This window comes from Aythya fuligula, chromosome 20 (assembly GCF_009819795.1).
Source record: "Aythya fuligula isolate bAytFul2 chromosome 20, bAytFul2.pri, whole genome shotgun sequence".
NCBI lineage: Eukaryota > Metazoa > Chordata > Aves > Anseriformes > Anatidae > Aythya > Aythya fuligula.
In genome coordinates this window covers 8,725,075-8,998,318 of record NC_045578.1, presented here as the reverse complement: position 1 = coordinate 8,998,318, position 273,244 = coordinate 8,725,075, and the positions used below count along the sequence as shown (strand labels likewise).

General features: G+C 38.0%; 6 protein-coding genes and 2 long non-coding RNA genes across 13 annotated transcripts; 2 read left to right on the top strand and 6 right to left on the bottom strand.

Moving 5' to 3' along the window:
* Window positions 1–63,802: 63,802 nt before the first annotated feature.
* Window positions 63,803–122,467, bottom strand: BRIP1 (BRCA1 interacting protein C-terminal helicase 1). 2 transcript variants are annotated; one of them, XM_032201016.1, is made up of 20 exons: window positions 122,414–122,467; window positions 121,057–121,176; window positions 120,182–120,293; window positions 119,459–119,653; window positions 119,047–119,174; window positions 117,989–118,123; window positions 111,515–111,808; window positions 110,658–110,879; window positions 109,892–110,091; window positions 105,903–106,035; window positions 105,249–105,400; window positions 104,463–104,634; window positions 104,217–104,354; window positions 103,664–103,825; window positions 82,849–83,008; window positions 81,996–82,117; window positions 71,306–71,418; window positions 68,846–68,928; window positions 66,559–66,885; window positions 63,803–65,802 (listed from the first exon to the last, which is right to left on the bottom strand). In XM_032201016.1, the coding sequence occupies exons 2-20, from the start codon at window positions 121,147–121,149 to the stop codon at window positions 64,922–64,924; spliced, it is 3,822 nt and encodes a 1,273-aa protein (XP_032056907.1). In that variant the 5' UTR covers window positions 121,150–121,176; window positions 122,414–122,467; the 3' UTR covers window positions 63,803–64,921. The 2 variants fall into 2 exon arrangements, with proteins under 2 accessions (XP_032056907.1, XP_032056908.1); XM_032201017.1 differs by having other exon boundaries at window positions 66,667–66,885.
* A 347-nt stretch (window positions 122,468–122,814) lies between these two features.
* On the bottom strand, window positions 122,815–139,789 carry INTS2 (integrator complex subunit 2). Its single transcript, XM_032200980.1, has 24 exons — window positions 139,480–139,789; window positions 139,012–139,150; window positions 138,216–138,318; window positions 137,817–137,930; window positions 137,019–137,149; window positions 136,746–136,919; window positions 136,330–136,556; window positions 135,690–135,815; window positions 135,024–135,095; window positions 134,815–134,929; window positions 134,118–134,186; window positions 133,548–133,682; window positions 132,836–133,012; window positions 132,014–132,122; window positions 131,065–131,169; window positions 130,444–130,608; window positions 130,029–130,230; window positions 129,776–129,901; window positions 128,123–128,312; window positions 127,245–127,490; window positions 126,104–126,211; window positions 125,386–125,491; window positions 125,033–125,209; window positions 122,815–124,246 (listed from the first exon to the last, which is right to left on the bottom strand). The coding sequence occupies exons 1-24, from the start codon at window positions 139,770–139,772 to the stop codon at window positions 124,077–124,079; spliced, it is 3,579 nt and encodes a 1,192-aa protein (XP_032056871.1). The 5' UTR covers window positions 139,773–139,789; the 3' UTR covers window positions 122,815–124,076.
* A 3,264-nt stretch (window positions 139,790–143,053) lies between these two features.
* On the bottom strand, window positions 143,054–195,036 carry MED13 (mediator complex subunit 13). The gene is made up of 30 exons (XM_032200793.1): window positions 194,881–195,036; window positions 192,734–192,968; window positions 183,681–183,849; window positions 169,748–169,893; window positions 168,459–168,656; window positions 167,367–167,561; window positions 166,172–166,334; window positions 165,780–165,890; window positions 163,239–163,916; window positions 159,320–159,536; window positions 158,265–158,349; window positions 157,813–157,934; window positions 156,592–156,682; window positions 156,236–156,450; window positions 155,583–155,779; window positions 153,641–154,557; window positions 152,063–152,230; window positions 150,802–151,025; window positions 150,094–150,283; window positions 149,410–149,875; window positions 148,503–148,722; window positions 147,678–147,869; window positions 147,304–147,527; window positions 146,734–146,876; window positions 146,357–146,515; window positions 146,088–146,273; window positions 145,751–145,899; window positions 145,349–145,522; window positions 144,746–144,846; window positions 143,054–144,078 (listed from the first exon to the last, which is right to left on the bottom strand). Exons 1-30 carry the CDS (start codon window positions 194,944–194,946, stop codon window positions 143,946–143,948), a joined length of 6,534 nt encoding a protein of 2,177 aa, XP_032056684.1. The 5' UTR covers window positions 194,947–195,036; the 3' UTR covers window positions 143,054–143,945.
* Window positions 195,037–199,518: 4,482 nt separating this feature from the next.
* Window positions 199,519–206,594, bottom strand: LOC116497138. Its single transcript, XR_004254085.1, has 3 exons — window positions 206,234–206,594; window positions 204,252–204,393; window positions 199,519–199,641 (listed from the first exon to the last, which is right to left on the bottom strand). It is a non-coding gene; the product is annotated as an uncharacterized LOC116497138 (long non-coding RNA).
* A 14,835-nt stretch (window positions 206,595–221,429) lies between these two features.
* LOC116497137 lies at window positions 221,430–226,248 on the bottom strand. Its single transcript, XR_004254084.1, has 3 exons — window positions 225,727–226,248; window positions 224,916–224,956; window positions 221,430–222,449 (listed from the first exon to the last, which is right to left on the bottom strand). It is a non-coding gene; the product is annotated as an uncharacterized LOC116497137 (long non-coding RNA).
* A 247-nt stretch (window positions 226,249–226,495) lies between these two features.
* On the top strand, window positions 226,496–234,898 carry RNFT1 (ring finger protein, transmembrane 1). Of its 2 annotated transcripts, none has more exons than XM_032200680.1 (9): window positions 226,496–226,601; window positions 228,403–228,766; window positions 229,162–229,238; window positions 229,824–229,924; window positions 230,569–230,722; window positions 232,336–232,494; window positions 233,349–233,414; window positions 234,178–234,279; window positions 234,455–234,898. In XM_032200680.1, the coding sequence occupies exons 2-9, from the start codon at window positions 228,445–228,447 to the stop codon at window positions 234,587–234,589; spliced, it is 1,116 nt and encodes a 371-aa protein (XP_032056571.1). In that variant the 5' UTR covers window positions 226,496–226,601; window positions 228,403–228,444; the 3' UTR covers window positions 234,590–234,898. The 2 variants fall into 2 exon arrangements, with proteins under 2 accessions (XP_032056571.1, XP_032056570.1); XM_032200679.1 differs by having other exon boundaries at window positions 228,403–228,820.
* Window positions 234,899–239,983: 5,085 nt separating this feature from the next.
* RPS6KB1 (ribosomal protein S6 kinase B1) lies at window positions 239,984–253,799 on the bottom strand. Its single transcript, XM_032200828.1, has 15 exons — window positions 253,634–253,799; window positions 250,594–250,643; window positions 249,466–249,586; window positions 249,028–249,096; window positions 248,482–248,629; window positions 248,130–248,187; window positions 247,085–247,185; window positions 246,273–246,363; window positions 246,002–246,092; window positions 245,595–245,702; window positions 245,252–245,314; window positions 244,254–244,331; window positions 242,573–242,680; window positions 241,865–241,977; window positions 239,984–241,340 (listed from the first exon to the last, which is right to left on the bottom strand). The coding sequence occupies exons 1-15, from the start codon at window positions 253,703–253,705 to the stop codon at window positions 241,103–241,105; spliced, it is 1,509 nt and encodes a 502-aa protein (XP_032056719.1). The 5' UTR covers window positions 253,706–253,799; the 3' UTR covers window positions 239,984–241,102.
* Window positions 253,800–253,985: 186 nt separating this feature from the next.
* TUBD1 (tubulin delta 1) lies at window positions 253,986–263,407 on the top strand. 4 transcript variants are annotated; one of them, XR_004254102.1, is made up of 10 exons: window positions 254,094–254,162; window positions 255,297–255,491; window positions 256,028–256,175; window positions 256,642–256,858; window positions 257,491–257,722; window positions 258,551–258,715; window positions 259,422–259,562; window positions 260,082–260,265; window positions 261,243–261,408; window positions 262,712–263,407. XR_004254102.1 is itself a non-coding variant. In XM_032201100.1 (9 exons), the coding sequence occupies exons 2-9, from the start codon at window positions 255,320–255,322 to the stop codon at window positions 261,343–261,345; spliced, it is 1,362 nt and encodes a 453-aa protein (XP_032056991.1). In that variant the 5' UTR covers window positions 253,986–254,031; window positions 255,297–255,319; the 3' UTR covers window positions 261,346–261,883. The 4 variants fall into 4 exon arrangements, 3 of the variants coding, with proteins under 3 accessions (XP_032056991.1, XP_032056992.1, XP_032056990.1); XM_032201100.1 differs by lacking the exons at window positions 254,094–254,162; window positions 262,712–263,407 and adding an exon at window positions 253,986–254,031 and having other exon boundaries at window positions 261,243–261,883; XM_032201101.1 differs by lacking the exon at window positions 262,712–263,407 and having other exon boundaries at window positions 257,542–257,722; window positions 261,243–261,883.
* The last annotated feature ends 9,837 nt before the right edge of the window (window positions 263,408–273,244 follow it).

Genomic DNA, 273,244 nt, shown 5'->3' with positions numbered 1-273,244 from the left:
TTTTTTTTTTTCTTTTGCAGCTAACTCAGAAAGAATTGTGTTCAGCATAAAGGAGGCATAGAGAAGTGGTTTTTAATTGGGGGGTGGGAGTGGAAAGAGTTCCCATTACCTGTCAGGCTTTACAGTGTACAAATATTTGTAGAACAGGTAAAAAATCTGTAACCAGTGTATACATTGCTACTATTGTTTACCATGGAAGTATCTTGAACTGACTCCAGTGCTGGCTTTGCCTACAGAGTGCCGAGAGAATCACTGAGCCGACTCACATGGCAGAGAAAGCTGTGCTCCTTATGGACCCAAACTCCCATTTACTTTACCCAAAAAGCTCTGGAGCTCCGGTCTGTAGTGTGCAGCACAAGCAGCATCTGTCTCGCCAAGCATCCGGGCGCTGCCGTGGTGTACCCAGAGATGAGAGCACAGAAATGGTGCTAGGAGTCTGGTTCCACTAAAGAGCGCAGCATTTAAGCCTTAACAGCGGGTTGGGGGAAGCTTTTTGCCCCTGCTTCCCACCTGGGCAAAGACAAAAAGCTGAAATGCAAATTTGGAAGTCGGGAGGTGCTTCTGCGTTTGGATGGATCCATTCCAATGAGGAGAGGCTGGTGAACGAGGGCAGCTGCTCGCAGTCAGACAACCCTGAGGCACTAAGGTGGAGGTCGTGCTTCAACCCGGACAGTCCTAAACCAAATCAGCAAACCATGTATGTGACTGGTGTGGATTTTGTAATCGGATTTTGGAAATCACTACAATTTTTGCATGCTGAATAGCTATTTATATACATATATATATTATATATATATATAAAAATATATATATATATATCACAAATGCAGGCCACGTGTCCAATTCAGCTTTGCTTTTTACGAATGAAATACTTAATAAAGATGAATGTTGCAAGTTTTTTTTTGAAAGACATCTATTTAAGATTTTTTTTTATTACACACCTTTGATGTAAAAACTAAGAATTGGTTAGATAAAAAACATATATACTACAGATAAATCTTTATTAGAAACCACATTAGATACAGGTGGTGTGGAATTTTTAAATGTTTGTTACATAGCATGGACATTTTATTTTACATATCAGAACATAAAGTCATTTTACTACTATAAACTGTCTCTGGGTGCATTTCAATAATTAGTATAAAAACGTTCTGTGGTGAATTACTGGCTGCTGTGTCTGTCTTCTGTTTCCTACTGTCTGACTATACCAATTAACGCCCAAAATTAACACTTTGACCCTTTATAACCATGCCATAGCGACACCAGCAAACTTTAACTGCCTGCTGCAAGACTAAGGGTTTTTTTGTTTGTTTTCAGTATTTCGTGTTTCTTTTCCTTTTTTATTTTTTATATTTTATTTTATTTATTTTTAATGGACCACAAGCACTGCTAGACTGAAGTTAAAAGCAGCTTGTAACAGGAGCAGCAAAATGATGCTCCCGTACTTACACGTGGACCAGTTGCATGTACAGTGGTGAAGAACGACAGGGCTGGGGGGGCCGCAGGGGTCTTAAGGTATCGGCAGCCATAAGGTGAAAGGCTCGGGTCATTCCTCACCGTGACACTGAATCAACAGCACGAGACGAGCACTGCCACCGTAGCCTACAATTTATGGGGTCATGAGCCCAGAGTCCACATGCCAAGCTGGACTGGATCCTTTGCCTGTTTTACAAATATGACTAACAATAATAATGTCCTTTTCCATGAATAATCACCGCCGCTATTTTGCACCATTTTTCCTCTGCTTCTCTTGATTAATGCAATATTTATTGGTTTAAGGCAGCTTTGAAAGTAACTCCTACCAGAATTGTTCCGACAGCTTTCTGCTCATGCAGGGAAGGCAGAGGAGCCTTGAACCCGTAGCTAATGCAGGGTTTAACATTCAGATGGAAGCAGATGAGGGCACACGTGGCCATCAGGCTTTTTGTAAAGCTCACGGCCAAGGTTTGGTGCTGTGCAGGTGCTCTGTGAACCCTCGTGGCACACCGCGAGCTCCTAGTTTTAAAAACAGGCCATGGTACGGCCACTACAGGGCCCAGTTGTAAAAGGCTGAGTTAGCACAGAAATGCCCAAAATTTGGGTATATGCTAATCTGGTCAGCTGGGCTCCTTTTATAGTCAATGGAGAGAGATCAGACACTTAGATTAAAAGGGGATGAATCATGCTATGGCGATGATATTTTCCACTCATAGAGGAATCCAGCTCAGCCAGGCTAGATTTCCCATTTCTAAATGGCTGAAGTTAAGTTAGGGGGATCCCACTCCTACTCGGCCTTTACAAAAGCATTTAGCAAGCACTAAATAGCATCCAGCTCACACACCACATCTGAACCGAACACAGACCCGCAGCCAGCACACCCCCGCAGCGCATTCTGGCTGCGTTCAGTTAAGGAATGGAAGGGTGGTGTCTGTTTGCTTTTGTTTCGTTTTCGTTGCAAAATTTCTAACTCGCTTTCTGTGTCTGATCCCAAAGAGAGCTCAGAGGCAAGGGGGGAGGCACCCAGGTCCCGCTTCAGTTCTGTGTTTCACATCTGGGTGGGTTTGGTGGCTGTGGCTCCGCTCGCTGCTGTGTGATCGGCACCAAGCTCCCCACCAGCCCACGGGGCAGCTCTCTGCCAAGCTGCTGGGCCTCCAGAAGCGGAGCCCGACAGTATGCAAGCCTCCTGGAGGAGCCGGAGGTGGGAGGTTAATGCTCTATTTGTTTTTCGAATTAGAAACAGTAAACTGCAGACACCACTAAAACAAACCCAGCAACCTGCACAGCATTAAAACGTTACCGCGCCCAGGTTCGGTGTACGGCAGCAGGAACACATTTTGCTTCTCAGGAATGTGGAGGGCTCGGTGTGTGCAGAGGCCCTTCCAGCTCCAGCTCTGCCTAGGTGGCTCGCTGCATCGTAACAGTGAGCGGCAGCCCGTGTGCAGAAAACTAGGCCCATTTCAACTCAGATTCAGGCAAAAATTAGCAAGCGAGGAAAACTTGGCTATGCACAAGGGCTGTTTTCCATTGATGTATTCTAATCTGTACCTAAAAGGCTGTTTTTCTTTAAGGTAGATGTCCAAATTTAATATTGGCACGAGAAAGATAGTTCCACCGAGTCCAGCAGCGCTGATGCCAGCACTGCCTTTGGACCTCACTCTAAATAGAACAAATATTTGTATCAGTTTGCTGAGTATGTGAGTAATACGAATATTTGCCAAAATTTAAACAAGCTAAACTTTAGCCATGCCAAAAACCCCACCGTTCAATTTGGTATCGTTGGCAGCTCGCAGGCTCAAGAGAGGCCTAAGTCTGGAAGAGCTGGGGTGTTTTTGGCAAACGCTAATTTTTTTTTCCTCTCTCTCCACATTTTGGAAAATTTGTGCCTCTCTGTATTAATTTATGATGTCATTAAATAATTCTTTTTGCAGCTTGTATAGAAGGAATGTTTCTTTTGAAGATGAGAACTCCCCTGAGGATGGTTATAGTGAAAAATTCCAGCAGGACGAAAAAGTCTCCTCCCTCCCTGGCCACGAGTGTTTCTGCAGTATTGCTTGAACAGCAAAAAATTTACAATATTTTAATTCAAGGGTGTGCTCCAAGGAGGTGCCATGCACTTGACTGTGACAAGAGGCAGCCTAAATTCAATGTGATTTGAGGGCTTTTACTGCTTTGATGGTAGGATGTAACAGAAATCATGAGACTGTGACTTGCTGGTGGGGAAAGCAAGGTTTTGAACAGATTTCCTTTCCACAAATACAGGATCAATATTAAAAATGAAAGCAAAGAAAACGTTGGGAACCGTACAACAAAAGCAAAAAGCCGTGTCCAACACGAGATGTACTTTAACACAAAAACACTGCCACATGAGAAACTGCCCCGGGCTCTGTCACTTGGTCACAGTAGGCATTAGAGTTCAGATCGGTTTCATGAGGGGATTCACAGCCACTCCTTGCACCAGCACTGTGAGGTATAGACCAGCCTAGGTTGCGTTTCAACTGAAGTGTAAAATTAAACTCAGCAGGGGCTGCCTGGCCCAGCAGAGAAGCTGCCCAGGTGGTGATGGCGGCCAAGCAAGGCCGCACGCTTGCCTTCTGTCAGGGAACTTGTTATGGCAGTCGTGACCAGGAGGCCTACCTGGCTGATTAATTTGGAGAATGAGCTTCTAACGTTGTGGTAGATTTCAAGTAAAAGGCTTTCAACAATTAAAATATATTACTTTTGCTTTGTGGTTTTAAGTAGCAAAGACTGTGAGTGTAAAGTGGGAAGGAAGATGGGGAATCAAAATGTAATGAAGGGATAAAGCACCTGTGACAGCAGGAAGCCTCTGAACCCCAACCATAGACATCCAGACCTTCACGTAGCCCTAGAAAGGTGTGAACTCCCCCTAGGCATGCACAAAACCATCTCTGTGCCAGGCCAACGAACTCTTACTCAGCCCCATGAGTGCCTGGCAGGCACAGAGGCATCCAGGACCACCCCCTACAGCACCAGGAGGGGACCTCACCACTGCCAGCTCCTCCTTCACTGCACAAATCTTATAGAAAGCCTTGCTCCCAAGAGGTCCCGCATCCCAGAGATGTGACATTAACAGCAGATGTAGGGCTTAGGCACACATTTCTTTCCACCTGCATGACGTGGGCAGTGGCCTCAGACTTCACAGTCCCTGATATGTTAATTATTCCCGTCTGAGTGGAACAGTCTCATCCAAAAGTCAGCACTCCCAGCCCATGGTATGTTTCAGGCTGTTCATTGATTAGGGAGTTCCACAACGTGAGGGGTTGACCATGGTATAGGTAAAGAAGGCACGGCAGCAGCTCCTCAGGTTTCCTTCTAGAAGAAACGCACCCCCAGGAGAGGTCTTATGGCTCCAGGGGCTGGTGCTGGTGACTCCTGAGGCTGTTTGATCCGAATCCTCCTTTCTGCTGTGCCCTCACGTCCCTCATACCCCGCGCAGCTTAGAGGTCCCTGGGCAGGCACCAAGGTGCCCGCAGGCTGGGACTGCAGCGCCGAGTCTGCCCTTGGAACCTGGCCCCAGGAGAGAGGGAACAAAAGAGTATATAAATTAGTGCAAAGTGCTGATAACGCTAGTTCAATTAAAACTAGGCTTTGATTTATGTTAATTAGAAACTTGTTTAGACAAAAGAGAAACAAAACACACTGGAATGAGAACAGGAGGAATAGCTAGAATGGGTCAAAAGGCTCTTGTTCCACAGAAAAATAATAAAGGGTAAGAGGTCTGAACAAGTACTGTGCAAGTGCCAGCAAGCTTTCATGTGGTATTCTTTTTGTTGCCATTTTCCTTAGTTTTCAGCTAATGCTAATCTTTGGCTTTTAGCCATGCATTGTTACAGTTCTGATGAATATTTTCAGTGGGGTTGTATTCACAAAGTGGAGGAAGGGTGCTTTTTTTTTTTTTTTTTTTTTTTTTTTTTAAGACAATTTCATCAAATGGCCATCTTTGTCACCACAATCTACTTGGCCAAGAATGATTTTAACAATTTCAAAGATAAAACTTGACAAATGCAGCTTCTAGCTGGGAAGTTTACACTGATAGCAGGAAATAAGGCCAAATTTGTACAAAGCCTCAGACTCAGCCAGCAGGAATGGATGCATCCTTTGACAAACATTTACTAGAGAACAGCATGTGCAGAGAACAGTATGTGCAAAACTACTATTTTTCCTTAACAGCCTCTATCTTACGTAAGGCAGTCAACAATGTATGCTGGAGTTCAGCATTCAGCAGAGAGATGAAAAGGAATATTCATAGATTTTCCTGCCAAAATCGTAAGGCTTAGTCCTGTTTCTGTTGAGGTCGGTAGGAAAACTTTTATAGATTTCAGTATGGCAAGGCCAGGGCCCTGGTCTTCTTTTCAGGGCTGTCAGCCTTGGCTTTGCTGTGTGCAGGCTAGGTATGAAGCACAGCCTATTTGTGTTTGATGGATGACGCAGCCACACTCTGCAAATTATGGTTTAGTCATGCCCAGTGCCTCTGAGCAGCTACTGAGAGAATAATAAAACTTTGAATTTAATACTTGATATTGTATTTAATATCAGCTGTGTATCTAATGCACAGATGAATTGCTCAAAATGTAAGAAGAATAAGTCTTAAACCATTGATTACCCACACTAAATCCAAGCACTCATTTTACCCTGAAACTTTAGAGCAGATTTCCCTAGACATGAGGAATCAATCAGGAGACATCCTGGAAAGGTGATGAACTTGCTTTGTGCTTCAGAAGTAATATGAAACAGTCAGCACGCAATGGATACCTAGACTGAAAGCAAAGGTGACAGCTACCGAGCAGCTACGTGCCAAACAAAATGGAAGTGAGGATAGGTAATCAATTCAATTTAAAGTCAAAAATAAAAGTAGACACAATATCTTACCTGGTTAGACATCTTCGGGTAAGAATTTAGTCTAAGACTTACTTACGAGAACACTAAAGATGACCAAAATGAGAAAAATATCAAAGATTTCAGCCATATAAAAGTTCTGTTTTAAAGGAATCTGCATTCTTCTTTCCCATCCTTCTTAAAACATGATCAATTCAAAGCTTAGAAAGCTCCTCCTTTCCCTCCCTCAGGCTTTCCCTCTCAGCATTCATCATTATGAAAGAAAGTAGACAGGTTAGAGGCAGGAAAAACTTCCACTGGGATTTCTGCCCAGTGTCACAGAGAAGGACTGGATTTACACTCAGTGTTAAAACTGAGCACATGCCTGTTACACAAATGTTTGGATGTCAAGCAGTTTTTCTACATTGCTTCATCGCCAACGTGCAAGGAGAGAGGGGTTTAACTCCGTATAAACGTCACCCAAGCACTACAAGACTGGATGGAAGGTGTTGGTGCAAGCTGACTGCAGTGCATGAAAAAGCAAGAGGGTAAATCTCAAACAATACAAACACCAGACATTTAGAGTGAGACAAGTGAACACTGGAATATTGATGTCTTGATGGATTCCCTGACTGTTCTCCCCTGTGTGGCACAGCTCAGCAGCAGCAGAGGCTGCTGCAGCACCAGCCACAACACGACACTGACTCCAAGAGAATGAGGGATGCTTCCCACGGAGAAGTGCAAGGAAGAGCCAGTCCTGCGAGCTGTGCTATTGGATCAGGATTCTACTTAAATCTGCTTAGAAAAAAACAGGGTGAAGTCACCCAAAGGTGACATATGTTCAGTGATCATAGACTACAGAGTGCTGTTTCTCTTCAAAGGGGAAAACAAGCCTGCTGTAACCTCATCTGAAAATGTGGAGGCTGGAAACATTAAATCAAGAACCTGGAAATATAAATACCCTGCCGCTCTTTGAACCCCAAGAAACGAAGACCACACCTGCATGTCCCATACTAGGGCATGCCCCCTAAAGCACAGAGGGACCAAGTGTGTTTTTGCTAGCTCATTCTCCTTTTCACAAATGCTAATCTGAGTTACAGATGCAAAGAAGCCACTATTAAATCCTTGTTCAGACCAGCTACTAAGACAAATCAACATATGTAAAGCAAAAAATCCTTATTTACTTGTATTCTTACTCTTACCTGTGGTTTTAAAAAGGACTGCAGTCTAAGAAAACCAGGAAAGTTCAGGATTTACAAATGCTAATACACTCAGCAATGATTCAGTCTAGAACCATTGATAGACGACTTAATTTTTGCTTTGCTTCTCTCATGCACAACATGAAAATAATATTTACTCACCTCTAGGAAGCGGTTAATTAGATCGCCTGAAAATCAATGTTCATCCTATAAACAGCAAGAGAACAGGAAGCAGGAAGTCAGCAGCCAGCAGGAAGTCAGCAGCCAGGAATGAAATGCAAGGAAAAATGTGAACTTGAAAACTAAAAAGAGAAGAGAAAGGCAGAAAGTTAAAAAATAAAACAAAAACCTTCTTGCCAAAGAGCAAAAGCAACTGGCAACATGGATACAAGCTGTCGGAGGATCAGAGTTTTGATGCAGAACACGTGCACTGCTCTCTGCACGCTAAGCAACGCGGCTGACCTATGTGGAGTTGTGCACAGGGCACAAATTAGTGAGATGATGATCTCTACACATGGAGACACCACCCAGTGTGCATTCAGCAACTTTGCTGTTATGTACAGAGGTTTAGGTTGTTCCCCAACTTCATTTGTTTTAACCACCATCTGTTCCCATCATACTTAAAGAAATACAAGTAACACAGCTCTGCATTATATAGCTTGAAGAAGAGGTCTCTGGAAAGGTTGAAAAAAGGAGAAAAGAAGCTGTTACCCTATTTAGGATGGACTAAACATCCCCTTCCTCCAGGATCTCTTAGTACTTCTTTGGTTATGTTTGAATTTTAGATCTGTGGGCCAGTCGTTATCATCACGTTGATGCTAATAAAAAAAATTCCTATGAATTTCAAAATGACAGAGTATTCTCCTACCACATACGCTGCATGCCCCTTTCCTGAAAGGCTAATATAGCAGTAATTCCTTACTTGGCTCCAGTGCTATGATCAGATGTTTCCTTGGAAATATTTTCTTCCTTTGTGCTGTTTCTGCGCACAGATTGAGATTTGCTGTGTGGCAATGGTTTTCCACAGCCCAGCTTTTTTGTGTCCTTCCCAGTTTTCCTTTGCACAGATCCGAAGCTCACCAACTCAATGAATCATGCTTTCTTCTAATAAAATATTATCTCAATTCAATGGTAAAGGTCAGGTTTCTGTAAAAGAGATTCAGAATGAGTAATAACTACAGTAAAAGATTTTTTGTTGTTATTATTCTGCATTTTCTTTCCCCTTATTTTTGGGGGATCAGAGACTCCTTAGAGGACCAGCAGCATTGGACAAACTGAGCAATTAATTGCATCGGCAGTATTTTATAACTTTATTCTCATTTAAGGGGTACCTGTCTCTGCTGGAGTCCATTAGCTCAGCAGGGCGAGGGATTGCTTTCTGCTGCCTCCTGGGCAGGGCCATCAAGAGCTGGTGCAGCTCTTGGGTCAACAAAATACCCGTCCCTCTTACTCCTCTGACCTTTCCCACCCCTGTTCCTAAAGCATACTGACAGGGAGCCCCAAGGCAGCTGCGAAGGGTCAGAGCAGACGGAAAGGAGCAGGGGGCCCCTGGGGGCACCGACTTTCCCTGAGCACCGGCCGGGGGGAGTCCAGGTTGTTTCCCCGCTCCGAACCAGAGATCTTTGCACCAGTGCTCACACGGTTAGCAAGCAGCGCACTGCTGAGCCTGCTGTTCTGGCAGGCACATGCAGAGGCTTGGAGTCAGGGCTATGGTTTCTGGCTGCCAGTACAGATGCCCTGGTTGCCTGTGCAATAAGCTTTGCCTATTTCACTGCCAAAACAGGCAAGATCTGAAGATCTTCGGGGTATCGATGATGTCTTTCGGGTGCTGGTGTGATGCCTCACACAGGGGAACCGCTGGGAATTACCAGTGTGAAGTGATAATAATGGCTGTCCGCACATTTCATTTAATAGGGCACATTCCTTTTGCAGCGTTACTGAAAATCAGTAAAGTATAAATGAAATAAAAACCTGTTCTTTTACTTACTGCTAATAGCAGCCAGTCATACTATCCTTGATAGCCACATATAATAACATTCGAGAAATGTTTTAAAATGGCTTGCACTATGGCAAAATACCACACTATAAATGAGACTTCTGGAGATGTTACCTAAATTAGTCTTGTTCGAATGCCTTTGTGATATTTAATCATAATAATAAAAGTCAGAGTGCTTTTACCTTTCCATCAGAAACTGGTCTTATGTGTTTTGCTAGCCCCAGCCTATACTGGCAATGTGGTGTCGTGGTGTATAATTTCATAGACACAAAGACACTTCACTACCATAGCTCTCATTATTAAACAATATATTTTAATTGTCACCACCTTTCTCATATAGACATGGGCCAAATCTATCCTTATTGGCTTCAACTGAGCTACACAAGGGATGAATTTGGCTCAATATATATAAAAATACAGCAAGTCAAGTAATAAAAAGAAATGTTTGGGTTTCTTTTTTTATAGCAGTCAATGCTTTTTGCCATAAGAACACATATGCCTGGCCAGTAAAATCCTGTGATAAAGGACTAAAGTGTTTAAGACTTCATATGCAGAATAGCCCATGGTGTTTAATTACAATAGCAAAAGATGCCATGTTATAAAAGCATTTCTTACCTGGAGAAGGGATCCATGCTCTCCAATGAAGCTTAATTACCCAGGGCATGCTGAGTTTTTCCCTCCTGGCAATAACCTCTAACACCAATAACTCTGCTATTTCTTTTGACATCTGACTAGCTGAATATTGTTAATTTTTGTTCTAATTTCCTTATTTGGATTATAGCCTTCCAGTGTTTTACTTCCGATGAAAGTTTTGAACATGGTAAGAGCTTCATTCCTGGGACATTCCTCTTTCTTTCTCCCACTTTTCCCCTTGGAATTTCGCGCTCTCAGCCCTGTTCTGGCACTCCTGCTCCCCCATCTCTTTATGCCTTCCCAGCATACTTGGCTCCAGATGTAGATTTATGCATTTCCCCTCTTCTGATTCTTTCCTGCTCCACTAGAAAGGTTTCAGCTTCATCACAGGCCCAGAATATCCAAATTTCTGCAGCATTAATTTACTTTAAAGCATTAAAGACATTGCCTTGCCAGCCTGTAAGTCCCATGCACTCTGGAGTCCTTTGTTTTACAGCTCGCACACAAACACACAAATCCACACACGGGGCGGTAACGCTCGGAGACAGGCAGTGGAGCTTATGAGGAGCTATTTTTTACTTCTGCAAAAAAACATCCAACTGATAGTATTTGGGGGAAACTGAGTCTTCATTATTTATTAAGTTATATTAGATTTATAGCTCAGATTTGTGCTGAACTTTTATTAATTCATAAAGAGAAGATTCGATTTTTATATAGAAAACCTGCTTTTTTTGAGGCAGGGAGGAAACCTCTCCTTGGAAAGCGATGTGATATTGAGCCATGATTTAGAATCATCACCTGCGTTATCCTCCTCATCCTCACGCCTGCATCCTCAGCTTTTGATGAAGTCAATTTCCTGAGTGCATGTGAAAGCCTGTGGCTGCAGCCTGGAACAATCCTACCTCAGTGCTTCCCTTGTGTTGTTGATCCTTTAATTTCCTCCAGCCGACTCCTGCAGGGGACTAGTTCGAAGTTTTATGCTACTCTTTTGGACTAATCATTTACGACTGACTTAAAAAAAAAAAAAAATCACTTGCATACTGCTACTGCTAGATAGGAGGGTCACTAATTGGGATGTACTTCTAGCCAAATGGCAACGCAGGTTTAACAGTAATTCATGGGAACCTAAAAATTGCGCCCAAAACTTTATAACCAGACCAGTTATTTAGAATCTTATTCAGAAATTATGGTTGCAATCTATAAAATACCTCTGTAGTGCAAGTTTTCACACCTTTAAAAACTCGGCTAGCAGAAAGTCATATAAAAACTGATTAATAGAAGAAATCACAATATCAAGGGAAAGATCTCCTATTCTGCCGGGTTATGAAAGTTACACCCAGGACTCTCATCATGTGACCCAGTTCTATGTTAAAAACACAAGATCTGAGAGTTTCTGATATTACAGATCTGAAAGAAAGATTAGGAGTTTAAAAATATGCGCCTTGGGGGTTAACTGTTGACTAATGACAGAACAGGAAACAAGATGAAAATACAGAAGGGACGTACATTAATTTATCCAGGATTATTGACTTTAATTTGCAGTAAAATGGAGATCAAAACAGTAAATTTATTATATGAGAAAAGCAATACTCATTAAATACTACTTTTGTGATAAAATTATTAAATTCCAACTTTAAGTCGAGAGTCTGATGTTCATTTCTTAGATAACATCCCTGTTACTTTGTTTTGTAATGTTAACTCCATTATCACAAATGCACAGCCTTCCAAATACATTCTTTGTAATTAATGAGGCTTTATTGAGCTATGCAAATGAGGACTACCAAGACAGCAGTGACCCAGGCTTAAATACACATATGAATGGTCAACTATACTTCTTATTTTTGTATTTGCATACATTATAGGTGACAAAGTTGTTCCTGAAGTTGCTTTTTTTATTACATTAAAGGATAAATTTATAAAATTTTGATTTATTATACACAACAGCTATCACTAATAACTATTGTTATTTCTTAAAATCAATACAAGTACATTACTTCAAATGAAAGCAAAGTCATACTATGTTTTTGAGAACAGAAACGGATTCTGTTGCTATTTCTGGCTGCATCTGTTAGCCTGGCTCAGATTCACTCATACAGTGTGAGTAAAAGCTAGTAATTAACCATTTCACACGCTCATGATAAAAACCTGAGATTCAATTAAAAAATTATTTTGGCATACTAAGTTAAATGTCTTCCAAACTACTCTAGGAAACAGAAAGAAGGAGATAGAAAGTCTGAAGCGGTCATTTATATGAATGGTTACGTATGGCAGAAACAAAAATCTCAAGCAGCAGCCGATTTATACGCTGCTAATTCCTTCCTTAGACGATCAGACTTAGACTGGTCTGATTTCAGCAGGAAAATCTCTGCATAGAGATCAACACTGGTCTCAAGCATAAGATCCTAATTATTTGAAAGGCATTTGTTTTCATAGCTTTTTTTTTTTTATGTGTCCAAGTCGATGGCATTTTAATGCCTTATTAAATGGTTGTTTTACAGCAGCCCGTCTGTTCAGTCTCTGTGCCCATGTCTGTACTTTGTGCTGCAGGATTTTACCTTTCATGCTAGCCAAAAAATATTTTCCAAATTCCCTATAAAAGTTTTCGATATTTCCTAAGACAAATAGAGTAGGTTTTTTTTTACGTACTCTAAAATGACATTGATATGGTAGATATGACATGTATGTCTCTCCAGTTACGTTGTGCTTGCAAAAAAGGTGAAGGTTTGTGTTCATTAAAGGGATATACTCAGCTACCTTGGGCCCAGCTTTATATGATTTTTTTTTAATTACATAAACAAATGCAAATGTTTTCATTTCTGTTTTTCTTTAATTCAGTTTAAAACCCAGCAATACAAAATATGTGACCATTTCCCTACCATGTTTTTAGCCCAGATGTTGCCATGTGGGTTCTCTAAATGCACAAGAAGTAAAAAATGAACCAATTCAAAACCAACCTGAAATAAAATGAAATCGAAGATAAATTTTTGTATCAAATTACTGTGAAGTGCATGAAAGGCAAACAAACATTCAAACGTGAAAAGGAAGGTAGATTTAAAAATTGTGTATTTACTAGCACTCTGACAACAGTCCCAGTGAAATATTTCTGTTAAACGTAACGGTGAAACCTTTGTTTTGTTGAAGGCAAATGGCAGAACCCCCACTGACTTCAGTGGGGCCAGAATTTGTAACCAGGTAGCTCTTTCCCTCCACTCATACACAAAGATTGTACTGCTTTGCCACTTACACCAGAGTATTTTTATGCAGTTAGCATTAAATATCAAAATACTTATCTGTCTTATTAGTCCTGATGAATATGTGGTATGGATCAGCAAAATCTTTTAAGGTAAAGTATAATCTAAATTGCCTGGTTTCAGTTCTTAGGGTTCTGTAGCAATAAGCAATAACGAACAGATGATGGAAGCAGCCAGACCTACAAAAGAAATAGTATTTTAAAAGTACTCTACTTAGGGGGGAAAAGGGTTGCCTTTGTACATAAAGAGCTCTATTCATTAAAAGAAGTTTTTACAAATGTGGTTATTTCAAATAGTCAAAAAGTGTGAAACACACTTAAAATGAGTAAAATTTGTGGGTTTTCCTATGGGTTAAATATGTGCCATACTAATAAAGCTCTCCTCACACCTCTTCCTAACTCATGGTCTTTGGCCTCATTCTGCAAGATGTTTTGAATTGAGGGAGCTCAGCACTTTGCTGGGATTGACCATGGGCTGCTGAAGTCCCAGCTCTGCAAAGATTAACAGACTTTAAAAGGATCCAGAAGAAATCATCTATATTTGACGTTCAGCATGGCACACATCACCGTGCCTTGCAGCAAGCCCATGAAGAACAAGTATGAGTGAGCTCCAGGTGCTTACCTGGGACCTAGCGATTCCACCCCGAGGAACCCATGGACACACTAAGGGACTGCTATACTGAGTAGCTAAGCAGGCACGATAAAGGTGACAAGAGAACAGAGACTGAGTCAACAAATCAGAAACACCAACAAACCTCAAACCTTCTCCCTTACAGTTGCCATCAGGTCAAGTTTTAAAGCGCAAATTACTTTGAATTCTGTCTAGGTGCCCAGAGCATCCTGAAATCCTCCTTGCTTCTGCAGGAGGCCTTCCCATAGCCAGAGTCAGTTTTCTGTCACTGTCCTTCCCACTCTCGTTTTTAAAAAGTACCTGGCACTCAGGGTGCATACGAAGCAGAGATCAACAGCTTACAGACAGAGGACAACCTGCTTTATGTTTCATGAAAGGTTTCCCATGCTGATACAGGTCAGTATTACTGGATATCCTATAGTAACATAGCAGTACTGCTGACTTAGATTCAAGCTCATTCAACAGAAGTTTAACAAAGTGATGAAAATCTTTACAGAACTGATTTTCCAGTGTTTGATCCCTCCTGCTGCTTGAAGAAAGCTTTAAATAGCTTTCAAATAAAACAACTCCATTAAAAAGAGATTATTCATAAGAAACCACTTTGCTAGCTTTTGTCCTTTCAGTTTTTAGCTCCCTATTATGTCCAGCAGTGCAGATATCTGTGTTTAAAATAAATGCTCTCAAAACCATGTCCTTATTTGCCTTTACTGCTGTAACTCTGCTGTCACGGTCTGTTGCTGCACGTCAGGGAGACGCTAGGAATGGAACATGACAGCTCCATGATGGTTCAAGCATGGAAAAACAAGACATGCTTTGGAAAGCATGGTTTTATGTGCAGTAACTTTAACACTGAACCAGTTCGCTGTAGAAAAAAAGCCCTCGACATTTCACAGTGTTTGTTTAATCACAGCAAAAAAATTATCAGTCCATTACTTAGTTCACACAGGTAGGCCCAAGAAACTGTAGTAATATTTTATAGACAGGTAAATATAAGAATACATATATTTCAGCCACGTGATATTGTATGTCTTTTATCAAGGTACAGATTTTCTTTACTTCTGTCTAACAGTAGAGAAGGAGAATTTAATGGCAAAATACCTCCTTACCACTAACAAATTAACAAAATTCAAATTATTCCCACATATTTCTGTCAGGAGAAAATAACAAACAACAAAGCCGTGCATTTCTTCACTACAACTCTGTTTATTTACTAACAAAAAGTCTGTTACTGCCACATAACAGGAGAGGACATCCTTGCCCCCGGTTCCAGCTCCCTGGCCGGGGGAAGGCAGACTTTGAGGACAGGCACTGTGACAATGGGGCACTGTGCTGCTTGTCCCTGCCACCTGCTCCTCCTGCCCTGCCCAGGCAGTGTCAGTAGTGACCCTGGGCAGTGTCAGTAGTGGCCCTGGGACATTGTTCTCCAGACAAAACCATGCACCAGCCCGTTTCAGCCCATGCGAGCACAACGTGCCTGCTCCCTGTGCTCAGGCGGCAGTGCGGCCTTCAGGGCCCCGGCAGCCCACGGAGGCTTTGTCCAAACCATTTATCCCTTTCCAGAGAAACTGCAGTGAAAATGGTCTATAGATTTAACCACTGTCAGATGTTCTCTGAGCAGAATATTAATTTCTCTCCTGAGAACATAAACTTTTTGTTGTAATAAGCCACCATGCTCTCAAGCCCTTTGATTTCCTCTGTCAGTGCTGCCCCCCAGCCCGTAAGTGCCAGCATCTGGGCGCAGCCTGAAAGGTGTCTGAAACGTGGGGAGGCGAAAAGGGGAGCAGTTACATGCGCTTTTTTTAAAAAACTGAAAATGTTAAATCACAGCAGACTGGCCACTGAAATGGTTTCCTTCTCACCAAACTTATGCAGTGGTTTTACAATATTAGCAAAGCCACAAATAAACTGTCTGAAATAGCAGGAGCAGTAATCCTTACGAAAACCAAAACCTTTTACCTGGCTGCCATTGTCTGGAGAGCTGGTCAGGGCTGTCCTGCCTCCATTTTCTTTTTGTCTGTGAAAACCATTCCCTGGCTGCCTGCAGACTCATAATTAATTACTTCTGCTTGCAATGATTCACTTGTCTTTGGATTTGATCTCAGGTTGCTGACTTTCAGCATATTACAGACCATTTGCAACTACATCAGTTCCTGTTCAAGTGTTTTACTTCGTACTGAGATATCATCTAGAGATAATGTGGAACAGGCATGCCGTGTGATACCTTCTCCCCATCCTTTGCAGTACAGCAGGTGTTGTGCCAAAAGACATCTCTTTAAATTGCAGTAGGTCTCGTCCTGCTCTGAAAGCTGCTCCCTCCCCCTTTTCCTGTTACTTGGCTCCACGGGCTCTGGTTGGGCCACCATTTGACTTTAATCAGAATGTGAGTGAGGTCCAAAAATTGTTGAAAGCTCACTTATCCCATCCCAGTTCATTTCCTTGATGCCCAGTAGCACTTCTTACCGCTTTGCTTTTGCTAAACAGAGAGGTGCGGGGTAATGGGTTGGTTTCCCTCAGAATCAATCTGTGGTAGACCACTGCGTGCAGGCTGTATATTTATTGGATCTAGAGAACTGATTTTTAACTGCAAAAAAACTTCTAGGGAATCTGAACAGTATGCCAAAGCTGTGATCATGGCACAGCCGTGCTTTCTTTATCCTTGTTAACACCAGAACTAACAGCAGCGGTGACTCTGACCTCAGCAGAGGCTCGCGGTCCCAGCCTAGAGAGGTACGGAGCCGACCTTTGTACCTGGCATCCATCTCCCAGCCGTTGTATTTTCACAGTGAGTTCCTTGTGCTAGACGGGATAAAGCTAGAGCAAGTATACCTACCTACGCCTCCACAGGCTGTGAGGAAATCCCCTGAGAACATGCTGCTGCTCTGCATTTAAATTAATTCAGAATTTAAATTTCTTAGTGCCAGAGAAAATTAACCTCTTCTTCAAACCCGCACGGGCACTAGCAGCTAAGACTTCTGCAAAGGCCTGACCCTTAAACTAAGATTTCCATCACTTTTACTTGGGTGAAAATGTACTGCAACAAGTAACTGCTGTACTAGTTTGCTGCTGTACCAGGAAAATCTGCATGCTGCAAATCAGTTATCTGCAGATGCTATGTTTCAGCCGGGCTACATAACTCAAGAAAATTTCCAGAGATTTAATTCATAAGACAATATTTCCAGCAGGTATTACTCTGTTACTAGCCATAATGAAATCTAAATCCTTTCTTAGCTTATCCATCATTTTAGTCACATTTCTTGCTCTGAAGCAGAGGACTAATTTTCAAAACCAATTTTCCCACTTTTTGGACGCGTCGTGTCTCCCAGCAGTCACTGTCTCTGCTTGCCGCTAATTTATCCTTTTTCAGCCTGCCTAGTCCAATAACTTCAGTTTAAGAAACGGTGCTTTATTCTATTCATTTCACAGATCCTAATACACATTCAAAAAGTAAACTGACCAAATCTAGAGAAAAGCTATAAGCTTTATCCTCATTCCTGTGGAGCTCAGCACTTTCAGCTTCATGTCTTCACATTTCCTGAACTGATTGAAGAACTTTCCCTAGACATTTCTGAGGCTCTGTCCTGGCCAGCCTCAGAGCAGCTTTTATGGCCAATTTTTACATAAGTCTAATATTTAACTGAACTACTTCCTTTAATTTTTCCACAGCTGCCAATTTTCCTTGTTTTACAAACCAAGATTATCACTTTTCCTAATTGTACAGTAAGGCCAGGGATCAGATTAGGATCGCCCCTTTTCATCATTCATTTTATAAACAGTACTTGAGTTACAGGATTTGGCTGCTAGGAGCCCCCGTTTCTGTCCATCTTTCCAGTCATTCACCAGGACTGTGATTTGAACAGACCAGATGTGCTCCTTATGAAACCCATAGTTCAGAAGAAGAGGTTTTTATATTTTCTGAGCTGATCTGTAAATTTCAAATCACAAGTCTTTTTTCCTCCTAATTTGCCATTCATTGGCTGACAATCTTTTTGTTAAGCTATGGATTTCAAATGTGACCTACAGACTTCAAATATGACCTAAGATTCTGTCATTCCATTCTTTCATTTCTTTCAAAAACTGGTATTTTAGTTTCATATGAGCAGGTAAGTTCCAGGCTGGTCAAAACTTTTCTGCTTTCTACTGTCTTCTGGTAAACTTTCCGGGTGAGAGCAGCCAGATTGCTGGTCAAGTCAGTGACCTTGTCAATTCATTCTTGGAGCTTTGCATCCAGCCTTACCATCTGGCCAGAGAGTTGTGTAGGTGGCCCTCGTTTCTGAAGAGGACTTCCAGACATTTCAGACTCTTGTTGTAGTTACATCTGCCCATCTTGGATTTCTGCAAGCCCTACATAAAACAAGATACTTGTGGGGAAAAAAAAGAAAAAAAAAAAAAAAAGAAAGAAAAGAAAAAAGAAAAGGAGAAAAAAAAAAAAAAAGAAGCACCAATGTTTCAGATACTGGTGTTTAAAAACACTGTCTGGATGTTCTGAATTAATATTGTGTTAGAAGTCGCCAAATGGCCGTATGCCAAGATTCAACCCAAGGTGTATTTTTATGGCAAAGCTATAAACCCACAAAATAAGTGGTTTATAATGGAAATTCTGACACACTTTTAATATTAAGAGCAGAAATACACTGGATGTGGCAAGTAAGTATTTGACAGCTGTGGTACTCACTTGTCGGCTGTTCTGCCCTAACAAGTCCCTTTTGATGGTGGGATTCCTGCTTTATCTCATTCTGTTTCAGCCACGTGGTTTTGGGGCAGATGGGCTGAGCCATGCTTTGTGTTCATTCCGGAGCCTCTCGGTACCCTTTTTCTGGGTGATTACAGTGAAAAGCAACAGCTGGGATTCACCAAGTACCGATGTCTGCAGCGTTCTGAAGCTCATGGCAAGGACTCAGCTTCACACAGAGAGCAGCTTTCATTAGCCAAGGGACGGGAAGTTTCCTCTGCCATTGATCCCTTCGAGTGGCACTTCTCATGCGGTGACAAGGTATTGTGGCTGGGAAGAGCTGTAAGACTGAGCACATGGGCACTGCTTTCAACTTGAAACCCACAGACAAAAACCATCCTTGGAAGCCTGTTGATGCTACGGTTGTGAATCAGCCCGTGCACAGCTGGAGAAAGGAGTGACCGTGAGCAATATTTTGGACAATCTACCAGTTTACATAGGCACAGAAAGTATCCATCTACTGTGAATTCAATAATAAGGAAATGGCAGTCGAGGGGGTAAAGGACTAAAAATAATTTCAGAAGGCTGAAACATCATACAAATAAATCATACAAATAAATCCTATACCTAACTTGAGATATTATAACCCTGATTTGGAGGGGGAAAAAAAAAGACAGAACAGTTTTACTCACAGGTGAATGCTCTAACTAGTCACCTACATTAGAAGCCTCCCACTGACATCATTTACAACACACATATATTTATCAAGTGAAAGTAGGAGGGGAAAGTGTGAAAAAACAGAACCATTTTTTATCAGAAACATCTAAGATGAGAGTGTTCAAAACAGCCATCCAAATGGTACGCACTGGCTCTGTATCTGCTCTGTCCGTATGGCATGTTTTAAACCTGAGATTTCCAAATACAGATAGGGGGTTATGGATCTTTCCCATCCCAGGTTTCTTGATTTGCAGTCACAGTCTTCAGGAAACCCAAGGAAGAATTTAACTAATCTGTGACTGCCAGAATAGAGCTTGAAACACACTCACACACACACATATACACATCTTGAACTTATTTTGTACTTCACACACAAGTTGGAGAGAAAAGATTTTGACTCAAAGTGAATGAAACCTAAACAGCTGACAAACAAACAAAGGATGATAGATTAAACTTTCCAAGTAGCATGCAAGCCTCCTCCACTGTAAAACTAAGTTTTCCTACTCCTAATGTGTAGATTAACTGCAACAGCAAATACTAATGCAGAAAGCTTTTTCTTTTAAATAAAAAATGAGAGGAAATGAAAACCAAATTACACATTACTTAAAAATAATCTATCTGGAGATGAAATAAAACATTTGTGACTATGAACCAAGATTCATACCCCTACTTCCAACATCTTCCATTAACACCCCTAGGAAATTTAACACAATTAAATTAATGTCCTAAAGGGTATGCTGGATCGAGGGAAGCAGAGCCTGGGGCTTACTAACTGGCTGCAGTCTTTGAAAGAGTCTAACAGCTTAAAGACACAAGACAATTTTACTTGCATCTTGAGATTCTGAGAGCATTCTGAGAGGTAGATTCTGAGAGCGTTTATACATGTAGAATGCCTAGAAATTAAAGCTCAAAAAAGGGCATTGTTTTGTTTCAAATCACAAGCAGGCTGCTTGTCTCAGATTTGAAAGCCTCTGTGATTCTCTACAGAACTTCCTATAAAAACAAAATTCCACATAATGATTTAAGACAGGAGTGAAATCCTATTGATCAAAACACAAAGTTGAATACAAGTCAAGAATTGGATGGAAGCTGATGGCAAGATGGTATATGAACACTTCTTAAAAAGGATATATCTAGACACATCCATAATCATGCCATTTGAAGTTCTTTAAGGGCTGCACATTCAGAAGAAAGTCAATGCTTACACAACCTTGTGCTTTTCATGCTGGACAAATTAGTAGAGTTAGCTGAACTGCCTACGGTCTACAACAGACAAGAAACATCTCAGCGGTTATGTGCTCCAGCATTTCTCTGTGGAATTACATCTGGTATGTGAGACAAATGCACTGGTTGCAACTCGAATTAGATCATTAGTACACACCTTTCACCAGGTATGACTGATACTGTTTTTAAATGCAGTACAAACTCTTAATTGCTACTCAATTAAGTCTACTTAGTCCACACGTCTTTCAAGTCTGCATATCCACATACCTTTTGAGCTAATCCTTTCAATGGCTCGTTTCACGTTGATAGGTAGATAAATAGACAGACAGATAAGAGAAAGATAAGGGCAAGAACTGCTGTATTTTTAATATTCTGGCAACGGAGGTTATGTTCAGGCAAACTTTTGTCATGCAATGGGACTGCAAGGTCCTGACTCCTGCCTTTGTATCTTTTCTGAACAAATGGTACCCATTATATTTTTGGCTATTTACTTCAGTAAGCTTTTTGGGTGCTCTGAGCACATACACACATACATGATTAAACATGAACATTCATTTTTTTTAATATAAAATCAGTTCTGATGCAACCTGATGAGCTGAAGGAAAGTATCAATGTGTGGGGAAAGAGCCTTTGGCAAGACAGTTTATTTTTCTTTCTGTGGAGATCAGACTTTTCTTTATGATTAGTCTCATATGTTTCTTGCCGGTTACTTAGGCTAATTTTGTAAAATATAAATTAATGTTTATGTTAGTCAAATCTCTCTATTTAGATGCTATTGAAATGGAGCCCTAGCACGGGTACATGCCCAGCTGTGCTTTGCAAATGAGGAAAAGGAAGGAGATTGACAGCAGCTCTTGTTGCTCCACAGACCAGCTCTGCAAATCTACATCAGCCACAGTGCTTTCTTTGGACCAAGCCTTCCTCCTTTTATTAGCTTTTTGCTGCTTTTCTGGGTAAGAAAATCAATGGAAATTTGATTTATTTATTTTTTATTAATATATTTTTTTGGTGTAAAGGAAAAATAACCCAGGAAAAGTACTTCAGGCAGAACTCTCACAGCTGAAAAATAAGACTGGTAAGATTTTCAAACCAAATTAAGTGTTAAGGGTTTTGTTGGTTGTACTTTCTGTGGAAGAACTAGAAACTAGCAAGCCCCTTTCTGGGTGCAATGATGCTCAGGAGCCTTGAAGGTCTAAGTATTTACTTCTGACACTATTTAAGTGAACACATTTTTCTTAAATAGTGTTAACTATTAGACTATTAGGTTTAAAGAAAGGTATGCAATTTTCACCATCAAGATGTAAAAGTCTTAACAACCTAGCAGACCCCCTACAGTCCAAGCAACACAAGAGCCAGAGTATTTCTGCTACGATATGGGAGCATGATGTGGAAAATTGGAAGGTCACTGGAAAAAACATGTGCCATAGGACCTGCATTTTGGAATCATCAGGGAAAGTTTGAGGGATGCAGACCATGAATCCTAAAAATCACTCAGAAAAAGATGAATCTGTTTCTCAGGTCCTGTCTAGACTGTGAAAAGATGGGTTCTGTCCCGCACTGCCAGGGCTGGAGAGGATGTGGTCAGCTGGGTGCATTTGATCATGTATGTGGTTGGACTGCACCAAACTGAAATCATTTTGCAGGACGAGGTTCTCTGAAAATATTACTCTAACCCTAGCAGCAGTCTTGCCGGGCAGACAATGTCAACCTGCCAAATATAAAAAATGAGGTTTTGTTAAGCTACTTGTTATTAACTGCTCAAACCTCAACTGCAGCTGAAGGAAGAAACCCCAGCATTCCCACGACGAACACATGGCTTAACCAAAATATGGGAGGTCCTTTCCTCGGAGAAGATCACCAGCCTAGGAATAATTGTTAAAATAAATACTTGAAAACTTGGCTCTCTTGCTTCACCTACACAAGAAGGAACAGCTAAGTCCATAAGCCAAAATTTCTGACTAACTTTTAAAAAGTATTTATCCTTTGAAACTGCTAAGCAGCATACTTTGATCTTTCTGTGTGAAACACTTCGTCTTTCAGAGTAATCATAGTCAATGTCCAGTCTCATTTTAAAGTATAATTTGTGGCTTTAATACTTACAAGGTTATTTTGAGGAAATGTGAAAAATATAATTAATTTAGTATTGTTTAGCTCTGGTTTGAAGTCACAGATGTTATAAATTGAAGATAAGATACTTAAATTTTGAAATCTTTTGAAATTTTAAGTTGTGCGTATGGGACCAAATTTCTTCCCTTGCGAGGCTCCAGGGTTCCCAGACTGAACTCCAGTTAACTTCAGGATGATTTGATTTCTACCTGACATTAGAGGACAGAAATCATCTAACAGTAAATTCTGGATCACGTTAAGGATTATTTTGCTTTCTGAGTAATATTTTCCTATAAGTATATATAATATAAACCACTATAGTAGGGGAATATTTATATATGAGTTATTTCCATTCAAAAAGAAAATTATTAAGAAATAAAGCACACAACCTTCCTATATCAATGTGCCACTACTGAACCACATATATAGGGCTGTTTGAAAAGGCAAAGCCTGGGATAAAGGCTGGGGTACGTGGCAGGAGAGACTACTGGAGCGTAGATTAATGGAAAATGAAGAGCATGGAAGATGTTCATCGACTCTAGTGCAAAGCACAGCAACAATTTAAACACAGATCAATACAAATAAAAGCTTATATTGACAGAAATCTTACCTAATGTAACACAAAGTTTTATATTTAGTAACACACACAAAAAATAAGCATAGGCTCAGTCCTGCAAAATCCTTAATGGGAGTACCTACAGCCTCTCATTTTCTTGTTTGTGATTGTTTATATAGGCTTAGATAAACTGTATTACCTTCTGTTGCCTTAGAAATAACATTTCTAATATTTTGACAGTGTAAGTCATGCAATACTGCTTGTGGAAACAAAGAGGACTGGACAAGAGGGTGGCAGCATCTTTTTTTTTTTTTTTTTTTTTTTTTTTGAATAGCTTTAATGCATGCCCTCCAAGCTGACATGTGCTTCCTAGATGAGAAAATACAACATTCCTTCATGCACAAAACAGTGTTTTAGTTGTAATGAATTCATCCGATCCAGTTTTGAAACAGAAATAAATGGAGAAAACTGCATTTTCAGAACCCAGAAAGGAAAACAGCTCACGTGCCCTACGAGCTATTGTTATGAGAGGGTGAGTTTTCGCTAGAGGCACCAACAAAATTAAAAGTAAGTGGCAAAGAGAAAACTGATTAAATGCTTACAAAAAGTAACATCCACTATCTCCACTCCTTTCCAACAGACATCCCCATCTGGAATTTATTTTTAGGATGCTCATTCCTTCTCACAGGTTCAATGCTACCCGTTTCACACCATTTAACTATTGAAAGCTCTTGAAATTCCGGGCCAGAGAAGCCAGAGCCCAGTGTATTTCACAGTGATGTAGCTAATGTGTCAGACTTGTAAAATAGCTCTTAGTGGTAGACCTCCATTTAGAGAAAGACGGAAACTAGCTTTAAATACTTAAGGCTTTAATATCTAGTCCATTACGCTGCAGCAAGGTCTTGTAAAGAGTCAATTATGGGATACTTCTGATTTGATCCACATGCAAGGGAAATCCGCTTCTTTACCTTTAAACCTCTGTAGTAAGTGTCCTGTTTAAATAATTAGTGACACTTTTTCTTTGATCAAATTGATTCACATTGTTATTCTTTTATGTTAATTTAAAACTTAATCCATGTAAAATCCAAGACAGATCTTCATCCATCACTCAGAGAGCTTTTACAAAAAGGCACTATCATGAGATTTTCCAGAAAACACGACAAGTTAAAGACACTAGTGAACTAGCTTGAAATGTTCTCCCCCCACACACCCCTTCTGAAAACCTGTGAATCGCAAACAAAGTCAAAACTAGTAGCATGAGTAAGAAGTGCGACAATTCACAAATAACTCTGAGTGGAGACAAAACTAGCAGCCACTACAGGACAAAACCTATTCTCCAGCATATTTAATGACAAAGCCAAAATCTCAGCATTTCCTGCCATTAAAAGTCTGTTAATCGTGGGAAATATTTTAAAGTAAACTGCAGCTACTTTAACTTATATTCTTGCTTTCTACTCTGAGCTTAGTTGTCCGGGTTACGGGGAAGTTAACAGCAACAAAGTTGGAAGGGGCTTCAGGCCAGACACAACTAGTTAAGGTGCTCAGCCAGTAGAGTAGGTAGAAGGACAAATCCTCTCAATATTTATAATTTCATGCCCATGCTCTTGTCTTTGGTAAGACATTTCTGTAAATAAGAGGCTGGTAATAAAGTTAACTGTACAAGTAGATAAATATTTAAGTTTTATCCAAGCCCATAAATTCAACAGACCATGCAAATTCTTTACTTGTATGTATTCAAATAATTTGCATGAGTATCTCTAAAATGAAGTAAAAATTAATTGCAATCTTAATTGAACATGAGCTGACCATTTCTGGATAGTAGTTACATTTTTACCATGCTTGCATGTTTTCCAATAATATATTTAAAAAAAAAAAATAACGCTTCCAGCCAGCAACACTGCCCTTTAGTGACAAAGGAGGCACAAGAACTGCTTTGCTAAAATCCTGCTGTGTATTTCTTCAAAAGGCTTGATGGAGGAATATTTACACCCTCCAAGTGTTTTTTCTCAAATATTAATACAACACTGCAAAAGAAATAATAACAGATAATATTTCACAATAATTTAAAAAAATATTTAAGGAAAACAAGATGACCATTTTGTTTAACTGCATGACAAAATCCTCAAGTAAAATTGTTTCATAAAATGACTAATGGAATGTAATTACTGTAAAATTTCCACTTGAGCATGAACAGCTGGGTCTTGAGGACCTCTGCTGTTCAGACTGTGCACTGTGCACCTCACTGTACAACTATGGTCAGAATATCATCTGTACTCAATAGCTAAAGTGAAGAATTTTACTTGATCTTTAGCATTACTCTGGATGTCACAATCACAGTGAAATTTGAAAAATCTATTTCACTTAGTAAGAAAACGTCAATGCTTGTGAGAGTCTCTCTCAGTCATCCACCATTTATGAAGTCAGAGACTACTGTGAACATCTAAACAGCCAGTATTCCAATTCCCGTGCTTAAATTTGTACACTGATGATGAAATGGGGAGATCTGTACATATTTTCCTTTCACCATTTCAAATAGAACAGAATAAGAAGGAACTCACAAATAATATTGGAGAGATCATAGCACCAACGATATGGCAAATACAGTCTGGTGTGCTCTAACATTGATACAACAAAGTGAAGATGAAATCTTTACAGAGTTCCTTTTATACAGGAATCTTGTTGGACAATGGCAAATCAAAACACATAACACTCAAAATCTTGAGACAACAGCAACAGTCCAACAAGGCTGTCTCGATACAGCCGGGTGGCTCCAACAGCACAGGAACGCTGACCACGACCCAGCCAGCTCGCTCTGACTGTCACTGGCCACAAATGCTAGTCCCTCTTGTGTACAAGGGAGGAATATTTCAGTTAGGGTTAACAAATGCAAATGAGAAAAAGAATGCATTGTCACTAAAGAGGCACTTTCAGGGAGGATTAGAAAGGTAAGCATTGCAGTCTGCCCCTTAGGTTTTGGGAAAAGCACCCTCGCTGTAATATCTGAGCATTTCATGGAGCTCGCACACAGCCTACTGACCTGCATCTGCTACGTGCACATAAAAGCTGCTGAGATATATTGTAATTTTAGGCTACTAATTGGCCTTTATTAAGGAATAGCTTTTGTTTTTCTGGAAAAGTTGGACAGTAAAAATTTGCCCCAGAAGTACTATCTGGCTGTTGAACATCAGTTGAAGAAAGCCTGCACAGACAGAGCACAGGCACAGCTCTCGCTCCACCCGCGGTGTCCTGCCCTTGACAAGTACTCCCCTTTTAGAGGTATTAAATCTTGGCAACATCCATCGGAGTTCCCACTTAAGCTGAAGTAAGTACATGTACAGAAGGGCTCTGTCAACATATCTGAGTGGAAAGATGTTTGGATTAACTAAGAAAACCTATTCCAAATCTCAGATAATAAAATGTCCTCCTAAATCCTAATTGCAACTTTCATCTTGTGTCTCAGACCTTGCCACCAGCTGATGTGCCGATACAGATCAAGTGTTTAGTTTGATAAATGCGGCTTACTAGGGTCTTGGTATTGCTGACTGACAGAGTAGCTGAATAGGATCCAGGCTTCTAAAGGTGATTATCTGCCTAAAGAAGGAAGAAGATGAGCACAGGACAACCTTGTTTGTCATTTTGCGCACTTAATCAGACAAAGCTCATAATACTAAGAGCTTCTCTATACCATCAAAAATAAAACAAAAGCAGCTTGTGAATAAATTACACTACCATTTTACAGGGGGAAAATCCATATGAATGCATTGGATAATTTTATTTTAGTTACTATTTTCCAGAACTTAGAACGGGAAAATATGACTATTAATCATATTCCCAAAAAGTCTTTCCTTAGAGTATTGAATTTGGAGCTTATCACAGCCAGATTTGGCTGTACAACACACATAAAGCAACATCCTTATTTTAAACACTAGATCAAGGTAGAAAGTTACTAGATAAGACTTGTCTTTCTAATTTAATTTCCTATCTTATTCTTGGATTATTCTTGGTTCTGCTTTAGGGTTAATAAAACATCTACATTTGTTACACACTTCTTTTTATACAAAAATTATGTTATATTTAATTTGCATTTCTTTAACCAAGAGCTTGCATTAAATTGATTTAATACCGCTAAAAATTCAAATGGAGTGTTAAGAGCTGACAATCAAAATACATCCAAATAAGCAGCATTTTCAGTGTGGGGTATTCCACCATTTAAATGAAAAATAAAAACAAAAACACAAACCTGAATAAGTAAAAAAGATTCCTAAGTAGCTCTGCTTTGATACTAGAACATCAAAAGGAATGGAGTCAAAATCTCAGCTGAAATACATTCAATCCAGAAAAAAAAAAAAAAAAAGTACACAGAATTGCCAATATCTTGTTATTGTCATTAGAACTAAAATTTAACAACCACTGAATCCCTATTTTGTATTGAAAGGTCCCAGTCTTCACTTGTATATCCCATACAGCAATTATGACCACCGATGGCTTAAATAAAACAAATTTCCAAAGCAAAGGCTATTCTACCTAAATCTTTAGTTTGTGAGTAGGCTCACTGACATAAGCAGGGCTTTTATATGAGCTCAGTCTTACAAGGTCCAGCACTGACACTCAAAACTGCTGAGTGGTATCAAAAAAAAATGATATTTTAGTTTAAACTTTCAAAATTTTACTATGTATTATTGGCAGCATCATTTATTACTATTAATTTCATAGCTAAAGGCTTGGATTATCAATTCTGTCAATCCAAGCAATTTCCAACCACACCTAATTCTACATCTAAATCATTACAAGGATAAAGCTGTTATACTTGTAATGGTATTTGTCCTACTTTGAACATTACAAAACTGTTTTATCTAATCCTTTAGGAAACACCATAATGAGGCTCATCTATTGGCTTCTACTAGTTAGGAAGGCAAACTAAAAGATTTAGCTCCTCAGTCTGTCTCTAAATCTTCTAAGTGAAAGATGATTTACAGTTAAGCTATGAAAAATGCGACCACTCAAGTCTGGAAAGTCTCAATCTGATTTCAACAAACTTAAATCACGATAGAAGATTGTGTCTCACTAACTAAAGATTTGCTTACCTAGGGAATCAGCATCTGTTGTGAAACGTTCATTAAGTTATAAAAGGTTTATAGACTTGTCCAAGCTTCTACTGGGAAAAAAATGTTAGATTTTTACTGAAAACACTTATCTGAAATGTTAAATATATACTTTCTGTGTTTGATACCTGAAAAAATGTTTTTCTGCCCCTTGTCATAAAAAATATCATAGAAGCAAAAATATAAATAATTATTGTGAGAAAAAAAAAAAACACACAGCATGATCTCATTACCTTAAGACAAATATTAATAGAAGTTAATAGATAAACTGGGGTTCTTTTTGTTTTTGTGAAGCTAAATACCCATCATTTTTGAATTACTTGATCTCCAGAGCACCTATAGAACAAAAGAAGATTATACAGACCTTACAGAAGCCATAAGACATTTATAAAGGCAATACCAAGTTTTGCTTAGAACATACATATTTAACAGCTAATGGTTTCAGAGCATGCAAATCATGAGGTGAGAGTGGGTATGGAACCTATGTAATTAATTTAAAATATAGATTATTTGTGCCAAGCTTTTGAAGGTTGATGCCTGCCTTTCGTATAGGTAGAGACCCGTGCTCAATGACACCCTTGTACCAGCTCCACCCCTACTAATGTGTATGACTCCTTTCTCAGCACTCAGATAGGTTGGAGTTTGCCATACAACCACTGCACCCAACACTACCCAGTTAAAATAGCAATGATTGCTCAATATTAACAAAACTCCGGTTCCAAAAAGGAACCTCATGGAGCTAACCTCACTAGAGATCCTTCACTACACTGGTTCTGCACTGCAACTACATCTGAACTACTGGTTCTCCCTGAGCCCTGCATAGCTCATCACCCCAAGCAGATGAAGCAAAATGTGTCATGGAAGGGTAGGAGTTTCCTGTTATAATATATATCTGCAAAACAAAGTAAACGACGGTCCAGACCTAGTAAGTACCACGGCCCTAAGCAAAAAGAGAAGAGAAAATATATCGTTGCAAATTAAGTTATTTTTACTTTCATAAAATCTCTTGTGGGTCCTCAAGAAATGCAGCAAAAATCGCACACTAAAACCCACAATTAGGTATGAGGGACTGAAGTAACACCGTTGCCAATGAATTCAGGTTTTGATGAGAAGCTATGAAAACAAATACATGAGAGAGGTGCCGGCTGTCATTCCAAGATGCCATTATAATATAGAGCAATATAGTAATATCCGCAACAATATTTTTTGTTCCAGAAGAGTTGGCTTTAGATACAAATGTTTAAGAAAAACAGCTGAGGGAATACACAACCTACATCTCTGAACATAAATGTGGTGATCCTAAAAACCATTCCTAATTAGTGTCAAAGAGAACTATTTCCTTACAAAAATATTCTTCTCTCATAAGAAGAAAGTTTTGTACATTAAATGGGAATTTTATTACTAGTTTGATGGCCAGACACTAATCACCTAGCTGTATAAGCAAGCTGGCTATGGCTGAAATAAAGGAGAAAGAAAGGGATAAAAAAATAAAAAATAAAAAGCAGAATCTCAGAACAGAAACTTGAAAAGGTTTTAGAATACAGGTGATTGAATATCCAACAAATTTCTAATGTAAAACCAGTAAAAGTGTTTGTAATAGCCTCAAGTTAATCTTTCATCATATTAAAATTAAAATTAAAGATTAAAATACACAAGTTAAGTATCATGGGTTAATATGCCCGTTGTGCTCCCCAAAACATATTCCAACAGAAATCCAGGAAAGAAAACGCTTTCACAAACTGTTCAAAGGGCTAAGCTTTGTGCAGCATTGAGTGGTTTTCAGTTTGAATAGCAATATAAGCACACCTGCTGAAACATTATTCTCCAGTTAATGTTTACTTGGGGAATAAGAGTTTGGTTTTCAGAGTTTCTTGGTATGACACCATTGAAAACATAATTTGAAAAGGTTATTTCATTATTACCTTTTCAATGATCTGCATTTGACTGTTGATCTGTTACGTGCTTTTGTCTGTTGTTCCCGTGTGCTTATCCCAAGTCTTTGTTATTAGACATGCTATTCATGAAACCTGTGAAAAGTTTAGTACAACTAGCGATCAAATGAAAGCATTTCTAAGAACACGGTAACTTTTGTGGCAGTGGGTGTAACCTAATGCTGTAGAGCTTCCAATTTTATGTGCTATTACTTCAGCACATTGATGTTGTGACTAAATTCTATATAAAATCTTTATCATACATTAAAAAGTCCTTCAAAACTGAAGGCTTTATAAAATTGATATATTATTTACATTCAATGCAGTGCTGACAATAACAGTACAATGTGATGTATGACTAAGGCAGATCAAAATGAACATCTGAAACATTCCATGAAAGCTGTGAATTGCTTACTTATTCTAAAGAATACATTAGTTTGCTTTGAACTTCCCTCTGCTGTGAATGACGACTGTGAAGAATATGAAAAATATTGGAGAGAGAGCAAACAATTCATTTTCTAGCTTTCAGCTCCATTGTCCTGCATGCCTGCATTTTCCCCTCACCCTTGCATTAGGAAGAACTCAAGTACTACAGAGAAGTTTCCTTATAGATGGCCATGAAAAGGTTGGATTCGTGACTGTACTCATATCACAGCACTGTCAACCTACCCACAGGACACATCAAGTAACTTGTATTTATTTTATAAATATTTCTATACTTATTCAAATTTCCAGGAAAAAAGTACTCTGAGAAATGGCAGACAGTATTGATGTTCTCAATAATGACTCCGAGGCAAAACAAGGTAAAACTACTGCCGAATAACATACACAGGAGTTACCTGTGTGTTCAGCAAATGAACTCATTTTTTTTTCTTTCCTAACTATAATACAAATTCATTCACACATTCTTGCAAAAAGGAATTTAGTTAAAGGCAAATAGGCCTGACAACTCTGGAGAAAGAAATACCGTACTTAAACACAGAGTAATGTGAACTGAAATCAGTATGTACATCTCAGTCAGAGGCCATTCAATCGTGTTCATACTGCAGCAGCCTCAGAAGATAAGAAATCATGTCATTGACAGGAAACCTTGCCTATCTCTTGACCAATCCAATCTGTGACGGGTTTTCCTTTTCTGTGGTCACTAAGAATATGATGATTGATCTTGTCCACAATTGGGTAGTTTTGAGAGACCCCTAGATCATAATCAAAATACAGTAGACATGAATGCATGAATATGTAACAAAGAATTACATGTAAGATTTTCATTTTCCACATTTAACTAAGTTTTCATCTGCTCTAACTTTTTCACAAATATACACATAGAAACCTGATAGAGTACCCACCACAGCAACCACAGCTCGTCTTCATGAAAGCTGAAGGTGCACAGCTTCCATAAACTAAAAAGCAGTAATGCCTATGCATTTAAATCCCACTGATTTCAGGCTAGATTGTATCCTTATTAACTCCTACTCAGCAAAAACACTCATCACACCTAAAGCAGGCAAAACTTAACGTTTATCTGAATAAGCATGAGAGTGCATTAGGCTGTATCACCTGCGAATTCATCTCTTTGGCATTCAAAGAGGAGAATTAGACCTGAATGCTCTGTAATAGTTAAAAGAAAAAAAAGTCCTATTTGCAAAAAGCAATTCAAGATATACATTTAAAAAAAAAATCTCTCAACAGCATTATCAATATTTACGTTAATAACCTCATAGCAGGCCATTTAGACAGAGGGCTGGCTAAAATAACACTAGTGCGATGCTGCCACCTGCAGCTGAATGCAGAGTGCTTGCTTCTTTAGCAGCTCAAGGCCAGTCCTTGTATTTGAAGCTCTCTATATAGGATTTTTAACTTTAAAATGACGTCTCCCTGGTTGATTTATTCAGAAATTTTATCATCACTTTGCTAAAGGAACAGTGCACTATTAATAAACTTTCATTTCTACACTGACCCAAACGGATCCGTGTTCTGGAGAACAGACGGCAGGCTCCAGGCACCTGAGATGCTCACTTGTCTCCAAGGCTGGGCTGCTGTGTGAGTAGGAGGAATTTTTTAGTCTCAATTTAAAAGTCTGCATAGAGCATCTTAACAGTGCCATGGCCATCTTGGAGAAGGTGAAAAACTTAAATAGTCCAAGAGAAAATATTAATGATACATGCTGTGCTCTACTGAAGTTAAACCATCACTGACATCCATCAAGTTTTCACTAGTGACTCTTGTGCACATTGGCTGCTGTAACAGCTAATATCACTCTTGCATTTTTTGAAAGCTGATGGGAATATGAATATCTGTACAAAATGGCATATTAAAATAAGTATTAAAATCTGTATTATAAAAATTCCTTAACACTAGACATAAAATTTCTGTATCACCTGTGTTTACTCATTAAGCACTACCCCTGCTATCTTTCTTGTACAGCTGCTAGCAAGGTAGACATTAATAGAGGATGCTGTAGTATTCTATGCCCCCTTCTGGTACTTCCAAACAAATCAGGATTAAGTAAAAAAAATATAAAAACAATATTGCTGTTCTTTAAGTGCTATAACAAACAATGTGAATGGAATTGTTTATTCAGAGCAATCTATAAGCAAAAAAATGTGGTAGAGAAATAAAACCCAAGTAAGCATCTTGTGATTAGAACCTGTTAATATTAATAATAGTTACCTACTTGTTACTCTTATAATTTCTACAAGTTTTCAAATGACCGAACTTTTCATTAATAAAACGCAAACATACTTGTCATAACTGCTTATGTTTTACATGTCACCACAATTTATACAAATAGTTTCTTGAGATCACAGATCATTCTTCCCGGAATGAGGCAGTAGTGCTTGTAAAGATATATTACAGCCTCATACCACATCCTGAGACTTTTCTCTGAGCATGTTATTTCTAAACATCTATTAGCATCCAGAAGTCAACCAGCCGTATATCTGAGATGACATGCAAGCCTTAAGACACATGCTCATAGAAGTTGGATGAACAGCCTCTCACTCATCTTTCATCATTGTGTAAAATGTTCCTAATTTATCTGCAATCTTTAAAATAAACAAGCCAATTGCCAAGAAAAGCTCTGAAAGCTGCAGATTAAACTAAAAACTTTCTGTAACAGATCTACAACTTTGAACGGTCAGTTCTGATTAATAAAAGTCACATACATGCGTATATATATACAGACACACAGCAATATCCTTATGCATGTGAGCATGTTTGTGTACACACACGTGTATTTATGTATTTTTAAAAAGATCTATAGATATGCCCTGACACAACGCAGACCCAAGGTAGGAACACCAAAAAATTAAATAGGCAGTATCTTGTATAACCTTTCACATACTACTTTAAGAAGACATAAAAGGATATCAGTATTAAATCAGAGCGGTACAGAGGAACCCAGAAATAATGCATATGCTCTATTGAAAAAATATGTTGTAATAGTAGCATGTGTTTGAAAACGTGCAAATAAAATGGGCCCAGACATCAAATAATGTGACAGGTGGTATTAGTGCATGAAAGATAAGCATCCCATAGAGGCCCCAGAAAATGAGCATGGACTGCTTAGCATTTTGTAGTTCAAGCGTCCCGTCTGACACGCCGCAATAGTGACTGCAGCCACCAGTCACTAGTGCTGAGTGCCTCCCTTCTTTCCTGTGTTAGAGATGAGCTCAACTATAGCTTCTTAGCCCTCTTGTCAATGTTACTCACTATCTATTGTATAAAATGCAGTGAACTCCTAATGGCATTATAATTTAATCACAGCAAAAAGAAGAGTGACTGTCACGCTGTCTGCCAGTGATTGACATGGCCTGGATTTCTGCTGTCAAAGATTTGCATGTCAATCAGTAAGAACCCATATGGCATCTGTTTACAATGATCATAAGTCATCTGATACCAGTGTCTTAGCAAAGCTTTGACAGAAATGAAATGAGACCCATGTTCTATATTCCCGAGCATGTGAACTACAATGGATTTGTTTAGAGTTCTCAGCATCTGAGTTAATGCACATTAATGCTGAACTAGGTTTGAGAACACAATGCTTTAACAACAAAAACATCAGGCAACGTTTGCTTATTAAATTCGATGAGGATGCCATGTCTACTCCTGGCACTCTGTCTCATGGCTGTTCCTATTGATTTTGCAGCTTTCCATTTTATGAAATAATACATCTCTTCTAAACGTGCGCGTGTGTGAAACTCATCACCTCTGGTAATGTCATCAACCATGAATTATTACTAAGCTACATCTAGACTTCTTTCATAGTTTCTTTTGGCACTTCATGCGTTCACTTCCACTTTCTGTCTAAAGTATTGCAAGATCATTACCTAAATTTGGAATGCAATTGGAGAACAATCAGGCTGACAGAAGGATCTGAACGCTGGATTCCAGAGAGGAAAAATAACTTATCAGGCAGATATCCTTGTTGCTTTAAATACCTGGCATGGCGTTCGCTGGGAAACCATTTTGGATGAATGCCACAAAAACTCACATGAACTCATGCTGCTTTTATTGCTAATTCTTGATAGCATAAAAATGCATGTCTGGTAGTAATCACAGTTGGGCATAACACCATCCTGTAATGCAATTCTGTGCACCCAAAGTGATAAAAAGCATCTTGACCCTTCTTACTTATAACTGAGGAGGTTGCAAATTTACCTAAGTACACTGCAAGAGCAATACAGCTTCTCTCTCCATAAGTGAGTTTCATGTTCTTAATCCTGCCCGCATGCTGACAGATTATATTTGAGTTTTCTTTCACACTGATATTCTGATTTAATATATATACATATATATATATGCCAAGACTGCTAAATATCTGTACAATCCCTTCTTATTATTTATTTATGGTAATTTCTTCCTATTTCTTCACACAGAACCTCTTCTAAGAGCGACCTGCTACAGCTTGCTAATGCCATTTTTTTCAGATAAGCTGGGTATCAGCTGTGGGTGACATTCAGTCACGGTCTAAAAGTGTAAAGAACACTCACATTATGTGCAGCACTATCTGGACCATTCGTTAGGGGATGGAGAGCTGTCACATTTCCCATGTCTCTCTGGGGATGTATCTAAACATACAACCAAATGAGTTATCCAGCAGAACAGTAACCATTTGAACCTTTTTTAATGGAGGGAAAAAAAAGAACTGGGGGAAAAAAGGAAGTAGGAAAAGAAGTAGGGAAAAGCCCAAATTCTCCCTAACTGTTACATGTCTGTTGTCTTGCTTGTATCAGCCACCTGCATTTCCTGGATGGTCACTTAATGAACTAATTAGCTCATCTTTTTTGAGTCGAAGTGCTATGTGCCTAGACAAGTTTTGCTTTTGAAAATATAATTCCTTCATCCTTTTATTGGCTTTAGTGCAATTCAGCAGTGACTCAGTTTATGAAAGAGAGATGCATAGCTTTAGTTTGGATAAGAATTAACTGGCTATCCAGTAGCAGCAAGTTTTTCCTCTCTGCACAAAATGCTTTTTCCCTTTAGCACACCATTCTTCCATTGTGACCCTCATCAAATAAACTGATGAAAGTAAACACCTGTAGTTCAGGAGGCATTTGATCAACAGCTTTGCTCTCCATTTGAACCAAGGGGTTCTTTTACAAGGTAACTGCCCTCTCCCAGGGAGGTATACATGATTACCCAATTCCTGTTGTTACAACAGACATGCTTAAACCGCCTATTGTGTGCGCTATCCAAAATTATATTTGTGGTTTTGTTCCATACTGTCTCCCGGTCTGTGAGCTCCTGCCTCTCCTAATCCCCTTTCAATGAATGACACACAGCTCTAAGGCCCAGAGATCTTGTTACTAACAATTACCAATTTCTGCCTTTTTACAACACTTAAGGAATCAAATGTACAAAGAGGATATTAAAGACCTTTCAAATATATGAATCAATATCTCACATTGTATACACACGGATTAAAATAATTTATCGGCAACCCTTTAAATAAATCTGGAAGCATTAAAACTATGAAATATTACAGTGACCCCAGGTTAAGTACAATAAGGGAAAATAGATGATGAAATATGTCTAATGATTATATTGAAAAGTGTGCAGAAGACATGCTGGAGGCTGAAAACGCAGAGCCAGGTTGTCCGCTCCTCCCCTTAACCTCATACCATACTTTTATTTTCATTGCTGTGATATGTCGGGAACATTCACAGTCTGTGAAACCAATTACAGCACCAAAGCCTGCTCTTCATAACAGAAAGACTCTTACAAAACTCGAGGTATTTGCATCCCCACGAGGTCTGGTTCTAATGCATCTTGACCACTTTAAGAAAGAGTATTCCCCTGTCACCAGGCCAAACCAGCTTTATTTCTATTGTTCAGGAGTTTAAAATTTGTGAGAGAACCCCACATGTTCAATGCTTGCTTAGAAAATACCAGGAAAGATTCAAGGAAAAGCAGCACCCCTCCCCACCATGGTTATACCTGCAGCAGTAAGGAGAGAAGCAAGTTACTTAATACTAAAGTAACCCTGCGGCACTTGGTTCCTTTGCCATTTTGATAACCTAGCGAGGCTTCTCTTGGTATATTCTGCGTGATTTGACAAATTGCAAGATCAGAATAACAAAAATTACATTGAATTTGGGACACAGCAGAAAAATGCATAAAGAACTTCCATAGCAAAGCCAGTTTTGTTTTTGTGTCACTTACTGGCTGTATTAAAAGTCACATATATCTTACTAAAGCCATCAACTAAGCTTCTATTGATTTTAAAGGAATTCTTAAGAACAGTCAACTGCAGGATTACTGAATATATGTGTTATATTTCAATGAACATCTAGGCACCGTGTCCCTACAATAATAATATTCATTCCAGAGATTAATATTTTATAGAGAGGCTTTCCTATAAAGTTAGTATATTAACTACATTCTTTCCCCAAACACAAGAGACAAATTAATATACACTTAATGCTGACTACCACACATAAAAGGTAGTTAATTTAATTGGAATATCTGGTAAAGTAAAAAAATAAAAATAAAAATGCAGACAGCAATGGAATGCTAACAAAATTTTACAATCCATAGTATATTTATTTCTTTATTGCCCAATTCTGATGGTTTTGTTTTCTTTCCTCTATATAGAGCTTTTACATCTAAGCTGGATTGGAGATCAGAAACCAGCTGGAAATTTTCATTCTAAGTGGCCCAATTCTGAAAGCCTGTGCATACTAAATACATTTTAGAAAGTGTGGGCAAACCTGTACGAGCACACATGTGCACGTCAGCCTATGTAAGGTGCTCTAAGATGACAAGCAATAGGAAAATTGAGGTATACACGAAATCCCATACAGGTAAATCTAAAAAGGAGTTTAAATCCTATGCCCTATCTTAACGGTGCCCGATACTGCTTGATTCAGACTGTGCCAGCATTGAGGCCACCACCAAACTGAAGCGTACCGTTCTGGAGCCGCAGTATGAGACACTGAGAAAGCGAAGCAAGTTCAGCAGAAGGCCACTGGGATGCTCCGATGGCTGGAGAGCACAGCCCCAGAGAAGGAGCTGGGAACTGGGAGGGAAAGCTTGGAGGGGGCACAGCAGCAGCAGCCTGCCAGCTCTTACAGGGAGGTTATGAAGAAGATAAGCCGAGCTCCTTGTTGATGTGCAGCATGGGAAGACAAGGAACCGTGGCCATAAATTAAAAAGTGAAATTCTGACTGATAAAAAGAAGCAAATAGACCCAAGATCACAGAGAGGATAATTGAGCTGTGCAACAGGGGCCAAGAGAGGTAGGGGAAATCTCTGCCTTTCCTTGTCCAGTCTTGAAAACTTTCAAAGTCCGAAGCAACTTGGTCTGAGTTCAATCCTGCTTCAAACAGGAGATTGGACTTAGAGATCTCCCCCACTCTCTATCAGCATGAATAAATCTGTGAGAATGGCTGTTCTGGGCCAAACTAAACATCCACCTGAATCCGCTACACCGTTCTGAGAGAGGCCAGAAGCAAATGGGAAAAGAAGCAAACCAGGATGATTATAAAATAAAAGTTCAGATTCCAGTTTAGGGATTCCCAGAGCTGGTAGGGTGGTTTTTCTTTGCTGACATCTTGCTTTCAATTCTTGAAACAACTAAATCAATTCTTGTTGCAGAGCTTTCTTCCATGAGTTTTGCTAATTGGGTTTGGAAGCCATTCACACAGAACGCACTTGTTACAACCTGCTTTAAGGAGCCTCACGATTTAACTCAGCGATGCATGAAAAGTATCACAGTCTTTCATATACTTCAAACACTCCTCATGCATTGCTGAACTCGTCTTTTTCCTCATTAGAAGCCCGTTTTCCGTGCTCTTCTTGTGTACAAAGTAATCAAAACTAATCAAGTTTGCAGTGATCAGTTTGCAAGACAGACACCAGTGATATAATCCCTTTTGGATCCAGAGTAGTCAATCATTTTTATTTGTTCCTTTTAAAGTTCAAATACTAATATTAGATACACAAAAGCACGTATCACTGAGTCATTATTGTGAAATGCGGTATTGGCCTACGAAATCATCATGAGTGTTCATAATAAATATGTTTGTTACAGAGAGACAAGTTCCCTTTTGATTTGCTTAAAGGTCTCATCGCAAGTCCTTTTACACCAGTTATTTGATGGATTCCAATGGGATCTACATCAGATTGTTACTGCATGATAATTACAGGCAACAGTGACCTTTCCTGTATTTTTCCCTCTCAGGAGCCTACAAATAAGCCTTCCAGTTGCTGCAGCCTCAGTGCACCTCCAGCCAAGGCCTTGGCCTCAGGCAGGTAGCAGCCAGCCACACATGTGGGCAGGAGCTGGACACAGAAACTCACGCAGGACTGCACAGTTGCTTAGGATATAGAATTATACCCAATTTCTTATTGAATATAGTTTTCCTCATTATGACGATTGCAGAAAAAGAGAGGTTAGTAACAGTAAAGGGCTGCCCTCGCCTGTCTTTCAGCAGCTCTTAGGTCCTCTTCTGCTGAACATTCTTCCTAAATTTAACTTCATACTGTTACAAAACACAACTCCTCCCAAATCTTTCAACATGCGTTTGATTCCCTATCATTGAAAAATTGTTCTTTTTCTCTGCTGCTAGATACACAAGAAGAAACTAGCCTGATCTGCAGCAAAGATTAACGTTGCATATAGGAAACCTTTCTAGCTCTGAAGGCAGTGCAACACGCGAACAGGCTCCCCAAGAAGCTTACGGAATCTCTTTCATTGAAGATTTTTAAGATGACAAACATCTGTCAAAGATGGTCTAATTGCATTTGATCTTGTCTCTGCAAAGGGGCCAAACTAGAATTTCTTTCTAGTCGCATCCTTCAATGATTTCTATGATTGATGGATTGCTTTTCAAGTTCCAGCCTCTGTCCATTGTGCAAATAATTTATTTTTTAAACCACTCCAATCACTTGCTCATTCATCAGACTATAAAGCTTATAAACACTGTAATACCTAAGCAAGAGACAGTGCATGCCATTCAACTTTTAAACGCATCTGAAGTTTTATGCACTTTTAGTAAATCTCAGCATATTTTTTTCTTTTTAAAGAGAAATAAAGTAAGCTACAGGAATTTTGTCTTATACTCCTTTTAAAAGTGGTCTATGCATACTCCTCAGAGAATTACCATTCACGCAGAGAACAGAACAGTCCAGGAAACTGGAAAGACACAGGTTTTTAAAATATAGTTACAGTAAAAATGGCTTTTATTGGGCTTACTTATTCTACTAATTGAAGGTTCATTTCAATGACTACTTTAATACAACTTATTTTCAAAGGTTTTACTCAAAGTAGATAATTTGGAAGAGTCACTTTTCTTACTTATGTTTTACTTATGTTTTTCTTTTTAAACAGAGCAACAAAGGCATAACATTTACAAACTCTGATCTAAAACAGAATGCTTTGATATGAAAAAAATAAATTAAAATGAAAAAAAAAAACAAAACAAAACAGCTTTAAGCTAGGATTTTAAAGGTTGCTAAAAAGACAAACCTTAAAAATAAAGATTTATATAAAAATGAATATATTTACATGTATTTTCAGATGATTAACAGTTACATTGCGAAAATGATAAACTGAACTATGAAGTTTGTTGATAGCTTCAGCAATGCAGTCGATGTTGGTTTAACATACTTTTAACAGAATTTCAACCAAACAAAAAAACCCTGCATAGTATATACATAAACCTCCACTGGGAAAAGAACTCAATTACTTTCTGCGTGCATAATGACACTACATAATAATCCTAAACTTATATACTAAAGGAGTTTAAGTTTTTAACTAGGGATTTAGTCTCACCTCATCAGTATCATATTTACATGAGCTCAGCCAAACACAAGTGAAAGTTTTACTGTCAACTTACTTTGCATGTTCTGTTATTAATCCATACAAAGTCCATTGAGGTAGTCCCCAAGGCACAATCAGTTTTCAAATGTTGTGAGAGTGTTTAAAATCTATGCTAAATGGATTTGCCAAGGTATGGATTTTGTCCTATGACAAGTTTAAAATGTTTAACACAATTCAAAACAATCCTTAGTATCAGCTTTAAAGATGATGGAGACTTAATGTAGCGTATTAAATATGCGAATATTAGGTATCTATAGGATTCGCACATGTATGCATATTAGATTCATAAATGCATGGATTACAGAAATTTTATAAATCACTGCTATGTATACTGTTTTCTTCTTATTCGAAGCAGCAAATTCCTAAAAGTCACCGAGGGTGAGGCCTCATCATGCTAGGTGTTGTCTAGGAACAACATGAAACAGGCTTCCAAGGATTTGTCATCTACACAGACAAACCAGGCAAGTCCTATCACTATTAATGGGTGGATAGAGTCTACAGATATAACAACAAACCATACAAGCACTTGTGGTATGGGGCAGTATCATAAGTCGTCGTACTTCTGTATAGCAACAGTGCTTCATAGCTCTTTAACTATTAAAAATAATCAGAGATGTGTACATGGGAATCTAAGGTTTAAAAAGTAGGTGAATATGAGCTACTCTTGAAGTAAGTCACATAAAACTGAACATTTTAAAGCCATAAACTTCCCAGTCTATTAGAAATAAAGCACGTTTGTATTTTAAAGAGGTTTTCCAAGTGCAAGTGTGATTTACATTGTTCAGACACTTGCAGTTATTATTCATTTCCGTGAAGCAATGCCCAGGAGAATAGCTTTGCATGATTCATCTTAAACTTGTGCCAGTTTTGTACTTTGTTTACACCTGTGTAGATGGCAGTTGTGGTGTGTTGGTTTTTTTTCCTCCAAAAGCTGTATTTTCCCTCTGAACTACCTAAATAAACACTACACCCCTTATTTTACAAATACTTGACATTTATACAGAATATTTGATACATTCTGTGTGTTAGCTCTAAAAAGAATTATCAAGGTCATTTCCTTTAGATGAATTATGTTTTGACTGGATTTTTCATTTTTTTCTTTACTGTGGTAACATATGGCCAATCAGAATAAGAAATCCCATCTGTTTGCAATTCATTTCTGCTACTATGTTTTAGTCTGATGGTAATATTTTGCATACTAAGCTTAGACTATTTTTTTTAATAGTCCTTTACAAAGGTGAAGATTTTTGAACAGTTTTAATTCAGCAGTGATACTTCCAAAAACAATTTAAAGGTTTTTCATTCTCTATTATCAGAATCAGTACAATTGCATTTGTGTGATATCTCAAGTTCTATAAGAGATAAAAGCACAGAGGAAGTTATAAACCCACCCATGAGTTTCTTTAATATTTATATTCTAGCCCTGCAAGTGTACATTGTGTTGAGATCAATAATTGTCTCAAGCCATGATTTAAAGCATTTAGAGGAAATAGCTTACAACAAAGCATGACTGCTTCTGGCATTGAAACTACATGACATTGGACTTGCCCAGCCAGCTTTGAGTGAAATTCCTCTCTCATCACATCTCAAGAAGACTTCCTGCTAAACAAACACCTGGGTGGGGAAAGTAGCTGGATGAACCAGGACTGCAAGCCTGGGCTGCACTCATTTTTACTGGATTACTTATAATCCATGCCACTGCTTCTTTCTAGAACTCTTCCACTTATATATTCTTAGAAATTTTTAATACAGAATATCACCATTTTTAAACACAGCTAAGCTGCTTTAAAACAAACAAAAACCACAGCAGCAGCCACTGTATGACCAAATGCTAAACTGAATTTTAAAAAGGCAATATTTATTACATTTAAACTTACAATCCCTACATGGTACATTACAGATCCCTGTACTTTCTGAAGCAACCAAGCAGTATACCAGATGCTATGAAAGATGACTTGCAAGATGGTTATACTTACTGGGCAGCAACTAAAACAAGTTGCATATTCACGGGACAAGGAAGTCCTTTTTAAGATTAGTGTCTGATAAGGGAGTAAATAAACCGTACACCAAACAGAAATAACAATCTAAGCATTTAAGTTATTAAACCTACTGTGCATCAAATCATCTCACCGCTGTATATGATGAAAACTTTTGAAAATAAACACCTGATAAATCATTCATGCTGGGACATGGTTAAATATAAACTTATACAATGTACACAATCAAATGAAAATTTCAGGACAGATTTATTAGCTTGTGGATATTCCTGATTATTTGAAAAACTGTAGTCTTACTCCCAATAGTAACAGCAATCTGTAATAAGATTCTAAATCTCAGGGGGAAAAAAAAGAAAAAAAGTTGCTTAGTGAAGAAATGAAGAATAAAAAGAGGGAGAAAATTAAACCAATCTTGTAATGTTAACCAAACATATGGTGGGCAAGGGCAGTGTCCCTTGCATCAGCACTGTTACCCTGTCACTACCAACAAGGCTTACTATAAGTATGAACTCAAAGATACAATGCAGAAGGCATACCAGAAGGAAAGTAGGGGAAGATTTATTGCATTCAATTATTTTTGTTTAAAAGTTTCCTCTGGGGCACAAGCACATAATATATTGTACTTTCCATTACCTGGCGCAAATGTAAAACATACCTGAAAAACACATTTCATGCTTATAACATATTAAAACAAGTAAGATGTAATGGCATGAGTTTGATAGATTAACTGCCAGTTACTTATGTTGTACTATATTAGTTAACAGCAAATTAATATCATCAGGCATATTTCCTCTCTTATACCTAAAAAATATTAGTATGGAAACAGAGTTTCCCATAAATTCTTTTCACTAGATTCTGGAATAAGGTTTTTAATCTAATCTGGGACAAGATAAGCAGCAACATACACATTTGTTTGCAGAAATATTACTCAATCAAACCTCTTTCTACCGCAGTACCGCTGGCAATTTAAGAATTGTTACATAAGACCAAAAACCTCCATAGATATCCCGGTGATTTTTATTTTTATTTTTTTTTTGCTATGATTCTGATTCTACTTGACACACACACACACGCGCTTGTACTTTTTGAAGTAGGTCTTAAAGAGCATTTCAACAAATTGTATTGAGCCTATGATAACTGTACCCACTATAAAATGAGACCAGAAGCTTTCATCAACACCTTCCATGTAGATTTATATAATCCTGTAGATTCACCATTTTGCAGAGTGAAAATAATGGGAAGCTATCATGTTCTTGTATGGACTTTATATCGCCACGCTTATTTACTATGTAGTCTGACCGTCTGGAATGTAGTCTCATCTTATTTCCCTTGTTTGGTCACACACACTTTTTAAAAAAAATTAAGGAAAGCAAGTAAATAAATATAAAGCAAGTTGACATAACAATCAGATGTAAACTAAAGCCCGAAACATTTTCATGTTGAACACATGGTTAAGTTTGGCCTCTCATGTTTAGTATTCTGTGTGCTCCACTGGATGTGCATTTCAATAAAACTTAGGAGTAATAAGTGATACATTGCTACTTGCTTGTCCCAGCTCTGCCTTCTGAATAAACCTGCAGACATTTGTTACGGCTAATAAACTTCAACTTCCATTTAGACACCACTTCAATCCACATTACAAAACGGAGGTTGTTTTTATATATGATGGGCAAGTCCTGCAATGCCCCAGCTCTAACCATGCATTGGACACAGCCCTGGTGTTGCTCTAAGCCTTTCCTTTAAGGGCTCCCCCTCCAGAACATGCCCTCAGCTCCAATTGCAGTGTCTTGTAGACTCCTCCAAGACAACCTGCTCATATTTACTCTCTGAATTATGACATTTCTTCTACCTCCTCCTTTGAAAACAATTCAATTTCTCAGTTATCGGAATCCCTTCTCCCATGGCCCTAATTAGTAGGTGCAAATGGAAGTTGTCTCCTGCTCTGCATCAGCAGTACTGGATGAGCAAGCCCTTCCAGGCTGGTAATGGTAACTATAAGCACGGTCCCCTCATGTGACTGGATTAGTAGTAGTAAATCTATTTAAGGCATCCTTTGGTCAACAATATAAGCCAGCAGCTGTGGCTCCAAGAAGCACTCCTGACCTTTGGTTTATGTCAGTTCCTAGCTTAGGCTTCCATACCTGTGGCTGCTATTTTGGTTCCTGTTCAGCTCCATAACGTTGGCTCTTGAAACACTAGCTACAGAGTGATTGTCTACAGTCTAATTGCTCATGTCAGTCAAAGAATTTTCTACTTCTTGCGGGGAGAAGCTCCATTTGTCCCACACATACACAGCTTTTTGCCCAGTTGCTATTTTGAGTTGGGAGTCTGGGAATGGGACAAAGTCTATGAGAATAACTTAACTCCCTTTGTTTTCTGTTTAGATATATTTGGATTGTCTCTTAATCTTTACTGTACAATCCTGAGGATTAGAAATGTAATTAAAGAAAGCTGATGTTCATACATGCTCACACAATTCCAGGAACTGAAAGTTCATCAAACCAACAAACCACCTTACTGATCCCCACAAAGAACGCTTCAGAAAGTTTGTGCACTTTGTCTCCTTAACATTATCAATAAAAATGAAAGTAGAAAAAAAAAAATGGTACCATGGCTGTTTAAAAGGAAAAAGGCACCTCTTTGCAGAGCACACTTTGTAGTACATGTGCACCTAAGCCCTTGCTTGTGTCACCAGTGGTGGAATCTCTACATTTCAAGCTTGTCTTTCAGGCTCAATTTTTCACGCCCTACAAAATACAATTTATTTTAGGCTTTTTTCTTGCAGCCATTGTCTTTTTTTTTCCCAGGACTCCCCATCCTTACTGATATCCAAATTATTTCTCCAGCACTTCTCCCACTCCAAAATAATTTGTCGTGTCTATAATTTATCTACTCCAAAGCATACTGATAGGAATAAGAAGGACTATGCAGTGGCGATCAGGAGTCCAAACTCTAATACGCACCAATGAACAAAGGTTGACTTAATTTAATGTTAAGCACTTCAATGAGTTCTTAGTATTAACTATGTCATTTCATCATTCACAAACTTCAGTTAAAAAAGTCTATAATAGATACAAAAATGCAGAATAGAGGTAGATGGGGCCATGGACTAAACAACTTTGTGTTGCAAATCTGCTGCTGAAGCAATATTTTTAAAAAGATGGGAAGTGAGCCAGGTGACTTTCAACCAGACTTGGTTGCCCAGTCCTCCAAGGCTCTTTTGCATATCACCCGGTGTCTGGGTTCATTCTCATTGTGCTATATATGTTGATTTCTTTAACTGATAGAAATCAACTGTAGGAATTTCTAATTGTAGAAATCAATCTCAGATTGAGGATTAAGGTTCACATAATGTACTGGAGTTGGGTTCCTTAATGGACTTAAGTGTTCTTCATAAGTTAACTTTCCAGTGGTTATAGTGTAGTGGTTATACTATAGTGTAGTACCTATAGTCTAATATGAAAGGCCAAGAGGAAGGGTGTGTCTTTTAAGTGCTAGCATTAATGCTTTTTCCTGTAGTATGCCACGAAGCAGCAAGATGACTGATGCTCATCTTATTTTGCAGAAGCAGCTAAGAACATCTCTTATCCCTTCTTTACAAAATGACTCTTGCAGGTTTCTAATATAGATTAAGTTACGACAACATAAGCTGATGGACTTCAGAGTCATGCTATTGAAAAACACTACAATGAAGGAAGATTCAATCTCCAGGTCATTGAGGACAAATGAGCTATATAAGTTGACATTCCTAGCTTTAGCCAAGTGAAAATCAATAGTATCTTTAGTGACTAGCAATCATCTTTAATCAAGCCAAACAACTGGTTGAGAACTCTCTTGTGATAAGAAGAGGACTGTGTTAATATAGTAAAATATGATATGCTATAAGATAGAGAAATGGTTCTACAACTCCTGTTCTAGGGAACAGCTCCACCGCTGCTGAAAAGACAGCTGGCATGCATAGAACTACAGAAAGTAAAATTTTGAAGGCTCAAGATTCAGTTCGTTCCAAAAACATTGGTAATAAGATGATATACAGAGAAGAGAAAAATCACACTTAGGGTAAATTCATTCGTTCTGTAAGCCCAAATCCCTAAAAATAAGTAAACAGGAAACTCTATTCAACCCATTTTCATATTTTCCAGATCAAGACCACAAGAAAGTATATATTGAATGAAGTAGGTCTAATTAATTAGAAAAAAAGCACTACAAGACTGAAGCTATTCCTGCTTAAGCACATGGTGTCAGAAAACTTTGTTCAGTTTTGCAATCTTTTTGCAACTTTGACTCAAGGCATTCTATACTGGTTTCTTTCAGAAGAGAATGAAGGACTTGAATAATGCTGTTCAACATAACTTATGTTTCATTCAGAACATCTGTGTTTTTCGTTTTTAGTTAAATAAACACTTTTTAGTAGAATTTTTTGGGGAAAAAATCTGGGATAAAAAGCCTAGCTGCTGAACTAGAAAAATGTTGTTGTTGTTGTTGTTTAACATTTTTAGAGTGTTAAACAAAAACTGGAAGAAAAAAAAAAACCACAAACACACACAAATGAACTGCAATTAGATTATTTTAAACAAAAATGTCTGGTTTATCAAGAATCTAATAAGCGTTCTTAATGCAAAGAGGAAAGAAAGTTATGTGCAGGAATCTTAAAAGAGCAAGTATCAAAAAACCAGTGGAATGTGCAGCCCAGTGAAAGGTTCAGTATCTAATGATAACAGCACAGCAGTGATTCAAAAGCAAATAAATCCTGCTAGAATGAAAAATCAATGAGCTTTGAGAAATTCTGACAATGAAAAGGTCTCTCTCCCTGTGAGATCAAGTGAAGAAGCCCCATTAACAGAGCAGCCATCTGCTTTTTCCTGCTTCTTACATACTGTGCAACCATTTATGCTACTTTCTCCTACATCAATACAAGGGCATTCTCAATTGAGCAAACCGGTCCAAAGCTTGCAAAGAAAAAAAAATCATTTTGGTTGACATCAATGGAAGCCAGCAAACAGTCTTTCAAAACAAAGAAGCCCAGCAGAGCAATTCCAGTTCACAGAAACAACTTCTAGTTGCACACATCATCTCCAGTGACAGGGAAACCAATGAATCCATGAGGCCCCAAGCTTGATGTATGTCCTGGTGAAGAAACTGATTATTAACACGCCCAGAAACTAAGCATTTGTGAAAGTTCTTTTGTAAGAGTAAGTATCTGACACAGCAGTGGTTGCAGAGTTTAAAGACGCCAACAGCTTCATGTCAAACAGATATGATTTCCCTAAATACCGCTAAATAAAACAGCTTTAGAAATGAAGGAAAAATCTGCATTATCAACAAGTGACTATCTTGACTTGTTTCCTTTAACTACAAACCATGTTAGTGCCTTTCTAGACAGCCTACGTGTTTCTCATATAGAAGCTGAAATACATACTGTGGAGGAAGAAATTTCACAAGAGGTACCGTGTAACAAGAAGGGATTAGATAAAAAGCTTTAAAAAAAAAGAAAGTTTAAAAAAAACACCACACTCTTGAATAGAATATTGGCTCTGATTCATTCCCTGAAGGTGACATTTACAGTAAACTCTAGAGCAACAAGTGGTTTGGATTTGGTGTCTGTTTTATCAGCTGATAGTTGAAATCTAGCTGTAAGAAAATAAACATTCGGATTTCATTCCTGGTAGCTCTCTTCTTGCTTTGCATGCCTTTCAAAGCAACAAAATACTTGGGAAATAAATTAATAAAAAGCTAAAGAACTGCACAATATACCCAATGTAATTAACCAACATCTGCATTTACTAAAACAGGCAAAATAAAGCTGGGTCCCTAATCGCAGTCAGTCATGTGAGGGGATGGTGCGCTGTGCAGGAATGTAATGAATGTTTTGGCTACCGCACTAATTCTTTTAAGTGAATAAATATATTTGCTTAAAAAGTAATACAAAACATACATATTCCTTTCCACATTCCCAAGTGCTGTCTCCTCCTCTCTCTATCCCTTCTGAGGGACTGTATTTAATGTCCAAGCATTTCTTCAATTTAGGGCTCTTACAGCTAATTATGAGGGTACACTAGTTCTTTACCACTAGGATTCAGATCTGTTTCACTTCAACAAACTGGATTCTTCAATACAATTTATACTGAAAGTATAATATGAGCAGACTGACTTTGTATAATGGCTCTCAAGTTTATGACACGAGAAAAACATTTTCTCTATAAATTCCAATGATTTATTTTAAACTGATTTTTTAGCCCCACTGATGAACTTACATGTACAATATTGATTTCTCTTTTAAAGAGCATAAGTAGTGAAATACATCAGAAAAAAACAAACCCAATCATTCACCAGCTTGTGCCATACCAGCTTTATGAGTTGCAATAAAAACCTAAACTGTAATTCACATAACCGTTATTTATATATCTATTTTTTCCCCTGAAATATCCTAGAATGTTACAGTTTGGCATGGAATATAGATACACATCAAGCACAACAGTATTTTTCGGTGATAAAAGGGATGACAATGGTTTAAGAGATAAAAATGCCTGTTTGTGTCCCAGAAGAACGAACCGTGACCTCTTAGTAGGGCTGTTCAAACAAAATAAAATTTACTCTAAAAACTCAAACTTCTCTGTAAGCGACATATTTCTTACTCCTAAAAAGAATGTACAGTACTATCATGGTTTACTACCATTTCTCAGATGATTTCCAAATGTTTCATTACTACATAGTATGGGATACAATTTCTGATCCAGATGCTTAAAAGAACAAATCTAACAAAGAAACTTAATCTGAGCTAGACTTGGCAAATTTTCCAGAAAAAGAGTAGAAAGATGTTTTGGAAGCTGCTCAAACAAAAGCCAAAATGGAAATATGCTTCTTTCAACCATACCCTAGGCTGCTGTTAAAAATAAAAGGACACTTATAGTTTCCACAAGTGTGAACTGCAGCTGAGGTTTATAAAATATAAAATGTAGATGTCAAAACTGCCCAAGAATAGTTTTGTTGTTGTTGTTTAACTTATCTGAAGTTAAAACAATGTTTTTTTTATATTGAATTAACAAAAAATATATAAATGTCTTAAATGTACAGGAAAGATTATATACCAATTAAAATGAATACACATTACCTTGAAATTATTACATCTTTAAAATAGATCATATAGAAGCACATAAGTGGCAGTAAACTGATACAAATCTGCTCAATAACCATAATGCATGCTTATATATGAACTTTAACCTGAGTGTTTCAAAGCACTTAATGAGCACAGGCTAAATGCGTGCAGAAGTTTTCTTCCATTTAGATACCAGAAAGCTGGAGGACAGAGGCCTCAAATAAGTTAGGAGTCACGTACAATTTACGTGAATTCAAATGTGCTGAGGTATTGCTTTATCTGATAGTCTTCTTTTCCTTCCCTGAAGACAGACATGGCTAAATCTTTGTATAAGATCCACGCATCTATCTATAAACACCATAAAAATCTTTACAATCTTAGCCAATTTTTTTATTATTATTATTTCAAGCCCTTCTGAGAGGAGAAAGAACCAAATTTATCTGTGGTTCCACTGACTTCAGGCATAGAATTCATCCAAATGTTTGTATTCTATCAAGAGGAAGAAACTATGAAACTTAAACAATAAAAATAACCAATACCATATACAAATTACATATGGAAGAAATGGTGGAAATTGTCTGTTTTTCCACCCCCTACCTTATATTATTGCTGTATGTTTGCAATTTAAGAGCTAAGAGTTCCCAAACTAGAATTCCTGCACTGAACTAGCCAGACGTTACTAGAGAAAATATTCCTGCCCACTGCATACCACGGCATGCGTGGTCTGAGGTATACCATTGAGTTTAATTATGTAAATTTATAATGCTATATTTATGTTATACAAAATTATTTTATTCTAATTTCCTGGAAATGAAGAATGGCTTACAGATCACAGAGGTACCCAATTTAGAACACATCTGCAACAAATCTAATTCACTCTTTCATTCTACTACAGCCACTTGGCTCTTAAAGTGTGAAAAATGGCTATCACTTAGTAAAATTAGTGTCAAACTACTTGAAAGTACACTCACTTTAAGAATAGAAGTCAAATTGCAAATGCTCTTACCTCAATAGATTTACATTTAATAACAGAACACAAATTTACAAAAAGAGAGAGTTCAGTATGCAAAACTGATGAGAAGTTGGTGCATCTAATGAACAGAAGTACTATGGCATAGAGATGCTTTAACAATTTATAATTTAATTATGTAAAAATGTACAGTAAAATACAATTCAAAAAAATACTTGAACACAATTGTGTGTATGAAACATTTAGACTCATGTCAATGAATCATGAAGCTTTTAATTTTTCCTTTGCATGACTGCTATTCTGGTTTTGAATTCACACCCATAATGACCAAGATATTTCCCATACTGATAACAAAGAGGGGTTTTGTTACTGCTGATCGTGGGGTCAGTGGCAGCTGCACTATGTGACTGACATAATCAGTATAAAATACTAGCTGTAACAATGGATGTTCATTAGAATATAAAACAATCAGAATGTTGAATCTGTAATTTCAGCAGCTGCTACTGTATGCTTTCCTTAACTTGTTCAGCTTCAGCTATCGGTGCACGGGGCTTTCTGCTCCTTCACATTCCAGTTCTCATTCTTTGTGATAAAACTCTTTGTGGGATCGTACCATTAATCAGATCCCTGAAGTGATCCAGTATAAAAATACTCCCACAAATATGGCAATATTTTTCATCCAAACCAGTCCAGAGGTGCGTTTTCCGATACAGCCTCACAAAGAGTTGCCCTAATGTACCACAGAACAGACTGAGGCATAGATTAGGAAGGAAAAGCAGGGGAAGGACAGACACTTTTGGGGTCAGGCCTTCCTTCAAAGCCAGCTTCACCTGCAAAGATTACCTGAGTTTATATACATATATTCTTTATTTTTTAATGAAAGATCACCTGATCTATACAAGGCTGAGAATAAATCACAGTGCTTGTGACTGTTACAGCACTTTAAGAAAATTAGAATATATGCTAAGTGAGCCTACAACTAGGTTTTGGTTCCTGTGTTTTAAAATATTTAAATATATACATATAGAAATATTTAAAGGAAGTATAGATATTTTAAAGCAAATTTCAATAGAGGGGAATTCAAAGAAACTTGACAACTAAATTGAGCAGAATTTTTCCAGCAGGCAAATGTACAAAGGAGCAAGTAGCTAGGAGATTAATTAGTACTTTGGTGGTTTTTTTTTGTTTTTTTTTTGGTTTTTTTTTTTTTTTTTTTTATGAAATAAAAAGTCTACACAAATTGGCTCTGAAACTCCAGCTTTGAATTAAAAATAAAATAAAATAAAAATTATCTTATGAACTCCAGCTTCTTTCCCCCCAGCACATATTTTTCTCAGACCACTTTTGCAGCAGCCCACACAGACAGGCTCGGTTTCAAGCATGCCTGGCAGGCCTAGTGCTCAGGTAGCCCATTTTAACAGTGTGGTCCTAAGGCAGGAGAAGCACTAGATTACGGATCTAGTATCACAGCCAAACAGCAATAATCTCCCAGTGCTAATCATAAAAGCCATGAAATCATCCTATAACACTTAAAGGAATATACACAACTCCATGTCTTTAGCCCAGGCAACAAACAGGTGGGAAAGATGATATATGAATACATTTACTGGCTTCTTCCAAAGTACTCCCAGCTCTTGTCTGGATTGCACCTCAGGTCCCTAGCTTTCTCACCCATGGCTAACATCTGACACTCAGCAAAGACCATAAGAGGAGACAGAAGTAAGGCTGTTGCTAACACTAAAAACTTTGCAAATGGTATTGTCCTATTCACCCTCCTAATGGCACCTCACATGCTGGAAGAAGAAGTTGATGATTAATGAGAATTAACAAATTGTGGCAAGGGAAGAAATGGTACTTCTGGAATTTAAAAATCAACTTGGAAAAGCACTATCAATTGTGTCAGAATACCTGGAAGAAAGAATGGATTTGATAACCTAGGAAATTGGTTTAATTCCTGTGCTTCGTAGGCCAGTTTCTGCACCCCTCCTTATCTAGTTAGTAATTACTCAAGAGTTCTCACTTCTTGTCAGCAGCCACAGCAATATTCATTTGTACAAGTCACCTTCTAAGTATCTGGTAATAAAAGTCAAGAGGAGGAGAAAAATTTAGGTCTTAAAAGAGAAGACAACAAAAGTGCTGGTAACTGTAAGATGGTGCTCAGAGGTTGATTAATTTCTTAAAGTTATATTTAAGTGAAACTAAATCCTAACTCTCAAGGAATTCATTAAAGAATAAAATAATCAGTCCCTGATACTTAGAGCCTTCAGCTGTATTGAAAAATAGTACCAGCATGGGTACAATGACGAATACATGGAAGATTTTGCAATGACAACCTGGCATATGCTCATCTATAGAGGTATTTGCTTAAACATTTACCCTTATTCCCAGAGTCATAAACCCACTTCTTCTTTAATAAGCTCGTCTGTAAGGCAACTTTGACAACATTCACAAAAAGGCTGCAAACATTCTTTTAATGAGAAAGCGAGAGGTATCCTGCAAGTATTTCCAAGGCAGATCATAAAACGCAAGCTGTAGTGTCAGCTGAAAAAGGCAATGACCCACAGCAAGTAGAGAAAACGAAAAAACGAATGCATTTTTGGCAAAGTGAAAATAAATTAATGAACCCTACTTGGGATATTCTATGATTCTATGAAATCAGACAGATAACTCCTGGGAGACTAGTGATTCTGGCACCAGCAGACAGCAACAACATAAAAGGGTCTTTTCTGAGTTCATCTATGGCTCTTCCCTTCTGAAGACGTGTGTACAGAGCCTCTGAAAATATTTATATATTACAGATTCTCCAAATATATTTAAGCTGTTTAAGCTTAAACTCAGGTATATTCCAAGATCCCCCAGCCTAACAGTCCCAAGGTCTTTAGTAAGTTATTTCTCAGAAATTCTCAGCAAGCTCTTTGAAAGCGCTCAAGAATTGATGCGGTCTTTTGTATGAAATAAAAATCACATGTTGAAAATAATACACATTAGATTTAGTCATGATATTTAATTAAAAACGGTAACTGAATAGATCAGTGAAACTCAGAGTAGCAGAAAAAATGCAGAGCAGAACACGATCTGCAGAGCAGAGAGAAAAACATGGATTCTGGAGCAAAAGGAAAAGTGTAGTGTTAAAGCACGGTGGATACGAGTCCTTTTCAGCTTTATTCAACAATTAACTGCAACACTTATGCTTGCTTCTATAAAAAAAGGAGTGTGTTTATGTGCTTGTGTTATATTATAAGCATACAGATCTGCATGCTGTGCAATATTGTCATTGAAAATCTGGAAAGCATTTACTGATAATGATGGTAGTCATGCTTGCCAATCCTCTAACATTAATAGAAGCATACCTGTGCCTGTTCATAGTAATATATTCCTAAACTGTCATTTTAAATAATCGAAAACCAAATAAATAATTATTTCTGCAATGTCACACCAACAGTTTTCAATAGTTTTCAGTCAAGTGATTCTAACGAGTAAATATCCAGATTCCCAATAGCTAACAATGCAGTAAAAAGAATTTAGTGTCTGTGTTAAAAACTTCATTTTATTTGTTGGAAGTGTAAGATATCTGTCCTTTGTAAGTATTCAGTAACAATCTATTAAACATGAAACATTTAAAGAATAACTTTCTTCTAGCATGCTCCATTTATTTTAACTTGTATTGTATGCAGCAACTATTACATTAAAATGGTGGTATTAGCTGACATAAACAACTATTTAACATCAGCCAAATGCAGTAAAGACTCCAAAATTATTTAATATAAGTAATGTCAGATGAATGCTGTTATCCTTCTAGCTCTCAAAGATACCTTTTTCAATGCTGAAATAATAAATAATTGCCAGCCAAGAGTACTTTTCTTCAGAAATACTCACAACACTATATAGGTTACATTGTCAACAAAAGTAGCGCTAGGAAAATTTAAGCTGATGGAATTGTTTTCATGATGTCTTTTTGACAAATCTCGCATCTAAAATCTGACTACTCACAATTTCTAAACCAGATTATAAAGCTAAATCCATGCAAACCCTTAATGGATCAGGATTTTATTTCTAGCACTGCAAAAACTTCAGTTGTGGCCAAGTCTTATCAGCTACAGTGGCAGACAGATTAGAGAAGATGTGCCATGGATAAGTATGAAGCACTACCAGCTTAAACCAATTACACACTTAGCACAAAGTTGTCAAACTACAGACGAATGCCAAAACCTAACATTTAATTTCTATCACGCTTATAAATCTTAAGGAGAATTATATTGAAAAGAGAGCCTGTAAGAAATGTAAACATAGCTGGGATAAACATTCTTTAAACATAAGGTTTAAAGAATACTATTTGGAAATACAGAATGTTTTAGTGGTGTGTAAATAAGGGAACCATACTAATTCGGGAATAACCATTCATAAACCTACAGGACTTTTTTTTTTTTTTTTTTTTTTTTTATCAGAAGTCAACAGTCTAAACTTGCCTGCATTTATTCATTGACAGACACATCTATTAAATTATCAATTAAATTATGCCATCTGAGAATCATTTCTTTTACAATAAGGAATGGTGTAAGAGCTAGCTATAAAACAATCCATAGCTGTCCTAATTACTCCTTGGCAGAAAAATGTGTGATAAAATGCATGTTTTGTGATTCACTTCCTCTGGTTTATTGCTTCAGTACTGTTAACCTGCAGCTTCTGATGATCTTCTACAGTACTCTTAAAGCATATAAAAAAAGATCTAGACAATCACTGTAAAATTTAAGGCACATAATTAGCAATTATTTCATGCACACTTCACAATAATAATCTGTTACGTACTAAGGGGAAAGAAACATTAATGAGCTACTTCTGGTGCTGCTCTGTGTACTGTGTTTGCATAATAATGAGGTCCAATCTGCTGGAAAACACATAAAGGACAAATTAATAAGGTCGTCATTTTTGTCTAATGATGCTTAATACAGTTTTAGCAATCTGCTCAAGACAAAAGACAGTCACTCAGACATAGCCGATTATGCATTCGCGTGGCAGATGAAATCTTTATTAAACAGAATGATGAATCTGATTAACATGCGATAACAAATATACAGTCTGCGAAAATGACCGTGCCACCTCCTGCAAGCATCCCTCACGTCGACTATTAAGGCTTTACTCAGATTGAGGTCAGACTGGTATTCCCCATAGGCGCATTAAGATAAAAGTTTGCCGGTAACACGAGGAACAAAACAATATCCTGTTATATAAAAAGCTACTGTCTCAACAGCTGACTGTCTAATCAGTTATAGCGACAACTCCTTAATAAGTTTGAGAATTTAATTGTCAGAGTTTCATTCAGCTTTTAACATATGAAAGAATTTATTATATTAGCTAGTCTAGATCTTAAAGCACTCCAAGTCCTTTACAGAAAATATTTTGGTATTGTAAGGGTAAATTCCCAAGTATGCCATCTATAAAGTTGTTACTATTTCACAGAAAAGACTGCAAACAGGAAAACATTGTAAATAGTCGTGTATTAAGGAACATAGATAACAATATGAATTTATATGCCACTGATGTCACATAGAGCCTGAATAAGTTAATGAAGGTTTCTAGGTCAGTGGCCAGCATATAATTGAATTTATAGAAGTATAGCAGCAAATATAAAAATCTAATTTTCAATATAAATGTATAATTAATATGAAAGAGTGTGGGTTTAAAAAAAGATTTACAAAATGTAATTTGATAATCACACCTGCAATTTAACTCACGAAAAACAGCATTGCCTCTCTAATTGGTTACCAAACCTTGAAGTAAATTGCAAATATTAAATCCAGTGATTCTATTTTAAGCTTGTTTTGCTACACCAATGTGATTTCTATTAAATGAATAATTCCTTGCCTTCCAGAAACAACTGTACTTGATTTATAGAGAGCACATGACATGAAGTAGTTTAAGATGACATATGATACCTCATGACAACGTACACGATTTAGCATAGGGTAGGGCAGCAGTATAAACTGCAATGTTGATTTCATCTCTACAAATACATTGCTCAACAACAGCAGGATCTTGGATTCAAGATTACATTACTGGGAGCTAAAACTGACTTAATCACAGCTTCTTCGATCTAATGCATGTGTGTTTGCTCTGCCATACGACAGTCTATTAAAGTAATAATTTAAACTCCTTTTACTCATTCTACATGTCTTCATTTACATTCATATACTCCCAGTTAAAGAAAAACAGCCATGTGATTTAAAGCAAGGAGATGATAAAGTTAAAGCTGTATTTACCTCTACCATCATTCATCCCCCATATATTTTACCTTTCTAAATAAGTAACATTATTTTCACCAAAAAGAAAAAAGGGGAAAAGAAGTAAAAGGAGTAGCTTCTTCACCCCCACGACTCTCACATTCAAGTCACCTGGAGTATAAATTTAGTCATAATGCATATGGTTTGCAACAGATCCAAAGCAGAGATGTCAGTTCTGACAACTGTTTCACAGGTCTATTGAAGACGAGATATTTTTTTCTTCCCTGAATCTCTTTGAAACAAAGACATGCATTAAGAGATTAGATGTGTCTCTACTGAAAGCCACCAGCTTTCAGAATGACTCTCCAAAGCCACATGTGGTCTTTTTTAGCCTGTGTTGCTCTCCATAGCCTAGAGGTTTACCAAGATTTCTTTCTAGTAGATGGAAGCAGAGTGTAAGAAAATAATAGGAAAGAAACAGACATATTCAGGAAATTTATAACAATTAACTGTGTGTTTCTAGCTAAAGAAACAGAGGAAGTTAAGACCTGCAGACAGTCTAAGAACGTAACGCCTCTTTATTTTACAATATTAAAACACATACTTGTAAATCAAATACCAGCTTGTTACACATTGATACTTGATGCACCTGGTATGAGAGACAGCCAGTCCCCCGTTCAAGTGCCTACCTGGCTAGCAGCATGAATGAAATCAGTGACATTGTTTAGTTTGCACAGTTAGTCATGGAAAGCAACAAAGAAGTGGAACACAATGCTTCTGATTTCCTCACAGTGTTACAGAGCCCCTTATTTTAAAAATACAGAAAAAGACTCTTAAAAAGATAAGAGAAAACAAGAATTACGTTTAACTCCATTATGCCTCAGAAAAAAAATGATCATTTCATGTTCTTTCAGCATAAAGTCCCTCAATGTATCATTTCATTATCTTTCATCTAAAATGAATGCTGAATACACTGAAAGGCTAGTAATAGCATTTGAAATACCAACATTCATGGCATGTAATGCTTCATAAACTTTGCTTCATCATCACATTGTCATCTAGCACATCTCAAATAGCTTGTATTGAGGATAATGATGCACACAGGTCAAAACATAAGGATCATATTCAGTGTTTGGCAAAGTTTGACACTCAAAAATCTCAGATTCAATTCAATTATACTTCTACCCACGTTCTCCTGAAAGAAAATTCATAGAGACAAATGAAAAATATAAGTCCGACCATATCACTTGTCGGATTACATTTTGTTCTGACTTCCTCCTCATGAAGGACATGGATAGCTGCTGCCCATTTTCCTATCCCCTTTCATAAAGCATAATACTATAGACATTGCAACAAATTAGGTATAAACAATGACAAATGTATTAAGTGATCTGAACTCAGTTCTTAACTTTAATACTGAAAATCATTTCAAATCTCTGTGGAAGAAGTTAGATGAAGGCATACACAACTAGACTAGGAAAAAAAAAATCATTCTACCATCTGTAGAAATGGTATTTTAATGCAAATTATTCAGCAATCATTCCAATATACATAATAACCCAATTTACCTACCTGTGACTGTACTTTATTATTGAAGTGAGTAACCTCAGCTCCTATCAAAGGACATGCAGAAATTGACTGGATGACACAGTTCCTGCATTGTAAGTACCTTGTCAGAGAATATTCCTTCTCATTCCAAATAGCATTTAAAGATAAACTGGCATTCACATCTTCCAAAAGAAAGAAAGAGTGCTTTACGTAGACATCAAGAGATATTTTAAAGCAGTCACAAGCTGCACTTCACATTTCAAAACATTTCTTTGTTTGTTTTGCAAGAAAGCAAGGTGATAAAGAATACTTACTAATCTCTGAGAATTCAGTAGCATTTAAAATATGTGACAAAAAATCACAGAATTGTGCCATCTTAGCACCAGAACTGCCCACACGCTAGCAAAAAGCAGTACTTTACTTCTGGTCTCTGTCACCTGAATGCTGCTAAAGTATCACAAATTGCATAGTATGACACCAGGCATAATTTCATATAAAATATGAACATCACATCACTTCTACAGAGCCCTACTTTACCAACTGTGCCAGGGTATACGCTTCATGGAGTTTGATTTGCTATATGGTATGTAAATTATTCTGTTTTCATTATCCTTATCTTTGTTTTGATCAGAATGCTATGCAAGGCCCTGAGAAATTTGGGAATGGAGAGGAAACTGGTGTACGTCTTCAGTGTTTGGTTAAACATAGAGAGCTCTACACTCTCTCACTACACTCAGACAATTGCTACACAGAAGAAAACATGTGGAAAGCACCTTTTGTTAACTTGACATTCAGTGTCCCTCAAGAGGAGAAATTTCCTAATAAGGAAAAATTACAAAAAAAGCTTTAGTAAAGCTTTGAACATTATATATAATTTAACAAAAGACAAGTTATAGTCTATTTGAAAGCTCAGATGTTTCTCTTGGCTCAAAAACGCTTTCCAGAAAAAATCTGCAAAACCTGTATAAGTAGTTTGGAAAGTGGTAATACAGTGAAAGACTTCTACAGGTCCTCTCTATAGAGGTAAATCTCCGATGTAGATCAAGATATAAAAGCATATTACCAAAATCAAGAGGCACATGAAGAAAATGAAAGGTATTTCATTTAAAGCTATAAGACTTGACAAATGTTAGGTGGTATTTATCAGTAATCAGTAAAATTTACCTTTGCTTTTCACGGGCATCTGATAAACCTTCAAAGTTTCTTTTAGATGCTTAAGACTTGCAGCATCTGAGATGACCAACATCACATTATCATCTTCTGAGCTGCCAGCTAGTTGACATGCACAGTTATTAATGGATTCTTTACTTCTTACTGTAGTATTTCTGAAGAGTTTCCAGATTATTTTCAGTTCAATATTACCGTACCAAGCTTTTCTCAAAGTTCCTATGATTTAGAAAGCAGGGTGTAAGACACATATAAATGGTTTTGAATTCAGTACTGTTCAAACATTCTGCAAATTTTCCACATTTACAAGATGGTAATTTAGGCCCTGATCCAAATACCCACTGAAGTCAGTGAAAAGACTTCTATTAATGGAAATGGACCTTGGAAGAGGGCCTTATTTAAATATTTTAACGCATCCGAAATTTACTTTTCAACAGATAATTTCCCCCTTGTTATTACTCCCAAACTCGGCGAGTTTGATTCCACTTTGAATAGACAGTCATTTATTTTTAATTTTCTTCAAACCAATGCAAATTATTATTTTTCAACTTCCATGAACCAACTGACATCTGGACATTCAGTTTAAACAGCATTAAACTTCTTGCTGACAATGGACATCCTGGTGACAGCTAGTGTTCAAGGACCTCAGTGGTTCAAAACATTTTTATTTAATACATAGTTACTCCATTTCACAGGTTCTATACCAATTAGCAAACATAGGGCAGTGCTGCTAAAATATTATTAAGGAAACGAATTAAAGTCTACTGATTAGATTACACAAGTTCAAAAGGAAACAGATTATGACTGCTCTGGGAAAATGGAGAGGCAACAGCCTCTATCACCTGGGCATCCCTGCTTTATTTGTAAGGTAACATGGACTTTGCTAGCTGGCGTGTGACTTTCATGGCTCCAGAGCAACGGGGGCATCTTCCATTTCCCCTCAGGCTCAGATCTGGTGTGCAGAAGAGGGTACTTGCTTGTTCTTGGTATTTTCTGGTTCATATAATGTCTGGACTGGCTTTGTGACCTGACGTGCATTTCAGCTACATCACACACTGGAGTCATGAGCACTAAATGCTCACGCACACAGTTCCTGCCTATTCAGCCTGGCCTCCCCCACTTTCATGGCTGAAGACTGTTTCAGGAGATTTTTCTTTTTGCTAATGTCACTTTTGATACCAGTTCCATGATTGTTTCATCATTTAATAAGCTTTTGGGGCCTTAGAGAACAGGAAGGAAAGTTTAAAAATCCCATAGCATAGCATGCTCTAAATGAATCCACACAAAAGTCTATCTCTAAAATCTTATTGCTAATTGTTTCTGCATGTAATTCATGACAACTTCTTTTAATTAGGTCATTACTACATATGGCCCAGCAGAGTGAAGATACAGTGCCTTTTTGAAATGTAGAAGAGTTATTGCCATTATCAACTTGTAGACTTTCCCAAATTAAAGCAACTCAGAAAAACAGTAGGGCCAATTTTAGGGCACATCTAATTCTTGTTTTATTCAATGCTCTTTAGTTTTCAGTTGACACAAACTAAATTACTGCAGGGTAGGTTACATACTGAAGAACAACGAAGTGATCATACAGTTCGTTTCTCAGTAAAACTTTTGACAGTTTCATTTAAAACATGTATTAGATTCACAGAGCTGCTGTGCCAAGATATTAACCACATTCTCACAGCAACTGGTAGCAAATTAACACCTAATCCTTAGAAACAACATACTGCAGTGAATAGGCCACTATATTATAAATAATCTCTTTCAGCCTTCCATACTGCCAAGACCTGTTGCCTCCAGTTAACTCTTAAATGTCGTTCAGGTTTCCATCATACTTCAAGATAGATCAATACATCTAGACCACTTAATCAAGGAAGAGAAATACATCAGAAAGGTTACATTAATTTATTTTCACTGAAATACCAAGTAGAACAGGTTTCTTTGTTGTGACAACTTCTCCACCCAAATTTTTTTCTGCAAGTCTCTAGTGTATTTCTAACAACTTATTTATTTACTTACCATACCTAGTGGAGAAATTAACTAATTATTCTAAAATATGCCTTCAGCATCCAACACCGTGGAAGGATAAAGAATCCTACCATTCCTAACCTGAAAAAAATGACCAGTTACGTAGATCTTACCTTCTGCTTTTGGTAGTATTTCAACTCCACATATTTTACAATAGAGTCCTTTCTTGCAAGGTTGTTGGTGGTTTTCCTTCTAATAAGCCAATATGCAAGTTAATGTGAATAGTAGTTTGCATATATTAACTATGCAACTATACAGATTGAAGCATTTAAGTATAAACACATTATGAAATGTATCAGAACTACTTGAGACATACTTCTTTAAATGTCTAAATTTATTTGAATCAGTGTTTATCATTTATGTTAGCTTAAAATTAAAATACATTACAGACTAAAAATATTTAACCTAGCCTGAAGAGAAACAGTTTCAAATAAAATATGAGATATTTTACAGACAATGATGCAGCAGGATGTCAAAGATTTGGCTTGGAATTTTGCAGAGAAACCTGAGAAAACTGGTGTCCAACTCTTGCAAAATTTCTGTATGATTACTTCCTTACACTGCAAACCCTGCCCTAAAAATTACATATGAACAAGAAATTGGAAGCACTACTTCTACTGAGATAGGAATCCCATCTAATATGATTTATGAGCTGGACTCTGTAGACTGTCAGTATCTGCAGCTTCTACCCACGTTAACACGACTTAAAAACATTCTGCTCCTTTGCTTCCCATGAGAAACAAAGGCTTCTGTTCAGAGTGTAAATTGTAAATATCTAGAGCAAACCGTACAGACCATGAATACACTATTCTATCTATATATTTATAGATAATTTAAAAGATATCATAAAATAAGTACTTTGTATTTCCCCTTAACATTCAACAGTAACCACTTAAAGAGAGATACTTTATCTACCTTTCTTTCACAGCTGTAGCCACATGCCCTAACTGTAGCTCTTCTTCGCCTGCATTGTCTCCGAACTTTAAATCCTTTAATAAATTAAAGATTTCGTTATTATTTTAGACAGAAGAAATTGTATCAACCTAATATATACATAAGAAATTTTCAATAATTTAGCTTTTCCAGAACTAGAAAATCCAAAGAAATAATTCTAGGAAGGCTGATACACTAATTTTGCTTCCCTTCCAGTTGGGGTCTAGGTAGCAGGGCAAGTAATTTAATATACTCAATGATCATAAATATATTAACTAAAGAAATAAAGAATATGCTTACTACTAATATATTGAATATTATAGTTAAAGACAAATAAAGAATGAATATACACAGCTTTTACACCAAATGAAACTGCCCATCTTCCTCCTTCCCTCCCTCCCAGCCTTCCCTCCAAAACCAGCAGCAATACAACGAATTATTATCCATCGGTTGTCCCAAGCAACTCAGCTACAGTCGGGATTTGAGTTTGGTGAATTTCTGTATGGACGCTTTTAAAGAAAAATCTAGTATCTAATAAGCAAAATGCTGAGTTTTTACTAAACCATTATTATTATTTTTAACATGTATTAATTTCATATAAAATGTAGACATTGCAAATTAATATAAAATATTTGACATGAGGAAGGGGCATATCTTAAGGAATTTCTAATAAAAAGCAAGACACAACACCAGATAGATTCAAGGAAGTCAAAATCTGCTCCTGATCAGGAAAGGAAGATGGACTTTTAAAGATGGTACATAAAGAGAGGCAAATCTGTGAAGATGACAATTAAGGGATAGTATTCCATGAGATGAGCAGACAAGCCACTAACTTAAGTGATTTCTATTACCTATTTAGATGCACATAAACATAAAAAGTAGTTTGGTACAGGAAATTTGTTAGATCTTTAGATGTGTCGTATGTTTAAATTGTACCCAACATCAGAGCTTGCTTCTGCACTATCAAGTGGGAGTGTGGATGTAGCTAGCTAAAAAACATCGGCACCTGATGACTGAGAGAATTCCATGAAACTTGAACCAAGAAGCACGGTCCTTTCGTAGCACCAGTAAAAGAAAAGGCTTAACCAAATGTCTTATAAGAAATATTGCAAGATAATGCTTGTTAAAGAAGTTTAACAATATCCTTAACACGCTTGCAAACACAGGATCTATTTTATAAAGATGTATTTATTGTGCAAAGAGATACAATTTCAATCATTTTGATAAGAATATGTTCACAGTTCTGCAGAGATGGTGACAGAATGTTATTTAGATGAACTCCTAAAGAAAATGACCAGTCAAAAATTTCACCTCAGCTCTCATCAGGATATACAAACACCGATAAATCAATCTTAAGATTGCAAAAATCTTGCATCTGCTTGTTAATACATGATGGAAATGAACAGTCTTTTCTTGAAAATCATGCATAATGTTTTATTACAGCAAAATCCTGGCTTATGTTTTGATTGCAGTAAATCAAATAAATGTATTTAAACATTTCATGTTCAAAAAAAAAAAGAGTACACTGAGGCAGATTTAAAGTCCATTATGTACAAATTTACATTGTTATATGTGGCATAGAAAATATGGTTGAAGGGCAGAGGAGTACTTGTTTTGAAACGAATACATACAGAATCCGACCAAAAGAAACAAAAGAAAAGAAAGGAAATTTTAAAAGAGTCATCAACTTTTATATAAAACAAAGAAAGACTACTTGAAGATGAAGGTATTTGATGATGATGATGATGAGAGGCAAGTGTTCAAGTACTGCTATTACACAGCCTCCGATGTGCTCATTTTAACAAAAGAAATTTGAGGGAAACAAGTGCTGAAGAACTTATCTATTTCAATATCTGTTCTTCATCTATCATGTTACTTGATCCACAAAAATGCTGTTATACATATTTAATAAAAATAATAAGAAATGCAAATAATCTTTTTAAAAAATATATATATATATTGATATTTTACTTTCTGATGTAAACTCAACTGTTTGTATTTAATGGCAGACTAATTAACTCTGTAATAGACAAATCTTCTCTTCACCCTACAATTACAAGTAGAATTACTTGGGCTTTTATTCAGAATTTCCACACGTGATGTTTGTCCTTTGACCACAAAGTTAGGGTGAAGAATCTGAATTATATCTACAGATAATTGCATGTTGCATGGCTTGTACAGTGAAAAACAAAAACAAAATGAACGATTGAGCTTGATAGTTGCATATATTAGATGTTAACTAGAATGCCATTACTGCTCTATAGTGCGGCTACATTATAAAGGCTGCTCACTACATTTCCCATAGAGGCTGTCACTGTGTGCTAGTATTGTTCAATAAAAAGGATGACACACCTTTATTTCGTGATCTGGAAAGACTGATTTTCCGTTTTTTGGTGTCCATCTCTTGAGATTCTATCTGCTCTGCTTCTATTCCACTAGTCATCTTTGCATCATTAACTGCACTATTCTTACTCCCATCGTTTTGCACTATTCCATGTAAACTTGTGTTTCTGTCTTCATCATTAGCTATTTCTTTTGTTACAGTTAGTGTTTTTGAGGTATTAATTACAAAAAGATCAGCGGCTACTGTGGATGTTCCACATTCACTCAGATTCTCATTTGTGTTACAGGCTGGATCTAGTGCTCTGATTTCCTGTTCCTCTGATTCCACATCATCATAGAGTTCTGGTGTGAAGTAGATACTCTCATCCTCATCCTCAGCTTCTGCAGATGCACTTAACGTTGAAAGTTCACATTTCCCTCCTACAGAAGGAAGCTCACTGCAGGGTTCAATTTGAAGCTGTAGTTCATCAAGATGCTCCTCAGCAACTGGAGCCTCAGTATTTTTAACTGAAAAATTAGTTGTTTCCAAATGTGATTCTGGTACACTTGGTTTATGTTCTGAAATGAATGATGACTGGCATTGATTTACACCATCAATAAGTTCACTAGCACTATTCACATTCTTCTTTTGTTCGCTGCTTGCTGTGGACATGCAGTTTGCAGCTACAGGCAAAGGCGTTGAAGTCAGTGGTTTAAAGCAGCAGTGTTCTTTCATAAAACCAGAACTAGTCCAATCATTCTTTTTTGCTCTCTCTATTTTAGTTGCAGGCATTTTGGGTGTGGAGTCCATATGTTTTCTTCTTTGTGTTGCATTGTGAGAATGACTCTCTACATCAACTTTCTGGCCACCTGTGAAAAATCACAAAACATTAATTAATTGTATATGCCTTCCCCCTGCTGATTTACAGCATGTTTAGCACATCAAAATTACCACTGTTTTATTAGGTTTACAGATATTTTATAATACTCATTAAGATTCAATACAAACAAAAGCCCAGATGTTACAACTATCTTTGCACATGAATTGTCTTAATGAAATCAATAGATTAACTGGCCCATGTAAAGTGAGAGCATATGTACAACTGGATTTAAAATCTGTATTTTTTATGCTTTGTACTCTTATGTTATATACATCTTTTTTACCTGAAGTGAAATGATAAGCTTTCCTAAAATTTAGGAATGGATGGATAGTTACTAGTAAAGCTGTTACAGAAAAAGATTGAATACAAGGCATCTTACTATGCCTAAACAACAGACATAGTTTGAATCAAAGCACTTGTCTTGCAATAATGCTCAAAATACGTTTGAAGCACACAAATTTAAATTCTCTTCATATTTTTCAATTACAAAGGCAAATTAAGTGAAAATAGTTTTGATCGTACTATGAACTTCTCAAATATTATCAATTGTTTTAAGACAACCAGATGGAATGACAACTAATTTCAGTACGTTGAGCGCAGTTTATAACATTTGTGAATAATTATCATGTTGTACTATAACACTCCAGTAATTTTAAAAAACATTTGTTTCTTCCAAAAAAAAGAGGTGACTGGACATTTGAAATTGTTAATGAAGTCCTTTTTTCCCCACAGGAAATGAACGTACTTTGTTTCTTTGCTGCCGTGATATTACTGGGCTGATTTGATGTTGCAGGATTAATTGAATTGATGGGTGTAGTAAAATGAGTATCTGGGACCAAATTTTGCTCCTCACTTTTAACAGGAACATCTGGTGACAGCTGAATAGTTGCCTCCTGTTGAGAAGCTGATGACACGTCTTTTGAATTTGAAGGTACATGGAGAAATTCACTACTACACGGTGATGAACAATCAATGCCTTTCTGGTTTCTTTTAGCAAATGCTTGCAAGGATTCAAGCGCACTACCAAAATTTTCATGATGCTGGACTTGTTGGCGAATCCATTTAGATAATCCTAAGGGGGGGAGGGAAAAAAAAAAAGTGTTACCACAAAACTATATCATATACACTATTTACTGATGTGAAATAGCATCTAAATATTGCAAATACATCTGCATATGTACAGCATACACAGACTCTTAAGTATTTTGAGTAAGATAATGTATGACCTCCTTTCAGGGCTGGGAACTTGATTCAATGAATGACACTACTAATATTTTTCTTTCATATAAAAAGAAATAAAAATGAACCAGCACCTTTACCTTTCTCAGTAACACTCTTTTGAAATTTAAACTGCTGCACTGCAAAAACACCATTACAATTCTTTTATACCTGGGTGTTCATTTTGCTTGTTATCATGAATTATTAATAATTTACATAGAGTACGCCTATTTATTGTCATACCAATAGCGTATGACAAAAATTAGAATTTAAATAGAATGAAGCTTTTACAACTTTATATTAGATAATGTAAGATATAAAGAAATAATCACAACTACCCAATAGCAAAAATATAATGCAACATAACATTTAAATGCAAGGCAACATAACATCGTTATATAGTCATCATTTTTAGAATTCTCATATAGCAGAAGTTTTAAACCTAATAGCTATTCAGATGATATTGGAACACACAAGAATGAAGTAAAAAATAACTTTCTTAATAAAAATGTAATGTTTTTAAATCCATTGAAATTTTATTCTAAATACCAATTGTTTAAAAGTCTCTGACAAAAGAGAACTGGATTCTTCTGTGGAGTTTTGCTTTTTAGAAAAAATACTAATCTTATCAAATCTTAATCATATTGGTTTTATATATTTTTATAGATAGATAGAAATTCTGCTTCCTTAGATAATTTAAAGATAATTTGATAATATGGATAAAATTGATTATGTGTGTCTTTTTACATATACACACTCTTATCTAAAGAAATTGGAGTTTGTGTATCAATTTTATATATAAAAATTGTTATTTATATAACTCCCATTTTTATATTTTATAAAGAGTCATATATATATGTTTTATATATATATATATATATATATATATATATATATAGCAACTATATATGCATATATTTCCATTTCCTTAGAGAACTTGAATTTATTTTTATTGTAAAAGACATATCAGAAAATCGTTTGAAAATTGTTTGACTTGTACTATGGTGGCTGAGCTCCATCTGCTGACTAGACAGCAACACTGCCTGTTTACTATGTCCTTTTACCCATTCCTTCTATACAGGGCAGGAACAAAGATACGTAATTCTTTCCTAAGTAATTTCTTCCTTTTTTTTTTTTCTCCCTTTTCTATTAAGATAGTATGCATGTTCTGTTTTATCTATATTTATTTCCAGCCAGTATAAAACTACAAACAGAAGTTACTTTTTTGCATATTGAGCATTTAGGGGTTCCCTGTAATAGGAACAGCCCAGGCCTTTACCTGTTCTTACCTAAAAATTTAATTACATTAAAATTCAGACTGCTAACTCAAATCATTAAAGCTCCTTATCAATGCAAAGCATACGTCCACTAGAGACGTATCCAATGTCCAAATAAAAATCTATTGCCTACCTTTTTCATACATACATATACACACTCACCTGTGCACACATATGTATATATACCCTACTTATATTTAATATGCAAAGATTCAGAGTGCTAAGGTACTTATTTATATGCAAGAATAAGAAAGAATTCTTAAATTCTTCATACTGAAATTTCTGTATCATGATCTGCATACATAAAAACGGGAAAGGAAATTAAATTAACTGAATATTGGTACCAATGCATTTTCAGAGCACTTAATGAACTAGTGATATTAAGTGCAGTTTTAGGCTTCTAAGTTTCAAGTAGACATTTCAAGTTTAACAGCTATACTTCGTTATGGCTTTCCTTACTCACCTAGGAGTGAAAGAAAAATATAAAAAAAAAAGTTTTGTTTTTTGTTTTGTTTTGTTTTGTTTTTTACAGCTTACCTGTTATGTACTTGTTAGGGTTATTCCGGAAGCGGTCATCAACTAGAATAAGAGCACCCCAATCACTTCTATGTCGTATACACCTACAGGCAAGCGATAAAAAAATGTGGGAATTAGACAAGAGGAACTGCAAAATGTCAGCCTGCTGGAGTATGCAAAAACATACAGAAAGTGCTTTCCTACTCTCTTGCAACTAAAAAAATACATTATGAATGCAAAAACTACACTATCAGAGTATATCATGGAAGCTTAATTTTCATTGACTTCTTGAATGTACTATATGAAAACGAATAAAATAAATACAAATACTTAGCAGCTAATCAAACCATATATTATTTGTTTTCCACTCTTAACTGGATAAATTAAATACTGAAAGTTGAACATGTAAGAGTGTAAAAGAAAACAAAATGGACTGATACAACGGCTTGCAGTTTTTTTAAACTATGCACTTTCATAAAGAAATGTAAAATTCTGCAAATCAAAGCTGAGTGATACTGTTAAGTTTGTAACTGAGTCGTTACAGGCATACAAAAATATTCCAATATTCACTTCACATGTGTTGATATTTTTAACATTATTTGGATTTCTATACACTGCCTCCCAGAAAAAAAATATGAAAGAACAGTAATAACATAAATGAAATGTGGAAAAGAATCTGTCTGTAATAGCTTCGGATTATTATTCCCATTTCATAAGAAGAGGGCAACTTTTGAAAAAGATGTACATATGTACACGAAAACACAAGCATAACAGTCAGGCAGTAAAATGGGAGTGACAAGGTTGGTCAAGGTTGGTTTCCTCCAAATAAATTTGTATTTGAAGTCTCTCCACGGTCAGAAAAGCTACCACAACTTCTTTAAGGAACAGACTTCTTCCCACTTTTCATTTTTCATTGGTTGATTAAGTGTTAACTCATAGTTTAAATGAATGACACAAACCGGAGAGACATCCTACACTTTTTAGGAAAAGCAGCACTGCAACGAATTCATAGCATGGTTGTCACCTGGCCATTCACACCATCTGTTATATTCCCAAAGGCTGCTATTTCATTTCATGGACTTGTGTTACTTTGTATAATGTAACAGCACTGAATTAAGAGAAAAGTGCCAGACTGAAGACTAGCGTGTTTCTGCTCACTTCAACCCCTGCAGGCATCTTTGCAGCAAGAAGCTTGTATCTACAGCAACTACTTGCTGCAGTTTTCAGAATGAGCTACATTCTCGTTTATATCACCTTAGTAGACTGCTCTGTTTTTATAAAAATAGTCATCATATGTTGTCATCCTTCACCAAACCTCAGTTAGTAAAGACTTAGTCTAACGATACTATACACGACTCACACATTTATTTCAGAATGGAAGTCTATTCTTTCCCTTTAAGTTTAGACCAGCATGAGTTCATTCACATAAATTATACAACAAGCAATTTTCACTAAAGCTAGAATTAAGTTAAAACTCCCATCGGTGACAAAACTTCAGATTCATTTCTTACTGTTAGAATTCCACCACCTATTTTTATTTCTTTCTTAACAACTGTTAACAAATGGTCTTATTTTGCGAAGTGAAATCTAAGAAATCAGACCTGTAACAAGAATTTACAATGAGATTTTATTACTTAAGACTATATTCTCAAGTTTCTTTCCAAACTATCCATTTATGTTATTATAACTGATCTATAAATCTGTGTCTGTGCCTCTGTCATGCAGATATATATCACACATACATCTATAACAGATGTATATCATTCATGACAGATACAGATGATAGACTGTATCTACCTAGATATATGATCAACTTTTTTGGAGAAGGATGAATTAATTCTATCCTGTTAATAAATTTTAGGTTTTTGTATTTTTCCTTTTGAGAAGGTAAGCTATACCACTTCTAAATCTGGAAAAAGATCAGTAAGCATAATTGAATTGACCTTTTGCAAAGGTCTTAAAAAAAAAAAACAAAAACATACTATTTCTCCCTTTAAAAAAATACTTGTAAGCTAAACATCAAACAACTGTTCTAAGCCCACCAAGAGCAATAATTAGCATAATTATATAATATATAATATATTATATATAATCTAATACAAATACAATGTATAATATATTATATATATTATAAATATCATATATATATAAAGACCTAAGAGAATTCTTGATTGGTTTATGAGTTCAAGAATTATTTTTCTCTGCAAATGCTTTCCTTTCTGTATATCTGGACTAACAACAACAAAACCTGCAAACAAACTAAAGCAGAGTCCGAATGTAAAATGAAAACTTGGAGTTATAACAACACAAATACACAACATGTTCTGCCAGTACAGAACAGCTGAAGACTTGATTTCTGTAAAAAGATTTTTGGCCTGGTTATTCCTTCTGTGCTAACAATGAGGAATTAATCAGTGAAGATGTCACAAACAAGAAGTTCTACAAATAAGTATGTTTTTATTTATGTTCAGTTTATCTCACCTTCCCAGGGCCTGGTTCAGAGCCCTGTAAGCTTGAATTTCATACCACTGACTCCCTGGTAAAAGGCCTCTCGAATTTTTGTGCTGGTCATTGTACTTCCTCTTTAATTCAACCTAAGAAAGAAATCACAATATATTGTTTTTAATAATAGTTCTGAAATAGAAATATTCTAAAAAGGGAAAGGAATCAGACATTGATTAAATAAGCAAATACATAAAGGAAAAAAGGGAGCTTGTTAGATAAAATAGCAGGCTAGAAACAACATTTCAATCCCATTTCCAATTCCATAGAAAGTTTTGTTCAGATCATAAATAAATGTGATTTTCCCAACCAAACCATTGTTTGTTCACATTACATTATGGCCAACCAAACTAAGCATGATGGCCTTAGTCAAAATTAAGGCCTACCTCAAGACAAAAATAACTCTGGGTCTCAGCTCTTGCCATTAGAGTCATTTACCTAAGAACCACAGATCACCAAAACCTTCTGAAAAAGGTTTAACGCCGCGTCTGAGCTTATACCATGGAGCCACTGACTTTCTAACTCTTGCAACATGCACAGACCAGAAAGACAAGAACTAATACAGATTCAACTCGAATAACAGCAGTTCTCCTGTCTCTCTATCAAAGCAGAACACCCCTGAAAGTGAGGGGGCTTCTGAAGCAGGCTCCTCTTCGGGAAAAATGCCATCTCCCAGCTGCTCCCAGGGCAGCTCCGACACCAACTGCAGAAGAAATTCCTCAACTCTCCTTTCTAATCGTGTGGATAACCACGCGTAACACGCCTGACGTGAGTTTGAACAAGAATTTGTTACTTGGACATTATACACACTTTAACATATATCAGAAGAATTTATTATTATTGGGAACAGGGGATTTTTTTTTCCCCCCAATAAACAAACATAAAACTACACCAGAAAGGGTCTTTCCATTGCTCTTTTGTACAGTATTAACCTTTCTAAACTGACAAGCGAAAGGACACGCTTCAGGAGAGAAAACAGCAGACTTCTAACCTCTTCTGACAGGTAACTTTCAAGTTGAATTTGGATAAGAAATCTTATTTTATGTACTTATGCCCTTTAAATTGCCTGTCAAATTTACAAATTCAATCTTTACAGCCAGAAAGTAAATTCAGTTTGATTTCACAGATTTAATATTTGTTCCGGTCACTCAGAATCTATTGACTGGCACGACAGTTTTCCCTCATAATTTTCAAAACAGAAGATGATTTCTTCTGAACACTTAGGCACATTAATACCATTTTGTAAGAAGGAACTTGTATCCAGACCTTTCCACAGATGTAAATACTGCTTGGAGAAACAGAGCGTTCCTCAGCATTTCAAATTAGGTAGGACATTAGAAAATTTCATTAAAGTCTTTAAAACATAACCAATGGCAATAATGCTCCTGTAAATACTTTGCATTTGTCTTCTTGCCCTGGTGATTTTTCTAACAATTTCCTCTACTGAAGAAATTCTGTTACCAGTGAGGTTTTGGCCAATTGTAACAAATGTGTCCTACTCCTCTAGCAGGCTATTCAAAGCAGTATTAGAATAACCAGTCATATGTCCTATACTTAAAAAAAGAAAAAAAAAAAAAAAGATATTTCAATTATGCGCATAAACAAACCACTGAAGATCACCTGCATTATGACACCCTGTGAATAGAATCCATTACAGTTACATTCCAATACATATTAGCATTATGCAAATGTATACAACTTCTAAGCATATCAATGATGACATTTAATTTTTCAAATTATATAAAAATCAGTATTCACTCGGTCTAAATTTGCAATGGGTCTTTAAAGCCTATTTTTTCTACCTTAATTAAGAAAGGGCTAGCAGAAAATAAACATTTGGTTTTCTCACTTCGACAATCACGTCTCAGCACAAGACGACAACTTACATTGCTAAGAGTTCAGTTTTCATCAGAAGTCTAGGAAAGGTAAAAGGCCAGGCCATGTCATTTTAATGCAATCAGAATCTATTTCATTGTATAACTCTTACATTATCAAACATCAAATCAACGCCCAATTCAAAATGACATGCTGCATATGTGAAAAAGCCAGTCTCTCCTGCTAGCAAATATCCTAAATGTGCAGTAAACCACAGGCTAGAAGGGATTAGTTAAAATGTCAGAAGACAGCCTTTTACTTTTACCTGTTCATCCTTAAAAATATACTCTTAGCTATCAGGCATGCTTTACAGACAAATAGCTTCAGCAAGCAGCAGCAGAAGGCCCGTGGCAAGCTCTGCCATCTTGTAGCTGTCAGACAGATTAGGCTTTGATCTATCTGGGAGGTCATGGTCACATTCACATTTACTGAAGTCTAACAGCATTATACCTGCTAACTGCTCGTTCTTTTAATGCTTAATTAGTTCGACATCTTTCACTATGGAATATTAACTGAGAAACAGCAACAAAAATTAAATGTCATGAACAAACTTTGTCTTTTATGACTTGGAAAAATCTTTTGAGGTAATTTCTATGACAATTTCAAAGAATTTAATATGTGTTTTGCTAATTATGATTGAAAAATAAGTTTTTATTCAACAGTAACAAATGCATTAAACATTCAACAACATTCTTTCTATTAGATTCTAAGCATTGACAACTCACAAAAAAAACTGTGGCAAACTGTGCTTCACCTGAAGAAACCCTGACTTATTCAGGATTCAGGTAACACATAAACAAGTAAGCGAAGTAGATTTATACTGTGCTTACTATATTAGTCAGCTTATGACGTGAAACTCAGAAGACTAGCAGAGATGGTTTTTGAACCTCAGACTAACATGCAGGTTTACATAGAGAAGGCTGCAGCATGGATTTTGAGCAATACGACAGGCTGAAGCAGACCTATTCAAAATTAACTAACAGCAAGGTATAAAAATAGCAATCTATTATAAGCTAATTGTTTATGCAGAAAAATCAATCGTTGGACAATAAAATGAAAGCACTGCTTTTGTTCCCTGAGAATTGAGTTCTTTCGGTTCTGTAAATACAAGACCTCTCCTTATTTTGCAGTAATAATTGCAACTTGAGATAAGGAAAATTTGAAACAAAATGCCAGTGTATTTTAGATATCTTCATCTACATGCACATCATCATGCTAATTTACTACTGAAGCAGTTTTAAGGAGAAAACATTTAACCTACAAAGAGTAAGAACTATTGTACTAGACTATAAATTACATTTTTAAGAAGGAAAACATTTTAAAATCATTTTATCTCAGCTAAAGAACAGAACTTCAGAGCTAAGAGCTACCAGAAAAGCCAAGGACTAGAGAATGTGTCTGGGACATTACCATTCATAACCAGATTACTGTAAACCCGTTTATCAATGCAATTATCACAACCTCAAGGTTAAATGGGCTAAACCACAGCACAACATTTAGTATTTTGTTCAATTTAAATCTATAAGCTGTGGTTGGTTTTACTTCATCTGGGAAAGTTTCAGAAATTTTAGATGCAATAACCAATTTAAACTTCATTTAACCAATTACAGTGCTACACTTTGCTGCAATAAGAAAGAAAGAAAGAAACAAACAAAAAAATCTAAGCTATTGCTAGTAGTTAAAAAGCCAGGCTTGTTCTTTAACAAGGTATCACTTCACTAACACGTTCAATTGTCTCCCATTTTCTCTGGTAGATTAAAATTGACCTCCAGGTTGTAACCTATGGGATTACAAACCAGATTACTCAGAAGTCTAAAGGCAAGACAAGTTCATGAACACAACAGCAACACTGAACAGCAAAACAAAGCACTCATTAAACCTGCATCTGTCTTTAGATCAGTATCTAGCAGCATTGTGCCATGTTAAAGAAAGGGAACTGCTGAAAGAAAAAGGGCAAATAAGCTTGGAACTGGATCAATACACACAGACGCAAGGGCAGCACATGTAGACACATGTCGAAGCTCATGGCCTCCACTCCTCAGCACTCTCCTCCATTTATCTTCCAAGAAATTAAAAAGAGAAAAGGGATACAGAGGTTTTCTTGCATTACACTGACTTGTTTCTCTGGTGTTAGGAGAGGACAAATTGTCATGAAAATTAAGAATAAAAAAATATTGTTTCTGTCATCCAGCAAACTTCAAAACCCATTTGCTTTTTTTTTTTTTTTTTTGTAAATATCTAATTCCCTACTTCCCAACATCAAACAAACAAAAACCCATGTGGTTACCTCATTTTCTGCATTCATCCCCCACCCCCTAAAAAGACATAAAAACGTTTTTTAAACAAATCTACTTTCTTCAGAATCTCCTGTATCCAGTTAGAGTCTCTCCTCCACCTGAAATAGCAATAATTGGAATTCTCCAGGAACATGCTTGCCATCTACTTTCCTCCTGACAAATACCAAGTAATCATAAAAGTTCGCAAGTGCAGGAAAGTAAAAGACATGAAAACCCATTTATTCTCTATCTGAAAACCCTTAAACGGAAGAAGCATTAAATAGTGAAGCATTTGACCTTTTTCCCCTTCCTTCCAAAGTAGCAACAACATCTGGGACATTTAAGACTAAATAACGCACATATATGGACCTGGCTGAGTCACAGGGCATGCTTCAAACATCCACACTCCCCGGCAGACTTGCTGATAGATAAATCTAAACACAGCAGCTCCATTTTTTAGGCCACACGAGGAAGATAGGGTAGGACGTCATCTTCAAATGTTCCAGGCATTCCAAGTGCAAACGGTGTTAACACAAAACAGCATGAAATAAGCAAATGCTCATCATCCATAATTTACCAAACTAGATTGTGGATATGACAATAATTTATTAAGGTCATTCCAACCATCTTGTACCTCTAAATATGATCATCAGACATAAACAACACACTATGCTTTCACATACAAATACTGGAAAAACACCGCCTGTTTCCCCATAATCCTCCAACAGTTAATAACGAGGTATCACTTATAAAATAAAGCCAAACAGCCCATCAGCAAATGACAGCATAGCACAGTCTCTGACAGCCGAACACTACCTTCAGTGACAGAAAAACAGCAGTACCACTTCACACAAAGCCATATTTCCCTTATTTTGAATTCACAAGGTATTTTATGACTAAACGCTTCCCAAGTATTCTCACTCTTAATCCCAGTGTTAAAGAGATGGGGAGTTTATGTAATGTTGTAACCGCTGAACACTTTTAGTATTGTCAACTACACCATGTGGCATCTCAGCGATCTTGAAGTTTCACGGTTTGACAAATCTTGTAGCACATTCACCCCAGGCCTATCTACTCATCTCAGGCTTGTAGGCTTTGAGGGACTGCGAACAAGTGACTTGATTAAAATCTAATGCAACCAAAACTCTCCTCTGAAGAGAAAATTCAATCCATTTCCAGTGAAGCAGAAGTGAAAAAAATCAAACAGGCTCCCTAGAGGTACAACGCTGCTGCATACGCTCAGTGGCACTGCGTCTAAGGTGAAGTGGTAAGTGTCAGTCATCCTTACAAATCCCCAAGGTGATAGCTTCACTTTTAGAGCTTTCAACATACTTTGACAGTAAAGTAAAAACTTAAAGGTCAACCCTACTTGCTAAGGATAAGATAAACACAAGAAAATCACTTTGGAATTTTTTATGGATCATAAAAGTAAACTATTAAAGGTAAAGGAAAAGTTCTGATTTGCTGTATTATTTATCCAAAGGCTTATCTTCCGGATATATTCAGAGATGATTTCTGTGATCTGTGCCAACATACTGACATCAGCCTTGCACCGGCAGAAGAGAAATGCCAACTGCTCATCTTGCACGTTAAACTGAACTTAAATGTTACCTTTCCTAGCTAGAGAAATGCTGTATTCAACAGGATTTTGCAGCTACTCACATGAGTTAAGCCTCTGCTTAAGAAGAGCGCAGATGGCTTTGACTTTTTATAGCCATTCTCATTTAAAGGAAAAGTGGGAAGTGAAAGGCTTTTGAGATATCTTACTGCTTCACACTGACACAAGAAATTGCCACACCACCACATTTACTGCATTGCTTGTGAAGCCTTAGAGCAAGGCAAACCAGAACCTCACCTCACTTTGAATTTTGGATATGAAGCAGAACTATTTTTGAAGCGATTCAAAGCCATGATGGAATTCATAGAGTGCACATTATGTTTCTCGACTCATAGGTACACAAAATAATCATTTTCATATAAGATTTTATTTTCCTACACAATAGTATGCAAGAAAATTATTTTGTTAACCATTTCTCTAGCACACTTCCTCCATTAAATGAAGAAAATATATGTAGGCTTAAAAATAGCCACAAGGACTAGAAACTACCTTAAATATAATGAAAAATTTCATTATTCTGAAATGGTACAAATATCTCAAATTTTTTGATCCCTCAAGAAATGAGAAAGGAACTTCAGCCTTACAGCTGCAAACTTTTGGTACCATTAAGCTGCATATAACCAAGAAAATTGTAATTGAAATAATGTGTTCCACCACATTTCACAAATTATGTTGCTGGGAACAATAAAGAAAGTATTTGCCGTCTTAGTTCATATTCACACTGTAGCAGCTATGGGAAATACTTCTCATTAATGGCAAACTCGGTTACTGTTCTTGAGTAACATCTCTGCACAGAAAGTCTAGCCTTATCAAGTTTATTTTCCTTGCATATCTATTAATGTAGAAGTGTTCGACTGCCTTTTCCTCTATATTTTGGTAAGTTCTCTTAGCTGTTATATGATTAAGTACACTCTGCTGTACTACGATCAAAAGCATCTGGAAAGGTGGAAGCAAAGAAATGCTCTCTGGGAAAGTTAGCTTAATGCTTGCACTTCAGAGTCGCCCATTATCAACATTTCACAGCAAGTTCCTTTATTTTCACATCCCCAAGGTAAGAACAGTAAATTATGACTCAAACTAAGCAAGTCACACTTGGCTCCAAAATCAGATTTTCCTACCTCTGGTTTCAGGTCCCAGAGGTGGGCAGAGGAAATCCTGGTCACAGCCAAAGAAGTCATTTTTGGCTCCAAAATAAATTTTCCTGCTTCACTAGAGCCAAACCCTACCATTGAGAGTACCATAGCTTTAAGCAATACTTTAACGTTTCTTTCATATATTTTGCTTTAGCAATTTGATTCTCCAGCAATATGAAACCATTTTCAATAATATAGAATTAAGGGTTTGGCCTCTGTTCCTTAAAACAGTATTGTTATTATCAAGGACACTTACGAACCCTAATCATTTCCTTCTTCCTAATGCTGACAAAGTATTTTAGACTCTTCTCTTCGTGAAACTAAGTAAGCTTAAGATTCTTTGTGCCTGAAATTCTTAAGTGAGCAACTGGAAAAGACCAGATGCTTGCCATTTCTACCAGAAGTTGTGGCATATATTTAGAACAAGCATGTGCATATATTATACATCATATTTGACAGTGAGTTTCTTGACCAAGTGAAGACTGATGTCCAGATCCAAAATGCTACAATTCAAAATATATAACAAGTTAATAAATAGTATGTTAGCATCAGATAACATGTATATGGGATTACACATCTTTTTCTGTCGCATTATTTATGTTCTCTAATATTACAGTTCACTGGTATTAGCATCAAGTTACAAATCATAAAATATATTTAGAAAGCAGGTTGATCACAGATGAGTAATATTAGTGGAGATGAGCCAACATCAAGCTGCCAACATAAAATATTGCTCTCCTAAGGTACAATTCAATAAACCCTTATGATTGTGCACAGTTCTAGTAGTATTAAAGGGATTACTCACACAAGTAAAAGCTATGTGCAGGAGTAAGGGGTTATAGCATTGAGCCTTACGAGAACTTTTATTAACCCAAAAAGCAGACATGCAAGTATATTTTCATGTAAAAACAGAGCACTTTTTAGTTATTTAAACCTACCCCAGAAGCATGATTCATGGATTTTCAAGGGAATTGTTAACATCTTGCATTTTCTATTTATAAAGGATGTCGTTATTAATAATCTTATCAGTTTCTTCAGTACAGCTACTGAGCATCTATTGCTATGTAAAACAATAAATCTAACTGTTTACAGTTGGATATCTAAAAAGGTCTAATTTGACTTGCGTTGCTATATTTTGAATTTCCTTCTGTCTACTCAAAACCCAAGCTGTGCTCAAATTTTCAGATCTGGAAGTTTCAAAATTCTTAGTATTTAAGCTATGTTCTTATTTAGCTAACCAACTATTTCATCAAAGCAAATGTCTTAACTAGCCTACAAACTTTAACCATTTCATTTTGGAACTCAACATATCCTAAAATCCCACCAAAAAAAAAGGGATAAAACAGCACAGAAACATATTTTCTAATATTTAAGAATCTGATTCTTTTAACCCCAGGAAAGAAAAAGAATAAAAAAAAAAATAGAAAACTTGTTAACAAGTAGAAACATTTAAATTAAAATCAGTCATCCTAAAAAAAAAAAAAAAAAGTCAGTTGGTTGTACTTGGAAGAGAGAATCTATGTGTTCCTAGTATGATGAGCACTATTAATATGCCTTGAAAACAATAGTGAAAAGAAAAATATATATTTCATAAAATACTGCAATTATCTTCCTTATAGCCTTATAAAATTATTTCCACTGAGTGATTTCCTTGTCTACCCTTCTTTACCCAACTGACAATGTGAGCTTACGTAGTAAAGCTACTTTTTTTTTTTTTTTAAAAAGGTATCTTCGAAACTTAAAGCTTTGGACAAAACAGGGCATTAGTCAATTTACGGGGAAGCTGCTAGCTGGCTATCACTTTGAATCCAAGCTGTTGAGCAAAAGATGTGTTTATATTAAGAACAATTTCCCCTAGCAGTATTCTAGGAGCACTACCACACAATCAGCCAGCTCCTCAAATCCGACGCTGAGAGACCAGTGCATGCCCTTCTCTCATCTAGAATTGATCGGTGCAGTGCTTTATGCATTATCATATCTAAATATACACACACCAACCTTTAGCTGCATGCAATTTGGCAGCTACTGTTGCTATCCTTACTTAAAAATTTAGAGATTTTCTTCAGTGTAATTTAAAAAAATAATAGTTGAACCTAACATTAATATTTGGAATTGTTATCAGTAATGGAACATATTGCCCAAATCCCTATTATATTACACATTTGGTTGTACCTAAAGGGAAATAGAATGCAATTATTTTAACCTTAAGGAGCATAATCCTCTACAAACACAATTCACCCTTGACACATTCTTTTCAATTTTATTTTGTATTATTTAGAATACAAGAATATTGACTTTCTGGAAGCCATTTAGAGTCAATTTTAAGAGTTCCAGCCCTACTACAGGCCAAGTATTTCCAAAATACCATTTCAGTGTTCACTTCAAAAACAAAGCATTTCTGACTCTAGAAACTGTGCTAAATATTCTTTGAACATAAATGTTTTTATACTAAAGCACAGCGTGTTATGTTTTAGTGGGACAAAAATGTTATGGCTGAGTAAGGGCCTCAGGAAAGTTACACCAACAGTAAAAGAACGTTGCACTGGGCAGCCACCAACATAACCTTACTTGTCCTCATAGGATGTGGGGTTTTTCTACCAAGGCTTTAACTACGCACATGCCACAGACAACAAAGAAGTCTTTGGTTGTCCACTTAAGCCCGGAACACAACTCTAAAACCAAAGCTGAGGCAGTTTGGGCTTTGAAGTGCAAACCTATTATTTTCCTGTTTGATTTGGCATTATTAATAACCAGAATCTGTCTGTTTCTGATTTTTATTCTGTGATATTTGGTTCTTAGCTTCATGAAGTAACCTCAAAAAGCCCTAAAAGGTACACAATAAGATAAAGCAGTGATGGTGGCTGTTATCACTGACAACTGCCAGCAACTAAGTGGCATGCACTAAGCTTATTTTCAGTGATCTTAAATACCAGTTAATTATATATGTGTGTTGTGTTTTTTTCAGTAAGTAGAAAGCAAATCTAGAAAAATACTTTTCCATTAAAGTTAGAAGACACTTGAATTATCAAAAAAGTAATACCCTCAGTTTCCAGGAGGAGGTAACATTATGTCATAATTTCATGACTCAAAATCTCAAGCTGATAAGCAGCGTTAGCTTTGAAAAAGTTTACACTTCCACTCTCAGTTTAAATGGGAAGTGTCACACAGTTACACTGAAGAAGGTAATAGGAATGAGAAAGGTGACACACTGCAATCAATAACGGAGTGTGTGAAAGTGAAAACAAAGAGTGTGAAGCAATTATCTTTATTTTTCCGTGTATTTTCTGAAATAGTCTTCTAATCAATCTGAATGCCTTACTTAAAATAGTATTTTCCCACAGTGCTTATCCTATATTTTCACAACCAAATGCCCCATAAAGTAAAGACAGAAAGTAACTTTATTTCTATATGAATGGTATAAGATTTTGCATATAAAAACAGACAAGTAAAGATGGAAACAAGTAATGTGCTTGGCAGGAGATGAAGCTAATAAGCACTCTAACAATGCAATAGCCTTCACTATGTCAAAAAAACTTACAATACTTTTACCTAGCACATTATATATTTATTTACTTAGGTCCACAAGATACGCTGTGCTGTTCCTCCTTTTTCTGTGTAAAAGGTAACTTAAAGAATTCAAATGAGACTGACAGGAGTAAGATTACATAAGGGTAAACACTTCAAATAAATATTTTGTGCACGTTTGGTATTTTAAACATGACATAAAAATAATGTACAACTCTTTCAATTAGGTATTGATATCCTACCTGAAGGTCTTTCACATTTGGAAACGGAATACCTATGGTTACAACTGCTCGGGCATTCTCATCACAGAAATCCAAGCCTTCACTAACTTTTCCTCTGCATACAGCTATAAGGAGTGCTCCATCTTGAACAAGCCAAAGAGGGATAGACATCATTCCCATTGATAAACTGAATATTAGAAGAAAGTTTCAGCAACAGTTTTTAAAAAACAAAACATAATATAGCATAATACACTGTACCTGTCTGGAAAAGGTAGGGAAATTTAAAATTGGGGAGATTTTGTTAAAAGAATTAGATTAACTCATTTTGATTGATAAAATTGTCATTATGAATACGAGTAACAAAATAATTTTGCATCATATGATACAGTGGTACTTAATTATGCATGAACCATATGAATCTACTACAAAGTTTTAAATATTAAACCTTCAATTGTGCATTCCAAAACACATACATTTTTGACATAGTATCATTCTTTATTCTCCATACTTCAGTATTTTGAGAAGAAATCTTACAGTAGCTGTAATGTAAATCAAAGCTACGGAATGTATGGTGAAGCTGATTCTTTCAGAAACCAGTCTGCACCCTGCTGGACACGTAAATACATGTCCTTACACAGCTCACTGCCTTTTGAAAACCACTATCAGGATTATGCATCATTCTGTATGCCCTTTATGTTCATGCAACAATGCAAATAGCACTTAACCTTCCTCATTTATCACAACAACTTATTAAGGTGAAATTCATTTTGTTTATCCATACCTTATTCTATCTATTAAGCATATTAAGTATCACCCACTTTTTGTTTTTAACCTAATGAGTCAGCATCAACAATTACACGTGAGAAGAAAGTACCTTTTTCTCCTTTACATTTGATTGCATCATAGTATATTTTCAGCAGTTCGTCAAAGTCACTCTTTGCTCCTCCTTGAGGCTCTGCAATGACCGTCTTAACCAGCTCCAGGTTTCTCCATAAGCCAGTGTGCATCCAGCGATCTTTTAATTTGTCCAGAAGCTGAAAAGAGAAAAATCCGCTTATTTTAAAAAACACTTTCGGACGGTTATTTTGTTTTTGTATATATGAATACAAGTTTCACTACATACTGAATTCTGAATTCATTTGAAACAAACACTTGCATCTTAAATTTGCACAATATTTCAATACTTTAACACTTGCATAGATAAGTTAGGGGAGGAGGTACTGATGTAGCATTTGTCAACAGCCTCCTCTGCTTCTTGAAGGGCTTTTGTCAGCTTTGTTGTATCTGCCAGATTTTGAATTACACATATTTTACTCCAGATGAGTACATGTTCCAACCCTGCAAGCAAATAAATTTGTTCCACATTCAGTATGAATATAATGAAAAATACGTATTGCATTATAAAAACCTAAATGATCAAAGTGTAAAATTACCATGAAAGCAGAAGTGAGATGGGTGGGGGTCATTTGCAGTTAGCTGTCACCATGTGCCCTTTTCTCATCAGTTTTTAGACTGAATTTTATCAAGATAGGGAGCAGAAGTCATTCCTTTACCTAACGTATTTGCTCAATGGTGCACAGCAATGCCCTCAAGACCAATGAAAGGCAACCAACACATTTTAGAATGAACTGAGGTGATCTGGTTCAGTGGACAGAAGGTAAATACTTTATTACACTCATTTTACTGTTCAGTGATCATTAGCGTGTCACTAATACCGTGCAGTAGAGTTACCAAGATCCATATGTATAAAAGATTTTAAATTCTCAGTTTCTGTAACATGGGCTATGCTCTTAATTTCCCTGTACTTCCCTCAACTCCGCTCATTGAAGACTTTCTCACTATTTTGCTTCAGGCTACACAAACTGCTCCAGCTGGAACCTCCACTAGTCCCATCGCAGTGCTTAAGGAGCGGCAGCATCCCTCAGCTCCTAGCCCACTTGCCTTTTTGATGCACTCCAGCCAAAATCCAAGGATCTTGTACAGTTAGGCTGTTGCAAAATTACTCTGTTAATAAGAAGACAGTTGTATATTTCATATTCTTAACACCAAAGATCTGAATTTATTCTCTGACTTTAAGTATTTGGATTGGTCCCTCTTGAAGAACATGCAAGTCAGAAGGGTCAAATACCATGCTGCTTTTTGAACTTTGACTAGCTGTGTTCACATTTTTACCCGGACAATTATGATTGCTTACTGCTGGCAAGGTACTGCTCTCCAGCAACTGAAGAAAGATCAAACGGTGACCAGCAGGAACAGCCTCCTACACACACACGTGTTACAGGGGAAGAGATCATTTCTTCCAAAAGTATCTGTCCTAGTGTTTGTCCCCTTCTCTACCAGCTCTGTCATTTCCTGGCAGAATCCTGTCCGTAATCTCTTTTTATATAAAGGGCCATAATATTATGGCCAAGCAATTACTGTGCATCTGGCCATCCACAGCCTGCCACTGAGATTTCCGTTCTTGGCCATGATATGGAGATAATTCTGGTAAAGAAGAGAATCAAATTATTCCTCTAAGTACCTCCATTTAAGACTTGTTAGAGCTGCCCCTGACTGTAATATCGTCAACTTTTCAGACTTCATTCTTCATTCTATGAACCTAATGCTTGTCCGGGCATCCACCTGACAAGCTGTGCTAGATTCACTTCTGCTTCTGTTTACCACGCATGGCAAAAAGGAGGCTGCTGAGATGGGAGAGACAGGACACGTTTGGGTATAAATGAATTGAAATTTTACAAGCACACCTCATGAAGCATTCTTATCAGAAAAATGGTTTCGTAATGAAGCAAACCAAAGCCTGTTGGATCATCTCAGAAAGGGCAAGATTGCTTACAAAGTTACTTAATCCCCAACTCCACTGTATTTCACTCACAGTTTAAAGCAGGATAACTTCCATTCATCTCTGGAAAGATGGTACTAAGAAACCTTCCTCCAGATTGTTAAGAAAACATCCTTTTCTCTTGTGTGGGCTGCCCAACCCCTCCAGGCAAGTATCTATCAAACCAGAAGAGGTTCAGGTTTCTTGTTTAATTGAGGGCAACCACCACAATAAAAAAAAAAAATCTACTTTTTTTGGATGAAAACACGCAAATTATTCATGAAAACTCTTGGCAAGAATGGAACAATTCATTTAATTCATACACAAGCTACTACTTCTCCTACTTAATGGAGCTTCCTGGAGATGGAAACTTCCTTGTATACAGAAAAATATGTGCAAACACACACAATACGCATGCAACAGACACAAAACCCACCAGAATTATGGACATGACCGAATACAAATAAATAAAATATAAAACACATGCATGCCTCATAGGAACTATGAATCAAATGCAAGATTCTCATAAAAAATTATTTCGCTTCAGGTTGAAAAAGTGCAAATGGGAGCAAGATATAATGCCAGGAATCACAAGAAGCAACCATTAATGCCCACAGTCAGTCACTTCTTCTACCCAAGGGAATAATAGCTTCTGCAGTGGAAGGCAGTCTGCGTATATTTTATTAAATCCCCTAAAAATGGATGCTCAAATGGTTTATTAACAAATGGTCTTCCTCCAAGAAAGCAGAAAATCTTGTTAGGTAGAATCTGTCATCTTCCCATGCACTGAAGGATGTTTACTTCAATAGCTTTTTGCCATTTTTTCCTTTCTTCTACTTAAGGACACCTGTAAGCTATGATCCACAGAACCTACGAGCTCAGTATTTAGATTTACTGTTCATCTTTGTCAGCATCCCCCCCCCTTTTTTTAAGGCATCTTTTGAAGCACTCTTGGAGTTTGGGAACAGAGGAAAAGTTTTAACATCTCTTGCCATTACGTTGTACTCCTAAACTAAATCCTCTCATCCTGTGTCCATGAAGGAAAAGCTTTGCTCCTTTTCATTTGCTGCTTTGTTTTATACAGTGCCAAAACCTGCATTAGAGGTTTCCCATGTCACGGAGCAAGACTGAAGATTTGTTTAATGTATTTTACCCTAAGGCAAGTTCATTGTAATTTCCAGCATCTTAAAGAAGTTGAGAAGTTAACTTGCAGCCATCACACTGCTGCAGCATAATCTGGGAATACACTTTTTCTGCAGCATTCCTTACCACTGACAGGGATTTTTGAAGCAGCAAATACCTGCGATGAGGGAGGGTCTCATGGAAAACACAATGACACGATGAGCTACTTATTTTGATTTACAGTTCCCTAGCTCTTGTCCTGCTACGAGCACTTGTTATTAAACTTTCTTTACATAAATTATTCTTTAAATATTTTAGCGTTGGTTGACATAATGAATGGATTGCTCCTTGCTAGTAGAGGAGAAAGGGATTACGGGAATAATCCCTCCATCAAGAAGTGCCTGGGGAAGCTATGGAACAGTTCAAAATATGATAAGATGTTCAAGAACAGTACAGGGGGAATAAAAGGATAATGAAGCCACTTGTGACCCAAGTAGCCCCTGAGAGAATAAAATAACTCTGGCTTTATTAGCTAGTTTAACAACTATTAACTCTTTAATAATAACCATCAGTTACAATTGCATTACATATTCTCACGCATCTTTAAAAGTGCGTGCTATCTTGTTGCCCATAGGTTTGTATAATGACAACTGAACAAAAGGTATTTCAAGGTGCACAAAAGTTACACAAATTTCTCGTAACCCTCTTAGAAGCCTGACATTACACACCAAAAAAAACCACAAAACTTTCTCTAAACTTCAGTGTTTTTTCATCTTGTTTGTATGTACTACTTTTTAACGATAAGAAATTCACTTTTCAACTGTTAAGGATACTTAACGTTTTCATCGTTACTTGGATATAAAGGGTAGCTGAGGAGAGCAATGAAACAGCCGTTAGTTTTTTCTTAATAAAATCACAGTATTGGCACCACTGTTAGTGCAAAAAGTCAGAGATTCTCGAGGGACTAACATTGATCTAAAAGCCTTTTCCCATGCAGAACTCTTCGTGTGTTTGCTACTAGAATTTTCTTTTTGAATAAGCACTGCTTCAAATCAAAGTGTGTCTCCAGTGGACTGGAAATGTGTCTGAAGGGTCAAACAGAAGTTCCACACACAGTCAGCAGAAAACTTCAGAAGCAGAAAGCAGACATCCCTGTCCAACCCTGAGGCTGAGCAACAGGACTTAGTGCACTAAGCTCCACTTTGCTAGAACTGAAGGGGCTTTGATACGCTTGGGACTAACAGGGCAGTCCCTTGCAGAAAGCAGGGTTAGCCTTCAATCCACCAACGTGTGTAAGTGGCACACAGAGGTGCACCGCTGCTATAATGACGTCCTCTTGGATCGTCTTTTCAGTCTCAGTCCGTTAAGGCACATTCTATACACAGCCACCAAAATTCTACATTTACCTGGAATGGTGTGAGGAAAAGGTGGCAGTTTTAGAAGCACCTAAAATCTCACACTACAAACATTTTCCCTTTCATTTCAAAAATATTATATTTGTTTTAATAAAATATAGACATACACATCTTAAGACCATTTCCAGCTACGTTTTGTAACACCTGAGGTTTCTGGAGAAACAACGAATAGAAAAGACTGACCTGGGCCATTCCCTGTTGAACACCTACAACCGACTACGAGAAGGTGCTTCCAAAAGATACCTCTGCTAAGCCAGTACACTACAGTCAGGAAGATTAGGGATTTCAAACCCAGAATAAAGGGATTCCCCCAAGCCCTGGCAGATGGAGAAGAACATAGTTTCACATCTAGGAAAACTGAAATACATCACGTTACTTACCTACTACACAGACTATGGAAATTACAATTTTTCTCAGGACCACCAAATGGCTTCTTTTTCTAGAAAGTCTCAGAGATTTATTCACTTTTAAATTTACAGTACCAAAAACATTTTAAGAAACTGCAGATGTATGGACCCATACCCAGCTGCACCGCTCCATGCATACAGGATGCACAATTTGGCAATGACAGTTAGATTCAGAGAGACAAGAGAACCCGTCCAACTGAATTGTGCTCTTCCAGACTTGCCGGTCTTATACCGTGAAAAACGCCATAAAATCCACATGTACACAAAATCAATCATAAAAATCAGAATAAGGAAATTTTATCCAAAGGCAACTAAACTAAAACCTATTCATTTAAATGAAACAATACAACTTTTTCCCATGGATGTTGTTCTAACTTTAAAATTAGTGTTTCTTCCACTTTCATCTGAGTAATAATCCAATAAACTAATGAAAATGAAACAGGTATCCCTTCATATTTTATATTTAAACATACATTAGTAAGTTCTTATACATTTCCTTACTGTATAACACAATGTCTTACCAGCATTTCAATTTCAGTAACACATTATAAAAGAAAAAATACATCACTAAATAGACCATAGGAGACGCATATCTGCAACTGATGAATATTGTCATTTCATTCATGAACCAAAACAAGCTGAACAGCAGATACAGCACTCCAAAAATCTAACACTAAAACTTCTTAATATTATTAAAGTGTTTTTAAAAACATACTATTTCGGCAGACCTCACCAGCAGTATGACAAACCTTTTAAATAAGTACTATGCCAGATGTAATTTATAGCTCCTTGGTAACAGATGACAGTAAGTTCTGTATCTTTTCCTCTCACCATCTTCTACTTATCTCAATCTTTATTCTGCTTCAAGACATTGAATAGCTCAGTCCTTCAGTGCTTTTTAATTTATCTAAGCAACAGGAGGAGGCAGTGGAGCGGAGGAGGCAGTGTAGACACCAAATTTATACACTAAGTGCATATGAAATACTTTTTCTTCAATAAAGCACTTGTGCCTTGACAGAAAAATAACAGGTGTCAAAACCAAATAAATAAAAGGCCTTGTTTACCCTACACATATGGAAAACGTACGCTCAGAACGGATGTCAAAAAGAAACACAGCTTTCTTGTTTTACTACGTTTCCCACCATTTGGGCTTTCTGCAAGTAAACTGTACAGGTTGCTTTATATATCACCAGACAATTCACACTGCATCTGCATCAGCTGCCTTCTCTCTTCCTTCCAGTGGGGGGAAGGAATACATATACATACGTATATATTAAAAAAAATAAATAAATCTATAGACTGACAGATCCTTCTGTGAATTTAAGCTATTAGGATAAAGAACATCATATTTTCCACAGAAGTAATCCTCTGATGATCTCAAGGCACAGATGTTTTTATAATGTATCTAATTCCGCAGGTATTGCATTACCTTTAATAAGCCTTCAGGACGCAGCAGCTTGCTGACTCAGCTGGTTGCCTACAGCTGCAACTTTTTCTTCAACCCACTCTCCCCCTGGTCGCAAAGCTCTAGTCTGCTCAGCGTGATGGTTAATTACCTGCTTGAATGTTCTACTTCTATTTGAAAGAATTAAGCCACTTCTATATTAGTGATAATCCCGAAATATATTCGGCCATTAAATAAATGTATTTAGCATGTTGCTTAAACACTAGTGGCCTTAAATTCATGTCATTTCAAAGTAGCCCTGGAGAATGTGTTTTGCCAGACTGCGCCCACTTTTTTAAATCACTTCCATGGTAGTATTACAGGCTCCTATCAAAAATAATTCAAGAACTAGAGATGTCCTGGAAAGTACAGAATTAGAAGAATTTACTCAAAGGCTCTCTGAACTACAAGGTTGTCGTGCCTCGTACTAAGTGTCCCGGAATCCTCCACGCAGCTGACCTCCAACACTGGAGGAAGCCTTCAATTTGGGGAAAGCAACAGTTGACAAGGTCATTGCGGTGGCATGGGATCAGCAGTTTAACTCTATTTCTATATTTAAAAGAAAAAAAAAGTCATTTGAGGTTAAAAGTGAACACAAAGGAAACGGCAGAAGGAAGAAAGCAAAGAGGAATGAAATGCGAATAGAAGATTACAAGGGACAAAGAACCAGCTAATTGCCTGGAAGGATTTGGGTAAAAGGAAAAAGCTGATTTTCCTTCGAGGAACAGGAAGGAAAATATTTGGGTCGCATAACTGATAAATTCTGATGACCATTATTCAAGTCTTTCAAATAAATCAAGAAATAGCATTCTTGAACTAATAAAAAAGAGTACTATAAAAAGCATTATGTCCTTTAATAAGAATGTCTCAGAGACCACAACCAAACCCAATAATGTTCATGAACACCACCAAAAATATTATGTTTTCAAAAGGACTCTAAGAGCATGCACCTTTTAGTTACAAGTGATTTACGAAATTGTCAGAGCTAATTTATATCTTCTCTCTTCTCCATTTTGTTCTTCTTAAACACCTCGTGTGCTTTTTCAACTCTGATTTTAATCCTAATCACATTCATCAAAACAAAAAAAATCAACTTTGCATGACACCCAGTCATTTGCATTGCACCAGGCTGGGACTACGCCAGCCAAGAATAACATAGCCCATTGAATTATTTAAGCAGTTGTTTGCACTCAATTAGATTTTCATGAAAGGTTAAGCAATAGACTGATTCACAGAAACCTCTTCATGTTTATGGGAGGTACCTAACACAATACAAGGAGGTATTTAAAATTAATTCTTTTGAATGATTTAAGTTGATACAAAATGCTAATTTATCTGTTCACCAAATATATATATATATATATATATATATATATATATATACACAAGGCAATACAGAGAAGAGTTTCAATGTGGAAATAGCCTAGAAAGTCCTGAAATAAAAGTAAGTACTGCAAAGGAATGAGACCAGAATGCATACGCGTCTAAGTACCACTTACAGGGGAAAATGGGGAACTTTTTTCAGAACCTCTCCTTCTCAGCTGATGAGGAAGATTTTCTGATGTGTATTTGACTGCTAACCCTTTCCATCTGTTACACCAAAACGCAAATCAAGTGCATCGATTTAAACCAAAGTAGTTAGAAGGAAAGTGATTTTAAGAATACAAGCCTGCACAGACAGCCATGATTTCAAAATTAAAATCGCTCAAGTTGGAGTCTTTCCTCTATGAGCCTCCCGAGAGAAAGTTGTCCTCAATAGGAAAACTGTATCGCTACTGCATCATCTCTTTTAAGAGATTTTTCACTAAGGCATCTCATATCGTATCTTCACAACAGAGAACTAGTTGGAAAATAAAACCTTGTAGGTGCCCATGATTTCCAAGAATTTGTGCGGAAAATGCATCTTTTTAAGTTTAGAAGTATCATACTTCCTCAAGCACAATCTTATATAGGATTATAATATATTATAATTTATTAAAGGAAAATATAACATATTCCTTGTAATACATTAAAGGGAAAAAAGATAGGACCAAGACTCATGTGTTGAGCTATCTATATATGCCAGGAAACGTGGGGTAAAATCTTCACTAGCCCACTCAAGCTTGGCAGGCACACCGTGACGCAGGGGGAAACAGATAAAAGCTGCTGCGCAACTCAGATACATAATTAAGCTAAACCCTGAACATGGTGAACAACTCTGTATTATGAACAAGATTCTGATCACCATGTGCACACTCCAGCACAATAAAAGGTGAATAATTCATAATCATTTTTGAAGGAAAAGTATGCATCACTCAACTTGGGGGAAACACAGGGGATTTCACTGGTATGATTTTTCTTCAGGGACGGTGACAAAGTGCCGCTCCCCAGCAGGAAACTGAAGCACTGAACTGTGTTCCGTGTGCCATAAATCAACACTGCAGCCTACAGGATGTCTCTCTGGTACCAACATACCATCAATTTTTCAATAACCTCCCTAAATAATGGAATATGTGAATGGCGACAACAGTAATGAAAAATGAAATGTTTTGCACACCAAAGACTCTAGAATAACACGGTTAATACGTTGCTTCTACAGTTAAAGAAGCTTTTTTTATATTAAATCTTTTTCAAAAAACAAAAAAAAAAGAAAACAAACCACACGACTTGTTTTACTACAAAACAACCTGGATAGCCGTCGGAGGCTTTGAGCTCTGTCACAGCTGTTTCTAAATCCTGATTCAAAACAGTGTTTTTTTGTTTGTTTTTGTTTTTTTTTTTTGTTTTAAAGTTAGCCAAGACAACACTTTGTGTGTTACAAAAGCTACTTGTACATTAACCTTAGGCTATCAATATGCTTTCCAGTGAAAGAACAATCTTTCATGCAAAAAAGGCTCTCCAAAAAAATCTATTTATAAATAAAGAATTGCTTATATCCTTGTTCTGAATAAAGAATGGAATATATGTATTAACTGCTCATTAATGAGCTCAGCATCCTATATTGCTGTCCTCTCCCTCTCCAGTAAAAGACCAAGCTCAGTCATCTCTGACCTCTTTTTTTCCAGACCAAAGAGAAAGGAAAGACAAGGCTGGCTTAGTGGCACATCAGCAGCGAAGCACAGGGCCACGTGGGACCACTGGTTCGAAGAGACACGTAGTCCTAGGCGAGAGGCTGGCCACGTCTGCAAATGCTCCTACAGGAACCTGAAGCAGTCAGGTGCCTGTCACAGGGAACTGACTCCAGCAGGGGGAGAGGAACAGGTTTTAGCTTTTAGGCTACTGACATGAACAGGAAAAAAAATAGTTTTAAATTTACAGAGGCATTTTACACCTGTAGTCACTAATTTTTATGATCCTATTCAAATCCGAATCATATTAATAAATATTCTCTTGACTTTCCCCTTAGTCATTTTTTCCCTCATTATACAGCAAATCGGTGCATGCAAAAGAACCAAGAGAATTTCTCAGCAACAACCATGTACTGTATGCACGACACTCAGCTTGTAATTGGTAATTATGTAAAGCCAAATCCTAACAGGGAACAGGATCATTGATTCTTGGAGACATCTGAAACCTCTTCTTTGGAAGTAGGGCCACGATCTCAGATCAAGGCAAAGAATGAAGCAAATGGGAATATACAGAGAGAAAACTTTTTGCACCAACGGCAATAAGGAGTAAGTCTCAGAAACTGACTCTCATTCATAAGCCATAAAACAGAAGTTTTATGTTTTGTGGAAATTATGTTTGACAACATTTAAAAACACATTAATGGACTGTGAAATTAAAATGCAATGAATACTCTTTGGAATACACCGTCTCACAAATCATATTTTATCACAGAGAAACTTTCTTTCCCAACTGGCAAGTGTCATGATTTCCTCAGACAAGATTTCACGTTTCCCAATGAAGTAGAACTTTTCTGCAGTTAAAACAGTCCACGTATCGCTTTCAATATACTTCATATTCCAATTCTTGTATATGCTGTTACATTGCTGATAGAGAGTATCTTACCTAAATATAGGTTCACAAATTTATTTTATGTCATCTGTAGCCTTTTTCACACAAAGTTGCACCTCCTCCTCAACAGGCAGTGAACCTCTAAGAGCTGCAAAGGGGACCACGACTTGGCAGGCTGCACTGGTACTGAACATTAATGTCAAAGGAACCTGTGCAAGATGCACCTTCTCAAAAATAACATTGTTTATGGATATTGTTCCTTATTAAATATTTTTTTCCAACCTGATTTCTCTTCCTTTCATCGCAAGTTCCCAAGGAAAAACAATGCTGAGTGTACTTGCTATTTAGTATTTGGACTTGGTCATTCACAAACTGAGCGCAGCCACTGCCTGACCGTGAAAACCCCTTTCCAAGGCACTTTCTAGTTAATTGGTAGGAAAAACGTGGAAGCAGAAAGTGTTAATTACAACGGAAATTAGAGCACGTGTTAGCTAGATACAACAACTCAGCTTGCAGCACTTTGACAAGTCAGAGCTCAGAAGTGAGAAGCAGTAATAGATTTTTAGTTTATTTTCCTGATGCTGCATGCTCCGGGTATTTAAACTAACAGCACGATCAAATATTAAAGTGCACTGCTCTCAGGGTGTGAAATTCACAAGGAAAGCACTCATCTACCAGTCCAGAATATAATCTTTTATACACGTAATATCCCATAACCTGCCGGAGTGTCGCTACAGGTTCTACTTTATACCCTGTGGGGGTGCTACCACAAGGTACAGCTGCTCTATGCAAAAAGCAAGTGCCACAGGGCTCTAAATAATTGCGAGTCCCTTGCTAGTCACCATACCAGCCCAGTAAGGCACAGAAAGTGTATTTGTTCCTTCTTCACAGAGAGGAATTCATGAAAATAAGGTGGGAAACCTCTCCTGAACCAACAGCACCTGAGTACTACAGCACGGCCACGACAGCGGTCGGAGGCTGCTGCGGGGAACTCGTGGAGGGGCCACGTGTAAAACACCTGGGTGCAGCACCATGCACCAACAGCTAACGGCTGTTCTCTGTAGTCTGAGAAGTGGATGGCAAAATATTGTGAAAGTGCATTTTTTTTCTTAGGGAACACATCAAGGAACGATATTCACATCCTGATCTTAAATAATAGCGTGGCTCAAAAGACCCTCTTTACCACCATGCAAATTAAAATATAGAGCAAACTATTGGCATACACATAGCATACAGATGTACACACACCCCCACATACCTTTGTATGCAACTTACAAATAAATATAAGATGTCCTTGATGAGACAGCACAATTGCCAAAATCCAGAAGGTGCCTTTCAAGCCTGTATGCTTATTCTGCCTAACCTACTTGATGTTTATTATGGCACTGCTCTAGAGAGATAAATATTATATAAAGGGGAGTTGCACACTTCAGAGGAGCGTGTTTGCACTCCCTACCGCAGGAACACGACTGCACATCACAAAGGCTTTCAACAAACAGCAACATTGGGCGTTTGGAGCTCACCATTCAAGCCCACAAGCACTCTTGCCAATGATGCAAAATGTGTAAATTAGAGAACACCCCCTACCCAACTTCCGTAACAACCCAATAACAAACCATGCTTCATACAAACATCAGAGTTTCCAAATGAGCATCTTTATAGATGCTCACATTAAAGTCCACCATTGAAAAAGGCACGTTAAAAAACACAACAACGATGTTCCATCTCCGAGGCTGAGCTCTAGCAGTAAAGGGATGATCATGCTCCCTTTCACAAGTATACAACATAATCTCTTTTCTCGAGCTCTCTCTGACACTTGCCTAACCTCCTGATGGGCCAACTCAGTGCACAAGGCCAGCAGAAAACTAAGCAGGGTGAGAAGGGGAGGGTGGGGGAAACAAAGCCCCTTCCTTTGTTCTGGATCAGCTCCCACTGAACTCAGAGCAGCACCAGAACAATCACAGGGAGGGCAGAACGCAAGCTGCTGGATCGTCTCCTCTAACTTCTCCAAGCCTCCTTCACGCTTGGATTACCTCTAAATCCCTAGAAATCAGAAAATTACTCCTGTAACCTGTGCATATCTAGGATCTTGTCATACTGTTTAAGAAAGAAAACAAATCTTGTGTAACTGCTCCGATTGTCAGTCATCAGCCTGAAAGAAATAAAATGATCTGTGACCCAGCCCAAAAGTTTTCTTGGCCTGCTTTGTATCACGTGTGCATTGCCAAAAGCCACCAGTAAACAAGAAATGAATAAAAATAAATAAATAGGCAAATAAACCCACAATTTAGGTTAAAAAAATTTTAAGTGAAAACGTTATAATAAAACAAGCACCAGCTTTAAAGTTCAGGAGTTATTCTGCAGCACTTCAGTTACTCCTCTGGAGTGGAATTCAGCACCACTCTGGCTCTGTAACCTAGGGAAATATTTTTGCTGCAGCCTCCCAGATTATACAAGAAATGATCTTGCCAGGGTGTGAACTGTCAGCTCCGTCTTCAAATTTAGCTTGGCAAAGGAACTCGATTAAACTGATGACATGAAAAGAGGAGGCTTGCAACAGAACCGGAGGGTAAAGATTACGTACCTGTTTATAGAATAATCATTGTAATTCTTTTCTATAAACTTCACTATTCCCTCTGCTACTGTTCTTTCCTATTTGAGGCAATACTACCAAAAGCCTTCAGTGAAAAGAGCGTTGTGATGGAAGGGTTGAACTCCTCCATCACACGCAGCAATTTTTACATACCTCTCTTCGCTATGCCCAAGTCATTGGGAAAATATGAAACTGTAGACTTCAGAAATCGCAGTAAGATTTACAGGAGCCATTGTAGTTCTCAGAAGACACCTCAGATAATGCACACCAAGCCTGAAAATTGGCCTTTTGGATGAATGCAAGGGCCCCAATACTTAGTTTATATTACAGACATTTAAACCTTTAAAGGATGGAAAAAATGTAGAATAAAACTGAAAGTAAAGATATTGTATATGATTAATGGGACCAACAAAAACCATAAAAACATGAGGAAGCTGAGATAAAGATCAGAAAGAAATCTATGAGTGCAGGGTGAGAGTGAAAAACAAGCAACGAAAAAAACAGTGGTCAACAAGTAAAGCAAAATTCCATCTACGTTTATTAGGTACAAATGTTGAAATGCATAGTTTTTGAGTCATTAAAAATCAGCTATTTTAGACCACTTATTTACCCTGAGCTATGCCACATCACACAGAAATCACTCTCCTAAGATTTTCATCAGAGTAAGGCAAAAGACACAGCTTTAGAATCTGGCAATAAGCCTTTTTTTTTTTTTTCCAAAGAAAAGTTTTTGGTTTTGTTTTCTTTTTTTTTTTTTTTTTTTAAAAAAAAAAAAAAAAAAAGGGTCATTTCAGTGTCATGAGACCTACCTCAGCAGCCTGCAGTCACTGGAAAAAAAAACTCCAGGGGGGACATCGCATAGAGCCCTAAGTGCCAGGACAGAGGCACAGAGTACGAGCTTCTCCCACGTTGTTTAATTACTCTCCCATCATTTTGCTCTAATTCTGTTTTTAGGTACTTGCATACAATTTGCGATAGCAAGGATGACAGAACTCTATTCCCTAAAGTCTTTTCTTGGTTTTAGGGTTTCTTACATACTGTAATAGCACCAGTGCAGCTGTTTGGCTCAAACAAACCAGGCTTCTGAAGTAAGAGAATGTCTTTCCCTTGAGAGTAGCAAGTAAATGCTGCGCAGAAAGTGAGTATCATTATTAATTTACAATTATTTCGTAACTTACCTCTGATATGCCAGCCTGTTTAAGGCCTCTCTCTTCTCATCCCAGTGAATGTGATGCTGGATATTAGCTATAGTTACAACATCTGAAGCTACAGACACACATTGTTTACCATAATACTTTAAATTACATTCTGTAGTGTTAAAATGGTGCAGAAAGTTAATGCTTATGTTACTTCAAAGAACAAAACTCTGCCATAAAACACACTGGGTGCAAACATTCCTACATCTTGCAAATATTTACAGGAGTAAATCTCTTCCTCAACATACTCCTACAGCTGTCAACAAGAACATCAAGGCAAATATTACTGTTGATCAAGCATTTATCTCCGCATCCTACGCCTAAACACAACTAACAGAAAAACATGGGCAATCTCATGGAGCCCACCAGTGGCACCAGGTAATTCCTCGCATCAGTCTTCTGCAAGCAGTGCAGCCACACCACAGAGCAACCATCTGTGGTGCAAACACTAATTTTCCTCTTTAATTTCAAACTCACCTTTTAACAGCACAAACCTAATGGCTTCCAATTTTTCCCCCATCCACATTACAAGCAAAAAGACGCTGTGGAATGTTTATCTCTTATCTGGATATTGTCATTTTACTGTCTCAAACTTCTTAAAACAACCTTTTCGCTAGGGAGGAAATCAGTCAGCATCAGACCTAGTGGGGAAACCCTGCACTTGCTCAATGTCTATGGCTCTTACACAGTTCCAGATGTTCAGAACATTAATAATGCACTAACTCAAAACCTCTTTTTGAAACTTTAGAATGTGCAAATTGCATTAAAACCTCTTTGCCCTCATTAATGGTATTGTTACAATCCCAGTACTCTGGAAAATGTTTTTTGGCATTTGTTTAACTTTGTGATATTGCCATTTACTCATTTTAACAGCCAGTGCTCAAATCTTAATGCTTTTAATAGGCCTGGCTAAACAGACTACCATCTTTTGTAAATTTATTGAAGTAATTTATTAAATAAGTAAAAGTTGTCAGAAGGCAGCATTTTTTTTTATTGATGGTAGGAAAAAATGGGTTTCTTATAATTTATTTACAAAACTGCGTTTCAGGTAAGTTTTAGAAATGGAAGTATTCTGTTCTTTTTTTGTGTTATGATCAATTCATTTTCTGCCACTCTGACATAAACTTAAGCGTTTGTTGGTTTGTTTTTTAATACCAATCTCAAACAATTTCTAGTTTAAAAAAATAAAAATGGAGGTGAGGGGAGGATTTGTCTTAGCCTAAAAAGAGCCAGACATTCAGAATTAATACTGAAACTGTATCCGTCCCTCAGCCTGTCATACAGGGGTGGCACATTTATGTCCAGGCCACGAGACCGTATATTCAAGGACTTGTGCTCATATCCAGTGCAGGCCCACTGTGGTGCAATGGCAGAAAAGTGCAATAGTAAGAGGTTAAACAGAGGTCCCTTCTGTTTATTCCAAGTAACAGCCTTGACTGAAACGAAGGAGTCTCAGTCTGCCCAAAACCAGCAGTGGGGTTCCAGAGTCACTCTACACAAAATTCATTCGCTTGCCATGGAAAAGTGAAAACTAAACATGGCAGAACTACACTCAGATTATACCTATTGCCTTGAAACTAGAAATAGCAGGATAAAAATTGGGAACTGGTTTGTGCTCCAGACTCAAAGAAATAAAAATCACCCACCTTTTAGATTACACGTGACTTTCAGGGCTTGGGATGTCCAGATTTTGACCTCAGACATTCCAAACCAGCTCCTGGTAACCTACCATGACCAGCAGTGCATATGGAAGTGGTCTTCTTCAAATTGAAATGGATTGCATTTGGGGCTCTAGAGCACCAAATGCAATCAATTGAGATAAGAGGGAAAAAAAATCCAGATTTATGTTAATCAGAACAGAAAATGCATTTGCATAGCATTACTGTTCTTGACCACTCATGTTTATTGCAGTTAAACCAAGAAAGTAGAACTGCATCAATGCCAAGCCCAAATTACTTAATGAACTTCATATCCTCTACAGAATAAATGAAAAGAACAATCACTTTTTGATCAAATATAGCCCAAGGTGATGTTCTGCTGGGGCATAAAGCAAAAATACCGATAAAATACGATTTTCTTCTTAAGATCACTTGGTTTGCTTGACCCCACAAAAACTGTCTATGAGCAATTTATAAAGCAACTATCAAAATTCAGGAAACTAACAAGTTCCAAGCCTCATTAGAGATCATAAAGTCTTACATTTAAGAGATTTAATAAATTTTGGTTAAATGGTTGAGTTACCAGAACAGTGCTTAGTCCTTAAAATTTGAGATTTCTGTAGCCTTTTTCAATAAACAACTACAGAATGTTTTTCTCCTGAATCTTCTTAGCCATCAGCACAGGAATATAATACAGTGCCTATAAAACACACCTGAAATTTCAGGAAATATGAATTTTCAGAACAATCCATGTTGCCTGTTGGATGATTGTACTGCAAATATTTATCCTTACAGTTCAGCCTCAAGTCCAACAGCATCTGCGATAAAGTGACTTAAAATGATTTTTTGGTGGTTTTGTTTGCTTTTAATTATACCCTTAGTTACCAAAGTGCTAGCTCAATAATGGAGCAGTGCTTTCAATTAGTCCTGTAATTCTCGTTTCCTCCTTCTCTTTGCCTGTTCTGTTTTTCCTTTTCTTCAACACCAACGAAGGGCAAGTAAACAGGCATAAAACTAAAAACCATCCCCAATACAGGATGTACAAGAGCCTTGTATAGGACATACTGGGTAACTTTACTAGAAAGAAGTCAGTTGGGGAAAAAAAAATTAGAGAGAAAAGTGCTCAGACACTACTTCTGAAAGGTATGGGAGGAAGAAGTAAGCAAATCTTTAATTCTCAAGCAAAGAATTCTTGCCTTTTCATCAGTAAAACTTAAGAGCTAAGTCATTCAAAGCCTTTTGAGCAACTATCTTCTTCTATTTTAAAAAATTTACTTCCAAATTATGACTCAACAATTAGCAGATACAAATTAACCAACAATGCCTTAAGAAAAAAAAAAAAGACAGGAAAAAAAAAACATTAACATTATTGTCCAAAGCTTATTTTGTAAAAGAGCTACTAAAGAAAGGTCAGTTAATTCATCATGATGGATTATCACTAAAATTTATAAGCATTAGCATTTTTCTCCTTGCTGGATACCTTGACTTTGATATGACACATATTGAATGAATCATCTAAGATGCAGGCACCAGGCAAGATATATCTTAATGCAGACAGGTCGGCGACATGAACCCTAATGGTCCTTATCTTAATCTTGTTTAAAAGCATCTTAGATTTCTGAGTAATCTTTTCACCTTCTGATATTCTCTTTTATAGAGTGTTTTTCCTGGAGTTGCTACTGATTTTCACATAAATGCATTTTTGTTGCACAGTATCAACAGCATGTTTTTAAGTATCCCTAAAAAGCAATCAGGATGGCTATTTAGTATATGTTAAGATAAAGTTTGTTTTGTTTTGTTTTTTTTAAAAAAAAAAAAGGTCAACATGACAGAAGTTTGACAATTACAAAAAACTGTTATTTGTAGACTATTCTGAAACATGGCATTACAGCTGTTTATAAGAGAAAACCACCAAATGTGGAGATGTATATCTGATGCATTGTTTCCTTCTCATACTTTTTTCCTCTACTGCATTATTGATCTCAAATATTTGCTGTGCATATGCAGTCACTCTTCCATGAAAAAAAAATATTCAAATACTTAATTAAGAGAAGGGCATGTTTTTCTACTTCTTTCCTCTACTTCTGCCTTCATCTAGTAATTTCAAATTACACACCTATAACAAGGAGGCAGACCTTTTCTACATAGCTGTTCTGGGATTTCTGCAACAGTTGCTCTCATTTAAAAAAAAAAAAAAAAAAAAAAAAGGGACAGGTGAATTTTATTGTATTTTAATTTTTTTTTTTTTTTTAGGTAACAGCAGTTCAGTGACATTGATGTGAAAGGAGTTGGTCTTATTTCATTTTTCAAGAAACTGGTTATTTTACTAACACTAGCATAGCTTTAGACTGTTCGACTGTTAATGAATAAAAATTATCTGCCAATAAAACGTTTCTTATATGATGTGTGGAAAACTAAATATTAATTTCTCACACAAAAGGCATACAACTATCATTAAAACATGAAAGAAATCCAGAATCTCCCAGGTCGCAATCTACCCGAAGAAATACTAACAGAGAAAAATGGAAACCGTTAATGGATGCTTTCTGCACACATTGGCACTGGAAGGACTGTGTGACCAATACACTAGCTCCTACAGCATGTACTTTGGTGACATTTATAATGTTCATCTCTGATGTTCTATAAGAAGCATCCAGTTTTCTCATCTTACCATTAGGTTAATGTGGTGAGATTTGGAAATTTACTTGCCCTCCATTTATTCACACATGGAAACTTTCAAGTCTGTTCGTATCTCTTCTTGGTGAGTGTAAGATTTTTTTTCTACTGAGCACTTCAGAAGTCTGAAATGAATCACTATGTTTCTGGTCGAGTTTGTTTCACCAGCTCTAACACAAATATATCGGTCATCATTTTCACCTGATGTTGGTTGATTACTTTAGCATTGACAAAGCAACCTGAAATCCTAGGCAAAATATAGAGGAAGAAACTTTACTTATAAAAGCCCCTTAAGTGCCAGGCTTGGAAGAAGTTGAAATGATTTAGTTTGTTGTACTTCTGCCATTATTTTATTTTATTTCTGACATTGTGTAATTGTGTTTTAACAGGGCAAGCAAGGAGAACACTGCTCGCCTCCTGGCTCTAGGCTCCCAACACTGTTCATCATGACACACTGCATCGTGCACGGGTTCTCTACTTCTGCTTCCTGTGGGTAGTTTTATACATACCTCCAATCTTTTTATTCCCAATGACTGAGGCTAGAAAGTGTTAATTTACAAAACAGAAAAGCAAATATAGATGTATTTCATTAAAACAAATTGAAGTCTATGAAATTCAAAGTGAATTGCATGACAGTGCAGTAAGATGCAATTTCTGTCTCTAGCACTCTCATTATATACAAGCAAAGAAAGTAACACACAATTTATTACTTGAATTAAGTTAAAATGGGTTTTGCAGAAAAATAAAGTTAATGTTATTTACAAAGCAAATACGTAGGGATAATTAACGAAGAGTTTCAGGCGAACAGGCCAAAATGTGCACAAGTGCTTGAAAGTGAAGCACTGAAACAGACAGAGCCATCTAAGAAGCAAGGCTTCTGTAGGCATGCAGAGCAAAGAACATCATTGTTGAGCCAGAAATTCTTAAACAAAACTAAAACAGAATGTTGAACTGAAAAACACATCTGTAACTAACCAAACTGAAATCCAATGTACAGGTCTAAATTCAAACTCCATCAGTTTAACTTGACAGAAAAGAGATACACTGATGGCACTCTAAATTCAGAGCTTTGTACTCAAACTTCTAAGACACTTAAAAAGACTTTTTTTCCCCACTTATTCAAAAGTAGAAAGTGCAATTCATAAAACAATCTAATACCTTCAGAAATTTGCTCAACTCATAATAGTTCATTCAGTGAGGTACATGACCAGCTATATTACTGCCATCTTGATAAGCATGAACCATTTCTTTAAAAGGTGCAGTTTTTCATGAGATCTAGCAACCTCCCCATGAAAGCCTCTGAAAAGCAGTTTTGAAATGCAAATGTGCAGGTAAGCAATATTCCGTAGAATGATCAAAGAAAAACGCCGTTTTCCTTGCACTAATATGCTTACGTTTACATTATTCTGTATTTTCAACATATTAATCTCTTAGTCTTAAAGGCAACCCAATCCAGAATAAAAGAAGTGGAATGAAAAAGGGCATCCATAGAAAGATATTGGCAATGTGATTTTAAAATATCATCCTTCAATTGTCTGCAATTTATATTTATCAATACTTTCACTGGGTTCATGGAAGTGTTCCCACAAAGAGAAAACACTCAACGTGTTTAGCTAGGTGACCTTTCAGTGAAGCATAAGGGCAGTGAGAGGGGGAAGGGTACCAGAGCTGTCCAGCAATCTCTTTCCTTCTTTATTAAATGTCATTACAAAGTCTCTCCATACTTTCAATTCAGATTACTATTCTCATAAAAAACTTTCAGAAGTGTTTGTCAGGTTTGTATACAATAAGATCAACTATCACGTACTGCTTAACGTTACACACTTCAGTAAAAGAATAGTGATGATAGTGAAAAGTGAAATATGCCCTCAAATTCTTTAATAAAATAAATTGAATGCAAGATTTATTTATAGATGGCTAACATTGTGTATAACTGCATAGCTTTCTGAGCTAGGTTAAATAAATTTATAGTCAGTAATCTGTTTTTGTTTTTTTTTTTTTCACTGATTGCACATTACCTGGTCTAATGTGGTCACCTAATGGTTACTGTCAGTAACTGCACTGATGACTGCAATGCTTTAAAGACACCCAGAGAAGGAAAAAAAAAGAAAAAAAACCTCCTTGCTTCACAGAAAAAAATGCAGAACACGAGTTTTAAAATGCTTTAAAAAAATTTCAAAAAATTAGTACTTTTATATTAACTGAGATACAAACATTGCTGAAAACAAATATGAGCCTGCTTTTTCACAAAAATGAATTTGCATGCCACACTGAAGAAATTACAATATAATTGTTATTACAATATATTTATTCTATAACCATCTATATATATATTGATGTTTAAAAAAAGAAAAAAATCACATTACATTTTTCAAGTAGAGTGTATGTTTTTTAAAGGGAAAATATGAGGTAAAATTTCCTTACCTTATAGGATGGCAAAAAACACAAAATTCCTTGGCCAACTGTTTGACACACTGCAAGCAGAAGTGCTCCCACCTCATCTTGGAACTCAAAGGTCTCTGCATGTTGGAATGTGGCGCACAGCTTTCGACCATTCGGGCCTGCTCCAATGGTGCCAACCCAAACCTTGTGTTTTTCAAATTTAAAAAGTTAATACTAAACTGACACTGACAGTAACTGTATGAAATACATTATGTTACATAATGAAACATCAAATGTGAAGAAAAATACTGAGATTATTTCTAAGCAAATGAGTTTGAGTACTTAAAAACAGAAGAGAAGGTGCAGTAACTGAGATGAATGGTTATTACCAAAATAGCATAGCTTCAGATTTTTCCATGGACGGAATGTCTAAGCATTGCCCTCTTTTTCATTTGAAAACTTACATTGCGTTAATCTACGTAATAGCCTGTTCTACACATTACCTTCCTACTTAAAGAGTCTGCCACCATTTTTATTTGCAAATTACTGTTCATTTCACAACAGATAGGTAACATTATACCTCAGGAGAGTTTACCTGTGAGTTCCGAATAACATGATTTGCCTCCAGCTGAATAGAAAACTTCACGCCAAGTTCTGAAGAAAATGAATCCATTGGAGAGAGTGTACCAGATGTCAGAACAATTGTTCTGACATCATTTAAGTCTGAAAAAGCCTGAGTTAGAGAGAGAAAAGAAGGAATTCAGAGAATGGATATAATCACTTTAAGATCTTTGCTATCATATAAAATCACTTAAGCCCTTCTACTTCCCACCCAGCTTACCACAGCGGGATTCAAACACCAAAAATTAAGCATGTGGACTACAGTTTTATGACGCGCTTTCCTTTTCTGTTTGGTATTTGTAAAGAAGGCACTGGAATCTGAAACATCAGGCTGATTTTCATTCATCCAAGTATACGTTTGTTGTAGAGCAACTTTGTAGTCATCCGCATACCTATACAGAGATAAATATTAACTAAAACTACAATTAAAAAAAACTGTAAGCATTAAGCTCCTAAAAGCTTAAAAAAAATAATCTCATACAATATATTGTCTAAAAAAAAAGCTGTTGACCATGCAATGTATAAAACATCGACTAGAAGTAGGTAACTCTGCTCTAGGTTTAAAATTTCAACAGCTGTCAGTTTCCCTTTTAGATAAATAATGAAGCTTCACAATAATTAAAAATTTTAAAATAAGATTTAAATCAGAAAGCTTTACTAACTGCTGACTTTAGTATCCAACAGTCAAGCGATAAATGCTATGGAGAAAAATAAAACCCATGAAGCGTATTTAGTTTGGCAATGCATCAAGAAAATTAACCTCTAACCCTCAAATAGATTTCGTCAACATTTGAATTCATGAATGAATGAAAAAACATATTTTGGTAGTATTTAAATTAATTCTCAATAAATTCTTCCCAAATAAGTAGATTTTCCAAAGCTTTTTGAAATGTTAATTTTGCTCAGAAGCTGGACACTATAGCAAAATGTTGCTCAAACGAAATTGACACTTTGGTAAACTGAATTAAACACCATCACACTGTTCAGGTTATGTTTTTGCACTGACCTGCTATTATCTTTAAAAAGACAAAAAAGAACCATGAATAACCCTTTTAGCACAATCTGTGTGGCAGGGCTCACAATTGGTATCTCAATAAGCTCCTCTCTTCCAAACACTGATATTTTTTCTTCTTTTTCCAAGATAGCAGAAAGGTGTTTCTGTAAGAGACAAAACAAATTCCGTATTAACATTCTCAGTTATCTTTGCAAAAGCAAAGCTAACACAGATACAAGACAACTAGCACACTGCTTTGAAAGTTTACGTAAGCCGCCTATAAAGTCAGACTGAAGACAGAATTTAAAAGGAAAACTAACAATTCTTTTAACATATTTGGCTTACACAAAAAGGATAGATGAGGTTGAAAATACTCTAAGTACATTTCAACAGTCAATAAAAACGTAGATGGATAGTACAGACAAAGCTATCACTGACTAACCAGCTTGATTTCAATAATTGTACATGATCAATTTTATCCTTTAAAAGGCAGATTCTCCACAAGTTCCAGTAGCTTCACTGGATTACTCCTGGTTTTCATCACGTATAATTTTTAGACAGCTTTTCAAAATTGCAGTAAAGTAACAGATGTGTTAACATTTAGTTTATGGGTACTTCAAGATGTTTAACATCTCTGGTACTGATTTATAGAGCTTACAGCATTACCTGTAAAATGGGAAAAGTAATACTGGTTATTCCCATTTTGTGTAAAATGTTCAGCATTTCTTTTCCACTCCAAACCTTACAGGAAGTTTCATACCCTCTTTCTACAAGTTGACTAGAGCTCTCCTTTAACCAGCTGCAAAAGAGAGAAATCAGAAGTAATTTTAGCATAAACTTAGAGATACATTCCAAGTACAAAACAAACTGAACCTTGAAAAATGGCATCACACTTCCGAGATGAAGGTGATAAACACTGAATTTAGGTAGCTGAATCCTGCTCTTCCTTAAGCCAGTTTTTCCGCTGTTGAAATGATGTCTGTGGAAGCTGCTCTTGAGGAAGCTCAGTGAAGTGAGAGGAAAACCTGTCCCCATATATTTATATTTTATCATCATGTAATATCTTTATAATGAGGAAGAAGAATTAGAATATAATCCGTTCTTATGATATAAGATGTCAGGCTCATTTAAGAAAGATTTCTACTGTGCTTTTAAAGCCACTCATTACTTGTCATCCTCTCAATTACAGATTTCCCTGTTAAACAAATCTTGAGGCATGAAATGATTCCTTTTAATATCTACACACAGTAAGGGAGGGTTAGATAACACAAACTGCCTATTTTAACCTAGCTACAGATATTCATACTTCTGCTACAGCTTGAAAACTAAGCAGAATTATAACCATACTGACAATGCAATATGTGGCAGGACTTCTAAAAGCAGGATGCAAACATGCAGATCATCTCATCTGTGGCACAGCTAACATTTTCTCGACCTAAGCATGCCTCCAGAATTACAAGATTTTTTCCCTCTGTCTAGAAAAGCAGGCAGGCTCCCTCTTTCTCAGGAAATGCCGAAGCTGTCTGTTTTGTCAACCAGCAGGAGGCATCAGAAAGACAGCTGTCATTTCTACAACAGTTCAAAATATGTATCTGCAAAATCAGTTAATCGTTATCAAATAAAGCAACAAGGCTTAGTGACTGTTTCAGTCCCAGATTTTGTGCCCTATCACTGTAAATCATTTGCACAACAGAACAATTAAAAAACCTTCCCTTCTACTGGGTTACAAAAATCCATAAATACTACCATGCCAATCACTTCTTTCATAATTTGCTTTATCTTGTTAAGGAATGATGATCACTAACACAGACAGAAGTTCACCAGTGTAGTATTTGGCCCCAATCCCTCAAACGTAAAATCAAAGAGACCTGAAACTACAGTTAGGAAAAGGCGAGTATGAAAGAATAAATGGGTAAAACATTCCAGGAAACGTAAAACTTCTGTTTTCCTGGTCTGAACTTTAAATGCCTTTGCATACTTTTAAAATGGTTCTGCTATAACACAAACTTGATACAATCACCTTCCTAACCTAATACTAAAGCATTGCAAAAAAAGGCAAATTCTAGAATAAACCCCATCCAATTAAATCTAACATGAAATTGCTTACTTGGAACACCTGATAATCTATTTAGAACGAGAATTTATTTTAGAGTAAAGCAGTAAATAAATAAAATTAGCTTTATTTCCAGATATCTACAATTCTGAAATAAAAATCAGCATATGCAATATTTTCAGGAAAAGATTCAGCAAATGTTCCAAGCTGCCTTCAGTTCAAGAAAGTGTATTTGGCCCTTCGCTTCCTACCAGAAAATCCCACTGTTTGTTCAATGGAGTAAGCCATCCCATCCAAATTGTCCTTGTAAATCTGCATCTCATCATAAAAGCCTGCCAGTATACCTCTACCAGTACATCTTCAAACTCCTCAGAAAGGTCACTTTAGCACCTCAGTGGCACTAAGCCCAAGCTTAAGTGCTTTTTGGAATGGGGACCCAGGACCTTTATAACTGAAATAAGGCTTTTCTAATTGTCCGCACATTTGGCAAAGCCATGTCACTTTCTGCAACAACATATTACCAATTACTGGCAATTTACACCCAGTCTTCTGCTTTCCAGCTGCTTTACATACTGCCGGCAGATTTGCCAAGACAATCAACCTTAGTTTTTCTGATAAGGTTAAAAAGCTCAAGGCAATTAAATCTCCAGCCATGCTATTCTCCTCTTTTACTAACTTTGAATATTTGAGATTTCCAAAGCAGGAGAATTAACTGAAAAAAAAAAAAAAAGAAACATAAAAATTGTTTCTCTGACACAGGCATTAACTCTCAGGGTAGAGAAAGGACAGGGAAAATGACAAACTAGTTGTTGTAGCATACTTCAAAGCGTATTCCACCAACTGCTGATGCAACAAAACGATGATTTGACATGCACTGAATCAGAGTTCAGTTAACTTCAAAGCCACTGGTACCATTATTCACTTTTATTCTACTGACTTGGTCATTCTAGTTTTCAACAGTTGTGCATTTCTTTCAGTCCCTGAATCCCTCAAACGAAAGGTTCAAAAATTAAGGACTGGACAGCTGAATTCCAAATTCTCCACAGGTGATGGAACCTTCTGACATTGTTTCAACTTTCTCAGTTCTTACTCCATGCAAAATACACTTTTGTGCCCTCTTTTTTTCCCCTAGCTTCTGCCTCCAAGTCCATTTGCTTCTGTTTCCTTCCACCCTCTTTCATGATTTGCAGCTTCTGCTGAGATTCTCCCCTTCCAATACTAACTCTACTCTTTTTTTTTTTTTTTTTTTTTTTTTTTTGCTCTTACTACTTTTTCCTTTATGGGAAGAAGGGCAAAAAGAAGCAGAGAAGTGGAGAGTGTTTTTTTTTTTTTTTTTTTTTTTTGCAGTTTCTATCTGCCATACTGCTCAACTTGTGCTTCTACCAGCACTCTCTCAATCACCCATGTTTCTCTGTTCACTAAGCTCCACGACACTTGTGTTCCAACAAGGCAGGTGCTGAGAAATTCAGCTTATCTTTGGTTTCAATATCAGTACAAAAGCTAATCATTAAAGCTATATTCTGCTGATATAGTCCAGGGAGAAAGAAGGATCAGTAACACTGTGTAGACAATTTATGCCTCAGAATAATCAGAAACTCAAAGAGGACAGTGCATGTACATGCAAAGTTTGTTACCTGAATGCTCTGACAAGTTTTACGAGTTTCTACTGCAAATTTGTATGTGCAGCAGTTTGTCAGAGCTTTAACTCTCTGCTCAAGTTTGAGCCAAGTTTTATGAGAAAAATAAAGGGCATGATTGATAAATTCACTTTCAAAAATGACAAATCTGTTCCAAAACATAGAGGCACAGGGATTATTACTAAAGCAGATTTAGGAACTTACTCAGTTTTAAGCATGGGCTAAATAGATAAAAGACCTAGAACAAATTTCAAGAAACAAAGTTTCAGCACTGTATAAGTACTCAAAAACAGCAAAGATAGAAGCAACTCAAAACACCATTGTAATGGAAGTGGCTGACATTTTTATGCATTAAGCGTCACTACCTATGCTCTCTGTAACGAAGTTAGCAGTCTTTTACTGGACCAATGACTCCTATTTCAGCTATACATGACAATAGTGTTCTGGTAGAACTTCCCTCCAGCTTTAGCACAGAAAAGTCTTGAGGGAAAAAATCTCTATAATGCTCCTTTAAACACGTTCATCAAAACACTTCCTGTCAAAGGCTCCCAAAGCATTTCATAAATGCGCACTAATTAATGCTTTGAGAAAGCAATGCTATTACTACTCATCAAATAAGCAAATAGAATCATTTAAAAGACAACTGATTCATCTCAGGTAAAATTTTCATACTGAACTTCATAGACTAGGACAGTAAGCTCCAGAAATACCAGTACTTTCACGAGTATAGCACATTTTTAAAGAGAATTTCAATGTTTTCTGTTGAATAAGGAGGATTTAAAACAAAAAGAAATCCTCTGTACTCCTCAAATGAACAAAAATCAGGTGACTGCATAGTCAGAAGCGTACTTCTATTGCATTTTATTTGATGCAACACAGTAACCAGCAAATTGCATTAGCAAAAGGAGTCTAAATGATATTTTTTAAAAATACTGACATAATGCAATTAAAAAGAGTTGCCTTACTTTGTCAAAGAGTAGCACACAGCCCGTAGATGCTCATGATCCTTCTGCCTAATGTTGTTATTGACCATGGAATCTAGCTCTTCTCGAGCAGCTCTGAGTTGACTTTCTGTAACGCTGAAACTTACTGACTCCCGAGCACAGTCCTCAATATTGTGGGCTTCATCTAAAATGACTACTTGGCCTTTTAGGTTAATTTCCATCTAAAAAATAAAATGATTAACTAGTAAAACAGAGTAAAACGCTATAATAAGAAACAGCAGCTAACTGTATCCTTTTTTTTTAAAAATGCATATTCTACATCATTGTGCAAGCAACAGAAAGTTTTCATCTTTCTGATCCAGTTTCTGTAGCCTAGAAAAAAAAAAAAAACAAACAGAAAAAAGCCTTAGCTCAGCCTGAGTGAAAATAATCTGGACATACTACACTCCATAAGCCCAACAGCTGTGAAGTTTACAAGGGTTTATTTTCCACTGATTAAAAAAAAAAAAAAAAAACAACAAAAAAAAAAAAAAAAACGTGACTGATTAGCTACAATATAAGAACAGGAGAAGCATTACTTGGAATACAGAAACATCCATTTAAGAAAAAGAAAAAAACATATTTAACCCAGGAGTTATTTATAGATAATATTCAGATATAAACAGGATTTCAGTTGACCACAGCCAGTGAACCTAATATTTTGGTGGGTTTTGTTTGTTTTGTTGTTGTTGTTTAAACTTCACTTTAACTCCAGTTATTGCAACCCCTATCTTACAAATATACTTACACTCTCCCGTATCTGTGGGTCTAGGAGATAATTATAAGGACAAAATACAATATCTGCTCCCACCATGAGCTCTCTTGCTGCAAAATATGCACAGGCACGAAGCTTCTTTCCCAGGCTGACTAGATCCTCAATGTCCCAAGCTTGGTACAGGTTATGTGCAGACTGTAGGGCATGGTGTTCACTGAGTTTATGAACAGCATGATAGTAAGGACAGGACTTGCCCTGAAAGCACATGAGCACAGACAGAAAAAACAAGTAAGCTTAAAACCTTCAAAGTCATTATCTGCATTTGGCTTTATTTACTGGAACATTTTTTAAAGCTACTTTATATGATGGGCAATAATGAAAAACATACCATGAAGAGATTAATATGGATGAATCAGCTGTGGTTAATTCAATAAAGAAAGGGTTCTTAACGTTCATATATACATGATACAAGAAACTAAATCCCTAGAAAAATAAAGATAACTGGACAACAATTTTATCCCACACACTGTGTACAGCATTAACAAAGTTTACTTTTGTTGTTCATGTGTGTGAAGTGCAAAGGTACCAGTCCTGAATGCGTAACTTCATCATTTTTAAGGGAAAATATTTTGAGCAAAACAAATTTTTGTTGAAATTATAGCTAAACTTGCAAGTATAATCAACTATATTATTCCTATCGCATGTTTTTCAGTATTGATACTGTGGATCAACATTTTCTAATAATTGGTATTTAATTTAAACCGTATTACCAGATTCATTTAACCAACACAGCTTAAAGAAATCAACGTTGTAAGTTATCTCAACTGTTTCACTACCTTTCACTCAATATGTTTAAGCAAATGGTCATTTTCTGAAACAAAATTACTCACATGTTTTCCTTCCAGTAATTCTACACACAGTTCATTCCTGTTAGCACTACTGCTAGATACCACTGGATGAATACAGGTATGATCCCGGCTAGAAAGAATTGTCATAGGGACACTGGAATATGCTGTTCTCTTCAACTCTCTGGTAATCTGGGATATTTGTTTGTGTGTTCGTGTTCCAAAAAATATCTTGGGAATGAATGACTGATCTCCTTTGTCTTTCTTCTTTGTGTTACTAGCATCTTTATGAGCTTCTTTTCCAGAAGAACAGGAACACTCAGTGCAAGAGCTGACAGACTGTAACCCAAAACAAAAAAAAAAAAAGATTAACAAAATCCCGCTGCAAGATGAACATGCCAAATCTGTTTATAGTCTGTTTAGAAAATGCCCTCTGGGACAGTTCAAGATATCCTGTTAAATCACCAGGTCGGCCTATCAAACTGCAAAAAGTTAGGATTTTCAGGCATGAGAGGATGTGATGTGCATGCTTTAACATTTCTTAAAAGACATTCTGCAATCGCTAAGAACAACCTTATCATAACCTAATTGTAGAAAGAATTGCTACTCACATGGAGTATTTACACATGTAATATACATGTGAATAAAGTAAAGGATCTTCACACATATAAACTTTGCCATAAGGACACTTCTGTTACAAAACAAGAAGTGTTCAGAACCTTAAAAGAATAAAACCTTGGGACTAGACACCCAAGTTAAAATCCCAAGAACATTTTTCAGTACAGTAAGAGAAATCTAGACAGTTTAATGAAATCTGTTTGCAGATAAAACAGACTACCTCATATGTACTCCCTTAGAAACATATCTGACATGCTACTATATCTAGTAACTATGAGAATAAATGACAAAATAGGGGATAGTTCTAAGCCAAAATAAATCCTGTAAAATATTTGTTGAACAATTTTTTTCTTCCTGAGAAGCACCATCTTTTTAATGTATTCTATAACATAAAGCACCTCAACAGCTGTCACAAAATTGCAATAATTAGCATGAAAAGACGCATGGCAAACAAGTAATTCATGAGTAACCACGTCTATGCACATCTCCTATAAAGATAACAAATTCCTCTAGTATGAAAGGATTTGTATTTGGTTTTCAGTTTGATAGTGCAAGTAACAACGTGTAGCTGCCAGCTCAGATATTCCTCCCTCCCCTTTTAATTGTAATCAGTAAGATTATCCATTATAAACAAATGCTAAATCATGCTGTGTGTTACACCACAATTCTGGGGATCAAGCTGTCTTTTAGCCCCCGCTCGGAGGAAAAGCAAGTTCACATTACCCTCGGTCCCACTCAGCCTTGTCCCCCATTAAATATTACAATACCTAATAGAAGGCATGTAAACGTAACTCTCCTGGAGCTGTCACTCACTGGGATAAAAGGTTCACTGATGTGCCAAATAAACAGGCCCTCAAAGCAGATAAAGTTACACCCATGCTGGAATTGTTACATGCCCCTCTCAGGTTGCCAGTAACTGCGGATTTCATTACGGTGTGCTGCCACATTAAATGGCCAGTTCCAAATATCCTGCCTTCTATATTGAATAATTACTTATTCACTGAAAGGATAAAAAGAAGAATTATGAATGGGGCTCTTGTCAGCAGCGAGGCAGGAAACAGCTGACATATGGTATATGTTACATATGTGCCAATACTCGACTCCGTTTGTACTCGCACAGAGAGCTGCGATGCAAATTGTACCTTGATACATTTCTAGCAACGATATTCCATTTTTCTCTTTGAAATAATGACCTTCACATCACTGTACTAACAAGTAATGCCTCAGCAGCAGTTGAGTTACTCCGCAGGGCCTTTACTAATGCACGGAGCTTTTCATCTGAATTCGAGTCGGATTGTGTTTTCTGAGGTAAAACGGATTTGCAGAACTCAAAGACAACACCGTAGTGCTTGTACTTCACTGCTAATGCTATGCCCCATATGCAGTTGGCCAAATAAAAGTAATAAAACATTAAGAGCAATCAAGCAGCTATTTTGCAGAAGTTGTGCTAACACATCTAAACGTATATGCACATTTTCCTATTCTGTTTGGACTGCATACACATTAACAGAAACCTCTTCTGTGATGGCTTTAAAAACGTATATACTTCTTCCCATAAGAAGACTTAAGAGTGTAATTTATAAGCCTTTACACATAAGAACAGTATTTTACAGGTGGCCTTAAAATATTTTGTTATAAGGTTTGAAATGGATATAATATTGGCTTTAAGAAGCACTTCAACCACTATTCCAGTTTTAAAAAGTTACCATCTACTTTGAAAAAGTTTTTTTTAAAAAATCAACATTAAGGAAGTTGTAAACCTGGACTGATTTTTATAGTAACCTTTAGAAGTATAACACTGCCAGCAGTAGTCCTAACATTTCTGAAAGCCACAGACACCACCAGACCTAAACAAATAAATAAATAAAAACCTTCTTAGAATGTCCTTTGTAACAAAGGGAAACTTCAACAGAATGCTAAAAACAGTTTGTATTATTTACATTATTACACTGTTGTCCTTTAGAAAATGGTTTGGCCATCTTTAAATTCTATGAAAAACGGGCTATTGTAGTTCAGTACTTCTGTAAGACAATTTACTGTCAATATCACACAGCAAAAACCAGCACGGTGGTGGTATTCTGCCATTGCTACAGAAAGAGGAGAGCACATACCTTCTGATCAAAGGGCCAAGGTGGAAGTTCCTAGAGTAATGTCACCTCAAAGTACAAACCCACAGACCCGTAGCACAGAGATACTGCCTAAACCATACCCAACTTAGAAAACTTCTCAATTTATTTACAAAACAATCCATAGGTAGGGGAGGCAGTTGAGTAAAAACATTTAATATTAAGACAACAGAAAACTATTTCACAATACCCTCTGGCTTCAGACCCAAACCCATTTTCAGCTGTTTGAATCTGGGACAGAGATTTTTATTTATTTGTTTATTTATTTTTTTTTTGTGAGGGAAAAAAATATATTCTACTCTCCTCGGTATTTCATCAAACACATTCAGTAACAGATGTTAGAGATCAGATATCAGACTATATGGACCTCGGGCTAATCCAGCTTGTTTTTACTTCTGTCAGCAGGCAGATAAAACAGCCTAGCACATCAATATTTATATGGCAAAAACGTAGAAGTCAGATTAATAAAAGAATAAATCAAGTCCACAGACCTGTCCTACGTGTAAATTAGAGCTAAACAAACACCGAGGCTGTGATCTTTGAAACACAAAGAGATAAGAGGCGCTCTTCATATCTCCATCTACATTTCCTGGTTACAAAGCCATCTAAATGATACAGCAGTGAATACTTCTTGTGTGAAATATCACACAAGCACAATCTAGTCGGATATCAGCAGTGACATTACCTGAGCTTTTCAACTATTCCTTTATATGCTCTCAGAAAGCACAGTATTCTGCTGCTCCTGCAGCCTCTTGATTAAAGTACACAAAGCAGCTGTTTATCCTCTCGAAGTAACCAGCAGGTGAACCCAGTTCAATATTTATCACAGCCTTTTACAGATCACTGCTAACCAAGCAAACGTTTTAATTAAGCTGGAACTTGCTTCAAAGAGCTCATTCAAAACGTCAGTCAGCAGGTAAAGGATCAGATACGGTGTCAGGTGAGAGCGTGTAATACAAATCCACAACTTTCTTCATCCCATCGCGGTAAATTAGCCTATTCTGGAGTCCAGACCCTGATTGTAACAGGCTGCCAGTCCCCTGGAATGTGTAACAGAAGTCACTCGAGTTCCTTTGTGGAGGTTGTAAGCAATATGTTAAACTGCAATAGGCTAGCACATTAAGACAGATTCTTTTCACAGCTGTTTTCTGATACCCCAAGTGTTTGTTACACTACTCTCCATTTACTGTTTACTTCTCTTTTTTTTTTTTCTAATGAAGTATAAATGGGGATTCCTTAGCCCAGCTGCCCCAGTTTCTCAGACCATATGCTTTCACAGCAGTAATAGGGTACCATAAGGGTATAATTTCTCATCTTAAGTTCCTACTAGAACTGCCCTCTCTCACAAGAACTAACAGCTAGAGGGCAGAAATGGATCCCCAGCCCCTGGGCTGAGAGCAGGCAGTCCCCCTGGGAGAAGGGAAGGTCCTACACCTGCAGGTGCTGTTCTGACACACCAGCACCAGGCAGCCCCTCTCCTGCCTGGCAGGCGCCCACCCAGTCCCTCTCCGGGGGCTCTGCGTGAAGGAACACCTGACAAGGAGCTACCTCTGCCCTGAGCACAGGGCTGGCTGCAGGAACACAAGCTAGACAAAGGATGCATGCATTGTTCACGGTGCTATCCTGCCTAAAACTATATGCCAGAACATTTAAGTATGGAACAGAATTAATATTTTTACTGACTCTATCATCTTAAACGCATAGTCAATTACACCAACAGTGCTGAATGTATCTCAGTAAACTTTCAATCAAGATAAGCCACAGGAGAAAAGCATTTTTCATACCTGACAGCCTATGCCATGACAGCTTTCATGTTTTAAACCTAGAATTCAGCTGCAAAGCTAATAACGACAAATAAGGTTCTACTTTTTGCAATTGTTTCTTGACATCAGGCAAGTTCTCAGTCCGCTACAGTAAAAGTTCATCACAGGAAAAAATAATACTTTATCCTTTCATTCTTAGATAAATTTTTTTGAAGAAATTATCACTGTTTTTATTCTTAAACAAAGAAACAAACATGTATTTCTTCATCAGCTACATCTTACTTTCTGAAGAAGCAGTAAACAGTGTAGAGTTTAAATTATGAGCAGCATATTGTATTGCCTATCTGCAAAATCAGACCCATGGAGAGTGTGTTATAATGCACTAGCTTACAGCTCAACCACTGTTACAAAAAATGAAGAGTTTCCTTAAAAATAACAAAACACTAAAGCAAATCTGACAACGAAATAAGAAAGGTCTTTTTATTTGAAAATCAACAGCACACTCTGCTGGCCTTTGTGTTTCAAAGTACCAGCTGACGTTCATATTCTACTCAAAAATCTGTGGAACTTTCCAAAACTAATAAAAATTACTTCCCATTAAATGACCTAGAAAACAGCTTTACTTCTGTCAAGAAAAGATTTATCTCCCAGTCTCTTAAAGCAATACCAAAGCTTTTGGCTTGTTTTGTGTTTACAAAAGCAGAGTATACTGGAAAGCAGCTCTTGAAGTTAAAACAAACACTGATTAAAATAAAAGCTACATTCAGTCATACGAAGGGCCAAGTGCTGTTGGAAAAGAGCTAAGAGAATCCAAATGCTTGTTGAAACCAAGCACATTTCCAAATGTGCATGTAAATCCCTGTACTTCGAAGGACAGTTATCTACAGATGGGTATTACTATAAAACAACACACAACATAAGAAAGGGAGAATGTTCTTTGCCTTTTGAAAAACAAGATTTCAGATTTCCATACTGAACAAAGTAGTAGAGGACAGAACTCATTCTTCTCTCATATTTGCCTCAAACTCACACAATTTCATATTCTCCTATATTTGAATATTATCAAAGGCAGTGACAGAATAGTTCTTGTCAAGCATTCATGGGAGCTACATCACTAATGTAACTGGGCATCTCACACTCATCTCTGCACTGCCATATTTTTCATTCTACTGGCTTTGCTTAAACATGCTTTTGCCTAAAATTATTAAAACCCAAACACCAAGAATTGCAGAGAATGCCTACCAGAAAGCTTCAGAAACAGCTGCGTATTTGTACCTCAACTTCTGTGATACCTCTGCTATGAAAGCAACCATTTTACTACAAAAATAAGTATCACAGTAACACAGGATTTTTCTTCTTAATCGTGTGCAATATTTATTAGTAATGTTTTGTTGTAATATATTGTAAAGATCAGCTCCAGCTTTCTCCACACTATTTCTTTTAATGTTTAAAAGGCACACGCTTCAATATGAAGTGCTGTCTCTCATCTACTACATATGCCAAACAAAGAATGGCAAGTTGGGCAACACCTAGAAACTGTCAAGCGATCTCGCCTAATTTCCATGGTCCCAGTTTTAAGTTTTTCAGTGGTGTCACAAACCCACTATAAATGCAGATATAACATACGAATTTTACTCATCCTATTCAACTGCTGCCACATATTGGAAGTTTACAGGCTGAATTGCAGAGCCAGATTCTTCACTATCGGGGAACTGTGGCTAAAAGAATTCAACCAACTATTTGCAAGAACGACTTGAATAGATATAACTTACACTTTGCAAACCATGTTGGTTAGACACCACCATTAGCAGTAACAGCCACTGCAGTTCTCGCTACAGAAAGTGACAACATTTTACTTTAAAGCAAGTTACGAGACCATAAAGCAGCTGGAAGCACGGTGTTTTGCAAAACTTGATTAGCAAGCTACATGTTATGCATAATCTCTTTACAGTCAAAAAAAAAAAAAATGCTCTTCAACTAACAATCATGATGGAAAACGTTACATTACTTACTGGTTTGGGAGAAAAAGTAAGGTTTTTCACACTTTTTTCAGAATGAACAATCAGCTCCCCATTTTTTCTCTGATTATAAACTTCTAAAGCATCAACTAGCTGGACTCCCTTTGCAATGCAGTGCCGTTTTCTAACCTGTTGGAGAAAACGGAAAAAAAAAGTACTGCATTAAAACATATGGGGCTGAAGTATGTGCTTACAATAGCCACGTATGTTTTGTTTAAGATGTTTTCCACTGGATTCGTGTCAATAATACAGCACATCATAATATACATGTTTATACAAGTTTATACAAATCTAAGCTACACAAATGTCATTTAGGAAGAGCTATAAAATTCTAACTACTAGTTCAATACAATAACAAAACGTGTAACAGTTAACTACTGCTGAGCTTTGATTTTTTTATTTTATGCTGTTACAAAACTGATAAGAGATTATAATACTATAAAAACAAGAAAACTTCCATGGCTAAAATAACAAGAAATAAGTTCAAGCCATATTAATCTAAAAACTTAGACATAGGAAACTGTCTGACCAGTACTCTGAAGCAATTTAAGCTATTTACAGCGCACATAGGAATATAAGTACTAAGTCATGTGATACCAATACTGGTGAACATGAAGAAAACGTCACAGAAATACCACACTCCACACCACAAGCAAGAGATAACTACATTTGAAAGCAGACATTTTGAAAAGATTATAAAACACAGCTCTACCATGGTATTATTTGTATTTTACAAATATATCTGCAAGAGCATTCAAGTCTAGAATCTCATACTTTCACTACACGTTACAGATCAACTGGTAATAAATATACTTTGGGGATATTAAGTGTTTAAACATGGAAGAAGTCATTTAGGATATGGCATTATGAATAATATAATGCTACAATGGTCTCCTTTGTTACAAAAAATGAACAAAATCTGTCAATCTAAATTATGACTGCGATATGACTCAACAATTCTCTATGCCCTTCTGTGAAACGTTGATTGGTATTTGACAGCTTTGTCTGAGAGCTGTGCCTGGGTAATCTTACTGCCAATAAACTTTGCTCACCTGTTGCTCGGTTTCTAAAGGACGAATCCTTTTCCTGTCTACTTGAAAATCATCACTCTCATTTTCACATAGAGATGCCCTTTTTTTGGCAGACAATTTTGAAGCTAGGGTATTGCTTTCCTGGCATTCTGAAAAATAAAAAAAATGTTTTTTTTTTTTTTAAAATGCTTGTCCACTACTAGAAATGCATTAAGCAGCAGCAACATTTAAAAAACAGAATTTATTACAAATATGGTTAAGATACATGATGTAGGGAATTTCTAGACTACCAATTCCATGCAGGGCAGAATCAAGCAGCAGTCCGCTATTATGATGGTAAAATAGATCCTGACTTAAAAGCATAAAAAGTGACATTGTTGGCTATGTATTTTACTGCTAGAAGAGATTCTTAGCTGCCTAGGTACGAAGTTACCTGTGTTTGTTTGCAGGCTTCCAGTTTTTATGGAACTTTCTGTTTCATAATTATTAGAAGAACAAGAAGCACCATGATTCACACTTGTAGCAGCCTCACTGCTCTCCGATTGGGAATGACACGGACAGCGACACGGTGGTAAGGCTTCTTGCTCTTTGTCTTCCTTTTCACATGACGATTTAAGCAGTGATTTCTCTAAGGAAGATAAAGGACACGGTCATTTGTCTTCCATTAGAACCTGTTCGGGATTATACGTGAGCACTAGACTTTCATAACAGTTAAGATGAAAGAGTTCATTTAGGTACCAGTTATAAACCTCACATCCCTCTACACGCTACACAGACTGAACAAGCTGTCATCACTCTTTGAAGAACTGCAGCGCAAAGAACTGTAACAACTTGCAGAACTGAAAAATACCCCTCTTTTGCAATTCAATCTGCGTAACTGCCAGCCACAGGTATTTGCTTTTAAAGTTTCAACAGCCATAAAATTCCCTTATGATAACAGATAGCTAAATCCATTTTAACACGACAATTACTTTGCTAAGTAGTACTGGCCATTTTGCTTGCCTAACGCCTCATTGACAATAAGCCAGTATGTACAACCATGGTCAAAGACCTAGGTAGACTCCTAAAGCCAAATTGTCAAAGGCTGAAAAACAACAATTCATTGTAACTTACTGTGGTAATAAAAACGATGCAAACAGACATTACAACAGCTTACCATACATAGACCGCTGCCATGATAATGCAGAACAAAGTAACGCCAAGCTTTTGCCGCTTCCTGTGGGGCTCTCCAACAAACAGTGCTGCCTGCTATTTAAGCCCTTAACTATCTTTAAAGAGAATGACAAGAACAAGATCAGAATTAACAGGGGGAAAAAAGAGGATATCTTTAACTATGCTTCTAAAAATAGATCAGGACAACTGCTATCTTGTAAAAAACAAAAACAATCCCACCCAATCATCCTTCAGAGTAACCACAGGACAACAAGCTTTAGCTGTATTTTTCTCAAGAGGAACATGCTCCATAAGGTTCACTTACGGGGGGCTGTGACACGCTTACCTGTTCAGAACACCTGATGGAGCTAGCTTGCTTTCTTTAATCTTACAGAACCAAAACACTGAAAACATGTCAGACAACAAATGCAATTGCCCCACAGAGAAAAAAAAAAAAGAGCTCAAAACTTCTTCAATATAAAGTATAATTCTTTTACAGAAACTCTCATGAAAGAGAAAACTTACTGAAGCACTACGTTCTGTTTAAAAGACGTTTTACGAAATCATTTCCTCCTTACATTCTCACAAAGTTATATAAAATTTGTATTAGAACACATTTACTTAAATAAGCATATATATTACAAACTACAACTTGATTCTTAGCCCTCAATGTTCACAAATCCAAATGAGTACTTCAACATTACCCTGTCAGGGGCTAGGAATCATCATCGTACAGCACAGAGACCAGTAAGTTACATTGCAATTGAAATTCTCAAGATATTGGAGGCTCTGAATTTAACATACTAGTTTCCTAAGGGCTGACAGGTACTGCAAAGCATAAGCTATTGGCTCAGCAGGTGCTAACATGAATCTACTTACAGCATTCATCATAGCAAGCTGTGAAGGGTAAGCCTTGCAAGGGAATATAATCTTCACTCCCCCGATAGTATATTCTGACACATCAGAAGACATTTTTCCACGTTTATTTCAGCTTTATAACTGCAATAAAAACAGTATTAATAAGTCAACATTAACAACCAGGCAAAGCCTGAAACAACACATGGTACCAAACAAAAACAAGCAGAAACTGCTAAGCTGATAAGAGGGCTCAGAGTTCAGCATAGTAACAAAAGTGGCATGTATATGAGTGGCACTTATACTACTTGTCATCTGTTCATGCTCGGTCCTTGTTACAAATAAAAACAAGTTACCGCCATCTGATGAGTAACATTAGGAATTTAAGCAATTTTAAAATGAAAACAGCAACAACAAACTATGAATGAAATGCAAACACCATTTTAGATTCTAATTCTCAGATGGAATATTGTTTGGATAAGAACCTGGATCCCTAGATAGCAAATATTTTAGGATATTTAAATGACTATTAAGAGAAAAATAACAATCTTCCAATTCTGCAGGTCCACTAGCAGAAGACGCTAAGACACCAAGATGGAGCAAGCCACAATTCAGCTGGCTTGAAATAAACACTGCAAGGGTTGCTTGCAGTGTTTATTTTATGGCTATGAGAAAGTACAAATGGACAGTGACTTTAAAAAAGAGATGTCTTAAACCAACACCTTTCTTTTACTGGTTACACAGCAATTACTCTGAGGGGGGAATGTGCTGTCGTTCGCTCTACTATTCTGTTCTGTTAGTGTTGTTTGACATCTTTCTCACTCTGGAGAATAAAGGAAAGTCAGTTTCCCTGCCACGCTGAAAACTCTGAATTAAAAATAGCGTAGGTCTGTACGGCTTTTAAAACAACGCCTAGTTTCTCGAAGACACGGAAACTCATCTTGCAGGATTTCAGCGTGTGCAGAATAGAAGCGCAGTTCGATGTTGGCGGCCTTCCAGCGACACGTGAACTCGCCAACCCGTGTCCTCACCTGACTTCTACCGTGTGAGCACAGACACGAGAGAAGCACCCCCGCGTGCCACGATTCACCTCCAGCACCGGCTCTGCCGGCACCGAGCGAGCCCTAACGAAAAGAGGCGAGACCGGGAGCCCACGGCCGGCCCCGAAACCGCCGCCGCGCCCGGGGAGAGGCTTTTCCCTCAGCCAGCGGGCGGAAGGCGGCAGCCACCGGAGGCCTGGGGAGGTTAGAACACAGCGCAGGGAGCCCCACGGCGGAGCGGGGCAGAGCATGGAGCCCCCAGGCCGCTTTAACCCCCTCAGGGCCGCCCGCCGAGCCCGCCGCCCCCCTACCCGCTCCCCCCCGGGCCGCGCGCACCTCACCTCAGGCGAGGCCGCCCCCGGCAGCCTCCCGCTTCCCGCCTCCCGCGCGGCTCGGCCCCGCCCGCCAATGGGCTGTAAGGGCAGGGCGCCGAGCCGCCACTCAGCGAGCCGCACACTGAGCGGCCCCACCCCCGGCCGCCGCACGGCTACAGCCAATGGTGGAGGGGCGTGTTGGCTTCCGGGTTGCCCTTGTTGCTAGGTAACCACGCCGAGCAGCTCCTCCAGCTGCCCTGGGGCTGGAGTTGGGCCTTGGTTGCGCCCCCACTTTGCTGCCCCCCCATTTTCTGCTCCCTCTTTGTTGCCCCTCTTCTTACAACGGCATCAGTGGCTGCTGATCCCTTCCACATTAGAAGTATAAGCACCTACAAATCGATTCAAATCGTCTTTTTTATTTTTTTTTTATTTAAATACAAATACAGCATATAAAATTACACAACGGGAAAAAACAGCACGTGTTTTAATTATTTACGTACATTACACGGAGATGACAAAACCATCCCTGGGAGCCTGACGGTGTCGCACACCGAGGAGCCTGGCGCACAGCTGGGAAGCAGGCTCCACAATCCAGCACTCGTGTCTCTCACTTACTGTCCATCACAGGAAGCAGATGTATGCAAGACTTTCTCAAGTCACACTAAAGAATGAGACCGTTATTTCCGGAATATAAACTGGCTTAAATCAAAAAAATATTTTAATTAAGAATCCTGGATGTTGTCGTTCAAGAAACAGCAAATCTGGGCTGCCAAGCTTAGCAATCCAAGTGTGCTGAAGTACAACAGTCAATTCTGGCACAACAGCCAAACAATCTTCTTTGCTGCAGGCGCATGTGCTGCCTCACGTAAAGCTTGTGTAAGCTTCAGGAACATTGCACCATAAACACCCTTCTGCAACGCCACAAAACATCCACCAAGGCTAACTGCTGCAGTTGTAAATGAAGGAACAACCAACTGCACGCGGTAAGCACAAAGGATTCTTCAGCCTTCTTGTTCACTGAGCTGTGTGGAACTGCTTTGGTATGGCTGAAATCTGTCATCCCTTTCACTACAGGAAATTTAGCTGCTGGCACTGTCGCCTCCAACACTAATTTCTGTTTAAGCTTATCCTTCACTTTATTCCTTTGAGACCAGTTTCAAACTTCCACTGAAGGCTGTCTGACCTTTAAAATTATTATCTCATGAATTGACACTTCGACCAATGGTTTGGGGAAAAAAAAAAAAGTTAAATCTTTTTTTGCTCTGCAACGTCTTGGACAGTCATTTATTTGAATTTTAGTAAAGCTTTCCAATCTCATTTTTTTCTTCACCATCATTTTGCCATTTGCTCAATAAATTAAGTACTCACTTCACAGTGTCAAGAAACCTTTTATGGGTGCATTGCTGTATCACAGAGTTGCACAGAGTGTGCAAGCAAGCAAGCCTGAAAGATCACTCTTACTTTCCCTGGAAATGATTTACCCACCACAACAGCCTCAAAAGTTTTCACTGAAAGCAAAACAAGTCTCCCTGAAGTATTATTCTCTTTTAAGAAGGTTCAGACCTAACCGAATCCAGTGAAAGAAAAATTTCTCGTGCTCCAGCTCCTCGATCCACTTTGGCAGCTCTATCCAAATTTAGGCACCATAGGCCACAGGACTAGCTACAGTATAATCTCATTTGCATTCTTCCTAAACTCCACTTACGCTCATGTTAATTATTTCAATGATAGTGCTCTCAACACACTGGCATAACTGAACATCAGGGTCCATACTCGCAAAATCCCTTGAACAGCTTTTGTAAGGTGAATCTTTACAAAGTCCTGACACTTCATTTGGTTTCTCTTTTAGTTGCTGGAGACCTGAAAAAATAAATAAAAATAAATATTAAAAAAAAAATCAAACATAAATAAATAAATGAATACAGTTGTTATTTTACACCCACAACATAAACATATGCTATTAAATTGTCAATTTAAACCTGGTACATGAAACAGTGACAGTTGAATTCCACAGATTATTTCTACAGACACTACAAATTTTCTTTTTCATTTACCTATATCTGCCTCTTTGTTTCTTTTTATATACCCTCTTAATCTCTTAAACATAAATAGCATCAGAGAACACAGGATCACATGAATAGAACGTTTGTGTTAGACAGAAAAAAAGTCAAAATTACTTGCTAAAAATCAACCAAATGATTTAAACAGCTGTATAAGACATCAGATAGCTCATTTGACTTTGCATTTCCAATGGACTAGGAAGACTTATATGACCATTATGCCTCAGCTGAGAGACAAAAGCGTCCTATTGTTCCCAAAAGCCTTTGCTCACATTTTAACCTTGCACTATAACTGCAAATTCTATTGACAACACTTGCTTGCACAGATACATCTCACAATGATACAAATGGGGAAACAAAGCAAAAGGCTGGCAGTACAAAGCTTAATAAAAAGGGTGCTTTCAGCCTCTTCGGCTTCTAATTTCTCCAACACAATAAATCCACTGAACCCTATCCCTTCTGTATTTACAAATTAACTTTAGCACATTTCATATTGCATTTACTAAGCTTAAACTTTTGAAATATTAACATTATTTTCTCCCTAGGACCATGACGTTACCTTTGAAATATAAGCTGCTTTACTTACGTGTAATAATTGGGTCAAAGTCTCTTGTCTGTGTAGCAACATCAGAGGCACAAACTTGCCCAATCTGTATCAGCAGAGACATAATATCCTCATACAAAGGAGGGAAGGCTTGACAGAACGACACCAAACAAGGCAGGGTTGGCATAAAAAAGGTATAGCGTTTTGATTGGGTTAAAACTATAAAGGAAAAGGAAATGGGTAAGTAAAAAAGCAACTATTATCATAATCCAGTCAAGAATTGTTGTTACTTTTACAATCGTAATTAACACAGTGGCATTGTGGCAAAATTTTATTCAACCTAGACAAATCTAACTTCCACAACCAATGCATTAAGGAGTTGCTGGAATGCTTACCTGTGAGTAGGGTTCCCATCACATTGATAGCTAAACGAGCCACACTGAGGGATTTAGGTAGTGCATACTGGATGCACAAATACGAAAGTAACTGGATAGCAAATATCTGTTAAGTAGGTAAAAGGCAAAAGAAAAATAAGCAAAAAGTTATAAATTGTTTTGCAATTTCAATCCCAAGCTCTTCATGTAATTTAGGAGTTAGTAAATATTCCCCATCTTATAGTCAGAAAATAAGAGCAAGAGAAATCTTAAAAATAGTTACTGTGAAATTTTTATGCTGCCGTAGAAAAAATCAAAAAATCAGATGTTTAACATTAAACAAACAGGTTTTCAAAATCTAAACCTTTATGCAAGTTCCTCTAGCTATAAAGTACCAGATAAAATCTAAGAAGGCAAAACTTCTGCCAACTGTTATATAGGCAATATATACAAAAAAGTTGTTATTGAAAGTGCTTTTATGTTCTTGAAAGTAACATTGAAATGCATGAGCATTTCCTAAGCAAGTGTACACACACATGTCAGCAGAGTCATCACAATCCCAGATTTGGTGGGAGGGCTTTTAATCTAAGGTAAAAGTGCTACCGATACTACCTTAATATACTGGGCAGGTTAGAACGAGACTTATTTTTAAGTGATCCTTTTATTTTCTCCCCCTAACCAATACTGCATCAGCATTAACTACTTCCAGTGACTCCCAAACGAGACGACTGCACAGTACCTGTTTTTCAAGTTCAGGCTGGGCAATGAGCTCAGGTATGAAATCCAGACAGATGTGCATTGATGGAATCCCCGCCACTGTCAGTGCCAGAAGTTCGCACGGATAACCCTGTGGGATTAAGGAAAGAAAACAGATATGCCCAAGGTGTTTTAAAAATTCTGCTTCAATTGAAGTTTTAAATTAGATCTGCATTATTGCTTTTTTTCAAAACAAATATAACTCGCTTTTGTTCAGAAAGACAAGCAACAGGCCTGTACCCCCAAGGCAACATGAAGTAGGCTGGGTGACACACCCAGGGTCTGAATCAGTTCTTTATCCATAGGACTCAACCTATTATTTGCATATAAATTCCTTTTCTGCTCCCCAGACTAAACCAAGCTGCATAGATTCTTTTTCTTTTGTGTCCTTGCCCCGTGTTCCAAACACCACTATAGGCCCCAACTTGCTTATTTCACAACTGCACTATTACAACTTTTCCAGTCACTTAATCAGTTCCAGGTCAAGGCAAATTAACTGCTTTTAAAGAAACTACCATCTGGCAATGAGAGATTTAACACATACCAAAAAACATATTTATATAAAAAATTTGCTAAGCTTCCCCCCCCACCTTCTTTTTTGTGAAGGCCTACAGCTGCTGTGGCAGGGGCCATCCTTTCTCCTTCCACTCTAAAGAGATAAAGTGTGCCCTAGCAAAAAGGAAAGATAAGAAGAAGTTGATATTTGCAGCCAAATTACAGTTTTGAATAATGGGTATATTAATTTAAGAACATGGCCAGAAAAACACTAAACCACACAAGATGTGGAACAAGTAATTACAAGATGAGTACGCCAGTTTTCTTTGGCCTAGAATGGACACACTATTTCAGCATAAATAATGGCAAAGGCACAAACAAAGCATGTGTTTAATGATGAAGAACAGGCATAGTTTAGCTGCTCCTCTCTCAGCTACAACACCGAACAAAAGCACTGAAATTTGGTGGAAATGTGGGTACTACAAATTTGGGAAGATGGGAAAAAGAGGAGTGTGCTTTTGTAATTTGTAAGGAACACAACAATAGCATCCAGCATTCTTTGACCACTTCACTTGGCTCTCTCCTAACCAGAAGAAACATGAAAAGAACTAAAATAATGCAAACCAGACCTGGAAATGAACTAGTTTTACTATGTTGGGGTCGGCTATATACATTTGATGCAGCAGACAGCAGATCAGACACTGGACTTCTCGAAGATTGCACAGCAAGCTATCTTCTTCTTCCTCTAGTTCTGGACTCTTAGGACCTGAGGTACTCTGAACGCTCTTTAGCAAACTGTATGTATTACTGCCCTGAGTTTTCTCATCTTCTGTTGGTAAGCAGATCTCTAGAAGGATCTGCACAGCAGCGCTGTCCTGTGAAGAAAATAAGCAACAGAGCACACATAAAAAAAAGAAATAAGAAACAAAATACAAAGTAATGACAATTTAAGAAATTAAAGGCTGCCAAATGGCTAGAATTTCTGGCTATAGAACGTTTTTGTATCGGAAAAGAAATCCCACAACTCAGTTCCAGAATCATAAACCCTAGAGAACATTAACAAATTATCTGAACAAAAGCTTAAATCCACCAGATTATTGTAACCACAGGTCAGAACAATCTTTTCAAGGGAATCACGTACTGTTTCAAAATACATCTCCAACAGCCCCCTAAAGCATCCAGATCAGCCAAAAAACACTCATGACCATGCAATTCACATAATTTGGAGGGGACTATGCTACCCATTTAAGTATAAAACCTCCATTAACTCAAAAACCATCTTCTACGAGGGATTCTAGATGTGCCATTCTTCCAGACAAAGGTAAGAATAGAATGTCTGTGAAACAGGATTACCCAGGAACTCCCCAGAAATAGTCAACAATCTGAATGCAAGAATTAAAAATAATTAAAAAAAAAAAAAGACAACCTTTTTATTTATTTTCCACTTCTGTATTTGTTTTGTAATTGTCTTTCTTCATGTCATTCAATATCCATTCCCCCCCCTTACCTGAGCAGCAAGCAATGCATTTTTTAATTCTTCCCTTGTAACTTCTGGGGCTTCTGGACCCATTGCATTATTTTGAGATGGCCTAATGTCCTGTTCTGCTGTTTCTTTTAGGTGAGCATTGAGGTAAGCTTTCGATGCAAGAAGATATCCATTCAACATGTGCAAAGTTATATCCATCAGAGGAGGGCTCCTAATGTAGGAACACATACAATAAAGTAATTTCAGTAAGCAGAATAATAAGATAGTAACAATAAAAACAAACTTAAAAGAACTCCAAAAGGATTCACTCGATTGTACTCTGGTCCATACTAAAGCTGCTTTCTCCAACACAGCAAAATACTAAAGGGTACAAGCCTTTCTGCTGTCCTGCCACTCAGTCCTTCTTCTCTCATGCACGCATATGCATGCATACCCTCTACACAAACAAGAAGCTACTTCAGAGAATAACTTCTGACAAACAAAGGAAACTAGAAAAAATTCTGCTATATGTGAATTTAAACCAAAATAATGATCTGAATGATGGAGAAAATATAAGGCAGAGAAGCTCTAAACAACTGCTTCTACAATACCAACATGATGGTTTTCAAATCACATTGCATTATAAATCTCTCTGACAGTTTTAGAAGCTTGGGATTTTCAATTTGCAGCCAGGGCTGAATGGACATACATTTAAATATTTCTCCTACGGGTTGGCATTAAAGATGTCATCAATAGAAACTTGAAGTCTAGCAGAGTTGTAGCAAGCCTAATGAAAATTGGATTAACAGCTCAATTGCTAAAAGGCAGGGGGGCAGATGCATACCAACAAGAATATGAAGAACAAATCAAGATGATACTAGCCATTTATTATGAACAGAAGGGTATTAAAAAAAAACACAACAACAACAAAAGGGGCAAAAATAAACCACAACTGATAGAAGATGTGAAAAAGAATACAAAAAGGAAAAAAGCTAGGGGTTGAAGTACTTTTACAAGCTGGTCTGCTGCTATCAATTATGATCATTTCTACTACTAAAATTCTCAGCTTGTTCTTCTATATCAAAGCCACAGTGCAGCTTTACACATACTCCTCTGTCATCACTGACAGCTACAGGAAGTAATTTCTCTGCACTGCTAAAAGACTTAGTTGAAAAATGAAGCAAATCTACCTCTGTTACATACAACCAGCACCTGCTGGCAGAAACCACTACCCAAAAAGAAAATATTTACAGGTCCATGAAGGATGTCAAAAGACAACTGTGAAGTGGAAGGATGCTACAGTTACAACCACCACCACCACCATGTGGCAGCAGCCATTTTAAGCATGCTGCAACGTCTAGAACAAATTCACACACACAAATCTAAAATGGATGATCTATGTGCAAATCACAGTTTCCAAAATAGAACTACATGTAAGGCTGTTTAACAAGACACTCAGCTGGACAATATGACATGCTCAAACAGCGTGCACAGTTCACTCAATCCTCAGACCAACAAGCTTAATACAAGAATATGGTGCAGCAAAAGATGGATCTTAGAAGCTCGTAAGACTAGTTTGAAAATATTTCAAAGTAATGAACCTTTTTAGTTTTTTATGAGACACCTTTATGTACAGCACTCACTATGTATCAATATAAGTACCGCAGAGCATAAAAAGCTAAAAGAGATGCTTACCTATGAACTCTCTGATCACATCTTAGTACAATCAAAGGATCAATCATCAGATCATTCTGAGTGTATTTCTGTTGTCGGACTATTTTTACTGAAGGCTGCAGAGCATTAACAGTCATAACCCATAACCTAAAATGAGATTGTTTCAAAGTTGCTTTTTTTGTTTGTTTGTTTTTTTACTAGATAGTCCATAAGAAAAAAAAGGATTTGTTTCCTGCTGTTCGCAACAGCAAACTAAATGGTATTTTGAGCCTACCTTCTCGGCATCACAGTGTTAAGAACCATCCAAAGTTTATTGACTGTCTGAAGAATCCTCCGAGGGACTCCAGCATTCAGCAAGCAATTCATATTTGATGTCAATACTTCTGCATATGGGATCAATTCACCAGCAGAGAGAAGTGTTAAGTGCTCTAAAATCTGCATCAGCTGCGTATGATTTCCAGGCAGCATGGAAAATGCTATAAAACAAAGACAATGGTAAAACTGGACTTATGACATTTTTGCTGACTTCTTGACCTGAAGACTCCTAAGTTAACGAGCTTGCAGCAGAGTATTTTGTTTGATCATACTGCATTTGCATAAAGAAATTAAATGACTACGCACTTCCAAACCCACTATATTCCTTCCACCAGTTTGGAAAGAAAATTGCTTACTTCAAACAAAGCTTTTACCTTCCTGGAGCTGTTTAGGAGAATGATTCTTCGCAATGTTTGTAAGAAGCATCCTCCTCAGTAAGGCATCAGTGCCCGTGATCTGTTCCTCACAGATCCAGTCCTCCACGATGCAGAGGTGAGGGTAGTTAGTTGCAAGAAGGCGTAACAGTGCAGAATGCAAGCCTTTAAGGGCATTAAGAGAGTATACACTTCAGATTTAAATAGTTACATTAGTCACCTGAACACATTTGTGCCTACCATTTCAACAATAGATCTTAACTGAATCACTGCCAAAATGTTCAACGAGCTTGCATGTTTAGAGCCTGAAATTCTACCTCCAACAGAAAGGAAAAGTTCCATTTTGGAAAGGTGGGAGGACCCTACAGCAGCTTTTAAACTTAGCCTGAAACAATTATAAATTCTCAGGTAATTCCCACACTAACTACTCTAGAAAGAATTACCCTCCTCAAACTTTCACAGTTACTCTTTAAATATATCTATAATTTCACTAGTTACTATTGACACAGTTTAAATGAAACAAAAAGGCAAGCACACTTTGATACAACCAGCAGCAGAAGAGCTGGAAACAAGCTTAGCTGTCTTTCTTTATCGACATTAGACTTTGATGCACAGATATACCTCCCAGTTCCTGCTGCAGTCCTTGGGCCTGCCGGATGAGGTACTTGATTGGAATCTGATCCATTAACGCTGAAGAGTAAGACTTGGGTTTTCTTTGCATGGCAGCTACAAGGGAATGAGAAAAAATCCACACATAACAGTTACAGTGTGAAAAAAATATATTTCCCCAGCTGAATCGGTAAGGAAAATGTGAGGCATTAGCCTCTATATTATTCAATTAAAATAGAGAAAACCCCTAATAGCACACCTCATTCCTGGTAAAGCATTAAACTACGTCCTTTAGGAAACTATTTCTGTGAACATTTCCATTTAAAGACTTCCCTGTCATCTAGATTTTTCACATCTTCATACTATTTTTGATCAAGTCCAACAGATTTTGAGATCATACTCAAATCTGCACTATTTGTATTCAACATTAAAAAAAATAGATATAAATATTATGTTTTCATTGAAATGAAACTCAGTCAGTAATGTACACAACGTTCTTTTAGAACTGGTAAAGCCACAATTTGAAAGATAGAAAGGGATCATTCAGCCTTGCCAACTATAAAATTATAAAATTGCCAGCCCAAAGAGATTTGCTTAGTTTGCTAACACATGAACAAATGAAGATCTGAAGTGATTAAGAAGTCTTAGCTATTTGTTGCTAGATTTATCACATGGTCAAAAATATTTATAAAAATACAGAAATACATTCATGTAAATGTAAATAACTTTTTGGCCAGCTTGGACCTTTTTCAATCTGGAAAACCAATTACTCAGCTAAGGATTTTTAGCAGACAGTTTATCTGCTTTATTTCTATGGTAATGCTGTATTTACTACAAGAATCTAAGCTTTTCATACTGTGCTTGAATCTGACAGCAACATAAATTTTTGGCTATTGTAAGAATCCCTCTAGTTGCATCAAATTTTTAGATTGTTATTTTTCAGAGATTCATTCACATATACCTAGTGTCTTCGTGTTTGCCAGAAGTGCTTCTTCGTATGACAGGACATAGTAGAGGACAAGCAATTGCGTTGTGATGCTGTAACGCTGAGTAAGACGAGTATTTTCTCCCTGTATAGAAAACCACAAACAAATGTCACATTGCATTCCTGATTCCTGAGAACAAAAATTTGTATTTACCTGCAAATATGAAAAAAGATAAAGTAATAAACCTTGTATAAAAATATCAAGCCATAGGAGGTCCAAGCTGAAAGTTGAAGATTTTTTTTTTCTTTTCTTAAAAGTTTCCAACATAAAAGGTATTTTTGATGTCTTGGTAGTCCCAGGATTCCAGCACAAGTTAATATTTACTACTCATTCAACATACATCCAGGCAACCCACACTTCTATCAAAAAGAAAATGTTTCTTTCAAAAACAGCTAGAGTGCTTTAATGACTTAGTATTTTTGATCTAAGAAGGCCAAATCAGTACAAAAATTATACAAATCCAAGATAAAAAATTCCTCTTTCTAATTCATTTTACTGCTAGGAAGAACCCATGATTTTTAAGAAGTGTTCTAATTTGTATTTTTAATACTGTGAGTTGATTACTTCCCAAAGAAATGGGTAAAAGGGGGACAAATATCAATTCTCCTGGAAATCTAGGTAGCACTAAAAAGACTCACTTATAAACATATGACCATCACTGTAGGGCAACAAGTGTGTAAGGACTAAAGACAAAAAATAAGACAACTTACAGAATCTGAAACAAGCATGTATACAATATACTAAACCACACATACATTGACATGAAAGTACATGAAAGAAACAAACAAATTGTTTACCCCAGTGAGTCCCTGGAAAACATTCAGTATCTCCTGTTCCGTGACAGGCTGATTTGTGGCTTCTGGGTTGGATTTTGATGCAGGAGTAAGAATAGAGTTAATGTAGACATCAATTAGAGGAAGCAGCTGAGGATGGAGTGGAGTGGTGGTTTCACAGAGCTGCCGATAGATCCAGTCCTAGAAAAAAACATGCCATGTTTAGTTTCAAAGCTGACAGGTAATTCTTTTGTTTGCAAGTACAGTCCTTTTTAACTAGTTACAAAAAATTGTATTTGAATGAGGTTTTGACTTTGGAAAGTATAATACCTGTTCTGAGTTGAATGTAGTCATAAACTGCATATCCAAAAAGAGCCTTCTCTGCTCTACACAGATCTACCAATAAAGCTTGTCCTGGCTGAAAACATTGCTCAGACTACGATTTTAGCACAGAAAGAGGACAGGGATAACCTTCTAATTATATATAACTTAACTATGTTCAGAATCCTGGATTACAGAGCTATATAACTAGGTATCCTAACTCAATACATGGACCATTCTTAGGTATCCTAACTTAATACATTGTCCCTTCTTAAATTGCATGGTAATAGACAGTAAGATTCATTAATAACTCTGTTCATATTGTAACTTTTTAGGCAATTCTACCAAAAAAATAAAGCCTGCAAAGCCTAGTCAACATCCAAAACAAAGAACAGAAATAAAATGAATATCATACCTTAATGGATACTTTGTGCTTGGTGAATGACCGGCTTCTTAAAAGCTGGTAAATGCAGTGAATAGGTAAAAAACCAATAATGTTGGCACTGAGATTGCCTGTAACTGGCACACGAACTGCATGGGCTGTGACAACCTAAAAGAAAGTTATAATTACCAAGAAAAATACCACAAAAAATATATATATCACTATATCACAACATATCTGCACGATGTGACAAAGTTACACAGCTGCATCCTTTCAGGCATTTATTTATTTTTGGTTGTTTGGTAGCTGAAGAATACTTTTACGTAGTTTAATACAGTATATGCAAAATTGTAGCAAATATACTACATTTATAAACAATTTCCTGTTACTATATTTTTATTTAATTCTAGACTATTTTTCTCCTTTGCTTTCCCATTATTTAAAAACAGCCTAATGTTCAAAACACATTAGATCGCTGTGCAAAAAGAAAAGGCTAAAGTTCTTCATTATAGGGATGGTGCAACTTCTTGTAGGTCAAACCAAAGCGATTAAAGGAAAGAAAAAAAAAGCAAAGGAAAAAAAAAAGGCTTAGACTTCAAATACCTGTTCAGTGAAAATCTCCTGTGTGAAGATTGTCTTCATTCTGCTCAGAGAGCTGGGCTTTATAACAATCTGAAACAAACAAACAAAATTTTAAGTTCTAGCTTTCTTATAAGTTCTGTAAATTTATTTTATTAACTATTAACTTTTTAAAATTTGTCTTCATTGTGGTAAAAGGAAAAGATTGACATATCTAAACTTGACATGTAAAACAAACCCTGTTTTCAAACATCACAAGTTCACGACTATATATTCCTCATCTTGCAATCTAACTAACTAGCTTAACAATTGGTTGAAGCAAGTCTCCCTTGATAACTTACAAAAGTGAATTAAGTATTACAGATAGATATTTCTTTAAACTGTTTAAAATAAAACCTTTGCAGATCAGTTTGGAAACAACATCAGTTCATCATCTTTAAAAATAATTTCTTGTAAATAATGATTTCAACAAGTCAACTTTTTTGAAGGTACCTTTTATCATAACATTCCTCTGTACCAAGTGTTATGCACAGTGTGATGTGTTTCTAGAGGAACTAATTTAAGTTAGTTACTCATTTATTGGGTATATGTTTACTCAGGTACATTAGCAAAACCAAGGGTTTTTTTATTAAAATTAAAGTAAATACAAGAGTATAAATTCACAGTAAGAAAGTGAATTTTAACAGAGAAATGTGTGTGTTAGAAACAGCTTAGGACTTACCTTCATTCCCAAAGTGGAGCAGACCAAATCAATGATAGCGCTGAGCTGATTACTGTGGAAATACATGGCTACCAAGAGAAGCATTTCTCCAAAGGAAGCAGACACACCAGAAATACTACGATACCAAAGAGGAAGAGTTAATTCCCAACAAGACATAAGTAAATATGAGAATAATGGAAACACTAAAAACAAAAGAAGCCTGCTCTCACCTTTCAAAGTAAGCTTCTTCCTTTATCATCCAACTAAGCCACATTACCATGAGTTGCTCCTGTTCCGGTGTACTGCACAAAGAAATTACAGAAAAGATCCATTTCCCAGGAATTACAGTTAGTTTAACTAACAATTACTAGCAGGAAAAAAAAAAAAAAAAAAAGAGTATTTGAGGAATCTTATACCAGGATACTTTCTGACACTGTCTACTTAGCATCAAACAGCAGATAAGCACTGATATTTAGCATGAACTTCGAAGTCTGGGCAAGAGTCCAGCTGTCAGGCAATTTCCTGTCTTGAAAGCACACAGCAAAAAGCTACATCCATTAAATAACTATGTTGCTACTTTTTTGAATAAGGTCCCTAAAGAATTTAGTCATAAATATGTTCGGTGGAAAAGTAACCGGTAAGGCCTACTTTAGCCTTCAAAAACCATTCCAAACTAAGCTACTGCCAATACTCCCCTCAAAAGATTGGTTACCAGCACGTGGGTGAGCAGAGCACAGTTTCAGACACTTACAGTAGCGTGAAATAAATCCCTTCAACTAATGTAGGGAGATTAGTATAAAGAATTAGGAGAGAAAAAAACTGCATCTCTGGAGGTCATTGCCTTAGCTGTATTAGAACAGTAATATCTTTACAAAACTCCTCCTTTATTGTGGTACCTGACAAGAGTGGAGAAGGCCAGAAGCATACAAAAGGAAAGAGAAACGAAGCGAACACCAGCTGGAGTTGCAGGAGGCCGGCTGGTCATCAGCTGCAGGAGCTGCTCAGCTTCTTCATCAGTTGGTCTGAAGGGGGAGGAGAAAACACTGATCATTTAACAGGGATTTCCAACCTCATCAGAATGGTTAAAGATTAAAGTTTCTCTATTATTTAATCTGTTTATCAAGTTACTATCAATATACGAATATCTAGATTAACGGGCACTTCTCTTTGAACTGAAGAATCCCAATAAAAATCTCTGCTAAGAGATAACAGTGAGAAAACTTCCCCAGGCCATAAGCATGCCTATTGGTACAACAGACTTAAAACCAAAACTAATGTTGTATGAAGATGCTACATTAGCGCTCTCTAAAACGTAAAACCAGAGAAAAAGAAATTCAAAGTTCATACAAAGTACGTTGCTAGACTATTCAGCTGTTCTACACCCTTAGGCCTAGACTTACTTTAATGAAATCTGTAACACTGATTTTGCAGCATTAAACAGAGGAACACACTTCATGCATTAATATTATTTTAAGTTAAAAAAAATTGATAGACAGTGAGTAAAAACATATTAAAGAGCATTAAAACATTCATTACTTCAGCCCAGCTATTCCCATTAAAGCACAATAGAGACGTAACAATGCGCTGGCTTTCACGACATGCTCTTCCTTCAGTCCCGAATACACGGACACATTTGGCTCCATATCAACATCTGCTTCTTCAACAATGTGTGTGCTGCGAACTGTGGGAAGGATTCCCATGAGCTCCAGGAGCAGCTGCCTTCTCATTTGCCAAAGCACAGAACTGATATTATCTCTTTTTCTCTGTGTAAGAGGTTAAAAGAGGAGAACAACAATATAAAATTAATCTTATCAGACACTACATTATAGAAGAGCTTCCGTAATTCAAGAAAAAAAAAAAAGAGAGAATGGGAAGGACTGAGGTTTTGTTTATTTGTTTGTTTTAAAGAAAATTTTCTTTACCGGGGAACATGCAACACATGTATGTCTCACCTGTTGGCCATTTCGGATAAATGTTCCAAACCAAGTTCGAACCTTTGCGTTTGTTCCAAGTAGCAAACCACTCACAAAACACACCAGGTCACTCACTCCATCGTCCGAAGATTCATTTTTGGTGTGATCCAGGGTCAAAGCTACACCAAGACCTGGTAGATGGCACTCCTCTACCTAGATAAAATGTCCAGGCTCAATTATCTTTTTAACATTCCACTAAGATGACAAATATTATTCATGTCTTGTCTCATGACAGATGAGTTACAGGCTTACCACCATGCCTCGGACCCTGAGAGCTTGGGAAGGGTTCATTTTACACAGGTGACGGAGTGCTTCTGTTCTACGACGGCCTCCAACACTTTCCTCATCCTGCCGTTCACCATTCTTAATCAAGCCTCTACAGACTAAATATCCAACAGGAGGCATTAGTAAATCTGACCTTTCCAACAGAAAGTCACATATCCATAAACACAAAGCCAAGCCATTTTGTTCGGCTCACTATGATTTATTAACGCAGCTACTCCAAGAACTGGTGATTAACACTGAGTAGGACAAACAAGGAAATGGTCTTCCCCCTCTGAGAAATTACAGCATCTTTGTAGATTTACACATCATCCATTTATTATTTATACTTCATCTAATACAACCTGTGCATCTGGCAGCCCTAGAGACTGAAATCTTACTGCAGGGTACAGGATACTAAACGGGCAATGTCAATACAAATCTTTCACATCATAATATGGCTCAATCTGAAGGACAGGTACTATTAGCAAAGCTAGACCAGGTTCATCATCCCAGTCATTCACTGCCTTTAAAAAGGTGACCAACAGATGAGAAGCTGCAACATGCACACAGCGAGTCTAAAGTCAGGCTGCAAAAAGGGGAGTGAACGTGATGAGAAGGGGAGGCCTATCAGCATCTCTAAGCATAAATGCATTCAATTACATTTCATAAGCTAAGCACTCATCAGTTCAAATACTCAGAATATATGGTTTAGCCTAGAATGAACTTCATTGCTAGAAACTATTTCAAATCTTTATTTTTAAGCTGGACAAGAAGAAACTAACTCACCCTCATTAAAGCTATCAGGAACATTGGCCACCAGGAGGCAGAGGAACCAGGCTCCATTTTTGACATGCAACAGAGCCTCTGCTACATCAACTATGGGCAACAGTGACGGCAACTCTGGATAAAAAATTTTAGAAGTTACAGAGTTTCACTATGAAACAAATAAAAACTTGTATTTAATATGCTGTTAAGTAACATATCAAACCAATGAACGAAAAAAAAAATCTACCTGTGGTTTATTCCTCTTTCAAAAAGCTATACAGCTGAGATTAACCTTAAATCAGTCATGATAGGTCAAAAAGTTTTGTTTTCTTTTAAGTTTGTATTGCTTTTGAATTCATAACTTCTTACAACATTAATACAAATGGAATATATTTGTAGTTTTTATATCTCTATATATACCTGCTTGCAAAATACAGAGAACATCTGCTGCCTCTTCCAGATAGACAGGACTCTCAAAGAGCTCCGAAGACTTGAGAAAAAATTCTCCATTTGATTCTGACACCTGCAAGGCATTATTTATCATCACTGAACAAGTTTTAGGAAACAATTTGTCTGATCAGACTTCCCTAGATTGAAATTCAATAGATTTGATCTATTCAAACTGCCAAAAACATATAGCTAGAAACATCGAATAGTCAAGGAAATGTTTAGAGTAATAAATATTTACTAACAGAAGTACGTCAATACAAGTAGCGTTATTGTTTCTTTCTAGAAGAAAAACAGCTGAGAATTCTAAAAATACGTTAAGTTCACACAAGGAAAATAAAATACAGAAGAAAAAAATACGAGAAATAGGGTAGCTAACATACTGCAATAAGAGTAAGAACACAATTTCATTTTCAAATATAGTTTCTGCACTGATGCATCACAAAATCGCGTTATATTTGAGTAAAGCACGTTATGAGATACACTGAACAAATATTACATTAGAAAAGATTACCCTTATTTGTTCTGAGGAAGAAAGACTTCCTCTAGGACGTTGGGTTCATAAGGAGTTTACTCACAAGCCACTGTTCGATAAAATGGAAACTGTAAGCCTTGAAGCACCAGGTAAGATCTGGAGAAGTGTACTCACAACAGCAGTAGCAGTAGTAACATAACGGGGCAGTACATCAACTTATTAAGAACAAAGCCTTCTGGCTTCTTTGTCTTGCTAATATAAAATTCACAATTACCCAGAAAGGAAGAAATTTACCTTATTCATAATTGCCAGTAATTCGCTGAGTACGAGCCGGAGCCGGCGAGGCGAATCGCTATGCTCGAACTCCAGCGTCAGGCCGTGCTGCAGCTGCGACACCAAGATGCTTTCTCCACTGCCTCCTCCTAGCTTGTGCCTACCAGATGATTAAAACACAACAGTTACCACATCTTTTGTATGCACTGGCAGCTTTTCAGGTCAAAGACAATAATTCCTCAAGAATTTCTTCTATCACACTAAAGACTGGACTGTTGTACCCGTAGAGCGTTAGACAACCTACTTAGGCGGATTAACGTGGTGTATTCAGAAAATACCAGCAGAATGACCAGGGTCTGTGCTCCCCACAGCCCAGCCAAAAGCCCAGGCAGCTCTTCGGCCCCTCAGCGCGTACCGACCGCCCCCAAAAGCCCCGAATATATCGAATAAAGCCGCAGGGAGGCCACTGGCAGCCACCCGGGGAGTTACCGGAGCTGCTGCTCTTTGCTGGCGTCCTGCTCCAGGGCGTGAAAGTCGACGGAGAGCAGGGCCACGATGGAGTTGACCGCCTCGACGCCCGAGAGGAGCCGCAGGATGAGCTTTTTGTCCTGCGCCCAGCTCTGGCTCTGGTCCGCGGGGGCGCACAGGGCCATACGCACCAGGCAGGGCAGCAGCAGCCGCAGCTCGGGGTCGCTCAGGGCGGCCAAGCGCACCACGTCCACCTTCTGCATGGCCTCGAAGGCGTAGGGGCTGACGAACTGCAGCCCCGAGCACTCGGCCATGGCGGCGGCCGGCCCCGGGTCCCCTCAGCCGGGCGCTGCCAACGGCGCGAAGCGATCGCGTCACGGCCCTGAGGGGAGCGGCGGCGGCGGGCGGGCGGCCTCGGCCCGCCCCTTCCTCTCCCTCCCTGCTCCCCGAGAGGAAATAAGGAAACACCGCAATCAAGGCTTCATGAATAATTTATTCCATTTGATTTTTTTTGTTATTTTTTTTTTAAAAAGTATAAACCTTTTTTTTTTTTTTTCTCTCATTTCCTCAATCACAATTTGTACAACTCAGTGTTTATGGCATTCGGCAGCAATAGTGTTTGTTCCTTAATCACTTTTTGTTATGTCATGATAAATACGGCGGCTTGGACCATTAAGTGTCACGGCTGTGAGAGAACGTAAATTAAAAAAAAAAAAAAAAGAATAAAAAAAATAAAAGAAGACAACCCTCCCCTTGGCGCACCCCACGTGTGGTGAGGGGGCGGTGAAGGTGACATGGCTCCCAGGTGGGCACCCGGCCCTCACGTCCAGTTCGCTCCGAAAAACCTCAACGCTGGAGCACAACGGCCCGAAACAGTGACCCTGAGGAGTGTGGCAGGTCCCAAATCCAGTTCTACTGTAAATTAAGCTCTACACCACTGAAAATGGAAAGTACACCCACTAACAATAACGACAACGAGAATAATAATTAAAAAAAAATAAGTATGAAGCATAGTCCTGGGTCCTTTAATTAGTTTTAAAAAAGGAAAAAAAACCTTCCCAGCTGGAGGTCGTTGAGACAGTAATGTCATACCACGTCACCTAATTGAGAAAAATTCTCAAAAGAAACCCAGATCAAAACATTGTTTATGCAGCATTACTATTGAAACAGACTGATATGCTGTGCCATACTGTTGTGCAGCAAATTATATGGTGCAATAGCATTTTAAAAACATTTTACTCTTTCTGAAAGCTTTAAAATAATGCAACATAATATTTTGATATTACAGTATTAACAAATAGTGCTTGATTAAAGACATCTGCAAGTCTTCATAGACACATGAAGTTAAAATTACCATTGGAGGTAAATATAGAAATACAATAATCTGCGCCATACTGACAGCTAAGTAAGAACATAGCTGAGGATTGAAATATAAATTCATTTTTAATTATTTCAAGAAATGTTAGAAAGATCTAAGTGTTAGAGCTACTTTAAAATGTAAGGGTTGTTTGCAAGTACAGTGGTGGTCTGCTGCTCTAGCACAGTGCTCTCAAATTAATTCAAGTAGTAGCAAGCCAAAGGTGACTAAATGGCTTAAGTACAATATAGCTACATTGAAATACATAATTTTAATTGGAAAACAAAAAAATTAACTTTGTGGACACACAAAATGGAGTTACATTTCCACAGCTACTTAACAGAGCACTGCCAGGAACAGCATTTTCTTGCAAGACCACTTTGAGAAGCCAGAGCTGAAGCTTTCAAATCTTTAAGATTGTACTTGCTAAAACACCCAAGTTATTGGCTTGTGGCAATTTTACTTATAAATCAGCAATTATGTGCACTTAAAATAGTTAAATGAAAGTAACTAACAAAAATGTATGCCCAATGTAGTAGTTGGTTCCACGGTGCTGGCAATTTTGATATGCACATTGCCAGCTGTAACTATCATTTCAGAAACGGCCCTCCTAATATTTTTTAGTGGTTGCAATATTTTAATTTACTTATAATTTACTTTAACTGTAGGGAAAGAGATAGGGGGAAAGGGAACAGGGGTGACCGCACATGGGAAACTGACAGCTTTCACAGTTGGAAAGTTTCACAGGGAAGGCTGTGGTCCAGATAACAGAACACAGTTATATCAACGTTCAGGCAGCTGATTCACTTACCTTTGTGAACACAAAAAAAAGCCACACCAAAACCCAGCCCTTGGAACTTGGCTAACTGAGCCAGGGTTAAAAATGACCACTTAAGCAACAAAACTTCCAAAAAAAAAAAAATCTAGGACATATGCTTAGAAAACTCCAGTTTTAGAGCACTTTTCCACTTCAAAAATCTCAGCCAAATGAGGAAAAAAACCACCTTCAGCAAGATAAAAAACGTGCTGCTTAATCTATGGTGCATTGTCATTATCAGGATAAAATAATGGTCAGACCCAGTTATTAACTCTATTTATCAAAATATGCTCACTGCTGATTGCACTCATGTTATTTTGAAGAAATGACTGAAAATTTTCATCACCAATTGTACAACTTCTTTATACAAAAACAAAAAGGTTGCTAATATTGTATATACAAGATTCAAGGAGACTGTTCATAAGAAAAATTCTCAGGCAGGTATTTTGCATTTACAAAACCATAGTTTTCATTAACACAGTACATTTTGTAAATGCAAGTGATTTCTTCCTTGTAGAGGATTAACAGTGGGTGCACAAATGGATCTTAAAAACTTGCTCCTTTAAAGGTTTAAACCAGCCAGACGGACAGCGTTAAGACCCAGGACACGGGTTATCATAACGGGCTCACGTGAGCACTGCAGGAGTTAAGTTTTTAATCTGGCAGTCGGAAGATGAGGAACCAAGGAAAAGCATATGCAGTTGCTCTTCAGCACCCGTAGGGGCTATTTTAGAGCAGCATCAGACATTTGGCATGTGCTAGGAGAAAGGAAGGAAGCTACTGAGGAAAAAATGGTGACTTAATAGGAGGAGAGGTTTATCAAAGCCTTGTGATTTGTCAGTCCCTTCCTTAGGGAGGGCTAAGCCTCCTTGGCACATGCCCCAGTCTGAAAAGGGGGTACGGGGAAGGCCATATACACTGATACCTGGTACCTTCACCACAGTGCCAAAAATACATGAAAGTGTTCAGGGTTTTGTGTTTGGTTGTTGTTGTTGTTTTTTTTTTTTTCCTTTTTTTCTTTGTTTTGTTTTTTTTTGTGTGTTTTTTTTTTATTTTTTATTTTTACTAGTGGAATAAAATCTGAATACCAGAATTCACTGAGAATCTATATACACCACATTTTAGTTAAACACACACCAATCTTAAAGTCAAGATTGACTATTTTTGCATTTGTAAAATGGCTAGAGCTGGGCTAAATTTCAGCCTTACAGGAGACTTTGGGTAAAAAGATTTTTCTGTGTGTTCTGCTTCAAATTTGGTGTTTTATCACACATGTGAAAGAAACTAATGCAGTCGCCACAGTGCCAAGAATATCTAGGTAACAACAATGCACAATAGATATTCTTGTAATAATAAAACTTGTACACTGGAAACAGATCTGAGAATCTAGCCACAGCCCTGAACCATAACACAAACTTCAATTGAAGAGTTTATTCATTTTATTCTCACTACAAGTTAAACCACCTACAATATCACTTATATATTGCCATTGTTACTCTGTAAAGGTGTGATATAAAATGCTGTAAGACCCGGTACCTTTTCAATTTATATAAACACAGTGAACTTCATTACTGTACATGTACTCTGCAACTACAGCTTAGCTGTAAATCCCCCACACACAATGGTATGGACATTAACCCCTCTATCCCCATTAAACTGTACATCAAGACAATACAAATTTACTGTCCCCACCCCACCCCCTTACAAAAAAATAATACTCTAAAAGCAACCTACTGCAACTTTTAATTAAGACGATTACATATATTTTAGACCAATTGCTTTAAAGCAAGAAGGCAGTATAAACCTTCTAGGAAAATTTTTATAAAAGAGGTTAAGAAATATAAGACAATTTATACATTTAAAAACTTACAATAAATAAGAGATGCAGGCATTTTTGAATACTAGGTACTATAATCCAATACAAGAACATCTTGATGTTCTGAAGCCATAGGTTGAAACTTATTGTTCCTCATGTTTCTTCTCATCTCCATGCTTTTAATATTCATTAACCATGACTGGGTACTATGGCTCATTACTCTTCACAAATACTGTGACTGGGGAAAAATGGTTAATTCTGCTACTAAAAATGTTATAATACACTTTCTGATCATCATTCTAAAGTGTCCCCCATAGTCAGTGACTCAAAGACAGCAGGGTAAGTAGGTACCCCTCTCACAAGTCAAAACAATATTTGCTGGAAGTAACAAGATTCATACCCCACCACAAACAACTTGCACTGAGAAGAATTATAACTTAGTCCTGCAGTGAAATATCCCTTTTCCTCATTTTTGTCTTGCAAAATTCAGATGAAGATCACAGCATATTCATGATAAAGTTATACAACTGATTCAGCACCACAAAATGAATTGGGAGACATGACCGTCTGTCCTGGGTTGCAGGATCACAGGTTAGCCAGGAGAGTGCATTGTACTGTTCCAGAACAAACCTGAAAAGCAAAACAAGCTTCCATTAAGCCAACAGATTTTTCTCACCAGTATTTTACAGTCCTAATATGCTAATTTGTTTGGTATTAGGCACGTATGCTTCCCAATGTGCTGAAATAACGTGCTTTCAGAATTATTACAAGCACAATCAATTATTATAATTCAGAATTATTACAAGCACATCAAAGCAGAAGATTATTTCAGTAGAAAACAGTCATTTTAATTGTTGATGCTCCTTAACGTAGAGGTTCATGTATTAAAAACACAAAGGAACCTTTTTTCAGTGTCCTATGTTTACATGACTATCTACACTCTTGTACTTCAGCATTTCAGTATTCCCACGACCCATGCAAAATTCTGGTTTAAGTATAACCATCTTCCACTCATTTATACACTGTTTTCTGGTTTTGATGAATTCAATATTTTTCAAATATTTTCAGCTGTAATCAACTTGAATTAAAGAAGGGCTTAGTGATCTTTGTATTTAACTGCACTGTCCTGTGATAAAGCCATCTTTTAATCATTCAAAGCACAGCAGTTTATTGTGTTTGTGACGTACTGAGGACATCAGCAAAGAAATAACAGCAAGAAAAACAAATATGTAGATCTATTGCAGCAATATTAAAGATGAAATGCACAATATTTTTGCAAGTGATCAATCATAAATACCTGAGCACATCAGAAGTTTGATTAGAATCAAGTGGATGGGAGTGTTTACTGTGGAGTAGCTCGTCTGATTGCACTGAAGGCACATGGAGGTGCAAAGAGGCCTAAGAAAGGAAGAAAGATGTTAGCAGTTAGCATCTGATTAAACTACTACTTTCTTTCCTTTGTACCACCGACCCCCATCTTGCAGGAAGTAATTACATTACTTCCCTCCACCACCAGTCCACCAAAGGGATCAAACATTGATCAGAAGTCTGTCTAGAAACAGAACAGGACACCTATCCTTACAAAATACTTTAGCACAGAGCCAGTAAGAAAAAGGTGTCAGGATACTCTGAAGAAACCATCAGAAAAGCAGAATCCTTCAGACTATTTGCTACCTTCCATTAATCATTTTTCTTCCTTTTCAAAAAGCAAACATAAAAAGCTAAAGCTCAAGAACTCGAAACCCAACCTCTCTTGAAACAAAACCAGACATATTCCAGAAGCTGTGCACTGACTCTTTAAACATAACAGTTCTCCCAATTCAGATCCCTGCACGTTGCACAGTAGTGTGTGACAGACTGTCCACAAAGATGGCTGTACAGCCTGACGAGCTTACCGTACCTTAAGAAACAAGGGACACTGATTTTGTGCTTGAGGACATGCTGACCAAAACCAGTCAGGCAATGGACCTGCTTTGGCAGTTGACACAAAATAACCAAGGGCCAATGGCTGTTGCAGTATATTTGTTACTTCATCATGAGATTCCGTTGAAAGCAATCGATCTGTACCTTGACCCTACAAAACAAGCAATAGTTTAATATTAGAGAGCACAAAACAGAAGTTATCTGTCACTTTCAAATCACAAAGCATTTTGAAACAACCAGGCCATTACACAAATTTTGCAGACACTCCACTAGCCAGTTAATTCAAAACATTTCCTAGGAACCTTCCATTCTACAGAGGACCATGAGCAGATGCAGGAAAACAAATGAACAGAAACCACATGCAGACATATACTCTTACCTTGCCCATATCACCTCCATGGGGGTAGTGGGACCCTGGAGAATGTACAGGGGATCCAGTAGGGGATGCAGGAAGTATATTTATAATATCAGGATCAAGATCATCTCCAGTGTCTAACAAGTCAAAGATCCCCATTCCATCTGCTCCATCTTGAAAAAGAACAAGAACAGTCAATTTCTGCAATTTCCCTACCTATGGGATATGACAACACATTCTGAAATCAAGTGATTTTCCACATAAATCCTGCAGTTCAGTAGAATAAACAGTCTTATTATAGGGGGAGTGATGAGAGAGCTTTGGTTTGTTTTTAAAATAAGAGTAAATCCAATCTACTAACCGTTGTTTGTGTTGAAGGCCAGATCCAAGTTTTCAGTGGTATAAGTTGACGATGCTACTTGCACAGAAGCAGATGTGGGAAACACAAGTATGTGAGTGCATGATGTGTCCTGTGGGGTATTCAGCTGAGATGTCTGCATATTTAAAGTGGTGCTGCGTCCAAATACAGAGCCAGTCGATACAGAATCTTTGGAAGACAAGTCAAGCATTTCCTTAGTTTTGCAAGAATTAACTATGAGTTCCCTCTCCAAAACATAGTTTCTCAAATACCTGGCATTATGATGAAGGACCCCTGTGGTTCCATTGCTACCAAACAAGCACTGAGAATGCTGGGAGAGTCTGCAGCAGAGATGCCACACATTCTGCACATGTCTTTTAGTCTCTTACTGAGGGACTGAAGATTTCGGCGACTCAGCAAACAACTCCAATCTGATGATAAAAAGGACACAAGTCTGTCTAGAAGAACAGTGCTTACTGCAGAATACATATTCTACATAAAACACTGTGTGGTATAAAGTTCACACGTGTTAGGTGTACAAAGGAACTCTAAAGTTATATAGGTTTTCTTCCAGAAGCAGGGACAGACACTGTATTATTAAAGACTAAAGCTCCAAATAGAGTTTTAGACTCTAAAATGCTAACATTACCTTTTAATTCCCCATGTCCTATTCTTCCTAAACGTCCTATTACAACTCTCCAAGGCAAAGAGCTCATCTGCACAAGTCCTAAGCACCATTCCCAGAGTTTCTGAAGACCAAGCCTGCGGGCAGAGCCCTTTTTCCTGCGAGCTCTAGAATTTAAAAAAAGATAAAATCAGAACCCATTGACAAGAAGTTTCTCTAGCTGCCTTTGGGACTTGCTTGTAGTAACCTGAACATTAGCAAGAAACAATAATGTTAATATTGTAGTACATTAACTGCTACTTCAAATTCAAAAAAGGAGGCTGGTTTGTTTTTAATTAATCACATTCTAACACTGACATCAAGAAACCAGAAGGGGGATGTAGCAGGAAAAAACATACAACAGCTCTCAGGAATCTAAATAGCATTCTAGAAATTTTAACAATATACACATAATACTGAAATTATCTGTTTGTTTTAATTTTACTATATGGTGAGTCTACGTAAGTCAGAATTACTCTTACATTATCATAAATAAAATAATTCTGGGGGAAATAAAGAAAATACACATGCTAAAAATTAAGAACTCATTCTTACCTGTTTGGTACATCAATATTAATTATGCAAGTCTCTAACTGTTCTCCATAGAGATCTGTACAGGATGCAAGAAGCCATCTTTGATCGTGAGACAAACAGTAGCCTACAAAAAGTACGTTATACTTCTGGCCAGCTTCTCCAAAAGTTTCTCCTAGTTCTGTTTGCTTGTCTTTTACAGGAGCCAATATAAAAGGAGGGGTGTAGAGTCGAATACACTCAGGTCTCTATAAAGATGACAGAACAGAAAATGAACTTTCAAGAAACAATTATTCTTAACTCTGGTTAGTTAATGTGAAAGACACTTCTGATAAAATAAACATTTTTCCCTTTGATTCACATATTTACAGAATCACATTAGTCTTGAGAATACTCACATCAGGGCTCTTAAGAGCAGTTTCCATGGCTAAACCTGGACCAAAGCCAGTTAACGTTTTCACATTGGTGGAAGTTGGAAGAGGTCTCCGACACTGAGTAAATGCTGAAAATGCCAAAGATTTTAAATGCTGAGTATAAATCTGCCGGTCTTCGTGTTTCACGGGCTGCAGAAGGTACTGACATGGGACAATCTAGAACAAAATACACAGGAAAATAAAGTTACTGTTTCATCATTACTTTTTTTGAGATAGTATTTGGGTATGTTGCTTTCAGCATGTCAGTTTACAATCATTTCTCTGGTTCTCTGATATTTTCTGCTACTCCTTCCAAAGCTATATGGGACTTCAAGTAATTATGCTCATTGATCTTTTCTTCAGAAAAGAAAAGAATTTGGTTAGCAGATAACCTTAGTGAGTCCTCCAGTAAGATGCCCTCTGATTACTACTTTTGCTGCTGATAGTGTTACAGTTGGATACTTATCACAAAGAAGCCCTAGTCTAAAGCCCAGCAGGGTTACGCTCGCAGCAGATTTTGGTGATTGGACAAAGCAGTTTTCCCATACTTCACTCATTACTGGAGTGGGCCAGTGCATTCCTCTGAGATAAGACTGAGGAGTTAGGAAACTACCACAGGCTTTGGCTTTGACTAATAACACCCAAACTTCTCTAAAGACCATAATCTTATTAATTTAACAGCTGCAGAACTGTAAACAATGTTCACAGAGCAAACAGAACTTTCACTTTGAGGGCATTATCATCTCCAAAATACAGCTAAAACCAAAAGGAGGTACTTTGATCAGCGTGTTTCTATAAATGTTGGCTCACCTGCACAGAAATTATGTTCTTGATGTTGGGAGGAAGAACCTGAACCATCTCTAAAAAGCAGCGCAGAAGTCCAAGTGTCCACAAGCTAGACGAGCTACTGTTCTCATCCTTTTTTTCATACGTAAAAGGATCAACTATGTAAACTACAATTGCAGGTGGATAGGTGATAGCATGTGAATCTCCATCTGTAGGAACTCCAACTTTATCGCGATCCATAGTGCTGGAAATGAAATTTTGAAACCCATTACTAGATGGTAAGCTTTATAACTATTTGTTTTTACTTACATTAAAACTAAGCTCAAATCAAAGATTAATCTGAAAGACCTCTGAGTTAACTGTGGTGTAAGAAACGGTCTTTATTTCATTTTTTTTTGTTAGCTTGTCAACAACTCAGTATCATACTTGTCTTCTCTTTAGCCTTCTTCATTACAGAAGCTCATCAGCACATAGTTTGATTGGTTCAACTGGGGAACAAAAACACCTACAACATCAGCAATGAAGACACGTCTTACTGAGAAACTATGACTTCGATAACAAAGTAGAATTTCAAGATGATGCCAGATATCTATTTCTCCTTCCACCTCATTTGAAAATACAGAGGGTAGATAGTTTGGCGAAGTTTTTCCTCTTTAGATAAATAGAAGAAAAAAGTTTATTTTTGTATCACAGCAAACACTGAGATACAATTAGAATTGCAGCTAGGATATAAGTCAGAAAGTTAAACTCTACTATTAATGAGCTCGCATTCTCCCTAAAAAGCAACTTGGTGACTAGAAAAGAAATTGTTTGTTATTGAGGGGACAAGCGTGCCATTAATACGTTCACATTTGTTGAGCTGCGGGTTTTATGTTTTGCTTTGGTTTACTTTTTTTTAACCTAAGAGGGCTTGAACATACAGTTCCATTACCTTTCAGAAACCTCTGGATGGGGCTGTGCAGGTGCTGAAGTAGCATCCGCAGACATCCCTGCTGCTTGCAGTGTCGGCTGTTGCTGCTGTCCTCCTGTTTGCCCATTTTGGACTGTTGCAGCCTGAGTGGGCAGGGAAGCAGAAGTGGTATTGTTCATACTGCTAAAAGGTGGAAACGAAGAGGGCTTGTTTGTTGGTATCCCACTGCCTACATTAGCAGAAGAGGATGACGTGGCAGTGGTCGTCAAGGTTGAATTAGCTGTAGTAGCTGCAGAAGACATGGCACTAGTTGATGTTGCTGTCATAGTACTACTGGTGGGAGCTGCAGGAGCAGACGATGGAGTGTTGGGATTTCCAGCATTAGCTGTCACTGGGGGCAGAGCAGAGGCTGGCTGGCTGGGGGGAGGGATCAGATTTGTTTGGGAAAGTAAAGAGTTGTCCAAAGGCTGAGAAGCAAGATAAGGACCTAAAACCAGAAAAAAAGTGTACATTTAGTACTGTTTATTATGAAGACGTACCTAAACATATGGTTTTTCTGGTTTACTTTTTTCCCCAACCTTAAAACCAGAAAACTGTAACAAACAGTAAGACTCAATGAATAAATACAACGATTTCTCTTCTACTGGAATGGAACAGGTGGCAAGTATACAAAATAAGAAGCACTGAAAAAAAAGTAATCCATACCTAGTTCATATCTGCAAACTTGGGCATATAATTTCAGTTTGGAAAATGCTTCATTGTTGGCATTAGCTGTCTGTGAGAACCATTCTGTGACCAACTTCTCAGAAAGTTTCTTTGAAGCAGTAGGTCCAACTCTCATGATTCCATCAGGCAGTAATTTACAGATAGGCCTGTGCTGACCCAGTCTGCATGACTGCAAAGGCAAAACATAAGATGCAAGGTAAGGAGTTAAAGATATCAAGCAAAGGAGCATGGAGAGAGAGAAAGACTCACGACATTCTAAAGAAACGTTTTAATTCTAGAAAACTGCACGAGTATGAAATACTGTATAGTGATTTTCATGTTTTCCTAAATGCAAGAAAAACAGATTGATAGATCATCCACTCTAATCCTAATCACAATCCAAGCAATACATGCACTTAATTCATTAACAAGCTAAAACAATTGAAGTGGTAATACTCTGCTTTACCACTGAGTGGCGTTTTATCAGACAGACTCAAAACAGCTACTACTAGAAGTAATGATGAGCAGTGCGAACAACCCTTATCTTCCAAGTGCCCATTCCTAAAGCCCTTTCCAGCAGCTTTCTGATATAGCATTCCACACAAGCACTTATACCACTGGAGACAAGCCTGATAAATAGTTATGAGTATGTATTAGAAACAGTTTTTCAAAAATCCATTTCACTGCTAACTGCCATAAATAATGTACCTCGTATATTGCAGTCAGATCCCTAAAGAAGCTTTTTGCTCCATTTAGCAGAGCCTCATTCTCAGGGCACACCACAACATAAGCAACATCTCTCTGAGATCCGTAAGGTTCCAACATCAGCCTCTCCCAATACGGCAATGCAAATGGAGACAGCACCAGAAAATCATAATCGTATCCCAACAAAAATGTTGGGATTGGCAGTGGTTCTGGGGACTCATCAGTTCCTGGAAAAGCAAGATAGATTTTCCAATATATTAAGCAGGAAGCTTAAAAATAACAACCTGCTTCTAGAAAACATGAAAAAAAGAAACACTAGCATTCCCAGCATCTAAGAAGTAGCACTGATTATAAATGGAATAGTTCTTTTAACAGATACAAATGAAAAGCATGCATGCACAATCCAATGCTCTGAGAAAAAAAAAAAAAAATCAGCTGAGTATTCTCATCTGAAATCTCTCAGGGCCTAAAGAAGTTACACAGTTGTTTATTATGTTTACCACTATACAATCAGGAACAGATCTTCACCATCCAGGAAGCCTTCCCCACAGAATCTAAGGGCTCAGTGATTAAAAAAGAGGGGGAAGAAATGTAAATAGTCTAAGCAGATACATGAATGACCACAGAAGGAAAACTCTCAAGAACATGCATTTATATGCATCTTAAATGTATAATTAGGATGTTCTAAATATTACAATAGCTACTAATACCTGCTGGCAAAAGGTGACCCCTTTGTATGTTGGCAAATGAAACAATTTCACATATGCTAATAAAGTCAGAGTTTAAACCTTAAGTTGAGTGCACAAAATTTACCTTCTATCTGTAAACATGCATCAGGTGTAGGCTACTCCAAGTATGTATGATACAACACACTGGATGATCTCAGATGTTCAACATAATTTTGAAGCTACTGATCAATAAAGCACACTTTTCAAGCATTTCAAAGCTAATATTTAGTAATTGCTCTGTATTTAAACACAAAATCCATTTTGAAAATTCAGTCTTTCACTATGATAAGTGTCAGGTGTATATAAACAGCACAATTGTCAATTTTAAACGCAGATAATTTTGATTCATTCAGTGTTTTTAGAATATTCTGTTTCTGCAAAGAAAAGAATTCTCCCCTGCCTAATGGCTCTTGTTATTTTAAAGAAAGGTCCAAATGCTGTTTAGAATAGCAATAGGCTGAACAGCATCCAGACCCTGAGGTTTGGTGGCCAGATCAAGTACAGATTAACAGACAAGACTCTACACAGCAGTTTACCGTAAGAGCCTCTGCCAGCCATTTTGTGAAACTGTTGCCACGTGAGAGGGCCTTGCACACCCCAAGATCGGACTGTTCGCTTCTTCTGAATTGCATCCTGAAGAACTGGCTGGAGCGAGAGGAGCATGCGCAGGATGTCCTGGGAACACTGCATGCTCACATCCAAAACTGAAAGGATAAAAAGTTGTTAAGGCCTGCCACAACAATAGGATAAAACAAAGCCTTCCACAAACAACCCTGATCCTAAGCTACCTTGTTTTTAAATAAGTCACCTTCTTCCAAAATTTACATGCTGTTCATGCAGGCCATCCAAAGGCAGATAGAAAAAGTTAAGCACACAGATTTAGAGTTCTCCCTCTCCCCCTCCTAACCAGATAAAAAACAAACAAGGAAACCGAAAAAAAAAAAAAAATCATCTGTAGAGTTACTTTCTGCAAAAGCCTTAACATCTTAATATTTTTATTTCTTAGACTAAGTCACCAAAAAAAAATAATCAAGTTGTGCAAGTTTTAAACTGCAGAATTCTCCCCTCCATGTAAAGGAAGTTTATGCAGACTGCCACCCAGTGCTCACTTCAGAGAAGTCTCAAACACTCAGTCCATTTCATCAGCTTCCCACCACTATGCCATTTAATGCACCGTGTTTAAGAATCAAAAACTGACGCAAAATTTGTCAGGGCTATAGTTTCTTTGCCTTCTTCTAAAAGTCATTTTCACATCTTTTTATCCTAAGCATCAAGGTCACAATTATACCAAGTCTTCTCCTGTGTACCTGAAAACATTGATTTATCCAGAGCCTGGGCTTTTAAACTTACAGCCCCATCAATACACAGAAGCCTAGCTTTGTTCATCTTCTTCAGCCTCACTAATGACTATTAACTGTAGTTAACTTCTCAAAGTTCCATGTTTTACTGTTTACGCACCTATAGTTGGTGCTTGAAAAGACTGCTACTGAGAGAAGAGGTAGGTATGCAAATATACGCAGGCAGGAGTGTACCGTGAGACAGTAAATCATTAGCCAAGGCCTAGAAAGAAAACTCCAAAAATCTCTGGCAAATCCAACACACAGCAAAGGCCACAATAAAGCACATTTACCACACACCCCATTAAACTACCACCCCCTCTTAAAGAAGGGGGCAGAAGCCAATTGAATCATACATCTTCTTGAATTCTACCACAGTAGCCTTTCGCAGTACAGTCACCATTTGAACCACCTACACTTTTTCTACATGCGCTCATTCCACAGAACCTCTGTGGATGCAGTCACCAAAAGCTGCTTTAAAAGAATAAGTCTAGGAAAAGCATCTTGAACAGTTACTGTGGTCTTACATTACACTTCCAACCTGTTAGAATTATACGGTGGTATATGGTGTTCAAGGTCTACACTCTTCTTGCTGTACGGTACCACCATAGAAGGTAAAAAGAAGCGTTATTTTGAACACTGTTAAAGCAGACGTTTATGAAAGCATGCAGGTGGGAAAACAGTTTAAAGCATCCAGTACTTGAAACCAAAAACCTTTAAAAAAAAGTAAAAATTCAGAGGTAGAAGAGCAGCAAATAAATTGTTTTCAGTATTTACCATTTCTTTTTGACCAGTGGTGCAAGCAAGTCGTTTTCACAAGTGCTTCATCAACTTTTCCTCCTGACATATTGTCCATGAACTGGCGTCCATGTTCCAAGGCTAAGTAGCAGTCATTGCAACAATCCCTTTCTTCTACACGTACCAGGTTGCTAACTGCACTGACTTTGGGGATAGGATCTTGATCTGCTGCTCCAAATGGTGAGAACAAGTTGGTGCATTGGTCTTGCAGCAACAGTATTAACTCATCAGGCAGTTTCTCAGGTTCTTTCAGTCCTCCACTGCCATGTTCGACAGAAGTAGCTCTGAGAGCTTCAAAGCGTTTTTCTGCTTCCTTGCCACACTCCGTATTACGTCCTAAAATATCCAATTCATCTTCAAGAAACAGTCCAGAACTGTTGCCAAATTTTCTATTCATAACAGCACTGAAACCACAGGTACACCTATACTGGGCCTCTTGTGTTGGATCGGGAATGTAAACTCCAACATCAGCACCTTTGATGTTCATATTGCAAACACATATGCAGCAGCTGTCAAAGTTACAGTCTTTGAAGAGATTCATTACAGACTCTGAAAGGATGAGATTCACATAAAGACTGTGTGCCTCTGGAATGGAAGGCACAGTTGCAGGTTCAACAGAATTAAGCGGTCTACATGTTGATGGTGTGGAAGCTGGTGAGTATAAATCAGAGTTCTCGTACTTGACTGAACCCTGTGCACTTGCCGGTCCACCAGCTCCACGAGGTGTCCGAGGAGTCCTTGGTGTTCTAGGAGTTGGGAAACGAGGGGTGGAAGGAGAAGGGAGAATTCCAGCTCCACTGTTACTGGGTGGTGCACTACTTGGTGGCATCCCAAACGGAGTATGAGTTTGTGGTGTGTACGCAGGGCCGTACTCTTGATCCATAGTGCTTCCATCACTGATTGGAGCCATAAGAAGAAAGAAATAATTTAAACAAACTTCAAAACCAATACACCACGTAAGTCTCAGATTGCTAAATAAGGGTCTTCCTAATTAAAATTTGCTTATTTGAACTAGTCTTTCATAATCTACGGAAATAATTTCATTCCCTAATGAACTTCAGGAGCATTTGCTCTAAATGACTTTGCAGGATTCCATGTATGGATTCTGCCAATAGCAGATTCAGCTAGATTTATGAAATATCACCTGGAAATATTTAACGTTTTTTTTCTAAGCAGCTGAATGTTTCCCAAGACCTGTAAGGCTGATAAGACCTGGGAACACGTTGCTTATAAGCGACCTAATAGAAGCAACATCAGTATTTGCAACAAAATCAGAAACACTGCAACTTTATCAATAAATACACAGCCTCCTCATTGCCTAATCTGTCTATAGAAGCTACTAATGCAGAAGGAGGAATAAATATTTCCTTCAAGAACTGCCAGCAAAACCATCGCTACCAAACACAGATTAAAGAAATGCTTCCTGTAATACTCCTGTTACAAGGCAATATCACTCTAGGCATAGCTTCCAATAAAAGTAATTTTCTTTTCTAATTCCAGTACAGATGAGATTATTACTACTTAAGAAAATAATTTAAGAAACAGAAGCACCACCTACTAAATCCTTACAGTACCTATACCACCACTGCAAAAAAAAAGTCCCAGGTTTACATTTATCTTGATTGTTACCATCTTCATTACTTATTAAAACTGGACTTGCACCATTAAGCTTCCCCAAGAAACCTTTAAATGAGACAACAAATAAAGTGTATGCACAGTTAAGAAGCTATTTCAGGAGACACTCTCTTGTAGTAAGGTTTAATCAAAGATTGTTTGAAAGACTTCTGTCAGTTGTCTAAACAGTGTCTTTATAATTTTTTCTCGTTACAGGTTTATTAAAAAAAATAAAGCTAAGGAGTACTTTATTGTGTAAATAACTGAAAACCGTAAAAAGCTCAAACATTTGTGGCATAAGTCATACCCATCTTTGATGAATGGCATGGCAGGTCCTGGAGGAAGTAAATCCAACTTTCCCACAGTCCAACTCTGGCGATAAATGCATTCTTCTGGCAACTTGATGGGAGGGAGACACTGGCTAGGAAGTGTCTTCAGTGGTGCAAACATGGAACATCCCACTAAGGCTTGGCAGTTCTCAGGTTTATAAACATAAGAATAATCCTAGAAGTTATACATGGTAAAGCATCAGCATGCAAATTAATAAGATTACATCAGCAATAAAAAGGCTTCTTAAAAAAAATAGAACTGAATAAGAGTTCAAACAATAGCTCTTTAATATTTAATCCAGATAAAGCCGTAAAGTGGAAGTTAAGATTTACACATACATCATTGGCGCCCATCAAGTGATATGTCAATACAAAACAAACCATGAATTATCAAAACTTTATCATTAGTTTACCAATGGGTAATTGATATCAATGGGTAATTGATATATCACTCTTTAAGTTTAAGTTGTAAAATAACACATTACTTATTAGATGTATGTTGCCTACATCAGTATAATACAGGGAAAAAAGTTACAAATTGTACTTAGTCTCCCACCAATCCTATTCAGGATTAAGTAATAGATTGAACAATAATCAATAGAAACATATCAGAACTATCAGCACTACCTACCTTTATTTCAGCAGGTTTGGGGCTGCAGAAACCCTCATCTACTTCAATTCTGAACTGAGCTCCCACACTAGAGCTATTCCCTTCAAGTACTGTTCCTCCAAGTGTAGTGTCCATGCTGCCATACTCCTTATTATTCATGTTCATTGGTGAAAATCCCATAATATGCTGTTCCAATGAAGGTGGAGTTGGATACATTTTATGGAGATCCGCAGTGCCTAATTTCAGATTAGAAGTAGGCTTTAGAGTATGACAACAGTTTGAATTGCTTTCTTTCTCCTAAGATTTCAGTAGGGTAAAGGAAGCATGTTTAAAAGTTTAAAACTAGTATTCTATTTAAAGAAGAAAATAAAGCTTACTTATGCATGACAGCGGGTCTAAATTCCCTGCTTTTGCCTCTTTGCAGTTGGATTTGTCATCAGCACCATTCACTGTTCTTTTAGATCCAGGCTAAGAAAAAAAAGTAGTACTCTATTAAAATCATTTTAGACATGAACACACATTCATTTTCCCTGATAACAGGAAATTTCATGTACAGTGGATGTAGAAGGATGAGACTTTATATAATTTTATGTAATATTTAGAAAACCTATAATAAATCATAAGTTTGATACTAGTAATTGGTGTCACCCTTGTCTTCCCTTAATATTTGTACGTCAGAATACTCTCCCGTCAAATCATGACGCTATTGAAATGAAAGACCAGTTATAAAGTAGCTCTCAGCCCGTTAGCAGACACCAAAAAAAGCTAAATAGGGCTGCCCACAATCTCTCATAAAAAATACACACTCCCAAAGCCACGCTAACATTACTGATGTTACCATATGAACGGGAATAGAAAGAGATAAATGCAACTCCTGGAACAAGAGTTAAAGGGAAGAAAAACTGTTTAAATTAAGAGATATTTTACAATGTTTAGACAGTACTGTAGTCTACAGAACATAAGAGTCTTCGTGTTTAAGAGCAAATAAGCTTGCTTTATGCTCTATATAATGACGACCTTTGATGGCCATTAAGATCCTTCACGCCTTTACTCAACTACCGCTCCCATTAAAGTTGATGGGTATTTTGTCTGAGTAAGGAGATTTAGGTTTATGCATGGAACAAAGTCCAATTCAGAAAAGACAACTGATTACCAACAGTACTGAGACAGAAACAAGAAAGATAATGAATTCAGAGCCACTAGAGACTGCAAAAGAAACTGTTCCAAGACAATAACTACTGCAACGAAACAGCTCCGTTGGCAAAAGGTCCGTCCACGTGTTTAAATGCTTCTTTTCTTCCACGTTTTTGTTTGTTTTCAGTATTACCTTCATTGACTAGCTAATTTATTAATTTTAGCTAGAGATATATTCTAGCATATACTGTCTGATTTGCGAGGATATGCAAGATCAAAAGCTTTTTTGTATCAAAAATGATTGCATGAGCCAAACAGAACAGCATGTCTGTTCTAGAGGAGTCACAATACTTGCTTGCAAGTTCCCCTAAAACCACCAAAACCACCCACAAAACACAAGAACACATACATGTTACTTGCAGTTTTTTGTCTAGCAGCTGCCATGCATTTTGAACATCACTTACTGTTAGTTCATCCTCATCAGAATTGAAGAGATTGTCAAGGTCAGTATAGGAGACCACCAAGTCTGTTTCATGGAACAGGCTAGTTGATGCAGTGCGAGCATGAGCAGCAATACGTTGGGCATCTGTAAAGAAAAACAGGTTACAGAAACACTGGTGATGTGTGCTTTAAAAAGCCACATTTAAAGGACTATTTCAACAGCTGAAAATATACGCATGTTCTCAGTTCCATTCAAGTGTCTTACACATAAGTGAGGTCCCTTCAATTTTATTACATTTGGATTTTATAGCCACCTTTTATTTGCAAGGTTCAACAAATAAAGCGCATTTCCAAGATGATCCTGAATTCTGAAGACACGGGGTAAGACACAAAGTAAAAACACAGTAGCCTGTTGAGTCCATTGACTATTCAAATGATCATTAATACACCACAATTTAAAAAAAGTCTTTTTTACCTTGCTTGACAGAAGGACTAAACAGAGACATAGCATCCTCTCCTTCATGAGATAAAACTGTAACACTGGATGCACCATCCTCAGCCTATTAACAAAAAAGGTAGAAAAGTTCACTTAAATCTATCTGGGAGAAGGACACTATTTCCCTATGGAAATTCTTGTATGCATGGGAAGGATCAGGTTCTCATTAGCCTTCTAGCTCAGCAGGGTGTAGCCTGGGAGTCTGGTTAGTGGTATCTGCTCATGGAGAAGGAGGCTTAGAATACAGACAACATGCCACCAACACACAGAGTAAAAGCATGGATAACATACATCTTAGGCTTTTGTGTTAGGGATAAACACTTAATTTAGAAATCAAGCTGTGGATTCTTGCTCTAACACTTTATTGAAAAAAACATTTATTATGAAATGCTATACATTAGCTATACTGGTAATTATTAACAAAACTCTCAGTACAGGAGTGTAAATGTACAGTAGTCCTCCTAATAAGCCAATTTATTTCATATACAAGCTCTCAACGAAGTTAAATTTTCTTCCTTTTTGGAGGGTGGGTGAGAGGGGAAGTGGACAGGGAGTGAGGAGCTTGGTACTTCTGTTTTAAATACAGCCTCACATAGTTGGCCCTGGTTAAAGGACAAGGAAAAAGTGCAATTCACTGTCCAGGCAACAACTAGTCAGAGTTCACCTCCTCTTCCCTCAACCTTTCCACATATGCACAGAGCATTTGCTTTGTTTTTACAGTCTTCCACAAGTATCTGCTGTCACCCATTTCTAGAGAGAGGATCCTGAGCCAGATGGATTTTTGTTCCGATCCAGCAGCATTCTCCCAGAACAAGCCATAAGGGTTAGTGCAACAGCACCACCAGTGTGCCAAAAAATAAAAATAAACTAGGTGTGTAGTTACTGCATGAATGCTGCATTCTTCATTTATTATTTCTGCTTGAATCATTTTTAGATGTACTTCTAAATACAGAGAAGGATTTATGTTATATTTAGTGACTAAAGCAATTTGTTTCAATCTCATCACTGATTTGTGTCCTCACTTCTTCACTCACCTTGTGCTTCTTCCCAGCTTCCCTCTCGATGTTCTGCCTATCTTTTTTACTATCAGGAAATAAGAATTCCACATCACCATCAACAAAGGCATAAGGATCAATTTCAGGTTCCTGGTCAGCTTCTGACACTACTGCTGCTAGGTATTGGTTTTTACTCTGATACTGTTGCACCAGTTCATCCGAAACCTTTAAGGGCTTTCTACATTGCACCATTAATCTGCACAGGAGAAAAAAAAATATCACAAAATATTATTTATCACTTACGTGGAAATAGGTCTGCTATCCCACAACCCTTCACAAAAGCAATTTCATCTTTCCTTTCCCTTTTTTTCCCTTCCACCCCAGCTTCAGAAAACTTTTTGGGAAAGAGATGAAATCATTAGTCATGTAATACAGCCTCCTTACACACGTCAGATACAGCACTGTGACTCATTCTGACTATCTCTCCTCAAGCATTGTCAACCCAGATAAAGATTAGTAATTCATCCCAGGCCGTAGCTGTCATTTATTATAAAGTACAAACGTATTAAGCAGTCTATAGCCACTAAAAGAAACTCACCGGGTTAAAAAATTACTTACTGCCATTCCCCATCCACGTTCAAACAAATGATCAGAAAGAAGTGATTAAATCTGAATTTTCTATATTTTAAGAATTTAATTCATGAGCGTTTAATTCAGCATAGAAAGGCAGCATGCCAACCCTTCTAATACCTGGCTGTGTCTAACACAACACAGACCGATACACTGTTGCACACTAAGTCTGGCTATGCAAAAAGCCCGTAACTACACAAATGCCACCACATTTAGCAGTCATTTAAATCACTTCTATAAATACCAGATGAAGGTCACAACACACCGATACCTAATTTACTAATGGGAATAAACAAACATACATTTGCTATTGTCAGCATTTTTCTTTTCATCCCATTTGGAGTCAAAAATGGAGTTGGAAGTACATAAATTATGTTTTTGCAACATTTACTGGTTTCTCATGTGTAATATTGCACCATCACAAAGATTTGTGATTTATTCTTTCCCTTCGCAAGCCACTCTCCAAGAAATGCTATCCCATAACAAACGGATGTGCCTCATGATGAGCAGGGCATGGTTTTTACAGCCTAGATCCAGACACTACCTGGAGTTTAAAATAAGGCTTACATTTCTCCTCTGAGAGACCAGAAAGCAAGAAAAACGTGATACAGAACAATTCGAAGACTTCAGCCTTGGAATTCCACATCAGTGCAGTGATTTCTGAAGAGTTCTCCTTGCTGCCTTGCCTATCCCTGCCAACACAAGTCATATGCAAAAGGACAGAGGCAGGTTCACTCTGTCAAGCCTTCCTAGAAATAAGCTTTCCAAAGAAACATCTCACAGCCAACAAGTGTTAAATCCATCTACGCTGGTCATGGTAACACCCTCAATAACACCTTGCATTAGCCATTAATGCCACCATCTCCACCGCAGACAATGCTGCAACGAGTGTGGCTTTATGTCAAGAACTAGTGGTATTTATACGTGGAGCACCACTTGAAAAGAGCTGAAGTCTTCCTCTTTTCTAAATCCCATAAAAATTAACATGGGGGTGGAGGGAAGAGATAGAAAAACAACTTTCTAGGAACAAGGAATAAAACACCAGTAAAGACACACAGAAATTGCTGCTCGCTTTTGCTATTATTTTTTGATCAGCAAAGAAGAGAAATTAATAGCAAGATGCTCTGGTGGAAGAACGTGTGACATACATACACACACTCTCAGTAAATTTCAGTGAATTGTTAAATCAAACTGTAGCCCATACAAGGAACAATCATTTCTTGAATAGAAAAAGAGAAACCTGAAGTAGAGCTTATCTTTGGCTGGCTGAAATCAATTCAAGGGGAAAAAAATGCTACAATCCTGTAAATGCACATCTTGAAAAAGCTGAGATTCATTAGCTAATGCAAACACTTCAGCAACATTAACACGACAGATAAGGCTAAGAACACGAGTATGAGAACAGACCAACAGCTATAGGATATTCATTTCTGCTCACAGCTTTCCTACGCAGCAAATTCAACGCAACTGCTACCAGTGGCTTTCCACGGCTAGGAGTTAAACAAAATCCACACAAAGTTCCAGTCCTGTGAGTAGCTGCTTCAACTCTTCGAACACAAATTAAGCACACTACGTCCAGGGGAGGGACAGGATACAACTCTATAATGTGATACTGGTCACACTGAGAGTCTCCTTTCACCTGAATATAAAAAAAAGTGAATCAAAAATAATTGACAGCAACTTGGCTGACAGATGCAACTCTTGGTGCATTCACAGTGCATTTTTTTGTCCACGGATCACATCCGTAAAACAAAGTTTGTCACCTCTGCATCAAAGTGCCAATCGTGTTAAGTTTACCCTGCTATTAACAGCCCTGTCAGCAGCACCTGTTGCTTCCCATTACCATCCTTCTCCTGCTGCTTTCCTGCTTCAAGCTAGATGTCCTCACAAGGAAGGAAGGTAAAAGATGGACACCAGAAAGAATTTCTTAAGCAGTACAGCTGTGAAGGAGACAACCCAGAGGGCCAAGTGGTTTGGGTTTGTTTATTTTTGTTTTGTTTTTGTGTAGGTTTTTGTTTTTAATTTTTGTCAGTGGTTGTTGTTTTGTGTTTTTTTTTGCCTTTACTGGGAGAGAAAAACCATATTGATTAATTCTGCAGTAAAACAGAACTCAAACAGCTACCCCTGCTTTGACTCAATAAATGCAAGTTTTAACACCAAAACCACTAGTGCTATTTTCCTCTTTTGCTTCTAAGCTTCACAGTTTATCAAAACTTAAACAATAAAGTGATCAATTTTTATCCTAATTGAAACAGTAGCAGAGAAGAGCATTTTAAAACCTGGTGCTAGATAACACTAGCTTTCAGAAATAAATTCAATTTATTCAACAGCAACAATAAAATTAACTTAATTTACACATACTTCATTTCATGACAATCATATCAGCTTAAGTACAAAGAATTTCAAAATCTCAAATACATTTCCTGTAGCTTAAAGGCTTTGGTTCTAATGAGGAACGAGTCTGACTCTCTCAATTTAGACAAGCTTCATTTAATGAATGAGGATCTCCCATCCAATCTAAATTCCAAGAGCTGTTAAGAGTAGACACACTAGTCACTTGTTTTCTTTGAATGATAACCAAGTCCTTGCTGTTGAACAGCAAACTCAGATCACAGAGAGAATGCAACATGTGCAAGAATGCCAGTTTATATGCTACAGGTTCCCAAGAGAAATTCCTGATAATAGAAAATAGCCATGGCCCACATTAACTTTGATGTCTTCTAGGAAGAAAGATTAGTTCCTTCACTGTTCTCATCAGTCATTTAAATAAACAGCTTTCAAAATTTAAGAACTCTTCCGAATAAAGACAAGAGCAGAACTGAGGTAGAAGGAACTTCATCTCTAAAAGGATAAATAAAGTACCACTTTAACGGGGCAAGTCTTAAAAATAGTTTAAAAAAAAAAAAAAGTATTTAAAATGAGAATATAAATGAGAAATATATTTGGGTTTTGTTGTTATCGTTGTTTGGGACCATAAGTCCCAAATAGGCACAATTTGGCTACAGAGTAATTTTAGAGTAGAAAAATAATATTCATTACCATCTGCTAATGCAGAGTGTTAATGAAGAAAAGCTGGAAAGTCTTACTACATATTTGACTGTGCTTCACGCTTGCATATTACAAGTATTGTCTTCTTATGTATGCACAGCACAGATAAAGTTAGGCTCACACTCAGCAACACTGCTCGAGCTGATGAGAGCAACATTAAGTGAAAAGACTGTTTAGTGAAAGACTGTTAAGTGAAAAAACTGCCTTTGTAAGGAGTAAGGCCTTTGGCCTTTCAGTTTCCTCACTTTCTCACATTACTGTAGCACTGCGTATTACTTACTCTGTAACTGATGTTATGTTTTCCTGTTCAGCAGGTATTACTGCATCATCTCTCAATTTATCACTTGGAAGCTGAGGTGGTAAGAATTCCACATCCTTTTTCTTTGGAACTTTATAATACTTCCAAGTAGTATCTGCTTCATCTTCCTCCAAATTCACTGCAGTACCAACATACATTGTAGGCTCTATAACTTCAGGAAATTGGGCTGGAAAAGGCTGAGATAAGCCATCAAGTCTGTCTTCCATTGTTTTTGTGGGAACCAAGGGATCTGGCGTTGGCATCTGGTAGAAATGTTGAGGAGAAGAAGGAGCTTTGGTTACCCCTTCATCAACTACATCACATGGGTGAGGACTAAGTGGTGGTGGTTGAGGTGAATTTGCCATTTCAGCATTATGCATCTGAGGAGTCTTTGCTACATCATTAGTTCGGATATTTGAAAATCTCACTTGACTGTCTGGTGCAGTCATCACAAGCCTCTGACTTGCTGAATCTGCCTCCATGGCAACATCATCACTGATAGATACACGATGATGAAAAGGAGTCAAAGGGCGTTTTTGTGGCTTATCCCCTTTGTCTTGCTTCTCATTTGTCTTGTGCTTTGGAGCTGCTTGCTGTTGCTGGCCCACAGGTGGTGCCTGCCCCTGTTGACCTGAATTTCTTGGTTTGAGATTTTTGTGCCTGCAGAATTAACATAGGGGAAAATACTTCACATTAATCTTTCAAATATGTCTATCACAGCATTTTCATTAGGTAAGAATCAGCTTCTAAGTCATTAAACAGGTGATTATAGAAGTCTGATACCATTCTGAAGTGAAGCTGCCTCCTCCTGACCATAACTCAATTTAAGAACAGGAATAACATTGTAATATTTCAGAATACTATTTAAAAAATGGAAAGTGCTGTCTTATGAGGCCAGAATGCACATTATCCTCAAAGGCATTTATAAAATACTGTCTTCGGTTATCAAAAATAGATAGCCATATGAGCAAGCTGCTGCTTTTAACTTCTACCAACACTGCTGAATCAGTACAACAACCTAAGAATTAGCAAATGACTTCTTGAATTCAAGGATCAATACTAACCAATAGTGTTGTGCAAGTCTCTGTGTTAAAGAGTTGAAAATTAACATCAAGAATTTAGAAGTCAAGCTGTCAGTCCTACAAAGCTATAAAATATTCTGTAGTTGTAAAATACCTTTTGCAGCTATTTGCCTGCAAATTTAGCAAGGAAGAGTCAATGTCTCAGCTGCATTAATATAGTTAGGTTTTGGTGGGGTGGGGGTGTGTCCACTCCCCTTCCCCAACTCCAATAAATGCACTTGAACTTAAACATTTTAGCTTGGAGCTGAAGATGCCAGCTTTCTAGATCATCTAACAGAACGAGAGACACTAAATATCAAAGCCTGAAATGAAACTCTTAGGATTAAGCTACTGAACTGCACGTACATCCTTAGCACCCGGGTATTCTCTGCTGTTCTATTAGGAAAGTTACAAAGTACACAGCTTGCATTAAAACCAGGATTATGCAAGAATAAAAGGTAAGAGGTATCAAAATCTATTTTTACTTTATACTCTCGTAAACATACACGCACACTTCTCACTGCTTAGAATTCAAAGCATAGAGAACAATAAGGGCTTTGTTTGTTTGTTTAAAGTCTTTGCAATTTCTCTTCAGGGAACTGCAGATTTCTAATACATACCTCATCCAGTTAATTGACAGTTTTCTCTTAGCTAGCACTATCAAACCTAAATTCTCTTTTAGGAGAAATTCAATCCCCCACCTTCCACCAGCTCTTCTCATGCCACTAGTATTTCTAGAGAACTTAAACATTTCAATGAAGGAGAAAAATGTAGTTCTTTCAACATGCTATACTCTCCAGACATTAATTTTTTTAATATTCTAATATTCAAATTGCAAGGTAATCAGTGTACCAATTGAAATCAGAGAAGTGTTTGCACCTTTGCAACACTTCAGTCACCTAAATGTTCTATAGTAAGTACAAAAATGAAACATGTTTCCATTTATATTAAACAATTTTAAACAAGCTTGTTTAGGACAAACTACTACTGCACCTGCCCATGGAATGCCGTATTTCACAACAAGTAAATGCTCCTCAAGACAACATTCACCCATGCAACAACGATCTTGTTCACTGACAGCTTTTTTCTTTTAAGACTAACACCACAGCCCTCTAGAACAGGTTCTTAATAAGTAAGGCTTCCCCTTTCCATCACTGCCCATGAGGTAGTTTCTACCCTTAAACAGGCCTACGTAATTCCAGACCAAGCCTCAGAAATCGTCACTGAGCTGCCATTAGGTCCACTCAGACAATTCACATGAATAAAAACTTCACATTATCTTATTGGGCAGTTTCAAGACCTAAAATGGCATGTAGGATGAGATACAAGTATGTTTGTTTTTAATGACTTTCTTATAAGCAGCTGTTGCTTAATTAGTCACAAAGAAGCCATCATGAGCCCTCTCCTGAGCACTTGAATCTCAGTGTACACTGCTGGACTACAGGTCTGACAATTACTGTACCTTGAACAATTGCAATTTGTCCTCTGCGTGGCTTCAACAAAATCCCAGGATGCTACCTTGTCAGCTGTCTCTTCATCACACAAGCCATTTGATGTAGCAGAATATTTCCGCCTGTGATTCAGTATTGGGAGAGTTATTTGGGATCAACACATTTATCTAAGCCTCGAGAGCAGTTTTGTGACACAGGATTCAGCAAAGAAATCATGAACAAACTTTTGCTAACACATTAAACTGAGAAATAAACAACATACTAGTTAGGATCCAAATTAACTTCTTTAAAACACGTAACTAAAACACTTTCTACTAGCAGTCATAACATCTTTACCAGAATTATTTTCTACAACACATACAAAATATGGTATTTCTTTTAGTTTCCTAAAGTGAATACATACTTGTTCTGTGCTCTGTTCATATTGCATTCTTGCCAAACTCTGTCCACCACTTGATTAGCTAGTTTTCTAGGTATTTTGCCACCATGATGGCTAGTACTGTCAGAGATAAATCCATCAGAAACCGAAGAAAACTTCACCCATTTCTGGGCAGATTGAGCATCAACTGAAAAGCAGCACCAGAGGAAACAGCTTTAGGCAATGAGATAATACACTCACAACCACTATGAGTCCAATTCAACCAACACTGGTTGAACATCCCAGAAAAAAAAGTACCTTCTTAACTCAATGTCAGGCAATAAAAACAGAAGATTTACATATAGTAGCAGATTATTAAAACACAGCTCCATCAAGTAGAGGGGAAGAAAAAAAACACAAATGTTTGTTATAACTGGGCTAGCTATTCTTTATTTGCCCAGGAACTACAGGCCTGAAAGAGAAAACAACATTGCTCATACATCAGGAAAACTTGAGCAAAACTACCTGTTAGCAAGTTTAACGGTTTTGTTTGTTTGCTGGTTAGTTTTGGTTTTACATTTTTTGTTGTGGTTTTGTCATCCCTGTCCTGTGTGTCTTATTTGCCTCCCAGCCCCCCAGGTCTTCTGCTACCTTCATTTGAAGGAAAAAAAAAAAAAACAAAAATATGAAGAACCACTTACCCCTTTTCTGCACAAAAAGAGCTATTTATAAAGCCATAGGAAACTACTACTGAGCCTTACCTGCTTTGACTTAAAGCAGCATTCTATAATAATTACTCACTTGGTTCAGAAGGCTCACAGTCTATAGGAAGTCAAGTACAAAGAAGCTTCCTGGGACTGTGAAAAGGCTGAAAACATCACCTTGCTTATCAATAACCAAGATACATAATGATGTTTATAAAGCTACTCCAAATACATACGCACATTGGCAGGGGGACAACACAAAGACATTGACCACAGAAATGTAAAGTACTGGACTACAGCATCAGATACAAAAACAGTCCTTACTTTACCCATTTAAAAAACATCTAAGTTAATTTTGCCCGAAAATGAAGAATAAAAATTGTGTTTTACGACAGACTCATTAATTTAAAAAAAAAAGTGATTTTGTTAACAAGTCAGTTGTACAGTGAACATCTGAAACCTTTCTAAACACTGCTAGATTTTAAGCAGCAGCAGTTAAAATGATTTCCCGCATGTAGAAGCTAACTTTACTATACCTGTTTGAACTTCCTCTGGGGATGTCGGTGGAGTCAGAGTTACTGAAGACATTGCAGGATCGCGTGTGGAAGCAGGCACTTGGTGGACACCCAAGCAAGTAGTTGAACAGTGAGACGCCCCAGCAGTACTAGGAGTAGGGATGTCTGTCTGAGGAACTAGAACGAAGCACGCTGGATACACCATTCGCACGCCAGCTGAAAAAATAACAAACTTATTTTACAGTTGTTCACCAACAGTTTACATTTAAAATAGTCAACAAAAGGATCACCTTACCAGTTCCCTGTAAACTTACCTATGCTTTCTGCCTACTAAATCACTAACTGTGGACAAACATCTGTTGTCATCATTACCTTAAGATTTGTTTTATACAGAGGATTTGGTTGAATGTATGAAAAAGGCTTTTTTTTTTTTTTTTTTTTTTTTTTTACAGGCAGAGGCAGCCCTAGCCTACACATACTACTACTCGAGTCTATTGTTTTGGTTTATAAAACAAACTACTGACATAGCTTTTAGTACCATGTAAAAGTGACAATATTCCTATCACTGTCATCAATCTCTAACCATCACTGAAATACAACCTTGCATCACTTACTACAGAGAAATGATGACATTAGTTGGCAAATCAAAGGTCAGTAGCGCTCAACAAACAAAAACTACTGTGTCCCAGGAGGTTAGATTTTAGAAACAAGAGGAGATAAATGCAGTGCCTGAGTACATTAAGTTCTTCAGGTTTGCGGTTTTGAAGAAATCCCTGAAAGGCACATCTGTTCTGTTTGAATTTGCACAGAGTCTGAAACAGTACAACATGCTTTTGATGCATCTCAGATGCCAACAGTGACAGTCTAGTGTTTTCGTTTTAAATATAAAACAGTCTTGCTTCTCAGTGCACAAAGAAAAATGCCTTATCTAATAGGTCTGTAAAACCCAATTTAAGTAGCCACTTGTTTTAGATAGGCCCAGTCATTAAATAGAAAAAGAAAAGACCAACAGCTGTTGCAAATGGCTGCAAAAGAATAAAATGGGGTCACTTCCACATGCAGAATTTTGAAGACCTAACTAAACAGTTTCAGTAATTAGAAGAGAACACATACCAACAAGGACTTCAACAGCAGCTAAAGAATCATCTTCCCAATCCATGTCTTCTTGCTTTTCCTCAGACCCCTCCTTCAAGTTAGATGTGACAGGATAGAATTGTTTCCATTCACCAATAAGCTTTTTTGTTGATGAATCAGAAAGCTTGAATGACTGCCCTGTGAGTGTGCCATTTAATCCAAAGGGACTTAGAATAACTAAAAAAAAAAATAAATACAAGTAAGTTAGAGATTATATCTAACCAAAATTTGCACTTCCCACTGAAACAGCATTAGTGTTATTTCAGCCACACCAAATAAACAACTTACCATTGGTAAGTACACCCTGATCACATTTTACTATACTGCGCAAGTTGGAGGCAATAGGTACACGTTGTTAAATGTATGTGTACTGTAAGAATCGAGGTATCACAATAACAATTACCTATTAATCTGTTTAAACAAGCAACAAGCACGTTTTCCACTGGGCTAGCAATGACTCTGCAATACACAGGTGGGATAAAAGAAGACCATTTCAAATCCCGACAGTTACGGAGTTTCCCCATCCTTTCATTCTGCTTGGTACAGTTACAACAACAATGCTACATATATAAAAGGAAGTAATCTGTTTCGTGTTTAGTCTTGTCCATATTAGAAAAGCACAGCTGCTGTTAAATTGCATTCAAAGAAAGCAAGTTTGGACACTGAGCAGTAATAAACAAGGGCAATGCATAGTCATGCAGGAGAAGTGATTTCTCTAGCCAGCACAAGTGTGTCTTAGACAGGGAATGATCAAACAGCCCACTAACCAGACTCAGGCCCCATCACTCCTTTGTCTTCGAGAGCATAGCCTGCATCTGCTGGTGGAACCAAAGGAATTTACAGGCAAGGAATAGCCAAATAAAAATGGGAAAGGGGAGTGAATAGAGTGAAAGTATGTCAAGTCAGAAATTGATTTCTAAAGGAGAGGTTGAGGAAAGTATGTGGCGGTTATAACGCATGTTGAAAAAGCAAAATATTTGAGTCACCCATAGGACAGTACTCAGAAATAAAGTTTACTGTATCGTAAAGTCACATTATTGGGCAACATGCCAAAAAGATGAATATGGAAATCATCCACCTGCAGAAGATCCAAAATCCAACTGGCTTCTGACTGGCTATGTCAAGACAGCAGATGTTTGGGTAGAACACGCAGTCAATGCAAAACAGAATGCCTCTGCTCCCACTCCCAGAAATCTGTACCAGAAATCCTCACACTGAACACCTACAAGGATTGATTTTAATACACACTAGAGACCAGAAAAACCTACCTTGAAAAGGGCTGTTAGACTGCTGGGCAAGGGTGAGGTGTTCTTCACTAAGCAGGTACACAGGTTGATGCTGACTGATCTCCACGCTGGTACAAACATTGCTGTCCCCATGTAAGAAAAAGGTGAACGAGCAGGACAAATGCTCACTGGGGAGACAGAAAACACAAATCCTAAGTAGAGATCTTACAATGGTAAGTTAATAGTTTTCTCACTATTTTGAAGGGATTTCATTCCAAAACATTCATTAATAAATACTCAAAAATCCATTCCATCTAAAAAACTAAACGCTAAATATATGTTTCCTTGGGGAGCATACCATGTATTGCAGTTTAAAGACAAAAAAATCAATCAGGAAGAAAATAAGAGACACTAAGATTTCTCTTCAGATTGAGACTTTGTATTTTAATGTCTAGAGGAAATTTAAACATTTTTCTTTTTTTTTGCAAATCAGTTAAAAGGGAAGCGTGACTTAATATTTTATAGTATATTTATTAAAAAGCTTTAAGTATTGCTGAACATTCATTAACTTTAAGGAGGTCATATCTAGGTTCTCCTGTCAGAGATTCACTAAGCAAAACTTGTATTTAAGATTTATATTAAATATTTGCCAACAAGTAGCTTATTTAAAAGCAGAAAGAAAGGCAACAGCTTTGGGAAATTGGAATTTTGTTGTCAGGGTTTTGTTGGTGGTGGGTGTTTTCTTTTGTTTGTTTTATTGAATCTCATCTCCGTGTTCCTAAAGCCAGTCAAGTAACTAAAACTGAACTTCCATGCCTACAAACAGGAAGATATGAACAATTTAAGAAAAAGTCATTGTTAATCAAGTCATCAAAACACATATCAACGTTTACTAATCAGATGCTTCACTGACAGCTTCTCAGTCTAGACTGATTGAAAAAAATACAGTCCTGTACAGGAAAATATATATATATATATCTTTCATACAACACTGAATTAAATAAACCTGGTTTACATAGTGCTTGACATAGCCAGTAACTAGTTAGCAGCTCCATGAAATCTTCTACCTCCTTCAGAGACTTCCCAATATTTGCAGCTATGCTGTGTTTTGTTACAGAAATATAAACACCTGCAAGTACAACTAAGAAAATATTTTCTGTTACATCTAAATCATTTTGATGGCTCGTGTGAAATGTATTTCACCATTTTAAAGGGCAGGAAGAGATTGGGAAGGAAATAAAAGCAGAACCCTGCCAGCATGCTGCAGGAATAGTACATTTCAATACCTAATTCCATCCGAAAAATCACATTTTCAATAATTAAAAGAAAGTTGTACATGCACAACGATTTTGAGTTATATAGCTACAAGTCATCTCAAGTGTCAGCCAGACCAATAGATTCCCATAGGAAAGGAACAGATGTGCAAAAGCAAGATGCTGTTTACATTGGACATTAGATTAGGTCCAACATTCCTGTAACAGAAGAATGAAAGTCAAGGAGAACCTTAGAAATACTTCATAAAATTCTATACAGAAAATAAATCCTTTTCTATAAGAAGGGCAGCATCAAGCACCTGCTCAGTCTCAGGAAAAGAAATGAAACAAGTCAAGGGAAACAAGACTAAATGAAGTGAGCCAAAATAGCAGATGCTAGTGCATTTTTGCAAGGTCAAATGGAAGAGACACTCCATGAACTACCGTAGCCTAAAAAGACCACATCAATGCAACACCACTTTCTGCCCCAAGAATAAAATTAGACCCCATCAACACCAGCACTGCGTGCATACTCTTTGTGAAATTTTAGTCTATAGACTTTTTAGCGAGAACAAAAAACAGATTTTGCATTTCTGAAAAAGGAAAAAAATTGTTTCTGGAGCTGGCACAATCCATTCAATCTATGGAAACAGAGATAAGGTGGCTTCCTGACTCTCACTCTAAAGACTCAAAGAGCAGCCACCAGGGCGGTCACTGCAATGAGAAGAAAACTACAGTGTAAAATACGTGGCCTCGACTACCAACAGATTTAAAGTAAGGGACCTAGAAGACTTCAAGGATGAGAAAGCCCACAGAGTTGAAGGCAGAACAGAAGTGCAGCACCACGCTTTTTATTACAGTATCTTAAAGCTGGCCGTGAAGAGAACTCAACAGAAACCGCTCTGGAGGGGGTGGCCTTGACTAGACCGTGACAATTTTCAAGGTGCTTCAAAAGCCAGTGGTGCTACACCAATCTGCTCTTCAGTTTTACTTATTTTATTTTTAAATAACATAAAGAGCCAGGATGCAGAGATACAAGTGAACTGTCATACTCACTGACCACTACTTAGCATAATTATTCAGTAATCTAGCTCAGGACGGTGTGTTCCCTGCAGAGGAAGTAAACTGCTCAGGCATCTCAACAACAGTGGTTTCCAAAATCTGGGAACGATGGAGCTAAGCATCTTGTTGATGATTTCAAGTTCGAGCAAAGTCACACAGTTAGCAAACACCACAAAGTTCCTATATAGAAATCTGATTAAACTTTAATCCCTGTGCAAATAGTTAAAGACTCATCTTGTCAAATTGAATTTTATTTTCAAAATATTGCGTGGTTTAAGGTGAAATAGTGGATGGTGCTGTTGGCTCCAGGTGACAGATAGCAATGCAGAAGCTTAGTATGAGGAAGAGTTAAAAGCACATATTCTTTAAAGACACTTTAAATGAGATTAAGCTATGTCTCTAGTTAACGCTACATTATTGCGCAGATAAAGGGCAGACATCTGTAGCATAATCTGAGAGAATTCAGATAAACCAAGACAAAGAGAAGCATCAGCATGATAACAGAAGCATGTCAATTCACTGCACTGCACAGCTACTCCTAAGTAGTAGCAAGGAAAATTCAAGGTCATCATGCAAAAGCCAAATCGAAAAAAAAAAAAAAAAAAGAAGAAAATAATACAAAAAAGACATCTCCCCTCCCCCCATTGAGCAGGAGGGAAGTTTCCAACAAAATAATGAAGTAAGACAGTGGCCATTGTTGGCACTGACATCATTCAAATAGCTTTAGCATGAAAGCTGCAAGCGCACTATTTGTACCAGAGGAAAGCAGATCCACTACGCTACAATTGATTTGAAAGTCTCAATGCAGATTGTTCACTAATTCTGCGTATGAATTTAACAGAAAAATCAGGCACATCACCTTCAATTTTCGTTTTGGTAGGTGCAATGAAGTCATTTTATGCACAACAGAATGTGATTCTTTCGTAGTCGGAACACACAGCGAAATACTGCTGTCCTTAAACTCAACTGAAGGGAAAAATTTCCACGTGGTACCTCCTGAAAACGAGTCATCTTAACTAAAGGTTAGCAAAGGCAAAACTGATATTTTATGAATTCAGACACAGCATTAAATTTCATCTAACTAGTCACGCTCAGGAACTGTTTCTTCCCATTTAACACCATCAACCCTGTGTTACAAAATTAATGCTTATGGAAAAAAAAGTCCCCACGAATACAAGGAAGAATTATTACAATAAAAAAGCAGAAATATACCAAAGCTCTTTGCAAAGGAATGGAGGAAAGGTGGTAGGAAAGGTAGAAGCAGAGCTCTAAGTTACTAGCTGTCCATACATACACTATTTTATGGACTAAGCAAGAAACCCATAAACATGTATGCTTTTTATTACGTTTATATTTCTTTTTATTGATACATTTGCACATTCTCCAGCTCTCTAAGTTTCCAGAGATTCACTGGCAGCACACAATGCTACCTCAAACTCAGCTCCGGAGAAATTTTCTCAAACCTTTCCAAAAGCTATTAAATTCCACCACTTGTCTAACTTCCTCTCCTGTTCTCAATGGCTCACACTGCAGACAAAAATCCTAATTAAGTAAAAATGACAGGAGCCCCTTCAGAATTTAGCAAGTCCACTTAGTTGGTCAAAAAGCATTTCACTTCAGGGTAAATAAGCAAATTGCTTTCACAATTTAGTCAAGTACACAAACCCAGAAAATCGGTGATTTCCTGCCTACTAATACAGAGTTCATCCTATGCTTTTATTTGGGGACTTTTTTTTTTTTTTTTTCCAAGTACCTCGGAAGATCACTAGATAATTTGTGCAGAGCGTCTCATGACTGCAGTATAAAGAAAACCTATACCACAATGCTCACAACTTTTGTCGTATATGCACAGGGGTGAGACAGATGCCCCTCCTAAAAAGCCTGTCTTAAAGGTACTATTGATTCTCCACTTTTTTTAATGTTTTTTTTTTTTTTTAGTTCTACAGTACAATCAAGTATTGTCACGTGTGCATATTGAAGAGCAGAGGACAAAATTTTAAACAGAAAATTCTGAAAACGAAACCGTAATTCTCAAATAGATCATTTTCTTCCTCAACTCTAAATATAAATTGATTTCATTAAAGGCCTAACTACAGACCTTAACTATTAAAAATCTAGTGTCCAACACTGGTAACTGATCTCTGGATACAAACGTTATGAAGTGTTACCAGATTGAACATTCTGTATGAATTTTGATCTGAACACACCAGAACTCAGTGAGTTTCAACATCAAAAAGAAAAAAGATACTTCAGAGACAAGAGATTACAATTCTATGTGAAAAGGAATGGAAACCACTGTGGACAATTTCAATAAATTTCTTTTTCTACCTTTCTAAGAGAAACTGAAGTGAAGGAGGGGAAAAGCACGCTGAAATTTACATATACATGAGGTTTCTGCATCTCCATTAGCAAATCTGAAAATGCCTCCTTGATAAAAAGATAATTAGGTCTGTTGTTTTTTTTTCCTTCTCCACATTAGTACTTCTGTAGAGCTTTATGTCTTCGAAGTGCTTCACAAACATTAGCTGCATTAGAACCTCACTAATCCACACTTCACTAGATTACATACTTCAAGTCAGCACCGCACTATGGCTGAAAGGCAAGGAGACTGCAGCAACATCAGAAGCAACAAAGGAGTCTGCAATTAAAGAAACCCTATACCACATTTGATAGCAAAGTCAAAAAAGCATTCAAATGCCTCAAAGAGAGAATGTTTCTTTGTTTTTATAGCTCTCGCATTTTTGCCTAGATTGTCTGCAAATTACTTCCAAGTTGATCCGAGTGGCTAACCAAGTCAGAGCACCGGCAATCATAACAAAATATTTACCATATTCTCACTATGTATTTTTCTATTCCCATTTCCTAGAAGAGGAAAATGGACATTGCAAAGCTAAATTATTCTCCCAGAACTAATGACTTGCATAATTACTTTTCTACCATTTCCCTTTCAATCAGGCAGAACACTTCATTTAGGAGCACCAACACAGCAGAGATAAGAGTTATAAGTCTTATTAATACTGTTCACTATTTCTGATTGTTATAAAGTGTTTGCTAAAAGCTGGAATGCATTGGCCAACACCCTGAATCCTTTGGGGCATTTTGACCAAGAATCAATATATATCATGACTGGCTGACAACAGTCATCATCATCATCAATTGACCTGACAGCTCCCAACTGATGCATCGCAACTGCCCAAATAAAAGCATCTCCAAATAGTTCTTCTTCACTACAGCCTATTACAGGCAGTATATTATCAAAAAAGTTTATTTTTAGAAAGGTGACAGTTGCCTTGTCTAGTAAATTCTTGGGCTGGAAAACACAGTCTTACAGTTAAATAGGTTCTTCGGGAAAGAAAACCCCTTCGTGTTCAGTTATTCACCTGTACCCCCCCCCCCAACCTGTTTGAAAAATAACACTATAGCAATGAGCAGAGAATAGCAAATAAAACAACTGCCAAAGAATAAGTCTAGAGGAATTCCATACCTGACCGCATGCTCAACACACGCTGCCATCATCCTCTGTTCTACGCTACGCTCTACGCTTTGTTCTCTGTCAGGCAAGCCTCGAGGCTTTTCATCATGGAGAAGAAAGAGGGAAGCTGCCAAGCCACTTGAGGCTTTCTGAGCTAACGGAAGAAAAGCAGAAGCAACTCCCTCAAGACAACCCATCTACCACCTTTTCTTTGTAAGTGCTTGTTCAGAACAGTTCTTTGTGACTGCATCCATCTTCCAGGAATAGCCAGAACACTGCAGTGCGCTAATGAAGAGCAGCTTTCTACGCAGCCACCTTCACACCTGCACTGCTTCACCAGCAATTTTAAACATGGAGTCCTCAATCTCTGCTCACCGTGCCATAATCCTCAATGACGAGACTCCACAATCTTCATTCAGACTAGAAAAGAACTGGAATTTAAATATGTATTTGCCGTAATAAGCAAAACATGAAGATAAGGAAAATGCTAAAGTCAGATCGTTACGTTAATGCGGCATCAAAAAAAAAAAATGTTGCCAGGAAAAACACGTGGTGGTTTGGGGATTTTTCCCTTGTTTCTTTTCTTTGTTTGTTTGTTTTAAGAAATGGAAGAAAAAAAATCAAAAGGCAGGTACACAAATTCTGAAATAGTTCAGGAGCTTTGTTTTTCTGTTTGTTTTGTTTTGGGGTATGTGCTCTGATTTGTTTGTTCTTTCAAGTGCTATGGCATGAGTTAAACAGAATAGGAAGAACATGCTAACACACATACTCATTATATTGCTGCACGACTTTCTATGCTAAGAGTTTGAATCGTCATTAATCAATTCACAAACATGCCTTTCTTGCCGTTGGCTACAAGTTTCCCCATAACATCAGGGTTTGTATCAGCCCCTATCACAGGGTCTGCACTTCATGCAGACACAATGGCATTAATATCCTTAACGGGAAAGCTCAAAGAGATCTAACCAAATGCACATCTATATTTTTCTAGCAAGTTACATATTCTATCTTAACATGCCGTAATAGTATCTCCAAATACAGATGCTTCTCTAACTACTGACAAAGAGATGGAACAGCAGACATTTTTCTAAGCATCTCTGAGTAACTCCCTATGGTCATGAAGGTAAATATAGCAGAAAGCTGATTTTGATGATAACACAAAGCAAAAAACATAGCTAATAGCAAAGTAGAAAAACTTCCAGTTCAAAGCACATCATTAATGACTACTGTCAAAGGCTCTACAAAATATTTTTCACATAGCTAAGGATATTTTGATGTTCGCTGGAACAGCAAGTTAAAAAAATATATTTGTTTATTCCATAACCAAGTTGTGTGCACTAAAACAAATAGAAATGTAGTAACCTGTATGCCAGAACATTATATTCACCTTAAAGGCTTCCACATTTAGTTATTGCTGTCATTGTTGAGCTTAGTTTCATCCCAGTAAAAACAAGGTTGAAATAAAAATATATATTTTTGCATATTAAAACCATATAAGCAAAGCTGATTCTTTCAGAATGCAACCAGAACTTTAGATACATCTATATACACACAAAATTGTGCATATTTCTGCAGATACAACAATTATAAGAAATATTACGAAAATAATTGGCTTGTATTCCTGTATTTCTGAACTCGTACGAGACTAATAAAGCTGTCACCTTGTATTTTACCAGCCTTTCATTATTCAGGATACAAATCTCAGTTATCTGAGCTTATGCTTTCACAAGGAAATACACACGTGCTATAAAGAATAAGAATCCAGAATATATTTGGAAAACTGATAATAGCTAGATATTAGTCTATTTCAAAGCAACAGTTTTCAATTTATGGCTCTGCCCCATTCTGAAACGTTTATAAACGTCTTGGTAAGCCAGGTGTTTTCAAAGCTGAAAACTGAAATGCGTTACAAAATGTTCATTTAATAAAATTTGACCTATCTGTATGGTTTTAGTGCTACCTTGTTGCTCACTGAACAAACAGCATAGATTCATTGTTACAAGCCAAATATCACTTTCAGTTTTTCCTGACGAATCAACTACCACTGTAACTTAAGCTAAATAAGAGAAAACTGCTTTGTGATGTAAAGTGCTAAATTTGTCTGCTTGTAGTCTCTGTAGCAACCCAATATTCCAAAGAGACAATCATGTGATCAATGCTCTCAGCTCCTGCTGTTTATCCTGCACTGTCCTACTTACAGCAGCTCTCAATTCCAGCTGTCTACAGTAAAAGGAAAAACATCACCTGCTCTCCTGCCGGTACACGATGCCAGAACAGCCTCATTAGAGCTGTTGTAAAAGAAAAAAAAATGTTGACATTGTTTGATTTAAAGACTAATGTAGGTAGGAAATTTACACAGCAAAAGCAGTTGAGCAGACTTCATAGATTACAGAAAATACCCCAACAGTATCAAGGAAGAACTACTTGATTTCAGCTATCAAGGTTTCAAATTAAATATATAGAAATAAAGGCAAAGCCCATGACTACATGTACTTGGGCAGTTAACTCTCAATCACGAAGAAGTTTTGAGCTTCAGCATCCAGGAATCTCCTCATTCTGTTCCTTAAAATAATAATAAAAAATAACTCAGAGCATCCTTCTGAAGCAAGAAAAACCGTGTCAATTCCTATCAAAAGACGACCCCCTGGGAAATAGGAAAAAGGTAGCCAAACAGCGGGATGAGGCAGGAACGTGGGCTTAAGACCCAAAACATAATATTCGCTTTCTCTTAAGGGCAGCAAAGACCAAACAGACAATAGCCAATCGTTCAGGGTAGCTGCTGTTACATTATCAACATAAACATTTCTGCAGTAGGCAGTAATTACTACGTCCCTATCAAGAAAAATTTGCTCACACCCCCGGCCCCAGCCATGGCCATTTGATACTGAAGAATTGCCAACATACTCACAAAAGGAATCCACTGTGGATAGTTTTACCTCTTCCTCTTGGTAAGATAAGGTAGAGAAAAAAACATTTATATATATATATAAAATATTTTGTGGGTGTCTGTATATTTTCCAGCAGTCATTTCCCTTGAAGTCATGTACTTGCATTATATAAGCCCATACCTAGGCTAAGGTTAAACAGCATTACTTGTGAAACTTGTGCAGCAAGTTTTATTCTGTAAGCTATGATAAGCTTATCACTTACAATTTTCCAAGTGTTCTTTTTTTGTGTTTGGTTTGGGGGGAGGGTTTGTTGCTTTGTTGTGTTTTGGTTTGTTGTTGGTGGGTTTTTTTTGTTCTGTTTTGTTTTTTAAGGAAACAGTTTTTTTAAAGTAAACATGTAGTTACCCAGAGCAACTCCTTATTTCCTATTTCAAAGGAGGAGAAGAAAAAAAGCAACCATACAAATAATGTAGTAGTTCTTGGAGTTCTGAGTTTCCAGTCTTCGATCAGATCATCCCACCAGATCAATATTGCTCAATTATTTGCTTACCGGCATTTCAGTTGTGTTAAAATCCAGCAAGTTGCACTTATTATCTAAAAAACTTCAGCAGACATGCTCCACATAAGTCCTTGGTACTTTTATTTTCATTAGGAATATCAAACCTAAGCTTTATTATGGAACTTTATCTACAATAGTGTTTAAACTAACGAGTTCCCTAATCATATTTATACTAGTTATACACAACTATTTTATCATCCAGCTGGCAGAAGGCAAAGCCTCATCCAGAGGCCGCCTTTGAGCAGTCTAAGCAGAGAAGGGAGACAGTTGGATGCAGCAGATCACGGTCTCTGCCTCTCACATTCAAAGCGTGGAGTTTTGAAGAAATCACACACTGCTATTTCTGAATGTTACAACAACACGATAGGTTGGAAAGGAAGAAAACTTTGTGATTTAGTATGTTGTTATTTAAACCACATTATGGAGCTTCTGTAATCCACCTTACTTTAAGTGATTGACAAAAAATGTGTCAAATATTGTGGCAATCATGTTTTCCCTGCTTGGTTAAAAATAAGGCCATTAACAAAACCTTCTCTTTAGTCTTTTATTCTGCCATCATCCCGGCTGACCCCCATCCTGAAAACTTTGAGAATCACCTGCTTAAAAATTAAGAACAATACAGAAAAAAATAACACCGTGCACATACTTCTTGGAGTTCCCTACTCCATTCCTACTCCCTCTCCAAACAGAAGTGGAACTAGCGTACTCAAAAACCTCAGACAGTTTCCTCGGGCACGGCAACCGTGACTTGTTCGAGCAGATCAAGTTTCACCAAATACACGTCTGTCTCACTTTTCCCAACGCTGGTTTTAGACTGGGGGAAGTAGGGGGTGAGAGGGAGGGAGGGAAGAGCAGGTCATGGTTATTACCTTGCAGCCCTGTCAACATGCAGCATGTGACTGCAGAACGCAAACATTCAAGGGAGTTTGGTGGGGCATTTTGGTTTTGGTTTGGTTTTTGCCTCTTCAGTAAAAAAAAAAAACAAAAACAAAAACACAACACACATTAAAAAGGTTTAACATTAAGATTAGATTAGTAAGTTTTAGTAGTCACATCGTAAGCATCTTTGAAGAGTGACCATCTAAAACCAATTAATTCTTACTTCCTTGGTTATTTGTTCACATATCACGGTGACATCAGCTCATGAGCATTATGGACTGTCCTCTTAAAAATTAAAAAAAAAAATCGATGGAAAAATGAAGAAGTGAAGGTTGTGGTGTGTTTATATTTAAAAAAAAAAAAATCTTACGCAGGGAGAAAAACAAGAGAGCAACAGACAGGAAGCCACGGCTGCCTGAGGACCTGTCATCCCAGCCAAACACCCATTAGAAATCACACCCTCATGTCTCACAGGCCTCCTGCTCCGCCACCCCACGTGTGAGGTGAGCACACCGCACAGCACAACAACAAACAGCCCTTTAGTTCCCTGCCACACCACCACACGCACAAGAAAAACCCAGCGCTGCCTTTTGTAGCTGGGACACCAGGAAGCCTCACGCAGGCTGAAGCCACGTGCTTTCAAACTGAACTCGGAAAAATTCAGATGGGAACAACTGCAAATGAAAGAAATAGCTCCATTTGCACATCCTTCAGAGAGAAAGGAAGTGAAAAAGTGGGACTGAGGCTCTGCACAGCAGTCACCCACAGCTCCAAAAAGCACACTAACGAGTTCCTTTCGTAGTCAAGAGCACTGACTACTGAGTCTCTAATCCAAGTCTTTAAGATTGCCGGCAAGAGCAACCAGCCTTATCTAAATCTGTAGTTATAACAGACAGAAAGCCAATCTGCAGTGTAACTAGCCAAGTCCCAAAGTACAGGGTAGTATAAACTATGATCTGAAGTAGACTGGTAGCAGATTTCATACCCAGCATAATAAGCATCTCTAAATTATATAGGCATGCGAGTTCTATACTCTGGGTTTCTGAATGTTAATGCAAAGAACAGCCCAAAGAAAACAAAGCAATCCTAACTACAGGATGAGCAGCCACTCAAGGTAACTGTAACAAGGGCTGAAAGGAAGCAAGGCACCATTCATTCCCTTCCACTACAGGGAAAATCCTTCCTACTCTTGGGCATAGGCACTTTCTTCCTATACTTCCACCGCTATTTAATATTTCCTAAGATGGAAAGGAGGAATAAAGATACGCCAACATCATCACATGGTAATTTTTTCTTCCATAAGAATGATATACGTTTAATCTGCACAGGCAATATAGGGAAGTAATTACAACCTTTCTGAACAAAAGTCTTTCATTCCCCGTGACAGATCCAATACCTGCCACATTCATCTGTGGCTGCCTCCACACAAGAGGAGCACTACTTTCCTGGGAAGGAAATATTTATATGTAAAATTAAAATATAACAGAGGAAAAAAACAAAGTCTTCTGAAAAAGACTATTCTTCCCACATCAAGAAGCAAGTACAACATGCTTATGAAATCAGCATTATGAATCACTACTCTTATTACTAGAAAGATAGAAAAATAGAAAAAGTGCCAAAAAAGACAAAAACGTAGCTTCAAAAGTGTTCTGATTCTTAAAATAAGCATATCCATAATCACGGACAAAAGCATGGCTTTGTGGAGGTGTTGATAGTGTGGTTTTTTTAAATTAACTCACCACACCTACAGAAGAGATGGACTTAAGATCCATTTAATCATCAAGACCAATACTAAGAAAGGGGAAAAAAAAAAAAAAAAAAATCACAAAAATTGGTCTAAAACTAACCAAACCTAAACAGCTCTGACACTCCTACAGAGCCTTAATGCCAGCTGTCTACTAAAAAACATATTAGGACCCTAGGTGCAACATTAAGGGCATTTTCCAGGCTGGCTGCAAGCCCTTTTATGTTGAGCTAGCGCCTTGTGCTCTGCTGCAGTGTCATGCTTAACACTCAGTGAGAAATGTCCCTTTTGACTACAAGAGCCTCTGAATTCATGCAAGAGACCAAAATCCACCCAAATCATTCCACCTGACACTTCTTCCTCAGCCCCAGAAGCTTCCCAGCTGCAGGGCTGGTTTCACAAAGCAGTTGTTTCAATCCCTTGGGCTCCACTCTGCACAAAGTTGCAGGGAGCAACAGGGGCCTGAATGGATCCCTCCAACCAGCCTGAATTTACAGAGAGTATAGATCAAACTTCTAGGAATATACATAAGAGGCAAGCAAAATAAGCCAGGAATATGCACATCTGTTAACTGCTTCCCTCTCTTTATTTCATACAAGTCTCTACTCAAAATATCAGCTGGTACCTGGTAGGAAACAGCTTTCTCTACAAGGAAGCTGTTTAACACAGATCTGTCTTATCTTTCTACCTACTTCTCCACTAGTTCTGGACTACTTATGATGAAATTGCGTTGAAGGTAAGCACACAATTCTTTTAGTTATTCCCATCAACCACCCTGACTTTCTGAGTTGTTTTTTTTTTTTTTAAATAAATAAATAAATAATGAATTATAGTTTCCAAATTAAACAAATACTGCTATTTTATTTTAAAAGGTTTCATCAGCTTTTCCAGCTGTTGCTACGAGCTTTATAGAATTACTGTAAGAGATGCCATGACATAACTAATGCTGGTTTCAAATGGCAATTTGGAAAACCAGTTCCTCAAATGAGAAAAGCCCAGAGCGTGCCAAGATGCTATCAGTCTAAATAGTTAAAAGTAAACTCTTTACTATTGATTTATAGCACCAACAAACAGAAGAAATGGATGGGCAAGGACACCCCTGAGAGGAGACATTTGCCCCGAATAGGATGGAGAAAGAGATGCCTAGAACTAAAGGACAACTTTATGTATAAATTAAAAGCAGCAGTTCACAACTAACAGAAACACACACAAACATGTGCTTCTGCTTCTTTTGCTCCAAAACAGCTCTAGCCCTCTTTCAAGTTAAATTTATTACAGAAGATGCCAACAAAGGCCAACTCCACACCCAAAAAGCAAAGCCACTGATCTCAAAATTTCCTGCATGCAAGATTTAACACATACACACAGACACACACAAAAAAAAAACACATTCTCTAAGCTTTAAATTACTTTGGATTTTAAAAGCTGATTTGGGAACAGAGATTAAACTTGTTCCAGCTAACCTAGTTTTTATTCATTTCATTATTTATTGCTAGGCAACATAGACCGTGTCAAACCATGTTAGAACCATGCGAAGAAGTTCTTCCAATCTAGATCAGAAATTTGCTTCTCGCCCTCCTCCCCCTCAATGTGGGAGCCATATGCATTCCTCTAGCACCAGTGTTCCCAGATGCAACCTGCTTTCTGACCAGGAGCTGACAAACTCTCTTCTCAAAGACTACTGTATGATGCAATTTATCTAAACCACACATGGAGCCTGCAAATAGCTCTCTAGACCCCAATTTCTCAAAGAATAAGTAGTATTTACAATCAGAATTAGTCCCCATCACTATACAGGGAATTTCAGAGCAAGACTCTCCTCACAGTTACCCTTTTCTTCATTTCTAGAAAACTTTAGCTTATTTTCTGACATCTCTCTTATCCATGGTCTGTGTAAGAGTATGAGTAGAGGAGAGATGGACTATTAAGTGCGGTATTACCTCCCTTTGTCATAAGGAAGTTTTGAAGAACTCCGAAAAGGCAGAAAAACAGGAAAGATCAGGGATCCAGGATCTCAAACAAGCCATACATTGAGTGCTCTTAATTAAAGATTTCTTCTAGCACGAAGCTTAAATAAACCCTACAGCTTCTTTAATAAAGCAAAATAGAACATCCTACCTTTTGTTTATAGGTTTTTCATCTTTCTCATAGGGCTTCACAAACCATTTCCCAATGCGCACAAAATTCCGATTCATTAAGCACCTCTCCAACAGGTTGTGAACGGCTTTGAAAAGTAGAGTGCGACATTCATAAGAAAGTCCGTTCTCCCAAACACCATCTTCCTCTTCTACAAGGCAAAGGAGAAAAAAAGAAGTTAACATTGAATTACATCCCATTATTTCGTGTACTAGACATATCATAAAATTCTTTCCTCTCCCACGAGCTCTTAAGATATTCACAGCATAACAAAAACAAAAAGCCTGTAACTTTCAGATAATTTACTCATGTTATAGATCTCCCCCCACAAAAAAAAATTCAAGGCTGCTGGTAAACAAAAGAAACAACTAGCACCAGTAAGTTACATGTTGCAGTCTGCAAAAACACTGTATCTGCTGATCTATTTGCAAGGTGGCTCATGTTTTGAATGGTCTGAGCTACGTACATGTACCTGAAAAGTTAGCTGATAGTTATGCTTTAAAAAAAAAAAAAATTGCCCAAAGCCAGATTTTTAATATATCCTTATGTCTTTAGGTACCATTGACTGAAGAGCCAGGCACATATATCAATGATTAACTGACCCTTAATGGTCATCCATTTGCTAATGAGGAAGGGGGGGCAGTGGGGAGGGAACACCACCCGGCTTCAGACAACACTAGTAGGAACAACCTAAACCTTTTCCCCAGAAGATATGCACAACTGTATTTATTATTTTAGTTATTTTTTAAGACCCAGAACAAACAAAATAAGACACTTATGCATGTAAATAGAACAGCGAGCCGAAAGACAAGGCCCAGTTCATAGTGGTGCAATTCTGAAGTGAAACGCTGAGATCTTATATGCCCCACAAATCAAACACAGGCCTGAAATCCAACTTACACAAGCCAAGTTGATTTGCCAAATCGGAAAGCGAGATTCATTACAAGATGCTGTAATCTCTTTAACCACTCTGGCTTGCGATCAGAATTCGAACACGGTCTGCAGGCCCTAGAAGGCCACGCACCGGCCCAAGGAATTACAAAGGCAGCCACAATACGTGAGTAAAGTGAGGGACACTTGAAGGATCCTGTAACCTCTCTCAGTGCACACATGGTGTCATTCACTCCCATCAACATGGGAATTTGGAAGATAATATAAGGAAACTCAAGATCTTGTCCTTACATTACTGGCAATCAGGCCTTACCTTTGTGCCTACGTTCCTCGTGCATCACGTTTGACGTACCCCTAAGGATCTCCTACTACTCACCTTGGACTAACCTAGCACAGTTCTTCTTACACCGCCATCGCTTTTATACTCTGAGTAACTGCAGAGGCTACCAGCCTGCCTGACATAGATAAGGAGACGGATTTTTACTTCAGTCTCTGGGTAGCCACAGAATGATTTAGGCTGAAAGGGACCTGTGGAGGTCACTTCCTCCCACCCTCACTCGGAGTTCCAAGTTAGAACAGGTTGCTCATATCCCTTATTTACTGCCCCCTGAGCCTTCTCGCCTCCAAGGCATGAGGCTTGGGTTCAGATTTAGTTCCACATGCGATGTCTTACAACAGCAACCTGCCTGTTCACCTCCTTCAGAGAGCATTTTGGTTCTAACAGCTTTCCACTGGTTTGCTTCATGGTCAGAAAACCCCAGTAATGCAGCCAAGTCCATGCATTTTAAATCCCCCTTTGAAATAAGCCCCTTCACCTTTATCTGGAAGCCACTTAGAAGCTTAAAAGGTTGCAATAGTATTAAGTAAAGTCTCAATATCCTTAAATTAGAGAGCATGGAGAAAACCAAACACCTAAGAGTTTTATTTAGAAAGAAACTCTACAGATCATTACAATAAACAGTGTTTAGGATGTCAGGGAAAGGAATTTCAGGATGCTACTGCAACTAGAACGTGGGGACCATACCTGCATATTGCCAGATTCCAGACAAATAAATGTACATTTCCACACCAGATTTCTATTGCGAGTTATAGAAAATTACTCATTGTCCCAGAATCCTTCTCTGAGGGATAGAAGCAGCATAAACAGACCTGCCCCATAATTTCTAAATGAAGAGGTGCACATCACTGCAGATGAATCATGACATTAAATAATTCTGGTGAAGACACGGAAAAGCAAGGAACTGCATTTCCTAGGAGACCTCACCCTGAGTTTCCCCTTCCACCCTACTCCACTGCAGAAGTTCAGCCAAAGCTTGTTTTTCTAACTGCAAAGCTACACTATAATATAGTAACTCACTACAGAAACAGCAGAGAAGAAGCTTGCAACAAAAAGCAACAAAGGTCCAAAGTCAAAGGGTATAAAACCCTGGTGCCAAGAGGACACCTTCTCCCCAGCTCAGAGATTTGTAGACACACACAAATGAGCAACCCTGTCCTACAGGCAGCTTTGCTGCTCAGCACATACTGCTCAACTGGTGGCAAACAAGCAGCTCAATAGAGCAAACATTAACTACAAAGCTTAATGATATTGGACTTTAACTGCACAATAAACTCCACACCATTTCAAAGGTTAAATAGTTGGTTTCTGTATGGCTTTTGCAATTTAAAAAATGATTTTAAGAACATCCCCTGCATCAATTGCCTATAATGGGAGGAAACAAAGAGCTATTTCCAGACTTTCTGCCTAATTTTGTTTTGACATATTAGTATATCAATGAGAGGAAAGCTGCTGAAGTCGCACGTACACCGAAGCGTAACTCACAGCTTGCATTTTGATGGTCATACAGTGGACACAAAGGAGAAGTTTCAATTTTCAGAGGATACTACAAAGCACTAAGCGTTGCATTTAACATTAATAGTTGTGCTGACAACCACGTTACTAACAAAAGTTTACGTGCAAGAACTTGCCACAACGTTGTTTCAGCAGTAAACTAAGCTAGGAGAGCCCTTAGGAATTGCAAAAGATGAGCACGTTATGTGGGGTAAGTGTAAGGCATTAGATGTAAATTACAATTAAAACTCTAGAATTTAAAAAGACAGCATGCTACAAACACGCCTGCTGATCGGGAAGAGCATCTGGGGTCCAAAATATCAAGCTGAAGTGCATCTTGCTAAAGAAAGGGAAGGTTGAATAAGATCACAGTTAAAGATACCCTCATTTCAGAACATTATTCAAATTCATGCAGAAAAATAACAGTAAGAGTTCTACGTCTTTTTGAAGCCTGTTTAGTGATCAGCCCCAGCCCAGCCCCCTTTTTGGTAGGGTGGTGGATGGAAGGGGAGAAATACATCAGCTCAGACCTCCCAAATATTTGGCTTCTTCATTTAAATTATTGTTTCCCAACAACCGAAAGAATCCTCCTACTTAATACAAATTGTGCAAAGTAAACCATTAAAAATCCTTTTATGGGAGGGAGAGGAAGAGACACTTTTGTCTTCTAATCTTTTTTAAACAGAATAACGGTAAATGTTCAACCTGGTAGTCCTAATAAACCAAAACGAGTTGCTGATTCATTTTAAGAAGGTGATAAGCCACAATTTCACTTCAGACGAGTGATATCCACAAAAGTGCTCTGGCAACCTGGAAGTTACAAATATTTTAATTTTGATTACAAACATTTTATTTTTGATTAGCGTTCTTAGCTGTCCAAACTGGCCAACTGCTCTGTGGCAGAAATTTGTGTAATGCATTAAACAAATATATACACATTATCCTCCTATAAGGAGTTTTCTTCCCTCCCTCTTTACACCATGTATGAAGTGGAGTTTTCCTTACAAGAACCTACAAAATTAGGAGAAAAACTAATGGAAATATACACTAGTAAAAATACCATTTTCAAGAACACTTTTAAAGAATGTCTATTTTCTTCCTTCTTCCTTTTAACATCTAGCTGCCCATACCAGCAAAATACCAGTAAGCACCACCTACTGAAAAGGCTGAATATGTTTTCCGTGCCATTAAAAATGTCTTCCTAATGCACAACGAACCTCTAAAAATAACCGATGCAAAGGAACAAGTCACAGACAAGCCAGCACTTTGGATTACTCCCCCCCTCCCCCCCATTACTTCAATTACACAGAGGAAAAATCCATTCCTTGTATTATGACTTAGAAGCATCTTTAAAAAGTGTTACTTACTTTCATGGGCTTTCTTTCTGTCATCACTTGACAGCAAGCCAGTTATAGGAATAGACTGATGCAAAATTGATTTATACAATCAAATCACACTTCCTATGGAAGCGTCAGATTACGATGGAAGTATAATAAGCAAAGTAGTGTGAAATTGGTGCTGTATATAACACTATAAAAATACAATAGTAGAATAGTAAATAAAGGTCTCCTTTAAGGGAAAATGAAAGATTTTTAAATCCAGATGCTTTATATTAAATAAAGTTGCTCAAACTGAGAATTATTCAGTTAACCTAATGAAAGAGTTTTACAGTTTTAAGGGCTCATATCCCTTATAGAAGTGAGAAGCAGCATTTTGTGTTTATAAAGTGCTGATTACAGTTCCAAAATACCAACTTAAGAATCCAAGCCAGACAACTTCCACTGTAGGGCTGTATCTCATCCACATTCACTGAAGAGACTTTAGCTACCCCAACTAGTCGCAAAATGTCATCAACTGAAAGACAAGCCAAAACAGGAGCTACCATCCAAAACACCATCCTCCAAATATTCAGCACCACTGTAAGTTAGCTTTTGCAGTGCCAGCCCTTCACCAGCATTGCATGCCATGTTTTTATGCTTTCCTCTACCCAGCAGACCTCTTTTTCCACGGACTAAAAACGTACAAGTATTACAATATAGTAAGTTTGTAACTGTGCTGGCTTATGGGGATAACAAGGTAACGAGTTTCCTTCAGTACTTGCAAGCTCTGAGTTTCACTGGTGTGGAGCTCTTTTACTTGGCCATAAGTAAAAAAAAGCTGAACAACTTTTTCACTGCGTGTTTCCCTAATAGCCTCCTGTACGCTGCCTTTGAGTAATACCATAAGCAGATACCTTGTTCCAGCTTATCCTCAGCAATCATGGGCTCATGGCTCATAATGAGCAGGTACATTACGCATGTGACATCGTACCTCACACCAGCATATGACACAAAATCCATTCCTATGACAAAGTATTTTTCACCTTACTCCACGTATGTTTCACATGCATGCTTGGCAGTAGAAATGGGAAAACAGGGAAAAAAAGTTCAGCACCTCCTTCGAGCTGGTCCTCATACCAAGTCACAGAAGTTTTACAAAGTCTGAGTCAATAATTTTTGCATAACGCTCATCAGCAGTTTTGCTGAAGAAGACACATCTCTCTCTGACACGGAGGACAGAAGAATGCCAAACACCAGTGCCCCACACAGCAAGGAACACCCTTAATGCTTTCTTATTACACATGCAGGAGCATTGGCATCCACTACAGATGAGCCAAGCTCCCTGTACTGAGCAAGGCCAGCTGCAAAATTACATTTATCCCTCCCAGAAGTGTGAGGAAGACCATTCAGCAAACAAAAATCTGGTTAACTTGATGTATGACAGATACAAAGAAAACTCTTTAAAGTAAGTTAACGGGATTTAAGAGACACCAGAAGGAAAAAGGCACCTTATAGCCCACCATTTAAGAGATGCAACTTGAAGGTCAAAGACACGCTGAAGCATTCCCCTATCCGGGCATTCATCAAAACGTAACCAGTTCCTTGGGACTGTCTTGTACATAATTCATACCCAACTGCTTTCAAATCTGAAACTATCTACTAGCAATATAAAAATGTATAGGTAGTTAAAACAAACCAAAAAAAAAAAAAAAAAAGGGAACTCATCTAATAAAACTGTTGATCAGACCAGAGAGAGACCATTGCCTTCTGAAATTTGATGAGATGTCCTACTTTAAGGTCTGAGCTGCAGAAATTACTATAATCAAGCCTCACTGTCACAACAAAAACATAACCTCTGAGATTGTTGGAGGATAAAATAACATTTCACTAACTTCTGCCTGCCTCTAGCTATGTTGAGGGAGAAATAGACTTATTGTATGTAACTCCAAAGAAAACCGTAAGTCTCTTCCTAGGGAAGGGAAAGAAAAAAAATGGTTGAGTGAAGTCAATATTACTGATCAATTACCATCTCTGAACAAGTCTCCTTTTGACATGCCCCCAGGCAACAACAATCCCTGACCATCAACAAGGCTGTTATCCAAGGCTGGATACGAGAATTCAGATATAGCCACTAGCACTCATTCAAACACATCTCTGGGGCAAAGACAAAACTTCTAAAATGCACAAGCTGAACTGAGAGAGACAGGTGATAAGCATAGATGCACACCTGCAAAACCCTACGTTTTCCCTTTTAAAAGTGATTTTGGGAAGACACTTCTGCACTTGATACAGAGATTCTTGAAGGGTGCCTTATTTCAGATCTCTGAGGATTGATGACTGGGATATGTTCCAGACACTGAACGTCCATTATTCATTGAAACTACAAATCACAAAAAAAAAATAACAAAAACTGTCCAAATACTGACTTCTCCCTAACAAGAATAGTTTCACGCCAAAGGAAGCCAGAATCAAAGTTGTTAACCCCAGCACATTTCTAACTACAGCTCTTCCAAGCCCCACTTCCCCACGAGAAGCCTGCTGGGGGCTATGAAGGCCATGCCAGCAGCAGGCTGCTCTTACCCCTCTGTGCCTCCCTCGCTCAGGTCTTCAGGGCAATTCCTCACCTACTGAGGTAGCAAAGTTCTAAATGAGGCAGCACCTCAACCATCAGCAGCAAACAATTTCCAATCAATTTTGCAAGTAACAAGCTTCTGCCAGGAAGTAATTTATCTTTCCCGTTGAAAATGAAACAAGCAATCACGGGGAGAACAGGGCAATGTGAATTGCTAGCAGAAATTGTCCACCAATGAAAAAAATCCATTAGGTCTATGACAAAGGTCAGATAACATTGTTTGGGTTCAGCCATAATTCTTTCTTATATGAGGTTCACATTAAGATTTTGTGTAACAGGAAAGAGAAAAAACGCAGGTGCAGGCACTCCTCAGCCATCTCCTCCACAACACAGACGATTAATATTTTTATCAAATTCTGGTCATATAAGAACGAAGCAGACTAACATGCTCTAAGAGATTATAATGTCCCCTTTTAATTAAGAGGAGAAAAAACCTGCCTGCTAAAACCATGACATCAGGTACATCTACACACAGACGCAGGTAACAATCTCATGAGCAGTAAGTGTTTCGGTGGAAAAATACTTAATAGCAAGACACGCAGAGCAGCCTCTCTCTGGAAGTGCAGACATCCACAGGTGACCTAACAAAGAAAATACCCCAAACAATTGCAAAGACATGCTTGGGAGACTCTAATCCCCTAGTAGCTCTCCCTTAGACACAAGGAGAGGTTAAGAGTTGACACCCACCTAGTATGATGCTTGTTTAGCTACCTGTGCGGAAGTGTAAACCTCTAAAATACAAACACACACTGATCTGAAAGTTCAGCTACAAAACGCTGCTATTCTCAAGAGGCACCTTCGTACTAAATCGCTACTAGATAGATTCAAGAAAGAACGCAAAGAAAGTTGTTCAAACAAGACTTTGATGGCCAGCTGGATCAGAAAGGCAGTCTCCAAATGGCTTAACTTGTATTTGATCTTAAACACACACACATAAATATGGAACATACTCGTCTCATTTTAATCCCACCGGCCAACAGTACACAAAATTTACACAGATGCCTTCACACAAGCGTTGGTCTTTGCTTAGGCTAAATGCTATTTTGGGCCTGGGCCTGCCCTAAGTCACATCTCAGCCATATAAAGGATGTGCCCTGCAGGTCAAGACTGAGGTTATTCATAGGGCAAAAATAAGGAAACCATAAATGCAATAAAATATCAAGCAACCTACAATGTAAGTAACATTTCAGATGCAAAGTTTTATTTCCAGGACAGACAGGAATACCAGAAGCATCCCAGTTTTGAAGTCAACTATTCAAACAAAATAAACATTATTTTACTACGTCAATTCTTTTCCAGATCATACTGTTTTGTACAAAAATCCCACACGCTATTAAATTGTTTCAAGTCAGCTTCCTCAGTGGCACTTCAAATTTGTATTTGTTCTTCAGCTTATCCACAAACACAGACAGAGTTAACAATTTCTGGTTACCAGGTCACCAAACCTGGGTCTCATTTTACACTTCAGTAACCTGAATACTGTACATTATTTGAAAGGAAATTAGAGTAATGTGACTTTTTTTTTCCTCTAGAATCAGCGTAGTCTCACCGACAGACTCACACAGATCGTTCAAAAGCTTAATTTCGTAACACTGCAAGTAAACATTTTCAAAATAAAGTGCCAAGTTTCAAACACAACAATACTGAGAAATACAAATATTGCCAGTCTTTCAGAAGTGGCAAGTTTAAGTTTTAAAGCAAGAACAGGTTTGGAGCACAGGAAAAGGGAGAGATAAATCATAAAAGTACAAGGGTGAAAGACTCTTGCACAAAACCAATAAGCTAGTTTCAGATGCCTCCTTTTGAGGACTTCTCACCAACAACTTGACTTCCAATCTAAACAACTCCACATGGTTCAGGAGCTGCCTGGTTCTCTACAATTTTTATTACACAGTAAAAGGGGGGTTAGTATTTGAAAGGTCCAATTGCCCAATGAAGGAGATCTGATCAAAATACGTCTAAGGCATCCTTTTTGAATCATAGGCACGACTTTGGGTGCAAGAAGACTGAATTTGAGCAGCTCCTTCTTTAAAGGCTCACTTGCTTGGTTGTGTTTATTTATTTATTCCCAAAATAAAAAAAAGCAGAGAGCAAAAACTTGTTTCTTGATAATCTAGCAGCCCAAGACCACCTAAGCACAGACAGCAGTTGTTTGATCAGCGTACTGCTGTAATAATTTGGCTCTTCTGAGAGTTCTTTCCACTATCACCATAAAAAATCAAAGTTGTAGATTGTAGGAATACATTTATCTTATCTCTAGACAACGGTTTATCTCGTACAGATTTTTGTAACGGCTGGCAGAAGAACGTCCCGAGTAACTGCATCCTTTCACTGACTAAAAGGAGTTATTATTTCTTCCTACCTGAGAGATCATGATGAATTAGGTCAGCAAAGTTGGGGTCATCACCCCACCAAAATATCCATAGCTCCCTGCGTCCCGGTCTCTGGTCTCGCCGCCAAACACTGAGTACATCCGCCTTCAGACAGCGACTGAAGCTGCTCAGAATAGGGTCCTCTTCCGTGACCGGGAAGAGAATTGGGGCAGACGTTGGACCCTGCCATACATATCGCTTCCATTTAATCCCAGTTAGATCAGCCTGTGGGAAAGAAGAGAACAACTGTCAGACACTGGGGTACGTTCCCTACAGAAACACACAGCTATAACTAGAAGATGGCACAGGAAGAGGCAAATGGAAGGAAGGAGTAAAGGATCAGTCCAACAAAACTTAACAGTAATTGTACTTGTAAGTTTTCTCTACCTTAGAAGATAAACTGGAAATAATTGGGCACCTTGTTCTAAGATCTCTTTTAATAACTGAAGTAAAGCAAGAGCTGTTCATTTTCCCTTCATCTTTAATATTACAGAGAGAAAAGTCAGATTTGATTTAAAACAAAAATGAAAAATGAGTGACAATATAATTATTTGCAGACTACAACTGCCCAATCTTTTAAGCACTTGCCTTAGCAAATAGCTTCTCATTTTATGCCTGCTTATCCATACACAGCTTTTTACAATCCAAGATATCTAAGGATATATGGGGAACAGAGCAAATCTAAGTCAGGCATACATCCTTCCAGTCACCTACTAGTTCAGAAAATTTCACAAGTTTCTCCATTGTAAAATGCTCTCTCCTGCACAGGAAGCTTCTTAAGTGCACTTATTTCACTCTGAGCTACCACGCTTTTCATTTCTCACACCACATTTTAAGAATTTAAATCCTGTTTCTCTCATTAAAATACACATCATTGGCTATGATCCACTAAATCCCCTTCTGGGCAAAGATTCATTTGACTTTATAAAGTGAAAGAGCTACCACCATACCCAGTGGGAAAGAGACGATTCCTGGATTATCTACAAGCCAATACTGCACTGAGTTTTAATATGAAGTTTTTTCCACTTGAGCGCAGGCACCTTAAGGTGCTTTGGGGAGGCATCATCCCTTGGTTCGGCCTGAGAAGGGAGACCGAGCCCAGCTGGCATTTGCTAAGAAGTCACTGATTTTTTCCTCCTAATAAGCACACCTAAGATCACTGCAACATTTAAACCTAACATGGCAGCCTTCCTACCTTCAGGAGAAATGTAGAGGAAAGGCAGGGAGCCTGCAACAGTTGATACTCTAGAAAGACTTGAAGGTTTAAAAACGCACCAGTAACATGGAGCTGCAGGCCTGATGCAGTCTGCAGACATGTTCAGGCTGTCCAGATTCCCCTCCCTCCAAAAATACCAGTACAACAGCTTGGCACAGCTTTTTACTTATGACGAGAATAACAAATACCAGGCAGTCACCTAATATTAGTTAATTTGCATTGAGGGGAAAAAATAAAATACTGATGAAGCAGGTCGGCATGGCCACCAGAAATTGCATCGCGGTGCGGTTGAATCGAATTTAGTTTGGGAGCTACCAAAAAAAATAAATCAAAATTTTAAAAATCCTCCATCCGAAGGCTTTCGCACTTAAGGCTACAAAATGGTGCACAACAAAACCCAAGCCACCAGTGCCTCCCGGAGCGTACCACCGCCAGCACAGCTCCGGGCTGGGAGCAGGCAGCAAACGAGGGGGCCCTCGGAGGCGAGGGGATGGCAGCGGAGGGGATGGGGATGGGGGGGGGGAGAAAGTTGGCCGAGAAAGCGAGGAGAGGCGAGAGCCGGCAGGCTGGGCGGCGGGGCTGGGAAGGTTAAAGAGTAAGCTGAAAAAAAAAAAAAAAAAGAAAGAGAGAAAAAAAAAAAAAAAAATTGCGGGCGAGGACGGGGAAGGCGAAGGCGAGCGGCGGGGAGCGCCGAGGCAGGAAGAAAGGGGAGGGAGGGGCGACGGGAGACAGACAGCGGCGGCGGGGGGGACCGGAGGGGCATGGGAGAGTTGGCTGCTTCCAGGCAGGGCCTACTCCGAGGACTCATCCAGCAGAAGCTCTGCTAAAAATGGCTGCTTGGCTTTGCACTGCCCCTGCCCCCCCTTCCCCCGGCCGCCTCCCGCTCCCACTCGCGGCCGTGGCGCGGCGGCGGGCACTCACCAGGCAGAAGAGGTTGGAATGGCAATCCTCCAGGCTGGCCCCGTTCGGCACGAAGCAGGAACTCATCCTCACAGCCACAACCCACACGCCATTATCCCACAGCCTCCGACAAGAAAGAAAGAGACAGACAGAGAGAGAGAGAGAGGGAGAGAGAGAGAGAGAGAGAGACAGACACTGCGAGGGAACGGGGGGAGGGGGGCGAGGCACACGCACAAATAATAATGCAATTAAATAAGGGATTTACATACGTACACACACACACACGCACACGAAATAGGGGCTGGGTAAATAGCCCGGGAGGAGAGCGGTGTAAGAGAGAGGGTTTTTTTTTTTTTTTTTAAATAACGATTTTTTTTAAAAAGAGAGAGCGAGCGAGAGAAACTCGGAACGTTTTCTCTTCTTCTGGATATCAAATGGGGGGGGGGGGGGCAAAGCCACCACGGAAGGGGAGACCAGAAAGAGGGAGGTGGTAAGTAATCCAACGACAGGAGATTAAGATCAAAATCCTCCCTGTTCCTCTTGTCTTCTCATTCGCATAAGGAGGGGAGGGAGAGGAGGTGAGGTGAAGGGGTAATTGATCCAACAAGAGAATAAAAACGGGGTAATTAATCCAGGGGGCTAGGGGTAAAAATCAGTTGACATCCCTCCTTCCTCTTATCTCAGATGCCGAGCAAGAGAAGTAGGAAAATAAATAATCCGATGGGGGCAATCAATCCATAAAAACCTCCCTCCTCTTCCTCCCGTTTCTTTTAGTGATCAGATGAGAAAGGGGCAAACAGCAGAATGACTGGGAAGGGTTGGTTGTGGGAGAGAGAAAAATCCAGGCTCGTCTCTTCGGAGTCCGAGGGCAACAGGGTGGGGGGGAGCGGATTCTTCTCCCCCGCTCCAAAAAAATATTCCAATAAATTAAAATTTTAAATCATAAAAACAAACTTCGGGGGCCTGAAGCAAGGCAAGTCTGAAGAATTCGTAAAGGCCGGACAAGAAAAAAATTCCTGGGGTGTACCCCCAAAAACCATCTGCGGGGGCAGGGGAGGGAAGGTGTTCCTTGAGAGAAAAAGGCCGCAAAAGTCTCCTCAGCAGCCCGGCGGGGGGGATTAAATTCCCCCCTCCCCGAAAAGGAAAAGGCTCTTCGTCGAGAGGGTAAAACCAAAATATCCTCCGGTGGGTAAAAATCCTTCCGTGGGGAAAGGAGGGAGGGGGGCGAGGGCTGGCAGGAGGAAATTGCGGGCGCCCCTCGGAGTCTCTTCGGGGACGGCTCGGAGGAGGCTCCCGGAGGCCGATCCCCAGGCGGCTCGGGGGAGGAGGCAGGGGGCAGATCGCGGGGTGTCTTCGGGGAGGCTGCGCCCCCCCCCCAGCTGTCCTCCGGGGCCGGGGGGAGCCCCACAAAGTCCACGGGGCCGGGAGGGTCTCTTCAGGGGGGGCCCGGCCCCCGCCAAGTTACCGCCGAAGCCCCTCAAGGACCCCCCCCTCGGGCTGAGGGGAGAGGAAAGGGGAAAAGGGAAAAGGGGGAGGGGGGGAGGGTGCTCGGCGGGGAGGGCCGCCTTCAAAAGGGGCTGCCCCCTTAAAAAATAATAATAATAAAGGCGAAAAAAAAAAAAAAAGGAAGAAAAAAAAAAGAAATATAAAAACGAGAGTCTTCAAACGGAGCGGTGTCTTCTGCGGGGGGGGGGGGAGCGAGCCCCGAGGGCCCCCCGGCGGGGCAGGGCAGGGCCGGGCCGGGCCCCCCGCTCTCCTCAGGCGCCGGAGGGGGGGCGGTGGGCGGCGGGGCCCCCTCCTCGGCAGGGCAGGGCGAGGGGAAAGGGGAGGGAGGGGGGGGGGAGGCGGCGGCCGGGCCCCGGGGTCTCGTCAGGCGGAAGGGCGGCGGGGGAAGGGGGGGGCAGCCCCACAAAGCCCGGCCCCGCTGAGGCGGCTGCTGCTGCTGCTGGCGGAGTCGGTGCCGCGAAGCCCCCGCCGGCTGCGCTGCTCTCCTCGTCCTCCTCCTCCTCCTCCTCCCTCCTCCTCCTCCTCGCTTCCCCCTCAGCGGTGCCTCTGTCGGCGGCTGCCCGGCCGCGGCATGGTGCTGGGCCAGCTCCCCCCTCAGCGCGTCTCCCCCATGTCGCGGCGGGGCGGGGCGGGGCGGGGGGCGCGGCGCGGCTCCTGCCGGTTAATTCCGAGCCCCTTTCGCTTTAATGGCGGCCGCGGGGACGAGAGTCGGCGCCCCCCCCTCTCCCCTCCCGCCGCCGCGCTCTCATTGGCCGCCGCGCCGTCACGTGGGGCCCGCCCGGCCATGGCCGCCGGGGGAAGGGAGGGGGCAGTGGCGCGGCGCGGCCGCCAGGAGCCTGCTCGGCGCTGCCGGGCCCGGCGCCTTCCCCGCTGGGAGGCCGCCATCTAGCGGCCGTGGCGCGGCGGGCTGGGCCGCGCGCTTGGGCGCTGAGGAGGCACAGAGGGACGCGGGTTCGAGGCCCGCCTCCTCCCACAGACAGGCCCTGAGGTGGCTGGGCCCGAGGCCCGGCTCAGAGCTGAGGGTGTCCCCGCTCCGCACCCCACGGTGTCGGTGGCTTACAGGGGGTGTGCTGCGGGCATCCATCGTGTCTGAGCTAAAGGCCAAAGGCCGTGGGCTCTCACCTCCCAGAAATCCTCGTCTTGGCTCCTCCGCCACAAATTTCTACCCCTTGGCAGAGTTTTCCTGAAGTCTGCACTTAACACTATCCTTCCTCTTTGCCCTGCAAAATTAATTCCGTACGAAGGATCCTAGAGCCATTCTAAAACACAGGCAAAAATTTAGGAAGCTCGCAGTAGTATTTAGCGTCAGCATTAATGCTTTCAATAGCCCCCCAGACATCATGCTTTGTGGAGCAGAACTGTACTCCAGAAATCAGGTTTTTCACACAGCTACATGTTACGCAGTTTATGAGGACACAGTAGGTGGCTCCTCTGTTACTATATGCACAGATTTGAGATTATTCAGACTTAAGATGCTACAGTGTCAGTGAAAGCTATTTTTAAGAAACACTTGGAAAGTATATTGCACTTGCTAATCCTCTCATATTACATATTAATTTTTCATGCAATGGTTTGCATGTAGAATGTAAAATTTTAAGTTACTATATGCAGATTTTTTTGACTGCAAACTTGGAGTGAAAGTACAAACTGGTGTAAAGAGCCTAAAGTAAAGACTTAAATGTCTAAGCTAACATGACATTCACATTAAAATGTGATATGTTCCTGCAACAGCAGCACATTGCATCACAACTATGCAACAAGATGATGTTTCAAAGGCCCTGCAAATTATTTCAGGACTCATGAACAAGATGAGTGGCAACCTTCTGCCTTGATAGAGTGGGAGGAAAGAAGGACACTCTATAAATAAATTTGTATGGCAAGTTAAAAAAAAAAAAAAAAAAAAAGTGAGGCTAGATATTTTCACAGAGAAAAACTTTGAAGATTTACTCACACTAGGACTATTTTTGTATGTCAGTGTAGGCAAGCAAGATTCTTCTTTTTATCTAAATAGAACCAGAGTATTTTTAACACAGGAGATTCATTCCCTCACTGCTCATCGAACCACAGCAGCTGGGGCCAGAGCTGGGATGCGGGGGGAGGGCGAGTGGAACCAAGCCCCTTTCCAAGTGGAACAGATGGTTTTCTCTGTGGTGAGGACCACGGTGTGAGAGCGATTTGCTCTGCAGTGGCACTCAGAACCCACTCCTCTGCACCACCGTGGGCACCGAGAGGCACACGAAGGTCCTCTGAAGTTTCGGTGTGACGCTTTGGTCATTAGAGCAATTATCTCACTGTGCAGAGAGAGTTGCTGGCAATGTTAAGTCACACCTCCCTAAGGAGAAATCCAACACTTTGAAGAAAATAAAAGAAAGCAACATTCGGCACTAGTACACAAGAACCAGTATGGTTTTCTCTTTAAGAGGAAAAGGCATCTTTTGGTAAAACTGGGATTTGGCAGTGGGAATGGAAATCCAGTCAAATGACACAGTGTGGGCTAGATGCATAACAAATGTACTCTCGTGTCTTCCCCTTGATTTCAGGATGACACCAAATTTTCATTAGCTGAGAACCCACCTCTTTTGCCTGAAACAGTACACTTCAGTGTCTCAAGGAGAAGATTAATCTAGTGTGTAACACAGGTTTTGGCACCGATTCACTTCACAGTTTTGAGGAACCCAGCTTCTAGGTCTCATTTTACCTATTTGTAAAGTGCATTTTGAGATCCGGTTCATTAATACTTACATATTAATCACAATAAATACCTATGCAGGACCTCAGCACAGTCAAGCACAGAACATAATTTCTCCAGTAAACATAAATACAGCATGATGAATGAGGAAAACACTGATGAAAGAGGAAACAAAACTAACAAATCAACCAGAGATTTGTTTTAAGAGTCATTCCCTTCCTGTGTCATATCTGAGTTACAGAACCTTCAAGTCACCAGCTTTCCTAATTACACGTGCGGCACTAAATAACATTAAAGACACACCAGATAACAGTCATATGCATTTATGGAAAATTTTGGACTTGAGACATAGCTTGCCCTTTGCCTACAGTACATGCTATTTGAGAAATAAAGCCTCCTTAAAAAAAGAGGGAGGAGGCAAATTAAAAAAAAAAAGGAAAAAATGTTATTGAAAATATGCTTTCTATTTTTCAGATAGGTTCTTACATAGTTCTCATCTCTGCAACTTCCAGAAGTGCATTAAGCTGCATAATTAGCATCTGTCACATGTAGCCTTTTCCTTCCCTCTTCTTCTCCCTAGAGGCGAACTGCATGAAGAAAATTTAATATAAATTTTAGTATATACATTGTGCGGTGCATTCATATTACGAATGATATAGTCAAGCGAGTTTGTGCTCATTCTTAGGTTAATCTTTCTGTAATATAAACTTTGCCATTAAAAAAAAAAAGCTACTGTTCCAATTTAAAAATTAACTAGTGTTTTGGAAAGAACGATAGTGGGGGCGGGGGTGAGATGATCAGCATTGCATCAGATTTAAACCAATGGAATTGTTGGGAACTGGGCAGTTAACGCTGTAGTCACTCAACCTGGTATTAAATCCTTACACTCTTATATATATAGTCACACTGAAATATATATCCCAAAGTAGCAAGGGATGGATAGTTTTTCCCTTTAGTCATATGTATTTATTTTGACAAGAATGTTATTTGAAAAACAACAAAATAAAAAGCAGGATTTTATATATAGTTTGCATTTCTAATCTCTTCTTGTTTGTATTGCTTTTTCATTCACACTGAAAGAGACTCCCCTGTTGAATATGAAAAGTCAATGGTCTACAGCATCTCCTAGTGAATCTCTCTGTGGACAAACTTAAAAAGAAAATGCTACCTTTTAGAAGTAAAGACTAAAAAGAAAGAAATGCAGCTTAAGGACAATAGCAACATGAAAAACAATGACATTATTTAGCCTCTGATTTCCATTCAGACTCTCTCCTAGTTTTTCACAGTATTTATTTTCTACTTAATTAGTTCAAAGAAAATTGAGATTATAGGATTGAACATATTGCCAACAACCTGAGGTATGAAGTGCAGACTGAATGCTTAAACTTCAGCTACTGAGGTGGTAATTACTGTAATTGGTCCATGTGAAGCAAATACATCAAGTAGTATAGAGTTCAAACTCATGCCAGCCAGTCTCCAGTTGGCACAGGGAGTTCTATCAGGAGGATACAGCGGTCTCAGCAGGACTTATTATTGGCAACTGTTCAACAGTTCTCTTCTGCAAATGGTTTCAAGGGGACTTGGGTGGGAAGAAAGACAATTTTTAACAAATTAAACTACCTAAAAATGGCTGGATGCCCAGAGCCACCTAGTCTGCATTAGTCACTACTACTAAACAATTTTAAAAAGAAGATTAAAAATATCATTGCTGTAAAGAAACGTCTATCAGGCTTTAACAATATGATGAGATCCTTGCTAAGTTACCCAAACATGATGCTACAAGTACATATATAACTGTGTCTAGAGAAAAAGGTACAGCAGAATCTTTACACAATGTGTGTTTCTCGGAAAACAACTAGCTCAAGTTACTGGAATCCAAGTATTCCTATAAGGACACGCCATATAGTTTCAAGAAATTAGAAGACCAGTTACTTTTTAATTAAAAGTGACAAACTCCCGCAGGAGATAAGATTAGGGGGACTGTTTATTTCTCATTAGTCACATACTCACAAATCTTATAACATTTGTAAGTTGTCCATAATTGTAGTGTAAAACATAATTTAGATTTGCACTGAGAGTTTTCACAGGAGACTCCGCTCTGTGCTATATTGATGTTTGGCTGCTTTGTTTAGATATTGCAAAAATGCTTTTTTTCAAATGATGAATATGTCATTTTTAGCAGAGGCCTCTAAGAGAAGATTTGAGTTTAACGCATGGCAATAAAAAAAGAGGAATATGAGAATTCTTACTCTCTTTAGTGTCAGCTTTGGTTAAGATGTATGAATGCACATGAATAGTCTTGTCAGAATCTCTGAGGCTACCGACATTCAAGATCTAACATATTATTACCTCTGACCAGAACATTAGATACTATGCAGTAAGGAGAATGGAAAGAGAAAAAGATAGGCCCACTCCCTAATCAGACAGAAATTTTTATGTATTTCTCTGCTTGGAAATCTCTGAACAGAACTTCGCTGCTCTGAAAATACTACGCTTATTGTCTCCAATCTGAGATGAATGACTATACATACTCTTTAAATCTGCACCAGGAAAAAATAAAACAAATCATCACTGCATGTCTGATCTTGCATCTTTTACTCACGGAAAGGATTCTAGTTAATTCATTTAAATCAAGTATTCTACAACCAAATATTACATCCTTGTAAGGGACGTCTGCTTGTCAAAAGAAAGATCCTAGCACTTCAAGCTTCAAAATCTATTATTTACCAAAAAACACTGAAAGTTTCTTTGACTTACCAGTGTCTGATAAAAATAACCTAACTATTGAATTTAGTTAAATTAAATCATTTTAATTCAAATGTTAGTATATATCAAGTCTGGATACCACTACAATGGACAGGTTCATTTGCCAGAAGCAAAAATCTTACAAAATGCTTATGGCTGAGCTAAGAGAAAATCTATTTCAGACTTTTTTGTTGTTGTTATTGATAATTTGTTGCCAAAGAAATTGAAATAATTCAAAAGCACTGAAGTTAGTTTAATCAGAATGTTTGTCTTTTGAATTCGGAGATGCAGAATGACTACCTTTCATTCACAATGCAACAAAAGAGAACATCCTGTACTTTGCAACTGAAACTACCTTTAGTCCATATTCACAAGTTATACCATGTCAGATAAAGAAACTGATTTGTTTGGTGCAAAAAATAAAAGCAGACCTTTACATATTTGAAATGCAACAGATGGTCTTCCAAGAAGAGCATAATGACTGGCAGACAGTACACTTCGTTAGAGTGGCTTGGAATGTCTTCAGCAATTACACAGAAAGTGCTTTGCGGGGGGAACCCCTGTCAGCTCTATGATTCTTCTCCTGTAAATAACGGTGATTTCCCCATTTAGATGTGAAAAAAAAAAAATGTATCTGATAAAACAAGACAAGCTAGCCAAAGACCTGGAAAAGGAAGCACCTTTGGTCCTCATAAAACTATTCAAAATGAGGCTCCAGAAATTCTGACACCTGAGAAAAAAGATGCAAATAGAAAAAAAAAATGCATTAAGAGGAAACAAATTGGGGCATGTAACTGCAGAATTATTCATCTATAGCCAAGTATTCCATGGAAATGTAATTTAGGAAAAAGAAGATTTAAAATAGGCTCCTCCAGACTTTTAGAGCTGGTAGGTCTACAGATAGAACATGCACAGAAGAATATAACAATATATAAGAATATAATAATAATTAGAGTTATAATAAAGAATAATATAATGCTGATTTTTAATATTACTTATGTGAGTCAGAAAATTTAACTTCTGTTCCTCTCCCTCCCCTTCAATCCTAGAATTAGTATTTTTTGTTACAAAATCTTCTCCACCAAATTCACCCTGAATAAAACTTTATGTGGCAACATAAACACAACCAAAATGTGTCCTTCAACAATGTAACTTAAATGTTGACGGAATCATAACTGCATTACTCCCTCTCCAATTAGCAGCAGCTTTCTTTATGTTTGCTTATGAAGCGTAAACTGTTCACTTGTCACTACAAAGACCTTCTGTAGAGGACTTAAAAAAAACAGCCACAGCAATTAAAGTGACAACAACAGAGGTGGACTGGTCACATTATGACAGAAAATATCCAGCTGTTTCTTTCCAGAAAAAAAAAAAAAAAAAAAAAAAAAAAAAAAAAAAAAAGATGCACCAACTATCTGAAATATTACAACAAAATTTTGTTACTCTATGTGATGCTGATGGATATTCTGGCAAAAACAGAGATTTCCAAGAAAGGAATACGCTAACACAGAATTAGATCAAACCTCACAGACCAATTCTTTTTCCACCTAATCAGAATTATCACTCATCCTCCTTAAGCATGCAAACTTCCCTTTTTGCTATAACTATAGATACACTACCCTGTCAGAAATTCTCTGAAATCTAAGCAGAATTGGCTTGGTTTTTGTCACCCAAAATAAGTAAGGCAAAAAGTAAGCTGATAGTGTGTGGACAAGTAAATTAGATTTTTAAATTATTTACTTTAGTTGTGTTGAAAAACATTGTACGAGTTAATTAAGACCACAAGTCTTATTACACCCAGGCTATTACTTATAAAACACTAGCCTCTGTTACAATAACATCTGTCTATGCTTCTATGCTGCTGGTTCTTGCCTGTTATTTAAATTATTAAAAAAAAAAAAAAGAAAAGAAAAGTAAATGTTTCAGGTTAGCTTCTCATAATTGAGGTTACAGGGAAGTGATCTGAAGTGATCACATCTGAAGTGATAAATAGGTTTGATTTCTAACACAAGAAGAAAGACAGTGAGAAAATAACTGACATACAGAACCTGTCATTCAGGGTGGGGGGAAACACGTCTGTAGAATCCGCCTACAGTTCTTGGAGAAAAACTGATGAGAAAATTATCAGGAAGATTTTCACTGCTATTTCTTTTCTGGACGTTTTTGCTTTTCATAACAGCACAGATATGGCAAGTGATATGTATCAGAATTCATCCATGCATTATATTTTGCACATCAAATTAAATTGGTTACCCATGACTTTTTAAGCAAATACAAGAATGCAGAAAACATGACAGCTGTTTATATATAGAATATATGGGCATCTCACTCCTTCCCTCACATTTAGGAAGAGCAGCAGATAATGAGCTCAATCATTATACTGAGAATAAATTTTATTTGTGAGTTCGGAAGTATCTCTGACTCCTTATCTGTTATGTGAACCAGAACTTACAGGTAGCTCACAACATTTGTCTTCTTAGTTGTGTTTGTCTCCAGAGTAATAGCTGTAAGTGGGCAAAAGCTTTAATGTCTTCTTTATATCTTCAGCCATAATATGTTTCATAAACTGAGAGCTTGCAGAGTTAAAACAATTCCTGCAAAATATAGAGGAGAAGAAGAACGAGAAAAAACAATCAAGAAAAACAAAAAAATGCCTTTTCCTTTCCCTTCATTCCCAGAATTCATCTTCAGATTTCCCACCTATAAATTAGCTAAAATAATTTTAGACTTTAATATTACTCTTCCATATGTTTCATCTGATAGAACTGCTTGACAACAAGCATCTCTCTCTCTGGGAGTATTGTGTAATGAATTTACTCACATCAGGAAGTATGTTAGAAAAGCATCTAATTTTCAAGTTTTCAAATTAGACACCAGTGGCATACACTTCGGTGTGATAGCATCAGCCAGACACCACCTTTAGCCATTCTGCACTTTTGCAGCCATGGGGACTACCTTTTCACATCAATAGCCACAAGAAACATAAGACTGCCAAAAGTTCTGAAAGTATCAGGTTTTGACTAACCACTAATAAATCCAGAGAAATAATAATAGTAATAAGAAAGTATGTTCAAGAAATATCAAGCCTAAAGCTTTACAATAACAAGCCAGAAAAAGTAATAACTGTACTTATGTTATTTTGTTTGATGGCTAATTCACTCTTATTTGTCTCAGAAAGGGCAACTACCTATCACCAGGTCAGAAGGGAAAGTGCTGTAACAATTGCTTAATAAGATAGATGCCCATCGTTCCTCTGAAGCCCTAAGCTTTCATACACTCAGGAGCTAAAGCCTTGAGTCACTCTTGTTAGATACCCAAAACCAACCGGGTTTAGAAAGCATTAAGTACTAGAAATACTATCTGCTTTCAAATACAATGGACCGTTCTGTTTGCAGCAGTCTTGCAGGACTCTAAAATGAAATATAAAAGAGTCCAGATGTTGAAGCTGGTCCCAGAATGCCTGCAAAAGGCAAGTGAAATGTTAAGTTGCAACTGCAAAGTAGACATAGGGTTGGAGTACTAGCTGGAGGTTGAATCCTATCACCACTACTTAATGCCATGTTAAAGATAAATTAGAACTTTATGATCCAACCAATACAAACCTGGGTTCTACTTCTTCATGTATCAAAAGCTCTACCATGCTTAGTTAAAAAAAAAAAAAAAAAAAAAAAAAAGTATTCTTTAAAAGACTAACCTCCTGGAAGATTCATTGTTGTTTGTAAAGTACTAGGTACAGTCTGAATGTTATCATATTTCACCAAAGCGTAACTTTGCAATGCAATTCCAATAACGTTGCAGACCCTGTAGAACTTTGCGTAGCATAAAACTAGGGAGGAGGCAAAACACTTCTCATGCCATAAAGACTTAAAAGATTCAGTGAAGAAATTGATGGAAAGTGCCCTTCCAGTAAATGCAGATAACTGCAGAGTAGCAGTACCTGCAATGAAACAACCAGAAGGCTGTAAAAATTACAAGACAATACGGCGGTTGTAGAGCAGGACGTTCCACTTTACATATGGATCCTGAAAAAAAAAACTTCTGCATTACAGTATCTGGAAGGACAACAGAGAATGAAAACCTGCTTCTGTCAGGTAGAGCAAGAGCCTATGTCAACAAGAATGCTGTGTCACATGCTCATATTATTACTCAACAGATGTACTTGAACTAGAGAGATAAAAGGGGTACTTAAAGAACACATGGAAGGTATGTGCAAACTGTTTTGCCTCTTGTGCAATCATTTTCATTGTAGAAGTGCACATTAGCTGGGATTCAGAATACCTTATTCTGCAGTAAGTGAAGAAAACTTAGCAAGGAAATGGTGTCAGTACACAATCATCAGTGTATTCCGAGAAGATGGAAAGACAACCTTGATAAAGCACAAGCACAGATAAAACCAAAAACACATATAAATTAGAATACAGTAAGTACACTTACCACTGAAAAAAAAATGTAAGTAAATCTCTCTCCTGAGAAAGGCTTTAAGACCATTTGCCTTTTTTCAAATCTACATAACAGTGAAGTTCAGTAAGTGAATATTCTCTTGCAAATAAAGTGGTCGTCTTCTTCACATTTTGGCAACTGCAGTTAAGAACTGCCTTAAAAAAAATCTTGTAAGTAGGTTTTATTCCTGTGAGTAATATCCTCAAAGACTAAGGAGAAAACATGAGCTGAAATTACTTGCACAATCATGTTTCATAACTGTGCCTAGCCAGTGGCATTGGTCCTTCCCTTTCCCAAGTGCAAAAATGCACGAACTTTTCTCTCCGTTTAACTAAGAGGAAAAAAATCTGCTTATACTTGGATACTTACAGAGTTTGGAGGAGCTCAAAACAATGGAGCACTGTGTGCCCCACTCATCACATAGATTCTGAAAAAAAAGTAAGGAAAAGAATGTACAAAGCATGTAATTACTGTTTCACAACATAATTTCATTATTAATACGTCCCCTAAGACAGCTTGCACACTACTGCAGTTTAATTAGATGTTAACTGGAAGGGGTTTGAATTTATGAGGTAATAAATATATTTTGGACTAATAAACTCCAAGACTGAAGTGTTTATTTATCTAGAATATAAAGATTATAAAGCTGATAGGAGACAACCTCAGGTTGTGCTGAGATACCTATTGTTTATGCATTTTGAAACCCTCAAAATTAATATTTTCCTCCTTTTGAGAGCTAGACCAGAGAGCCAAGATTGTTGTGGATGTTCCTAAACAGTACTAGAAACTGTCCAGCTACTATAGGTTCTCAAAGGCAGGGATTTTAAAAAAAATTAATACATTTCAGAAGACATCACATTTTTAAACTTCACCTTTTAATCAATTTGTCATCTCCTGGACTATTACCTCCTGCAAATATACCTTCTATGATTCTGACAGCTATCAATGCCTTATTGTGATGGGAAGAAAGAAGAGGTTCCCTTGTGAGATAACCAGAGCCTTTAGTAGTCTGATAGATCCCCTGAATACTCCATCCTGTCTGTTTTCCTGCTTTTAGATTCACCTGCAAGAATACAGCATGTGGTGAGCATGCACATCAATTTTAATATCTCATTACATTTTTTCTTCCCTCAACATCATTCTATGAACTTTTTGCCGAGTATAGCACATTAAAGATTTGGAAACTAACCGTTCACCACTGCGAGGATTTATATCCCAAACAGCTGTGCCAAGAAGTCGGAGGAATCAAACAGCATAATCTATTAACTTGTCCTCGGGTAGTTACAACTAGAGCTTTATAAATTGCCTGAGTCTAGTCCATTTAAACTACATTTCTCTGTTATTTTAAAAGCGCCAGTGTGCCACACAGGCAAGACAGAAGCCCAGATTTAGTCCTGGCACAAATGTGCATGACCAAAGTCAAAGACCAGGTTGCTTATGCCAAAGCTAAATATAGGCCTGAGAGAACTATGGAGAAAGAAAAGGGAAGAAAAGCCGGAGGAAATGTTCATGGCACACTCTCCTTGCAAATGAAGCAATACTGACAACTGCAAAGGGAACCCTGGCTGCACGACTCAGAGTGAAGACTGCTGTGTCTGTAAGGGACACAACCAAACCATGGAAATCCTGGGTGTGCCAGAAGGACTACAGCACGCTGGGGAGGACAAGAGCCAGACACACCACATCTTAGGTCTGCGGGCAAGGAAAAATCCTGCTTTTCAGAGCCTGTCCACGTTGAGTGATAGCAGTGTGAAGGTTGTATTACTAACGGCTGTAAAGACTTAAAGTTGTATGAAAAGATGTTTATTAATGAGCTTAGGTGAGCCAAACATAACTGGCTGTGGGTTCAGACAACTTCCAGTCTGGCTCCGCGGTTTCAGAGCAAAGGCCCCAGCACTAAACCTTGAGAAGACTTACACAGATCATTAATGGAAGACGATGATGACAGTTGTTTCCAGAGCCCCTGCTTTTTAATTCCCAGGCCTATATACTCTCTCCAAATGAACCAAGCAACAGAGCTAACTTTCCAATATTAAATCTCCAGGCAGTATGTTATTCATACAGCTTATGTAGATGTCTTTACCCTCTGGAAAAACAAAGTTTAAGAAAAATGGTTCTATCTTTGGGGAACAGTTTAAGTCTCAGGATAACTACATTAGGAAATCTAACTCTATTACTTTGTATCTTACATTTTATTACTAGATTGGTAATAGGAAATTACCAAATAAAATTGGTATTTTACTTGGTAATTTTTTTCCGTGGGCTTCGTCTAATATGAAAGATGGTGATCATCAAATTTATTCAAGTTTTCCTGTCAACAACATCATTAACCAAATCCCTCAATTTCAAAGTAAATAAAAGCATCTGGGTTTCTCGCACAGCAAGACTGACTTGCATATTTAAGCCTCATATATAGATGAATTTGCACTGGACCAAATTTGCATATTAATGAAGGACTAATTGCTCTTTGCAGTCAATTTTATGCAAATGAATTTACTCCTCTCAGTACAATTTTCATAATGTTCAGAAAAAAACAAAAATGTAAAACTTTTTAAAAGTACACAAATGTGAGACAATCAAGGAAGAAATATCATAATGACATCAAACAGCTTTACATTAAATTGTATATAATTCATCTTTTATATTGTTGCTTTATTTTAACAGCCTCCCACAAAGAAATGAACAATTCATAGAATAACTTCAGCCTATTTCCCCTCCTCAGTCTCAAATTTTAACAGCTTGTAACACCCGCTATATTCTTTTCTTTCCAGCTGAAGGATGGAGCCTGAATTTTTAGAGGAAGTTAAATTTGCTAAGCAGGACTTTATTTTCTCTCAGTCATCTCATGCCACAGATCAGTTATGAGATACCCTTTCCCCCTTGATTTTAAGGTAGTTTCCACCCAGTTCTGCATTACTAAGAAAAAGTTCAAGGCCTTCTTCTAGTCTCTCCCTCTGAGCTAAAATACAATACACTGAGAAAAGGGCAGGGAAGTATAGAGAAAGACAGATAACAACAGATGCTGAGAAAAGAAACGGTGAAATTAGGAAAGGGAAAATATGAATACTGAATTAACAGAAGAAAGGAAGTAGAAATGGAGAAATATGATTACTCCATGAGTATATTCAAGTCTAAGAAAAGGAAAATTGAAGGGCTTGTGAGAAAGTTCAAGGCAAAGTAAACAAATGGAAGAGAAAAAGGCAGCCATGAATGTACCCACAGAAAAGTAAAAGAACAAGAAATATAAGAATACAAGAAATAAAGTGACAATCAAGGAAGAACAGAAGATAGATAGATAGATAGATAGATAGATAGATAGATAGATAGATAGATAGATAGATAAAAAAGAAGATATGAAACACGCAGTTTCCTTCTTCTGGCAGAACATAAGGGCAGAGTTAGTGGAAATGCATTAGGAATCTGAATTTGCATGTACAGCCTTCCTCTCTCCAAAGACAAAAGCCTTATTTTAACCGTGAAGACTGATAACCATCATATTTATATATATCATAAAATCACTTACAGGAGACAATTTTAATCAGAAAATGAATAGCATAAAAGTTATAGCTTTAAATGACTTCAAGGCCTTTTCTAGGTGGAAACACATGTGAATATGGTTCGGTCTCTTTATCTGCCATCTTTGATTGCGCTTGTTGCTCTTCTCTACAGCTTTTGCTGTTTTAACGTATCCTTTTCAACACACACAGTACTCAAGATGCAGATATATGGTGTATTTATCATGGTATCAAAATGTTGTGTGTGCTTTTTTTCCCCCCTCTCTCTTTTCTGATTATTCCTAGCATCCTATTTGACCCCTAGGCATCACAGCATTTAGCTAACAGATCTCCTGGAATGCCAGAATTTTGTCCCTGAGAAGTAATAATTTATAAACACCAACGTGTTTCATGATCTGAACAAAAGTCTTCAGATGCAAGGTGGAAGGAGCATAGAAGTACTGCTAGAAGGTTGCTTTGCAGTCTCTCCTTTTGGTCTTCCCAACCTTGATGACAGAAGCTACAACATTTGGAGCATTTGTTAGGGATGTGCTCCTCCCATGAGTGATCAGGCAATCATTGTACCTAGGCAAGACCTATCCATAGCAAAAAAAGACAGACTTTAGGGCAGAAGGATTAGCAGAAAGGATCAAAACAAAGAAGGACAGGGAAAAAGAAGATTTCACTAGCATAAAAATAAATTTTAAAAAAGGCCACAGAAGAAAGACAAATAGAGTTATAAGATAATAACAGTAAGAACTGAAAAGAATGAAAAAAAACACTGTACCAGGAAAACATTGCAATGCTACTGCTAAAGAATTTTCACCAAGGAAACAAGACTTCAATTTAGCTGATCAGCCTGGAGGACTTGCTATTAAAAGTTATTTGAAAAGAAACTGCAGTTCTTTGTGTACTTTGAAAACACAGCTTTTATTCTGGATTATGAACTCAAAATGTCTTCCTATTTTCCTGATAGAGAAGAAGGGAGGAAAACGCAGCCTCCTTTATAACTTATGCATATGTCATTTGAAAACCTGCTATGGGCACTCCCCCTTTTTTTCTTTTTCCAAAAGATGTCTGGTTCAAGTGATTAATGCTGTGTGAATGTAAACAAAGATAATTATTCAAACAAGAACAAGATGTTCCACCCAAAATGATTAGCTTTTTCAGTGGATGAGATGCCTACTTATAATCATCAAGAAAGGTTAACCTGACCAGACTTAATTAGCTACTTAATACAATAATAAAGATGCATACATAATTGGTGAGGAAAAGACTGCAGAAGCAACACTGAATCCAAACAAAATATCTCCATCAAGCACAGAGCCTGAGAAATCATGAGCTGTTATTACATGATTACACTGTTCCAAGAATCCCCAAGTTTTTATAAATAATTTTGCAATTGTCTATGTGGAAATTTGCTTGATTAATAATAATAAACATCATATATAAAACAAATGAACAAAAAAGCAAGAAACAGCATCCTTAAAATTCAATGACAAAATTAACCCAATGGTATTTTTTTAAACACTCTGCTTCAAATTCATAGATGAAGTCAGACAGTTTGTACAGATTATTCGAGGAGTACAGCCTTTAAGTGAAATAAATTACTCGTTTCTTACAGTCAAAAGAACACATTAATCGTTTTCTTGAAATCACGGCTGCAAGGCTACCAAGCAAAGTTCTGTCTGAATTAAGAGACAGTTCTCCCTGGTTAAGTGTATTTTAATAGCTGCTTCTCTGCAGAACAGATGTTTTCAAGTTTGGTGGATATCATAAATATTAAGAACTGAGCAATACATTTTAGAAGGCAGCTCTCATTGATCTGCTAGTATTCAATTTTTGAATGAGACAGACTAGGTTTTAGAATATATAAGGAGATATTTGGCAGATATTACAGACAGTTGATTTAGTGAAAAAAGTATTGTTGTTATTCTCAAATATTTCCCTAATAATTAAATGAAAGCTTTCTATTACAATAATAAAACAACTTTTAAGTATTTAAATGCTATATATATTGGGACTACTTCAAAACATATTACATTTCAAATAACATTAGGAAAATTTATTAGCCTAGTATCTCTGGATAATATGTGGAGCACTTCCAGCATATAGTTGAAGCAAGCTGTTTCTCAAGGTGTTACCAAATAATGAGTTTTACAGTGGAACACTGGGCATCAGACCTCCCATTCCTGGAGATAACTTTGTTTTTTTCCCCCCTTTCAGTAAAGTTTAAAAACCCCTTAAAATAAACAATTCAGTGCAAGCCAATGTATCCGATATTGATTTATTCTATTCATAAAAAGTAACAACATAATGGTAAATTCAATCCATTCAATGAGAAGTTTATGAGATTAAATATATCAAAAGGGCAATGAAAGCTAATATATAGTGATTAAATAACAATCTGTGAGAAAAAGACACACAACTTTCAATTTCATTATATTGAAATCATATACTGACAAAAACACGCTTCTGAATTGATTCAAAGGAAGCTGCAGCCACTCTCCTTTTATAACAGCCTGGAAGTTCATAAGGAAAGATTAATTCATCACTTAACTGAAGTATATCTCAAAGTTTTTGATTAGAATCTACACTTCTGAGCCTTCTGGCAGTGCCAATATTGCTGAAACAGGGCATCAGATGCAACACCAGCAATTCTGGAATGCAAGGCCATAAACTGTAAATCAGTTTTGCCCTACTTAAAAATTGGTTTAACAATAAAGGAAGAACTTTAATGATTAATATTTAAGTAGTATAATTATTCCTTTAGAACTAAGTCCAGGAGGACTCTTCACGGGTACACAATGCAAAACTACAATGAAGAAAATGCATTTTTGCTATACCAGGAGTCTTTAATTTATAGGACCCAGCTGAAAGGTACAACACAATTTGTGTGCGCGCTGTGGAAAGAGATCCCACAGAAACTCTTTAGAAGGGGAAATGCTCTCCCATGATGAGGATGACGCCAGTGGATCCCTGGACAAATTGAACAACAAAGCCTAAATACTGCTAAAGCAGAGAACTGTGAACAATATCCACTATGCTTGCTAAAAATCATCACCAGGCAGCTATGCTGGTGCCTTGGTTTTGAGAACCAGACAAGGGTTGTTTTCTTCATCATTACTTTTGAAGTGCAGATTTGGGCAAGCAAAGTCTCCCTTCCTTCCTCTTCCCCTCTCTCCTGCCTTTTGTCACTTCAGGATGGGTGAACACACAAATACTTAGATTTTGGGGAGGAATTATGTAATTATGAGCTAAATACTCTCCCTAACCATTTAGTGAATTAGTGATGTTCAGATGCAAAACTTATTCTGCCCTGGAGGATGGTTAGACAGAAGGTAAGTTCTGCACCTGCACTACAACTAAGGAACAAAGGAGGACTATAATTGCAGCTGCCAATTTTTGCCAACCATACGGGACACCAGAAATGCAAAAACATTTCCCACTACTTAAATAGATCCATGCACTACTGTAAATACAGACAATTCTCTGCCATAGCAGAGTAAAATTCCGTATATTCAAGGAAACAGAAGAGAATTATGACATCCATTTTGACTCAGAATGCTGTTTGCCAGATAAAGCAATTTACAGAGTTACAGCCACCAACAAAGGATGAGAAAGTGATAGAGGGATAAAGGCTGAACTATGACTTTGTGATGCAAGGAAAGATTCAAAGTAACAGGAGCTTCTCTGATGCAACAGGCAGGCTTTACAACATCACTTCCAGTGGGGGGGATCTCATCAATTGCCTGTGCCTACCATACTCTTAACCCATGCCATAACGCATGGCAATTCATCTACACAGTCAGAGCCTAAGAAGGCTCCACTAAGCACATACATACTGAACAAGGAACAGACAAACAGAAAGATAACTGGCAGCCACTCTTACTAACACGGACTTTGTAGTCCCACCATCATCATTAAGAAATGCTGCTAAAATACAAAAAAAAATATGCTGATAATTAGCATCATAACATAAAAATTTATACTGATTAACATCTGAATGCTGGAAAATAGTACTCACCATTAATAACAATTGCAACCTTGACTTATTACACTGTATTCAGTTTGAGAATAAGGAATATTTATACCTGAATGCAAATAAAGACATTTACTTCATCAATAGAGTTAGAAAGTAGCCAGGTAATGAAAAGAAGCTGGATCGTCATTCTGTATTTATTATTACATTCTTATCCCTTGATCAATTTCCAAGGGCCACATAGTAGCTAACACGGTAAACTGAAACAAAACGAAATTACAAAACTAAATTGCAAGAAGCAATTGCTGTTTGCTCAGGCATCATTCATTATTTATACTGTTTCAAAATGAAAAATAACTGTGATTTTTTCCTGTACCTTGTACACATGTTCAAACTTGGATATTTTACGTACACCCAATTATTCTTAGCGTTTAGTGACTTCAGGCCAGAAAGCACATGCATACATACAACTAGACAAAGACCTACAGATTACAGAGAACATTACAGAGAACATATGGATAAAATACAGAGAATGAGTGCACATATGCAGGCATTTGCATGCGGCAAAAGTAGAGCGATATTTACTACATAACGCAGATGGAGAAGTTCACTTTGGAGATTTCTGCAGACTTGTGAAGTCTGGATGATGCATTTGGAATTCATCCTCTCCTCTCCACTGCTGAGGTAACTCGGGGAAATGCATGTTGGCAGTTCCTTTAATGAGTCAAACTAAGACATTTTACCCAATATCCTTCAGTTGCATTAAACACAAACATATAAAACAGGTAGCACAAATATTAAAGTCTAGATTTTTTTTTACTCACATATACAATACACAAAGTCTGAATCATTTTGCAATTAAATCTTAAATAAAATAATTTTTATACAACGTTGGATTGTTCATGAGACAAATTAGTTCTTAGCAACTGAGTAACGGCAAGTAGATCAAGACGTCTCTAGACCTTTTGTTTCCCATCAAATCAATTAAAATCCTGTCTCCTGGGGCATTGCGAGACCCTGCTCGGAGGAGCTCTGTCAAAGGCAGAGTGCAAGTTTTCTGTCCAAAAGTACCGCCTTATTCCATAACTTGGAATGAGCACCTGCCTCAACACTGAAGTGCAAGGTTTTCTGACTCCTTGTCCATTAATTTATTTGTTGCTGGGCATAAGAAAGGTTTACATCACACCTCTTTGAAATACTAAAATAAACTAATCTCTTTCCATCTAATTTTAATTCACTGCACAGCTTACTTCAGCATTGCATTTATCACCACAAATTATTTGAAAGTAGACGCAGTAAAGAAACTATTGAACAAGTGAATGCAGGAAAATGAATACAAAAATATTTATGTTCAAACTTCTATTTATTTTTCTCCAAATTGTTTAAAAAAATGTTTGGTTGGTAGAAGTGATGTGCAGATATTGTAAGAGAAATATTAGGTGACAGTAGAGAAAGGAGCAGATCCTTGTGAACCAACTCCATTTTACCAGGCACATAAGACTAAACTCACCTTAGCTCGATGCAACTGCTAGATCTCCTATATGAATGTTAGACATGAAATAGCAAAAAAGGCTGGCTAGCCAAATTTACCTTATCTTCTTTTTATTATTACTCCCCTTCTACATATTCGATATATCCCTTAATGCTCTTTCCTTTCAGAAGGAAATCTACATCTCTCAAAATAATATTTACAATCTCTGCTGCAATCTCCTCCATGGTAATTCAGTCTGGATGTTTGTTACTTTTTGTGGGGAATAGTTCAGCCCGAGCTCTCCATTTAGAACAAAACAATTCTGTTTTCCTGATATTCTTCATATTCAAATTATTCCAAAATGTAGTACAGAAAATGAGTTAGATAAGGGCATAGGGAAATGTGTGATCCATACGTAGGTGCCACGATGGGCTTACCAGTAACGGATATAGCCTTGAACATTAAAACAACTTTAATGAGGTGATATTGACCTACATGGCAGTTATCTTCACTACAGAGAAAGAGAGTTGAGTTCCATTTCAGCAGCCTCCACTGACAAATGCTTTAATATCCATTTCTGATTTCCGCTTAAAATACCTTCAGATTGCTACTTAGATACAAGGGAATTTCAGAAGCAATCTCCATCTTACTTTCCTATTGTCTTATCATCTTTACACATTCTCTTTCAATTAATTAAAAAGAAGTCCAACCCCCTTTCTCTTCCTCCCTATTCAAAGACAGATATAACACACCCTATCTTTCACTGCCTCCTCTCTAAATTAGTAACAATATTTTTGTGCAGCCTTTCATAAAGATCCCAGACAACAATAACAGCATCCAGTGCAGCGGGTCTGTTGGCTTGTTTCAGGTTATTGCTAACACAGAACCAGAAAGAATTCTTTCTGTTCTCCACCTCTATGTTAGAGGAAGAAGTGCAACCTGTGAGTACTCAAGGCCACGTCTGAACACCAGGAGCAAGGCAGCTGCGGCAGCACAGCCCACAGCCCCTGCCCTCGCAGCTTCCAAGGCACTGCAGCCCATGGCAGGTGGCTTAACATGAGGTCAGCCTCCCTGTGCATGCTGTAAGCACATCACACTGCTGCAGCAACGCTGCATATAGGAAATGGTAACTTCCACGATCAAGATGAGCTATCAATAATCATCTATTTTTATGTGCAGCATGCCATAAATCCTCCTAATTAGTAAACTAGATGTCATCTTTTTAGCAACCAGTCCCCAGCCTACTTCCTTATTTATTTTCTTGAATTCAATTATATTTGCCACCTGCTGGCCCAATCACCTAAATGACAGATTCTGGATGTAAGGTAGGAGCTAGGCCATAAACAATAATTTCATTATAGTTCGATTTAAAATATTTGCCTGCACCTATTTTCTCTGCTTTATGAAGAATGTCTGTGCTACTTCCTCCTCTGGGGCTCTGCTGGCTGTGGGACACTGCATTCCCTGCGGGAGACCCAACAGCAACACCAGCAAGGATGCTGCACAGCTCTGTAGCCTCCACCTCTGAGCTCACAAGGAATCCAGCTGAGATTTATCTGGACACGGGGGACCACCAGAGGCTGAATGAAATGTGGTGAAGTGATTTCCAAACCTGGACAGAAAAACAAAAGCTGATGGGGTCAAAAAATACAGTTGGTTGCTAAAAAGGACCTAGGTAAAATAAAGTTGAGGAAATATTTATTTAGAAGATAAACTAATAGAAATTATTTTGACATGAAAAGAAATGGAGGAGGCTGTAATCCTCCTACCGTTATTTAGCTGTTGTGGAGCTCTGAAAATTCATCTACTCCACAAACCCAATGATTTACATTTCTGAACACTTCCCAAACAAAATCCAGCCTGTAAGGTGCACAGCTTGCATGCAAACAGTTTAACTTGAAGCCTGAATTCAAATGCTTTGTTCAGTGTAACGGACTGCTCTCAAATTTGGTAAAAGTAAATGAGCACAGAAGCTATTCATTGCCTTTAAGGATTAAATGATGAAGAGACTAGATTGCTATCAAACTGTGAAAGCATACAGTCCTATCGTATATGAGCAGAAGGAAAGATCAAAGACTGAAATCTGTTTTTGTCTGTTTTGTTCTTGACCAGAAACTCAACATCCCAAACAGCAAGGCCCTATAGTTGAGGCCTTCAAAGACACCCACGTTTCCCTCCATCACCTTTTGAAATATGATTTACAAACCTATCTCCAAGAACTTGCTATATCCAGTCCATGCTGAAACCCTTACACCCGCCTCAAAAAACTACCAAAAACGTGGGAAAGCTGCCCTTCTGAAACCAAGTTAACAAAACTCTACGCTGTGATAGGGGACAATAAAAGCACTGACCCAGATACGTGAGCATTTCCCTCACCTCCCACTACTACAGTACATACGTAAATCCATGCTGCTTCCTTTATACTTCCAGAAACTTTCTCAGTTATATTTTCTTATAGCTAGTTAAAAACATGTATAAGTACAATGTATAACCAGTTATTCTCTAGCAACTCTTCTGTGGTTCTGCATCTTCTACTTGGCCAGTCCTTTCCCAGGTTTAAAAAATTAATGTTTTTTCCCAGTTCGAAAAATTAATGTTAACCCAATATTGGATAAAATTACAATTTCACCATCATTATTTTGCAATAGATAGTAATTTGTGTGAGTGTGCAAAGCTGCATTGTACATAAATGAACACATTAACCAAACTGGAGGCATACAGTCAGTTAATGCCCTAATAGAGCAGCCTTGGAGTGAGAAACTGCACAGCATTTTTATGTAGCATTTGGGAAAACTGTGCAGCATGGGAGTTTTGAACATTAATACTGCAGCTGTACTAAATCTACTGTGTCAGCCTCTGTCTGCAAGCAAACTAGATTTAAGGAAGTACATTTTCACTGCAGCATTGGAGGCTGAAAAATGGTAAACTTGGTTAAATTCAACAGAAACTTACTTAAAAAGAATAGACATGAATTATGCGTACCTGTTAAACAGTCACAGACAAACAGTTCTGTACATAGACGATTATGTGACTTGTATAAAGTTTCAAAATATGAATGAAAGAGTAAAGCATTTTACAATTATATTTTAACATCGTGGCAATTATAGAGTGATAGAGAACAATTACAGTGTCAGGATATAAACCATGAAATATATACACCATTTCCATTGACCACAGTTTCACTGGTTCATGTCCTTTATCTGCTATCACATCTTTCTCTGAATGTACCATAAAAAGTTAGATGGATATCCGAGTGACCCTGGGCATGATCTGCAGGTATTATTTTGTTGCAGTGCTTCATATTTTCTTTTACATTAGGAAGAAAAAGGATGTTCTGTTGCACACCGAAATATACACAAGAAAAATGCTGTTATCACTGTGATGCATTTAAGAAATTTCAACAAATATGCCAACTCTTCTGCAAGCCTTGAACTAGTTTTTCCATCAGCACTGAACATAGCGTTAGCCTCACTGAAGACTGTGCAGAAGACATTCTGCAGGCTCTTTCTGACAAGAGGCACAGAGCAATACCCTCTGTACAGAGATGTGAAGTTGTGCAAGATGGGATGCCTGACCGGGAAGTCTGGAGAAGTATGTGCCCTAATCCACACACACTGGCAAAAGCTTTGGGCATCTGTTATTTCACAGCTGGAGTTCTAACAGAGCTGTAGCATGCTAAATTTATAGGTTCATTTACCTATATCCATCCGCCTTTCCTGATGCTGCTGTTCTCTGTAGCTTTCTTTCCCCTCTCACTGGGCTGAAAAGAATCTTTTGTTGGTCTGAATATACCCAACCATATGTTCCTTGTCCCTGCTCACACAGTTGACATCTCCATTTGGTCTTCTCTTCTACAAAGCTACTGTCAAAAATATAACCATGATAATTTAAAAACAAACAAATACAAACACCCAAGCAGCATGGTGTGATGTACTCGGCATCAAAAGGAGAAACAGAGTAGTAGACCAAACTTTTTGAGTTTGAATGCCTGAAGTTACACATCCAGATCCTTATTTACACATATTAGGAAATCTTTTCCGCAGACAAGCACAGGTCTCCAAGTTACAAGGGCTTTCTGTATCACTCAAAAAGGAGCCTTTTTACATATTTACTTATCTCAGTATTTCTTACCTAACCTCAGGCAATCAAGTCCTACAATTTTCACTTAAACCTTGGTGCTTCAGTTGCCATATCAACAAAAATAAGTCTGTTAAGGTGCTAGAGCCCAAATGGCCTTCAGCATTTTGTTTGTACTTTTGATCTATGAGCACACAGCTGGCCGAAACTGATGGGCAAGACAGTCATTTTCTAGTGAAAACAGGGGAGACAACATCACACTTGGAGTCAAGCAAGCTTACGTGCTTAATCATTGTAACATCTTCTGAAATACGTTATATAAGAGCCTAAGATGGGTAACAGTATTCCTGCACCAGTGTTTCACCTTGTAAGCAGTTCTTGGGTAAGCAGCAAGTTCTCTTGTAAGCAGTCTTGCATTAATTCTTTCTATTAAAGGTGAAAAGTATTGGGTAAGCTAGAACAGAAGGATATTTCCTTAAATTACGACAATGCTTATCATAAATGGATTTTTATTTGACAGTTTTGAGTGGTATGGGAGTGCTATGATTTAGTTCAGACACTTAAATTCATCTGAAAACTCAGCCCATAAGATTTAATGAATTAAATAGTCTCACCCTAGTCTCAAATTGTATAAATCACAAAATCACCACTCCAAGGAACTGAGTTGGAGGTCTTTGCAAAAAGATGCTAGTGTTGTTTCTTGACATAAGTGCAAACATATTGCATTTTTTCTACCTACTCAAAACTGGTTTAAAGTATGCCACTGGAAGAAAAGCGTACATTACAGCAAGATAACAAATGTGACTTGCTTAACAAACAACAGTGTTATCTCCTTTGACCAGATACCAGGGAGATGGCACTATCTCTTAACCATATGTTGCAGACAAAGCCCCTAGCAGGTTGAAAGTCAAAGAGTGTGTGCTACCACATATTCAATTATACTATAACTAAACCACTACAAAATAACCATGTAGCCAACAATGATACAAATACGAAAGGCACAAGGGAAAAATTCTTCTGTGGAAATTAAGTGTCACATTTGGAAACTTGGAGTAGTCAGCTGTAAGGATCCAAAGGTCATCTACACATTTTCTCCTCCCCTGTGCATCTGATTTCTATCCTTCCTTTGACTTTACTGAAAATTTGCTGGCATAACCCATGCCAGTTTCATCTGCAGCATTCAGTTCAGAAATGTGCTGCCTCTTCACCAAGCTGTTGAAGTCTATACCCGATTTTGTAGTAACTAGGGGCACATGATAACTGTAAATTCAGCAGCAAGTAATCCTGTGTTTTGCATAATTCAGTTACTAATTTTTCACTTTCCATGAGCTGCAGCATTACCATGGCATACTATGCTACTGGCCACATGAACGCCTGGAAGCGTGCTCATTGCTGTTACAGTCAACCACTGATTTAAACAAGGGCAAGGATGAGAAAACTACAGGCAGGAGTTTCTATGTGATGCATATCATAAGAAATTATGTAATGAACTACCATAATTGTGTGCATTATATAAACATCAATATCTCCTCTTGAGCTAAACTACTTTTATCAATGAAATCAGAACAGAGTGAGCTGTGTGTGGGCATTAGCATAAGGATTTCCTAATGTCAAAGCAAGTATTTTTATTTTTATTTAAAGCTGAGGTAAAGAGGGCCTTCCTTGACCCAACACCCTCATGCAAATAACTTCATGGACAAGGAGTTCCTTGACTCTAATGCGCCTACTCACTTATGTATACTAATCACATACTCTCAAAGGATTAAGTCCTAAAAATTACCAGATATAGATCAGACTGCTGAAAGCACAGACAAGTTTCTCCAGAAGCTACTGCTGCACATCTGAAAATGTTTTACTCGCTCTTTGCATATTCCATTTTACCTGTTATTCCGACAAAATCAAGGAAAATTGAGCAGAGCATCTGAACGTAGTCTGAGTGTTCTGGAGTAAAGAACAAAACAGTGCTCACCAGCTGTCAGATAAGAACCTTCAGAAACACTTCTCAGGATAAATTAAAAATTTTAAGAGAAGCAAATATGAGAGCAATAGCATCATGCAAAATATCATAAATAACTTTGAAGTTTTTTCCCTACTTGTTTCTTTTTCTTCTTTTAACATATTTGAGCATGAAGTCCAAACTTACAACACTTAAAAAGGGAAGGGAAGAAAAAAGACAAAGAAAAAAGAAAACAAAAACCAAACCACACTAGTGTCCTAGGGTTCTTTTGTGGAAAGCTACAATATGCAAGAAATTATGCACTGGATATTGATGACAAGGATTTGCTTAGGACATGTCAATGATTTACCAAAATTTAACTCCCAATGACTTTTCTATGAGCCAAAAATCTACATGCTGTTTCTGAGGTTCTCCTTCAGTCTAGTTATTCTATTTTATGCAAGAAACTTAAAAAAAAAAAAAAAACTAAACCATCAGTTAATTAATAATGGCACTTTTTCCTTTATGAGAGAACTTGACTGGCACAAAACAAGTATAAAAGTAACCAATGTGCAATTTCTATTTTACAGCTCTATACAATTATGTTTTAATTCAATAACAGTTAGCCATTTTACCTTTTTTTTTTCCCAAAAAATATCCTTTTATGTTTGTAAGATGTCATACACATAATCTAGTTAATCTTATTATTTGATGAACATGGCTTTACTTGTGGGTAACACTTCCTAATAAACTAACACAACTGTTAATATAAAATCTTTTTTGTTCAAAAAGCAGTAAAAACACCTTTTGTATTGTTAGAAACAGAGATTTTGTATATTGTCACCAAACTAAAAACAGCAAGCAAATATTAACTTTGTGAAGTGCAAAACAAGCTTTATTGACCAGCGAGGTAAATATTGACTGAACCGAAGCAAATATTTAGGTGCTGACGTTAATGGGACAAATCCCATTCAACACAACAAATAAGATCTTGCCTACTATATTCTGTATTTGTATTTATTCCGAAAGTTCTGAAAAAGAAATACCTGGAAATCTTTCTACAATGACAACGCTTCTTAAAAACATAACTGTTTTACCTTAGCAACAGATATGCATTCAGAGGGCCAGAATATTTTAGCATTGTACAAGATGGGGGTTTAATGAATTGTTTTCAAACAGACAGAATGTGTTAACTCACTCACTAAAGTCTGAGCGGGTAACAGCTTCCAAGACCTCTGTTTAACTGATCTCTAAAAAGGTAAACAGAAAGTTAGTCAATTTTCAGCCACTCTTAAACCAACATTTTTCTTACTTACATAGTGGTAACTAATACCAGAATAGAATTTCTCATATCATTTCTGTTATACTTGGTTACATATGAAAATTTATGGCAGACAATCTTAATAATTCAAAAGAAAAGCAGACTTTTTTCCCCTGTGAGTTAAGGACTGCCACCCTATGGGAACATACACAGAGCAGTTACATAAGGACCTACAGGAAGCAATACGTCATCCTGAGGTATGAACAGCCTCAAAAACACAGCGTTCACTCCCATCAATGTGTCACAGACCCCCTCCAAAGCCTTTCCCACCATAAACCCACACAGATTAACCTAGATTAATAATCCAATATAACTTTTAAATATTTCTATCATATGACACGTTAGAACATTCACTTGTCTTTTGAACCTTAAATATGCTAATTTCTACCAAGGAATATGAAGAATAATTAAGGATATAACTGTAAGCAGATACTATAGATCAAAAACAAATTAAACAAATCCCTTCCTAGTAAACCCACACAGAGCAGGGTTTTACTTACATGAGAAGTCATTATTCAATAGAACTATTCACACAAGGGTTCACACATTCAGATTACCACATTAGACAGATTGGAAAAAATAATAATTTTGAGAAACTTCAAAGATTCTATTGAAAACTCTGGCACCTTTAAATACACCCATTAGAAAATACCGATGCCTTACACACAGGATGATCATTATAGTTCGTCTTCTGACCTAAATACCTTTGTAAGCAGCTCTCAAAGCAGCAATTAACGTTCACCTTCTAAATTCCTTAACAGCTGAATATTTTTTGAGTAATTGTATTTAACAGACCCTTCAATGTCACCACAAGAAAAGACCAGTCCAGATGACAGCTTCTCCACTTCAGTCTAATGACCATGGGAATCGCTCTTTCTTGCGGATAAAGACAGAGGCTGAGCACCCTCCTGTGCAGTGAGCAAAAATTACAACTGCCCTTTGTGGTTCTACTGTCTAGGTTTCATTCAAGGCTCTATCTATACACAAAACCCAAGACTCTGGGATCTGATTCACCAGTCCTAAAGCAATTATATGACACCATTTCAGTGGAATTACTCTCAGTACAGAATGATTTAACAGAATTCAGCATGTTGCTGTACACAGAGGGCTAGTCAGATTTCTGGAAACCTCAGGGAACAAGATGATGTCACTGCTTTATAAAAATGTCTGGTTAAAATTCCTCAGAAGTCTGTTGGAAAAAGCCTACATAATCAAACTTCAACAGCGAAATTCAGATTCCTCTGCAATCACTCAAGTGATGGGTTTTCAAAACTGGTCTCTATTCTGAAGTGCTTTACATACAGGAGCGCAGGAACTGTTTTCCCGTGCTCAAAATTCAAATTGAAGTGAAGGTTGTATAATTGCAGCAGCCAGTTTTTACAGGGATTGAGCACCTGAAGCTCAGGAAGGATTCAAATTGTAAAGATCATTTGAGCCTCCTGCTAAGATTTTCAAATCCTCCAAACAGTGTAAACTAAACCCCCTTAATTTTACACATCTTCCATACTCATGTAACATTTTGTGAAAAATGAAGTCAACCAATAAAAGCCTCTGAATATTCAGGACATTCTGCTATTTTACATACTCTAGCAAGGAAACAAATTTTTACCATATCATTAACTACAATTTCTTTCCATGCATCTGAGATCAGTTCCTACTAATTTCACCAAAAATGTATGCTGTACACTGAACTTTAAAGGACCATAGTTCCTTCCTCACCTTTTCGAAAAATAGTTACATTAAAATATATTAAGTAGAAAAATTAAGATTAAGATTGTAATCCCCTAATCTGTTCTAAGAGGGAAGCTTTGTAGAGCTCCATCAGGAATTAGGATGCAAAATACTTTCTTCTAAAATTTTTATGCATAAAACTAGGTAACTTTTAGTACAGAGCAACTGTTTAAAAGGTAAGTAGTATGCTGCCAGGGCAGCACCAGCAGAGTTCCACGAGGACCAGTGTTTGTTCCAATATTGTTTCATGAATTTATTAACAATGATGGGAAAAGTAGGTATAAACTGACGAAATCTGCTGATACCATCAACTAAGGAGGTACTACCTGTACCTAGGAGGATGGGAAAGTCTGGGGATACTTATATCTGTGTGCTTCCAGACTGTCTTCTTTCCCCACCTGAAAACATGCCTAGACAGCTATTTGTCTCCGTGTGTGAGATTTATGGGCATTCTAGGAGGCGAGTCAAAAATACGGATTGGTAGATTTATAATTAAGCATTACATAACCCAACACATGCAATACCCATGGGAAGAGGATTCAAAATTTATGTTAATAATCTATGAAGTCTATCTTGTTTTTAAGGAGTGACTAAATCCAGATGTCATTAATAGCATCATGAAAAGATACCTGTTAAATAACAACATCACTGAAGAGCTACATACCTTCTAATGAGTTGTGAATTGGAGATAAATCAGCAAGTGACCTGCATGAGCAAACACTACTGATTAATCATTTGCCATTAATTATTTTCGTACTTCAAGTGCGTGTAAGAAAGTTTAGAAAAATTTCAAATTAAACTACATTCGCAATTTAATGCATTTTATAATTACAAAAAAGGAACAGCTGAACCAGGCTTTCTATATTTATACACTTTCAAAGCATGTACAGAAGGCATGCATAATTTCCAGCCATTAAATACTACTTAAAAATAAGATTTATAATTGTTCTTCCTGATATGACAATTAAGTTAAGATAGACCACATTGTCTTTCATAACCCAAACACTATGAGAATGACCTAGTGAGCGAAGAGAGTGAACATAAGCATAACACAGGTAGGGCATCATAAAAATATAACAGTACTGTTACAGGCTTATAGCATAAGATGGAGATACAGCCATGTAATTCTCAGAGTGCTTCCAGCTGAGCATCTGAAACCTACATTGTTGCTGCTCCTGAGAAGTACTTAGATAATAATTCTGTACAAATTAAAAGGTCTCCTTAATTCAGAGGGCCTACAGGAACAGGAGGCTTATTTAGCACTTCAGCATATTTGTCGTAACTAGCCCCAGTTTGGCTTTATTTTGATTCCAACACATCATCTGCAGCCCAGGTGAAACGCAAAAGCTAATCCCTTCCCTCACAGGAGGGCAGAAATTTCCAGTCCACAAATTCTGAATACGGATTCATTGGAAGGTCAGCAATAACATCACAAAGGCAGGTAAAAGCGCTGCAGGTGCCTCCTTCAAACCTACCTCCAACAGAAAGAGCCGTGTCCAGCGTTTTCAGCTGCTTCAGTCCTCAAGTACAAAAGAGGTTTGCTGTGGGATGGCAGGAATTACTAGACAGCAGGCCACTTAGCTCCTCTAAATACTTAGTTTTCTGCTCGTGAGGTGTGATGGCTGAGTGTCTGTCCCTCCCTCTCCCAGGGTTACTGACCCCACAGCCCACAAGTTGCCCTATTTTCGTTCTGATTTTCAAAACCGCTCAGGTACCGGGCACCAGCTTCAACGCGAGCTGTGAACTAAACGCTTGCAAAAGTACGAGCCAAGGGAAACAGATGCCATTTCTGGCCGCAAACTAATTTATTCAGGAGCACATTTTGAAAGAAAAAAAAAAACGTATTTAATTCCTACGAGCTACGGCGGCACTAACAAGGGCGGCATTTTCCTCAGGTCTCCTGGGAGGCGCAGCCCGTTGCCCCCAGTAAGGTTCCCTGTGGTGAGCACCGGACTTCGGCGCCCACACGGCCGCCCCTTCATCTCCTTCCCTTTTATTGCCCCCCCGACCCATTTCAACAAATAAAAAAACACCGGGAACCGCAGCCCTGCCGCTGTAGGGGGCTTCCCCCCCCGCCAGCCCCCTGATGGAACGAAGGCCTGGAGGAGCCGCGGCCGCCCGTTGCCACAGCAACTCCGAGCCTTCCTCCTCCTCCTCCTCCTCCTCGTCCCCTCACGGCTCCTCCTCTTCCTCCCCCCGCCGCGCCCTCTCCCGCCCACTCGGCCTCGGCGATGGAGGCGGCGGGCGGCCGCGGCCTGGGCAGCAGAAGCAGCGGTGGCGGCGGCGGGCGGGAGGCGCCGGCCGCCCCCTGAGGCACCGCCCGCCCCATGAGGAGCCGCCGCCCCCTGAGGTACCGCCGCGGGGCCGCTGCCTGGGCAGGGGAAGGGCGGGGAGAGGGGGGCCCCCGACAGCGGCTAGGAGCGGGGAGGCGCCTCCGGGCTCGTTCCCTTCCCGTGCCGGGGCTTCTGTGGAGGGCGGTGGGGAGCGGGGGAGCGGCGTGGGGCTGCCCCGGCCCCGTCCCGTCCTCCCGGGACCGAGCCGCGGCCTCCAGCCGCGCCCCGAGCGAGCGGGGGCAGCGCTTGGCGTGAGGGGGCTTTAAAGGCGCTGTCAGAGCTACTGAGGGGGGGGGTGTCCGTGTGGAAACACCGAAACACAGCACCACCGCTTCCCCTCCGAAATACAGCCCCGTAACTGAGTTCCTGCAAGTTTGTCAGGCAGCAGCCTGTGAGCCTCGGACAATGGGCTCGCTCGCTTTTTTATTTTAATCAGTGCTCTCTCAGGTTTTGCAGAAGCAGGCCCTGCTTTTACTAACCGAGGATTGCTAATTAACGTTGTTTTCCCTTTAAAAACAGCATTCGTGGCCCAAGCCCGGAGACGTGCTGTTTGTAAAGTTAATACTATTTCCAGTGTATTGGCTTTACTCCTGCATTAAATTACAGAACATGAATTCTGGCTGCGCTGAAGCATGATGTAATCTTTGGCCAACAAAAATATAGTAGCAGCAGCATTTCTAAATGGTAGTAAGAAGTTCTATTGTATAAATTTGTGCAACTTACTTATCTCCTATAACCTCAATTTTAGAGGCTAAAGACTCAGGTTTGTGCAAATACATTAAGAATTTCTTGCTGTGCAACATTACCTTTTGCAAAATAGCAAAGCAATGTTGCTTTAACCATTTGATATCCCCAGTGAAACTAACTGTACGTGTATGCTACGCTGTGGCAAAATTAATTTCAAAGAAGAATCGGGAGGAGCTTGAATTAATGAAAAAGGACTATAACATAATTCTTAATATTTTGATGATGTTACTTAATAGTGATGACTACTGCAAAATCCAGCATCAGAGCATTCTCCAAAGTTATTACTATGATACTGCACTCCAGAGAAGTAGATGTATGCAAAGACAGACACAGAAGTGAAATACTGTCCAAGAAGACAGTAGAAGGATGCCAAAGGAAAAAAAAAAATCCTCATTTGGGTGGTCTCACCCAGCTCGCTAGCTGCACTTTTTTTTTGACCTGAACCAGATGGTCCAGGCTCTTTCAAATGCTTCTTACAATATGGACTAAACCGGGTTCTGCTTGCTTACCCAGACAGGGTAATCTCTTGTTAATCTTATAATGGCCCTCAATTTTTAATATGCACTGTCTTTTGACTAGACTTGTCTGAACAAACACCATTTTGTGCATGCATGTAAATGTACCCTTTGCTTCCTTCCCATCACTGTTTGTTCATTTTTTTTTGGCCTACTACTGTTACTGACTATTTTTGTGAAATTATGCAGCACTTCTGAGCTCTCTTCTGCACCAGCTAGTGTTGGTCTCCAATTCAACAGCTTTCGCTGGTCTCATTTGCACTGAAACAACCTCAGATTTTGCCAAGGCAGCCAGGTTCACTGCAGGCTAGAAAATCTGCATCTGAATGAGAGGAAGTCATTTAATATGGCACACAGAAAGTTGCCCCTTGATGATAGGGTGCAAACCCAGCATGCCAGCTTTAAGAACGAAGAGAGCCAGGATCTGTTAAGAGGACCTTTACTTTGCTTCATGCAGGCAATCACTCAATGCAGTTTACTGTATCTTTGTGCTGTGTTTTTTTCCCTGCATAGTTGTACTCTTCCTTCAATGCCAACTTTTTATTTCCCATTCCAGGAGACAAAGTAGTAGGAATCTGGACCAGAAAAAAATCCCACCATGCAAGCAAACTGCAGTCATCTCCACAACATCCAAGGGAGTGGTGATGACCCTTCACCTTCTCAAAGCACCCACGCAGCGAGGTCATCAGGAGAGAGCTCGTGCCATCATAGCGGAGATGTTCGCATTCAGCTAAGCACTGCTGCAGGAGAAGGCAGAGAAAATGCGAGTTCTCGGCCTTTGAGGCCAGGTTCCCAAAGTCGCTCACATGGACATGCCCACAATGAAGCAGGGGGGCTTGATGACTCCGCTCCAGACTCAGAGGAACACAGTGGCAGCTCCCTCTCAGAGCTCAGATACCTCCTCCAGTGGCTGCACAAAAGTCTGCCGTATATCTTGATTCTGTGTGTCAAATTGATCATGCAGCATATAATTGGTAGAGTATAACAACACACGGTCTGAGGGAAGAGACCCTCCCCCCAAACAAAGATAAGCTGATAACCATGCCTGAGATATAACTTGATTTATTTTTAGCTTTATTTTTATTTGCTTTGTTCATCAGAAATAGAGATGTACTAAACTACATTTCAATAGCTTCTGTTTCCTTTGCTGGCACACACACAAAATGCTTAATTATTCTGTCTTGATAGTCTGAGCTATTAATTGAAATCACAAAGAAATACTAGAAACGGCTTTTTTTTTTTAAACCCAATTCAGTATGTGTTGTGGTTTTTTTTTAAAATTTCTTGTGTATAACTGACCCTTTTTTCCTAATAGGCATTTCTCTTGGAATTGGGCTGCTAACAACTTATATGTATGCAAACAAAAGCATAGTAAATCAGGTTTTTCTAAGAGTAAGTATCACCCTATGCAACAGAATTCTGTAAGTTAACCAAGACCTTTATACATCAATTCTTGAAATAAATGTGAATGGAGATAGCATTATTTGGTAAATAAAACTAAGTGTAATACATTTCAAGACAGAAGCAGTCTTGTAAATCGTAGTGCTTTTATACAGTGTAGAGCTTCTCAGATTAAAGTTTGCAAAATTCAGATTTTTCCTCCCTTTTTGACTATTGACTTCACTTAAGTGATACAGTTTTTTTGCAGTGTATAGAAGAACTTAACCATGTTTGGAATCAAATAGCAGTTGAGAGTTTAAACTTCCAGCAGTCTCAAAGGAAAACTTGTTCCTTCAGAGTGGGGTGGTTTTTGGTGTGTTTTTAGGAAAGACCTTGATAGACATAGAAATTATGTTGAAAACACTAGAATCACTGCTTTACTTTTCTAATGAGTTCTACAGTTTTATCTGACCTAAAATCAGTATGAACTAGTATGGAATCCTCTAGCAATAACTCTGTTTAAATATGATAGTCTTAGTGCTTTGGAGACAAGCACCAAGATAAGGGCTGTAATTTGTCTTAACGATTATCTTACAGGAACGGTGCTCCAAGGTGCAATGTGCTTGGTTACTAGTATACTTAACTGGATCATCTCTCCTCTTGTATTACACCTTTCATTCTCAGTCACTGTATTACAGGTAAGTACAGGAACATCTCCCATCAGATCATAAATTAATAAAATATTAACTGGAAACACTTTATCTGGGCAAGAGCTATTTTTCTTTAACTGTAGCATTGATTTCTTTCATTACAATCTCCATTCCTCCTCCTCTGCTAAACTGAACAAGTGCTGTCCTTAAAAACATGATGTTGGAATTTGTAAAATTGGACCATGAACTCAACTTAAAGGCTGTACTATGCCATGGGGGAAGTGGCAGGGTTTGATTCCCAGCTTTGATCCTACCACCTTGCCTTCAGCATACTGAATACGTGGCATTCTGGCACTCTGGGGGGCTTATATCTGCCATTTATTTTTTACCGTTACTATTCTGTAGCTACAAGCCTTGGTTGTAAATCAGTCAAAGGCTGTATTGCAAAAATGGAAAAGAAAGCCCATCTCTAGGGACAAGGTTTGCCGTGAAAGAAGGCTCAGAAATGGAGAGATTGCCAGAGATCATAAAGGATCAATTTATAATAAAGAGTTCATTTTCTTAGCAAGTATTTTTCTCCTCTATGTAAACCATTTATTTATTTATTTAAGCATGCTGTGATATAATCTCTGGTTATGCTTTCCTCTAAACAGCGTGCTCCAGTAACTTCTGATACTTTATTTTTTTTGTAGCTTAATCTTTTTAAACCCTACTGTGGATTTTAAGAACTTCTGGGAGGTGCTTTGGATTGTGGGAGTCACAGACTTTATTCTGAAATTCCTCTTCATGGGCTTCAAGTGCTTTATTCTCTTGGTGCCTTCTTTTATGATGTCCTTTAAATCCAAGGTAAGAAAATGATCTATATCCTTATGAGCATCCTTTTATGGTAAAATTAGCTAGTTATTAAACTTCACCTAAAGGAAAGGCTTTTAAATTAAAGGTCTGTATATAATCTATCACTACACTGGGCAAGAAAACCCTGTGAATTTTATATTCTTCCCTTCTTGGTGCTAAGGAAGGTTTACAGTCTGATCTGTAACAATGGCTTGTATTATTTCATGGAATAAGTGGGCTTATTTCTGCTGTAAGTGGTAGGATGAAGAAACCTTTTATTTGCAGCAATGTAAGAACGTGTACACAGGCTGCTAGCACGGACCAGCTGATGTACAGTAAATCTTGTACTTGCTTGTCAGTAACTGACATGGGGAGATTTTAATACCTGTGCGTGTAAATGGCTATTTTTTCTCTTAAAAAAATAGTTCTCCTTTTGTTAATTAGTAAAATTGTCAGACCAATGAATTTGATTCATAGCTTTCTTTACTCAAACCAATGAAATTTAATGATTTTTATAGAAGTCTGCATTGGTTGGTGGGTATGTATCTTTATCTGCTTCCCAAGGTAAGACATGCAAAAAATAATCTGTGTTGAAATAGAACATACTAGTACTAGTTTAAAAATATATATATTTATATATATAGTTAGCATGTGATAGCATTTGAGTGTTTTTGTAGGTTTTATCTTTTAAAATGTACCAGAAAAGTATTTCTCAGGTACATATGATTTGGAGCAATAGTAGCTTATAATCAAGATCTCTGTACCTACAACTACTGATACAACAGCCAAAAATTGGAAATTCCATTGCACCAACGGTGACCTAAACTAGCTAAATTAAAGAAAGAATCTGGTCAATAGCGAGAAATCATGCCATTTTCCTGTCAAATTAGTCAGAGTACTTTATCCTCTGTTATTAGAACTAATATCTATGATTAGTCAAATACACACGCAAACTTAATTGTTAGAAGCATATAAATGTGTGTGAACACAGTGCTCTGTGAAGGCTACTTGTCTTTTGCAGTTACTATTCAGTAACGTTTAGGGCATTATTGAACTCCGTTTACCTGCTAAGTCCAAGTACTCTGTTTCTTTCTCCTCCTGTCCCCACCTTTTTCTTATTACCCTGTTCTATATAGGGGTTATTTATCACAAGAGAAGCCTTTTTACACAGGCATGAAATACATTAGAAATGGGTTTCCTCTAATCATTATGTTTGTTAATAAAGAGAGAGGCCTGACTGTTTTTTAATCCTAAATGGTGAACACAACTTGTAATGACAAGCTGATCTGTATCTTAGCTTCCTTTTTCAGGTAACTTTTTCTTTTTTAATGCTTATGAAAGCAAGTTTGATAGCATTGTAGTAGGTAGGTATCCTACAAAGCCACCCTATTTTAGCCTATTAATTTTTCTCCAGTACAGCAATCAATTGTGCTATTGTTGTTTGTACAGTTGTGGTGAGATTTATCATCTGGTCTTCGTTCTTCTACTGTTGTCCTTCATATATACTTGCTTCAAGATCTGATGAGGGGAAGTTACTCTAAAGAATGCTAGCACATCTTTTCTATATATTTTAAAAAGCATTTGTATTTTAAATCTTGAGAGATTCTTTTACATGTCTTGCTTAGGGCTACTGGTACATGCTGTTAGAAGAACTCTGCCAGTATTACCGTATGTTTGTCCCCATACCAGTTTGGTTCCGTTTTCTTATTGGCTATGGGGAGCCTGACAGTGTGCTAGGCTGGACCCCTGGGATATTGCTGGGCCTCGTCTACCTCATCCTAAAGGTACGTAAGCCTTATAGTCTTCTTAAACTATTTTACAGTAATTGCCACTGGAGAGGTAGAGGCATATAAGCTAACACATTTCTGAATGTTTCTGTGTTTGAACTAACTTGCAAGTTGATGCTTCAGTTTAACCGATACAACCTTCCAAAACTGATAGCACCCTGAGCCAGTTTTCCTAAATCTTCTTGTCTATTTCTGCACCTGTTCTGGGAGACCGGGGTTGTATATCAAAGAACACAGTTACTATAGGACGCTTCTCAAATCAGACTTTGATCACACTGTCATCAGAAACTGAGAAAAAGACCGTGAGAAATAAAGATGAAATTTATGGCTAAAAAAAGTCAGCATTTTCCAAGGAAGGCGATCTCTTCTAGAATTTCCCTGTGATGCTAAACAAGTTAGAGAAGTATTTAAAATGGCTGTCTACTTTGGTTACACTTGGGGCAGATGAACTCTTTAGCAATCTCAGTACAAATTCTGCTTGAACATGAAAAATACTTTATCATACTATGGTGCTTTAATTACAAGTCTAAAGGCTACTGTGTATATAATAATAATGCCGGTATATAATACTGGTATACTTGCAATTGAGTGCTTCATAACCTTAACAATATTTTTCTTGTAAAGAACAGCCACCTATTGGTGAAAAAGAACTTTGGGATGAATTCTGAGTTTGGCTACGCACGAAGCAACTAAAAATAGGGTTGGTCTGAACTATTGCTTTGCTTACGTTCTTGCCAACATCAGATTACAGTGATACTTATGCTACTGGGATTTGCACAGAAACTTGGAAGCTTTCTTTAATTCACAAAGAAAGACTTTCAACATAACTCAGGTTTTCCTTCCCATTCCAGCTTTTGAGTTTTTTTGGACAATTGAGAAACTTCAAACAGGTTTTACGGATATTTTGTACACGACCAGTGAGTATTGAATGCTCTTTTGACAAAACAGTAGATCTGATTTAAATGAAAAGGCTTCTTTTTGAAATATCTCATTCATGTATTACTTTGTATAGTTCTAGAAATAGACAAATGCATTTTTAAAGGAATCCCTCTACACACTCCCCCCATTTCACAGTCTGAGTTTCCTGACTATGTAATTATGGGCTAACTTGAACCAAAGAAAACTAAACCACCATTATCCTGCATGTATCTTCAGATAAAACTATATGAAATAACCTATCCTTGTTTTCCTATTTCTTAACTGGAATAAATATTGGTTGGATATAGGTAAAGCTTTATGCAGAAATGTAAATGAAAAATGAAGCTTGCCAAAATAATTGACATGCAAGTAATATCTGATAGAGTTTTAAAAGTTCCTCAATCTTTCTCTATAGTAACAGGTATAGTTATTTAGTATCTGCTATTTACGCAGTAAAACATATAGAAGACTTTAGAGCACAGTATCATCACTATCTCGATAAAATTTAAGATGAAATTTCAAGTGTTTTGCTTGGAGGCATCTTAAAATAAAACTATTACAGATTTTTCCTACAACTATTATCAGGGGAATAAGCAATAGCCCCTAAAACAACTGTTGAAAAATCTAGCAAGGTTTTAGATTAGGAACTGGATATTTCTCCTGACATGTATCTCCTGACATATCCTTATTCCCAATTCCTTTCTGTCATTTTCTTTTTCCCCTTTGAAACTATTATCTGCTGAAAAAAATCTTGTTTTACAGCATTATGGGGTGATGGCTAGCAAGAGACAGTGTTCTGAATCAGATGACATTTGTCCTATCTGTCAAGCTGAATTTCAGAAGCCTATTCTGCTTATCTGTCAGGTAATACACATAATCAGAATTACTTTTTGCAAATGTTTTAAAAAAACTGGTTAACAACATAGATTAGCAAGTGTATTTCTTCTGATTATCTTTAGAAACAAGACAATGCAAATAATAGACCTTCTTACAAGTGGAAGAGCTTAGAAGCTCTAAGTTGTCATTCTTTTCATTACAGCACACATTTTGTGAAGAATGCATCTCTTTATGGTTTAATAGAGAAAAAACGTGTCCACTCTGCAGAACTGTTATTTCAGACCATGTTAACAAGTGGAAGGATGGAGCTACATCTATGCATCTACAGATTTTCTAAAGCATGTTAAAACTTGTTTTACGGTTCATTTGTACAAGCTAAGGTCTTCCAGCTCACTGCAGGTGAAAGTGTAGGTGACAAGGAACGAGTTTCCAAATTCTAGATTATCTAGGATTTGATGCTTCTATGAAATATCCCAGTATTTAAAACAGTGCAGGAAATGTTAATTTGCCTTCTTAAGTACAGAAAAATGTTTTCAGAATGAAAGGAGAAAAGCCATCATTGCTTATCTCGTGATTCTTCCAGGAAACAATCAAATCCTTAAAAAAATGCTGCATTGCTGCTTGCAGCAGCTTCTTCATTCAATATTTTATTTAAAAGTTTTTAAATAGTGTTCCAGACCATGCTAAATTTTATTTATCCTTTTAACATTACTGAAACCAAAAACCTAGATTATGAGCAAATTTTACACTCTGGATTACAGTGGGAGTTAAAGCTATGTGTCACACTTGACATTAAAGATCCTTTAATGCTAGCTCAACAGATCAGATAAATTAACTTCTTATTCATGCATCTAAAACAGCAACTATTTCTCACTGTACCTGGAGACAGGACACAAGAATAAGATGTTTCCCCTTTAGGTTCTTGCAGATTTCTAATTGATCTTAAGCTTAATACATAAATCAATCACTGATATTAGTTTTTTACTTGCCATTTTATGAAGTTGGTATTTTTAAAACAGATCTTTAATACTATATTTTCTTGTCACATCAGGAACCAGATTTTCATACAGGGGAGAATCTATTTTATATTATATATGCAATTTGTGGTATACATAAAAATCAGAGAATAAATGCATTTAAATCATTTTGTTTGGTGCACATTGAATAAAATAACAAGTTTCATTACTGTTTCAGTATTAACTTACATGTAAGTACATAGTAACAGCTCACTGCTAGGCATACCTTGCTGGTTAAACTGATGTCTTATGAGAAACAAAAACACAAATGCTCCGATTTATTCATGACTAGTCTTTATGCTGATTATAGATCTAACTTACCTATCTTAATTCCTTTTTTTTTCCTGCTTGTCTTTTCTCACCTTGCTATTCAGAAAATACTAAAAAACAACAAAACAAACGTTTGTTATTCTTACAGGCAAAGCTGAATTAAGTTGTCATTAACTTGAGTTTGTCTTAACTGAATATCTTTAGGAAACTTCTAAATTAGGAAAAAGGAATTCACAAGTTAAACACTTACTTGATGAATGATGTAGCAACTCAAACAGCCAGGCAGGGTGCCCAAGTACTGCAAAGTTGCAGCAGAAGCAGACAGATTTATAGGGCTGACAGAGCATGACGGGAGAGTGCTTAAAGGTACAGCTAAAGTATAATACTAGTAAGATTCACTATTCTGAATAAAATCTTAAGGAAAACTCAAGCTAACAGGTATCATTTTATGTCAGCCTGGGTTTTTCTATAGCATACTAAATATTTGCTCACTACATTTGTTTGAAGTTTACTGCAGTTCAGATAAGCGTGCTATATGGTTGTTCCACCATGGAATCTGAGTGACTGGGAAAAGGACTCCAGCTTAAAGAAAACAGGCAAAAGCTTCCAAGTATGTAATTGGAAACTTATGTGAGTAGAAGAGACTGGTTCTCAGGGAGGCCTTTCCCAGCAGGTGAGGTACTTAGTTTGGAGAATGTGCAGCTGAATGGTGTTAGTGCAGGCCAGAGGGTGTCAGGGAGAAATTAGTGCTTGGCCACAGCCTGAGCTGTGCTATAATGGGCTAGTGCTCATGCCTCCAGTACTGGCAGAACAAACTGCTCTTTGTTTCCTTGGAGAGATCTAGCTGTGCCTTAGTTTGCATTTAAAGCTGATACAAGATCAGGTCTCTGTCACCTGAATTTCATCTATGCTAATGCCCAGACTGCTGCTGCAGCAGAACTTACCTTGAGTGATAGACAAGAACTGAATCTGTCAAGGAACAAAAGTGAGTAGGGGGAACTTAAGGTTGGATTCTGAATCTGAAACACCCACAGAACTTTGACAGCTTATGTGGCTCTTCAGACAGTTATGTAATCATATTTGGACTTTTCTAAACAATCTGAACATACAGCTTACCTAAATGGGGTTCTAATTTGTTGTGGTGTTTTTTTTTTCCTTAATACAGATATTGTATGAATATTGTATAAGTAATCTGAGTACCATATTTAATTTAGAAAACAAACAGCACCTACAAAAAAAAAGCTTTGTGTGAATAAGCCTAAGACATATTTGCCCTTCTCTTGAACTATAATAACCAACTTGCCTGGAAAGGTAGGGAGCACAACAAAATATGCTGTAAGTGTTTTAAGTCAATCTTGCATTGTTGTTGATCCTTTGTTTTTTGTCTGCCACATACTAGTAACACTACCTTACTAGAATAAGGGTGAATATTGGTCAGATACAGAATCAGAGAACAATTTGTCCTATTCTCTCTCCCAGTTAATGCACTTTCTTCAAGATATAGTGAGAATTATCCAAACCCAGTAATATTATCAAACACAGTTTATTAAAAAACAAATAACTGAAATGATTTATCAGCCATGTTAGATTTACATTTCATAAATGAAACAAGATAAGTCATTCTCATCTTAGTTACAGAGAGGAAAGAAGCAAGTAACTTACATCCATGAGCGACATCCTCTCTGATCCGCTTGTCAGCACCATGCTATTAAGATGCAGCTCTTCCTCATCAAGCCCACTCAGGCCAGGGTAGCAGCACTGCTTTCCACACAGACACCAACACCCAGCACTTGTGATTCTGCAGGAGACAGAACAGAGGATGACAAATGGCAATCAATACCCTCTCTAAGAGCCAAAGAAACTAGGTGAAGGTACCAACCCTTGGTAAAGACAGACTGAGCAGAACTAGCATCTCTCAGGTCGTTTAAGTTCTAAGCATAATTCCACCTCCCTCCTTTTTCCTTCAAAGCTGTCATGAAAGACAGTTATGCTTAGGCCCTACCTACTTCCTAAAAAATAAAGAAAATAGGTCACTTGGATTGGCATGTGTTTAAATTTTCAGTTAATTGCTATTCACATCTATCTTATTCTGCAGTATATTTAGCTCCAGTAAATTGTAAAAGATGAAAAACAGAATACGGATTACCTTTTTTTTCCTACTAAGGCAACTGAAGTTTGTTTCTTGAACACAGCTACAAAGCCAAGTTAATCTAGAAGAGAACAATCTGTAGAAGTTCATACACAGAAACCACATACAGTAAATCATCAAGGACCTAGAGGAAGAATACTGAAATAATTTGCCTTGTTCTTAAAAACTTTTTTTTCTCCTTTACTTCTATGTAAACTAGGAAATGGAGTGTGATTAACAGTGAGAGCAGTTTGGGAGTTAAAGAGAATAAGACCCGAAGTACACATCCACCATATAGTGTGGACGCATATTAAATGTTCTCCAGCTGTTCAGCTTTTGGATAGTGAGAAAAAAAAAAGGATATTCAGAAGAACAACTGACTCATTTATTTTTATCTTTTATTATGAGCTAATACCAGGATGACATTCAAATGTCAGATGGCACAATTAAGACAGTCTTGGTAGGAATTATTCCAGCATTCCCAAAATTACAATTTAGTACACAAATGGCATCAAATGTATGTATCACTCCCACAGAGAAAAAATGATGAAATTCTGAGTATCTTATACCAGAATAGCTTCTGCATTAAATGGGAAAAGAAAAACTGCTGGTAACACAGCTGACCTATAAACCTTTTGTGATAATGACCTGCAGAACAAAATACTCCCCTATTTAACATCTAGTAAAAAAAAATATGACTTTTGTTCAAGTTTAAGATTTAATACTTTTATATGGTTAGCCAAAACAGGTATTAACCTCAGTTTTACTATATTTTTGTAATGCTACAAAAATCCTATAAAATCAAATTATAGTGATTTTTTTCAGTGATTATAATTAAAAAAGCGCAGCTCATACAAAATAAAAAAAATAAGATTCTATACTCTAATGAAAAATTTAAGACATTTTTAAATGAACAAAAGAAAGCACTTGTTAAGCTCTCCAATATTCAATGCATTCTGCACTTATCTGAAATAGCCAGACAGGAGCTAGAACTCCACTCCCCTTAGGTCATGACTAGTAATTTTGACACTACTATATATATATAGAGGATCTATGTCTGATATTTTTACAAATAAATACAGGATAAACCATATTGCATAGTGTGTGCTTGCTGTCTGAGTCACACTCCAAAAGTTTCACAGTTATGGTAGGGAATTAAACTTATAATCTATGGGATGAAACATTGACAGTACATGAAATTTACTTTTAAAAATGATAAAACTGTGTCTGTAATTAAGCAGTGAATTCAGACAAACAACTCTTGCCATTCTTGCCAGCCATACTAAACCAACTCTACTGGACAGCTATATCCAGCCAACCAAAAAGCAACTGTTAGCAGTAGCTAGGACCAAGAGAGATTTGCCTCAAAAAAAAAAAAAAAAAAAAGCTTTAAAGTCAGTAAACATGTTACGAAACCTACGTTAACAAGTGGCACAGAGCAGGCATTGCTCGCAGTGTTGCCTCTTTGCAAATCTGTATAATACATACACACGTGAGCACTCTGATTGTGGTTTCACAACATGTCACCAGCGGCCATATTACCAAATTAGAAATGGTAACCTTCCAGTACAATTTCTATCACTAACTTGATTTTCCTTATAAAGTTTAAAAAAAAAACTCCAACAAAAGGCTTATCAGGAAGAAAAAAGTTCTATTTTTTTTGTCCAATCATAAGTATATTTTTGTTGGTTCTTCATTAGTATCACCAAGATATCACTGAATCCTTCTGGCTTGCAAGTTTTAGAAAACAGCACTCTGATTGGATTCAGCACGTGTAGAGTTTTATGGCTTGGATCCTATGGCTCAAAAAGATTCAGTATACACAGAATAAGCAGAATCTATAAAAAATCCCTACTGTTGTGAAACGCTAGAAGTAGACTTTGCACAGTTTGACTAAAGATAATGCAACATGTGGCAGGCAAAAAATGACAGGACTTGTATGCAGTTGCATGATCATATACACACGCACACACCATACACACTCTAACTAGTGTAAAGCTCTGCAGATATTAACCCTTTCACCAGCTATGTTCATGGAAATGCTTTCTTTAAGGCAGGAAGTATTAAGTAAGGTAAAGTTACCTTTATTTTATTCTTTGTACCTGTAAGTCATTTGTACAGATTATGACAATTTCAAAAACATAAATAGTGTCCTTAGAACATGTTTCCTAAATTAAGTTGCTAAAGTTCTGACCCACTGTGGAAGACATTCACTGAAAGGCCATATAACATTTTTTTCCCTCATACAATCAGCGAATTTATTGCCCCAGCATAGAAAAAAAATTAGTAAATTTAGAAATGTATAATGACAGGGAACTCCCATAAGCAAAATTTTATTAAAAAAAAATTTTCCTCAAGTTCTTACCCATTGGTTACAAAAAGATTTATTTGCTTATACTGTGTAGAACTTGCATGTGTTTCCTGTGGTAATATATCCACATCGACTGACCTTGTGTTCCGATGCACTTTTTCCTGACCTTTTATATGGGTAAGAATCTCGGTATATTCAGCTGTCTCCATCTAAGTGACTGGCATATACAAAAGTGATGTTTCCCAGTGAAATGTCTGCTGAGGACAAGGATGAAATAAGCAGGACGTGTATTTGAGCCCATGGCTTCCAGTTAAGCCTAGAACATAGCAGCACTGTGATTTGATTAGATCCATTTGTCTTTGCAGGAACAGGTATTTCAGCTGGGTAAGCAAGTGAAACAGTTCTTTCCCACCCCGCATTGCCAAGCTGGTAATTGAGTAATTTGCTTATTGATTTTTTGTTTCATGAGGAGAATCAGAACTAGAGCGTTTGCTTTCTTCACAGCAACCAATTATTTTGCAGTTTAATTTTGGGATACTTTCCATAATGAGCTGAATCAAAAAAATCTATTTGAAAAATATATATTTTTTCTTATATATATAAAAAAACTCATTAGGTTTTGAACGTGAAATACCAATTAATTTTATCTCTCATCTTTGATTCCACCCCATTGCAGGAAACAGCTTAACCAAGCTTGCATGCTAATTATTCCTCAGACGCAAGCATATAGGCATTTCATACTTTGCCTAGTGAAAGGGCTAACCCTCCTTGACACATTCACAACTAGACCAGTGATTCTGAAGCAACATCCTGACCCTTAATACTGTCAGTTTCAAGCTACCAAGCTGAAAAATCCTTGATAAGGTGAGAAGATGTCACTGCGAATCAGTTAGATGATGTGCCTAGAGTTCTGCAATACCATTTTCTAAAGTTTTTTTATGCACCATTGATTGACAGAAAAAAAAAATCCATTTTTCTTTGCTTTCCAAGTCACTCTGTGCAAGGACTGACTCTTTGATACTGTCACTTTTTAAAAGTAAACCATGCAAGCCCTCATATTTCAACTTCAAGGGGCTTATGTCCATTCTTTGTTTTCCACCTTCAAAGGCTTAAAAAATTGTGTTGTCATAGATTCATGCGCAAGTGCTCTGGTCGTTTGGAAATCATGGGAAAAGCTTGTTTTTTATATGGCCCAGAGTTTGGTTGCCGGATTGGAAGTGGTGCTGAGGCCTCTCCACAGACTGTCACATCCATTTGTTCTATTCCACTTGTCTCCATTGGATATTCCACAGGTGTCTGAGTATTTGATGCGCTGGCAGAAGCACCTCTTCCCCAAAATTCCCCAGGGGAAAACTTTACAGGGCTTTAAAACAAGAAATATAAAAATCAGAGGTGAAGATACACACAGCACAAAGGTATGTCCTTCATTCTGCAAGCGGCCGAAATGAAATGTCTGTTGAGAAGTATTTAATTCTTCCTTCCACTTCCAGAAGTTTGAGAGTTTTCAAGTCTATAATCTACTGTGGCCTCTTGTAAAGTAAAATTCTCTCATTTGATTTATTGGGATAAATTTCTAGATGATTGCAGAATTTTCTATACTAAAATGATCCTTGAGCAGCACATAAGCACTTTGGATGTTCTGAAAGTTTTACAGGAACAGTGTACCAAAGTCACCAGACTGTGAGGCTGTACCAGTTTTGTATAGCTGGCAATTAGTACTTCCTGTGCTGCCAAACACCATAAATTTATCTCTAATAATATGTTTTGTAAAGTAACACTTTAATGGAAGTGATGGGGTTACTTAGAAGAAAGGCCATATTTTTAACTACTTGCCAAAAAAGTGTATTACCCAAAAAAAAAAAAAAAAAGAAAGAAAAAAAGAGGTACCTGACTGGTGTCCTAGGGCTACCTATGAATCTGCGAGGTGATCGAATTTTTGGTTCAAAAGAAAATTTCTCTTTTACACTTTCAAGTACAGATGGAGCCACGTATGTAAAACCCTGCAAAACAGGAATGAGTGCTCTGTAACATACATGCAAGATTTACATTTCTGATCACTTGCACAGTTATTACTATCATGAAATGAAAATTATAAAAATGGCAGTAACTGTAGACACATGAACTTCTACTCGCTTCCTGAAGCAAACAGCAGGACTTTAGGGAATTCCTTACTTGGATGCCTGCTCACCCAGTATTTCTACTCAGATCACAGATTCACAGAAGCATGCTCCAATTAACTAATTGTGATGTATGGAATGGACTGTCCCTGTGTCTATGAAAACAATCCCATCCCCACAATTCTTAGTGCGATTTCAAGTAAGAACACTGACATTTCAGAAAGTAAGCAATGTTTGTTGGCTGTGAGTTTTAAGTTATCTATTATTTCAAAAAATGTCTGAAACAATCAAACTAAAGTATATAAAGTCTGCAATCATTGCAAACCTGTTGCAGTATATGTATTTAAAACTACGATAGTTTGCTTCAAGTATCAGATGGTAAAATTCTACTGAATTAAATTACCTGAAATGCCCTACTGTTTCCAAGTAACACTACATAACTCTCCGCAGTCACCGAACACTTGTCTGGCTCACTTACCAGAAAGACCTGGTTGGCACTTTCACTGAGAGTAGAGTCATCTGGGCTATCAACAGGTGTCTGACGTGTAAACTTTGAATCAAACTGGCTCACATCCTCTTCAGATTGCTTTGCAAAAACAAAATGATTAAGGGTTTATATTACAGATATCAACCAAATGGCTTAGCGGTGATCAGTGTAGCCTCTGGATGGAGTTCATTCCATAGGTTTTTGGCAGAGCTCTGCTGTAGTAAAACCCTGGAGTGGTGTCGGAATCCTGTCGCTGCCAGTGGGAGGTCACTATGGGCACTGACACTGAGAAATAAAGGCAAGGGGGAGGGGCAAAAATTATGGATCAAAAAGGAACACAAATTAAAAAGATGCCTTTAAAAAATGTCAAATTACAAACAAAAACTTTTAGAAATACAATGCCAGTTTCTTGCAAGTTTAACCCTGGCCACAACCAGTATAGAACAATTGCACATAATTAGTTTCTGGAAGTGTCTCTCCAGATAATTTCATCCCATTTTTGCAGATAGAGAAGTGTTTATACTGTAAGGGATGAATGACAACTGTGGAATAAAGGGCTATGAAGAATATTCTTTAATTTAGTCAAACAGACATCATTCCAAGATCCCTCTCTCACTCCTCAAGTGTTACTGAAAAGGCAGATAAGAATGTGATTTGTGGAGACCTTCATGCAACCATGGAAGTGTAATTTTAAAAACCACCTGGTTAGTAACAACAACTTGCATAAAATTTCTTAATAACAGACAAGAAAGCTATCTTCAGATACTTGGTTTGGAAATAGCAGTCTTTCATGTCATTCTGGATTTCATTCAAAAAAGGAGAGGACAAAAGGCTTGGAGTCCCCATACTAGAGTATACCCAACATTAGTGATGCATAAGTCAGTTCAAAGTGAGATTTTTAGTAGTCAGTAATCAGGGGTACCTATGCCCTTGCTGCTGTGGCTAATCGGACCCAGAGCAAAAAAAAAAAAAAAAGACATGTCATGTAATCAAAATATAAATTAGATAAATTAGGATAATACAGGCTTATTCATGACATCTTTGGTTTGAGGTGAACTTTAATTACTGCCTAAATGTGCTAGACGCAGTATAAATATTAATAAGCAAACATCCAAAATACTTAATTACATGACTTCATTTACTTCTGCCTAGCAACTATCATCTTACTTACTATATAATGTTTAGAAGAAGAAATTCAGAAATAACTGCACTTCCAAGACTGATTAATCTACAGCTTGGAAGCAGGAGGAATTAAAACTGAAGTAGAACTTTCTTCCTTCAGGAGCCTGAACAGATGGATAAATTAGCTCTTAGCTGATGTTGCCACCTTCTCACATAAGCAAGATTATATTCCAGTGACAGCTGAATACCATGACTGTAGAATAAGACAGAAAAGCATGAAGGAATGTTTTTGTTTCTTAAATGTTGATATAGCATCTCAGGAAGAAAAAAAAAAAGAAATCTGCACTTAAAGTAGTTTCTCCCTTTAATTTGAAAAGGGTCAATCTGAGAACCAGTAAACTAGGGTGATACATTTAAGTTTTAAAGTTAACAGAAAGCAATGGTATTCTGGTTTGTAAGAGTGAATGTTTCTGAGCTTCAGATACCACATTGTTTAAGACCTTTCCTAAAGGTATAGGAGGAATATCTCACAGTACTCTTGAGTACATACCAATAAGGGTTTAAAAGGAGGTTCCACCTTTCGTGCCAACAGCTCATCCCAGTTAATGTGTCTGAAGAACGGGTGAGCCTAGAAAAGTTAGCAATAGCACAGTCATGCACCAGCCTTCTGAGTAAAAATTGCAGAAATTTAAGATTAAAAAGTTAAGATCTAGATTTTATCTTAGGGTAAGATCTTCCAGAAATAAGATACAACTGTTTTTGTTAAATGTTACTGTTAAAGCAAATTAAAACAAGACCAAGAATTAATAAGCATGTTCTTTTCAGCCCCTCCCTGTGGTGTCTTTCTGAAATCACAGATAGGCACAGCGTAATATATCCTGCAACATTACGTCAGGTTAGCTGGAAGACCTGAAAATTGATACCATACCTCCTAGTCAGACAACATATGTCCCTATCACGTTTTCATTAGAAAAAGACAGTTGACATGCTAAACACGTCAACATTTTTCAACTTTAAATGTTAGATATCTGAAAATAATGATGAAACACTTTATTAATGACAACTTATCAGAACTGTGGAATGACTCTATAGTAGGTTAATATCACCACAGAAAATCAAGCTGGAAGAAATAGGAACTAGGCTTTTGCTTAAGATTTCACCGTGTAACATTTAAAGCCAATTAGTTACACTTTTCCCCTGAGAGTTGTACTAAATGTAAGGGCTGGCGGGTTTTTCATCAGATTCCTAGAGTAACATCACTTACATGGTTGACTGTCAAATTCAGCATTGTGAAACTAGTAAAACAGATCTACTGGAAGACAGAACTAAAGAAGGAAAGTTATTTTCCAAATCTCAAATTATCTAATAGGCAGACAACTGCTCTTTTGTTAAACTTCAAAGATTTCATGTTTCAATCACTTGTCATGCAGAGTTGCTTTTTTGCTCGTTACACTTCAAGAGAAACATTCTCTTCCCCTGATGTACCCACTAAGCTACTGTATATTTTCAGTGAGGTAATTTAAGAATTCTTGAGTTAGCAAAAGTTACCTGAACTTCTCCAGCATCTCCAGGACCAGCTCCTAGACGTGAGGCAGCATTTCTTTTTAGCAGCTTAATGAGAAATAACATCCCAAATTAGTTATGCCATTATGATTAGACTAGTCCTGACAGAAATCATCGTGAATGTGTACCATGCAGAATGAATATGGAACAATCAGAAAATCTGCATTCATCAGAAAATCGTATTTTCAAGGAAAATCACTTTCTGTGCCACACAAAACCAAGACTGACTTAGTAGTCAAAACAAGCACGGATTGAATAGCCACAGTGGTATCATTATATTCCTATTTTCTACATACTTGTGTAGTACTGACATTTGTTAAAATTGTACCTTTTTAAGCAGATCTCTGGCTTCTTGTGTGAGGTAGGGAGGCAAGTTGAGTTTACACTTGAGAATCTTGTCAATTGTTTTCTTTCTGTTCTCCCCAGTGAAAGGAGGCTAGAAAGCACCATTGTAATGGAAGGAAAAATACGATTTGTTTAGGTCTCTAATTTGTGCACACAGAACTCATTTCAGTAATTTATAAAGCAGATAAAATTACTGCAAATGGGACTTCCAGCTAATTGTTTGGATGAGAGCAGCTCATGACTGTAGTCAAAGTATAGCCATATTTTAGTTATATTTCTTATTTGCAGCCTCTACAGTTATATACATATTTATACATGCAATTGAATTAGAATATGCATAACTTCAAAAGCTATAAAGAGAAATACATGCAATTATAACTGTGCACCTACTGCTCCAGTCAGCATGTCATACATTAATGCCCCCAAACTCCACCAGTCCACAGCACGATTATGCCCACTCCTCATCAAGATTTCAGGGGCCCTATAATAAGAAAAATTGAAAATATGAAAGTATTTTAACAAGCTTAACTAATTCTGCTCACTGCTCATTTTCAAGTAAAATTTCCATGACTGAACATATGAACCACCAGTTAAAAAAGGCAAAATTTAACCACTACCCCCAGCCCACAGTAATACTTCTACGTTTCATCTGGCAGCTCACATGTATTCAATTGTTCCACAGAATGTGTGTGTGACTGTTCCGTCATGAATAGATTCTTTACATAATCCGAAGTCAGTCAATTTTACATGACCTGAAATCAAATAAATAATATTTAAGAACACAAATGCTACTATTCTGACATATATATAAGATACATTAAAAATATTGTTAACATCACTATGCTGTAACTCTGAACTACCTCAATTGTCTGAGGAAGCAATACAGTTCTAAACCAGAATGAGGTAATCACCCGTAAAAATAAAGAATAAGTTGTTTAGTATAACATGAAAATCCTGTATGGTACAGATTGCCAGGCTAAATCAGTGTCATACAGTCAAAGTAACTGTGCATTCAGGAATTGCTGCTAAAATGTCAACAGCTCCATCAGTCATATCAACTGCAGATTATTTAGCATCCTACCTAATTTGTCCCTTCCTAGCTAATGTCTTCAGTTATCCCTGTTACTGAAGTATCAGTAGAGGTGCAGTGGAGACACAGATCTTTAAGTAGTTTACAATGAACCAGTAGAATTATGCTCAAATAAATTTCAGAGACGCAGAAGTAGCAAATCAACCATTCAAAAAGTGCCTGGGTCTATATACATAGAACTTGGAGCTTGCTGGATCCTCTCCATTAAATCTGAGGAAGCGACGTCTAAAAGCAAGCAATTAGCTTTCGCAGTTACACAGTTATATCAGGAGTGATAACGAACACACCATTGTTACAAAGAAATTCTTGTAAGAATGAAGTGTTGTGACCTTTAAAGAATCACTTTCAAAAGACCGACAGTTTAACTATTATTACAGTTTTACCTTGATGATTAAGCATGATATTTTCTGGCTTCAGGTCACGATAGATTATTCCTTTTTGATGCAAGTGCCCCAGTGCCATTGAGATTTCTGCCAAGTAAAAGCTGGAAGAGAACACATGCCACACAATTAGACACATTCAATCATGCGAAGCATCTTAAGCACTAAGGCTACTATGTACACAGCAATGATTCTTTGAAAGTATCATTAGAAGTGCTGGAGAGAATAAGCTAGAGAAACAATGATGCCTTTGAGGTTTGTTTGCCAAAGGGCACAGACAGTCCAATTGAACTACAAAATTACACCATTAGCATTAGGTTTATCTGCTCGGTAGCTACTTTATTATCTATTTGAAAGAATCTGAATTTACCAGTTACTGGTTAAAACATGCTTCAGTCTGCATTACCACATCTAGATGTCAAAGCTGAAAAAAAAACCTAAAGCTAAGAGTGCAACCGGCAGCACCCTGAGTGCTGTCTGTGGAGCGGTACTACAGCCTCATACGCACTTCAAAGCTTTTCTAAGACATTATCAGCATGTGCTGTGGGAAGATACAACCATATTTAGTTGTGTGAAACCTAATCAAAAAGAGGTAACTTCAGCTTGTTTATATGTAAAATATCACTACTCAAAAGGCTAATTCTCATTCATTAGAATAATTACCTTTATCACTTCACATATCTGATCACTAGGAGAACACAGACTCGATAGTAATTTGTCAGTAATTGGCTGGTAAAATTGCACATGGATCAAAACCACAAGCGGATTCAGAGCAAGTCTTTCAGTCTTTTCCCCCACATCCTTTACCACAGCCCTGTGGAATGCAGCCACACTCAGCAACCAGCAGCAGACCCTCTCTGGCAGTAAGACTGTAGTTCTGCCACCACAAACTGGTAAGCACAGAACACACACATCTTCCCAAAGCCCAGTTAATTGCTGTTTTCTCTAGACGATGAAATGAATGAGTAGTTACAGTTCTCCCAAGTTAGAATGAACAATTTAAGCACTCAAAAAAACCCTATTAGTTTACCAAAATAGTTTCACTTACCAAGCTGTGTCTTCCATAAATATCCCTTCTCTCTCTAACTGCATAAATAGTTCTCCTCCTGTCATGAGAAAAGTTAGAAGTTAGAATACTCTATTAAAGTGCATTCTATTATTTTAGCCAGGGAAAAAACTATTTTCCAGGAAAACTATTAAAAACAGTTAATCTATACTGCTCTACAAAGAGTTGTTTCACATAAAATGACAACAAATTCTAGGTATTCTTAATGCTAGCCTACTGTGCATTTTTAAGATATGATGCCAATAGTTAGTTGCCCTTTTATTTATCATTAGAAACCCAAGTTCTAGGTTACCTAAGATACGAAGAATAAGGTAACAGAACTTCATATACTGACCACTGAGATACTCAAGGATGAGGTAGAGTTTTCCACCAGTCTGAAAGGCATAAATTAAGTCTACAATGAAGGGATGTTTCACTTCCTCCAGTATATTCCGCTCCGCTTTTGTATGAGCTGTATCTTTTGCATTCCTTACAATCATTGCCTACAAAAAGCAAGTGAGTACAAGAACAAGCGTGTAAGTACAAAAACACACTAAACAATTCAGACTTTTATATTTAGCTTCATTCTGAGTTTACTAAATCACAACACTATATATGAATCAGAAACAGGATAAAAATTTCCCCATATCAACATAACATGACAGGTTTCTTGCCAAAGTTTAATTCTTTATTTATTTAAAAGTCATAGAATACTTTAGATTGGGAGGAATCTCTTGAAGTATTTAAATTCTCCACTAAGAATTTAACAGGGTAAGCAATTTAGTTAGATTAATTATAATTTCAGCTATTTCTCTGTAGCAACTGTACATATCACAGATAAAGACTGATTTCAGGTATATTAAATAATTATATAACTGTAACAGCTAAGCATTCACATTACCTTTTTAAGAACTTTCATGGCAAAAATCTTCCCAGTATTTGCTCCAGTTACTTTTCGTACTTGAAATACCTACACAACACCGATACAGACGTTACCAGTTATTATTATTATTAACTGCATTAGCTGTCAAAAGTTAAAAACAAAGATCTCGAAAACAGATACAAGGTCATCTGCAAACTGCAAAGCTGCCTGATGGAGAAGAGCTAATTATCTGAACCTGAACTACTTTGGAATACTTTGTACTGCCCCCAGCTGGTGAGGCCCTGCCACTGACCATGGTCCCAAGACCCCAACCTTGGCAGCCCTGAGGTTACCTTCAGGGAGGGTGAACTTTTCAGAATACAGGGTGGTAAGACTAGACCTCACCAAAGGCAGCAGGTGAGTACTTTGTCTGACTTCAGTATAACAGATTTATTCTTGCAGAAAAGAGTTCCTTACCTTTCCATAGCCACCTTTGCCAAGTACGCGTAGTAACTCAAAGCACTCGGGTCGGATCTTTTCTGGACCTCTGTTTACACTAGTTTCTGAAATCTCAAATTTTTCGCAATGTTCCATGCCACTGGATAAAACCGAAACAAGAATATAAGACTACCCGATACTTTAAAATAATCAAGAGATAGTAATCAAGCAAATTACTTACTGCAAAACTTAGAGTATAACTGACATAACTGAATGGCTGCTTTGGAGATCTGGAGAATTCTTAGCATCAGAAATTGTATTTAGGTGTGTGCAAAGCAGTAAGTTGCACCTTGCACAAAAAAAGACCATTCCTTCATTTTAATGCATAATAAATCTTTGTGTTATACCAGAATTAAGTTTGAAGGACCACAGCCTCAAACTGACTTAGGTATTTCCACAAGATCTACAGGGCTATAGTGTGTTTTAAATCACATTCAACAGTACCAACGGTCACAGTAAGACTTCTGTAACATAAATAACATGCAGAAAAAGCTGGAACAAAAAAAGTCTCACTACTCTGAACATGCCACAAAAGAAGACTGGACCATAAATTAACGATGCTTCAAAATCACACATTTCTGGAAAAACACAGAGCAAGGCCAACACATTGACCCCGCTGAAGTAAATGTAACTGAACTGTTTTAACTGTCACTGCCGCCTTCTTACAAGGGACACTGAAAACAATCTGGAAATCTATACATGAAGTCAGCTAAGTGGTAGCTGTCTCATGAACTTTAAATCAGAACTTCTGAACTCTTGTCTGCTTCAGACTGCTACGCAAACATGCACTGTAACCTTTATAAAACTGACAGAACATACAATGTTCTGCAAACAGTGCACTACATTCATAGTGCAAGTATTAGTCATATCCAATAGGTGTGTTAGGAGAAACAAGGATTAAACACAACAGCAGGTTTTGCCAGAATTTTTTTTTATTATCGTTGTTTTATTTCAAGATACAATTCACAAATTTTAGCGTTAAGAAACAACTAGAAACAACTCGAACAAGAATGACAGGATTTTCTGTTCAACTTAACAATGTAATAAAAGTAGAGATCATATACAGTTGGCATGAATAGTACAGAACATTTCCTAGCAGCAACTTACAGGTCATATTGGCCAACTCCTCCATGGTCCATGCTCTCGCTTAATTGACCCTGGGGATGGGAGGAGTAGAAGGAAGATTAATTACAACATAAGAAACACAGCAGAGTGAAAAATAGATGTACTGATGTATTTTACAACTTCTTTACATATATATAACTTCATTTCTTATATATGTGTATATATATGTAATTAAACAAGTTTAAATGTCATAAATAATGAGTTACCAGCAGAAGATAACAAATCTACGAAATCCTGTGCAAGAGTTGCAGAACTTCAACATATCTCAGAAAAATGACACAGGGAAACACTGTTTTACCTGACTGAATGATCACCCAATTATATATTAGAAGTAACAATTTCATCCCCCAAGTGAACCCTAAAAATGTTAAGGCATCGCATTATTATTATTTTATTATTATTTACAGTTGCTCTTCCGTCAGAATTTTAAATACCTCCTACAGTACTATGCAAATTAGAACCACAGTAAAGCCTGAACTGATGAACTGGGATTCACATGAACTAGCAGCAAATAATGAACTGAGGCAGCTTTATTATTCTATATTGATAATCAAATCCCAATAGTGATGAAATAATTAAGGCTGACTCTGGTGTTAAACACCTTTTCTGACCAATAATCATTCAGACAGATTAATGCATAAATACTAGCAAAGAAGGCTCTAGTAGTTCAGCACCAGGACCAGTCACCATCAAGGAATGCAGCTCAATTTTGAAGAGATATTTTCTTCGAAGAATTTTCAACTTGATCCCTTATGCAAGAGAATGCCTTCCTCTAATTATGGCTCTAGATGGCAAAAGAAGCGCAAACCAGGCAGACAGCTGGAACGCACACAAATAGAATTGAATGGGCAAGCTTCTAGTAAACTTTAGACTATAGTTTACAGTTTTAGATTTATAAATACACACACGAATAGAGATGGCAAGTTAGCGAGAAACAGCCTGGAATCTACAGACTGAATACAGACATTATAACGAGTGACTTGGGTAATTCAGGGAAGCAGAAAAAAAAAATAAGAAAAAAAAAATTGCAAATAGCAGACCAAGATATGGAGTGTATGTTAAGATATCTGGTTAGGCTTTTGGCTTACAAAATCATATTATAAGCTTTCCGTTGCTTCCAAATCATTTAACCATCAAAGCTTACTGAGGCTGCTGTATTTTTTGGGTGGGGGGTAGTCTAGAGGGGAATTTAACTCCTGGTGCCACCTACAAGCAATTGCCAAGTCCAAAAGTTCAAGTCTGTTTCCAGGTCAGAGTTATGCTAGCTCCCGTCCTCTCGATATCATTTATTATAGAAATCTAGCCAACTGACATCTGTTTCACAATAAAACCTGCTAAAGCTGCCCTTGACCCTACCGTTAGACGACAACAAACACAGAGAATAAACACCCATCACGTTCCCAGAACAACATCTCTTCCCAAGTTACCCAAAGGTTCTGGCAAAGCCCGTACAGATTGCGCTTGCTGCTGTCAACTATGGTTTTCCTTCTCAGTATTAATGTGAACAAAATTTACTTCAGATACCACTCAACTATTTTCAGGATTTCTTCTTGTTTCAAAACCAAAAAATGCAACAGCATTCCAGCTGGGATGCTAGAGGCCCTTTAGTTATTGTTTCATTTATTACAAACTATAAAATAAAGGTGCTTTTTTCACCATAATAATTTGTGCAAACAGCCGTACGTTTTATAAGTTACCACTCCATTTAATTGATTCTTCAGGTTTTCTAGAACAGCCATACCTCCTTAAAACTACAACTGCTCTGTTCTGGACGCTACTAGGCTCACAGCTTTCAGGCAGTGCTGTGGCCCAGCACCACTGAGATTAGACAAAACACCACAGGCTCTACATCTTGCTCACTTTCAGTTTAATGATCTCAGCTGCTCTGGCTGCAACCTCTTTCCGATGCTTATAACACAGTTTTTCCCTTACACTTTCCTGAAACACTTCCCTTTCTTTCCTGCTCTGCTGTTCCCTACATGTCAGTCCTGTTTTAACATCAGGTCCATTCAAATCTTCACTTAATTTAACCCAGAAACCGCATCAAGTTGCCACCATACGCTCACATTCACAGAAACTGTGCCAGAAATATTTCAGTCATGATATCTTTTTCAAAATCCACAATAGCTAATAAAACATTTAAATCATCTCTCATGACTGAATTATTAGAATGTTCTTGCCATCCCCTTAGAACCTGCCCTTGGCAGCAATAGCGGTGTGATGCAATGGACATTTTTAAAGCCAGACGCTCTATTGATTACTGAGGTGACAAACAGTGCTTTTCCTGCAATCTTGAGGCCTGTTCATGCCTGCAGCTGTCAAACATCTCCACAGCTTACGTGCGGTGTGGGAATTCCAGCTGTGACACCGGGCATCCCAGAGACTCCGAGCAGTGTTTTAACAGCGTAAAATAAACGTGGCTGCAGTTCAAGCATCTAATATAGAAAACAATTATTGATAACGCTTTTTTAGTACCACAGCTGCTTAATGGAGATGCTGCAGTAAGACTGCTGGAAGTTTTGACATAACCCACGGAGCTGTTACAGGGCGGCAGGCTGGAGATCGCAAGGTGACCCGCTTGGCAGCGCGGCCGGGGACGTGAAGCAGCGCTACAAAGCTCCGCTTTTAATTCTGGCGCCAGAGCAGCGCCTTCACACAGCCCCACATAGCCCGGCGGCCCCGCGCTGGCGCTAAAACGGGGCAGGGTGAATAAAAAACAAACCCAGCGCCGCGGCAGCCGGGCCGGAGAGCGCGGAGCTGTCCCTGGGGAGGGGCCGCGGGCAGCGCCAGGCGGTGGCGGCCGGGGCAGGGCGGGCGCGGGGCCCTCACGGCCGCGGCCTCGCCCTCCCCGGCCCGGCCCGGCCCCGCCTCGGCCGCGCTCCCCTCAGCGCCGGCCCCGACCGGGCGGGAAGGCCCCGAGAGCCCCGGGCCTGCCCCGGTCCCAGCCCCAGGCCCCGGCCCCAGCCCCGCCGCTCCCCTCAGCGCCCGCCCCGCGCCGCCGGCCCGCGCCCGCCGCTCTCACCCCCTCCTCCAGCTCCTCGTCCGAGCCCGCGTCCTCGGGCTGGTCCAGGTCGATGTCGAACACGCCCGCCATGGCGCCGCCGCCGCCCCCTTCCCGGCTGCGCTGCGTGCCCGGGGCCTGCGCCGCCTCATGGGCCCGCACCCCCCAACTCCGCCACGGCCGCCATCGCCGGCTGCCCGGCCGCGCTGCGCATGCGCCCCGCCGCACCGAGCATGCGCGGAGAGGGACTCGGCCGGGCGGCCGGGCGCGGAGAGGCGGCCGGGCATGCGCGGTGCACGTCCTCCTCGCTCGCTGCCGGCACGGAGCTTGCGCAGAAAGGGCGGCGAAGCCGCGGGGAGAGAGCATGCGCAGAGTGCTTCGTGAAGCCGGGAGCCCCGCCGGGCTGCCCGGAGTGCCTGGTGAGCATGCGCGAGGCGGGCTGTTCGAAGGCGCGGCTCGGGCCGGCCCGGCGGGGAAGCGGCTCCCTCAGGCGGCCGCTCGCGCATGCGCCGTCGCTGCCCCAGCGCCTCAGCGCAGGGGGAGCGCCGAGGTCAGCCCTGAGGGGGCGCCCGGGGCCGGGGCCGAGTTTAGCGCCGGGGCCGGGTCCGGCACCCCCTGAGGGCCCCGCTCCGCCGGGGGGGGTCGGGGGATACCGGGAGGGAGGCGGCGGCGAGGAGAAAGGCGCCGGGAGCGGGCGGAGGCCGGGCTGTGTGAGGGCCGGGCGGCCCCGCCAACATGGCGGCCCCCCGGGGCGGGCCGGGCCCTGTCAGCGCTGCGGAGCCCTGACGGGAGGGCCGGGAGCGGGGCTGAGGGTGTGAGGGGGGCTGAGGGGGCCGGCGGGGAGCCCTCAGCGGGCGTCGTGTGTGTGTGGGGGGGGTTATCGGCCCCGGGCTGGCCCGAGGCTGGCGGGCGCCGCCCGGCAGCAGCGCCGAAATCGGGCCCGGGGGTTAAAAATCTCACCTTCCTGGCCGCAGCGGGGGCCGCTGGCAGGCGCTGGCGGCGTTCCAAAGAATGCTGGTGCAAAGTGCTCCAGCACAGCTGGGGTGGTGATAGAAAATAGCCCGGAATAACGGAGTCGGTTTGGAAAAACAACCAAACAAACTGTTTTTTTTTTGTATAAATAGAGAAGTGCAAAAACAGCTACTGCAAAAAGCTGAGTGGGGGAAACGTCAAACATACCAGTACTGTATCAAAAACTTTGCGTGGTGGAAGTGTAGGGAATCCCACTGTCATCTCAGCAGATTTTGGCACCAGGCACACAGCAGTGCAGGACTGGAAGTCAATGAGACTTGGGGACAGGCTTCATGTTTCTTAAGCCCTGTGGCACTTACTGTGTTTAATACGCCTTTAGAGCCTAACCTAGAGCTTTGTTGGATTTATAATTAGTCACTTCTACCCTGCCTTATTAAGCAAACATTAGAAAACTGGACTCTCCTTGCCTAATGGTTGACCTCAGCCCTGTAGGCAGAATGATATATTGTCAAGTGCCACCTGCATTCTTTTGACACTCAGAATAAAACGCTGACAGTCAGTATTTCACATCAAGTAGCAAGTGGTTATTGCATAGGTTTTTCATCCTCACTAGAGGTTGTCAGAAATCACAAAAATGATCAGAATTCCACTTATCAGAACTTTTTTTAGCTTCTGTTTTCCACAGTTACTGAAGGCATACTTTTCTTTTTAGGATTAAGCACAAGGTGAATAAGCATGTCACTAGTGACAGTCCAGCTCGGACAGTGTGGTAATCAAATTGGTCGTGAGGTGTTTAATGCTATCTGCAGTGATGTCCATGGCACACACGGATTGTGTTCCAAGAAGGAGAATGAATCCTACCACGATGCATGTAAAGAACGCTTTTTCATCGAGGCAGAATCTGGAGGTATGATGTTTAAACAGTTCGTTTCCCACAGAGGGTCTGGTTTCCAGCCTAATGCAGATAAGAATGCAGAAATAATAAAAGTTTTCCCTCCAGTTTTGAAGAATTGTTGCAACCCTCTGCCTTCATGACATTACTAACAGCCATGGAAGTAAAATCACTGTGCAGTAGAGTGCCTGAGGCCACAGAGCAAGTCTGCCAGTAATGCAGCTGGAAACTGAATACGTGTAACTGACCTTCCCTGCCAAACACCTGCATTTTCCCCTGTAGATAGGTAATACCTGGAATAGGGCCTGGATTGTCTGAATCTGATGTTATCAAACAAGAAATTTCTTTCCTGAAAGATCTGTGTCTATAGGGTTCAGATCCATCCTTAGAGCAATCAATGGTTCTCCAGAAATCCAGGACACTGCCAAGTTGTTTTCTGTACTAGGTCAGCTTATATGGATGGAAGGAATACATCTCGGTCCATGATGCAATTCTATCTTACACAACAGGTTGTAACATTAGCACTTAGTTTTGTTTTTCTTCCTATCCAGTACCTGTTGCCCGGGCTGTACTTGTTGACATGGAACCTAAAGTAATCAGCCAAACTTTGTCAATAGCTGCCAAGTCTGGCTACTGGAAATATGATGATCATTCGCACTTCTGTCAGAAGCAAGGGTCTGGGAACAACTGGGCAAATGGGTATGAACTCTCATTTCCAGCTTCACTAACAAAACTGTAGAGACTAATGAGCTGTCTGCACTCCCTAGGAGTGATACTCTTGCAGCTGTGTGACGTACAGAGTATGTAACAATTTATTTTTAAGGTAGAAGAGCAACATACATTACAACAAAATTTATACACTGCTTTTTGCAAGATAAAATTGTTTACAGTGAAAATGTAAGGTTTTAGAATAGAGTGGATATATTTAAGAAGAGGAAGCGATAAGTGCAATTTATAAACAGATGTTTTGCAAAATAAATATCGCAGCAGAGGATTGTTTGCCACAGACAGAATGGGTGACATAATTCCAGGTTACATAAGTAATACAAAGAAACATATCCTTTTTTAAGGCTGACCTTACTGTTTTTATTTTGCTAAAACCTGCCATGTCTTGCTCTTTTTCCTTTTAAAAGAAAGAAAACATCTTGTTCCTTTTCTCCAACAGTTACACTGTTCATGGGCCTAGACACAAAGAAGCAATCATGAATCTGGTCCAAAAAGAAGCAGAGAAATGTGACCGACTTGGTGGATTTTTCACGATAATGAGCATGGCTGGTGGTACAGGATCTGGTTTAGGAGCATTTGTGACGCAGTGTTTAAGAGATGCTTTTCCATCCTCGTTTATACTAAACCATGTTATCTGGCCCTACGGCACTGGTGAGGTGAATGTCATTTTTCCCAGAGATACTCTGCAAGTTCATAATCACAGACATGGAGAGAGCAATTTAAATAAACTGTTTACTTTTGATGAGCAAAACAAAATATCTGCAAGTAAAATAAACTAGAAATGAAAAACAGTTCACTTTTTGAACATTAAACTTGACAAAGTAACATAGCTAAGAAATTGCCTAACATTTGGTTATGCAGTTTCACAAAAAAAAAAATCCAAATTTTTCAAAATCACTAAGATCTCAAGCTAATAACAACAAAACATTTAAGGTTACTAATATAATTTCTAAGGAACAGTGCAGTTTCATGAGAAGCTCTACAAGCTAACTATACATTTCCTGTTACAATAATATCTGAACATTATAATCACTTCCCAGACAGATTCTATTCTGAACTGATATGGGTAACATGATTTTCACAGGTCTTGTTCTCTTTCCATCAAACAGCTGTGCTAGCTCCTGACCTCATTCTGCACTTTGGTAAAGAAAATGAGTCACTTCCTAAATCGTAATTGAGGAAATGACAGTAGCCAGAGAAATATAAACTAGAAAGAGATTAAGTTGTTTGACTCTCATTTGCGTGGTTTTGTGTGTTTTTTTGTTTTTTGTTTTTTTTTCCTGTTCAGGTCATTGTTCAAAACTACAACTCTGTTTTGACTCTGTCACATCTATATCAGTCATCAGATGCTCTTCTTGTTCATGAAAATGATGTCATCCACAAGATCTGTGCTCAGCTGATGCATATGAAACAGATCTCCTTCAAGGATGTAAATCAAGTCATTGCACATCAGCTGGGGAGTGTTTTCCAGCCCACTTACACAGCAGAAGATGGCATACACTATAGCAGAAACCCATTAGGTACCTAACTGTAATATAGCCACCTAATGCATTCTCATTTATCTTTCTGTACCCATTTCATTTTGTGAATTTAAGTTCTTCAGTTTCCTTCCTCAAGTTTTTGGATAATTCCCAAGGCTTAAGATAAGAAAAGTGAAGCAAAAGACTAAGTTATTTAGAAGTTCAACCCCAATTTTGAAGCACAGTCAAAATTAGATACCCCAGCTTCTGGTTTCATTCTTTACCAAAAGAACCATGTTTCTCGTTTTTCAACTGACTACAGCCACCCTTGTACCTATTTGCATTTCAGAGGAAATTTCTGCAGGACGGTAATTTTGGACTGAGTTTTTACATTTTGCATTAGGTTAGAAGTAACCAGTTTCTCTTCTGTTGAAGAAAAACAAACAATGTCAGTTTTGTGAGCAGCTCAGAAGACAAGCTAGCGTGCAGTTTGGTAGCAACAAGCAATTGGCTGACATTTGGGATTAGAGAAAGGTACCCATATTGCCAGGGGTCTGCTTGTAAAATTAAAATTTCTCATCTTCCTATTAATCTTTTCAGCAGTGTGTAAGGTTTTTGAGATTTCAAACCAGGCTATGAAGCAACACAAATCGCTTTAGAATAAGTGTTGCTAACTTGCTCGTATAGAACTCGGTAGTAAGTAGGAAGAGTTTGCATTTTGTCTGATGCGTCTGTATACTTGTTAAATGTAACCTTTATATATCTTGTTTTGTTTCTTAAATTACTAGATCTTTGTAAAATTCCTCATGCTCTTCTCCCATTTTAACTAGCCTATGTAATAATTTTGTCAAATATGAGCAACTGTTGTGTTGTTTTTTTTTTTTCCAGGAGATTTAATGGAGACATTAGTTCCACATCCTGAATTCAAGATGTTGGGTCTTCGTAACATACCTCAGATGCCTGAAAATTCCCTTGCATATAGCACATTCAGTTGGCCTGGACTCATCAAACATCTAAGGCAAATGCTTATTGCTAATGCTAAAATGGAAGAAGGTAAATAGCATTCACTCATCTTCAGCATCCATCACTCTTAAAGCATACATTTTTACAGTTAAAACAAAGCTTATTGTTTTCTGGAGCTCACTGACTAACTTTAGTCAGTCAGTTCAGAAACAAGTTGCTGCCCTCAGACAGCAGGAATTTGCCTCTACATAGCCAGCTGCTTCTATAACTACTCAGCTGCCACAGCAACTCCTGGCTTGCTTTTGTTTTTGCTCCCAGACATCTCTGTTAATTATAACTATTGAAAATATGCAAAGCAAACCAACAGTTTTGATTGTGTACTTAATTTAAATGATACATTTGGAACATTCTTTGGATCATTAGTTTTGCTATGTTTTTTTCTTGTTACACCTTCTACTAATAAAAATCATATGCTTAGCTTTCCCATATCATTTACATTGAGAATTCAGTAAAACTTCCAGTTATGCAAAGAATGGGCTGGCAGACTGCTAACTATAGAGACAAGTATCTATTTTCTCTGGTAAGACTAGTGACTGCCAGACAAATAGTGCTGGATGAACTCTGTTTTTCTCTGAGAATTGTGTAATTGCTGCTTAACTAACATGTAGAAACTACAAACCCTAACATGATCTCAGCTTGGGGCAGTGTTAGTTAGCTAACGCTCATCAGCTAGTCTGAATCCGTACTTCATGAAACATTAACTTTATTTTATACCTTGTTTGCTAAAACCTCACAGGCATTGACTGGCAAGTACAGCCGCCACGTCCAGGCTCCTCTGTTCCCTCCAGCCATTCCACAAACAAGCTGCTGCATTTCAATACTTCCATTGCCAACCTGGTTATCCTGAGAGGAAAAGATACGCACAGTGCAGACTTAGGTGAGAAGGAAAAGAACAATGTCATAGCGATTCATTTCACATCTCACTGTTTCCTTCACAACCATTTCTGATGAAAGTGAGGAAAAAAAAAGAAAACTAGCAGGGCCAATATTTCCTCTAGAAAGATTTTAATGTCCAAGGACATGTTGTGTAATTGGTTAAAGCTGTTGTATTTACAACTTGGATTTCTGTTTTTCCTAAAGCATTCCAGGGAAGGAAGAAGAGACTGAAGTCTGTATACATGTTAGAATTCTTAGCTATGTTGTCTGAAAATATATTTATTCTGGAGTGATGAGCATAGCTCACATATGAAGTACTGATACAAGAGTACACTCCTAGATAACGTAATGAATCTGTTTAAAGCAGTTACATTTGCAACAGGCTGACCAGTCTGCGGACTTTTTCAAAGCCTGGCCTGAGCTGTCAAACCTTGATTGGGTCACCCAGGACTACTGAGATCAAGAAACAACACCTTGTAGCTTTACATTTATCAAAATGGCTTTCTTATTTCTGCTACAGGAAGTTTCCGAGATCCTTCATTATATACGTCATGGTTAAACCCTCAGGATGCTTTTAGTGCATGGAAAACACCAAGAGCATTTAATAAGTATGAGAAGTCTGCTTCTCTGGTTAGCAATAGCCAGTTCCTGCTGAAACCTCTTGACAACGTTGTACGCAAAGCTTGGAATATGTTTGCTTCCAAGTAAGTGAAAATAATTGTGCTTATTTCATTTAGAGCTGTTGTTATCTTCAGAAGTAGCAAAATCACTGTAATAAAACTCTCTTTTTCAACAAAGTAATTGTGAATAAGCATAAATGCTATTCCCACACTTTAGTGGAAACATTTTTATGCTTGAAACATGATGGCAGGGTGCTTACCTTACACAGAACAGAGCTTATGTTCCGTGGATAAGCAACAGTACATATTCTAGGGCTATCAATTTGACCATTTTCTCAATACTAGAGCTCCCAAAATTTAGTGCGTTCCAGACTGACCATTCTAAAAATAATACACAAACTCTTTCAGTGATCATGCAGTTTCTAAATTGTATACAGACGTTCTGGACATTCCAGGAAATAAGTTCCTAGTTTAGTTCAAAAATATTCTGTTACTCAGGCTCCAATTCCATTAGTTTGATTTTTCATAAGAAACAAGAAATCTAAGAAATAATTGACTCTTTACTTTGATCACCATAAACCCAAAGTTACCAGGTGTCACAGCAAATGTCTACTAATTCTGAGTTTCTAGCACAGGAATTCTATGACTAAAAGTCAAAGGAGAAAGATTGCACCTACTAGCTGCATTCCTATTTTTACCACCTACTACAAAAACACCATTGATGAGAACCAAGCCATCCTGCACACACAGGCTTAGGTTTTGCATCTCAAATCTATCAATTACTTTTCTCATTTAATAATCACAGCTCCTTCCATTTCCCAGTTAGGCCCATTTTGTTAGATGCAATTTTGTCTCCTCAACCAGTATACAAAGTAATAAATGCTATTAGAAATAAGTCATGACTTATCTGTAACTATGAATTACAAAATGAGTTCAAGAGAGCAAGGTAGAAACCAACCATCATTTGAAGTTGTTACAGTAACTATACGGCCTGATTTCATGTGTCAGAGGTTTCATTCATCTCTAATGTCTTACCACTTTTCTGCTGTGACCTCCCACAGAGCCTATGTTCACCAGTACACTAAATACGGAATTGAAGAGGAAGACTTCTTGGACAGCTTCACAGCTCTGGAACAAGTTATCTCCAGTTACACCATCCTTTGATTTTTGAAATGGTCTCTTCCTGAAAGAATCCAGCACTGGAAGACCTTCCATCAGTTTCCTAAAGTACATAAATTACTGGACTATAACTATTTTTCAGTCTTATGAGCACTGTGTGACTGTGTTAGAATAGTAAGAACTGAATGGGAACTGAGTATATTCATATGGGCAGATATTATTCATATTTAATATATATAATAACTATTTTTCAATACAGTTATCTGCTGTAGCTAAATCTTTGAACATCATTTTTAGTACTTGCATATTTATTTTATGAAGACTTTCAAAAAGAAAGGATTTTTCTCTAGGCATTCTGGCTTCTCCCCTTCCAACTTTTCATGTTAACACTTCATCCTAGAATGCTTCAATGTTAATAAAAATGCGCAGTATTGGAATTATGAATCCAAACTCCATTTGTGTATTATTCAGAAGCCAATAGACTGCCACTTTGTCTTTTACAGCAAAGTAAGGCCTAAATTCTACTTTAAGGGCCTTAATCATGACAAAACACTAGAAATTCTGAGCCATCTGAAAAAAAAAACAAACAAAAAAAAAACCACGGGGTGTTCATTTTCTTGGTATCTTCAAAAAATATTAGAGATTATAATGAATTGTATGTTTTCCTGTCCATTTCACTGTGCCATGTTTGTGCTACCTACTACTTTAAAATAACATATATAGCATATTGGAGATCTTGGCCATTTGTTACAGGTTAACTATAGGCTTAACAGAGAAAACTACAACTTTTCTTCCTATGTTACAGGGTTAGAAGCAGGTAGTTTATATCTATTTTTTATTATTTAAAAAGACCTAGAAGGAGAATTGCTGGTAGACTCCAGATGCAAGTCCCTGCAATATAGTGTAACATAATGTAAATCAACTTTTGAAATTATACAAAACAGTGTTTTGTTTTTATTTTGACAAATTTTACCACGACCACAAGGTGGTGCCACTGCAAAGCTGCAGCTCGCAAACATCAGACACATCAGCCAGTTACAGGAGCAAGAGACTGCAATAGTACATGGGGGCATGTACTGGAAGCCTTTAAAATAAAGACTTTTTTTTTTTTTTTTTTTGAGAAATGGACAATATCATAGTTCCCCTTTAAGTCTGTGCTATTTTCTGCCAGGCTTCATCTTTAAGTAAAGGATGAGCAAGCCCATAGTATGGCTAACAAAGCCCACACAGAAGTCTTGCCCTGTTAGAAATTCTGATTTCGATTTTAGATCTTTAATGAATTAACACAGTAGCAGATGCAGAAGTGGCTTTGTAATTCTGCTGAGCTTCAGTTAGTGGGCAGCAGACACCGTACATTACTCTTATCTTCATTTCCTTTCCTGGTTTCATTTATTTCTTCACTTTTGTTCAGGCCAGGAACAGGAGCACTAAACCCACCCCAGGAGCAACTGTTCTTAAAGTAGCTCTGGCACACGAGATCTGGAACGGCAAACAAATTTGTTGACAAGATTCAAGTAACTGTACAATTGAACCTGAAGTAAGTAAGTACCGGAGCTAAGTTCAGAATTGCTCAAATACAGATAGAGCAATAGCTGGTCACTGGAATGGTTTAGTTTCAGTGCAAGCCACAATGGATTCTGATAAATTTCATGGCAGTTTATAGATAAGCAATATTAATCTCTTACATGTTCAAAAATAAATTTCAGGAGCCTTTTACTAGTAGGGGAACTGTCAGCACACAACATTAAGAGTTGAGCCTAGTCCATGCAGAAAAATTACCTGTGTAAATTAAGAGCTATGTTAGTGCTTCAGTTCAACATCTGACTCATTAGAGGATTGTTTGTGGGTGTGGTTGGGGTTGAATGCAGGAGAGAAGGAAAACAGGAGAATGCAGAGGGGGTAAATATACCTGGTAACTTTTCATATAAAAAGACATTTACATTTATGACAAGAGATTTTGAAAATATTCTTCTGGAAAACCATAGTACACAATCCAACTCAGTCTGGTTTGCTTTCTGTTTTCACTCGGCTGCTTTAATTCCTGTTTTAGGAACACCCTCTCAAAAGGGGATGACACAATAATCATGGTTCAGCTACTCAGACATGCTTCAGGCCCTATACTGTTCGGAAGTTTAAAACTATTTCTATAATTACATTTTAATATACAATTATTTATGATTATTTCATATTTTTTCACTAAACTACTTCCTGGCAGCTCAGAGTTAGGGGACTGTTATGATCAGAAGGGCTTTTCTGGTCTTGTATTTTTGTCAGTTTAAACCATTGTCTTTAATTTCAGCATTTTCACACAAGAAACTGGAGGAAAGATTGCATAAGACATTAAGATAAACAGAAGGGGCAATTCAAGTTTGCAAGGAACAAAGGGTCAGGAAAGCAGACAGTATGGTGAGGTTCTCCCTCTTTCCTCCTTAAAAAGGCACAGGATGTTTAGCAACATAGAAATAAATTTCCTTAGTGTTTTCAACAGATAATGCTATCAGACTAAGAACTTCTTCCAGTATCAGAAATGAAAAATATTAATTTCTGAAAAAAATAACTAAGACCCAGGAACGCATATTCTTCCTCAGTGTTACACTGGATAGGTAAAAGATTTTAAAAAGCTTATACAAATAAGTCCTTCCAGAAGTAAGGAAGAGAGCAGTAAGTTATTGTACTACTATATCAAGCAACTTTATTGCACAAATAATTTTGCATTATCTCTATGTATTTATAATTCTGAGCATGAAGCAAGCAAAGCAGGCACTTAGTGCAGCTGTGAACAACGTAGAGCCATTTATCCATTCTTTATAGCCACATATATTATTTATGGCTTATATCACTTTCAGTTAAAAGAGCAGGATATTTAGGTTTCCTTAAGTTTGGCAGAATTTGGGCCACATCAGGAAACACACCACACAGCTGAGGCTTATATCCCTAAAGCAAAAAACAGGGATTTCCTTATTTAATCTCAAGTTACAGCATATGTACAGCAAGGAAGAAAAATACTACAGCTCAAAGGTAGCACTAGGCCAGCAAGTTCGTTACTGCTTAACAAGGGTAATTCTGCAGGAACTTGTTCACAATTAGGATTCAGGGAAAATACTGCTTCCATGCAAAAACAATTTTCAAAGCAGCAATAGAGGCTAAAGCCCATCAGCCAAATTTTGACAACAGACTTCTCAAAACTACAAGGAAACTAGAGGCAAAAACAGAACTGTAACTGTTGTATTAGCTGCTCTAGTCCCTTTTGCTGGAGAAGAGATTGTTAGGAATTATTTTAGGCCTCTCTAGGCTTCTTCCTGTCAGTGTTTTTCACTGCTGACCTCAGTTTTGAAATTCTCACACCCTTTCCCAAACTAAGCCTTCATTTTTTGATCTATGGCTGGATTCCTCTATTTTTTCCCCAGGATGTGGAGAGGAGAGAGGGTCATAGTGACAGGAAGTGAATAACTATTACCAAATTTTCATTATCTAAAATTATATTAGAAGGTAAAATAGTCCTTTTCTATTTTATCGAGAAAATTAATTGTGTAAAGGATAGCCTGAGCCTGGCAGAGGGCCTTTATTTCATTAGAAATGTAAATCAGTGAGGTAATCAGAGGTCAGCACAAGCCAATGGCTCACCGAGGCAGGGACAGCAGAATCAGTGGCCTTGACCTACCCAGTTTTAGGTGAACTACTCACAGGATGTCTATAAACCATGGAACAATGCGTCAAATCTCACTATTGTTTTTTGTAATGGACAGGTGCAGCACACTTGGAAGTTGCTTGAAGGACTAACTATAGCAGAAATATTTAATGAATAGGGTAACTTTTATTTGGTCACCAACAAACAGGACCAAAGTTTAACATGTTACAAGTTCTTAAAAGGCAGTAACAGGCAAGTGACAGGGCCCTGATATAAATACCATTTATTTGGACTTACATGTCAGTGCTTATAAGGTAAGACTATTTACCAGTAAAGAAATGACAGAACTTTACTGAATATGTGTAGGGGCTTTTAAGAGGATTACCTGCACTAATTTACCAGACAGGAACAGTTCTAGATTAAGGGCAAAAACTTGTGGTTTCCACAAAGACCAGGACTCTATCAGTAAGAAAGAAGGAAGTTATGTATGAATTACCAGCCAATACACAACTAGGAAACATTAAGGTACAAAAGGGCATTGAATGAATAATTCATTCCCTTCTGCATTTGTTAATAAATTCAGTATAGGTAAATACTATGAAACAACAGACCAAACATCCAAAAATAAGTATTCTTTGATGTCAGAGTGTCCAAGTCCAAGTTTTGCTGTACACCACCTTAAAAAAACACCTAACAGTCATCAGGAACATGATTCATGGGTCTGATGTGTTATGAAAAGCTTCAAAAGGAACTGAGCTGCTGCCTTTCCTCTACTGCTTTCAAGGGCAACCCAGACACTGCTTTACCAATACAGCAAATTCCAGCATAGGCTTCCTCCACAAGCCTGCCTCTGGGCTTCCTACCCCACCTCTGCCCACGCTCCAGAAGCATGGCTTGGACACTCAGACAGCCTTTAACCCGCCTGGATGTAGAGCTGATAATCCTGAATTTTAACTATAGAGCCTTTCCGGCTCTTTCAGTCGAACTGGAAGTTCACAATGGACCCTTCTGATTTCACATTGTATGAATCCTCTCCCTCTAGACAGCCACTTCCCCTCTGTCCGGGTGGGGGTAATGAGTCACCTACCTCAGTGAATCAGCAGAACCTGCTTAACCCTTTCCCAGAAGCACGAACAGCTGCAAGTAGGGTGGTGTTTCCAACGAATTTCATTGCCAGTTATACAGGGCAAATTGGAAAGGCTGAAGATAGCCTGAGATAAGAGATAAGAGAGGCTGCTTCTGCTCCTTAGGAACCAGGAAATTTCAAGGCAATTTTTGCGTGTATGTTCCATGACAGCACTCATAGTTGCACTACAGTGAATAAATGGAAGAAGTTTAAACCTCAACCCCATGGCTCATACATGCCTGAGAAATTCTGAATGGTGACTGCTAAGAGAGTTTAGCAGCATAAAGCAATGTCACAGGCCTCCGTATGGAGCCACGTGAATAAGGTTGCAGAAAGTCTTGTCTGCTTGTCTTGGAAGCAGTTTTTTCTTTTCTAAATATGGAGTGTTACATATAAGAGAAAAATAGGCAAGATGAGGACTTTCTCTAGGCCAATATTCCCATTTTTAAAGAAAAAAAAAAAAAGAAACTAAAATAAGCCACTGGTTAATAGAAAAAAGACAGAAGAAACATTTCTCAGCACTTCTTGTTTGAGCTTCAGTAAGCTGTGAGCTCGTTTCCCTAATTATACATGATGAGAAATTAATACCACTTAAATGGTATATGTGCATTTAAATGGGTGCGTTCTCCAGAAATGATTATTGTACATATTTGGTTACACATACAGTGTAATGTTTATTCAAAGGCTCACAAAAATACACTTCAGTTGCCTGAGAATGGTGTAATTGTGGTCAGATGGCATGATTTAATTTGAACTTTTGCCCAGCAGGCTCCAATATGTAATAGATCATTTACTGAAGCATGTAAGCAGAACACCACTGGAGGAGCCAAATGGAAAGCAGCCTTATCCCACATGCTGAAGGTGTAATAAAATACTGACTCTGTACTTCTTGGTTGGCAAGGGCAGCTGTAGGTTCATTATAATATCCTCAATAAGAATGGTCAGAGCTGGGCAGTAGTTCAGAGCTACTGCTCTCCAGATGGCTCAGAACAATACCGAGTTCGAGAATACGTATTCCCTTGTAAGCCTGCTTGCTGCTGCATGGCATGCATTCTTACCACGTGCAAAGAAAACACTGGGAAATTTCCTCCTCACCGCACTTTGAGCAACTTCAACCTGTATTACAACGTGACTCTGAGTCACCTGGACAGCAAATGTTTCATACAGCTATTTGACACTGTAAGTTAGAAATTCTCCTTCCAAGGCTGAATTTTGGTGGAGAAACCTTATACTAGTGTTTGGCAACTGATGAACAGAAATCCAATTAAATACTCTTCTCACAAGAAGAAAGCTTTCATTCCCTCCCTACTACTCCTTAACTCAGGTTTTCATATTATTTTCCTCTATAAAGATTTAGTCAGGCTTCTCCACAAACCCAGTATTTTCACAGTGAAGTATAATTGCATCTAAACCTAATGCAGACTGTGAAAGGATAGCCTATTTTTCAGTGCATAAAGGAAACTGAATGTGCTTTAGTACACATGGGATCTTGCTCAAGTCGAACAAAACTCCAGTCAACAGTCAAGCCTGAACTTGTCCAAAAAGTGCTAAGCACCAAGGACAGTCAGGGCTACAAGAAGAGCTGAGCAGATGAGCCACAAGTAACCATGTTAAGCTAGGGCTCTCAGGCTCAGGTCTGCCAAATAGTTAAGCACTTTCATTAGTCATTTAATCAGAACGATCATCTCGCTCAGAGCTGAAATCTTTTGCCAAAGCCCCGCACAGGAGACTTCCACACTTCACTTAAAAAACACCAGGCTCCTGGTGAGCAGCCATCACATTTTTTAGTTCATGCAGAAGTGCTGCAGTGTGATTTGCCACATGCAGAAGTAGTTAAGACAAGTTTACATACAACTGTTAAGTGAGCCAACAGAATTAGGATCACCAATTGCATTAGCACAGGTCTAGTAGAAATACTGCTTTGAACTTTTTTTTGTCAACCTTTACTTTGAGCTTAACTAAATACTTGCTTCAGGCATCTTAAAAAGTTTCTCTTCCTGCTGCTCCCCATCTCGAGTCTCCTTATGCAACATGCACGGGCACACGTGACCAGGTCACAAGAGGTCATCTGGACTGAAGTGAGACACGAGGATCAGGGAATCAGAAATGCAAAATTTGTTTTTATGGAAATATCCTGAATATTACAGCTATCAAGAAAACAGCTGCAGCAAATGAGAAACACAGCAGAGTTTTTGTGAACACGGCTGTACAGAGTTGTAATCCTAAAGGTTCATTTTTCCTTTAAGCAAGTCCAGTTTCTTTCAGATGCAGAAAAGAAATGCCAAGCACTCAAAATTGCTGTTTCAAGCCTTTTTCAAGGCTTTTAACAGATGGAATGAACCTAATAAACACATAGTCTCAGGAAAGACAAATGGTCCCTTAAAACTCACATGGTTCCTACATGCAAGTGTGAGCCTCAAATGAAGCATTTGTGGTTTAGTTAGCATGAGTTAATTTTGCAAGAGAATTGCCAGTCTCTTTCCTGACATGTCAGAAAGAAAACAGAGGTACCACAAAGTCACTGCATACAAACAGAACAAGCTCTGGGAAAAGCATCTGATCTTTAAAAAAAAAAAAAAATTATTAGACTTTGTCAAATGGTTCAAAGCAGATCTTAACCTTCCCAGGCACACAGGCCCCTGGTGGTGCCCAACTAGCTTGGAGCTCTGGCTGACACCTGCCGTATCAGTGCTTCCTTCCAAAGAAAAGGCTTTAGATCTTAAATTTCACGTAGGTTGGCCAGTATCCAAGAAAGTTCACGGGTGACTACCTGCAGACTGATGTCAGCAATCCTGTGATCGCATAAAACCAGGCTGACACTTCAGCGTTGGTAAGTTTCCCTAGATTTGAGATGCCTTAAATCACCTGCATCAAACGCAGTCCTTCCCCCACAGGATCCCTCATGAAGGAGGAACACAGGAGTCACCAGAGAGAAGACACCTTTTACGTGGACAGAAAAGCAGTTTGAGGCCACCAGGAGATGGGTGCGGTTTGCAGATCAGCTATCGGAGCGGGGAACAATGCACTGAGCTGACAAGTCCTATCTCCTGCTTTTCATCAGGAAATAGCAGCTAGTTTCCTTATTACCAACTGCCTGGGCAACTCATTTAAGCTTCTTGGAAAAGCAGAACAATTAAGCCGGCAGTAACTCCCTTGAAACACGGAAGATGCAGCACCCTTACAAATCCATATCTGAACAGCTCGTCAAATGAGGTTTAAAGAAAGGTGACCTTTGATTTAATGCTAATGTAGTCAATACTCTTTGAATCATTCCGTGAGTGAATAATAAAAAACCCCTCCAGCAGTAAAAAGGTCAGCAGTAAAAAAAAAACAAAGCTTGGGCCATTTAACAGGTTCACAAGGGCATTTCTTATTTTTTAATAACACGGCTGAACATCACTGGCAGTGAATGGGCTGAATGACTTCAGAGCCCAACAGGCTCTTCAGTTTGGATTCAACACAGAGCCATTCTCAGCTTTTTTGACCAAAATACCCTTTGGCTGAATTCCTGCTGCATGCCAAGAAGCCCAGCACAGGTTGCTGGGCAGTTCCTGTCTGCTTTTACCTGGACAGCCTTCACACATTCGATGACAGTTTCTGCACTTTGACAAGTGGCCCAGGTTGTCCCAGCCTCTCCTATTCACGCTACTAACAAAATATTGCTGTGCTGCCTTTTTGATGAAAGCTGAGTGGATGAAACAGATAAAGAAATGCCAGGTTGCTAGCATTCTGTGCCCTCAATTAGAAACTTGAATGACAAAGTCACAGCTCAGAGTTTTTCTGCATAATCCCTTTAAAAATGAGTTTGCAAGAGCATATGCAAATATTTACCCTCTATCTGGTTCTGAACACATTAGTGGGCTGTTACACAAGGAAAGAGATTGCTTCACTCCGTTTCCTGAAGAGGTTCCAGCAATCCACCAAGGTTCCAGCAATTAAACCCTCACCTGGACCAGTCTAGGGCGAGAGCCCAGCAGGAAGCCCTCCCTGGCTCTCCCCCCTTCATGCTCCACTTAATGCTGCAATCCAGTCAAGGCTGGGTAAAGTACTTACTGCGTAGTTTTTTCTTCTTCCCCTCCAAAGAAACAAAAAATTAAAAAATTACAGAAAAAAAAAAGAAATTTAAATCCCAGAAGAGCAATTTCAATTACTGCATGTGATTACATTGAACCTTTTAACTGCTGATTACAGAGCTGTTTTTTTAACCATGTGCTTCAAAGAAAACTGCAATTATTTTTACCTCCAATGAACACACCCAATCACCACTTATTTCTACACCTGCAATAAATTTTGTCCACTAACATTTATATTTGTGCTTGATGATCGCAGAAACATCCACAGTATTTGTGCTTGCAATCAGCGCTGCCTGCAGTGAGGAGGAGGCAGATTCTAACAAATTAAATAATGAAATCCAAAAGCACAGCAGGGAAGGACGTTCAGGAACAGCATTAAGCCATCTTCAAGTATTAGTGACAAGCATCTCTTAGCATGACAGGCAGCTGGGTGATTTTAGAGGGGAGGGCTTTAACAAGCAGCAGTGTGACACTGGGACGGAGGGAAGGACTTGAAGGCAGAGACAGGGAGCGAGTCTCCCGGGGGCTTTTACGGAGCTAAATGTGGTGTGGAACTGGGCAATTCCATCTGACACGGCCCATCCCAGTCTGCTGACCCAGTGCGACCGTTCCTGCTTGGTTTACATCAGCACAATCCTTCTTGCCCTGATCGGGTACATCGTGGCTGCCCCGGAGGGGAACATGCCAGCCAGCATGCTCACAGCTCAGCCAGCCTGCGGAGTACCTCGAGGAGGGACGAGTGACGGGTCAGGTGGTAAGGGTGCAAAGAGGGGATCAGCTGTGATCCTGTCTGACCTCAGCTCTGATGCACTGCGTGGAACTGCTGGCCAACTTTCTGCTTAGTTTCCTATTTACAGGGAGTGCATTCGTGAAAGCAGAGATTTAGCCATGTCCCAGAGATAAGACTAAAATATCTAACGCCTCAAGGTCATCTTTTGCTTGTTTAACCACCCATTAGTTGTTATGAGGGCTATTTACTTCTGTGTGGTTTTTAATTCCAAGAATAATTTATTATTCAGTGTCTAAACTGCAAGAAGAATCAGATAAATTACAGTGACACGTGCTAAGGTTGCTGCTCTTGCAACAGAGCTCTCTTTGAATCCTTTTCTCACCCATTTTAAACTACCTGAGTGACTGCTTCCAGTGTAAAATTGAAAATATATACAATGAAAGGAAACTTTGGGTTAAGGGAGCAAAACACATTTTCAGCAGAAATGCTAAAGGCTTCGTCTTTGAAGCCACAAAACGCAATTACTAATTTATCTTCTATATTCACACTCACTAGAGAATGCTTGAAATAAATTTCACAGCACAACAACCGAATTCAATATACAAAAACAGAAACAATCCAGCTGAAATAAACACGGGAAATCAGTTATTTGTTTATTTAAGCAAACATAAAACTTTCCATTTTCAAATCTCACTAGGTTTGCATAACTTCCATTTCTATTACTTGTTACCTTTTACCAAAATCACACTCTCAGTGACCGAACAGGCAGAAGCAAGTAGAATGAGCAGTCCCTTGGTTAAATATTTTTAGAAGCTTCAAAACAACAGCATAGCTCATCAGAATGGATGCATACAAACATGACTTGCAGAACAGTATGTATATATTTCTCACTGTATGTGTGTAAATATATGGAAATACAAGTGAGAGGAAAGCTTTCAGTCTGTCTAGCAATTTTTCACCACTAATCGGTAGGCAAGGAGGCATAGTTATAACAAGACTGCTAAGGCATTTAGAAAGGCATTAGTTATTGGGTCAAGCTTAGAAAGTGTTTTTTTTCTCCCTTTGTAATTATTACAATTTCCCCATCTCAGGATGACAGCATACAGGAACCTAAATAAGTAAATTTCATTTACTCTCACAAAAGACCATGAGACACTACTACAACTGTGAAGTCAATGCCAGTGTCCTTGGGATGAATGGCAGATTTGAGGGAAAACCACTGCCACTAACACTGGGGAAGGCTGCGAACAGCTGTTTCGTTAATCCAAACACCCTGAAGAAAAATCAAAGAGCTATGAACTGCTGGCACGATCTATTACAACGTGCCAAGTTAACATTTTAGTAGACTGAAAAAAGTAAAGTATCAAAAAGAGCTATGAATTTATTTATTTTTTTTTTTAATAGGTATTGTATTAGAGTAAGTTCTTTGCTACATTACTGTCAAAGACCTTATTTAGGCCAAAAAGAAAAAAAGCTACTATGGCTAAGAATTAAGAAATACTATTCATCTTTTAAAAACCTTTGGGGCAAATGAATGGCCTTTATGCTTTTAACTATCTCACACTGCATTCCAGCACTTGGAGGTTTAGATATTTAATGTAGTCAGCAGCTCTACTGAGAAAGTCCATATTACAAGCCTCCCCATTCACTCAGTAAGAATGTTTAGAGTTATACATGAAGCATACAAAATAAACATTACAAACCTTACACACAACTGAGATGAACCTTGGAAAGATACTTGATGCATACTGCTGCACTGCGAGACTTCTGCACTCATTTCCACCGGAACTGAAAACATTTATATGCTACTGATGTTCAATGAAAACAGTTGGAGATGGATGAGCAAACGGTCAGATGAAAGATACCAAAATGTCAGACAGCCTACCGACTGTTGTTGCCATGAGATCCAACAGTCAACATCAGTCTGATAAGCTATCCGACAGGATGGTACAGCCATGGAGATGTCACGACGGTTGGCAACACAAGAGGACATTCAGGCAGGATTGAACATAATACTTATTCTCTCACCTTGCTCAAGAGCTGCCCTACCCTAATACAGGGATAAATCTGACCTAAGCAAGAACAAAATCTAGCTACTTTGTGCTCATATTCCACCTTTTGATAACACTAATTCAGTCAAATTCTTGTTAATGCCCCATAGGATAAGAATGAAAAACAATAGTTCTGAAGTTGTTAGAGTTGCAATACATACACTGTAGCAGTGGAATGGGCATCTACTTACTAGACAGAAGAGATCAGTTTTGGTATGGGTTATGTCGCATACATTACAACTGGAACACACCAATCATGTTCTATAAATGTCTGAATTTTAAAGCAGAACTGTAAGGTTCCCTATGGCTCTACACATCATTGCTGGGTTTGACACC

What these genes read in the sequence shown, in the direction of transcription:
- BRIP1 (XM_032201016.1), bottom strand. Translation starts at nt 121,149, where the DNA reads ATGTCTTCTGATGTGTCAGAATATACTATCGGGGGAGTGAAGATTATA. An exon ending in CTTTAGAAACCGAGCAACAG is followed by an intron (nt 118,124 to 119,046) that starts GTGAGCAAAGTT and finishes TTTCTCCAACAG; the next exon opens with GTTAGAAAACGGCACTGCAT. An exon ending in CTGAACCAGGCCCTGGGAAG is followed by an intron (nt 68,929 to 71,305) that starts GTGAGATAAACT and finishes GCTTGCCTGTAG; the next exon opens with GTGTATACGACATAGAAGTG.
- INTS2 (XM_032200980.1), bottom strand. Translation starts at nt 139,772, where the DNA reads ATGGCCGAGTGCTCGGGGCTGCAGTTCGTCAGCCCCTACGCCTTCGAG. An exon ending in TACTGGCAATTATGAATAAG is followed by an intron (nt 138,319 to 139,011) that starts GTAAATTTCTTC and finishes AATGCCTTGCAG; the next exon opens with GTGTCAGAATCAAATGGAGA. An exon ending in TAAAACTAGTTCATTTCCAG is followed by an intron (nt 126,212 to 127,244) that starts GTCTGGTTTGCA and finishes TTAATCCCACAG; the next exon opens with GGTTATCCGTGCGAACTTCT.
- RNFT1 (XM_032200679.1), top strand. Translation starts at nt 228,445, where the DNA reads ATGCAAGCAAACTGCAGTCATCTCCACAACATCCAAGGGAGTGGTGAT. An exon ending in GATCATGCAGCATATAATTG is followed by an intron (nt 228,821 to 229,161) that starts GTAGAGTATAAC and finishes TTTTCCTAATAG; the next exon opens with GCATTTCTCTTGGAATTGGG. An exon ending in TCTCAGTCACTGTATTACAG is followed by an intron (nt 229,925 to 230,568) that starts GTAAGTACAGGA and finishes TTTTTTTTGTAG; the next exon opens with CTTAATCTTTTTAAACCCTA.
- MED13 (XM_032200793.1), bottom strand. Translation starts at nt 194,946, where the DNA reads ATGAGTTCCTGCTTCGTGCCGAACGGGGCCAGCCTGGAGGATTGCCAT. An exon ending in CTGATGAGGATGAACTAACA is followed by an intron (nt 156,683 to 157,812) that starts GTAAGTGATGTT and finishes TTTTTTTCTTAG; the next exon opens with CCTGGATCTAAAAGAACAGT. An exon ending in AGTTTGCAGATATGAACTAG is followed by an intron (nt 149,876 to 150,093) that starts GTATGGATTACT and finishes TTCTGGTTTTAG; the next exon opens with GTCCTTATCTTGCTTCTCAG.
- RPS6KB1 (XM_032200828.1), bottom strand. Translation starts at nt 253,705, where the DNA reads ATGGCGGGCGTGTTCGACATCGACCTGGACCAGCCCGAGGACGCGGGC. An exon ending in CCATGAAAGTTCTTAAAAAG is followed by an intron (nt 248,630 to 249,027) that starts GTAATGTGAATG and finishes TGCTTTTTGTAG; the next exon opens with GCAATGATTGTAAGGAATGC. An exon ending in TATCATGCTTAATCATCAAG is followed by an intron (nt 246,364 to 247,084) that starts GTAAAACTGTAA and finishes ATTTGATTTCAG; the next exon opens with GTCATGTAAAATTGACTGAC.
- TUBD1 (XM_032201100.1), top strand. Translation starts at nt 255,320, where the DNA reads ATGTCACTAGTGACAGTCCAGCTCGGACAGTGTGGTAATCAAATTGGT. An exon ending in CTATAGCAGAAACCCATTAG is followed by an intron (nt 257,723 to 258,550) that starts GTACCTAACTGT and finishes TTTTTTTTCCAG; the next exon opens with GAGATTTAATGGAGACATTA. An exon ending in TACGCACAGTGCAGACTTAG is followed by an intron (nt 259,563 to 260,081) that starts GTGAGAAGGAAA and finishes TTTCTGCTACAG; the next exon opens with GAAGTTTCCGAGATCCTTCA.